The sequence below is a fragment of the Podarcis raffonei genome, chromosome 10 (genome assembly GCF_027172205.1).
Source record: "Podarcis raffonei isolate rPodRaf1 chromosome 10, rPodRaf1.pri, whole genome shotgun sequence".
NCBI lineage: Eukaryota > Metazoa > Chordata > Lepidosauria > Squamata > Lacertidae > Podarcis > Podarcis raffonei.
In genome coordinates this window covers 57,594,687-57,875,716 of record NC_070611.1, presented here as the reverse complement: position 1 = coordinate 57,875,716, position 281,030 = coordinate 57,594,687, and the positions used below count along the sequence as shown (strand labels likewise).

Here is a 281,030-nt window from a genome sequence, read left to right as displayed (position 1 = left end):
TAACCAAGGTCAATTCAATATCCTAAACACCAAGAGGGAACTCTTTTTGCATTGCGAATGTTGTGGCTGCAGCTAGGGATGTTGGAGAATTCTGACAAAAATGGAAACAGGAGTGGAAATTGCCTGTGTTTGTTTATTTGTCTCATGTCTGGAAATCCATTGAGTATGATCAGTAATTGCTGCTGTTGTTGCTTTCAGCCCTCAAATGATAAGCAATTGATTCCAACCCTTCTCTCCCATATTTGCATTGTGTTTCCTTTGTATTCCTTGCAGAATTTTGGAGAGCAAAAGAGTTAAAGGTTTACTGCATCTCAGTTTGCCTGTTGCTTCAAGGAGTGTGAATTACATAAACTTGCATTAAAATGCAAGTTGAGCCAAATTTCACCTCCACCCCCAGATTGGGCAAGGTGTGCTGTCTCAGTAATGGAAAGGCTAGTCCTGAAATGGTCAAATCATACACCACGAATGTCAACAGGAGGCAGATGTGGAGCCAGGGTCCATTTCAGCACTTGGAACTCCTTGACCAGTTGTTGAGAGCCAAGTGCCTGGTAGGGCACACCAGCACTAACACCTACCTTTGGCCCTCATGTCAGGTATATGGGTCTGTGAGTCACCATTCAGATGTCCCACAATGACCCAGAACAGCTGCCTGTTTCTTGTTCTGCTATGACAAAACTTATGCACGCTTACCTAGGAGAGTCTCTTCGAATGTTCATAGGATCTGTTTGTAGACAATAGTTTGACCCAATGCAGTGCTAAGTTAAATTCTCTTAGTGGTATACTTGTTTCACTGGAAAAATGTGTTGAACCAATGGAGCACTGATGCATGAGAGAATGCATAAGCACCTTGCTGGTAACTTTGTTGTACAAGAGACTCATATGGAACAAGTTTCTGCTAGCACAACTGTTGCAGTAGATTCCTCTTGCATAACATTAAAACTCAGCCACCCACTTGCACAAGTACCCTTGTGCTAGTGGACACAAAACACTGAACACAGCCCATAGAAATGATGTGCTCATCAGAGTTTTGATCTGTCAGGTTTTTTTCCCCCCACCAGCAGAAGTTATTCCTAATTCCAAGGTGTTCATCAGCAACTTGAATGTTCATAAAAAGCCATCTAACTCTTGTTTACAGCATTTGTGTGTAAGGAAGACATCCCATAAAGGATTGACAAGTGTTCCCCCCCCCCCCGCTCCCATCCTTCCCTAGCAGCCTGGTATGCAGAAATGAAGCAACTGAAGTGTTTCCTATCACTTTGGACCAATTATCAGTCTTCAGTAGTTCCTGGTAGAGTGCCACAGAAGCACAGGAGGCAATAGGTTTGCAGCCAGGTGGTGTCCATGCCGTTTGCCAGAATCCTAAGCTACCACTATTTTGCAAATTGCAACAGCTACACAAGTCTTCGCATTATCTATCCAAATAGCACTTCCATCTGACAATCTCTCAGCTGCCAGCAATGACCCTACATGTTCCTTTGGCACCCTGTTTGCAAAATTTAACAATTTGAAAATACAGATGCGCTTTCACTTCCACAAGATTAATATACTGCCTTCGGCTGTACTTGAGGGTTGATTTCAAAAAATTCCACTGGAAAAACGGTTATGTCCATGTGGTAATGGCAATATAGAGTCAGTGGCTCATGTGCTTCTGGCTTGCACTCTTTATAAAGATTTGAGGAGTGAGGTTATTACCCCTCTATTATTGTCCATGCCAGGTCACTCAACCATTGCTACCGTGTCCTTTCTTTTAGCAGATCAATATGATCAGGTGACAGCGAAAAAGCAAGTTTTTAGCGGGTGCAATTAGAATAAGATCTATTATTTGATTATTGTTGTAAACCTCCAAAATGTATTTTGTATAGTTAAGTTTTTACCTCTGTCTTTAGTGCATTTTGTTTTGTTTTATTGCTATGGCTAGTGGCCGATGCAAATACAGATTCTTCTGATTCTGATTGTTCCAAACTGGGGAATGCATCATTGGCTAAATGTCAGGCTGCACAGGAAGAAAGAGCTGGCAACACCAGCTCACTGTGTTTTATTTGTCATAGATGTACATTTATATCTTTATATTTTTCATAAACTTTTGTACTTAAGATATACGCAATAAACAGCATTTCTTTAATTATGAACCAACAATGGTTGTGGTTTTGCTTTCTTTTCTATGGAGAAGAGGAGGTCCAGAAGACGTAACCTCTGGTCAAGAGAAAAACCCAGACAATTTCAATCTATTAGCAGCTGACAGAATTTAATGGAAGGAGTGGCGCTTTTGAGCCGTGAACTTGGACACAACCTATGCTTCATTTTAATAGCAAGAGAAAATATTTGACTGATACTTTACAGAAGGTCAGGAGGGAGCATGCAGCAGATTTCTTGCCTCAACAGAACCAGCCCCTTCTGCCTTGAGATAAGCTAAAATGCTTGCTGGAGGAGGCCTGTGATTTGTCTTTCAACCTTTCAAACACACACCGTTGGTAGAGAATGAAGACAGTCTTGCAAAGTGGCATTCTTCTTCAATGTAGGGGGGAGAAAAAGGAAAAGAACAGACACCCCTACCCCAGACTTCTGAGAAACTATGGTACAGTTTCTCCAAATGCCTGGATAGCTCAGTTGGTTAAGAGTATGGTGCTGATAGTGCCAAGGTTGCAGGTTTGATCCCTGTGTGGGGCAACTGCATATTCCTGCATCGTAGGGTGTTGGATTAGATGATCCTCAGGGTCCCTTCCAACTCTACAATTCTATGGTTCTATGGACTAGATATACAAATGGCTCTAATCTCAAGCCTCAATCACTTACCCATGCTCACTTACCTCTCCTCCTGTATCTGCCTGGTTCCAATTGTTACCCTCAGTCCCTTGTAAAAAGTTAAGCACTCCCAAGCTCTTGCAGGCATCTCTGAGCTCATGGAAATATACACCAGCATGATGCCCTCCAGATGCTGACTCCAGCTCCCATCATCTCTGCCTACAGGCCATGCTGGCTTGGGTTGATGGGAGCTGTCATCCAAAGCACATGAATGGCACCAGGTTGGGAAAGGCTGGAGTAGAGGCTCCTTACAGCGATCTTGTTGTTGGCTGGCATGAGTGGAGTTCAGCATTCTGTGACTACTGAACAAATTCTTTGTGTGTGTATGGTCTTCTCAACTCAGATTTTTCCTAATTGCTTTTTGTATTTTTGCAAGTGTTGTGGTTTCACCCCCAGTCGAGTGGGTGCTATTTGCATGGTGCCATTTTGGCTCATAAGCAATGGCATTCACAACCTGGACACTGGAAATTGAGGGACATTCCATTCCCCTCTCCTGGAAAGGAGGTCAGAGTAGTGTGCATAGGATTAAAATTCAGTGAACACCTCTGCTCATGGCAGCACATGTGCTTGCAAAAATAATGTGGACACTTAAGCATTGCAATTTTACAAATACTTAGCACCTAAGTAAACTGAAAAGTATTTTACTTTGGTTGAGAAATTGTCACAGTTGCTCCTCTCCCAGGAGAAATGTTGTGTATTTCCCAGCTATTCTGGTTCTCTCCCTAGTCACCTTTGCAAAGAAACAGTGGGTTTTTAAACACCACATTTTTATTATTATTTAACACCTAAGTGTCTTACCATGGTTCCGAATGTCTAATGTGGGTTCATGCCAAAGAAACTGTCCACTGCTCAGAAGCAGCCCCACTGAATTCCATGGTGATTGTTCTCTGATAAATATGTGTAGGATTGCAGCTTTAATTGGTAAAAGGTGCCACACAGGACTGCTAACAAGGACAAGGTGTGGCCTTCAAGGAAACAACTCTGAGCATGCTCAAAACAAATGTATTGACTCAGGTCAACCCAGACTGCAGACCTGATAAAATGAAATTTATTATAAAGCTGCCATCATGACAACAGGAGTGAGAGAGAAACTGCACAGCCAGGACTAACAGCCAGTAGTTCTGGTAAGATCAAAATTACTACAACATATCCCCCGCCCCCCAGTCTGGGGACAGATGGGTGGGACCTCCTGGCCATAGCAATCCTTTTGGATGGAGATTGACTGAGTGGTGCAGAGATTTGATTGGCCACGGATTGGAGAGGGACAGAAAAAGCCTCTCTCTGTTAAAATGGATTGTAGAAGGATCTGTGTAACAGGAAAGAGCATGGTATTGAGATTTTGGGGAAAACGTTTTGGCATTTTGCTTGATAGGGCTGAGCCCCAATGGATCAGCCTATATACTGCATGGGTACCAGAAAAGGGGCTTGCTCATGAGCTTGCCCCCCCCCCTGCTTTTTCCCTTCCACCGTGAATGTTGCTGTCATTTTATGCTTCATTTGCCAGTGCACCAGTTGTCAAGAAAGCAGGAATTTGCCTCTGGGAAGCAGGGAGAGCAGCACAACTGAATCTTAAAAACAGTATAAAAGAAAATAACAAAAGCATTGGTTTTTTAAAAAAAGACAACACACACAGTTCTGTGCCTCCTACCTACAACCCTTTTCTCTCAAGTAGGGTGTTTATTTTTAGATCCGTCTGTCTGTTCCAGTTCATCAAGCTTCGGCATGGAAAGTCATGTAGAAAGGAAAGGAATTCCCAGGAAGAAATGCAGGCAGCGTTCCTGGCAACTCTGCCGGGATGTCCAGCATCTTCATTCATGCTGCAATATGTTAAGGAACTGGGAAGTCCATGAAAAATGTGATTAGTATAAATTTAATGTTTGTTTGTTTTTAAAAATACACACTCCTGTTAAATGTTGCCATCAACATCTGATGTGTATGCTACTGTGTATGAAAGGCAGTATAAACATATTTTTAATTGAATAATATAAATAAATTCCCCACAAAGTTCTTCTCTGGCTCAGAAGGTGAACTCAGATCCTGCACACAAGCTATCGGGGTTCAACAAACCAGTTGCCAAAAATGAGACCCAGTCATAGAAGTTACTTAATATTACCCCTTTCCTCTTGATGAAACTCTTGTTTGTTGCTGTGAAACCACAAAACCACCAGCTTCGTAGTCAATCTGCAGAGAAGTTCTTTCACTTAACTTTCAATAAAATTCACCTTGTTTGCTTTCTGAACTACACAGACAGAGTACATTTGACCAAGCAAGCTTTTGATGGGTGAGTGGCCAATCAATTCTCTTAATTGTTTCCTGTAAACATTTCATAGGGTTGTTGGTCTCCATCCCAGATGTAAAACCCTCTGCTTGACACGGAAAGTTATTTTGAAATACAGGTAAAAATAAGGCAAAAACAGCAACAAACAACAGAGACCATCACCTTAACAATACAATACCATAAGATGGGGAGAGGAAGAGAAAAGTCAGTTTTGAAGTGTATTGTGGGTGATACACTGTATGAAGGAAGAAACACACTAACTACTGAGAGACACTGGATGTGCAAGTCAGAAAATCCAAATAATGGACAGAAGATAGATAAATCATTGTCAGGAAAAAAATATGCACCAGCATTTGATTGGAATGCTATGAGATGTTTGAAGGGTTCCTACATATCAATTAAAATGAAACAGTGTTGCCATAATATCCTTTTAAAAATTGGAATTCATTGAGCAAGTTTGTATGTAATCATGGTCACCCTAATTGAATAAGGAAGTTTGCTTGGAACACAGGAAGCTGTGTTGTTGTTGTTTAGTCGTTTAGTCGTGTCCAACTCTTTGTGACCCCATGGACCAGAGCACGCCAGGCACTCCTGTCTTCCACTGCCTCCTGCAGTTTGGTCAAACTCATGCTGGTAGCTTCAAGAACACAATCCAGCCATCTCGTCCTCTGTCGTCCCCTTCTTCTTGTGCCCTTAATCTTTCCCAACATCAGGGTCTTTTCCGGGGAGTCTTCTCTTCTCATGAGGTGGCCAAAGTATTGGAGTCTCAGCTTCACAATCTGTCCTTCCAGTGAGCACTCAGGGCTGATTTCCTTAAGAATGGAGAGGTTTGATCTTCTTGCAGTCCATGGGACTCTCAAGAGTCTCCTTCAGCACCATAATTCAAAAGCATCAATTCTTCTACACTGACTGGTGGCAGCTCTCCAGGACTTCAGCAAAGAGTCTTTCCCAGAGATTGATCCTGTGATCTGTTGAATGCAAAGCCTGTGCTCTACCACTGAGTTATGACCCTTTCCCTATGGCAGTGAAAAGTGACCTTCCAAGCAGCCCTCTGCCATAGGTTTTGAGGCAAAGGAACCCATGTTAGACTTTCTAGGGGGAAATGCCATAACATACATGATTGTGGTACATCAGTGTGTATGCACCAACACTAGGACTTTTTTCCCCTCACTAAGAAAGCTGGTAAATACTAAACCAGTTCCAAATCAAACTGAGAAGAGTTCACCCATTTCTGAGGATGATGGGACATGTTGCTCCATTCCATTTAAAATGGTTTAAGTTCACCATGGTTTTGTGGGTTTTTTGTTCCTAAATGTCAAGCCTTTCACTTCACAACGGATGTTCATATAGTCAGCAGCTCAAATTTTCCCCTCAAGGTGTTCAATTTTCTTTTCCTTTCTCCACAGATAAATATCTTTCCGTTGAAGCTTTGCATCATGGACCATAGTTGTGACAATACATGCCTTTTGGCTATGGTGTCTATATACAATGGTCTGAGCAGCCCTTTCATTTCGGAAGTGTCTGTGACTGAAGTGATGCAGCACTTCTAAGCAATCACTGAGTGGCCAACAGGTGCTATCTCTGGAGCTAATAACTGTATTTACCCATGTGGGGAATCTTTCCTGTTTGAGTGATCTGACTGTTTTCCAGCCACTCAGCAAGATGAATTTGGAGCCATCAACAGGTGTCTACATTTTTTGAACTGTTATTTTGTAGAGATTGTTTCACCATACGTACATTAAACTAAATCATTTTTTTATATATATTTAGTGCACAATTTCCAGTTTCAGGGTCATAGAATCATAGTATCATAGAGTTAGAAGGGACATCGCCTGTCTCATAGGTAGGAAGGACCAAATCTGTCAATTTCAGTTTCCCTCTGTTTCTTATTTTCACAATCTTATATTAAGTTCCCCACATTCCTACTTCAGTTTGTGATTTCTTTTAAAAAGTCCTCATGAAAATTCACCAGCAAATTTATCCCACTAAACAACTTTTTATAGGCAATACACATTATTGCAAAGCAAGTTTGCCTGATGTAGTCCATTTTGTACATTATTTTCACCAATATATGCATTTTTGTGCACACACATTTTACCATACTGTATGCCTTTTTGCACTCCTGATTTGGTTGGAGAACTACAAAATTCAGGAAAGTGCACATTTTGAGGAATCACTGTTTCGGTTCACATCTTGTTTCAGAAAATGAGAATTTGGTAAGTTCGCCTTTAAATGTGAAATGAATTGAAATTCAGAGTGTGAGCTGCTGAGCTCCACAATGGCTTCTCTCAGAGCAGGGTGTGGAGTCTTCAAACACCTGGCTTCCCCACCACCAAAAAAATTAAACTTCTCAGATCTGATTACCAACAAAAGTGAGCCTCTTTGTCAAAGCCAAGAATGGGAAATTTAGGTCCAGTGGTCTAACATGACCCTAAATCTGACTCTGAAGACTCTCCCTATGACATCCCCTCACCGCAGGCCACACATCTCACTGGTCCTCCTCCTTGTAGGCTCCGAATGCTTTTGCCTGTCTGGAATGTGTCCTTGAGCTGTGATCATGCCTCTTGCTTGAATGGATGGGGGATGGTGCTGTATCCCTCTAATGTATTCCTATTGTGCTATTCCTAACCTTTGGCAGAACGTTAAGCAGTTTTCTTTACAAGCACTTTTGGTTCATGAAAGATATCAAAGTTTTCTGCATCGTGACGAATACCCAGGGGTCCCTCTGCTAACTGTAGAAACAAGTTGTGGCCTGCCTATCAGATCAACAGAGAATGAATTCCTCATCTTAAAAGAGGTACAGATAATTTCTGCCAACAAAAAGGAGTCAAGGTGTCAGGCACTGAGGGAGTTCAAATTGGGGACCCTGTGAGTCAAGCGTTAGCCCCCTGTTTCCTGTACCCCCAGGGCTTCTCACTGGAGAATGGAGCTACAGAAAGCTTAAGCCAAGATGCTCTAATCAGAGTCCAGTATTCTCCTGGTCCTGAAAAATCAGGTGACACTGTACAGCCAATCCTGTCCTGTTTTGTATGTGACCACAGTGCTTATGGGATGCAGGGTTTGCACTTGTTCCGAAAACATCGGCTTCGCTCATGGGATGAGATGTTTATCTGACTGTGTATATGAAGTTCTCGTGCTCTCTGCACCCTAGAATAATACATATGCATGAATGCCTTGGAAAGAGAATGAATGTCCTTGTATTTTCCATTTCTTAATTGCCCCGGTCTGATGTACATGTTGTGACAGGATCCTGCTGAATAAATATATCACTGTTGGCATTGCAAGTATGTGAGACTTTGGTTCGCCGCTATAAATAGAGATGCTTTGCAACCTTGATAGAGCATTCGGAAGTCTCCCTCTCTTGTTGGAAGAAACTGGCCAGGGGTGGGGAGGGAGGGAGGGAGGGAGGCTCCTCTGCAGTGACCCCAGGCAGAGGTGTCATCAGCACCTACAGGTAATTCAGCCAGTAATACTGCCAAGGGGCTGACATATGGCCTATGAAGTGACTGCAAAGCAATTTCTAGCTGTCCAATTCTATTGACAGCAATAACTCCCCCATGGGGGATGAAATCATATCACCAGAGACAAATGCTCATTTCCTGCCAACAGGTCACATGAGCAGGCAAGCTGCAGGATTTACACGCACACACACACACACACACACACACACACCATTCCTCGAGCTACACAGTTTTCTGCCCTGCATTGCTCTGCTCTGGCCTTTCGACGCTCTTCACATCCATTTCACGTTCCAGGCTCTTCCCACAATTATCTTGTTTTTCTTTCCTTTTACTCCATTCCAACTATTTATTTATTTAGTTCATTTGGATCCCAGACTTCAGCCAAAAAAGGCTCCCAGAGTGGCTTATGTACAATCAATTAAAGCAAGACAGTCCCTGCCCTCAGGCTTACAATCTAAAACAAAAAAATGACACACAAGGGGAAACGGACAGGGAGGGAAGAGGAGAGATCAATCTCAGGCGCCAACTTTCAAACAGTTGTTCTTATAATGACTAGCTGGCACAGTTCAGGGGGAGGAGGTGCCCGATACAGCGGGTCTTTTGGCAAAACTGGTGGAATGCTTCCCTTTCTTTCCCAGTGGGGCAGCATGATGGAATGGCCTCTTATCGCTCCTTACAACTCTTATTTGGGCTTATCCACACTGACCCCTTTGCCTCGCTCTTTCCAGGCACAAGTCTGCACTTTAAGGCTCCATTTCTAAGTGCCCCCTTTTTTGCTCTAGAGCTTTCCCTGCAAAAATCCACTCCTTGGAGCTGAATTGGAGCAAATGGCAATTCAGGTTTCCCACAGATTACTGTTTGTTCTGATTCAGCTTTAAAGAGCAGGTTTTCATAGGCAAAACTCCAGAGGGGGGAAAAAGCACTCAGATATGGAGCTTTAAAGCTTGAACCATACCCGGAAGGTATGGAGAAAAGGTAAGTGTGGATAAGCCCTTTCTCTCTCCATGATCAACTGGAGCATTTGTTAAAGCCCCCACGTGTTATATCTTTAGGTGTGTTTTAACTGCACACCCGGATATGTAAAGCAAGAGTGTGGAACCTGACAAGATTCATCTTGAAAGGTTACACTTGATTGCATATTATAGATCAGTATCCTCTTTAATTGTAGGGTGTGGAAACATGCTTTAAACAAAAAGAAGTCAGTACTGGCCTAGTGAACGCAGCGTACAGCTGGTGAAGAAGAGCCTTCAGCAATGTGAGGGCATCTCAGAAGCACTGACCCTTGCTGAAAGAACAAGGATGTTAAATTACAAGTACAAAAGAGCATCCCTATTTTTGACTGACATTATTGGATTTGGTTCTCTGGCGGAGGTGTTGTTGAAGTGGGTACTATGAGTATTTCCATATTCTGAATCAAATACAGACACTGCTCAACAATGTAGACTTGAGTGGGCATCTATAAGCAGTGGCCCATTGGCTTCATGCACTGCTAATTTAAATCTGTCAGCAACTGCCTCTTGAGGTCAAACTAGACAGGAATGTCTGATGTGTGTCATTGGACTAGCTGGACTAAATGTGTCATTAGAAACGTCATCAGGGTTTAAAAATAATAACTGTGGAGGGTGGTTTTTATTGGGACTGCAGCATATGTAGGTAAGGGGTTTAAGCCTTCCCTCCCCAGCTGTGATGTGGACAAACAATGTCCCTATGCTGCTATGAAGTGCCACCAACAGGAACTTTTTTCTAGAGCTAACAGCAGCATAGGGGAACTTTAGTCAGGATTGCAGCTGTGAGGGGATGGGTTAAACTTCCCATTCCTATGCACTGGAGTCCAGATGAAAATCCACCCATATATATTAAACTCTGATGTTCTTTCTTAAATATGCATTTCGCTCAACTCTGCTACGCACCACAAAAGATAAGAGTTCTGTACCACCTTAAAGACTAATAAACTTATTGTGGCATAGGCTTTCTACTAAATATGTGACATTTTCTTTGGGGGACAGGTTGTTCTGCTTAGAGACTAAACTGATCCTCAATATTTTGGTGCCCTTATCTATAAGAACATCAGAAGAGCCCTGGTGGATCAAGCTGAAGAGACACCCAGTCCATGTTCTCACAGAGGCCAAGCAGATGCCTATAGGAAACCCACAAGCAGAACATGAGTGCAACTGTACTCTACGAGATATATTTTTGGCTTATGGGCACCGCACTCGCGCAAGCCTTGCAGCTCCAGATCCAGAACTTGCCCTTCTCCCATTCTCTGAGACCCAGAGCCCCCTAAGACTCATCTTCCCATGTATAATAATATACATTGTTGTTGTTGTTAATACCCTGCCCATCTAGCTGGTTTCCCCAGCCACTCTGGGCAGCTCCCAACAGAATATTAAAAAAACCATAAAACATCAAACATTAAAAACTTCCTCAAAGTGGGTTGCCTTCAGATGTCTTCTAAAAGTCAGATAGTTGTTTATTTCCTTGACATCTGAAGGGAGGGCATTCCACAGGGCGGGTGCCGCTGCTGAGAAGGCCCTCTGCCTGGTTCCCTGTAGCCTCACTTCTCACAGTGAGGGAACTGCCAGAAGGCCCTCGGTGCTGGACCTCAGCATCCGGGAAGAACGATGGGGGTGGAGATGCTCCTTCAGGTATACTGGGCCAAGGCCATTTAGGGCTTTAAAGATCAGTACCAATAGTCTCTTTAAGCTCTCTTCAATTTCCTTATAGAGGATCCTATTTGTTTTCATAGAATTGTGGAATTGTAGAGCTGGAAAGGACCTTGAGGCTTATCCAGTCCAACAGCCTGCAATGCAGGTATCTCAACTAAAGCATCCATGGCAGATTGCCATCCAACCACTGCTTAAAAACTTTGAATGAAGGATGGTCCACCGCTTTCCGAGAGAGTCTGTTCCACTGTCAAGCAGCTCAGCCCAAATGAATTAGAGAGGTTGTGCAAATGTACATCAGTCCAATCCAGATCCGATTCACACAGCTTTACTCCTAATGGTTTTATAAATCACAGCTGACAGCCAAGCTACGTAATTAGCAGCTGCACCTGATGTATCAATTGCCAGACTATTCTTCACTTCTTGCCAGACTATTCGACACTTCTGAATGCATGGAGATGGCGGTTGTTTGAATGTTTTCCCACATTAAAAAACACAAACCTTTCTGCACATTTTAATGGAGTCATCCCCTTTGACATATGAGAGTGTATTAGCAAGGGGGAGCTCTTCACATGGGGGGATATCCCAACATTTTATCACACTCTGAAGTGGTGCGATTGATTATTTAAGATCGTGTGTGTTGTCTCTGAACTTGCAAATCCACGCAACTGAAAAGCCTTAGCATACAGTTGAAGTGATATGGGTGTTGCCTCTGTGGTGTTTGATCCATGATTTCTAATTCACACAGTCATCAGATGAGGACTATTCATGTGTGAGCCTGCCCTCAGTGAGGGCTGGGTTGTTGGAATTATGTCCACCATGGCTACTCAACTGATTAAGACATCTGATGCCATGCAATGACCCAGCCCACACGACTTCATGGGGGGGGGCACACACAGTTGGCTTGGAGTGTATCCATAATGGTGCTTGAAAGAAAAATTACATCCATCTGCTACTCCAGCAAAAGTGTTGGCTCTTAAGCAGGTTTCCCCTGAGCTGTCATCAAGTAGCAAAATCAGCCACAGTGCATAGTGCCCACTCTAATTCCATTGTATGATCTTGACACATTTCCTCTTAAACTGTTCTTCAAAGTTCCTATAGCTCCTTGAGTCCCATGCCAGCCCTCGCTCTTTTTGGCAATGCCTCTCTCTGGTTTCCCCATGTACTCTTGTGCCCTTGAATAGTCGTCTCTCCAGGCCACGGCTGTAAGAACACGTGGGGTCGTGTTTTTCCCCAATAGAGTCCAGCCAAGTGTCAAATTGATCAGACATGAGTTCAGAGCTTATTAGCAGCTTGTCAATATCAGTAAGGACATACTGTGTGGGGAGGAGGATCACAAGCTCACGGTGCAGTGGGGGCTCAAACTCTCCAACTGGGGCTGTTTGGTATGCATTTCCTCTGCCAGATGCTCCCTCCAGCTGCCCTGGATACCACAAAAAGATCTTATGCAAGACCTTGATAGGAGGTAGGTGCCTCTTTGGGTTTCTAAGCATGAATTCCTAGGGAAATTCTCAGCATGGAGATATGATGCAACAGGGGCAAATCCATCAACAGAGCTCAGAGTATGTGCTCAGTCAATACCTTCTTCAGCAGTTTGCAAGGGTCTGTTAAATTAAATTTCATACCCACAATGCACTATAGCTGTAGGGATATTATGTGCTTGCCTTTTATTTTCCTATTTTTAAAATGTATAGTCCCTTGATGGGGTGATAGCTGTAGACTGCAGTTGTCCATGCATATTTTTTCTCCTTCCAGTGCTCCTGTGTTTTAAGCAGCTGAACAGCAGGCAAGGAGTCAACGGCGAAAGCTTCTCTGATTTGAAGTTGTAGCAGCGTAGCAAGCTTCAGCTGTTGGGTTTTTTTCAGGAGACCTTCCAGGGGGGAAACTGCTGACAGTTCCTACAGCATTTAATTCATGGGATTATGGAACTGCTCTTCATGCAGTCTGTTTAATTTATCACATTCATTTGCTTCTCATCCTTTCTCTAAGAAGCTCAGGATGGAACGGCTTATGAGGAACGGCTAAGGGAGCTGGGCATGTTTAGCCTGGAGAAGAGGAGGTTAAGGGGTGATATGATAGCTATGTTCAAATATATAAAAGGATGTCACATAGAGGAGGGAGAAAGGTTGTTTTCTGCTGCTCCAGAGAAGCGGACACAGAGCAATGGATCCAAACTACAAGAAAGAAGATTCCACCAACATTAGGGAAGAACTTCCTGACAGTAAGAGCTGTTCGACAGTGGAATTTGCTGCCAAGGAGTGTGGTGGAGTCTCCTTCTTTGGAGGTCTTTAAGCAGAGGCTTGACAACCATATGTCAGGAGTGCTCCGATGGTGTTTCCTGCTTCGCAGGGGGTTGGACCCGATGGCCCTTGTGGTCTCTTCCAACTCTATGATTCTATGATTCTATGGCTTACTTGGGGAGTGGAATTGATACCATTTTACCTCAAAACAACCCTGTGATGTAAGCAGGGCTGAAAAAGTGATTGGTCCAAGGTTACCCAATCAGCTTCTAAGAGAGGTGGGGGATTTGAACCTGGATCTCTGTGGTTTATGTATGACCAACCACTCCAGCACAACACCGGTGTGCTCTATTTCTTTCATGGGTTCAAAAATGTGGAGCCCATTGTTTATTTTTTTTATATAAAAAAAATAGAGGCATCAGGACATAAAGCTATGCAATCAGCTACCCACACCATGATCCTAGATGTAAGGTGAGGAGGGCAACAAGATATTGGATTCAGTAGGGAGGTAAATGTGCCCAGAACAAGCTCAAAAGTACTCCTCTTCAGTCAATCTTGCTGGGACTGAGAGGGGTCTGGAAGCAGACTCTGTAAGTGGATACCAATTGCACAGGATTCCAAATGACAGAGACCTTTTAAATAAGGTTTCTGTCCATTGGCAGCCAATAAAAGCAGTTGTTGGCATCCATCTGTCTCAAGAGACAATGGAGTGCACCTCCGGAGGTGAAGTCAAACTGCTGCATCAGCAGTACCCAAGTGACCTCTCCAGAGCGCAAGCTTGGGCAGTGTGTGTGGAGGTCCTGGGCTGCCCAGACCACAAGACCCCTCTCTCAGCTTCACTGATGTGGTCCAAAGGAAAGCAGAGCAACACAATCGGCACCAGCTTGGCTGCAGAAGTTGCCGGAAGGAGGCATACAAGGCACCATCCAACCGACTCCACTCCAGATTTGTGTAGAGATTACTCCTTAGCCTTTTCTTCTCCCAAAGATATCCCACAAGGCAGTGGAGGTTAAGGATAGAGTTTTTCATCTCCTAGGTGGGCTACCTTCCCAGGTTGATGAACCCCATCTGCTCCTCAGAGGCAGAGCTACCTGGAGCGGCGTGCACCTGGCGGGTGGGGCTGTTGGGACCGTGGGATGGAAAGCCAGCTGGCTTGGCCCCAGCCAGAGTGTCTCCCTTCTCAGCCTTGCCACTGCAGAGATCCATCAGTCATCCTCCCCCGACATGCATCCACAACTCCACCTATTTAGCAGGAGCACACATTACACAGCAGAGTAAACACACAACAGATCAGGCTTGAGGCATGGATACTATACTAAACTACGCATTTATTATATATAAATCAGGACAAAGAAAAACATGGCCTCTCTCCTTGTTGTTCTTCTCGGAGAGAGAGAAAACAAAAGCAATACAGAGTGGATGTTCCACTCACGTGCGGGAATGTAAACAGACATGTGACATGTAACAATCCCACATATCTGCAGCAGAGGGCAGGGTGCGTGTCCCAGGGGTGCATCCCCCCGCAGCAAGCATCGGGGGGTGGGGTGATGTCACCCCCCTGGGATGGCACCCGGGGCAGGCTGCACCCACCACACCCACCTTTCTCTGCCTCTGCTACTCCTCCCTTCCCTCTGCAGCACATGAAGAACCTTAACCATTGGACCCACTATTGGTCTTGTCCGGTCAATCCGCTGGAGCCTGTCTTCACATGCAGGGAAAGTCCCTAACTCAGCAACAGTTTGAGACCCATTGGCTCCCCTTACCTGGTTTAGCTGGCAAATCAAAGCCATTTCTGGGATGTGGCTGCTGTCACATGCCAACAGCTTCTAGGACTCACAGGTGAAAGCTGAGCGCAGGGTGGGAACCAAAGGTGGAAAAACTACCCCAGAAGGAGATGCCACCCCATACACCCTATGCAAACACTAGCATTTGATGAATACAGTGGCACCTCAGGTTACATATGCTTCGGGTTACATACGCTTCAGGTTACAGACTCCGCTAACCCAGAAATAGTGCTTCAGGTTAAGAACTTTGCTTCAGGATAAGAACAGAAATTGTGCTTTGGCGGCGCGGCGACAACAGGAGGCCCCATTAGCTAAAGTGGTGCTTCACGTTAAGGACAGTTTCAGGTTAAGAACGGACCTCCGGAACGAATTAAGTACTTAACCCAAGGTACCACTGTACAGGAAAGAAGGTGAAAGTCCTTAGTATGCTGCCCTACAGATGTTGCTGGAATTCAACTACCATAATCTCTGACCATTGGGCCATGAAGTCTGGGACTAGGGATAGAGGAGAAATTTGATTCAGTTCTCATTTAAAGGTGAGAACTCACTTAAAGGTGAGAAAGGTAAACCGAAACTCAGCTATCGTTTGAAATTCACACTTCTCTGAACTTTGCAATGCAGCACTCCACCCAAACAGTGTTTACAAACCTGCATGTATTGAGGAGAAGTGTGTTTAAAAAGGAACATTTTCATGAAAATAGCATATGAAAATGCTATATATTAGGGGAAATTGCTTGCAAAAAACACCAGAAATACAAAAATGTGTTTCCTTGGAGAAATTTGCATTAAAATGCTGGTGAACTCTCAAGAGAATTTCTTTAAATGAATACATAAAAAGAATTCTCCAATTGCTGCAGAAATGTGGAGAACTGAATTTAAGACTGGAAAAACGAGAGAACCAAAACTGGCAGATCCTTCTACCCCCAGCTAAGAATTATGGGAATTATGAGCTTCAGACCCTTCGTCATCCAGCACCACATTGGCTACCTTTGGTCTTGATACTAACCCAGGTATGAAGGGCATTGATTACATGCAGTCCCACCCTCTCTAAAAGGATAATGTGTTAATTGACCTTCACTGTCAGCCTTCTATCATGATTGTGGTGAGGCTAAAAAAAGCTGTTCTGAGCTCCATATCAACACACATATTGCATGTTTATGTTCTCTTTTATCCTGGACACTCTTCTTGAGGGAGGGGAGATTCTATTTAGAGGTCTAGGTGAGGCATATTTTGAATGCACTTGACAATAGGCCATGGCATTCTTGCCAGAACAGACCATTTATTGATGCTAAAATTGCCCCATGCTTTAATTAACTTCTGTTACCAAATATTCAGCCTGTTGGGCATGATTTGATAGCTGAATTCAAATTGCCGCTGGAAGCCTGGCTTTTAAAAAACTAATTCCTTTCTTCGAGTAGCGAAGCGGCAGGAAAGGAAAGAGTGGTTTGTTAAGAAAACAATAGCATAGAAAGTAAAATACTGAAAATCTCTTTGGGGGACTGACTGAATACAGGGCTGGCAGGATAATTAGCTATGCCTGAAGACAAAACAAATGAGACAAACGAAAGGACCAGCAGAAGCCATTTTATGGTATTGCATCGTGTTTTTGTACTCCCAAGCAAAAAGTCTGCAGTTAGAAGTTCTGTGCTATTGTAGGTAGCCCAGATTGCCTGTCACCCACATTTGCCAAAGCTGCAAAGGCAAATAATTTGAGAAAACCATCACATTATTTCTCTGTTTGATGTTAAGAACATCAGTGCTCTTCCAACAACAGTTGAATGTGGCTGTTGCAGAAGAGTATGTCCTATTAGAGAATAAACTGAGATAGAAGAAACCATTTTTTTATTTTAAAAAATTGAGTTTGATTACTGGTTTTCCCTCACAAATAGCTTTCATTTCAAAATTTTCCCTACCACATAGAAAGCCAATTTTTTTGTACATGAAAGCTGGGTCCCTAGGAGGTGTCCCAGGGACCATAGGAATCTTCAGTACAGAGGTACCTTGGATCTCGAACACCTTGGCTCCCAAACAAATTGGCTCCTGAACACTTGAAACCCAGAAATGAGTGTTCTGGTTTTTGAATGCTTTTCAGAAGCTGAACGTCCGGGGCGGCTTTTGCAGCTTCCGATTGGCTGCAGGAGCTTCCTGCAGGGGACGGACGAAGACAGGGTTTGTTTTTCTCCCTCAGGAACCAAAATGTCTTCTTGGGCCAGTCCTGGCTCAGACTTACTTCCCAGAAAAAGCCTTCACAGGAGTCTTAGGCCAAACAGTTCAACCGAACAAAACCCAAAGTAGAGCGCTCCTCTTCCATCAACCTTTTGAATCATGTACTGTCTCGGTTGAGGGGGAGTAGTAGAGGCTGCCAACCTTGCTTAAAGAAAGTGCCTAGGAATCTGCCACTGTAGCAAGAAGTGATGTAGAATGGGACTTATCCGACGTGTCACCCTATCTGAAAATAGAGGGAAAGGATGTTCTGGAGTGGCAGTGATAAGGAGAGAATGCAAGTCACCTGTGACAGGGAAAGCAGAGGAGATGACAGCGGTAATGGCAACAGCACCAACCACTGCTCAAGCTCAGGGCTTTGTTGCTGTCACTCATTGCCTTCTTCTCCTTCAGTAGTGTCCCAAAGGCTCCTAATGTGCGGTGCTGGGAGCTTCATATAGTATATATGGGTGCTAGCCTTCCATGTAGCACAAGCTCTCTAATAGCTTTTGGATTGAGGCCCTCCCTCAGGGGGCACATCCTGCTTGGCAGAATATAACGTCCCTTGGGCACAGGCCTGCTTCAACCCAGCTGGAGCTACTTTAGGTGGATGTGACCCAGTTACAGGATGAAAGCCTTAGGCGCAGCTCAAATGGAGCTGGCTGAGGGGAACTGATTTGGAGGGAATGCTTTCAAGTTTGGAAACTCAGAGGACGGGAGCTGAGGGAGAGACAAGTCTTTGTAGAGAGGAGCGGGCGGGGAGGTAACATGAGGTACTCGATTTCTAGAAAGAGCTTTGTTCACAAACAAGAACAGCTGTTCGTGAACTGGGAACAATCACAGGTGCATACTTTCCCCCCATTCTGGATTAATTTATCTGGAATGGATGTATCTGCATATTATTTGGGCACAGGGAGTTTGTGGTGCACACTTTCTCCATCAGTTCAGCCCAGTCTTGAGCCTCTCCTGTTTTCGTTTGACCTAGGACAGGGGTCCCCAAACTATAGTCTATAAACTATAGTTTATTCCTGCATTGCAGTGGGTTGGACTAGATAACTAAATGGCCCTTGGGGTCCCTTCCAACTCTACAATTCTACGATTCTATGACCATCAGTGGCTTGTGGAGTATCTATGGAGAACACTTACAATTTGAATTCAATGGAATATTCAAAATATGATATAAATAAATCAAGGAAGCAATACAATACAATTTAAGAAACATACAGCACCCTGCACAGTGCATTGCAATTGCTACAGCAGGCAGAAAAAAGCATGAAGTGATCCACCAAGACCCCTGGCTGTTTTCAAATGGTGCAGGGGAAAAATGTGTGGAATGTAAAACTGCAGTCAAGTACAACATTCCTACAGTGGACATGTTGGGGGTGTTTTGTACCACTTTGGGACAGAATTCCACCACATGTGACTTGCAGAGGATGTGGTCTGTTGTACTAGCATGGAGAAGCACAGAACCTCCATGTTCTGATCAGTGTGTGTGTTCTCCATTTTGTATGTTGCTGTGTGTTTGGAGAAGCGACTGCTTAGATGCAGTCACTTGGGACTAGCTTCTTTATGGAATAGTTCTAGTTGTTATGTAACCTAAGCCTGCCTTCAGAGATATGTCTGTGAACCTGAATGAATCTGTGAGTAAACTACTTTTATATTAACGTTAATCAGATTATTGTGTTTATTCTTTTTAAGAGGGATTAGAAGGGATTTTACCAGGAAGGAATCTTTAATAGTAAGACTCAGATGAGTCAGCAACAAGCTGGTTGCTGCATAATTAAAAAAGGGGGATGTTTGGAACTCTGCTAGAATATGGAACTTGCTAGCACAAGTTAGGAAGGATATCATTAAATAATATATCCTCTCCTGCCTCCCTAATCATCCCCACAAAATGTCAGAGTACCTTTGACCTAAGAGAAAACCTATTGCAGGCCTCTATTAAGAACCCTGCCAATAACCTTATAAAAGTAAAGGTAAAGGGACCCCTGACCGTTAGGTCCAGTTGTGGCTGACTCTGGGATTGCGGTGCTCATCTCGCTTTATTGGCCGAGGGAGCCGGCGTACAGCTTCCGGGTCATGTGGCCAGCATGACTAAGCCGCTTCTGGCGAACCAGAGCAGCACATGGAAACACCATTTACCTTCCCGCCGGAGCGGTACCTATTTATCTACTTGCACTTTGACGTGCTTTGGAACTGCTAGGTTGGCAGGAGCAGGGACCGAGCAACGGGAGCTCACCACATCACAGGGATTCGAACCGCCAACCTTCTGATTGGCAAGTCCTAGGCTTTGTGGTTTAACCCACAGCGCCACCCGTGTCCCTAATAACCTTATATAACCCTATTAATAAACCTGTTTGGTTACAAATATCTGTGAAGAACCTGACAAAACATTGCCTTGCTCCAACAAGCTGTTGAAACGTATCACATACTCTACAACATGAAGCTAGAAGATGTTGAACTACAAGTGTGATGATCACTGACCATTGAACATGCTGGCTAGAGCAAATGGGTCTTGGCCCCACGACACCTGAAGATCCACAGGTTCCCCATCCCTGCCTTAAGTGAACACAGTATGGTTGACATCCATCTGTCTCAGGAGGAGTGCACCTTTGAATTTCAAGTCAGACCATTGGAGATTTACACCCCCTACTGTGAACGTGCCAGTCCCCTCAGCCATGGCCTGGTCCGGGAGTGCACTTAGGTGTCCAGCGACCCACCTCCAGTGGAGCTGTGGGCACACTAATGCATCAGCAGAGTAGCAGCTAGAAGTGGAGGTGTTGGCATCTCGAAAGTTTCCCTTATTTACAAATCAAAGCAACAAACATGGCTAGTGTGAGCAGCAGCTTCACACATCTGCTCTGTCCGAAAGCAACAGACAAATGAAAAAAAGAAATACAAAAGCACATAGGATGGAAGTACAGTGTCTAGTTCTGTTCCCACACTCCTATCACAAAGGAATGTAAACAGTGGATCATGAGATCCAACAGCAATGCAGAATGAAAATACTAACATCCTCCCCCTTTTCATGACACAATTGCTGCAGACTTTAGCACATTAGCAGCCTATGTACAGAGACTGATATAGGAGATACATGTTTTGTTGCTTATTTATTTACTTAATTTAAATTATTTATATTGGTTGATCGACGGATTGGCAACTTGGATGGCTATATGACCTACTTTGCAGAGGGCAGCCTTCTGTTTTGAAGGGCTGTCAGAAGACTGTCCTCTATTTGAAGGTCTCCTCTGAGTGCTGTCCTATCCAGATCTGGCTTAAAAACAAGAAACCATAAAAACTGGAAGGAGGGAGCAGGAACCTTGGAATTGCCCAGCAACTGTTAGCAGATCTTGGTCAGCAGACTGAGAAGGCACGCAAGTCACCTGGTGTCTTCCCCACTACCGAATTATATCAATTATTTCTAAATTTGCATCTATACATATGAATTAACAGATGGAATTTGGGCACCCTGAAAAAAATGAAAGCAAAAGTATTTAAAACCAGCATAACAACACTGTTACAGTGCAGTAGTAATACCAATGAAACATTTAAAACCAGTACTGTACAAGGAAATAGGAAGATTAGCTAACTTTTTGCATCTCATGGATGAACAAAGTTTTAACCTGCTGTCTAAACTCTATCTGTGGGGAAACCTGGTGAATATGGCATTGAGCAAGGCTTTTCTGTATAGTAATGTCCCCTGTCGTCGTCCCTCTCCAATATTCACTTCTATAGATACATTCCCAGTAGCCCAGAACACTTTTGCCCTTGCTTAGATATCATAGATGGATACTTCATCTTCTCATTTCTGGGTTCTTTTGGTATTGCTGTTGATCCTAATTGTTTTATTATTGTGGTTTTAAATTGCATTTTAGGATTATGTATTTTTATTGCTTTGGTTGCTATATATAAACCTCTAGGAGGTTGTTCTGTGATGGAAAGCAGTTTAGAAAAGCAGTCAGCACCTATGTACAAGACAAACAGAGCTACCCAAGTCCTCCCCTCACCTTGGGCTGGTTGAGGGGCTTGGATGGAGTGGAGCTACCCCTCCACTCAGTTCTGCTGGCTTAGCCAGCTTCTCACAGGTGGTGTAGCCCCACCAGTGGAGACCAGGAGAAAGCCCTAAAACAGGGCGACCCCAAGGCAGGGGTGGGACTGAGCTGGACTAGGATCCGCTGCTTCCTGAGCCAGTCCCATTGCTATCTGGATCCGATTTGGCTTGGAGCTGAGACAGGGTTCAGGCCTGAACACCTTCCCCATCCCCTGCAACTTTCCACCGCAGCCACCATGAGAAATGACTATTGAAAAGGTGCTTTCAGTTTGCGGAGGTGATCAGCATAAAACAACCATTCAGATTACACAGGAAGGTGAAATTGTCACAAATGTGAAATGGTTTTACATAGAACAAAGAGAAAAATTGCTACAAAGGATTGTTAGGGGAAAATGTTTCTGTCCCTTTGGCAAATATCTAATTGCTACCAAGATGTTCTCTCTCTCTCTCTCTCTCTCTCTCTCTCTCTCTCTCTCTCTCTCTCTCTCTCTTTTACCCAGACAGGTAGCTCTATAATTAATTTAATTTGAGAGTTGGGGCTGTTGTTCACTCAATTAGACATCTGCTTCTGTCCCCACCATTTTAATGACAGCCAACTTGCCTGGGGCCATTATGACTTGCGTAGAATTGCGACCAGCTAATAAAGCCCCCATAGACATGGTGATTATGTTTTCTCTTTGGAGAGAGAGAGGGGGGAAAAACATGTTTTGATCTCTTCTGTTTCAGGAGCCTTTGATATTATTAGCATTATTTTATTCAAAGGGCATTAAAAAAAAATTCTGAATGGCTCTTGGATGCATTTTAGGCCCCACCTACACTAAAAATTTAAAGCAGTATCATACCACTTTAAGCAGCTGTGGGTTTTGGCAAAGAACCCTGGGAGCTGTAGTTTGTTAAGGGTTCAGAGAGCTGTTAGGACACACTATTCCCCTCACAAACCTCCAATTCCCAGATTTTCCTGGGAAGGGGCAATTAATGGTGAAATCACTCTGAAAACAGTAGCTCCGTAAGGGGAATAGGGTTCTCCTAGCAGCTCTCAGCACCCTGAACGAACTCCAGTTCCCAGGAATCTTCGGGGGAAAGCCCTGCTCTATTCTGCACCAAGGCAAGCATCCATTTCAGCCTAGCAAAAACACTCTAGGAGGTTCAGAGCTAGACCAGTGAGGGAGCATGACCTGGTGTGGGTTCCCAGGGTCAAATATTTGGCTCCCTCGTTCCCCATCCCTGGTGTATATGTTTCTGTTGTACACAATAGCTTCTCAGGCATACATCCAGCCTGAGCTCTCATGTTCAAGCAGTGCTGTTTTGGTAGATTTACAAAAAGACACACCAACAGCTAAATTTTAGAAAGGGGCAACATTAGACAGAGACACACAAAGCATTCTTTTAAAAAAATAAAAATCAAGACTCCTTGCTCTCCACTTTGCTCCCCCTTTCTCCCCACCCAGGGTGGCCCTGCCCTCTGCCTGCCCCTCAGAGCCAGCAGAGGGGGTCGGGTCTTGGCAATGGCAGCCTCTTGCCCTCACCTGCTCTTCAGCAGCCCCACGAGCCATCCAAGGGAGGAGGCCAGCAGTGGCAGCCATGGAGAGGCAATGGGATGCTCTCTCATAGCCACGGCCACCACTCAGGGCAAGTGCCAGTTCACTCTCCTCCCCAAGCTTGGCACTGGCACTGGCAGAGGAAAAAGGGATATTCCAGGATCAAATCAGCAGCTGTGCAGAATGCCATGGCAAGACTCCTTACGGGGGTCCTCGCTGCGGGATCACATTCACCCAGTGCTATACCAGCTGCACTGGCCCCTGGTGGAGTACAGGGTCAGAGTTAAGGTGCTGGTTTTAACCTTTAAAGCTCTATACGGCCTAGGACCCTCATACCTATGGGACTGCCTCTCCTGGTATGTCCCACAGAGGACCTTACAGTCTTCAAACAAAAACATATTGGAGGTCCCGGGCCACAGGGAGGTTAGGCTGGCTTCAACCAGAGCCAGGGCTTTTTCGCCTGTGGCTCTGATCTGGTGGAACACTCTGTCACAAGAGACTAGGGTCCTGCAGGACTTGACATCTTTCCACAGGGCCTGCAAGACGGAGCTGTTCCACCAGGCCTTTGGCCAAGGCACAGCCTTTGGTAATCCTTACAGAACTCTAGCCCAATGGTTGCCATTAATTTGATTTGAACTGATTTTATAATGAATTGATTTTAGACTGCTGTAGTATTTTACTGTTGTTAGCTGCTCTGAGCCCGGCTTCGGCTGGGGAGGGTGGGATATAAATAAAATTTTATTATTGTTATTATAATTCCAGGACTGTCCCTGGAAAATCAGGACACTTGGAGGGTAGGCTTGAGAAACCAGTGGCGAAGGCCCTCCCATGCAAGGTTTAGCTTACTGTAAGGTTTGTTAGCTTTTGATTTCAAAGACCAAATTGAAGTCCCTCCTTATATCCAGCAAATTAAACACATCATGCTGCTGAGATGAAAAGCATTGGCAGTCATATTTGCTGGGATAATGTTCACCCAATGCAAACAAGCAGAGAAGAAATAATAATAATAAAAATACTATTAAGACTTTCATGCAATGAACAGCAGCTTTTCTGAAACAGATAAGCCATTAAAGATCATTGTTGGAAGAGGCAAAATGTGCATTCCCATTATGTTGCATAAAAGATAAAATGCGAGTTAAATTATTCAGCTCATAGTAAAGAAGAGGAATTCTCATGAATGCTTCAATTTAATAAGCACTCATCAATTCCTCTGCTGTTCACACTGAGATAGGAAAGTGAGCACACTCTTTTGAATAACAGTGAGGAGCAAAATCTGGACCAACCCCATATTTTTTAAGATAACCTGGGCAAGCTGCCCTAAGTGACCCCCCAAGATCCAACTGGACACCCCCTTAGCATCTACCACAACTTGGAGGGAGCCTAGCAGTGATACTGAATGCAGTCACCAACCATGTCCCCACCCCCCACATACAAGTAGGCTTACCTGGTAACAGTAGGACTGTAATGGGATGGTTACAGTGCCATTTCAGCCAGATGGGCCCATGAGTTCTCATGTGGGGGAGGCTGGTGGCTGTAGCAGCGCCACTAGATGCCCCCTGTGATAGCAGGAACTGTGTCAGCTCCAGTGGGATGTTTGCTTACTTGTCTCACATCTGGAACAGGAATCAGTCCAGCAAACACAATTGCTATTTGCCATTGTTGCTGCTTTCAGTCCACAAATGGGAAAAATTGGATTACATAGCAAACAACAACTGATAAAACAATACAAACCTATTGAAAAATGAAATTAAGGGGATGGGATCACATAATGTCAATGTAACTTGCCCAGTTATTTGCATACATTATGGAATTTCACCATAAGGAAGGCAGTGTGATGGATAGCGTCGTTTTGGGTGGAAGACCAACTGCAGCAGAACGGAAACAGAGCTGCATGGAATGACTAGAGGGCAGGACAGAAAATGATGCCTTCTAACATCCCTACTCTTGACCCAGTTTGGATAGGTGAGCTGCTCTCAGTTAATAAGAGAAAGGTTTTAAGAAAGTATTTGTCACTAGATGTAGAGAGGAAGGTATTTCTGAGACATGATGGGCTATTACTAGCTCTTCCTGCTCAGCAGGGCTGGCAGAACAGCGTTTGGCCATTCATCAGGTTGTCTTCATCTAACCCCAATAAATGGCAATCTTATTCCAACCCAGTCTGGCAGACAGGGGAGAAACATATTGGAAGATTTACTGAGTCATTACCTTGGGCGTAGATTTAAATGAAATTTACTGGCTTGGTAAATGGTTTCAGGGCTGTAGGCCTAGAGCTCCTGCTATAAATCATAGGTGACGCAGGGTATTTTTTTGGGAGGAGATTCTTTGACCGTGATTTCCTTTGGTGTTCTTAAGCAAGTTGGTTTCTTTCAACTAATATGGTGCTTCTCTAGTCTGCCATATCAAAATTGTGTAAGTGAAAATAATAATAGTAAAAAACAAGAGTTTCCTCAAATGTAGCAATGTGTTCACCCAATGGCTCTAGGCTACCTTTGGTGGAAGGTATGTGTATGTTAGAAATAATCTTACCTCTTTGACAGTCACTTTATTCCCTAAACCACAGCAACAGGGTCACCTTCGGGGGGAGCCTTCCTTATTTGCAATCCATTGCAGAATTGCTTTGACATTCTGCAAGTCCCGCCTCCCCAATATTGGCTTAAGTGGGAAACCAGCAAGCGGGACCCAAGCACAAGAGCAGGGACGTAGGAAGGGGGTGCAGGGGGTGCGGCCTGCCCCGGGTGTCAACCCTGAGGGGGTGACAAAATGTCATACCACAGGGGGGTGGCACTTATTGCAGGGCCTGGCCTGCAGCACGCCTGAGCCACACGTCTCTTCTAGGAGTAATGCAGTGGCTTGGGGCCCCGCGCTGCCCGAAACAGCAGTGTGGGGCTTGCATCCTTCCTGGGTGGATCGCCACAGTGCCCCCCGCCCTGGGCAGAGCACGGATCACCACGGCACCCCGTGCACAGCTTGCCCCGCCCCCACCACTTTGGGTGCTGGAGCAGCTAACTATGCCCGTGCACAAAAGCACTCTTCCCCTTCTGCAATTCCCAGTAGCTGGTATTCACACACACACATTTGCATCCAGTTCAAAGCCTGGCAATTGTTTAAAACACTTTGTCTTTTACGTACAACATGCCTCAAGAAGTCTAACCCTCTTGTTGACTGGCTGCCAAAGATAACTTCTCTTATACTTTTCAGGTACCACTGAGGAATTTGCCCACTGTGATCCAACCGTCTTGATCTTCTGAGGGTCTCCCCTCCCCTTCCTCCATGACGTAAATGTAAGCAGAAATGGGAAAGATCGACACCACGTCTGTGGAGCTGAACTCGCCTTCGGAGATGAAGGAAGCTGCCCTAGAGGAGTCGGAGGAGCCCATTGACTCAGAAAGCAAATACGCCAGCAAGAAGAAAAAGGAGGTCCCGGACAGAGGATCTTGGAAAGGCAAATTTGACTTCCTGCTCTCCTGCATAGGATATGCCATTGGCTTAGGCAATGTTTGGCGTTTCCCATATCTCTGTGGCAAGAATGGAGGAGGTGAGATTGACCTGATCAAGACTTTGTTTACTCATTATGATCATTTCTATCCCACATTTCAGGATATAAATCCTACTGAAATTTATTATTCAATTATATATTTTCACTTGACGGTGATGAGCCATTCCCTATGTTCCTAGGCCTCACACTCTCTCGCGGTTTCAGAATGTTTACAGACCAATCCTAAATGCAGGGCTGGCCCAAGACATGTTGGCGCCTGAGGCGAACCACAAAATGCCTCCCTATTCCAGCCATGGAAGAAGCGGTGAGTGAAGATCTGCATCAGGAACAGGTGCGGAATAAAGATCTATGTTGGGAACAAGGTGGGGAATCAAATCAAACTTACCCACCAGCTGAAGTGGCAATCAAAGGCCACTTTGGAGGTGTGGGCACTCTGAATCATGCCAGGTAGGTGCAGAGGAGACCCCAAAGGGCAACCCCTCTCATTTCTTCCTTAGGAGGGGACCAGCAACACCTCCTATTCACTGAGAGGCTGCTGTAGGGACAGCTCTTGCTGCTGAGGAGATGAAAGATCTTGCCTCCAAGGAGCGCACCGCAGCTGTCACTGCCACCACAGCAGTGGCAGCAGCAAGTAATGCATTCCTTTTAGCAGCGGTTCTCAACCTGTGGGTCCCCAGATGTTGTTGGGCTACAACTTCCATCATCCCTGAGCTCTGACCTTGCTAGCTAGGGATGATGGGAGTTGTAGTCCAACGGCATCTGGGGACCCACAGGTTGAGAACCGCTGTCTTAGAGGATGGATCTGCTGCCCCTGTGCATTCTGCTGCCTGAGGCAGTCACCTCACCTTGCCTCATAAGTGAGCCGGCCTTGCCTAGATATGTTTACTCAGAAGTGAGTCTCTCTCACTGACAACGAGATCTGCCTCCAAAGAGGTGAGCAGGGGCTTCCAGTCTTAAAGGGGCACAAAAGACTTCCAAAGTGCAATCAAGCCAACACCCAACTGAAAATCTCAAGCAAGGCTCTGTGGTTGCTCTTGAAGAAAAAGAACCCGTCTCCTCAGTTCCAGGCTCTATTGCTCCTAATTTTTCTTAATGTAATTTGCCTACTTATTTTAATTATATCATTGCCTCTCCATCTGTTACTAAAACAGTTCCAATTAGGGTTGCCAGCATTCAGTGGCCATGTGTCCTACTTTACAGAGGACAGCCCTCTGCTTGAAGGTGTCCTCTATATGACGGTCCATTTTAAAGAACCATCAGAAGGGAGAGGACACAGGGGCCTTGAAGTTGCCCATCAACAGTTAGCAGCTAGACAGCAGGCTGAGCAAGCACACAGGTCACCTGCTCACCTTCTTCACTACTATGGCAAATGTTTTGTGCTTCGATTCAAGCTATAGTGAGTATTTATGAATTTGCATCTACACATGCAAAGTTAACATATTCAATTCAGCACCTTGCTTTGTCTTCTTCTGGCGATGAATTTCTTATTTCAGGTTGATGGCATAACTAGCCAGCCTAGAGCCATTCGCGACCTAGAGGGCATCCCTTTCCCTTCCCTTTTGTGATTGCGCAGAAGAAAACACTGCAGCAGTCATGAGTTTTCTTGTCATGTCTGAAGCAGTTGATCAAATTGGCTTTAAAGTGTTTTATCTACCACAAGCTAATGCGCAAGTATGGAGAGGGATTTGCCGTAAATCTGAGCAATGTGCTGTGAGTGTGATTTAGAGTTTCTATAAGGAAGCTACACAGCTTCTCTTGCTGGAATTATGATTTCTGAGAAGTGTTTATCTTGCTTACTTGACAAAATTCATAAGGTACTTACAAAAATATTTTTTAAAAACTTTAAAATGCATAAAATTATCAAGTCGAAGAGTAACATTCCAACAGAAGAACTATGTTGACTCTATGTAGACGGCTGCCATTGAAAGATGGCTGTTTTGCTTCTTTGGTGGGTTTTAATGGCTATGTGAAAGCAAAAAATCAGCAGGGAAACTGGTGCATCTTGTATAAACTGAACTACCCTGTGATAGGAACATAGGAAGCTTCCTTAAGTCAGATGAGGCTAATTTGTTCAGCTAGTCTAGTACTGCATACTCTGACTGGCAGAGACTCTCCAGGGTCTCAGGCAGAGGCTTCTATCTCCTGCTATCTGATCTTTTCAATTGGACATGTCTGGGATTAATCCTGGGACCTGCTTCTGTGTTCAAATACTACGGTGCCTCCCTTAGGCTTTCCAGAGAGAGGGGCAGCAATTTGAATCCAGTTCTTTCCGGTCCAGCTCCAATACTCTTATCTACTACAACCTCTGTTTTACTATAATTTTTCCCTCTAGATTTCTTTTTACCAAAGCAAACTGGGTAGAAAATGCAGGTACAAGGCTGAAAGAAGGATCTTTAAGTGGGAATAAAGGCCGTTGTGCAAAAACAGGCCAGTTGAACTTCCAGTTAACAGAAAAGATTGAGATTTCAAAAGGTGGACATGGCCATATTTTTGTAAACAATGTGAAGTTCCTGAGAATCTGGATAGCTTTGTTCACAACTTGCAAATAGTGCTATGGAAATGGAAAGACAATGTTGCAACCCCCCCGCCCTCGTCTGCCTTTTTTATATTCTTCTCAATAAGTAGAGCCAGACTGGCAGTCATCGCTGTATTAATTAGGAATCATTATTTGTGTTACCATTTACATTAACGGCTGCAGATCTAATTTCTTACCTCGGCACTTCCAATGGCCAGTTTCATCCTGGAATCATTGTTATGCTAGGCACACAGAGCCCTCCATTTCTAGCCAAACAGGGTAAGATAATAAAAAAAGAATCAAATCAGAAGGAATTTCCAGGCATACAAAACCTTCCATCAAGATGTAAATTATAAACGAAGGGCAATTCAAGACTGTCACATTTTCAGGAGGGCAACCAATCATATACTGGCAAATTCAAGTGGCATAATGGGAGCTGATTTGGAGCTTTTGTGCAAGGAACGTGCTTCCCTCGGAAATCTCCCCCCTGGAGAAATGCCCTGAAAGTGGAAGAGAACACTTGCTTGGTGCAACATCATCTAACCTGACCGCAAATAAGACAGGTTGAATACTCCATAAAGAGGTCATTTGGAAGTGACCTAAATTAATAATACCTGTTAGACATTTATTTAAAAAATAAAAAAATTGTTCAGTAGTACCTTAAAGACCAACTAAGTTTGTTATTGGTATGAGCTTTCGTGTGCATGCAAAGAAGTGGACAATTTTTTTATTTTTTTAATATATATTTCTACTGCGCCAGACCAACATGGCCACCTACCTGAATGTTAGACATTTATCCACTTTCCTTCTTCGAAGGAGAAGAAGCAAAAACCAGAGAAGTTTCCATAAGCTTCCTGGGATGTCTTTGTCCCACCCACTGCAGTAAAGCTAATAAGAAAAATTGAAAGGGGTGGGAAGTAGCAGGAGTGAATTTTGGAGGAAGCACTCAGGGACTGCAGTTAATAACAGAGTATTTGCGTGGCAAGTCCCCTCCCCCATGTGAAATGAAGACACTGGACACATTATTTAAGGTTAATGGGCATAAAAAGGCCACAACTTTATTGATTGCAGAATTGAAAGCTATTGGCCTTAGGCATTGGCTCCTATCGACTACCCGGCATGGAGACCGGGAAGGGTTATCCACAAGCCGTGGGAGTCCTGTTGAAGTACGCCAACTAGGATCCCACGGGTGTCACCACTCGGGGGCGTGCCGGAGGCCCTTACCTCCCTAGGTTTTGGACAAGGCAACGCCCCCCGGAGTCCTCTACCGGACTGCCCCTTTTCATTGGGGGGAGGTGATGGCGCTTCCTTCCCCCCATTCATTTGCATAACAATTCAACCCCCTGCCAATGCCTAACCGCCAATACCACGAAAGTTGTGACGTTTGCTACGAGGTAGGCGAAAAAACCAAAAGGCAAGAAGTGTGCCAAATTGGAAAAATTCCTACCAGGCCCCTTGCAGCGACCAACCGGAGTCCATAGCAAGGTCATAGCTAGCTAAGCCTAAAGGGTGGGTGGGATGGGGAAAACCGCTCAGCTGGAAAGGGGAAAGAGGGCGGTCTCTGGGCGTGCCTGGCCTTAAATAGGCTAGGCCCCGCCTCCCCAGCCCACCGATTGGCGGGCAGGGTCGAAGGCATGCCCGGGGATTCCCTGTTCTCGCGGGGGCAAAAGGCCAGCCCCCGTGTGTGTGGGAGGGGTTAACCCGCAACCCCCTCTCCTCCCTAAGCTTGGAAATGGCTTTGTCTTGCAGGAGGATTTTATTACATTTACAGCCCTGTTAAACACTTTACAGCTATGAACTGACTCTGTCAACTAACAGATAGTGAAGATTTTATAGCATTCTTATTAATATCAAAGTCAGGGGAGGGAGTCAATTTTAATGATGATGATGATGATGATCTCTCGTGTATACTTATAGATTTAGGGAAGGTAATATATACATTACAATAATCCTTTGGTCATCACTGGACAACAAATATTTTCTTAAACCAAAGATATTTTTTTTTATATTGTTTAAAGGCCTGAAATATTAAGTTAAGAAAGCACTATATAGTTGAAATGAACAGAGAGAGGCGGATATAGAAGGGAGAAATCAGAAAATGTGAATAATACTTATGGATTTTTCACCTTTTACCGTCCCTTGATGTCAATTTATGTCTCCTCTCATTCTCCTCCTTTCGCCCTTTTTAATATAGCAAAATAGAGCAATTTCACTAAAATAAAAGAAAAAAGAGAGGAGTTAAGCAACCAAACCGCCTTCCAGGGAACAGGAGGTGACATAAACTGGAAATTCAGAAAAGCTATTGAAGGGGCAATTAATGGGTTATTTGCAAATAATCCCACTGCCACACTCAACAGGAAGCAGAAAACTTTTAATTACTATTGGAAGGTATCTTTGTTTAATGAGACTTCATTTTGGATCAAAATCACAGCAAGAGCTTGTCCATGTTTGTGGCTGGTGCCAGAACAGAGCTACACCTTTCATTCTGCTTCCAGCTGATAGATGAGGGAAATGCAAGTTTCAGCTGTGGTGTAAAAGGCTCTAGCGAGGAAGCAAATTGTTAGAGAACTTGTAAGCAATTAAGCAAAATAAGAAGATGTTATCATACTGGCCAATGATCCTGCCAATATATATAAGAACAACTAACAGTCAGTGGAAAAGGGACGCAGGTGGCACTGTGGGTTAAACCACAGAGCCTAGGGCTTGCTGATCAGAAGGTCGGCGGTTCGAATCCCCATGATGGGGTGAGCTCCCATTGCTCGGTCCCTGCTCCTGCCAACCTAGCAGTTCGAAAGCATGTCAAAGTGCAAGTAGATAAATAGGCACCACGCTGGTGGGAAGGTAAACGGCGTTTCCATGCTCTGCTCTGGCTCGCCAGAAGCGGCTTAGTCATGCTGGCCACGTGACCCAGAAGCTGTATGCCGGCTCCCTCGGCAAATAAAGCGAGATGAGCGCCACAACCCCAGAGTCGTCCACGACTGGACCTAATGGTCAGGGGTCCCTTTACCTTTAACAGTCAGTGGAGGTTAGTTCATTGGGGGGGGGCAAACGGGGCACTGTCCCACCCGCCCCCAACCTGCCTGCCTTCTTACTTATAACTAGTCCAGAGGGTTGTACTGTGTGCTAGTTTCCTCCTCTAATTTCCATGTTGCCCTTGTAGAACTCAGAAGGGAGGATGGTGGGGACAAAATTAGTTGGCTTAGCCTTTCATGGGCTCTGGCTCCACCTACTGTTGTCCTCCCTGCCTTCCACCCTCCTAGCCCTTATGGGCACCAGCTTCTACTGCTGCCCTGAGATTATAAACAAATGAATGTGACCCTACTCATTTTTAGCTCTGGCTGTGACCCCCACTGACAGATTACCCTGAAGGGAATGAAGCACTTATTAACAATGGGAAATATATATATTTCTACCAAGTTTTTTTTTGCAGGTCTTGATGCACACACGGTTTACCAGCCATAACAAAGCAGATGCAGTGAGATGTTTTCCACTTTTTCCTCCAAGGTGCCTTCCTGATTCCCTATTTTCTGACATTGGTGTTTGCTGGGATCCCGCTTTTCCTGCTGGAGACAGCTCTTGGGCAATACACCTCCGTCGGTGGACTTGGAGTATGGAAACTTGCACCCATGTTTAAAGGTATGATGAGCTCATGGCATTGATGCAAAATAAATAGGCCACAGGAACATCGGAAACTGCTTTGTCATGCAATCGGCCCATCTAGCTAAGGTGAGACTACCCACCTGAAAATGATGGCGATTGAACCAAGAACCTTCTGCATGCAAAGCAGTTGCCATACACTGAGTCACAGCCCTTCCCCATAGAGTTGCAGTAGATGTGAGCATTGGGCGAGGGGCACTGCAAACAGCTTGTTGCATCCCTATGAGGCTGGAGACTTTAAGACCCTGAAAGCCACTGCACATATTGGCTCTGGCAGAAATAATGGAATTTGGTCAGTAGAGACTTGTGCATTAGGACAAATAGGGCACGGATCCACCAACCTCAGTCTGCAACTCAGCCAGCCCCTGCCTACCTTCTTACCAATGACCAGTCCAAAGACGACCAGTCCAGGGCCTGGTAACGCTGGCTATCAGCTTCCTCTTACCTAGACTTGATGTTGCTCTCATAGAACTCAACAGGGAGGAAGATGGGGACCAAATTATTTGGCTTTGCTTCTTGTTGGCTCTGGCTTTTATTTGCACCTTTAATCATTTGCTGCCACCTATGCTTTGACAAAAAATCCTGAACTGACACCGTTCAACAATGCAGTGTCAAGTCTTCCAGGTCACTGCCATCCATTGTTCTCTTCACTACCACCCTACAAGGGGGAGGGAAGAGAAATTTAACTCGGTTCACATTTAAAGGCAAACCTACATAATTTACACTTTCCAGCACACTGTCACAATATGACAGTGGAATTTGCTGCCAAGGAGTGTGGTGGAGTCTCCTTCTTTGGAGGTCTTTAAGCAGAGGCTTGACAACCATATGTCAGGAGTGCTCTGATGGTGTTTCCTGCTTGGCAGGAGGTTGGACTCGATGGCCCTTGTGGTCTCTTCCAACTCTATGATTCTGTGATTCTATGTAAATCAAAACGCAGCCATCCTTTGAAATTTGCACTGCTCTGAATTTTGCAATGCAGTTCTCTAGCCGAATAATGTGTAAAAAATGCATACATTAGAGAAAATAATGTCAACATGCATTGTATTAGGAGAAACTGCTTTGTCAAAAAATGGATGTGTTAGGGGGGATTCGCTGACAAATTTTCATGAAAACTTTTTTTAAAAAAACATCACAACTTGATGTAGAAATGTAGAGCTGAACTTGAGCCTAGGAAAAATAGAAACTGAAATAAATCAGAATTGACAGATTTTCCCACCCCTTTGACATGACAGCTTCTCAATATACTATATTTCTTGTCTCTTAGGAGTGGGGCTGGCTGCAGTGGTTCTCTCGTTCTGGCTGAATATCTATTACATTGTCATTATTTCCTGGGCACTGTATTATCTCTTCAACTCTTTCACTGTGGTGAGTTTCTGCCATCCTCTCTTTGGTGAAGCACATGGATGGAGCAATGTATGCAAATTCCACCTTTGCACAGTACACTAGTCATGCATCACTCTCTGTCCTCCTCCCAGGCATTATAAGGGACATTATCAGAGTTGAAGGATTCATTCCAGACGGGCAAAAACACTCAAGGTGTGCGTGGGAAGCTGGGGCAGTGAAGGGCATTGCCTGGAGAGAATGGGTGTGGTGTGGAATGGGGCAGACAGAGAGGCTTGATCTGGAACCCTGGTAATGTGGGGTTCTTGGTCATGGAGAGGCTTCTTGGCTCAGTGCAAGAAGGTAGGAGTGAAGTGGATGGGAATACTGGGAGTATGACCACCACCACCACCCCGCTCGCCATGCTATCATTCTCTGGTTTGGAACAAGGAATTGCTAGAGCAAATGTTATACAGTGGTACCTCAGGTTAAACATGCTTCAGGTTACATACACTTCAGGTTACAGACTCTGCTAACCCAGAAATATTACCTCGGGTTAAGAACTTTGCTTCAGGATGAGAACAGAAATCGTGCGGCGGTGGCAGGAGACCCCACTAGCTAAAGTGGTGCTTCAGGTTAAGAACAGTTTCAGGTTAAGAACGGACCTCCAAAATGGATTAAGTATGTAACCAGAGGTACTACTGTAATGCAGTCACAGACCTGTTAAGAACGAAAGACTTAGTTGTAGTGTACATTGAGTTAAATATATGGCACATATAGAAAACAGGAAAGAGCAAAACAGTAACCATATTGACTTCTAGCACCTTATTTCTGAAGTATTTCAGGGGGGTGATGACCAGGGTTTGTTGGGTTCTTTCTCCACAACGCATTTCATGGCAGTGAAGCCATTCTGATCAACGTAAAAGGCTCCTTTGAAAGATGACTCTCCATGCAATCAATAGACATACAAAGCATCTGTGCTTATTGCGCCCTGGGATTCCACTTTATTTAGACACACAGCTGCTAAGAGGCTGTGTGTGTATCTTGGGCTTCTGTCCACTTTAGGGCTTTTGTTTGACTGTGTTCCACAAACACCGGTGAAACATCTTGCCAAAATATTTGTATTGTTGAGCCACTTCGGAGCCATATGTCGATAGTCCCCAGAGCAAACCAGACACCTGCAACTTCTGCTCTTGTCACTTAAATGCCGCCTAGTCATTTGTACGGATTACATTGTCGGGGCTTTGGAGGATTTCCAAAACAGAACTTTAGATCGGGACTTTGCCCTCTCTGGAGCCCAGAATGGGTAGTGACAGTTTTACAATGGAACAATAGCTTATATTACAGGAGAATCTCTTGCGCCTCTGTTTGCCCACCTGCCGCCTTCTCCTGAACCATTTTGCTGGCACACGCAGCAGGAAATTGGGTTGCCCAGCCATTGAAAACCTCAAGCCTCCTGTGCACCTGACAGCTGCACCCCCAGGCAGAAATTCAACAGATGAAGCTGACCTTCACCCTCTCTGCTGACCTTTCCCTACTCAGGACCTGCCATGGCAGAGCTGTGGAAATGCCTGGAACACAGACCAATGCTTTTCCAACTACTCCCTCAATGACACCACCAACCTGACCAGCGCTGTGACGGAGTTCTGGGAGTACGTCCCCAGCCTAAGTCAGGTTTTGCCATCATTGGGGTCATCTCATCAGTGCAGGGGCTGGGGTGAGAAGGAAGGAGGGAGGGATGAAAAGGGTGGTGGGACTTTCTCATTCACCTTCTGTAGAAGTACCCTTATGTTGTTCTTGTTGGTGTTGTTGTTGGCATCTGTCTGTCTTGGGAGACAATGGGAGAGTCCACCTTGAGGGGTGAAGTCAAGGTGTAGGAAGGTTACAGCACCTGCCCTTACACCACTCATATTTAAACACAGTATTTGTGTTGCGAAAAAGGAGGTGGGCATCAAAACACTGAATATAGACATTCTTGTTGTTGTTCTTAATATTTGGTTGGTGTTCTCCTTCACCACCCCAGACCTCTGCTTTGGTGTCCTGAGCTAACCTGTGCCTGAGCAGGATGGAACCCCCACCAGGAGCAAGGCATGGTCTTGTTCCTCATCCCTGGCCAGCAAGCGCAGGTGTCATGGATCTCACAGCTTTACCCCTCCCTCAATGTGGGTTGATGGGGACCAGCAAGCTTCCTGCCAACATACCTCCGCAATGGACAAGCACAGGGCAGAGTCATCTTGGGTATCTGCTCCATTGCACTGCCTGTATAGCACGGAGTTCCATCTTTGGTTTTTCTTTTACTTGACTGGCTAAGTGAAGGGCAAAAGAGAACCAGCACCCCTTCCAGGGGATCCCTAGACTGGCTTCTCCAAACCAGACTTGAAACTGGATTGAAATGGAACTAAGTTAAGCAGCAGCATCCAACATTGTCTGGGATTGAGAGGTTGTCTTTCTGTGCTCCCCTTGCTCTCTTCTGGACCAGGAAAAAAAGGTCTTTCATTGGCCCCCTAAATGAATCCTAAAGGCTGCTGTCACTTTTGTCCAGACAGTGTCCAAGTGTTCGATTTCTCCCCTTCATACCTCTTGGCATCCCATCTGACAGAGTTGGGTACATGTGAAACTAGACCCACTGAATTGTTTTCCCTCTCCCCTTAAAAAGAAAGCATGCCAGTTTGTCTTGGGTTAGCTCAGCCTGCTGTTGCCCCTGACTCTACCCACAGCTGGCTTCGTTTACCATTAGCTGCCCTTCCCACCATCCCCAATGGACATCAGTCACCATTGCAAATGACTCTCAGCCTCTGGGGAATCTAGTCATTCAGTCTCTCTGGATCTCAGTTGTTCTTATTTTCTCCCCGTTTTCTTGCAGGAGAAATATGCACCAAATCTCCGGAGGCCTGGGGGAACCGGGTAATATCCGCTGGCCTTTGGCTGGCACTCTGGCGTTGGCCTGGGTTCTGGTCTATTTCTCCATATGGAAAGGTGTTGAGTGGACCGGAAAGGTACTTCATGCTCATTGTGCTGTCCAATACTACTGTACCTTTGATTGCTGCATTCATTTCTTTATCTTGAAACTAAAATGTGCTCCAGGGTTTTTAAATATTTTTTATTTGCCTGAGTGCCTATAATGAAGGTCTCTACCTTAAATAGGTGTTAGTGCAATCCAGTTTTGACCTTAACCATCCCCAGCCACAGCCACAGCTTTAACAATGGTTACTTTTCCATATATATATGTCAGGGAACTGCCATCGGAGAAACAGGAGGTGAAAGGGCTCACAGAGGCTGAGAGAGACTTATCCGCTGAGGAGGGGACCAGCAGGGGGAGAGGAAGAGCTCCAAGGGAAAGTGAGTCGGAGGGAGGGCTCAGAGACACTTCCAGCGAAAATAGCGGGGAGGTTTCAGGACCTCCCATAGGGACACCCACTCCTCGCCGGAAACTGTCACGCCGAGAGTCCAGAAGACGCGTTTCCGTTAAGGAACTTTTATGCTGGAAGAAGTTCCGTAAACGCCCACTGTCCGATTCTACGAGCGACTGATGGAGCCATGCTTAAGGAGCTCCGTCACAGACAGAGGTTTGTGGACTTAGCCAAACTCTGAGGGACTAGGACTTTATGCACAAGCAGCTCATCATCCCATCACAGCAATCGGACAGTCCCTGAAAGCAGCTTGTGCAGAGAGGCATCATGAGCAACCCAGCCGGAACCGGGGGAGCAGGAGGAGCTGGAGAGGGTCCAAGCCTGGAAGAAAGGTACCGGGTGTTGGAGGTCCAGCTAGCGCTGCAAACGGCGAGGCTAGAGGAAAGGAGGGCGCAGGATGCAGAAAAGGCAAAAGGCGCCCCACTAGCAAGAAAGATGCCAGGATTGGTGCAGAAGTTTGGGGGGGACCCCAGGAACTATCAAGCCTTTAGGACAGAGATGCAGTATGCTCTCAATCTGCAGTTTGACGACTTTCCCGACGAGGCATCGCGAGTGGCGTTTGTGGTTGGCCATCTCGAAGGGGGGGGGTGAGAGACTGGGTTAGACCCCTGATGGCAGGGAATAGTGAAATGCTGAAGGACACGAGGAAGTTTTTTCGCGCCATGGATTTGATGTTTTCCAGCGAGATTGAGCAGGGACTGGTGCGCAGACAGTTGATGGCTTGTAAACAGGGGAGCCGATCGGTTCGTGAGTACTGGACTGAGTTTACCATGCTGATACATAAATTGGGGTGGGACCTATCGGCGGAACCCATTCAAATGCTTTTCGAAGAGGGGCTTTCTTTGGCGGTGAAAGACGAACTTTCCCGGGCGCCCAGGGCGGAATCTATGGACCAGCTGACCAAATCAGCGCTGACCATTAGAGCGTGCCAGGAGGCGAGAGCCTTGGAGAAGCGGGAAGGGAAAGGAGAGCGTTGGAGGGATTTCCGCATTCCAGAGATTCCGGAGCCAAATTTCCCGGCAGGAGAGCCGATGGAAATTGGAACAGCGCGCGCACGCGCAGTTTCAAATCCCAGTGAAGGGCGGAAGAAGGAGGGGAAGAGCACCAAGAAATGTTATCTCTGCCAGCAGCCAGGTCACTTTGCCAGAGTCTGCCCGCAAAGAAAGGAATGGCAAGGAATGGCGGGAGCTGTTGGGGGGAAGGAGGAGGGAGTCCAGGAGCAAGTAAAAGCCAACGCCTGGCTGCCACCGTCAGGGCACAGCAGCCAGGCCAAGGAGCAGTAAAAGTGCCCACGCCGGAACCTCCAAGACCAGCCCTAGTGATAGAGGTGTTGCTAGAGCTGGCAAACGGACACCCACTAAAGACAAAGGCGCTATTGGACTCAGGCAGCTCCTGTAATTTTATGAGTAAGGAGTTTGCAGCTGAACACCAGATACAGATACTCCCTTTAAGTAACCCCCTGCAGGTGACCACGATCGATGGGAGGGAGCTGTTGGGATGAGAAGTTAGCCTACAGACCGTCCCAATGGTTATGAGGGTGGCCAGGCACACCGAAAGGATAGCGTTCAATGTGGCCACCCTGGGAGGGGCTCCCGTTATTTTGGGAATGAGCTGGCTAGCGTTGCATGATCCGCTAGTGGGCTGGCATCAGAGAGTGGTCTCCTTTGGGTCAGCACATTGCCTGGAACACTGCAAAGAGGGAAAGGCGCCGGAAGGGGCAAAAGCCTTTCTAGCAGGGACGGAAGTAATGGACAAAGGGAAGGTGCCCAAACAATACGCTGACCTGAGCAATGTCTTCAGCGAAAGGGAAGCAGATAAACTACCACCGCATAGAGCCTTTGACTGCCAAATCAACCTGGTCCCTGGAGCCCAGCTCCCAGTGGGCAAGCTGTACGCCATGTCAGACAGGGAAATGCAGGAGTTAAGGGAGTTTATTGATAAAAACCTGAAGAGAGGCTTCATCAGAGAGTCCAGAGCGGTGGGGGGCAGCCCAGTGTTTTTTGTGGACAAAAAACACACGGATAAACCCAGACTTGTAGTGGACTTTAGAGCCTTGAATGCAGTGTCAGAACCAGTGGCTTTCCCCATGCCCAGAATTGATGACATTTTGACCAGGGTGAGGAAGGGAAAGATATTCACTAAACTGGACCTGAGAGGGGCATACAACCTGATACGGATAAGGAAAGGGGATGAATGGAAAACCACCATGTTCACCCCTTTGGGGGCTTTTGAATATTTAGTTATGCCCTTCAGATTACAAGGAGGCTCAGCATGTTTTCAATCGTTCATGAACCACGTCCTGGGACCTCTGCTCTACAAGAATTGCGTGGCCTTCCTAGATGACGTGTTGATATATTCAGAGAATGAGGAGCAGCATGTAAAGGATGTCAGGGAAGTGCTGAGCCAACTGCAAGCAAACCAGCTGTGGGTGAAATTGGAGAAGTGTCAGTTTCACACCAAGGAGGTGGAATTCCTGGGGTACCGCTTGTCGGACAAGGGATTAGCCATGGATCCAGGCAAGGTCCAGGCGGTGCTGGAATGGAAGACACCGAAAACGAAAAAGGATGTGCAAAGATTCTTAGGGTTTGGGAACTTTTACCGTAAGTTCATCAAGAACTTTGCCCACTTAACGGCTCCCATCACGGACTGTCTCAGCAGCAAGAAGAAATTTGTTTGGACGGCGGAGGCGGAGCAAGCATTTGAGGAATTGAAAAGGGCATTCGCTTCGGAAGAACAGCTCCTGCATGTGGATTTACAAAAACCAATGAGAGTGGAAACTGATGCATCAGACCGGGCGGTGGGGGCGGTGCTTCTTCAGCCGGGGAAGAATAAGTCGGAGTGGAGACCGTGTGCCTTCTTTTCGCGTAAGCTAAACAAATCCGAGAGGAACTACACCGTATATGACCGAGAACTACTCGCCATTCACGAAGCGTTCCGGAGATGGAGACATTTACTAATTGGTGCACAGCATAAGGTGCAAGTGTGCACGGACCACAAGAATTTGGAATATTGGAGAACGGCACGAGTGCTCAACCAACGACAAGTGAGGTGGGCCCAAGAGTTCTCCAAATTCCATTTTGAAATTTGCTATGTGCCAGGTCCAGAAAACGTCAGAGCGGACGCTCTCTCACGCAAACCTGAATATTTGGAGGGGGAGGGAGCACCTGAAAAGAGACATATCATCCCAGAGGACCGCTGGGTGTGTGGGGCGGCCTGGGTGGGGCAAAGGGAACTGGTAGAGGGAACGGTGAATGATGAATACGCCCAGAATAAGCTCAGAGGTTTAAGGAGAGAGGGAGAAGACCCCGGAGGTTTTGAAGAAAGAAACGGGGTATTGTATTACAAAGGGGCACTTTATATACCCAAAGGGGAATTGAGGGGGAGAGTACTCAAACAGCTGCACGACAACCCCACAGCGGGGCATTTTGGGCAACACAAGACCATGTGGTTGGTGACCAGGGAATTTTGGTGGCCCAAGGTGAGGGAGGATGTACGGGAGTATGTAAGAGGGTGTGACCAATGCCAGAGAGCCAAGGGAGAAAGGCGGGCGCCGGCGGGGTTATTAGAACCGTTACCCACACCAGAACGACCGTGGGAAGCGGTATCGATAGATTTTATGACTGATCTGCCGAAATCCCAGGGGAAAACCGCCATACTGGTCGTAGTAGACCTGTTAACTAAGATGGGCCACTTTGTAGCTTGCTCACATGCAATCACGGCGGAAGAGACAGCGAAATTGTTTGTAGAACATATTTTTAGGCTGCATGGCGCCCCCTTGAGGGTGGTCTCCGACAGAGGGAAACAGTTCACGTCCAGGTTCTGGAGGAAACTTATGAGCTTACTGCACGTAGAGGTCAATTTTTCAACTGCCAGGCACCCTGAGACCAATGGGCAGGCGGAGAGAGCAAACGGTATCCTCCAACAATACCTGAGGTGTTATGTCAATGACAGAGAGAACGATTGGGTCGAAAAGTTGGCGCTAGCGGAATTTGCCTACAATAATGCGGAGAATGTGTCCACCGGGATGAGCCCCTTTTTGGCTAATTATGGGTGCCACCCCAGGGCGTTTCCAGGGGGAGGAGGGGAGAGATGGAGTGTCCCGGCCGCCGAACATTTTGTAGAAGAAATGGAAGCGATCCATCGTCAACTCCAACTCAACTTAGAAAGGGCCAAAGAAGAATATAAGAGGCAGGCAGACAAGAGCAGAAGGGAAGGTGAAACCATTAGGGTGGGGAGTCAGGTCTGGCTGTCAACCCAAGGGTTGCCGTTCAAGGGGGGTTGCAAGAAATTGAGACCCAAAAGATTGGGACCATTTGAGGTCATTCAACAGGTCAACCCAGTGGCTTTCAGACTCCGGTTACCGAACCACATGAAACTGCACCCAGTATTCCACAGGTCATTACTGTCACCATATAGGGGGGAAGGTGAAGGGGTCTCCACACGGGGGCCAGTCTTAGAAGAAAGGGAAAGCAGCAACCATGTGGCGGAGATCATCGACTCCAGGTGGAAGGGTAATCAGGTGGAGTATTTGGTCGCGTGGGAAGGGTAACCGGAGTCGGAAAACACCTGGGTGACGACAGAGGAGGTCAGTGACGAGATCTTGATCGAAACTTTCCACCAAAGGTTCCCCAGGAAACCTCAGCCAGTAGCGAGGTTCCGGAGGGAGTACTTTGGCACCACCGACGAGGAGGAGGAACTGGAAGGATTCAGGGAATCGGAGTTGGAAGAAGGTACAGACTCCGATGAGGAGGCGTACTTAGAAACCGGAAACAGCAACCGGTGGAGGGAACTGTTCGAAACTTCGGAAGATGAGGGAGGTTCTTTCAGGGGTTTTGCTCCCTCGCCTCCCGCAGAGGAGGGAAGGGGAGGTGGTGAAGGGGGCCCTGGAGGGGAGGTGGATGTCAGGGAACTGCCATCGGAGAAACAGGAGGTGAAAGGGCTCACAGAGGCTGAGAGAGACTTATCCGCTGAGGAGGGGACCAGCAGGGGGAGAGGAAGAGCTCCAAGGGAAAGTGAGTCGGAGGGAGGGCTCAGAGACACTTCCAGCGAAAATAGCGGGGAGGTTTCAGGACCTCCCATAGGGACACCCACTCCTCGCCGGAAACTGTCACGCCGAGAGTCCAGAAGACGCGTTTCCGTTAAGGAACTTTTATGCTGGAAGAAGTTCCGTAAACGCCCACTGTCCGATTCTACGAGCGACTGATGGAGCCATGCTTAAGGAGCTCCGTTACAGACAGAGGTTTGTGGACTTAGCCAAACTCTGAGGGACTAGGACTTTATGCACAAGCAGCTCATCATCCCATCACTATATATATATATATATATATATATATATATATATATATATATATATAATCTCTAAGCAGTTTGCATTTTTTAATTGTCGTTATTGCATTTATACTGTGATAAAGTTACCTTAAAAACTGGATAGAATCAAGTTAAATACACAATACAATAGCAAACGTGAGCAGGGGTTTCTTGTTGGAACATTTTCCAACTCCCCTAAACTGAACAAGCTGAGGAGTTTTAAGACTAAATTTAAGCTTTTAAAATTGCCAAAGCAGAAATGGGGCACGTGTGGCTGTCCAGGGGTTGTTGGGTTCTAGTTCTGAGTTCTTAGCATGAGTCACTTTTTGAACCCGAGAGATTTGTGGCTTGATTTAATGACTGCTTGGCATGTTGTAAACGGATGTGAAATGAAGTTTCACAACCATTTTGAAACCTGGAAAATTTTAAGTAAGCTTTTGGTGATGAAATTTGAATACAAAATACAACATGCAAAATTTAGACACATGCAAACCAGCAAGGAAACAACAACAACAATTCCTTCTGTTGGAAATTTGCATCCTGATGCTAGCTGATGTTGAATGTCTGTTGCCAGAAACTGCCACATACCAACATCTACCTGCCAGATGTTATCAAATATTGACTGCCACTGTAAATCTGCTCTCTCAAAAAATTCAAATATTGCTATATATCAGATGTTGTCAAATATTTATTGTTACTGCAGGTCAGCTGCTGGGTATTATCACATGCTGAACACTGCATATTGAATACTGTCAAATATTCAACTGCCACTGTATGTTAGCAGGCAGTTTGCATCCCATAATTACTAACAACTGAATCTGCTTTAGAATCTGACGTCTGTATATTTCTTCCCCCATCCTAATTTTGAGATACCTTTTTGGAGTGTGGTGCGGGTAAACTAGATTCAGTTTTAACATTTAACAGCAGCTTCCAAAACCTTTCTCTCTGTTCTTCTTGCCTGTAGGTTGTCTACTTCTCCGCCACGTACCCTTACTTCATGCTCTTTATCCTGTTCTTTCGTGGAGTCACCTTGCCAGGAGCCAAGGAGGGAATCCTCTTTTACATCACGCCCGATTTCAGCAAACTCTCCAAGTCTGAGGTTTGTATTTTCATCTGATCCGTGCGACAGGGGAACTAATTACTGCTGCAGACAATAAACAGCCTGTTCTCCCGGCAAGTTCCTAGAATCTAAAATGGAAATAGGAATCGAATCATTTAGATCAATGTTTCCCAAAGAACGTCTTATAAATGCCCTGGTGCATCATGACACAGGACCACTTCTTGCTTGATATCTGTCATGTGGAGAATGCTGAAGATGTTGCCGCAGGCCAGCTGCTCCACCCCAACATCACAAAACAGACAATCCATTAACAAGGGACAGTGGTTGCCTTCTTACCCTGCTTGAGAGCTCACCAGAGGCTTCCGTTTAGCTCCTGTCGGAAACAAAATGTAGATCTTTGGGCCAGTCCCACAGAGCTCTTCTTATGTGGGAAGGAACACAGTGCAGTGGTAGAACATGTGCTTTTCATGAAGAAGGTCTAAGGGCCAATCCCTGCCCTGCTGGCATCTCCTATTAAAAATATCAGGTACATAACACTATGGGAATCTCCCACCCAAGTGTTAAACCATTGCTCTGCCTAAGAACATGAGATGAGCTTGCTGGATTCAGCATCCTGTTTTCACAGTGGCCCAACCAGATGCCTATGGGAAACCCACAAGCAGGAACGAAACACAAGATCATTGTCGCTTTCTGCAGTTTCCAGAAACTGGTATTTAGAAGCATTTTGCCTTCAATTGTGGAGGCGGAATATAGTCATCCAGGCTAGTAGCTTCTCCTCCATGAAATTGTTCCAGTGCTCCAAGTTGGTGGCCATCCCATGGGAGCCAGTTGCATAGTCTAAATCCACGCTTTGTGAATGAGTAATTTATTTTGTCTGCTTCCCAACGTACAGCTTCATTAGATGTTCCCTACCATTGGGACACGGGTGGCACAGAGCCTAGGACTTGCCAATCAGAAGGTCGGCGGTTCAAATCCCCACGACGGGGTGAGCTCCCATTGCTCAGTCCCAGCTCCTGCCAACCTAGCAGTTCGAAAGCACGTCAAAGTGCAAGTAGATAAATAGGTACTGCTCCGGCGGGAAGGTAAAATGGTGTTTCCGTGCGCTGCTCTGGTTCGCCAGAAGTGGCTTAATCATGCTGGCCACATGACGCGGAAGCCGTACGCCGGCTCCCTCGGCCAATAAAGCGAGATGAGTGCCGCAACCCCAGAGTCGGCCACAACCGGACCTAATGGTCAGGGGTCCCTTTACCTTTACCTTTACCATGGTACTATCTACACGCTGACAGGCAAGGACTCTCCAAGGTTCTAGACAATGGTACATCTAATCCCTTTCTAGACGATGTTCCTCTTGTAGGATTTTAAACCATCTTCTTCCTTTTGTAGGTCTGGATGGATGCAGCCACGCAGATCTTTTTTTCCTATGGTCTGGGGTTGGGGTCTCTGATTGCCTTGGGAAGCTATAACACATTTCACAACAACGTTTACAGGTTTGTCATGTATACATTTATGTTCAATAATAATTCCAACAATGCTTTTTCCAAAGCGTTTAATATCACATTTGCAGGTGTGGAAAGCACTTCACGTGAATTCATTCATTGCAATCCCAGCTGTTGTTTTTAATCCCATATTGTAGATGAGGCAGGGTGAGGGTAAAAGAAAGTAGTTTAGTCAAGGCCACCCTAGCCATCTCATGGTTGAGCTGAGATTTGAACCAAGGTTTATTTCCCCTGACTGTATTTCCTGACTGATGATCGTTCAGCGGCACACAATCTGCCCAACAGGGGCAGCAGACTGCTATATGAGAACATTCCCATATCAGTAAGTGGTTTAAAATTCATCACTATCACCGTTCTTGGTTCATTAGCAAAAGTTGTATAACAATTTCTATCTGGTCCTGTCTTCTCTGTGCCAGTCACTCCCAAACACTTAAGTTTTTCCCTGACACCATCTTTCCATTATGGGGAACCTTTCTCAGGGCCACTGAGCACCAGATGTTCCTTCAGATATGGGTTTAGACTGCCCTCTGCTTATTCATAGGTAATATGTTTCCCAGGAGAGGCTGAAGAGGCCTCAAACATTCACACGGAAAACCTCTTCAACCCAGTTTTCTCTTCTTAACCCATTAACGAGAAACCCAGGCCTTGCTTAGAAACCTCAAGCTGAATTTCAGGCGGTCCATCCATGAAGAAACAATTTGTGGTGGCAATCAAGCTGCTGCATAAACACCAAACTGGGCCTTCCTCTTTGCTCTCATTTGTTCTGCCATCTCACTCTGTCTTCTTTGTGCAATGCTCTTTTGTTATAATTTCTGCTTTTGAACTCATTTATTCATTCATCCCTTTGTTCTATATTTCATCATGTTCCAAAGTACTGGGGCAGATAACTTTCAGGGTATTCAAGTGGTGAGTTCCATGACAGGGTCTTTGCAGTAGTGGCTGCTATTATTATTATTATTATTATTATTATTATTATTATTATTATTAATTATTATTATTATTATTATTATTATTATTTATTATTATTATTATTATTGTTATTCTTATTCTTATTAGTTGTTGTTATTATTATTCCAGCAAGTTTTAAAATATATAAGTGTATTGCTGTAATAATTGTTCAGTTTATGACTTTATTGATTCATGATAGTTTTAGATTTTTATATCTGAGGGTCACTTGGCTTGTAAACTCAGAAAAGTGGGATAAAAATTACTGGAACTAAAATAGATAGATGATAGATGATAGATAGATAGATAGATAGATAGATAGATAGATAGATAGATAGATAGATGATAGAGAAAGAATTTCTGGAATCAGAATGCCCTAGAACAATGAAAACCATCCTCTCGGGTCTCAGACCAGTAAAAGGCAACATATTTTTTTTCATTAGAAAAAATGCCTTGATGTATTGAAGGACACTCCAAAGTTGATGTTCCATGGCTGAGATCACCTCTCTGTCTGCACCTTTGCTGCCTTATTGTGCTACATAGGCAGGAAACGTAATACTGCTAGTTCCTTGTCTACTTCAGAGGTTGTGATGGAACAGAGCAGTTTGAGCTGGGCTCTCTGATTGGTTGGCCTCAGACTGTTTATTGGGCTTTGTAGGTCCTTCTTCACCAGTCCTCTCTCAACCTGCACTGCATTCTGATTTGCTACTGGGCCAAATTCAAGTTTCTGCTTTTGACCTACATAGTTTGGGATCTAACAGTCCACCACCTCCTGTGCATGGCTGCCTGCATGCGAACATTATCTACAGTTCCACCATTTGGTGAAGACATGAGAGTGGATATTCTTACTAGAGGTACCTAGATTGTAGAACTTCCTCCTGAAAGTGGTTGGCTCCCTCTCTTTTATGTTTTAGGAGCACCTCAGACTTTTCTATTCCATCCTGCCTTTAATCTATTTTAACCAGCTGAAGTGGCAGTGTAAACTGGCCCATTTCCCTCATGCCCTCAGGCGGCTGTTTTAACGATTTGACTTATATTGTGCTTGGTTTCATCTCATTATTTTTATTGCATTTTTGTGTTTTAATCCAGAAGCCACCCTAAGGCTGAAAAGCAATGCAGAAAATACATACATATATTTTCTCCCTCTCTCTTCTCCCCCTCCAGAGACTCCATAATTGTTTGTGGCATAAATTCTTCAACAAGCATATTTGCAGGATTTGTTATTTTCTCCATCGTCGGCTTCATGGCCCACATCACCAAGAAGTCAATAGCTGAATTGGCATCCTCAGGTACAATCTCTTCAATAGGGAATGTGAGCCGGTATAGTCAAGGAGCATAAGTTTGGCAGCACTGTGGAAACAAACTAAACATCAGGCATTTCTATAAAAAATGGACTATTTTGTGGGGTAATGGCTGCAGTTGTTCTTTGCTGAAGGAAAGGCACATGAGGCATCAGTGGTGGCTGTTGGTTCCCATTGGGACTGATGGGATGGAAGGAACTGAGATGGGTAGTCTGTTAAGGGCAGACTGAGGTTGGTGAAGCGGTGCTCCATTTGCCATCATGGACCATCTTGCACCATAATACGCATGTTCAGAGGTACTTCATTGTATAATATTTATACCTGTTAATCAGGCACAATCTTGGTGGAGCTCCAAGATTCACATCCCTGCAAGAGTTTTTTTATCATCATTTGCTTGCAAAAATGAACTTCTTGGATGAAATGCAGCTGCATTTGTATTTATTTATTATTTGTACTTACACCAGATGATCCCATAGCAAATTACAAAGATGTTATTACAAAAAGGGTTCCTCCATTTCCCTGGCACTGAGACGGATGCAATAAGGGCCATCTTTTCTTCATATACTGTCAGATAGCATATCTACTTTGACAAGAACCCTACTTAGCCATTGATTCACAATTGGTATTGTCAGCTTTCTTGACACCTGGTTAATCTAATATTGGCAGCGATCAAAGAGTTTACAACAGGGGTAGGCAACCTAAGGCCCATGGACCGGATACGGCCCAATCCCCTTCTCAATCCGGCCCGTGGACGGTCTGGGAATCAGCATGGTTTTTACATGAGTAGATTGTGTCCTTTTATTTAAAATGCATCTCTGGGTTATTTGTGGGGTATAGGAATTCGTTCATTTCCCCCCTCAAAATATAGTCTGGCCCACCACAAGGTCTGAGGGACGGTGGACCGGCCCATGGCTGAAAAAGGTTGCTGACCCCTGGTTTACAACATGAAATGTTTATCGAAGATTGAATCCCATCAGTCCAAATCTTAAAGAGAGCCCAAATTAAGATTAAGCCCAAGTATCTGATCTGTTACTTCCAGATGTTGTTGCCAGTATCCCTGCTCCAAGCGACAATTCCATCTCACACCACTGAACCTTTTGGCAGAAGGGAAAATGCTTGTGGAAAGTACAACTGACCATAACTCAGTAACCGCTTAAGAGATGCAATAACATGCTCACCCTGCTGTGACTTGTGTCTAAATCATATCACAAAATAAAACTATAACCATTCATTGTGTCCTTGGTGGCTACAGGTCCAGGATTGGCTTTCCTTGCCTACCCGCAGGTCGTCACGCAGCTGCCCATGTCTCCTCTCTGGTCGATCCTCTTCTTTTCAATGCTAATGATGCTTGGCCTTGACAGCCAGGTAAGGATAACCCGTTAAAAAATAACATCATGTATGGCTGTGCAGTAAGAAGAGCCCTGCTGGATCAGATTAAAGGCCTCTCTGGTTCAGCATCCTTTTCTCGCAGAGGCCATCTGGGTGCCTCTGAGAAGCCCACAAGCAGGTCATGAGTGCAATAGCACCCTCCTGCAACTATGTGAACAGAGGCATGGTGCCTCTGATCCTGGAGTAGCCTTCTATTCCATGGACTTGTCTTATGCCATCTAAGTTGGTGGCCATCACCACTGTTTTTACAGGTGGAAGTTCTGTAGCAACAGACTGTACTAATTCCCCTCCCTTCTCTATAATCACCCCCTTCTTAGCAGGGTTGACATAAACTGGTGTAGCAAGAGATACAGTGGTAACTCAGGTTAAGAACTTAATTTATTCTGGAGGTCCTTTCTTAACCTGAAACTGTTCTTAACCTGAGGTACCACTTTAGCTAATGGGGCCTCCTGCTGCTGCCCTGCCACCGCTGCGCGATTTCTGTTCTCATCCTGAAGCAAAGTTCTTAACCTGAAGCACTATTTCTGGGTTAGTGGAGTCTGTAACCTGAAGCATCTGTAACCCGAGGTACCACTGTAATTAAAAGAAAATACAATGGGAAGTTAATAATTTTTTATAAATGGGATATGCAATAGTAAAAAAGATATAGACTAAGTAATCACAGAAAGGAGGGGAAGGAAGTTGAAGACAACACAATGTAAAGATTGTTTTTCTGTTTAAATTTATGTAAAATGAGAAAATGGAAGAATAAAATATGGGGGGGGGGAATCTTCCCCTTTGCATGGGTCAAGCTCCTTTGGCCCACAGGGTCTTCTGGTCAGAATCCACAAGCTTCCGATCCCAAGGACCTGCCTCCCTTATCATGAATCTTTGATCGGCAACAGCCCACCTCTGTACTTCTGCTGCTAATTCCCATGCCATCTCATCCCATTGCTGAACCCTTATATTTAGGATCTTTCTCCTAAATTTGCTCGCCTGAAATTCGAGCTCCAGTGCTTTGATGACAAATAAAATAAATAAGCAATGCAAAATCAGTGAGGCCTTCATAGTTGCTTATGTACCTGAAATGTAAGTGCATGATAACTCTCCATTCTTGCTCTGGACAGGAACTCATTTTTTTTCAATGACAGGCTAAGATTGAGTTCTCTAGAGATGAGGGCTGGAGGCATGAAATTGGTGCTTCCTTTGGAATCTACCACCTCAAGCTACTGCTTCACATAGCTTTGTGGTGAGATTATTCGCCCTGTATAAACTGTGAATCAATCAACCCTAGACACCAACTAGAAATATAAAATATAATAATGTAGCTGCATCTCAGAACCTATCTACACATGCAGCAGAACCATGTGATGCAACTTCTCCTGGGCTGTACAATTCACACTGCAGGTGAGGCAGGGGGATAAACTCCTTTTGTCAAATGTTCTGCTGTGAGGAGGGGGGGAATCCTTGTATATAGAAAATTACCTGTTTTAGCTAACTTGCAACTCTTCTCCTCCACATTCTAATTTTATAGGCAGTTTGAATGATTAAATGGGGTAGGCTTTTGCGGTGTGTATAGTAGCAGCTATTATGGAATCCATGACAAATTGATTGGCTTTCAATTTTATATTGTATCCCAGCCTTTTAAGAGAAGTGTGTGTGTGTGTGTGTGTGTGTGTGTGTGTGTGTGTGTGTCCTTGCTTTCACACAAACTCCATTTCTTTTCCATATATTGTGTTGGCTATTTATAATTTAATACTCCTAGGAGCTGCAGTTGTAGCTGAATTTGACCCAGTTCATAATTTAGAGACCTTTTAAAAATGACGCAAATGCTAACTGAACAGCTACTTTAATTCATTATATATATTTTTTATTCCACTAAATACCATTTTTCTTAAAGCATTTAATTTTACATGATTTTATCGAGTGCTGCTTGTTTCCCCAAGGTGCCTCTTGGATTCTTTTAAAGTGACAGCTCTCGCTAAGCTCTCAAACACTTCTAAAATTAATGACTTTTCGTGTTGCTTCTTAATCAGTTTGCACACAGAAGTGGCCCACAGGGTTGCGGCGTTCAAGAGTCCTTTTGAAGAGTGACATCTGAGAGCTGTCTGGAGTTGCCCCCTCTCAACCAGGCCCATTAGTATTACATATGTCATGACAAAGGCTTACCCCTGAAGCCTTTCAGGTTAAGAATTTAGGGGGGGGTGTTCCTCAGACAAACAGCTTGCCAATCAAACAACGGGTGGGGGCAAATGAAGCATTGTTGCAAAAATTATTTGTTCATATAGCAAGCATGGAAGTGAAATGAAATTAATGCCATCTTCTCTGTGGATTGCACATCTGTTGTTGGTAAAACACAGACACACCATATGGGAAAATCCTCAGTTTAAATGGAGAGCCCCTTCTCTGTGTCTTATGTAAGTTGAAGGCACAGTTGGTGGCAACAAGCAACAGGGCCTTCTCAGTGTCTGCCCCAATACAGTGCCCTGTGAAGTATGGATGGTCTCTCCTCTGGCTGTCTTTTACCAATTGGGAAATACATTTTTATTCTGTCATATTTTACCTGTGTTCTTTGCCTTTATTGGTTGCTATCCAACTAAGGGCTCATTCAGACTTCTGTTTGTTCCATGACTGAAAATCTGAGAGATTTTAGTTTTGTTCCATTGCATTCCCTGGGAAAATCTGCTATGTACTGCTGAATCAGAAGGAACGTTTTCTGCAGATAGATGTTGGTGTGTTTGATAAAAGGGGAAGTGTAGGTAAAATAAAAGGAGAATTTCCTGGATGTCTAGGTTCAGTTTTGGGACAAGTACTCTCTGGTGACAGAGCCCCAGCAGAGATTTAAAATTACAAAACATGCAACAAAGTAAGCATGGAAATATAGGTGGTTAAATATAGGTGGTAACCTACATTTTGTAGGTTAAAAATGGTTTACTTACAAACTGTTCAAATGTCAGATTCATGTGCTTTCCCATACAGCAGCAAGAAAAGACAGGCAGTATAACTTAGGTTCCAAAATGGTAAAAATTTCTAAATTATTTGTATAGAAACACAAAAACAACTTTCTTTAAGCCATACAGTCTAAGCTTGGAGCATCCATCTTAGATTTCCTTATTGGTAATGGTGGAACCGGAGAGAACAAAGTATTTGGTGACCCTCCCACGGTGAGGGGAAGTGACCTAGCTAAGCCTGGCAGGACAGTTTATTCTGTGGTCTTAACCCCTTCATGCTTCAATTAGACCTTAGCATGTTGGCTATACGAGGCTAATTTATCTCACAGACATTTTGTTCCAATTCGGCAGTAAAAGTAGATTTTCCCAGAGAAAGCGGTGGGACAAAACTAAAGCTTCTTGGGCCTGTGACTAGAAATCATGTGACAGTGTGGATGAACCCCAAGTTAGAGCAGACCCACTGAAATCAATGAAGTTACTGGAGCCTATTGAGTTCAATGGGTCTGCTCTGTGCACGACTAACATTGGATGTCACCACTGTATTTTTAATGTTGCGTATTTAAAAAAATTATTGTATTTATAATACATTTATATATATATATTTTAAGACAATGTGATTTTAAAATTCTTATAGGCTTGCCCTGAGTGGTGCAAAGATGCTAGAAGTGTAGGGTAGAAATCTCCATATAAGTAAATAAAAATAAAATGCAGGTTTCCTAAATTCTCCTCATTCAAATTATAGTTTGCTATTTTTTAAATTAAATTTGTATACCACCCTTCATTTGTAGATCTCACGGTGGTTCACAACATAAAAATACAAGATATAAACACAAAATAGGCAATAAAAGCAAGAATAAAAATACCCCACCAAACAATAACCCCCTCCCTCTCTGCCCTGGGTGTGTAACAATGGTTTGCCTTAAACCAGGAAGCAAGGAAGGGAATTGCCATGAACATGTAATGGAAGGAGAAAGGAAGGGGAGCATAAAAAATTTGTGGCCCTTTGAACGCTTTTTCTAATAGCATCAAACCACGGTTTGATGTTATGTCTGAACCAAGCTACTGTGTGGATTCAAAGGCCGATGTGGAAAGCTAAGGAGATACAGATTCAACAAGGAGGTTGCTGATGTATTCCTATTAATTTCTTCCTGCAGTTTTGCACGGTGGAAGGCTTCATCACAGCCCTGATGGATGAGTTTCCACATGTGCTGAGAGCAAGGAAGAAAATCTTTATTGCAGTGGTGTGTTTCATCTCTTACCTCATTGGATTCTCCAACATCACCCAGGTATTAAAAACGGTGCATACCCTTTTACTATTAGATGCTGATGATCTCTTAGTTTCAGTACTTATTCAGGTGTGCACCCAATATTCTAAGTCTCTTCTATTCAAGGCCCAAACAAAGTAGGGAGCTCTAAGTAGGCAACTGTTATCCATTTCAAGTCAAGAGTGATCCTTCTGTTCTGGAGCTTTTGCTTGAATAGCATCTGGTGGCTCCTGTTCTTTGACTCTTGGATGGGGACAGAGTGTGCTTTCATCATTGCTTCTACATAGGGTCCCACAGCACCAGGCAGACAGAGCACAGTGCTCTTTCTGGCAGGGAGAAGGAGATGAAGCTCTCTGCTGGTATCCTTTCTTTGGTAAATGGTAGGGTCAGGTTGGTCTCCCACTTGCTTCAAAGTTACTCCTGGGAGGCCTCCCAGTGCAGTGCAATGGAGAAAACAGAGAGAGGAAGAGAAAGTCAAAGGTCATAAGGGATTGATTGGGACAACTGCAGTTACAGCAACATATAAAGCTACAATTGGAAAGGAGGGTTGAGGGGTTGAGCCAAAGAGTGGGTATGTAGCTTTCCATCCCAGTAAATACTGTAATCATGTAGAAAAAGCTGGAAAAGAGAAGTCCATAGCCAATGTCTGTAAAAGAGTAGACATGGGCCTTTTCTTCAGGCTAGTGGGCAGCCCTATAATCTCACTACCCTGGTCAAGCTACCATCCCAGAGGTCTTTGTGGAAATCCATGATGACTGGAATAAAACTGGAAGATACCAGAAATGTGTGGTTGCATTGCATGGGTTTCATTTTTTCCAGACAAAATGGCATGTCTAGGGAGAGCCCACATCAAGGATCAAGACCATGCCATAGAAGGAGTGAGGGATTCCACCCTTTCTTCCCCATAGCATGCTTCTGCGGGTGTAGGGCAGTATGCAAATTTTAGTAATAATAATAATAATAATAATAATAATAATAATAATAATAATAATAAATTAGAAGCTTGGGGATGGGTTTTCATCAAGATCATGGCAAGGGAGTCAATGTTGGGGGCATCCTTCTCACATGGTGACGTCCAAGCCCTAATTGCTCTCCTATTTTGCAATACAAGCCTAGTATTTCTATTTTTAAAGAAATGAAAGAAAAACATGCACAACTTCTGTCCTGCAATGTTGTTCTTAACTGTCAAACCTGCACATGAGACAGTATTGCGAAGCTCCAGGCAAAAACCTCCCTTCAAATGAAATTCTTATAATTTCATTTGCTTTGCTTGCTCTCTAAGTGCATTAAGGGCTCATATTGTGTCCCCACAGGGTGGCATCTATGTTTTCAAGCTGTTTGATTATTACTCAGCCAGTGGCATGTGCCTGCTCTTCCTTGTCTTCTTCGAGACCATCTCCATCTCTTGGTGTTATGGTAAGTAAGTTGGCCCCTGTTTGCAAACTCCATCAGGGTCAGGATTGGGTTTCCATGGCACTTTGTGCTGGGCCAGCTTGTTCACCTGACTGTCTGTCTGCTCACACAATTTCTGTACCACCAAAAGTGGCAACAATCACCTTAGGGATTCATCTGAATCCAAAGTACACCTCTCCTTCCATCCGCTTAACAGATATTTCTGATTTCAGGTGTGAATAGATTTTACGGTAACATTGAAGAGATGATTGGTTATAAGCCCTGTGGATGGTGGAAGCTCTGCTGGGCCTTCTTCACTCCACTTGTCTGCTTGGTAAGATGGTCAAACCTAAGAATCTCATTTCCAGGTCTGTGGTCTCTTTTTAAAGGGCCAAACTAGACAAGATAGTAAGTGTCGGTGTCAATAGTCCTTCATTTGTGTTTCCTTTTAAAACAACAACAGCTGCAGCAGTGATTGAACTGGCTAAGAACTATGGGGTGTGGGAAGGGGGCCTTAGCCTTTAGATAGAGCTAGTTTGTCTACATCTGAAATGTGACTACTAATATTCTTATCCTCTGTGAACTTGTTTAATGAACTGCACAAGTTACACTGAAAGGAGATTGTATGGGTGCTATTACACAGCCACCCCTGGGGCGTGTTAAGAGTAGCTCCCTGGGCTGAGGGCAGAGGAGAAGTCATCTATGGAGAGTCTAGACCAGTTTTTGCTACGTTGGTGCCCTTTAGACATTTTGGACTACCTCTGATGACAGTTGTAGTTCAAAACATCAGGTTGGCATAGTCTGGTCTAGAAGAAAGGTCAGCATCCTCAAACAAATCTGTTGCTTTCTGTGCTGTTGCTGAGCTGCAACATTTTCTTCTTCTCTTTGTTCAGGGCGTTTTCTTCTTCAGTGTGTTTGAAATGACTCCCCTGAGTCTAGGGAAATACGTTTATCCTGCTTGGGGCCAAGGGATTGGCTGGACCATGGCTTTGTCATCTATGATCTTGATCCCAGGATATATGCTGTACTTCTTCTTCACTACAAAGGGAACGATCCAACAGGTAAGGGCAAATTGTATCGCCACTTTCCTTGGTGTTGAGTGGAGACTTCATTGGAGCAAAACAAACAAACAAACAGCCATTTCACCACAGCAGTGACTCAGGTGCAGAGACACGCCACCAGCAAGCTCCGCATGATGTATTTGTTGTTGGACAGTATGGAAATGCTATCTGTCTATTTATGGGCTTTATGTGCTCCCTTTCTGTCAAACACATGCCTTTCAAGGAGGTTGAGCAAAATAGCATAAACACATTTTCAAAAAAACAAAACAACCATTGCAAAACAAAAGCAAAAAGCAGGATAAAAGCATTTATTTATTCTTAAAAGCAGCAATTAAGAAATCCAGCAGAAACACTAAGCCCAAACCACAGAGCAAACCAGGGAAACAAGGACATCAAATCTGGAAGCGTAGTGTAATAAATAACAATGAAAGCAGCAGCCATGAACTTCCAGAAGCTCTGCCTGAACAGGACAGACTTTGCCTGGCATGCAGAGCAAGAATGGGGGACCTGTGGCCATCAAGATGTTTTTGGAATCTGACTTCCATCGTCCCTGACTTCTGCCCATGCTGCCTGGGGCTCATGAAAGTCCAATGTCATCTGGAGGGTCATAGGTCCTCATTCCCAGCCTAAAGGATCATAATGAAAGTGTCAGGCAGATCTCTTTGGGGAGGGAGTTCCATAGTTGGAGTACAACCCCAGAAAAGGCCCTCTCACAGGTAGCTAGACACTTGACTTTTGCAGACAACAGCAACTGAACTCAACTTCAATGAGTTCATTTGTGCAGCAGATTCATATTGGAACAAATTGACTTTAGGTTTCTACTGTTCTTTCTCAGCTTTCAAAGAGCTCCCCATTGATTGTGATATTACAGTGATAATAATGTCTCTGAAATATTTACAACCCTTTAAGGTAGATCAATATTAATGTACACGTATTGCAGATAGCGTGGTTGGTACGAAATAATAAGGTTATTGTGTGAGTTCACAGTGAGAGTGAGAATTGATCTTAAGATTTGTTGTTAGAACAACAACTTTCAGCCATTATCTTACACTAGCTTTTGCAGCCGAGAAAGTTCAGATAAACATGTGCTGATAATGCAGCATGGCTCTTTAGACTCAGACCTTCTCAGACACATTTTATCCTCATCATCTATCATCCCTCTTCATATCCTCAAAGCTATTCTTTAAGCTTCTTTCTGATTTTGGCAAAGACCTTCCGTTATCCAATAGAAAGCCCTTCCTTCTTGGAGGATTAAGTGGCTCAGGGGATTGTATGTGTTATGAATGTCTGACCTTTAGGCTACTGATTGCACTCTGTTGCAGGCTGATAGACATAATTTCTTAACCTTCATCAGGCTTGGCTCATATACTCCGAATGGCCCAGAACTCAATGAAAATTCATTTGTTGTCGGAGGAAATGATGCTCAGGCTATATATTTTGTACTTCCATGTGTGTACTGTGCACACGTGAAATTTCGTAAATCAAAAACAGAATTCCTTATCCAGAGGATCTCAGATTTTGGAACCTTTTTTCCTTTTCCTTTAAAAATCCTTGCCTCTGTTTTTAAAAGTGGCAGGACCAGGAAAGATGTCTGTTTGAGACCTTGGAAAACCACAACCTGCTAGCTACAGGAATGGAAGCAGATGGGCCAATAAATTAACTCAGTATGGCCAGGTATACACACATTTGGTTAAAGCATCCACATGAAACTGCTGAGCAGAGTCATCTGGAGTTTTGGAGTATGCTGTCAGCAATATGCTGATGACACACAGCTCTATATCTTCTTCACATCTGCAGCTGAGGCAGTGGATGTGCTAGATCAATGTCTTCTCTCAGCAATGGACCAGAGGAGAGCCAGTAAGCTGAAGCTCAACCCAGATAAGAATGAGGCACTGTTAGTGAGTGGTTTCTTTGATTGCATAGGTGGGGTCAACCTCTTCTAGATGGGGTTGACCTCCCCCTGAAGGGGCAGGTACATGGCTTGTGGGTAGTTCTCAATCCATTATTGTTGCTTAAGACCCAAGTGGCCTCTGCAACACAGAGTGCAATCCATCAGCTTCAGTACCCCTATCTGGATAGGACAGCTTCTGTTGCCTACATTCAGATAACCTCTATGTTGGGCTGTATCTGAAGACAGTTCAGATACTGCAACTGGACAAATTGTTGACCAAGACAAGGTAGTCTGAGCATAGCACACCAATTCTGGCATGACTGCACTGGCTTCTCAATAGTTTCTGTTCGACAGTAGACCAGACTTTCATGAAAGCTGGTGGACTCCCCTTCCTTGGAGGTTTTTAAGCAGAGGTTGGGTGGCCATCTGTCATGGATGCTTTAGTTGAGATTTCTGCATTGCAGGAGGTTGGACTAGAAGATCCTCAGGGCATCTTATAACTCTATAAGTCTATGATTCTGTGACTCATGGTGCTGGTTTTAACCTATAAAGCCTTATGGGACTCATGATTCCAATACCTCAAGGACTGCCTCTCCACACATGAACCAACGCAGACCCTGCATTCATCTCTCAAGATGCTCAGATATATATATATATATATATATATATATATATATATATATACACACAGCTTGTAGGCTTCTGCAGATGCAGATTTATACAGATATATACAAATATTCTCCTGCCAACCTAGCAGTTCGAAAGCACATCAAAGTGCAAGTAGATAGATAGGTACCGCTCCAGCGGGAAGGTAAACGGCATTTCTGTGAGCTGCTCTGGTTCGCCATAAGCGGCTTAGTCATGCTGGCCACATGACCCAGAAGCTGTACGCCGGCTCCCTCGGCCAATAAAGTGAGATGAGCGCTCCAGAGTCGGCCACGACTGGACCTAATGGTCAGGGGTCCCTTTACCTTTTATACAAATATTACTCTAAATACCTTCAGCAATTCAAGACGTAATACCAGATAAGTAACACGGACTAACAGATAGACAACTGCAGACTCCTGGAAACTGGCATACATTAATCACAGATATAGTCGGGGCACTGGGCCATTACCATAACAACCAGATTGATTGACCCTGCACCTGTGATTAGCCCATCCAGGGGGTGATTTGTGCTTATGAAGGAAATCAACCCCTTCTTACATCCAGTTACTCCAAGAGGGGTGGGGAACCTCAGGCCTTGGGGCCAAATGCAGCCCTTCAAGCCTGTCTATCTGGTCCTTAGGACCCTTCCCTAGCCACACCCACTCTGTGGGCCACATGCCTCATGAACCCTGCTCTGTGTTGCCCTTGAGCATTTTTGCGTGGCTGGAATTTGTTCTTGAACTCTGATCATGCTTCTTGCTCATCTAGATGGAGTGGGGATGTAAAGAAAGGATGTGAGCATCTCTGACTTCTGTGTGGCTGCAATGTAGGCTGCATCTGCTGTTCTACTCACTTTTGCCTCTATCCCACCACCGCGACTGCTTTGCGGCCCCCAGAATGTTGCCCTCAAGCTGAAAAAAATCCCCCAACCCTAGTTAACAGTAATCTTCCCTCTCTTTTTTCACATCACCATTTCTATTACGTTCCATTTCCATTACAAATCTGACTTTGAGAATATTTCAGGGAAATTCTAGGTTTAGGTCACCTTTACACATTTTAGGGTACAACGTCAGGCAATCCAAGAAAAAGAATGAAGACTTGATAACAGTTACATAGTTTTCTTGCTGTCTTGTGGGGCTTTTGGTACTCCTTTCTCCCAGGGTAATGATGAAATGGTATTCTTGCCTCTCATATCAAACTCTCTAGTAATTATTATATATAAAAAAACCCAAAAACCAAACTAATTTTCAGGATTCAAAGACACTGTCCCGAAATTTAGACACCTTCATCTTGACTCCATCATCTACACCCTGCTGAGAGAATAATTTAATACAATTCTGCTTAACTTTGATTTACCTTTCACCAGCCAAGGGGAGAGACGAATTCCAAACACAATAGTGTCAAGATCCATATATTTCCTCAAATGCTGCATCTTGCATTCACATGTGAGGTGGTGGTTGTAGAGAGAAAGAGACTGTTGATACAAAACCAGATTCCAATCAGGGCTTTGTTTATGCCAAATTTAGCCAGGGGGTTATGTTACTTCTGGTTAATTTGGCTTAACTTGACGAACTGAATCATATTTCTCCTTCATCCCTGCAGCAGGGCTATTTTGATCAGGGTGCCAGAAAATGAACTAGGGACATTCAGCAGGCTAACTAGATATTCAGCTCCTGAGTTTTGCCCTCCACACCCCAACACCTCCAAAACTCATAAAGAGATTAGTGATAGTAAAGCAGATGCAAGGTGGCCATAGTCTGACAGTGTCTCCAAACTGAAACCAAAATGTTCCACAAGTACATCTTGGTTAGGAAAGCAGTCAGGGTGTCATGAGCGAGCCAGCAGTAAATCACACAAAGTAGATGAAGTTAACTCTTCTTTAGAAGAGGTCGGCACAGGAGACCTGATGAGGGCAGCAACTCTTTTTCAGTTGGTCTTGCCCCTATGAGGCCATTTGTGAAGACTGAAGGTCTTCCCACAGCTGTCTACGTCCTCTCCTCTCCTGGGTCCTTCCCAAGCAATCTGAGATTGCGTCTGCATGTAGATTGTGTCGATTGGGCACAGAGGGCGAGGGCAAGGAAGTGGACGGTGGTTTCCAAGAGAGGAGGAGTGGGTTGGCTGATGGCATACTGTTTTCCCTCACAAATCGCCCTAAAATCAGCCCTGGAAGTAGCTCTGGGGAATCCCAACTAGGGAACAGAAACGAGGTATGAGCCAAGCTGAAGAGTACAGGGGAAAGTGGAGGAAAGCAGTCAACTGTGAGAAAAATCCTTCCTAGCTGTAAATCTAATCGGAGACTCATTCAACCGAAAGGCAGCTGCTGTCCTCCAACGAGAAAGCTTCCTTGGACTCTTTGCACCTGTCCTGTGGAGCTGAATAGTTACAGCAATGCAATACCTCCATTTATTGTGCCCAGACGTTAGGAGAAATAGGGAAAAGATCGCTCTGTGCAGTTGAAAGAAGCTTTGATAGGAATTGCTCTTCTCTCTTTGTACAGTTCTCCCTATTCATTTTGCATAATTTGGTCCATATCAGAGCAAAAACACTATTACTTCAGGGCTGAGGCTAGTTGGTGAGGTCAGGCTGATCTTATGTGAGGACAATAAATAAGTGTGTCTAGAAGAAAGATAGGCAAAGGGTTGGGGTTAATCAGGCTTGTGGCCTTTCCAGCAGACTGCCTGGATAATGAAATAAATCTGCTTGATCCTAACAAAGATAGGCTTGAATACAAATCCCCTGGAGAACAGATAGAGCATTATTTTTCAAACTAGCACCTCAAGTCAAAATTTCATGCTTTCACAAAGAGGGAAACTAGTTAGCTTCAAGGTTATTGGTACTTTAAAAATAGCTTTTTTAGGCTCGGGAGAAACAAAGCAAAAAAAAAAAAAAAAGGCAGCTCCTTGCTCTTACAGTTTTCAGACAAGCAACTGCTTCTGGATCCATGTTCGCATAGTCTCCAATTGCCCTGAAAATGCTGGGACCATCGTGAAAACCCTTAAGCTGTCACAGCTTCTCCTTGCGTCATGCAGAATCCTGAATTCTGCAAGCGGGGAAAGGGAGCGAGGAAGGAGGGCCGGGACGAGGAGGAGGAGGCAGCCTGGCCCTTCATGGTAGCACAGTGGGACCTGCAGTGAGGGGAGAAGGAGGAGAAGCACCAGTTGCTGCTGCTGTGCTCCTCAGCTCTGCCAGCCAGTACCACTCAGCGCATCTGAGTATGGTGATAGTGGTGGCAGGAGGGGCCTAAGGGAGCCCAGCTTACACAGTGCAAAAGGGTGCTTATAGCTGCTGACCATGGAGACTACATTGCTGGTGCCAAAGTGCCACCTTGTAAACATCTGGCATGGGTGCCTCCTCTGATGCCTTGCAGTTTTACCATATATCACCTAAGGCTCCTGCATATAACCAAGACAGTTGCTGGTACGGTATTGTTACATACTCCTCTTGGCAACAGCTGTTGGGGCATCTCAGCCAGACCCAGTCTTTCCCCATATTCTATTAGCAGTCCAAGTACAGTGGTACCTCGGGTTAAGAACTTAATTCGTTCCGGAGGTCTGTTCTTAATCTGAAACTGTTCTTAACCTGAGGTACCACTTTAGCTAATGGGGCCTCCTGCTGCCGTGGCGCAATTTCTGTTCTCATCCTGAAGCAAAGTTCTTCACCTGAGGTACTATTTCTGGGTTAGCGGAGTCTGTAACTTGAAGTGTCTTTAACCCGAGGTACCACTGTATATAGAGGGGTTTGGAGGGGAGGGACAGACACTGATGTAGAATAGAATGTCCCTATTTTAATCAGAGGAAAGTTGGAGAGGATGTGCTCATTTATTGCATGACTCTCACAGTTGTGTTCAGGATGAAATATAGAGCTGAGCCTGATCATAAACAATCCTTCCCTATCAAAGTCAATTTCACAAGGTAGGGACGGGCGAAGCTGTCAAGTTCAGTTTCTCCTGCGTTTTTCATTTTTCTGACCTTAAATTCAGTTTGCCACAATTGGTGGTTTGTTTGTTTTTAAATCTGCATTTTTGTGTGCATTTCTCTCAATATGTACATTTTTGTATGCAGTTTTGTCCAATATTTGCAAGTGGCTTTCCCCTAATACTATGCAATTTTGGTATGCTACTTTTCACTAATTTGTGCATTTCTGTGCACACTTTTTGGCTGAAGGGCTGCATCACAAATTGGAGAGGACGGCACCTTTTGAAGGCTAGCTGTGTTTCCGTTATAGCCTCAGGAGGTGCAAATTAGTTAAAATGCAAACCAAACAAATTTTCCCCCTATCCCTGCTGCAAGTTCATGTGTTGCTGCTTGCTGTCCTGCTGCAAGCGGTAGTAGAGATGAGTCACTCCTCACTCTAACTCAGTGTTTCCCAAACTTGGGTCTCCAGCTGCTTTTGGACTACAATTCCCATCATCCCTTACCACTGCTCTTGCTAGCTAGGGGTGATGGGAGTTGTAGTCCAAAAACATCTGGAGATCCAAGTTTGGGAAACACTGCTCTAACTCATGTCAGGTTGGTTTGCGGTGGGGAGTCCATCTACTTTTCCAAGTTAATGGAAATAGGTTGGCTTATTTTCCAAGTGTTAGGGCCCCTCCAGCTTGGTGTGCTTTTACTAGTGTCTTCTGCAGTATGTTCTTGACACAATAATAGTGCGTTAATGGTGGGTTTATTCTGCTTGAGTTTTGTTCTGCGATGTTTCCCCAATGCTACCACAGGATTGCTGTGCAGAGGTGCTATAGTGATGCAAAAGTGGGGCCAAAATTATTGGATTTCAGCTGAAGATTACAGGATATGCAGTGGCTGTAAATGAAGCAGTGTGCCAGCCACCCCCCCCCCCAATATCTGCATGTGCAAACAGTGTAGAAAGCAGGGGTCCCATATGACACCCCCTCCCAGATAGCATCATCAGCACAAATCCCATTGAATGTATAGTACAAAGGACAGCTGGAGGATCCTCTAGTCCAGGCACAGGCAAACTCGGCCCTCCAGCTGTTTTGGGACTACAATTCCCATCATCCCTGACCACTGGTCCTGTTAGCTAGGGATGATGGGAGTTGTAGTCCCAAAACAGCTGGAGGGCCGAGTTTGCCTATGCCTGCTGTAGTCCTTGGGAAAACTACATCTCCAAAGGACAAGTAGTATTTTTCTTTGGCCACAAGATGAAAGGAGAGAGAAATTTCCCTCTTCTCTTCCTGTGGCCAGAGTGCCAGTCCCATTTCTGCCACAGCTTGGTCAGTGTTCTTTGAAGGGAACAGGGTTGTGTTGTGTTTGTGAAGGACAGGATAAGCCAGGAATTATTGAGCACTGCATACTTCCAAATCCAGGCCAAGCAAGCTTCACTTCTTTAGTTAGAAGAACATCTGCACTACTATGGGACGCGTTATTGATCTCATGCTGCGTTCAAAGTCGGGATCCAGATAACAAATGAACTGACTCCTAGGAGGAAAACAAGAGGAAAAATTCCTTGGCTTATTGTGTGCAATGCAGAAACTATATTTTGCAACAAGGTTAAAACCATGAAATCCAAAGTTAAGCCCAAATTAGCACCCTCAATTAATTGGTGATAAAAAGCAGATGAGGAGTAAATTGAGGGAGGTTTTCATGGTTGTGCTTAGAATATAATTTCTGTTGAAGGGCAAAGGATTGGCAGAGGCCAAAAATAAAATAATAGTTGACAAATACAAAGTGTGTCCTGGGCAAATTTTAAACAATATGACTGCAGAGGCACAAGCAATCAGGGCCGGCCCACAACATTTTGCTGCCTGAAGCAAAAGGTAGAATGCCCTCCCTCTCCAATTCTGGCACAATTCTTAGCACTCTTAACATGACTGCCTCTTCCATTGCAGCTGAGGGCAGCAAACTACCTTAGGGGGACACAGGGGAGGCCAATATCTTGGCATTACTGCTGCCCCCCAGCACCTGCCACCTGAGTCAGCTGCCTCACTCTGCCTAATGGTAGGGCCAGGCCTACAAGTGACTTAAAAGCCAAAAATTAATATCATGCGTCATATTCAGGGATGCACATGAGATGAAATGCAGGGGAAATCGTGGGGGCAAAAGAGTAGGCTATTCCTTGTGATGGGAAAGGTATTGTATGGAATTATTCCAAATCCTTATTTGATGTCCTCTTCCTGCATCATTCATTCATTAAAGGAGTCTCTTCCAGTGAAATATCTCAAGAGTTATTTAACAGTAAAAAATATCAACAATGATAATTTCAAACCCATTACAGATGCAGACTGGAATACACACACACACACACACACACACACACACACACACACACACCTCTTAAAAGGCCAGTTGAAAAAGGATTTTTTTAAAGGTTCATATCTGTTAGGGTTCCAAGGGGTTGCTCGAGAGCAAGCAGGCAAATACCTCCCTGCTCAGCTGTGAAGCCTTGCTTTTGATGCCAAAATAAACTTTATCTGTCCACAGATTTGGAGAGCCAGTGTGGTGTAGTGGTTAAGAGCGGTAGTCTCGTAATCTGGGGAACCGGGTTTGCGTCTCCGCTTCTCCACATGCAGCTGCTGGGTGACCTTGGGCCAGTCACACTTCTCTGAAGTCTCTCAGCCCCACTCACCTCACAGAGTGTTTATTGTGGGGGAGGAAGGGAAAGGAGAATGTTAGCCGCTTTGAGACTCCTGAAGGGGAGTGAATGGTGGGATATCAAATCCAAACTCTTCTTCTTCTTCTTCAGAGCGCCACTCTCCCGTGGCTGGCTCATTCACTGACAGAATTCGTGAGTGGGCAGTCTTTAAACCTTCCCCAGCAAAGTAGTTTCTTGATGCCCAGTCTGTGCCTCCCATCTCGGCACGAAACCTTACTGTGCAAGGAGGGCGTGGGTAACGAGGGACCTCTCTCCTCCCCGCTTTGCCCAGGCAAGGTGTCCTGGCACCGCCTCGCCTCCTCTGAGCCCTGCATCTCCTCTCCACTAGAGGCGTGGCTTCCTTCCTCCGCTTATGAAGTGCTGCTTCCCACGATCTTTGGGGGCTCTCTGTAATCCACCTGGCTTTTCCCCTCTCCCCCCTGAGCCGATGGCAGTTCCCTGGCAATATCTATGCATTTTGCTCAAGTAGAACACTTAGAATGTGAAGTGTGGGATCCTTCTTTCCCCTGTGCACTCTGGCCCTCCTACACAGCACGGCGGGATGCTATTTTTACAGGAAGGCAGCCTACAATCAATGCCCGCTTTCCTCCCTCCGTTCTCCGCTGGATTCTCCATCGTGGCAGCAAACAGCAGGTGGCAGCAGGGAGATTTGCGTGCGATGTTGTGGCCTCTTGTCTGCAATGATCCTGGATTAGTTTGTAACGGAGCTGAGGCTTGGAGGGAAATTAGATGTTGGTGCAGAATAAAGTGGTTCTGACAGACAGGAAAGATTATAGGCCATTTCAGTCCTACTGAGCATAAATGTAAAGAGGTATACACACACACACACACACACACACAGAGCAATGGTAGAAACGCTAGGCTAAATGCTTTCTAGACCTCATCCAGTAAAAGGCATTTCAGCTGCCTTCTGATTTGGAAACCGAGGGCTTTTTCCTCTCTCCTGAAGGCACCACATCCCTGCCTTGTTCAATAACATCTCTGCATAACAGTGCTGAGACAGTGGGGGCAAGTTCTTCCAATCCGTGGTGTGAGAAAGATCACAGCTGCCTGCCCCATCGACTGGGCAAACCTTCACCTACTGTCTAGGATGGCTGGGCTTCCATGCATGAAATTTAATTCATTAATTTGGAGGGATCTACACCCTCCTCGTCCAGTGCAGACACAGTGTTCAAAACAACCACGAGTCATCCATCAAAGGGAAAGCAGCACAGGAAACCATTAAAAGCAAAGGCAGGCACATAAAAATAATTTAACTGGTCATTGCACCAAAATTCCGCTGGTCTGGCATGTCAAATGCCTGCCTGGGGGAAAAAACCTGCCTTATTTAGGTGGTGGGAAAGGGTCCAGCAGACCTTCCGAGTTTGGGAGTCTCAAATCCAGGCATGGCAAGCAAGAAGGTCATGACCCATCCAGTTAGGACATCCCTGCAAACCATAGTTAGTGGCAGGAAAGCTGTGTTTTAAGGACTTGCTATTTTATCTGGATTGTTTTGGTTGGAATTGGTGGTACTATACTCTGCCCTGAGATCAGCCTGATGAATGCTGTTAGAAATGGATGGATGGATGGATGGATGGATGGATGAAGACAATCCTTTAGATATCCTAGGTCCAAAACCTCCATAGCTATAAAGGTGATAATCAGCATCTTGAGTGGCGCTCCAGAAACAAACCAGAGACTGATGGAACAATGGTGTTATGCCCCCAAGGACAATCTACCCTGTCAAACCCCTCCCCTGGTGCCATATTCTGAACCAGCAGAAGTTTCCAGAGAATCTTTAAAGGCAGCCCCATGTAAAGTACATTGAAGTAATCTGGTCTGGATGTAACTAAGGAATGCTTCACCATGGGCAAGTCTGATCTTCCTCAAAATGAGTGCAGCTGGTACTTGAAGGTGGGCAAAAGTACGTGCTACATGAGCACCAAGGAACAAAATTGGGTTTTTCAGGAGAGCGCTACCCCATACAAAGAAGGTACAACTCCTGTTCTCAGATCGGTCCCTTTCCTAACCAGGATCACATTTGGATTAAGCTTCAATTAATACAGAGAGGGCTATCACACTTACTTAGGGTTGAGGCACATGCAGTCCAGTGTTCCATGCCTTGTAGTTGTTTCCCATATTTTATGTGGCTAAATGACTGCACAAGCTGGACTTCATGTTATTAGCTTTGCACATGTAGGCCTTTCACAAACGTTGCACCTGAAATGTGGAGATCCTGTGTGCCCATAACTCTACTCCCCCTGCCATGTGTGGGCTGTAGACTGGGGTAGCCAACACGATGCCCTCCATATGTTGCTGGACTACAACTCCCATCATCCCTAGCCAGCATGGGCTATAGTCAGGGATTATGGGTGCAGCATTGGGAGGGCACCACTTTGGCTACACATGCTCTGTATCCCCGCCTTGTGTTCTGCCTCATCTTCTATGCTGCATCCCAATTATGTGACTTGCTTCTGCATCAGATCGAAGGTTCAACCTCTATGTTCTGTCACTGGCTTCAACCTAAGTTGGTTAAAGTAGGGCCTCAGCCCAATGGGCACTTCCAAAATTTTCACCTTTATTGATATTGGAGTGTCTGTGTTGCTTTATTTTTCAACTTTCTAATATGCACTAAAGTTGAGTTTTGATATTGACCACCATCGATTAACCAGATAGAGCATGGGGTAGGCAAATTGGTGCCCCCCCCCAATATGCTGTGGGTTATAATCGTCTCCAGCCAGCATGGACAAAACATCCAAAGAGTACCATGTTTCCTACTCTAGCTCAAGAGTCTATAGCTTGGTAACATGGCACCCCGTGCAAGGTCGACATTTTACGCCCCCTCCAGCCCAAAGTCAGGTAAGCGAGGACCAGGCTTTGGGAAGAAGGCGTGAGGCTCTGGTAGGGTCCAAAACCCTTCTTCCTAAAGCTGGACAAGGTTAACTAGGCTTTGGGAAGGAGACAGGAAGGCATTCGCTTGGCCCCTGCACTCTGTGCCAGCAAACCATTCGCTCTGCCCTAAATCCACCTCTGACTATAACAAGGTGTGGAATTTGTTAAATGGCCCAAGAGCACCATAGTAGATTTAGTGTAGTGCAGGATGTGTAACACAAGGGAAGATGTATCCATTTCTGTCCCTTGTTCTTGCTAAGGTTGTTTGTATTGTCTTTGTTTTGGTAATCTTCGCCTATCCTTTGGCCAGCGCTTCCAACTGATGACCCAGCCGACACAAGACACAGACGTTCAGCACAATGGACTGCGGCCAAATACTTCACTAAGTGGAAGTGTCTCTGAAGCTCCAGTGTAGGTGGAGAAGAAAACCTTACTGTGGCCTGCAGCTGCTCACTCTCTGCCCTTTGACCTACTTTGACGCTGCTCGTACTCTTTTTAGCACTTTTATATATTTTTACCCCACTTTTTTTCCATCGTGGAACCCAAGGTGCCATTCACATCTCTGCTATTGGTTTCAATCAGCAAAAAAAGAAAGAAAGAAAGAAAGAAAGAAAGAAAGAAAGAAAGAAAGAAAGAAAGAAAGAAAGAAAGAAAGAAAAGGCCTTATTGGAAAAGCCGTTTTCTGCATCCTTTGAGTGATTTCATATCCCACATCCTCAAGGACAATGTGCAGGCATCACTTTGCCCCTTGGCGATTCCCTTCCTTATGTGACCTCCTGAGAGGAATCACCTTCCTCTTCTCCACAGCTTTAACGTTGGCTCTCAAGGGACCCTGTTTGTGATGTTCTTAAAAACTTTCTTCCTTAAATGCTCCCCCAATTATTCTCCACTGGTCAACAATATGATCTTCGTTTCTGCGCTTCATGTTCTGACTCAGTCTCTCCATGCTTCAGGATTTGTTTGATGTTTCACCTCATGGACCCAACCACTGCTTCCCATCTCTATCCATTTTCCTTGTGTGGTCCTTGTGTGTGGAATGCTCAACCCAACATGTGATACAGACTCCCTCTGTGTGTATTTTTAAAATTAAACAACTTGCCGTCTTTCTCTTCCAGGGCTTTTCCCACTTAAGTTTTCCCTTCTAACTTTTCTATTCCTTCCCTGTGGCCTTCTGTGTATGAATTCAGCACGGAATGCCTGCAAGCACCGGGTCTGTTAACTTTCACTTTGCTTCGTGCAGTGCCAAGGTTCTTAGGCACTTAAGGAACCGTGAGTGTGGATTGTTATTGCCACCATATAAAAACTGCCGATTTGCGACTACGGATTAAGCTCCCAGCTGTTTAGCATGAAGCACCTTTAACTTTGGCAGGTGGTGCTAAATTGGTATGAATTGCTCTTGCCGCGCAGCTGAATGGAATGCACGATGGTGCGGAGGATATGATTTGCCAGGCTAGAGAGGTTAAGGGTCACCAACCTCTTTGAGCTAGTGGGCACATTTTGGATTTTGAGAAAGTGTCATGGGTTCCAGACAACAAAACGTCTGCTGTGGGAGGGTGGCATAACACAAAGTGGCTACTACATCCTGAAGAGCAGGAAGAGAGCCAAAAATACAAAATTGTGTGGGCACGCCTCCACCCCATCAATACGGAGAAAGCAATCTTCATCAGTCACCACCACACTCTTTCACAGAAAGTTCTTTGCACCTCTTCTCTGTTCAGAATGGGAGAGGAAGATGTCCAGCTTTCACATCCAGTGAAATGTGGGCATGTTCAAGGTAGGAGAGGCTGAGCCAGTGCAAACGGAAACTAAACAGGAACAGCAAACAGTCTCTCGTGTGTTATGGATTTTTGAGGAGATTTCACTGAGAACTGGTGAGCACACTTGGTGCCATGTTGGTGACCCCTAAACTATTGCTTTGAGCTGAAGTGCCGTAGGAGATATTAACCTTTATAACAGGTTAATCTGTGGACCTCCAAATGTTGTCAGACTACAGTTCCCCTCATCCCTGACCACCGGCCATTTCTTGCTCGGTTTGATGGGAATAGAGTCTAACCACATCTGGAGTGCTGCAGAGTATCCTGCTTTATACCTGGGCTGTCTGCACCCACTAAACCCATGATGATTCCAGGCTTGTAACCAGTCACTTGCCTGCTCTCTTAAAGGTAAAGGTAAAGGGACCCCTGACCATTAGGTCCAGTCGTGGCCGACTCTGGGGTTGCGGCGCTCATCTCACTTTACTGGCCGAGGGAGCCGGCGTACAGCTTCCGGGTCATGTGGCCAGCATGACTAAGCCGCTTCTGGAGAACCAGAGCAGCGCATGGAAACACCGTTTACCTTCCTGCCGGAGCGGTACCTATTTATCTACTTGCACTTTGACATGCTTTCGAACTGCTAGGTTGGCAGGAGCAGGGACCGAGCAACGGGAGCTCACTCCGTTGCGGGGATTCGAACCGCCGACCTTCTGATTGGCAAGTCCTAGGCTCTGTGGTTTAACCCACAGCGCCACCCGCGTCGCCTGCTCTCTTATTGTGGTACAAATTGCAGCCCAGCAGAAGAGCCTTCGTATACAGTAAGTCTGCAAATTGCACACACTTAACTTGTGCACATTCAGTTTCAAATGTTTGGCACATATATATGTGATATATATGCTATAGATATATAGATATAGATATAGATATAGATATAGATATAGATATAGATGATATAGATATAGATGAAAGGGTGTGGGCTTTTGGGGGAAAAGACTCTGGCAATTCCACCCACCATTTCACCCAATGTGTTTTGAGTATACACAATTTTGTCTTTAGACACAATCCCTGGAATGTAACCCCCAGGTAAGTTGAGAGTTTACTCTATTGGGAAGGAGCTTCCCCTTCTCCTTCTCCCAACCTCTCAGTGTGCCACCAATGACTAGCATAGGTATTAAATCTTTTAAAAACATTACTACATATTAATTCCACCCTTCTTCCAAGGAGCTGAGGGCTGAATACATGTTCCATCTCCTCCCCATTTTATTCTCACAATTTCTCTGTGGAGCAGGCTGGGTCAGGGGTGGGCAAACTTTTTCAGTCCTATTGTCTCATTTCCTTCCAGAAGCACTTGTCAGTTGTGGGTTGACCCAGAGGCAAAAGGGAGGGGTGCCATTTTGAAATTTGCCCCAGGCCCAAAATGCCTCCTGTAGGCACTCAGGGAGAGCATGGAACAGGTCTGTTGAGGGGTGGGGCCTGGTGAGAGGGTTGAAAGCCAGAGAGTGAGGCCTGGGGGGCACACATGGGTCCTGGGCCTGAGGTTACCCACCATGGCCAAAGCTGAGAGGCAGTGATTGGCCCAAGGCCACCCAGTAGCTTCATGGATGAGTGAGGGTTGAAACCCTCATCCATCAAAATCCAACACTTTAAGTAGAATGCTACACTGGCTCCATTTTGCAGGCATATTTTCAAGGTTGGATTAATCCATTCATTATTGTTCAAAAGTTTAGAATGTTAAATTATTCATAAAAAGCAATAATTGCAAAGTTTCTCTGCTCTGTCCTTAAGTGCCATTATTCACGATCTGTTCCTCAAAGAACATCCTTTCTTGTATCCCCTTACTGCCAGTTAAGTTGATCCTCAAACACCTTTGTTTTTAAAACATATTTTCCCCCATGATGTAAAGTTAGAACATCTGACATGAGGAGCAGGGCCTTTCCAACAGTAGCCCCAAAGCAGTTTGCCAGTGTCCATCTCTCAAGCACTTTAGGCAAGAAGGTCAAAGAGAGTCTGCTTAGTTTGCAAAGCATTTGGGCAACAGGGACATGTTGATATTGCAAACCAACTTTCAAAGGATTGGTTTTATTGATTGGTTTTCTTTTCTCCAGTGTTTTCGCTGAGTCGTTTAAACTGTTTTCGCTTTTGTGGTTGGTTTTGCATTTTTAATTGCTGTAAGCTGCCTAGAGCATGGGGAGATGTGTGCAATAAAACAGAATATTGTTCCCAGCATGGTGAGAGAGGCTTTATGTGTTGCTGGTGAAGCCATTATCTACTCTGGTACAGAAAAGATGGAGATGAGGCTGAACTCTTGTCTTCTGTAATCTGAGCATCATTCCAGACTCTCCTGTGCAGAGTTGGAGGCTGAAGGGGAAACTGAAGAAGTGGAGGAAAATAAATGGAAGCCTGGAACAGTCACATCTCTCAAGAATCACACAGTGAGGCATAGAATGCGGTTCCCACACACACACTTCTGCTCCACAAACTCTGGACTTAAGTGATGGGAAAATGACCACCAGCTTTCTCCAAACAAGCCTCTCTGAACTCACAGGTTCAGCCAACTTCTGACATTTGAAAACTTCTGTCTGTCATGAATCTCCTGCCCTTCAGCTCCATAGGGATACTCCAGGTTCTAGCATTAATGAGAGAGGGAGAGAAACTCCTATCCACTTTCTTCACACAATGCATAATTTTTACAAACCTCTGTCACCTCACATTATGCACCTTTTTTTCTGAACTCAAAAGCCCCTATTGCCCCCACTGCTCCGCGGCCAAAGTTGAGAAAAGTGGTCAATAAAAGCACATTTCTATTACCTGGGATAGCTGTGAATCTCCTTTGATGTTTGTGCTCAGAATGAAGAAACCTTAGTTCACTATCATCCATGCAGAATGTATAATAATATAACTCCAAGGGTGCTGACAAGCAGGAGTTTCTATGTATAAAAGCCTCTGAATAAAAATATCTGATATTGTCTAATGTTATTCTCCCCTTTCCTCTTTGCTTCTGCCGTTTGTTTATACCATCACAGAGCTTTTTACATCAGCATTGCGTGATCATGTCCTGTAGAGATATAATTCAATGTTCCTTGAAATACAGAAGGGAGGGTGCTTGCCAAATGCCTTGCACTGAGGAAAAGGCTGTACAAATGACGTCCAGGCAGGGACAGAGGAACCATTTGTCTGCTTTGCATAACCTCCACTTCCTGAACCACCAAGTCAACCAAAATGCAGCCATTCTTTGAAAACTGCATTTCTATGAATTTTGCGACACTGCTCTCCAAATGAAAAATGCATGTTTTAGGGGGAAGTACACCCAAAAATAGACATTAGTGAAATTAATGTGCAAAGATGCATTTATTAGGAAAAGTTGCATATTAAAGTACATATATCAGCAGAGAAGCATGTTAAAAGCACATACTAAGCACATAAGGAGAGCCCTGCTGGTTCAAACCGAAATCCCACCTATCTAGTACAGTATCTTGTTTTCCACAGTTGCCATATCCTGTGGGTTTGGGACAGTTATTCACTGCCTGCCTAATCCCAAGGAGCAGTGGGAGTCAGGAGAACTTCAGTAATTTTGTTTATTTATGCTCATAAACAGAACGACTCAGCGTAGCATCAGGCAAGACCGACGTTCCAAGGAGTTCCCAGCTATAGAGAGAATCACACCAAGAGTGGGAAGGGGTGTTTCAATAATAAATCAGGTGCCTCCAGGACAGGCCACACACACTGGAATAGTGACTAACCAGAAGGTAATGCAGAAACTGAATGCTGGAGCCGACTTGCAAATATGTTGGGAAAAGTCAGACATGGCATTGTTGTTGTTGTTTAGTCGTGTCCGACTCTTCGTGACCCCATGGACCAGAGCACACCAGGCACTCCTGTCTTCCACTGCCTCCCACAGTTTGGTCAAACTCATGCTGGCAGTTTTGAGAACACTGTCCAACCATCTCATCCTCTGTTGTCCCCTTCTCCTTGTGCCCTCCATCTTTCCCAACATCAGAGTCTTTTCCAGGGAGTCTTCTCTTCTCATGAGGTGGCCAAAGTCTTGGAGCCTCAGCTTCACGATCTGCCCTTCCAGTGAGCACTCAGGGCTGATTTCCTTAAGAATGGATAGGATTGATCTTCTTGCAGACTACGGGACTCTCAAGAGTCTCCTCCAGCACCATAATTCAAAAGCATCAATTCTTCGGCGATCAGCCTTCTTTACATGGCATACACACCGCCAAATATTTAAAGCACATGGCTTCCTCCAAAGGATTCTGGGTACTGTAGTTTGCTAAAGATGCTTGGAATTGGCACTCTGCAAGGGGTAAACTACAGTTCCCAGGATTCTTTGGGGGAAGGCGTGTGCCTTAGATGTATGGTGTGTATGGAGCCCTAAGTGGGCACAACTAACTAGTATGCCCTTGCAGATGGGTTCACCATCTCTTAATCCAAGGGGTGAGGGTGTGGTCTGCATCTCTTCATGCCAATGTGGCCCTGAGTCCATACTCAAGCATCGCCATAGCCATGGTCTTCCTGGCTCAACCACCATTGTTTGAAACCCTCGCTTGATCGTTTGTCTCACGGAAATCTGTTCGCTGACAACTGCAGCAAAAAAAGAAAGAAAAAAAGGACAACATGCCAGGCAGCCTGCGATTTGTAGCCAGGGAAGACATGTGCAAGGAACAACGAGGCAGAGCCAAGAGCCCTTATTAAAGAGCGCACTCAGAGATAAAAACCCAAAGCCATCTGTTGCCGCGCTGCATTCAGTAGAGCTGGCACCGTAATTGCTAGCAGAGGGAAACAGGGAAGAGATTCCAGATAAACACAGGAGGGCTTTTGCACTTAGTATAAGCTTATTATTACAGGCTCAGGAGGGGAATGTGAACAGTGGCGGGGTGGAACGGTCCCCAGAGAGCAGATTCTGTCCTTGGCTCTCCTCTCCTCTCCAACCTTTACCCCCACATATCTATGAAGCTGGTGGCATTTCCACATGGCCTGAATAAATAGACCGGCCATGATGGGAAGGAATTGTTGTTGTTGTTGTTTAGTCGTTTAGTCGTGTCCGACTCTTCGTGACCCCATGGACCAGAGCACGCCAGGCACTCCTGTCTTCCACTGCCTCCCGCAGTTTGGTCAGAGATGGGAAGGATAGACAGTACCAAAATCTGATGCAGCCTTAGGTGCATTTTTATGCTGTGAACTGCCCTGTAATCTTCAGATGAAGTGAGTTATACAAATGTTAATAATAATAATAATAATAATAATAATAATAATAATAGTGCTTTAATGACAGCATTTCCAACTGAGAAAGGGTTTCCCTGATCCCCAAGCTCTAAGGCAAGAGTGGGGAGTCATCCTTGGCCATTGGCCATCCTTGCCAGGGCTGATGGGAGTTGTTACTCAGCAACATCTAGAGGGCCAAGAGTTTCCTAGTCCTGCTGTAGGGCAAGAAATTGCCAGGTTCCAGCCTGGCCTGACCTTCAACAGTTGAAGGGCAGCAGGAAGAGGCTGCTCTGTGGCCGCAACGCACAAGCAACCGATGGGGCTGTCCCTTCCAGAAGTCTCTCTGAGATGCTCCTTTCAGGACAGGATCTGGTTAGCCTATGGATGTGATCTGTACAAGGGCTTCTCTGTTGCCAATTCAGGCAAGAGGACATCCCTCTTTGGGCATTATAATGAAGTATTTGGTTACCACACTGGGGAGGGGGGAATAGTATGTCTGTATGTACTTATGTACGTATGACAATTTCATTATAAAAAGTCTCTAAGCAGTGTGCAACAACTAAAAACACAACAGTGAAAAAATGCAGTATGGGCTGGAGTGCCCCCAGCTTGCTCCCCTTGCCAAATCACCCTCCCTTTCCCCCACTCCCAATTCCTTTCTCTTTTCCTCCCCCCCCCAATTCTCACCCCCCTCTCCTCCCCACTAATTTGCAGCAAAGCTATTGACTGGGAGAGGGTTAGGTCAGATGAGTGCCAGCTGTTAGGATTCTTCTTCCGTGTTTGCAGTCATGAGAATGTTGTCTATCACATGACGGTGTATGGTTTCATTCCACAGAGTGGGAAGTGACGGAGACAGGACGTTTTGAACTACTGTGTTCCGGAATGTAGGACTATTGTCCTTTGTTTCTTTCTCTTTGCTGTCTGATGAGAAAGAGGAAGGAGCTAAGGCAGAATGCTCCAAGTGTATTATATGTAAATAAAGAAGATTAGCCAAGATACTGAGCTATTGAGTTTGTTACGTGAATCGCCAATACTCTGCAGGATCCCTAAGTGCGCTGATGCTTCTTGAGATCAGTCGCTGTGATGTTTGGGCTGAAGAAAGCTTTTGAAGCTCCTGAACAATCGACCAGGAGGGAGAGAACATGCTAGTCGGGCATGTGTCTCAGCCAGGGTCCTACACAAGTGTAGGACAATCCTAACCCCGCCGGCTGCTATTGGAGAAGACGGAGAGGGGATTTGATAGCATACTTTAAACACCTGAGGGTCTGTTGCATAGGAAAAGACTTGTTATCTGCTGCCCCAAAGGGCAGGGTTACATTCTAAAGGGGTTAGGAACCAGGGAAGAAATGGTAGATTTTACTTGAACTTTAGGATACTTTTCTCAAGAGCAGTTCAACAACAAAACTGATTTGCCTAAAGGGTTGGTAGGCTCTCTTCTCACTAGAGCAAAGGCTGGGAAGCCACTTGCCAGTGATTCTCTAGCTCTGAATGTCCTGTACAGGCTGTGACCATTTTGCGCACGTACAATTGACACACAACCACTGATGCGTGGGTCCTTTTGGAATTGGAGGGGGGTGGAATGGGGGCAGAACAGGGGCATAACGCTGTGTGACGGACAGGTTTATGCATGCTCCACTGGCAAGCATGGTGGCCAAGAACGGAACCCCCATGCAAAATGGTCACTTCCTGTATTGAGCAGTGGGTTGGGCTACAAAGACGCCTTCCACCTCCATTATGCTGGGACAGAAAGGTCTCAGATACATGTAGAGTTGCCAGCTATTTCACCAGCTGCTGATCCTGTGCAGTGCCATGCCAACATGGACAAGGACTAACGGGCAATGTGATCTCCACATTACCAAATTCTGCAGGTCAAGCTGCACAGACTGGGGGTGTTGCAGATTTTATTTTTTGCATCCCTAGACAGGGAACATCTCTCTAAAACGATGGATGTCTAAGAAAACATCTGCTGAGCTGTTGGTTGCATTCCTTGCCCTTCCCAGAGCCACAATGGAGGCTGGCGCTGATGGAATGTCACTGCAACACTGAATTGAGTAACTGCCAAGAACATTATGACGGCCGCTGCTATGATGACACCTGTCACTGCCAATATGTTATTGCTACACCACCACCAATTCACCGCCAGACTGTTTGCTAGGTCATCGGCGCAGAAACACTGTGGTGGCTGTTAATAGCTTCCTTCTCACATTGCAAGGGTGTCTGCTGTGCTCTCTCAGATCTCGACAATGCACACAAATATATTGCTGGGAAGAGGCAAAACTATGATGTCTCTTAAAGCTCTAGGAAGCCCCACCTTTCCGGCTGTTGGCACTGTTGTCTTTAGAAAGCAGTTGACTGTTCACAGTGCAAACCCAGAGAAGTAAAGTACCACTGCTAAGCCATCAGGGTAGGTAAATGTCTGTACCACCCTTCATCCAGGATCACAGGGCAGTGATAAAAATACACAACATAGCAACAAACAAAAACAATACCCCCACGGCAACAGTATTATTATCATTATTATGAAGGTTCATAAAGAGGTCAAAGTCCATTAAGTAGAGCTGACATTTTTTGTTTTTGTTTTTCTGAACCCTTCTCTTGAGCTTGTAAGGGCAGTTCGATCAGCAGACATGAGCAGGGAACAATGTTTCTCCTCCATGCTGCAAAAATCACTTGCTTATTTCCCGCAAAGCGAACTTATGTTCCAGGCAGACTGGTTTCTTTTTTCTGATCAGTTGGCAACTTAATGTTCTGGGATTGTTTAATTGTATCACTTTCTAGTAGAGGATGCTTTAAATAGGAAGTAGGGGGAGGAGGTTGGCGGGCTTCTAACAACTCCCCTCTTCCCCCAGTAGTTGTGTGCCGAAAACTGGCTGTGCGAATGACTCAGAAGCAGCGCTTTGCATGGCTATGCAATGTGACTGCTGGATGATCTCTCTCTCTCTCATCTCTCTGGCAAGAGCCACACAGCCTCTTGTGACTTCCTCCTGATGCCGCTGATGCCCTGCTTCGTTCATATTCATGGCACAGAGGTGGGGGATCAGAACAGACCACAGAACTGCAGCTCTTCTCCCTCATCACAGGCATGTTTTGAAGAGGAGCTGAGATGCCACTGGCAGAGGAGGAGGAGGAATTCGATTCAGCACCCATTTAAAGGAGGATTTCTCAAACTCACACTTTCTGAAACAATTCACATGAACGAAACACACACACACCCTTCAAGATTCGCACGTATCTGAATCTTGCAATGCAGTTCTCCAACCAACCAACCAATGTTTTTTCCCCAAAATATATGCATATATTGGGGGAAAGTGTGCATAAGAATGAAGGTAGCAGTGAAAATAACATGCAGGGGTATATGGGGAAACTGCAAAAAAATGTGGGCGTTAGTCTATACTGCATATTAAAATTGTGCAGGATGGGTCTATAGGCTGATTCCATATAGACGACTGCTTCTTTTATTTCTTTCACCACTGCACATTTGAACTGCTGCTAATAAGCCCTTGCTTTAAGCAAGCATGCCTTCGAAATCTCACAACTCCAGGAAACTCTATAGAGGTTGGATGCCGCATCTCCAAAGGGGTCACTACTGTTAACTATATATGCAGTAGGATTTTTGAGTGCCCGCACACACAGTAGAAATGCCTGGAAGCAGCTGAGAACCCTTTTGGCCTGGCCCTTTCCCGCTGTCTTGCACAAGAATCAGAAGATGCAGTTTCCCTCTTTCCATGAGACAATTCAGCTTCTGTGAACTGCAAACGCTCCCGAGTTATTTTTAAAGGTGCGTCAGCTTCTACGTCTGCATCAGCAAGAGAGAGGCATCAATGGCAGTTACAGCAGCAGCATTGGCTCAGGGGAGGGCTTGAGCTGGCAAAGATCCCAGGCTGCTTTTGGTGTGGACTAAAATATGTGAAGCAGTTTGGGGGGGGGAGTCACATAAATTTATGTAGGGCTGGGGCTGGAAGGACTATAAAGGTCTCTGATCCAAGCCTAGGCACCGTGGGAAGAAAATGAGGGGGGCACATCTGACCAGTGGCTTTCACCACTCACCAAGGGGTGCAAATTAGGAGTGGTGAAATCCCAGTTTTGTTTGGTGGAAGAGCAGTAAGGGAGGGGAGGATCCAGTGGCTTGTGCTTTGAGTTGTTGTCTGTGATACTGATCAGTATCATCGAATCACAGAATTGTAGAGTTAGAATGGACCCCAAGGGTCATCTAGTCCAAGCCCCCACAGTGCAGGAATCTCAGCTAAAGCATCCATGACAGATGGCCATCTAACCTCTGCTTAAAAACATCCAAGGAAGGAGAGTCCAGAACCTCCCAAGGGAGACCGTTCCATTGTTGAACAGCTCTTACTGTCAGAAAGTTTTTCCTGATATTTAGTCATCTCCTTTCTTGTAACATGAAGTCATTGGTTCAAGTCCTACCCTCCAGACCAGGAGAAAATAAGCTTGTTCCGTCTTCCATATTTGAAGATGGCTATCCTCTCTCCTCCCAGTCTCCTCTTCTCCAGGATAAACATACCTGGCTTATTCAACCCCTCCTCATAAGGCTTGGTTTCCAGACCCTTGATCATCTTGGTTGCCCTCCTCTGCACACGTTCCAACTTGTCAACATCCTTCTTAAATTGTGGTGCCCAGAAATGGACACAGTACTCCAGGTGTGGTCTGACCAAGGAAGAATAGAGCAGTACTATGGGTTCCCTTGATATGGACACTATACAGTTTAATGCCTATATCTTTAAGCAAATCTATTTTGTATAGTCATATCATACTGTATTGTTTTAATTAGTGTTTTTATGGAGCAGTCGAGTAATTTCGTTGTCCCTGAGAGGGGGCAATGACAATAAAGATATTATTATTATTATTATTATTATTATTATTATTATTATTATTATTATCATTCCTCAAGGGTTGAGGGTTGATACAAAGCACACGTAAGCAGTTCTTTTGTATTGAGTCAGAGAGCTGGTCCACCTACCTCAGTATTGCCTCCATCGATTGGCAGTGGCCCTCCAGGGATTCAGGTAGAAGGTATTATAAGCCCTACCTGAAGATGCCAGGAATTGAACCTGGGATCTTTTGCATGCGAAGCACGTGCTCTTTATAGCAGATACAGTAGAAAGGGAAATAGCTTGCTCTTCTCAAAGCACAATAATAATTCAACTATAAAACCCAACTAATAACACAACCCAGTCATAAATCTTTAAAGCTTATCTAGATGTGATATTCATAACGTTCCCCAAGCTGAAGGTCAATTGGGATGTTAACATGTCAGAGCAGATATAGCAGACGGGGAAACGACTTGCACGTCTGGACACATATTCATAACTCAACCTAGCAGAGGACATGACTTTCTGTGTTATGGTAAAGGGGACAACGGGCATGGGGCATGGATGTCAGCCTTCCCACAGGTCTCATAGTGCTAGGGGCTTCTTGCAGGGTCTGCCTGTATGTATTGTGACAGCTTGACATGAGCAAAGAATAGCCAACAGATAATGCTATGGGTTTGGGCCATTTTCCTCCCTGTCCAGACTTGACTTTTAAAAGAGGATTGACCCAATTCATGTTGGATAAGGCAATCAATGGGTCCTGGGAATCACCAGTGGGGAGAGTGCTGTTGCACTCAGGTCCTGCTCATGGGCTTCACCCAGGCATCTGGTGGGCCTGCTCCAGCAGAGCTGCTGTTTGCGCAACTTTTTCCATGGAGATGAATGGTTTGCATAAGGATATGTTCTGTTTCCTTCTGTTTCGTTGCTTTGTGCATCTAATGTACCTTCCCACTTGCACTTATGCATAGGCTCACAGCCTGAAATGAACTCCAGAGCATATGGATCTGACTGTGACCGAGAATGGTGAGCTGCTGACTCAGATGAGCACAGCGTGTCTCTTCCCTACCAACACCTCTGAATGGTGCAACATTCAGGTCAGCCCTCTAGTTACTTCATGGTGACTCCTCTCCCCATTTATTTATTTTTAATCTACGTGAAGTGGCTCACGTTCCTCCATATGCTGGCTGCCAAGAGCCCAACCTTCATGATCATCATTGCAACTCAGACCTGGAGCTGCTGCTGCAGTTATCAATGTAATGCAGACCCATGGGAAGATGGCTCAGGCTGTGGGATTCATAGTCAGCAGGCAATGTTAAGTCATGGGAGACCTCATGTGACGTCTTCACCATCAGCACTATTGTAGAAAGAGCTGAAAATAAGATGCAGATGACAGGCCAGTTGGAAAGTGTTTTCCGGCAGGGTGAGCTTAGTGCCAATAAGAATCTGTGGGTGAACTCGAACGTGGCACTAAGTCTCTCATTCCACCAGTGCCATGGAATGTTCTCTTTACACAATGGAATGTTCTCCCCCATCTCCCCTCCCCCATGTGCCCCCTAAATCTGTTTGAGGGGTTCCCCTGACTCTCTGGAGAAGATTTGTGTAGCTTCTTAAGTTCCCCATGCTGCAGTATCGTATCAGAAGACAATGGGAGATACAATCCCATTTTTCACTCAGCGTCGCCTTGCTGGAAGTAGCCTAAGAAGCCAGAGAGTGAAAGTTGGGGTGAAATAAATGAACAGGCATAGTGGGTGGAGGAATATTTTAAAATCAGTTTCCGTTTTCATCCCTGTGGGGATGAAAACTGAAAGTGACTCTTACATTGTCATCCACGAGAGATATATGATTGTACTAAATTCACACAGGCATTTGTGGAAATCCCTGCATTGTGAGCAGACAGGTGTGTGGGTTGCAGTGGTGAAGCCACATGCAGAAGACTTGCTATCCTCTGTTGAAATGTTACTTGTGTTCTCATAGACTTCTCTGACTGGCTCGTTTTTAATATATATATATATATATATATATATATATATATATATATATATATATATATATATATATCATCAACGTTATGATTCCTAATCTCAGGCCAGTCTTCATGAGAAGCAATTGCATTATTAGGGGGCACCCATAATACACACCTCACCCCATCTTGTCAAGGTTGTAAGTTCTTGTTCCTGCAACATATCTTGGCTATCCTCAGCTCCAGCTTAGTTAGGGTTTTGTTGTGCCCAGACTAGAACACAATAATCAGGGCAGCCACTTACAAAGTGTTGTAATGTGCTCCCAGTTCTCAATTCCCAGCTGGGGCTAGGCAAAAGCCACATTCTACACCTGCTGAGGCTTCTAGGTCGCAGTTGACTGCAAGCACATATATGTAAAACAAAACGTAGTTGGCTAGTTTCTAGGATACGAAGACTGAACCTGACAAAATACTTGTAGCTAGGTGGAGCTGTTGGCAATTATTCCTGGCCATGCTCACAGATTCAAATTAGCACAACCTACCCACTGGCACTAGGGACGTGGGTGGCGCTGTGGGTTAAACCACAGAGCCTAGGACCTGCTGATCGAAAGGTTGGCGGTTCGAATCCCCGTGACGGGGTGAGCTCCCGTTGCTCGGTCCCAGCTCCTGCCCACCTAGCAGTTCGAAAGCACCTCAAAGTGCGAGTAGATAAATAGGGACCGCTCTCCAGCGGGAAGGTAAACGGTGTTTCCGTGTGCTGCGCTGGTGCTGGCTCACCAGATGTAGCTTAGTCACGCTGGCCACATGACCCGGAAGCTGTCTTCGGACAAGCGCCGGCTCCCGGCCTCTTGAGCGAGATGAGCATGCAACCCCAGAGTTGGGCACGACTGGACCTGTTGGTCAGGGGTACCTTTACCTTTACCTTTACCCACTGGCATGGGACGCAGGTGTCACTGTGGGTTAAACCACAGAGCCTAGGACTTGTTGATCAGAAGGTCAGCGGTTTGAATCCCTGTGATGGGGTGAGCTTCCGTTGCTTGGTCGCTGCTCCTGCCAATCTAGCAGCTCAAAAGCACGTCAAAGTGCAAGTAGATAAATAGGTACCGCTCCGGTGGGAAGGTAAACGGTGTTTCCTTGCACTGCTCTGGTTCACCAGAAGCGGCTTAGTCATGCTGGCCACATGACCTGGAAGCTGTACGCCGGCTCCCTCGGCCAATAAAGCGAGTTGAGCACAGCAACCCCAGAGTTGGTCACGACTGGACCTAATGGTTCTTTACCTTTACCTTTTACCCACTGGCATGTAAGTCCCACTAAAAATTGTAGAAATTTGCCTTGTCCAAGAGCCATGTGTCAAGAGCCATGTGTGAACTACACTGCAGTCCACACAGTTCTTAACCCTGGCCTTTGACACCCAATATATACATGATCCCTTTTGACTGTTTTTAAAACAGTTGTATCCTGCCCTTGAAACCTCATGGTGAAGGGCAGGTGAGAAATTGAATTAATAAAAATTTAATAATAAAAATGGCAACAATAAATCAGAGAGCCAGATTAGCTGCAGCTAACTTAAGGGTTACTGAAATGAATGGTGAAAACTAGTTGTAACTACCTTGTCCCATTGATTTCAATGGAACCTAAGTGCATCTGTCCCTGTTCTGAATTGGGACCATGACATTTCACCTACATGAGTGTATGTTGGTGTGGGGGGGCCTGTAGCCACCATCACTGGAAGGTGGTTAAGGCTGCAGTCCTTATACACACTTACTTGGAAGTAAGTTTAATGCAGCGTGGTTTTCTTCTGAGTGGACATACGGTATATAGGATTGCACTGTAAACTGTCCATAGATGTTCTGCAATGCTTGTGACTAATTGGCAGATAGATTCCAGGTTCTGCAACACATTACGTTAATCAAGTGCATTATGGTGCTTCAGGGAACGATAATAACGAAGCTGCCCATAGAATTATTTGTAAAGAGCTCCTTCATGTTTACCCTCACAATTTCCCTGAAACGGAGGGACTCCCATTGACTGGATTCATCCGCTGGTGACTTGAAAGGGAGGCGCAGCTGGTACATAAATGTTTGGCAATGTGTTAACATTAAGAGAAGAACTGCATTCAAAGGAAAGCAAAGGCAAACAAATGCAAACAAAGCTCGCTGTGAAAGGATACCTGGACCGTCTTTCTAAAGAAACCAATGCACATGCCATGTGGATTTTCATATTCAGACCACAGGGCACAAGCCACTAGGTAGCTGTCAAACACAATTCAGTTGAATGGAAACTGTGTAAGAGCACAAGCCCTCCTATGATCTTCCCCTCTAGTACAGGGGAATGAGCAGCTGAGGTGCATAAATAAGAGGAGGGCTCCGTCACATCCTCTGCCTCTGCAGTTTAATGGGTCCTTTGATTTTTCTCTTCGCTCTCATTGAAGAGATTGGGTGGGTGGGCTTTGGGGGAGACGACTCCATCCAGAGTTCTAGATTTTATTTTAAGGGCATTTTCACAGGTGTATCCACAATCTGATGGATCATGTCCATGTGTTAAAAGACTCCTTTTAGAGGGTTTGGTAAATGCCAAGCCTACGGCTGAAAAAACGTATTATTCCGGAAGGGAATCCAATCTGTTCAGCGTGCTGAGAGATCACTTGCAAATAATGATGCACTTTTCACAACTGGAGCTGGTCTACTGTCCCAGTAATCATTTTAATTGTATGGAGTGAGGGGACATGTTTCAAGAACACCCTTCCACATGCTGCTTCCAGCAGGGTGATCAGCATTATCCAAACTGAGAGAGAGAGACCACCACCTTTTGGGCACAGAAATCCTGGTGCCACCGAAGATTTGTTACTCAAAGTAAGCCCCCCAGCCCATGTGCATTCAATAATATTGGGGAAGGAGGAGGGACAGGACACGACGGAGGCAAAGAAGACAGATTTGCACAAGTGACATATCTCAATATAATTTCTAAAACTCTATTAATTGAACAGATAAAATACATCTTGTCTATTTCTGTTACAAAATATTAGCCATTTGGAGTCTTTGCTAGATGTGAGCACACCGCTGTTCCCAAAGGAAGCTTCTCTTGTACAGCAGGAAACAGGTACAGACAGACGGACAGACAGGTGCTCTCGAATAGCCTACACACACAGGTAAGTAACATTTGTTTTCTTGCTCGGAGAACAGAAAGAAAGATTCGGTGGGATGTGCCAAGTGACAACTGAGTGGAGAGGAAAGGAACAAAAACAGAGAGATCTTTAAAGCTTCTGAACCATGGAGCAGTGAAGAGACAATGGGCTTAGCAGCCACTAGAGTGTAACAGACATCACTCAAGAACTACTATCAACAGTTCTAGGCTCTAGTCTGGCCTCGTTGGTGGGTTCACAGGAGATGGAATATACTACGTAGGCCTGGCAGAGCAACATGCTGGAAATTCTCTCCTACCCCACAACCTGCTACTTCTGTTTTTATTTTAAAGGCAGAATCTTCCTGGCAGGCATCAAATCCAGAGATCCAAGGGACACTGATTGTTTCAGATATCCCCTAAATTCTCAAGAAGTGCTGCTTCAAAGCCAACCGTATTATGTGATGGTTATAAGAAGGTTAGGCTACAAAAGAACACACCGGTCCCCTATAATAACACTGCTGTGAAGTGGAAGCTGTTAGTGCCATTAGTGACTAATACTGCTTTCTTTGAGGAGAAAAAAACTATGATGTTTCTGTTCCAGTTTGAAGCCTAAACGCACACACATATATCTTTAGGAGCTGAAAAGAGGTGGTGGTGGGGAAACAAGGTGAAAATGCATTTTTAAAGTATGTCCTACAAGATACTACACTGTAATAGACAGGAAGTAATGGCTCAAATCATGATTTATTTTACATTTCAAATAGGGGAGGAAAAGGTAATTGAGCCTTTGCCCTACATCGATTCTCCAGACACTATCGGCAGCTTCGCTGATTAAACAATATCACATGGAGAAGCTGGGGAGGAATTGTCTATCCAAGACGCTGGAGGTCCTTCTACATTTGTGACTAACAATAGTGAGCCAGATGGATCACTCACTCACATATCCACTGCAATAATCCTGGAAGCCTATCTACACTGCAGACTTTACCTATCAAGGCCCTTCCCACAGACCCAGAAATGGTGCCACTTACACACACACACACACACACACACACACACACACACACACACTATTATAGACTAATAGTGCCCAGGAAGAGGAATTTAATGTTAAATCCGGTTAACTCTGTAGTGTAGAACTGACATCCTTTATGTTAAAAGTTATGCAAAAGGCGCTTGTTATTGCAACTCTTCTCCAGCTCTCATTATTTAATAGGCATTCCTTATTTCAGGTGTTGTAGCTCTTCAATGGGGATGGGGAACTTGCAGCTCTCCAGTTCTGGCTGGACTCCAACTCCCATGAGCCCCAATGGTGAAGGACGAAGGGAGTTGTATTCTAATAACATCTGGAGGGCTGGAAGTTTTCCATCCCTGCTCTATAGAAGCCTTTGTTAACTTTGTGTGTTTTGGACTACAACTCCCATCAGCTCCAGCAAGCATAACTGTACTGATCGGTGTAGTAGTACAAAACATCTGAAGTATATCATGTTGGTTGGTGAAGGCTGCAGAATATCCTACGTTTGGGCCTTGCTGGCTGCTTGTTGGGAGTTGTAGTCCAGAACATCTGGAGGGCACTGGGTTCTTGAAGGTTATTCTATAGTCTCCTTCATTTTGGAAATGCTTATTAATCTACTGTAGCTGATTCCTAAATTAAGGCTAGAAAGCTACTTAATTGGGATGGAAGTGTTCAAGAGTGACTCGTACACAAAGATCATAATCCAGAAATATATGAACTTACACCCTGCTGAAATTAATGTGCGTGCATAACCTTGTGCTGCGTTATGGCCTAAGAATATGATGAGATAGATCTTACAGGTCTTTAATTTATAGAATGCATGACCATCTTCTAGCCTTAGTGGGTGAATATTCCATGCTTACCTCTGTAGTGTTGCATGGATGCACATCATCCCAGCTTGACTATTTCTCTAGACAACTGCTGTTTGCTTCTCTTTTTAAAATACAGGATAAACCAAAGGCAGCGGCAGCTGTCAGCAATGTGGCATGGCTTGCAGACTTTCTTCAAGCAAAGCTCCCTGCTTAAACTTGTGACCACAAAAGATCCCTGCTGTTCTCACCACTGGAAAAAACGCCATCGCCTAAGTCTGTGAATTGCTTTGGGCAACATCGTCACACATAGCAAGTGGCACATCAGGTTCCGAAATCCACCACTCATTTAATATGTTTTAAACTCCCATCTCCCTAACTGCACACAACACTAGAGATTAGACGGACTGCAGTTGTGTATCTGGGAGGGCATTGGTGTGAACATTTTCTAATAGCTAACCAACCAGGCAATTGTGGCCTTTTAAACACAGACTTTAATTAACATGGACTTCCAATTAAATACTTGTGTGTCGTCCTCAAGAAACTCCCAGTGTAAGTATGGGACTACTAGACCTCAATTTTGAAGGTGATGGGATATGCCTGATTCTCTTTTTCAGTACTGTATCTCATGACTTTCCTAAACCACACACTTCCATATGACACAGTCCTGAAACATGAAGACATGTCGGTGTGGCCACAGTAATCTAGAAACTCATGCAAAGGCAGTCTTTTCGAGCCTGAACCCCTCCAGATATTGCTGGACTCCCATTCCCATCAACATGTCCAATTGCCAGGGATCATGGGAGTTGTGATACACAAAATCTGGAGGGTACCAGGTTATGGAAGGCTGACCTGGGGTGTACACTGAGCGTAACTGGAAACAATGTGTCTTTGGTTTCACCCGGGGAAAATTAAGATTGGCTAGCTTTGAGAACTGCTCAGACAAACACCAAAACACATACTTGCCTGTATTATGGCTGCCTTTTTCTCTAATGGCCATGACTAATATCTGCCTAAGCTAGCCTCCCCTAACCTGGTGCCCCCCCCCCATTTTGGATTGTAATTTTGGATTACCATTTCCATTGGCTGCGGGCATCATAGCCAATGATCAAGAATTATGGGAGCTATAGTCAAATATCTGGAGGACGTAAGGTTGGGGAAGGCTAAGTTAGGTTGACCCTGATATGCTCAAGATTTAAGAATGGCCAATAAAATATGCATATACAACTAAACACAGTTGGTTATAACAGAAAGTATCTGGCAACCATTTAGAATAAGTAGAGATAGGCATTCCACATGGTTACTCATTATGGTTCTTTGGTTCACAAGCACTGATATTCTGCCTTCAGTGCTCCAAATTGGACTGATTTAGTATCCAAGCATTTCACATAGAAAATAACTCCAAACAGTTGTACAGAAATCAACCCTTGTAAATGGAGGCAACATTTTCTGGTTCAATAACTTGAGCTACATATGGTGTTGAGCTCACAGTAGCCTTATACACTCATTCTTCACGGGTTTAACTTGACTCAGGACCCCAGGCCCTAGAACATACTTGAAATTTGTGAAATAATACTACTAGCAATTAGGGACCAAGAATAATTTCAGGGAGGAGGAGAGATTGGATAATAGCATCCTCCCTGCTCAGAAATCCCCTAGCCATTATAAACTACCCCGTTATAAATCTCCCGTTTGGATTTTGCCTTGGCTGGTCATCTCTGGTTTCAGCCCATACTTTCCCCCATAGAGTCCCTGGATTTGCAAATCTGTCCCTGGACAAATTCCGTCCCCGGAATATCCCCAGATTTGCAAATGTCCCCAGATTTGTCCTCGGGAAACGTGGCAGTGGCAGCCTCAGCAGCCCGGAGCCAGCCTGGTAGCGCAGTTTGCTCTGGCTGGCTTCAGGAGCTGCTCGCTGCCACTGCTGAAGGGGAACCAGGGACATCCGGCACTACAGATCTCCTTCCCCCTTCCCCCTTTGTTTTGACAGATCGGGGGAGGCTTGAGAGTCACGGGTGGGCGTTGCCCAGGAGGGGTGCAAGGAGCATAGTTTCTCTGCTAGGTAAGATGCAAAGCCCTTCTTTTGCACCGTGAAACATAAATGCGCAGTTTTTTTAAAAAAACTGGGCAACAGCCGCCCGCCCGTGACTCCTGAGCCTGCCTCAATCAGTCAAGACAAAGGAGGAAGGGGGCAGGAGATCGGGGGAGGCTCGGGAGTCATGGGTGTGTGGTGTGCTGTTGCCCAGTTTTTTTAAAAACTGTGCATTTATGTTTCACAGGGTGCGAAAGAAGGTCTTTGCACCTTTATACAATATGCATGTGTGCTTGGGCCCAGGGTCTTTTGCCTCACCATCCCCACTACTGACTCCCTGTTGCTACTCAGCTTCCCAAAAAAAAAGAAAGAAAAAAAAAGAAAAAGTGTCCCCGGATTTATTGAAAAAAATCTGGTAACCATGCATTTGTACTTAATTGCAGTTAGCCAGAAACTTTCTTTTTATAAATAATATTGGCTGCTCTTTTCCTTCCTCCTCCCTGCTCCCAGCAAGTTGTATGTTTAGGGAACTGTGTGGGTGTGTGGAATAAGAATAAAATGCCAGAGAGGGCTGCTGGTGAATGGATTTGTTTCGGACCTTTAGAGAATTCATACTCTGGACCCTGCCCCCCAAGGGCCACTGGGAGGCTGCACACACACCTTACCCCCCCAGGAAGAACGTCATGGCAAAGGAGAGACCAAACTGGTCCCATCCATCATCCCGGGAAGGAGCAGCTGCTCCCAATGCTTACTTCCCCCTCCCCATGTGTTTTGCCTTTTCCATCTTGTATTGGGGACTGCCATCTTTTAATAAATGGACAGTGCTTAGGAAATCTTAGATACCTTAAACCTGTTAAATCACCACCACCCCCAAAGGCTCAGGAATACCCACTATTTGCTCACAGGGCCAATCAAGCAATCAAAGCGCAGCAAGCTGGGATTGGGGAGAATGAGGCAGGATAGCTCAGTCGATAGAGCACAAGACTCATAATCTCAGGGTTGTGGGTTTGAGTCCCACATTGGGTGAAAGATTCCTGGATTGCAGGAGGTTTGAATGGATAACCGCAGTGGCTCCTTCCAATTCTACAATTCAATTATTCTATCTCTATCTCTATTTGGCCATAGAAGGAAGGAAGGAAGGAAGGGAGGGAGGGAGGGAGGGAGGGAGGGTGGGTTGATTCCAGCCAGTGCAGTCAGCACTGAGCTAGGTGTGACAAGAGTATGATTCAGTATAAGGTAGTTTCTTATGTTCCTATCATCTGGTACTTTAATACAGTCATTCTCAATCTCCAGGCCTTTTCAAGTTAGAAATTAAACAGAATAGAGGAAGGGGAGAGATTGACATCTGAGGCAGTATGTCCTATGAAGCATATCTTCACATCATCCCAAATCTATTATTAATTACCCTGATCTCTCTCTCTTCTCAGAACTTCATAGACTGCCATAAATATTTCATCCAAAAAACAATTATTTCATCAAATACTTCAAGGTTTCTGTAGCCAATTTGTGTTAAATGTCAAGCGAAATTTAATTTATTTATCTAAACACACCTATCCACCCATGCTTTAACTAAGGAACTGTGCAGAAACGTACATGCCTTCCAAGGCTGCAACAGATGCCAAAAGAGAAACTGACAGTGATTCCTAGATGCTCTGAACAGAGAGCCAGGTTAAAGGTTTGGGCCCAAACATTTCAATCATTGCCCCTCTTGGCAAAAAGCTTTCCATTAAGGGAGAAGAGGTTGAATTGTGCATTACACTGTATACTGCCTCCATTTCTCTTCCCTTTCCCCTTAAAGGTTACCAGTACTGTGGGAGGGGAGCTTCTTAGGAGTGTATTAGCTCAGCTTTAATTCTTAATTTTGCAACTTCATGTCTCCTGTCTCAGAGGCCACACCTGGGCTACACAAATTTCCGTGCTATAGTAACAGGACAAGTGTGACAACAGGGCCAAAGCAGGCATACTAAACAGGGACAGCCCTCCCATTAGGCAACCTGAGAATGGCGGTCTGATTTTTGGCTGCCATAATAATAGGAATGGATCCCTCTGTCAGTTGATTCTTGCAGTTTCTCATTTTCCCAATCCTAAAATCAATTCTCTGCATTTCTGGAGCAATTTGCAATGTATGCATTTTTTATGCATACAGTATATGCAATTTTGTACCCATGACTTGGCTGGAGAATTGCATTACAAAATTCAGATAAGTGCGAAGTTTGAAGGACGGCTGTGTTCCTGTTCCTGGATTGCTTCAGAAAGTTTGAATTTGGTAGGCTTGCCTTTAGATGCAAGGTGAATCGAATTTATCCCACACCTCTAGCAGAAAATCTTTAGTTACTTAATTTATTACTGCTGAATTCTCATTGCCAGAGAAGGAGAGGGGTGCTGGTGGGATTTTCTGCCTCAGATACCAAAATAACTTGACTTGACTTTGGCATTAGGCACCTCAGGCAGCAATTGATCTTGGGCTGGTCTGACTTGAAAATGAAAACTTAACAAAGCACAACCAAGAAAGATGCCTTGGTTCAGAGAAAGTGGGCAGGAAGGAAAATCCTTCTCTCCCTCTCATAATACTACAACCTTGGCTCATCCAATGAAGCTGAAAGGTGCAAAATTCAGGACAGACTAAAGGAAAAACTCCTTCACACAGTACATAACTGAACAATGGAACGGCTACCACAAGAAGTTGTGATGTCCACCAACTTGGACAGCTTTAGAGGATTAGACAAATCCACAGAGGATAAGGCTACTAATCATGGTGACTATACACTAACTCCGATATCAGAGGCAGTAGGCCTCTAAACATCAGTTGCTTGAGAACATGACCAAAAGAGTGCTGTGGTAGCCATGTTCTGGAAGTTTCCATGGGCATTTGTTTGGCCACTGAGGAAACAGAATGCTGGTCTAGGTAGGCCTTTGGTCTGACCCAGCAGGGGTCTTCTTACGTAGGGATTTTAAAGACACGCGTGCGCACAGAAAGAATATGAGTGCAGTTGAAACTAAATTTAGCATCATTCAGCGATAGCATTTGATCTAAGTCAGTAGCGGGGAACCTTTTCCATCCTGAGGGATGCATTCCCTTCTGGCCAACCTACTAGATGCCAGTGGTAGTTGGGGCCCGAGGCAAAAGCTGGTGTAGCAACCCATGTAAATCTAACTTTTCTATGGTAGACTTATTTCTATCCGCATCTATACCATACATCTGGGCAAGCAAGAGGCATTGCTAAGAGTCCAGGGACAGATTCCAGCAAGGTAGGCTGTGAAGAAGGGCCAAGGCTGAGGTGGGGGTGTAGCCTGGAAGAGGCCTGAAAGCCTGAAAGCTGGATGTGTTAAAGAACCACCACTGGGCCATAAAACCAGGTATAGAAGGCATTGCCTTATTCCTCAGGCCCTCCTCATGTGAATAAGCCTCATAATGCCCAAAGCAGCAAGTGTGCTGAAAGCAACCTCTTGACATAACGTCGCACTGTAGCTCTAACTCGATGGTGCTACGTGGGTGCCTCTCTGCTGCAGCAGGGCTCCAGCCTTGCCATCAAAACTGCTGACTCCTGTGTTTCTGCCACACATGAGAAGTGAAAACCCAAAGCTCTCTTTCTTTCTCTCTCACACACACATACGCACACAGTCTTTAAAAATAAATAAATAAGAGACTTAGAACTTGTTCTGCCCTATTTCCAAATCCTAAAGTTGATCTTCTTAAGCCTCACAGGGAAATACGAGTGAGCAAGAGCAAAGCCCTTAAGCTAATTAATACTACTTCCCCCCCTCCCCATCTTTGCGCGCGGGGAGATATTTTTTCTAAAAATACAGCCATAGCCCATTTTAATACCATCTTTCTGCACGTCAGCATCTCTGGAAACAGCGAGGAGCTGAGCTCTGCTTTCATCTCCTCCCTCTGGGACTCCCCACCCACCTTGCCATATTTTGGGGCAGGGGGAGAGAGAGATGAGGAAAGAACGAAGGGACCAACCTGGTGTTAATGAGTTTGTGCTTACATGGCTGGCTACAGTGAGACAGTATCAGAGCCTGCTCTGAAAGGTGGGATACAAATAATTAGCAATAAACAAACCCTTAATTCACTACAATATGATTTGTTTACATGTTCATAAAAGCAAAACAAAAGAGGCTTTGGATAATGAGTTGCTCCTTGCCTCTCCTCCGTACCATTTCGGCAAACAGGATTTCGTTTCATCTTCTTGGAAACACTAAGGCAGGTTAAGGTCAGAAGTTCGATGCGAGCACACAGAAATGTCCAAAGCATGACTCAACATGTATGATGTGTTTCCCTGCCTGCGTGAACATCTATTGCTGATTCAGGATAACGTATGAGATAGAGGGAGGCCAAAGGAAACATGAAAGCAGAGGAGAACCTGGAATCTGCTCTAAAACAGGGACACTCGTGGCGTGACAGGGGGATGGATGCAGCTGCTACCCTGCTTCTCCCATGCCTTCTTTGCCCTCCTTTCCTGGGGGTGTCATACGAAGTCACTTGAGGTTCTGCAAAATGTTTGTGCACCAAAGATAGATTCTGTGTGAAGGAAGCACAAACGTTAGTGGAGAGCCTATAAAGAGGGGCTGTAGTGGGAATTTCTGAGGGGTGGGGATAGCCTTCCTTTTGCCAAATTAACCCTGTTCTGTTTCGTGAGATACCTCATGGACCTCCTACAGGCTGCAAAGCGGGACATAAATACAGTAAATAACTAAACACACACACAATTTTAAAAAAATGTGCAGAAGGCTCAGCCTGTCAAGATGATCAATCTGAGAAAGTGGCCATGTCGGGAAGATTTCAAGATCTATTCTCTGCCTTCACCCAAACTTCCCCAGAGCTGCCCAGGTCTTCCTTTAGTGAGCAGGGTCCATACACATCAAACCATAAAGGTGTGTATTTACAAGTGGTGCATTTCTGATGGCGTCCAGCAAAGTTTTCTGAGTACGATGCAGAAAGGGTGTTTTTTTATCTCCAAAGTGAGGCCATCTTTGTGTTCAGCTGTAGCATGAGGTGGGTGGGGAACAACAGTCTCCTAATTCCACTTTCCCTTCCCCTCTCTCTCTCTCTCTCTCTGGCTTTCCTCTTCCAACCAGCTTGCTGTGAGAGAACAAGACAGCCCCAAAAGGCAATGAGAAGAAAGTGTGATGAGTGGCACAAGTTTTCAGCTCCAGTTTAGCAAGCTGCAGTGGTGGCGGCGGCAGCAGCCCCAGCGGTTCCTCGGCCCCAACAAGGTAGACTATCAAAGTCAGTGCTCTCCCCATAAGGGAACTCAAGTCAATTTTGGTCAGAAACCTGGGAATGGTCTGGGAATGGTGAGGAAACAAAGAAGCTGAAGAGGTAAGGAAAGAGAGACAGGAAATGGAATGGAAAACAAAGAGCAAAGAAGGCCAAGTAACACCTGTCAGAAACAGTGGCAGAACAGCGCCATGTTTGTTGGAAGGGAGGTAAATGTACACGGCTGAATGGATGGAAGGCTGGTCAGGAAACATCTTCAGAAACGCTCAGGCAGTTTCCACAGGTTGGCCCTCACAAACAGAATCAATCATTCCAGGAGATATGATAACCAACTTAAGTCCCATAACGGCGTGTTTGTTGCACAACCTGTTGTTTACTTATCCTTCATTATTATCATTTGCTTTTCTCGCATGCCTCTCCCCGACCCCCTCTCTCGTTTTTTTTTTCAGTTTTACTAAAAAATAAATCACAAACTAGATTTTTCTTTGAAGACCGAAAAAGGGTCCCATGGTTAAGTCTGTGCTGTTTGGCTAGTGCTGGTGGAGCTGCTACACTAGACTGCGTGAGCCGCTGGAATACCGGCGCCTCTGAAGCAAGGAGCTGGGGGGACAGGTCTGGTGCGGGTGGTTGTAGGGCGGCGGCGGCGGCGGAAGCGGGGGCTGATGGATGATTTTCACCGGGGTCCCTTGGAGCCCGCTGCCTAGACCACGCAAGGGGGTGGAGCTGCAGGAATCAGAGGACACGTAGCGTGTCAGAGTCTGGTTGAGGGCCGGCTCCATGCGAGCGAGGCACGGCTTGTCCAAGACTATAACTTTGACAATCTGCTGGCACTGTACAAGTGTCCCTGCCGAGGCAGGGTAAGAGGGCACCAATGCTGTCTCCAGCCTCTCCCGCGGCATGTTAGGATGCGTGCTGGGCTGCATTCCACTCTCGAGCCCCGGGACAGAGTTGTGCTGGTACGTTTGAAGCCTGTTGTGAATTGACACCTAGTTTAGAAACAGTCAAAGAAGCATTAAATGTTACAAGACTTCTTCCCATCTCCTGCTAATGGGCTGCCCTTTACCCGACCACCCTCCATCAATGGACCTTCCCCCCCCATAAACCACAGCCCTGAATCTCCTCCTCCCCCAACGTGGTCCTCCTTCCACCCCTCTTTCCCACCTCCCCACAAGCACGGCCCCTGAAAAGTTCCTTCTAGAAAATAAAGATCCCCATTACAGCAAAGGCGGTGATGCTGTTTCCACATACAGCACAACCTCAACTATCCAGATTGAGCAAATGCAATCAAATTGTGGCACTTTGAGCAGGTCAGGGAGAGATTTTAACTTTACAAAATGAAGGCTGCTAATGGCCTGGCCCCAACTGCCTCTTATTCCAGGAAGAACAGCCTTATTGCTTAGGTTATTCTTTTTGTCAATTACATCCCCCTTTTCCCTTTTTTCCTGTTGTTATGGTACTTAAGAGAAAGAAAGCAATTGGAGATAAGGACTCTCTTATTTTTGCTTTGTAGTTATAAAGTTCCCTCTTTGACTGAGCTCTGTTCTGCAAGCAGAGTTCCTACGAAACCCTGACTCATCATGCAATCCATGGGCCAACGAGGCAGAAAGAGGGGAGGATAATTGAGGTTGCACATCTTTGCAAGGAGGAAAAAAAATGAGATTTGCTGATGCTCAGAGAAAGACTTGAGCTCTTCCCAGCTCCTGTCTTTCCAAGCAGGAAGGTGCACACATGACTCACTAATCTGTTTACAAAAGGAGAAAATTAAAAAAAGGAACAGGGACGAGAGAGAGAAAAAGCAGAAATCTGACATATTTCAGCAAATTTGCAGCTCGCTCTGATCCACTCGATGGTTTGCAAGTGAAAGGAAATGGTTTTACACACGCCAAAAAGGAAAAGGAAAAAAGTACCCATTTAGCTTGTACAATGGTTAAAAAAAGAAAAGAAAAGAAATCTGATGGAATGGCAGCAGATCAGGTAGTCTCAGAGAAAATGGAGATGCTCACTTCTGCAGAGGAGGAAGAAGAGGGAGAGGGGAGGAAGAAGGGCTTGAAGTGTCTTTGAAGAGAAAGCCCACAGGGTTTCCCAACATTAGACTGAAAGCAGGAACTAGGCTGGAACTGGGCTCCCTATGGAAAGGGCTATTTATGGTACAAGGGGGAGAACTCCTAGAATAAAGAGTTTCAGAAGGACACAGCTCCCCAGGAGAGGAGGAGGAGGAAACTAGGAATGGGAAGAGAAGGGTCTCTTCCATGGTGGACAGATCTGGGGCCCTGTCTGCCTGATTCTGGAATCACCTGAAGGAACATATATTTGTGAACTGTCTCCTTGGAATTTTGCATCCCTGAACTGAAAACCCTTCCTGGAGAAATGTTTGCAGGCCCAACAGCTGTGTATGAGGCCGGGGAGATGCCCGTCCCTCCTCCCCAGCAGCAGGAATGTCATCAGGGTAATGAAATTGGGTTTCTGAAACCAGCATGAACTGGGTCTGAGGAATTATGCCTGTGGCAGCTGGGTTTTTTCCCAGGCCGTGGAACAGAAAGCTGGGGCGTGGGTGTAAAATGGCCTCTGTGGAAAGAGGCCTAATCAGCAAGAAAGAGGAGTTGGAGCTGGAAATGGAGGCTGATTGAGGAAATGCTTGTTTGCGAAGAACTGCAGCTCCTGCCCCTATGGCAAGTAAGACTTGCAGGGAGATGGAGCTATCTGCTTGGTGAAAGAGGCTTGGGAAAGGACAAAGCTGGGGCAAACGAAATATTCTGGATATCTCTCCCAGATGACAGCTTTCTTGGTGAGCTGAGATCCACAGGAAGACTCCTACAACAGAGTCCTTGCTCCCAAATAAGGACAGGCAAGAAAGTTCCTCCAACAACCCTCCCCAAATTGGGAAATGATTGGCCTAAGCTTTCAACTTAAGAAGAGTCCCAGTGAATATGGGAAAGTTTGGTCTATGCTTTCAATATATGAAGCCTGTGACGAGGGCCCAGTGTCTAGGGCAGAAGAAGCTATGAGGGAAAGGTCATAGCAGTGAGTTTTAGCGGGGGGTCCTGCGATGGCGGTGGCCTGCCAGCAGAGTTCACCTCAGCTGTGTCTCTGATTTCTCCTGAAAGTGTGTTGGGTGGGGATGAGGAAGGAGCAGGTTAGTCTCCAGAGTTCGGGCGCTCGCTCCATGAAGGATGTGTTAACAGTTACTGAAACGGCTTGAAAAAAAATGCTTTGAAGTTTAATCTGGATTTGAAAGTTGTATTACCCGTCCTAGCAGTAACTTTTTATTGTATCTCTGGAAATTGGTAAAATTGTCAGTCTGGCAGGGGAGGCATTGATTAAAACCTGAGAAAAGAAACAACAGAGAATGTAAGAAGAGCTGAACTGAGGGAGAATTACTTACCTCAGCTGCTGTGTGTTCTACTTACCTCCACTGTGCTGTCTGGAACCTTCTCCCCCAAATCTCTTTTGGCTTTGAAAATAAAAGAGACCCCCTTCCTCAGTGATGAAATGCAATATTTACTTACTTATTTATTTACAATGTTTGCATGTTGCCCAATAACATAAAGTTCTCTGGGTGGTTTACCATTAATAAGCGTAAAAACAATTTAAAATCAATGAAACAAATCAAAAGTAGCATAAATACAGCAAGGAAACAAAAACTCTAACCCCATAATTAAAGTACAGATTTTAGAACTGAGAGGTCCAGACTGCACAAGTTTTTTTAGAAGGTCTGGATGAACAAAAGGCTCTTCTCCTGACACCAAAAAGAGCACAAAGATGGCATCAGGCGAATGAGTTGCTTAGGTCAGCAGTTTCTAAACCCAAAACATTCTTGAACACTGTTCAATATCCTATACATTCTGCATCTGTCTGTCCTTCCTCTCCCAGCTAGCTACTGAGTGGAAGCATGGGCACCAAAACTGAAATCTCATTCTGGAAATATGCTACCACACTGTTGAAATTTCTTCACATTTTTTGCCCCACGCTGATCTGCTTAGTTTCATCCAAGCTTGTGGCACCACAAGAAGGACCGGAAGAGGCATTTATCCCTATAGCTCTCATACAACAAACATTTTCTCTTCTTTGCTCCTTCCTGAACAAGAGTCACATAACTCACTTTGGCCATTTCGGCATAATGAAACCAGAAGTTAGACTTGTGTCACTAGCCTGTCCCTGCCATTAGGCACAAAAAGATAGCCACCTCAGGCAGCCAGTTTGCTGTGTCATGAAAATTGTTTAGTTGTTTAATGTCTTATTATTTTAATTTTAGTCATAGAGGAAGACACACGTTGGATTTTCTTATTTGCTATTCCAGCTCAGGTAGCAAAACATGTTCGGCCACCCAGCTGAGTATCTCAGAGACTGTGCTTACACAGTCTATTGCTGGGCCAACTCCAGTTTAATGTATACAGTTCTTTCCAATCAACATATGTCAGCATGAAGTCTATAGCTGCATAGCTTCCAGACTAACAGGCAGTTAAAAGATCTTCCAGGTCAGATTTCGGATTTGGAGAACTACTGACTAGGGAGAAACGTATAGCAAGAGAAATAATAAGAGTGTGACCTCATGGAATGTATTATTTGGAAAATACCATAACTTTTTTTTTTAAAGCAAACAACTTTAGCATGCTTCAAGGATCCATTCTGGAGGTTCAAAGAGACTTGAAGACATTTTGTCCTTCCTATCCCTGTATGTCAAGTCTCAGAGGATTAGCTAAGCTTCAGGGTAGGAAGTGAAGAAGAACCCAGAGAAGCAGACTAACCTGTTGGAGATCCTTGCTTGGACTGTATTTCCATCTGAGCTCCATTGGACTTTAAGGAAAGGTTCTTTGTCCCGTGTTGCTTCTCCAGCTCCCCTGAGATACACGGAAAGAACATTTTTTTAAAGAGAGAATGGAGACAGAACTAAAAAGTAGAGCAGAAAGAAAGACAGGAAGATATGGAAGTGGAAGCAACAGGAGACAAGCAGAGAAATAATGGTTAGAGAAAGTGTATTCATGCATGCACACGCACACACAATGGATGTGTCTATTCTGTGCTTTAAAAATATTAAACATTTTAGCCCTGGAATCCACATTCTGTGCCAAGGAAACACAAATTCTACAACCAGTAAAAATTATGCACAATGAACATATTCAAAAACATTTATTTGGCCTGAACGGAATGGCAAGGCAATGAAGCTCTGCATCCTGGAGTTCTCAGCTATTCATTTGTGTAGCACTATCCATTTATTCATTCCTACAGCTTGTAATCAGCTCCTCTGTGAATAGCAGAAGCCAGATTTGGGGCATTCCTTAACTATCTGTTTGGGATAGGGGAAACACTATAGGAAGCTGGCTATGGAGCAATTCTTTGGGAGAGAAGAATCTGGTAGGAAGTATCAATCAGTGCTAGTAGACAGGGGAAAATTGCAGGATTTTGTGCATCCAGTCAAGACAGATACAATGATACCTCGGGTCTTCGCTGCGAGATCACATTCATCCGGTGCTATACCAGCTGCACTGGCTCCCGGTGGAGTACAGGATCAGGTTTAAGGTGCTGGTTTTAACCTTCAAAGCCCTATACGGCCTAGGACCCTTGTACCTACGGGACCGCCTCTCCTGGTATGCCCCACAGAGGAACTTACGGTCTTCAAATAAAAACATCTTGAAGGTCCCAGGCCACAGAGAGGTTAGGCTGGCCTCAACTAGAGCCAGGGCTTTTTCGGCTGCGGCTCCAACCAGGTGGAATGCTCTGTCACAAGAGACAAGGGCCCTGCAGGACTTGACATCTTTCCGCAGGGCCTGCAAGACAGAGCTGTTCCACCAGGCCTTTGGTCAGGGCGCAGCCTGACTCCCTCCTTTGGCAATCTTTACAAAACTTTAGTTTATGGCTGCCATCAATTTTGATTTTAATTAATTTTTATAATGTTTTTATAATGTTGCACTGTTTTAGTGTTGTTAGCCGCCCTGAGCCCGGCTTCGGCTGGGGAGGGCGGGATATAAATAAAATATTATTATTATTATTATTATTATTATTATTATTATTATTATTATTAAGTACTTAATTCGTTATGGAGGTCCGTTCTTAACCTGAAACTGTTCTTAACCTGAAGCACCACTTTAGCTAATGGGGCCTCCTGCTGCTGCCGTGCCACCGGAGCACTATTTCTGTTCTCATCCTGAAGCAAAGTTCTTAACCCGAGGTACTATTTCTGGGTTAATGGAGTCTGTAACCTGAAGCGTATGTAACCCGAGGTACCACTGTAGTTAATTATCAGGCAAATTGGGAATGCACTTTATAGAGCTGTGGTTCTACTCCCACACCCACCCTGCAGACTTCATGAAAATTACTTCAGGACTCAGCGGACCACTTAATGTTGTTGTTGTTGTTGTTCCACAAATCAAAGCACATGAACAACTCATGTTTAAAAACCCTTAGTATCTCTAGTGTGGTGGATATGTCTGTTTTATGGATAAAGCTATGCTGGAGTTGTCAGTTTTATCAAGGCCAAGTGCATATATTCTCAACTGTTCTGCACCCTTCTCATGGCTCATCCTAAGGATGAGTGAATCTTTTCCCCAGACTTAGGTTCCGTTTTCCACATTTCCACACCAGTTTTGGGGGCGGGGAAGAGAATTACATCCTCATGAAAAGTCATCAGCAGTTTAGCATGAATGTATGCATTTTGTATGCAATTTTGCCCAATAAACCATTTTTGCAAAGCAATCTTTCCTTATATAATGCGTTTTGTATGTCACTTTCACTAATATATGCATTTTAGAAACCCTTTACCCTAATGTGTACATTTATGTCCACATTATGTGGCTTATTGTACTCACATATCAGCATCAGACAGAACAATCCAGTTTATACACTCACTTTCTAATAAAATCCCCCCACCCCAAGAAGATACAGCCAGCCCTCCACCCTCATCCAGCTCCACAACCAAGGGTGCCATTTTGAGTAAGGGGCCATGATAGTTTACACCATCTCTGGTTATTCATTAGGAACATTTTATCTCTGGCAAACTCGCCAGTTCTAATGCTGAGAAATTAATGCTGCAAAAAATTAAGTGTGGATTGCCCTAGATGCACATGCCAAAGGTTCATTACTTGCAAAGAATGATGTCTGATGATCCAGTATTGATAACATTTTTATAATTATTTTGTAGCATAAACAATATTTTAAAATCACAGAAATATTCTGAAATACACCAGCTTTTGCATTTCCATTTAATATTGAATATCTTCATTTTTATTTAATATTGACTAAATTCATTTTTATTTAAATTTGCACGTATTCAAGAGAGGCCCGTTAAACCTTGTTGGGATGCCTGCCCCGCTCCTGAAATCTGAAATGGCACCCCTGCTAACAACAGACACAAAAATACACAAGACACGGACATATGTACATACAGACAGAATGACTGCATGGAGTCTGGGCCACGCTGGGAGCCTTACATTCAATTCGAATCTGTTCTAGCTCCATCACCTCTGCTATTGACTCTTTTAGGTCTTCCACAAATTTCTGCATTTCCTCGGCTCCCAGAGCACAGAAATGGAGTACCTGTTTCTTCTCTGAGCCTGAAAGGGGAGTCACCAAGGTGATGCCGTGTGGGTAATCTACAAAAAAAGGAGAGGGGACATAAAACTAGTGTTGTGGGTTCTATACATTAAAAAGGCTGAAGCAATCTGAGAAGAGACCATAGCTCAGTGGGAAAGCAGATGAGAAAGCCCCCAAGTTTCATTCCTGGCATCTCCAGTGAAGAGGATTATGTGACAGGAGACGGGGAAGGCCTCTCTGACGAAGATCCTTGCCAAGTCAGAGTAGACAGTCCTGTGTCAGAGTAGACAGTCCTTAGTTAGATGGACAAGCAGCCTGACCTACTTATTAAGGCAGCTTTCTACATAATCCTACTAATGAGACCAATTAGTATAATAATAAACACAGCTAAACGCTGCCAGGTTTGTTCCTGCTAAACAAGAGGATTGGTTGGTCTGGAATAAAAATCTGGACCCAGCTGGTTTATGGATGAGGGCGTTGGGGTTCTAAGGCTGCAATCCTATACCATCCCTCTCAAGTTAACCAGGTTTACTTCAGAGTAGACTGCACTATGAGTCTGCAATAGGCCACCTCTTGAAACTGCTCTTCTTTGTTTTAAATGCATATGAATTATTGCCTCAGTTTGTTCATGTTGATTTTTCCAAGTAACTCACACAAATAAGCAGCTGTGCAAATTGAAATAGCACACTTTTTGGGGGGGGGGATTCTGCAGTGGTGCATATGAACAAGTGCTCACATCAATGGAAGGAAGGGCACCGGATGGAAAGAGGATATGCATTTCCATGTGTACCAAAAAGGAGCATCCATCTGAGCACTATAATGTAGGTGGTGATATGGATTTGTGCATGGAACAATATACCCAAGTATTTCCAAGTCAAAAATGATTGTGTACAATATTTCGGTGCATACATTCCCTTAGGCGTATAACTCAAACAAGAGAAGGCATGGGAGCTTAGTTTGCTGCTGCTGAGTCTACACTGAGAAAAGCACCAACTGACTGACACGACTTAGTGTTTACCAAATTGCAGAAATCCAGTTCAAAATAATCACAGATCATTTTTGCACTGGTGGGTGCCATTTGATGACAAAACCCAGGTAATTTGGAACCACAAAAATCTGGAAGAAATGGAGAGGCAGAGAGAATGTTGTGAGTAACCTGCAACAAGAGCCATTTATCAGTCTGGTATAACATATTAACACAGTCTGTTTCTATAGATTAAGTTAAAAGTTAGGAGGCTACATCCTCAAAGGCAGCATACATGAGCCTCTTTTTGCCAGCTACATATTTAAAACAAAGCAGTGCAGTTACATTTCCATCACTCAAGGGGCTTACAACAGTTAAAAACATTAAGGCACTATGTTCCAATACTTGCTTAAGAGCACAACTAGGCTTGCTATATCAGCTGATAATATATCATTTCTATGTGGAGTTCCTAAAAGGTGTTTGCACCCTGTTCAAGCTTTATACAAAAAACACTGAATTGGATTAAATTATCCTGGATAGCCTTGGAATGGCTTGATGATGTGTTACCTTGTTAACATACAAATATTGTATGTTCCTACTATTAAACTTTCATTGGTGTCCCAGGTACCAGCTTATTGATTTTGGTAGAGTTTTCCTTAAAATATACCTCAGCAAGATTAAGTTGGTAATATTTGATGGGAAGCCTGTGAAACATAAATGTCACATAGATGCAAACATTCCAGAGCAATTTAAAGTTTTGAAATACCTAGCAATTTGGTTTTCAGCCAACAAAACTAGCCATATAGATATAAGAAATCATCAGGACTTTTTTGTGTGACAGTACTCACTTGTACACAGTACTGGCACTGCTTACTTTCCTGCCAATGGCAGCCATTTTGTGCTGGCACCCATAATACTTTTATATGAGTACCTGTACCTCATTTTTTAAAAATAAAATAGCACCAAGGTCAAAGCAACAGGATCCTTTCAAGCCATGCTCCATTCCTCTGCAATGCACAATGGGAAAATCCTTTCCCCAGCTTTAAAAGCTTGTGGGTTTTTTTACATCTAAGGTGCCTGCACAAATACTGCATGGTGCCAAAATATAGAGGTTATGGGTAACAGGTGGAAACTGAAATTGTCGCTCCAAACCACTCTCTCATTAAGCAGCGGGCTACGCATCTTTGCAGCCCAAGGCATCAAACTACTACCGCTGTATAAAAATTCACACTATAAATCTTGTCCTCCAGTGTCATCTGGCGAGTGACCAAAACTGTGACAAACTTACATTCATTCTCAAAGAGATGGAACTGCATTCCTAACAGGCCGACTGACTTGCAAAATGTGTACGTTGAAGAGCTTTTCTTCTTGGGGCAAAGCTTGAGAATCTGTTTGAGGACAGAGAAATGAAGAGAGCTTTTCAGATGCAACAGCAAAGGTCGTCTCTGAGTAAAACATAGTTGAATACTACCCCTAAGTTTTGTTCCCTCACAGTGACCTCATGGAAAGACACTTGGGAGTTACTCTCAGCTACAGCATTTGTCCTCTGTGGTCATAATTCCAGGGCACTTACAGAAAACCTGCTTACTAGGCATTCATTCCGATACATTTGCACAGATGATGGCTGGCTGTTTAATGAATCATAGAATTATAGAATCATAGAGTTGGAAGAGACCACAAGGGCCATCGAGTCCAACCCCCTGCCAAGCAGGAAACACCATCAGAGCACTCCTGACATATGGTTGTCAAGCCTCTGCTTAAAGACATCCATGAGAATCCATTCTAATTTGTTTTCGGAGATGTATTTTTTCCACCACTTTCCTTACTGCATAAATCCTGATCTTTCGGGGAATCAACTGCAATTACACCACCCAAATTATCCAGCATGTGACTGAATCCCACTCTAAACTAGAGTCAGCCTGGAAAGAACCCCGGGTTTAATTTCTTTGTGTGCAGAAGGGTGAACAATGGATTGCCCATGAAAGTGTCTTGTAAGGGGATACATTATTCATTCCCTAACCCCTTGATAAAATCCATACTAGAAGAACATGTGAGAGACTGTTTCAAGCTTTAAGTGATTGCAGGGACAACACCTATCTTTGAAGGGGCTGGATCAGGACAGAAGGCAGCAAGGGGTTAAAGCCCCCTTATTCCTCCATCATGATCACCTTCTGGATCATGCCCCCTTTACCTGCTATTTACTTGTTTGAAGCATGCCGTGCAATTGCTAACTGCATCAAGTCCAGTTTGGCTCAAATAAACGGCACCGTTTAAAAAAATCTGATAACTGTCACCAGAATGTACAGCATAGGAAATTTAGTGAGAAATGTGCTTTGGTGTTTCTTTTTCTACTCTCCAGGGTGTCCTGTCAAATCAACCTTGTCAGATTCACAGAGATTTTAACTTATCAGTTTCACCGAGCTCCTGTGAAACAAAGTAGAATGGATTAAGATGGAGATGTGTTTTTATTCTGCGGTGACTTTTCCTTTCACTATGCAGGGGAACATGAAACTGGATTCTCTTGAGTGTGCATCCACAAAGTTATTGCTTGCACTTTGCAAAAGTGTACAAACGCAGATAGTCCATACCTGCCCCTTTGTTTCCATGAATAATTGGCAATTGTCTCAGCAGGTAGCTGCAAGTATACTAAGTGCACACATGGAGCATACAACTTCAGTTCCATGCCCACATCACTGGCTCCTAACTCAGTTTTGGGCTCCATGCAAGTTGCTTGTTTTCAGCAGCACAGCTCAGCTGGTTACAGCGTGGTGCTGATAACGCCAAGGTTGCAGGTTCGATCCCCATATGGGAGAACTGCATATTTCCTGTATTGCAGGGGGTTGGACTAGATGATCCTCAGAGTCCTTTGCAACTCTGCAATTCTATTATTCTGTGAGTTCTTTCTCCCATATGAACCTGTCCACTCAATAAGATCATCTTCAAAGCCTCTGTTCCTGCCCCACTCACTGTCTGATGTGTATTGGGAGGCTGTGGTCTCTCAGTCATGCACCTAGACTATGGGGCTCCTTCCTGAAGAACATTTGCTTAGAGATGGAACTTATATAGCAAGCTAAGGCTCTGCTAATTCATCTTAGAAAGTGTCAAATCCTTTGCTGTTTTAAGGCTGTATTTCATTTTGTTGTCTTATCTCTGCTGGTGCTGTAATTGTAATCTTTGAGTCATGGTGGGGCATAGTACAAGATGGCATTAAAGACTGATTTTTATATCTATCTATCTACACAAATACATACATATACATACATACACCAACAACAACAACACATTTGTTGCAGTGTTTGGAAGGCAGGTAGGTGATTTCATGACCGAATGCTTCCTTGAGCAAAAGAACAACCAGCAGAAGAAACCTCCTACCCACGGAAAACCAGCATATCACAGATAAAAAGGTATCTAAGCACCTTCTCCCTGATTGCTACCTTTCTACATAGAAGGGAGTTTCATAAGTAAGGGAGAATGCAGCGCCTCACATCAAATCCAACCTGGAAGTCCTAGGGGAGTCGCGTGTCCTGTGCTTTTCCTGAACACTGGCTCTAAGTCCCTTTGCGATGCTGTGATTCTCAAGGCCAAAGGCCACTCACCACCAGCAAATCATTGAAGAGGAAGACCTCCCTCTGGTGAGCAGCTTGCTTCTGTACTTTGTTCACGTCTGTCACTTCGTAAAGTCGGCTGCAGCAAACTAACCGGCGATGTGGCACTGAGAGGACCTGGAAGACAGAGACGAAGTGGAAACAGTCCCCTTCCTTATCCGCCAACCCCAAAGCATTGCATGTTAAATGACTTCAAGCAAGCCTTTGCAATGGCTTTGCCCCACCACCATCTGCAGCCTGTTCTCATCAGGATGTTTTCTGCTGCGTAACGGCACTGAATGTACTAGAGCAGCTTCTCAATTATGGCAGGCAGAGTTCATTCATTTCAGGACTTTCCCTGATCTGCAGTATCTCGCTGCACCTGATGGAATCGGAAGACCTTGGTGCTTGCATGAGCACAAAAAAATAATAGGGCCTGTGATGCAAAGTCTGCTAAGTGTGGTCCTTTTCTTGGAGTGAGAAGGGAAAGCAAGTTTTTAACCCCCCATGACAGCAGAGAAGCAAATAGAAACTGAAATGGCAATGTTGATTGTTATGGATCACAAGTGGAATCAGCAACAAAGTGTTTCAGGGTTCATCTTCCCTCATTAAAGGAACATTTCCTGTTCTGGGTTCCTCCCAGCCATTTTCTCCCAGCAGGCCATTCGACTCTCCACTGCTAGGTTTTCCATTTTTCTCGTCCGCAAGACTCACAATGTCCTATGATTACTGAGCACACATAGTCCTCTGCGGACTGTTTAGAAGGTTGTTCGTTTTAAAATGTATTTTTCTGCTTCTGGAAACCTCAGAGTCCTTCCAAGCATACTGCTGCCTTCCTGTTTCTGTTTCTCAGTGGCCCCATTTTGGCTCCAGTCTTATTGGCACTCACCACCTGAGTTCACTATTAGAGGGAGTGATTTATACAGGGCTGTCACTGCAGATGGCACTTTGCAGAATAACATAAGCAAAAAAGGACAGGCCTTTGCTTCAAGGAGTTTATGGTCTAAATTGTGATGAAAGGAAAACAAAAGAGTGAGGACAGGGAGAGGAGAGAGACGGGAAAAGGGGGGGGCATAATGTATATGTAAAATGCAGTTACATGTGCTGAAGTTTAATTTCAGGAGGGGCGAGGAGGACTAACTAACTAATTACCGCTCATGGCTTAGAAATCAGAGGGAGAACAGCTGGATCGTCACAGGAATATCTACACAGTGATTCTCCCAGGAAGGGGTAGACAAATCTGTCCATTTCAGCTTCTCCTGATTTCTCAATTTTTTCCAGTTTTAAGCTCAATTCTCCCTATTTCCTCATTAGCCTGAATTTTTAAGGGGGGGAAAAGTCCTCACAAAAATTTGTCAGCATTTTAATGTGTGTTTCTTCTAACTGATAAATTTCTGTATGCATTTGGCCTAGTATGAAACAATCATCCCTAAAACAATGCAACTTCATATGTTATTTTTACTAATATATGTATATTTACACACACTTACCCCCCCCACACACACAAACATTCCCATTTCTTTACATGTTATTCAGGTTGGAGAACCGCGCTGCAAAATTTGGAGAAGTGCAATTAACAAAAGATGTTGGTTTGTGCATTGTTTTGGGAAGTGTGATTTAGGTAGGCTCTTGTTAAAATTAAAAGTGAACTGAATACCCCACGCCTACTAAAAGGCTCTTTGCAGAACCCACCACCGTATACCCCAGGCACATGTGGTCTCTGTACACACAGATGGGACCTGAGACACCTTCAGCCTTTCGTGCCTTCCTATGGACTTGGCTTCCAGGTTACAAGGCAGGCAGGGTCTGCAAAAACGATTGCTGCCCAGAAAATCAGGCAGACATACTCAAGACCATTTTCAAGGGCAAACAAAATAAAGAAATAACGATGCAAAAATAATAATAATTATAAATGAGATCAGAGAACACTGCAGAGAAAGAAAAGAGGAGATGGGCACATTAAAGGAAAACGTAAGTCAGAAAGAGAAGGCTAATCATATAATTCAGTGGCAGAACAGCACATGCTTCGAATGCAGAAGGGCCCTAGTTCAACCCCTGACATCTCTAGTTAAAAAGAATGTGATCTGCTTCATCCTGAGACTCTGTATGAAGAGGCCTTGCCAGTTCAGTGTGAAGCAGGGGATTGTATCTCTGGCCTTCCAGACGCTGTTTAGACTCTATCTGCCACCATCCTTGACATGCTGGCTAGGACTGATGGGAGCTGATGGTGTCTAGCAGGTTCCCCATTCCCGAGAAGGACAATACTGGGCCAACAGGACAAATGGTCTTACCTGGCACAAGGCAACTTCATAAGGGAAAAGTAACCGTGGAGAAACACGATTGCAAGGGATAACAACAGCAACAACAGTAACGCAGATTGCCTTTGTGATGGGCAAAAGGCTCACCGTTTTCATTCCAACAATGGATTTTTCTACTTTGGTGACATAGGTTACATGATCCTCATTTGATTTGAGCTCTCTCTGTTGGATCCTCTCGTAAATTCCCACCACCAAGTCCCGGGGAATGTCAGCTCCATCATCCACTCCTGTGAAGCATAAACAATGAGAACAGAGATAAAATATGAACCTGGGCTACAAGGGGGGGTGCTTTTTCAGAGGCTTGAGAAAGAGAAGATAGAGTCATGGTTGGCTGTGATAAATGCACATGGTCATATATTTCTGTCTCGGTAAGGGCTCTGGCCAAAAAAGAATTGCCTCTGCAAACCTGTTGGACCAGAGATTATGGTGAGGTGCAATAACTATAAATTTGTAATATTGCATTTTTTTTTCCAATTTCATGACCAGCTAGTGAGCAATTTCAAATGTACATATATTTACAAGATCAACAATGCAAATAGGCTCTTCTCCCTCTCTCAGAGAGGTGGCAATGGTACTTTCCTCCCTTTGGGCACATATATTTTAGCTATTTTGGTGTTATGTGCATCTACCTCTGGCTTGAATTCTACTTCACGCTGGGATTATGGCTCACCCAAGCAATGCCCTCACCTCTGAGGTTCCGAATAAAGTCCTCCAGCATCATTTTCCTGTCGGGTTTGATGTTAGGGCTGTACATATCCGTGTTGAGAAGGATGATGGCAAAGGCCAGGATGAAGATGGTGTCTGGGTTATGGAATTGCTGGACTACGTCAGGGTTACACATGCAGTACCGCTGGCTGCAGGTGGGGGAGACAAAGTCAACACACATGAATGGAAATCAAATGCCACTAATATATAGATTTAAATGTCTGGGGATCCTCATAATACTTAAAGTCTGACTATCAATGATGACACCAAAGTTTATTTTATTCCATAAAATTTATACACCACTTGACTGTTTTTTAAAAAATGCTTCAAAGTGGTTGGGCCTACAATCCCTGAGCTATAACTCAGAATAAAAGAACAAGCCAATCACTTTAGGTAGATTCAAAAGACCAGGAAGCATATTAGATTTAACATACACAACTTGCAGTGCATCAGTTGGTTCTACAAGCACACAAACGGAAAAGTCTGTTTGCCATGAATAACTGATCCATGACAGAAATGGGCATCTGGGAAAAAAGACTTTGGCAATCCCACCCACCATTGCACCCAATGTGTTTTGATTATACGTGATTTTGGCTTTAGGCATGATCCCTGGAACATAAGCCCCGTGTATGTTGAGGGCTTACTGTATTTGAATATGTGCAGAAATTTCCCTGCAACAAAACTGTGTGCTTGTGGCAATCTTCTCACAAGGGTCTGAGTTCTGCATGCCTCAGAAGTACTGCTGAGAGTACCACATGCCTCAGAAGTGTAGCACTAGAAACAGGGCTATTAGTGCTGTAGCGCCAGCCCTCTGGAATCAATTACCAAATGAAATTAGACAGGCACCTGCTGAAGATGTAAGAAGGTTTTCCCTGACATGTGACCTCCCCATCATTTATGAAATTGTAAATTTGTAGGAATGGCTTACATCTGGTGAGCCTGTCAATGCCGTCTGGCTGATTTGTGGGGCAGCACAACACCAACCATAGCCACAAAACTGGGAAGGAGCAGCACCCTTCATGAGATCTTGGGACCCTACACCTCGCATGGCCCAGCGGAATCCCACCACAGGAACCTTTAAAACCTACTCATAGGTTGGGTAAGGGGAAACTCCTGGCTACTCCTCAAACAGTTGACCTCCAACATTGGAAGCAGTTGCCTGTCAATCTGTACCACATCAGTGCGGCTCTTACCTGAAGGCTTCAATCAACCTCTCCACCTTCTGGGCCTCTCCCTGCACCCGGATGTGGGCTTGAAATTTCCGCAAAGCTTCATCAAGCTCCATGCCAGAGAAGTCCATCTCATCTACTACACAGCTAAAGGAAGGAGAAAACAAACAGCATTACTACAAGCATCTCTGCATAACAGCCTCCTTGGAAAAGGAAAAACAGGCTTATCACAACAACATGGAAGATCTCAGCAGGAATCCCATTATTCCTTCCTAAAAAAATCAAGATGTGACTACACCCCATCTTGCTTCTGTATCTTGCTCTCTTTTGGCTGGCATCTGAGCTCACTCGGAAAAAGCCTTGGGTCTACTGAAGATATATTTCAGTTATATTTTTATCCCACCCTTCCTCTCTAAGTAGGGAAGGGCAGTATGCATGGCTCTTCCCACAAACCCTTCCTCAACATCCCTGTGAAGTAGATAGATTGAGAAGGTGGGAGTGGTCCAAGGTCACCCAGTGAGCTTCATGGCTGAGTGGGGATTTGAACCCCAGGGTATTAGGTCCTAGTCCCAACATTCTAACTGAATGCTAGTATTCATCTAGCCTTCTCCAGTCTTGTGTCCTCTGGGAATTTTGGCCTGTGGTTCCCATAACACCTGAACACTGTCCATGCTAGCTGGAGCCGCTGGAAGCTTTAGCCCAACAACATCTGGAAGGTACCAAGTTGGGGAAGGCTGGTCCACAATGGCTGGCAGTGGCTCTGCAGGATTCTAAACAAGAGATTTCCCCAACCCTACCTGGAGATGGAAGGGATTGAACCTTGGGCTTTTTGCATGCAAAATGTGTGTTCTGCTACTGAGTTATAGCCCTGTCCTAAATGGGAGCAGGCAAATGGGGAGAGGGCATTTCAGGTCAGTCTCAAGGTGAAGTGCCTTGAACAGTCCATGAGTGTTCTACAGATACTAAAGTGTTGCCGTATGTGTGGACTCAAATTTGGGTGGAAATAACCCCCTAAAGCAGCAGTGGGGAGCCTGAGGTCCATGGGCTGAATACAGTCCTTCAGCCCTCTCTCCCTGCCCCTCAAGACTCCCCAGGAAACACCCCCCTCTCCCCAAAACAGACCCCCGTCTGTACTCTGTACTCCATGCCCTCCTTGATAATGTCTCTTGTTTGCCTATATGAATGGCAGAGAGGTGTAGAGGTATGCACGTCTGCAGATATCTCTAACTTGCAAAGCTGAAATCCATTGCTCCACCTACCCTTGCCTCTGGTCCTGCCCAACACTGGCACACAGCCCCAGAGGTGTCCCATGAGGAAATGCAGCCCCTGGACTGAAAAGGGTCCAAATACTTGGTCTAAACTAAGTCTCTGAAGAAGAAGAAGAAGAAAACTATAATCTGTCTCCAGTTGCAGAGACCTGGGTTTGGTTTTTTCCTGTGCCAGAGGAACTGTTGATACCACACTCAAGTATAAAGGGGAGAAAAATCAATGTGACTATTCCCCCAAGACAGTCTTTATTTTTTCCCTTCAAGGGGCAGATCAGAGGATGCTTGCAGAAGGAGAAAGAGCACTAAAGAGCTATCCCTCCTCCTCTCCCGTCCCTCCTCCTCTCTGTTTGTTATTTTTATTTTACTAACACATGCACTTCTTCTTCCCATGGGGTCACATCAAGGCTTCTTGCTGCTAAATGCTTAGCTTTGATAACTGCAGGAAATTTCCTAGTTAATCAATACCAGGTTCACCACTGCAGTCACCCCTGGAGACTTTAAAATTTGGAGGAAATAAAGAAAAAGAAATAAATACTTGAAGTGCACTGCGCTTCCTTGCACGAAGACACCATTAAAGACTGAAGCCTACTCAACAGAATGGGGACTATAGATCCCATCTTCTCCATCAAGGGAACATCTGAGGCTGCATTCTCCATGCCAGGGCATGGTTAACGACTGTAACCTAAAGATTTATGAGTTCTTAGCAGTTATCTTTAATTTTGCCTGGAATGGCACCAGCGTTACTGTACTCTTATGAGTTTGGGGTGTTAAGCTGGGTGCCAGACCCCTCTAATCCCTGGATCCAGCAAGTGTTAGAATTTAATCAAGGCTTCTAATTCTTAGAATAGCTAGGCTAGTCTCCTGGTGAGGTGATAAGACTGGGTGATGGGCTATTAAGGGAAACAAAGGGAGACTGCAAATGGTTGGGGCATCTCCCTCAACTCACAGATAGTTCAAAGGACAAAGCCTTAGTGTAGGGTTGAGGTAGCAGTGATGTCACCCAGAAGGAAAGCAGTAAGAAGTGATCTACTTGCAAATCTCTGGGTAATTTTTGTAGTAGACCAGAAAGACTCTCATTTGTTTAACAATTCCAACAAACAAAAAAGGCGACTCTTATGCCAAAACTAGGGCACTGAATCGAAAAAAGAAAAAGAAAAAAGCTTGGGGAGAAAGCAGGAGATGGTTTGTGGGTGGCAAGGACTGTGAGCTCAGGTCTGCTGCTGAAAACAAATTCCTGGTGTTCAAGGATATGTTCCTTAATTCAAAGTCTATGTCTGGCCCCTAGGCCCCTATGGGTCTGGGTAATGGGTCTTGGGGGTACAAGCAAAAAACAAAGCAGATCCTGTAACCTTTAAGCCTCTGCACAGCCCTGGTTTAAAATATATATTGGCTAGTTGAGTTTGATGGTGGGGGTGTGCATCAGTGTCTCCTAGCTACTTCTTATTTTTGCCAGCAATATGATCATTCATAACAAATGCAAGACCAAGAGGGAGGTGGAGAGGACAAGGGGGCTTGTCACATTGGTGTTTACTGTGAATTTGAGGCTGATTTCTGGGCATTGCTTACATGACACTACCCTCAACCAGAACCCATCCCATGTGTGGTTTCCTAAAGTAACCAGCACAAAAATGGATACATAAAAATTCAAGGCCTCAATACCTTAAGGACCTCCCCTCGCAATCCTGTGTTTGTCATCCAAGGCCCTTCTCTATGTCCTGCCTTCCCGAGAGATTTGGAAGGTGACAACACAACAACAGGCCTTTTCTGTGGTGGCTCCCTCTGTGGAATTCTCTCCCCAGAGAGGCTCGCCTGGTGCCATCATTACATGTCTATAGGCACCAGGTGAAAACATTCCTTTTTACCCAGCCTATCAGCCATTAAATAATCTATGGCCTGTTAAATTGGTATGTGCTAATGTTGTTGTCATTGTTGTTTCATTATGCTCTGTATTATGTTTTTATTATTATGCTGCGTAAATGATGTTCTTAATGTACACTGCCCTGGGCCCTTTGGATAAAGGGCAGTTAAATAAATAAATAAATAAATAAATAAATAAATAAATAAATAAAACAAGGAAGGAAGGAAGGAAGGAAGGAAGGAAGGAAGGAAGGAAGGAAGGTAGCTAGCTAGCTGCCAAAATATAGTACAACATGGGGCTTGGCTCTTTTATACATATCATATGTATAATATACATATTATTTCATGTCTAGTTTTGCCTGTAATTAGTTGGGCTTTAAAAATAATAATAATACACAAGTGGTTCAGACATAAGCAGCTGCTTGATACAAGAGGTGGTTCAAAAGCAAGCAAAGATTGATTGGGTTGGAACTGCTTAATTATATGTATAAATCCCTTTAAAACAAGATTCCTCTTCTTTCATTTCTAGCCACACTGTTGAAGCTGCACAGTATTGACAGGATTATCCCAAAGGTGCTCTCTTTAATAACCTTTGGGGATGTTTCAAGCATTATTATTCTGAAGGGAGGAAAAAAAATAGAGCACTGAGTCATAGAGAGAATGCATTTTAACTTGAGTATTGGTTATGTATGTAACAAACAAATAGGTATAGCTATGCAAAATAAAGACGGTGTGTGCGTTTTGTAGCAAGTGATCAGATTTTAGCATGGAGCTTTTATAAATGTACAGACAAACAGCTGCACACAAGCTTGAAATCCATCAGATGCTACTGTTTGGCTGATTGTTACTAAAGACTCTCCTGGGATATAGTCTCTTCTACTTTTCCAAACATCCCTTTAATGCGGAGGCAGGTTTACATGGACGGCACATAATAAACCTAAGTAACACTGAGCGCCAGCAGAGCTTTAAAACACATGGGGAGGGGGAGGACACAATTCTATTGTGCTTGAATCCAGAGCCCCTGAGATCACTTTCATCACTATTCCAACCACTGTAATTTCTTGTTGGTCCTTCTGCCCACAGGTAGCATTGCCAGAAGAAACCTCAGTGTCTTGCCAGTGCATATTCTGCCACAAGGCACCTAGGACTCATCGCAGCACCGGAGGCTCACAGTGCAAGGGTTTGGGAAAGGCAGGAAGCAGCTGTACCGTTGTGGGCCGGGGATGTGCTCAGCCAAGCGCAGTGACCTATTTTCCAAGCTTTTTCCGCTCAGGTGACAATGCAGCGGGAGCCAGCTTCCCACTAAAAGCGTCTGCAAAATGAACTCGTAGCCCACACTCAAGAAGGGAACAGAGGAGAGGCAGCCAGGTGGAAACTCTTAAAACCACAAGACACAAAGATATTAATAAGTAACAGCCCTCTTCCCGCCCTGAAATAAACAACTTCAGGGCAAGCTAGGGGAAGGGGAACTTGCCTCACGTTGCTCAGGCAACATCCCTGTTCACCAGTGGTTCCCACAGTGGGGTCACAAACAACTCAGATGCTGCCCCCATTTTATACCAATCTACCTTCCCTAATGCACCTTGCTCCCCTAGAAAGAATGGGTATATGCAATGTGGGGGAAATGTGGGTAGGAAGACCGGATGCAAAAGGGCACAGTGTTTGAATTGTTGGGATATGAATAGATGCTGGAAGAGGAAATATTTATTAGATATTATCCTTCCTTCCTCACGTTTGTGAGTTTAGCAGAGTGGCATCCATTTGCAGCTTAAAGGGAAGCTTAGCTAAGCTTGTTTTAGTCTTTTAGTTTAAGTAATCCAAGCGGAGGTGGAGCTAGCTGTTCTGGCACCCGGAGTGTGCCAACATAGTGTGCACACAGTGGCGGGACAAGCTGAGCGCGGGGCAAGCGTCCCGGGGGGTGACGCACCCACCGCATACCCCTCCTTCCTTCTCCAGTGAATCCAAGATGCTTTAAGGCAGACTGGATTTTCCTGGTATTTCCCCCTTCTCTCCCCCTTAAAACAGCAATCACACAATCAGTCCTGTAAAAGGTAAAAATAACATTTACTCACTCAGAATACTTGCTGAAGAGTAACAGATGTAGCAACTTTGTTCAGGCAGGCTTAAAATGGTAAAATCTGGCCACCAAGCCACTGGCCCAATTATTCATGTCAAGCTCCTCCAAAATGCCAAGACCTCCAGGTCCTTCAACATTTGCCAGATGAAATTGTGTTTTGAGTGAATATAAGGGAATGCTTAGGTGAACACTGAACGTAAGAAGAACCCTGTTGGACCAGCCCAAATGTCCATCCACTCTAGTGTTCTTCCTCTTTCCTGGAGTCGTCAACCAGAAACCCCCAAAAAGCCCCCATGAAGGGTTTGAAGGCAACAACCTTCTCCTGCTCTTGTTCCCCATCACCATACTGAATAGGTGGGCATGGCCACCCCAAATATATCTCTGCAGAAGTGACAAAATCAGTACAGTGGTACCTACAGAGGGAAAACAGCTATTGGACACACTTGACAAATAGATGCATTTGGATGAAAGGAATATAGGAAACTGCCTTATACCGAGTCATGCCAATAGTCCATCCAGCTTAGTATTGTCTTCAGTAAGGACTCATCCACACTTTTCCTTGTCACTAGTTTTTGCTCTGCTGCTTTCCCCTTGAGAAACCTGCTCTTTAGTGCTAAACTGGAATGAAAAGCAATATGTGGGAAACCCCATAGCCGTTGGTTCCATTTCAACACCAAACCAGGGGGAAGCAGAAGAGCAAGCAGAGGTGTGGATAAGCCCCAAGTGACATTCCCTAGGAATGACAGAGATTGAAACTGGGACCTTTTGCATGCAAAGCAGATGCCTCTGAGCTATGGATCTTCTGTATGTTTAACAGCAGTCCCACATGCAGAAACTGAACAGTCCCTGGCATAGGGAAAAGTGATGGGGAAAGCCTTGCCTCCTTAATTTCTGCCTGCCAGGCTGATGCTAAAGGCACAGGAGAAGAAACAAAGGCTGGCAACCACTCATTCAACCACAGAGGCTGCTGGTTTCATAGAGGAGATGAACTGAGAAATGTATTGCTGTTTCATTGTGATGGCGATGACCACACGAAGCCAAGGGCATTTCCTTCCTACACAGATGTACTGAATTCCCTCCACGCTTTGGGGGAAGTGGGAACTTGTTCCTTGCACCTGTCAAGATTATTTATGAATTTGTTTCCAAACTGTCTACCCCACATTTGTAACCCGCAGGGCTCCAACAGCAGCTTATGGTTAAATACACACAAAAAGATGAAAACCCATACAAAAGGCAAGACACGCAGAGCCCGATGAAAACAATGAAACCACCAGGACAAGCAAGAGAAATTTAGCTAAGGCACAACAAATGCCTTCCTGAATTGGAAAGGCTCAGCCATCTTTCTGAAACAAGTGAGGAGTTTCGTAGAGAGACTGCTGAGAAAGCCCTGGATTTGCCAGCCAGTCACCAAATCGTCCTTTGTTGAAGGGCTACAGCTCACCAGCACATGTTTTACATGTCAGATTCAGTTCCTGGCATCTCTGGGTAGGTCTGGTTGAAACTCCATATCCCAGAAAGCTGCTGCCAGTCAGTAAAGGGAACACTGAGCTAGATGTAAAGGTAAAGGGACCCCTGACCATTAGGTCCAGTCATGGCCGACTCTGGGGTTGCGGCGCTCATCTCGCTTTACTGGCCGAGGGAGCCAGCGTACAGCTTCCGGGTCATGTGGCCAGCATGGCTAAGCCGCTTCTGGCGAACCAGAGCAGCGCACGGAAACGCCATCTTACCTTCCTGCCGGAGCGGTACCTATTTATCTACTTGCACTTTGTGCTTTCGAACTGCTAGGCTGGCAGGAGCAGGGACTGAGCAACGGGAGCTCACCCCGTCGCGGGGATTCGAACCGCCGACCTTCTGATCGGCAAGCCCTAGGCTCTGTGGTTTAACCCACAGTCCCTGAGCTAGATGAGGCAACAGCAAATGAGCTTCTTCATGCTGCACACAGTCAAACTTTAAAAGAAAATTAGACCAATTCATGGAGCAGAGGGCAATTGACGGCTCCTGCCTCTGATGGCTACGCTTTGCCATAACAGTTGGAGGCAGCAATGCTTCTGAATGCCAGTTGCTAGAAACAGCAGAAGGGGAGAGTGCTCTTGATCTCAAATCCTGCTTGCTGGCTTCCCACAGGCATTTGGTTGGTCACTGTGAGAAGAGGATGCTGGACTGGCCTGATCCGGCAGGCTCTTCTGATGTTCCTCTACTACTTGGTACATTTTGACTATTATATATTTCTGGGAGAGCTGAAAGCATTTCCTGTCACTGTGACCTTTGAGAAAGAACATAACACACCTGCTCATTTATCGAACCCCCTTCAAGGCTCGTCCTGAACAAGCTACTACGCATTGCACAAAAGAGGCAGGATGGCACGTCCGTTTCCTGAAAGTCTGATCGGCTGCTTTCCACCAATTTCTCAGTGGAAACAATGGAATTGCAAACCCTGGACAGTAAGGAGACCAGTTCGCCCTCCAGGAAAATAGATCAGAGCATACTGCCCCCAATCTAACAAACAACCTGCTCCCATTCACCAGAATGCCTCTTGCATTCAGAAAAATAACACTCGCTTTGGAAACAAATTGAAGACGACAGTTGTGCCTGACCTTCCCAGAATCCTTCGACTTGCACAACAAACAGCCCACCCCCAGTGATGCTGCCAGCTCCATTCATGGAACGAGCCGTCCACTGCTTACCCAGCGGAGCTTATGAATGAACGGGGAGGGTATGACATTCTTGAGACAAAACATAAGGAACAAAAGGTGAACGGAATCAGGGCGAGATAGATGTACAAGAACAAAACGGTGGCATAGAAGGATGCTCAGGAGGGCGGAGGAAAGCAAATGGATAGAGATAATGGCAGTGGGACAGGCATAACGGAGCTGATCTCTCAACCATGCTTAAGAAATTGAGAGTGGGCTACACAGGTCACTGTCACTGTCGCTCCCCTCCTTCCTTCCCCTTTGGCCATGTATTCCCCCTCCTTTCTCAGTGTTTCGCCATTACAACTGCACAGATACTAGCCATACTTAATGCTAACCAGGTTCCCCATTGTGACAATAAGGACTGAAAGGTTTGCACACACTGATTAAGAAACATCTTCGCTGCATTCACCATGGCGAGCATCACTGCAGATGTAATGCTTAAGCCATAGTTTAGGCAAATCAGGGAAGGGTGGAGGAAGGAATTGACACCAGTGAAGGGAGGAGGGCAGAGGATGTCGTGGGCTTCCTTGTTGTCTGTTTCCACTTTCTTAGCAATAGGAAGCACTCATAATTTTTGGCAATATGGGGGATGATAACAGGAAGATGCCTTATATCAGGTCCCTCTAGCCCTGTTCAGACTGCTGCCCATGGTCTCATGCAGAGGGTTTTCCCTCTTTCCTTTCTTCTGCTATTTGATCCTTTTACCAGGAGGTGCCAGGACTTGGGTCCTTCTGCATGTAAAGCATGTGATTGGCCGCTGAGCTATTGCCCCTTCTGTGCAAGTTAGCCAATCGAATCTTATTAGTGCAGTTCCCTGTGCAGGTTTCTAGCAAGCTATTCACACCCAAAAGTAATTTGAAACCTCTTTACTATATTAGAACATCGGAGATAAGCCAGGGGCTTATTATGACCGTTGGGAGGTCAGCCTTCTCAGGGGCACACGATGGAGAGTTTCACAGCTTCTCTAAAAGGGATTCTATCATTCACTCATTTGATTTGATTAATCTATCAGGGCTGCACTAGCTGGATCAATTCTTCCAGTACACATTTCAGGTGATGTTCATACAAGACTGAAGCTAGACAGGCACAGGAAGACGATGCAATTACAAATAATTTCAAACTGGGGAGTGCAGGGGACGAACCGTGGTGGATTTGGAACTGTGTGCATTTGCAATGAGAAACCGCCACTATCACATTATCACATGCAGCTGGAGTAACTACAGGCTCAAACAGCCAGTTTCTTTGGGTTTACTGTGAAAAAGGAAAACCAAAGCCTTCCAGCAGTGCTGGTGGATAGCTTCCATGGAAAGCAGTTCTGTTGGATGACTGGAGATAAGCATCTCAACAGACACATCTGAAAGGCCCTCTTTTTCTGTGAGTTATGATTAATTTTTGATCATAATAGAGGCTCTTTCTGGGAGTAAGTGCAGCCCTCACTTTGGCTACTGGAGCAGGGGAAATGTGTGTATGTGAAACCATATAGTGTTGCTGTTAAGGAAGTCTGTCCATCGACAGTGAATGCATCGAGAAGAAAGGGCTCATGTTATGACATGCAGGGTAGATGGGATGGGGATGTTTGAAGCATGCCATGTGCTGTGTAATTTCTTCATTGCAGCTCTCTCCCAGTTCTTAATGGGAATAAATTCATTCAATCTGGGGTTTTCCCCCTATGTGAACCTACCTAATTCATACTTCCTGCACCAGCAAGTGCATCAAAACACAGCTAAGCTTTCAAAATTCACACCTTTCTGGATTTTGTGATGCACTTCTCAAACCAAATGAATATATTAATGAAAATAATATACAAAACCTGATTGTAATAGAGGGGAATTGTTCGCAGAAATGCACATATAGGCCAAATTGCATACAAAAATGAATATACTGGAGAAACACACACAATAATGCATATAGATTTTTTGTGTATTTTTGGAAGGGGAAAAAAATTCGCTATCTGATGTAGAAACAGGTTGAACTGAACTTAAGGTTGCAAAGATGAGAAACCGGAAGAAACCAAAATGGACAGATTCACCCATCTCAAGTTATTGCACACTCTCTAGTCACCTCTCCCCACACAGGACCAAACAAGCAAAGAGAGAGGGGAGAAGCGAAAAAGAAGACAAGGAGGCAGCCCAGAGCTTTGGAATTCCTGGTCCTGGGGAAGCAGTGAGGTCTCCTGATCAGCAAATTGTAGGCTGCTTTGGATCTATTTCAATTTGTTTGAAGTCTGCACCCAATCCCAACTCTCAGGCAAGTCTGGGCAGTGGAGGAAGCAGAGATGAGGCAGGCGGCCTTATTGACTGACTGGTTTCTAGAGTGCCTGTATATGAATGAGGCACTGCACAAAAGCCAAAAAAGGAAAACACAGGAGCTGCCCTTGCAGTTACAATCTAGAAAATCACACACACACACACACGGGGGTGGAAGGCAGAGGAGGGAGAGCAGTTTGACACTGCCCAGGACAAATAGGGTTGTTAAGTGGCATTTACAGCCCATTGGCATAAAAGTGATATTCTCCTTCCTGTCGTTCTTGCTGGGGTGGAACAGGAGCAATCATCAGAAAGCAAGAGCCCTGCTTGACCAAACTGAGCGCCCATCTGGTCTAGCATCCTCTTCTCACTGTGGCAAACCAGATGCCTATGGGAAGCCTGCAAGTACTAGGCCCTGAGTGCAACAGCGCTCTGCCCACTTGTCATTCCCAATGACTGGCATTCAGTGACTTTTGCTCCTCAAGCTAGTGGCTAGGCCAAAGTGTCCTTCCTCTCACTTCTGCAATCACAGGGCAACTGACAGTTTAACTGCCATTCCAGCTTTGAGGGGAGAATTAAGATTTACTGCAGATGCTTGTTCTCTGGATGACGGCTGAGGCCGGTAACCAATAACCTCTGCTGGTAGGGGTGCGACCTCCCAGTGGCTCTGGGTCCTCTAGCCTGTGACTGAAGTGACCTTTCCCTTGCTTCCTCAGATACACAGCTATCCCTCTCCCTATTGCTTCTGCCCTAGTTACTTTTAATTGTGGTGCTTGTCACAAGAACATTGGAGGGAGCATGAGCCCTTAATTATATCCAGATCGATATGCATGCAGCATATTAAAAAACAAAAACAAAGGGGGATCAATATTCATTTCACTGGTTGCAAAGAATTAAGCCTGGTGGCTGTCTGACAGGAAGAAGTGGACCTTTAAATTAGGACGCCTGTGCCTGGGAAACGCATGTATGCTGCCTTGGGGGTCCCATGATGGAAGAAAGGTGGGATATAAATGTACGTACTGTACATAAATGGGAAAAATGGTTCCCAGAGGAGAAGAATTTTTTTTTCTTTTATAAATTTTTATTCATATTTGCACAGAGGAGAAGAATTTAAGTTGGTACTGTAAATACATCCTAGATAATCCCAAATCAGAGAAGGCCTGACCTGCATACAAAAGACATACTGGGTTGTATTCAATTAAGTTTTACTCAGTGTAGACCCACTGAAAGTAATGGAGGTCCATTACTTTCAGTGGGTCTACAATGAGTAAAACTTAGTCAAGTTCATTAATGTCCATGGGTTTACGCTGAGTAAAACCTAGCTGAATGCCACCCACTGTAATGTCATTACAGAGCAAGGCCTTTGAAACAGAACAGGAAAAGTGTGCACAAAGGGGTCTGGGAAGGGAGCAAGCTAACAAGGGTGCTTGGGGAAAATTCACAATGCTCTGAGCCCACTTCCAAACCTGAACTGGCAGACATACCAGCCAATCAAACACTGGCTGAAGCTTCCTGCTTGCCACCACCGCCTCCTCCACTTGCCCGTTCCTCTCCTCTTCTGCACTACCTCTGGCTATGGGATGTGTCCTTGGCTTTCCCCAGGCTAAGTCAATGGAGGACAGGATTGCAGGGTTGGAGCAGGTTGCAGCAGGGAGAAAGCAATGGAGCTAGCAAAGAGCGGCAAGGCTGAAGGTCTTCAGCAAGCGTTTGATATGCTGGTATGTCTGACAGCTCATGTTTGAAGACAGGCTCCAAGCTGTCTTTACATCTCACATCTTTAGATATTTTAGCCCCAGTGATGCATGTCCAAGTAGCCTCAATCTGGTGTTTTGAGCTGCAACTGCCCTAGGCTCATTGCTTCAATTCTTTGTACGCCTTGCCTGCCATCACTGTGGATGATGTCACTGGCCTTGCTTGGGTCATGCTATTTATTAGTGCTGAGTCAACATAAAGAAGGTGGGCAATGGGGCAGGAATTTCCCCAAGTCTCTAACTGATTTGGGAGTGTAAGTGTCATTAGATATTTGCATAAGGATAATCCAGGTCCCTTGATTCCCAGCCTGAGCATTTCTCCCCTCCTCAAGTTGTTCCCATTTGTTAACGTATTATAAACCAGAATACAAACAAATCAAGCAGCCAGATTTCCCCTTCCTTAATGCTGTGGGCTTCTCTGCCTGATTTCAGTGGGATTATTCCCAATGCTCCCCAGATGCAAACAAGAAGCAGATGCATATTTATTTCAAATAAAGAATACCAGGAAGAGAGCAGCAATTGGGGGTGGGGACAGGGGGAATAGCTGCCAGTAGAAGGAGTCGTGGATGATGGGTGAGTAAAAGAATGGGGTCTGGAAAGGCCACTTACTCTAGAACATCCCGGTTGAACTGTTTCTTGCTGTTCCCCAGGAACTCCCCGATCATCTGCCGGCTGAGCCCCTTGCGCTGCAACAGGAAATGCGCCACTCCAATCGGTGTGTCTGGTATGAAGCCCCGAGATATAAGGAACTGGATCCCCTTGTCTGGATTTCTGGGAAGTAGAGGGAGTCAAGAGTCAACTTGCTATTCCCTTCAGTACTTAAGAGCACAGCAATCTCAAGCACACGTCTTGTATCACAAGGGATATCAGAGCACAAGAAGAGCCCTGCTGGGTCAGACAAAAAGGCTCATCTAGTTCAGCATCCTCTTCTTGCAGAGACCAACCTGTAGGGAGACTGCAAGTAGGAATTGAGTGCACCAGGAATCTACTACCCATTTGTGATTCCGAGCAACTGGTATTCAGTAGCGTTGCTACATCATACAATGGAGGTAGAACATAAGACATCATAGCTAGCAATTCCACAGTACTTATATAGGCTCCCCGTGTAACTCAGAATCCTGATTGCGCAAGTTTCTAAATGTATGCAGGGGGGAGGTGAAGATGGGTAACAGGGACAAGCAGAGGCAAAATTAGCGCATCCCCACTCTACCTTCACACAATTCAAATGGCATGAGGGCTTTAATGCCTGAATAGGGCTATTATGTAACTTAGATTGCAAGCTGTGTATTGTTGTTTTTTAAAAAACTGCAAATCACCTTAAGAGTTCCTTAGCAGAAAGGTGGAATACATACGCAGTAAGATACACAAATGGCAGTTACATAAGATCCTTTCTGTGGTGTCAACTTTTATTTTACTTTCTACTTTGCAGATCTAACGAAAGGAAATTTTAAAAAATACAAATATTGCCAGCTGACCCTAATAATATGAATATTCTATCAATCCTCTTTTATGGTAAATGTGCAGATTAAGATACACAATCCATATGTCCAAATAAGTATCTAAACAAGATTAATGATTCCCACATAGAAAGGGTAGTGAGATCTTCAAGCCACTGAGTACTAGCTGGTGGGTGTTTGTCTTTCCGGCCTTGCAATGTCATGTTAAGAGCTCACAGAATCCACTTTTGTTGTCTGTTCTTCTGTTAGGCCACATTTGCACCATGCATTTAAAGCACTATGACACCATTTTAAATAGCCATGGCTTCCCCCAAAGAATTCTGGGAGCTGTAGTTTGTTAGGGGGTCTGAAAGTTGCTAGGAGGCCCCTATTCCCTACCCAGAGCTACAAGGCCCTGAGTGGTTTAACAATCAATCCCTCTTCGGGGGGACTCTGGCAACAGTAGCTCTGGGAGGGAAACAGCACTCTTAACACACTACAGCTCCTGGAATTATCTGGGAGAAGACATGAATGTTTAAAGTAGCATCATGATGCTTTAAATGTATGGTGCAAATGTGGCCTTATTCGTGGGCCCACCCTAGATATATAAAGGTGTCAAACTGACAGCCATTTTTAAAAAAATGGCAGCCATTTTGGGTGCCACCATCTCTCTCGCTGCACTGTAGATATGAAAAATCAATTTTGGGGGGGCTGTGATCTCTCACGGCACCCAAAGTGGGCATTTTGGGTTGCTGTGTTGTTCTCTCGTCACAAAAAAAACTCACCCCTATTTGTCAGTGTGAGAGTGAGGCGCGGGTCACGTACCTAGCTCGGAAACGTGTCCCAGAAGATGCACATCCTGAGTCTGAAAAAGTTTGACAGTATGTAAATTTAATCTGTCATCTGACTGATTCTGTTTGAAGTGTTGGGACTCTCTAAAAGGGATCAACTCTTTCAGTGAGACTCCAGCGCAGAGGCGCCACCTTTTCCAGAGGATTGAGGGGGCTGATGCGGCGTTGCACAACTTCCTGACGTCACGCATGTCCTGTGTCAGGACATCGCACATGGGGGCCCTCTGAGCATTGAGTTCATTGTTATTTAAAGCTGAATTTGCTCCTTACGCCATTTACTTAGCATGCAGGTGTAAAATAGCCGCATGGAATAAGTGCTATGTAGGTTACCACACAGTAACATTGCCCTAAAACACTTTCAGTGCTCTACACAATGTGATTTACACCACAGCCTGTGTTGTTTATGGGTTGAGCTGGCAATATTTCCCCCTGTTTTCCTGAGGAGCTAAGCAAGTTTGGCTGGGTGCTGCGGGATTCCTACAGCTCTCCTGGCTTTCCCTTCCACCTACGGAAATGGCCGCCTACACAAACACCGCTATTATAGCAACACTGCATAATGAGGCTTTCTCCATTCCAGGAATTCCACCCACTCGCTCTGGAATGTGTTGCCGCTTGAAGTGCAGAGTCACAAATGCATTCAATCAATTTGCGGGAGGCTGTCACAATTCAGAATATTACTCAATAATTGCTCACGGGGGAGTTGCATGATTGAAGACATGGAGAACAAGGCCATGCAGAAGACCTCTTGGGCCACATAGACCCAATTTTGTATTGGGCCGCAGTTATATAACGCTGTAGGTAAGCCACTGGTGTTATTAAATCCTGTCAGGAAGGTTTATGTAACCAAGCATCCCGGCATTTATTAGTGGTAGCAATAACAGTTGTTGTTCTGCGGGGAGCATTTTCTGTAACTGAAGGCTCATATACACAGCCAAATGGTGAAATGGAACAGCATCAAAGCCATTTGGCAACCAGAAGTCATTATTTTTATATCATCACTGAGGGTGTTGCACAAGAGGTAATTAATTCCATTGGGGGAAAGCAGGGCAAAAAGCAGATTGAGAATGTGGTCCAAAATGAGGTACATGTGCATATGGAGAGGAGGTGTGGAATAGCACCAGCCCTCAGCACTTACCACAAACTGTTATTTGCTTGAGTGTAGGCCATTTGGATTTTAAAGAGGGCCAATTTTTTGTTTATGTTGTTCTTCAGTTTGAGGCGGAAGGGATGCAGTATTCTGGCTGGCTTCATTCTGGTAACATGGGTGCTAGGCAATGAGCAAATATAATAATCTTGCACCAAGCCCCCAATGGATCAGTGCATCTGGCTGCTAACCAGGCTAGTGGTTAGAGCCCAACCAGGAATGTCTGTGGGCAGGATTCCTGCACTGCAGGGGGTTGGACTAAATGACACTCGGGGTCCCTTCCTACTGTACAATTCTATGATTCTAAGTATGTCCATAGGTGCAGCAAGAATAAGGCTAGAACAGATTGCCTATCCAGTAGGGACATAGCAAGTTGCCTTATACTGAGTCATGTAGTTCAGTATTATCTGCATGGACTGGCAACAACTCTGCAGTGTTTCTTCTAGTCCTGCCTACAGATGCCAGCAATTGAACCTAAGGCCTTCTGCACACATAGTAGACGGTCTGCCACTGAGCTGAAACCACAGTACAGTGGTACCTCGGGTTACAGACACTTCAGGTTACAGACGCTTCAGGTTACAGACTCCGCTAACCCAGAAATAGTACCTCGGGTTAAGAACTTTGCTTCAGGATGAGAACAGAAATCGTGAAGCAGCGGTGCGGCAGCAGCAGGAGGCCCCATTAGCTAAAGTGGTGCTTCAGGTTAAGAACAGTTTCAGGTTAAGAACGGACCTCCGGAACGAATTAAGTACTTAACCTGAGGTACCACTGTACAGGAGATAGGTAGATAGCTGGGTAGGCTATATAGGTCAGCAACATCTCCACTCCTAGAGCGTGTCTGTAGCCACACAGACTAGCTAGCTGCTTCTCTGGTCTTTCTAACTTCTGTTCTTGGGAACCACTTAGGATTCTGCCACTTCTCTCCTTATTCATTCATGGGGGAGAATGACAGCATCTATCTGCTTGGCCCCAGACTTACCACAGGCTTGGGCTGGACATGGTAAGTCTACAGAAGTCAACTGAGCCTATGCTCATGCCTGTTCTTCTGCTCTCCTCCACCTCCCTTCCCTGCCTTAACTCAGCCTCACTTGAAGGAAACAGGAAACAGCAGGGTCTGGTTGCAGGTTCCACTGCCCAGGGAGCTGGCATTCCAAGTGGACCAGATGTGGGTGTGTGGCCCAAAGCAGCCAGGGGTTGGGTTCCAGTGGTGGCAAAACCAGAGGCTGGTTAAAAGCAGGCAGAGATCCAGATCAGGAAAAGAGACAGAACTAGGCAATCCTTATGCTAGAGAAGAACTGTTCAAGTGGAGTAGACAGCTCTGAGGCCAGAGAGCTATAGTGCCTGGCCAGCTGACTGAACGCAAAAGCAAATTAGTAGCACAGCTTAGGTGGCGCTCTTGACACCCACAGCTTGGGCCAGACAGATGTGCGGTATGGAGTTCTTAGAGCTGAGCTGTGATTTCTCAGAAAAGGTTTTTTTCTAATAAAATTTCTGAGTATGTGTTTTGGTTCCCCTCTGAAAAAAGAGAGGACCACATTGTGGAATAGTCTCCAAGTATTCTCCCTCTCCCTTGCCCCCACACAGTGCCCAGGAACAAGGCAAAGTCTGGAGTATTGTGTGGGATGCAAAATGATGGTGAGGTTGCTGACATCATAGCCGCTAAGGAAAGAAGCCATGCCACTGCCACTGGTGAGAGGTTGCTGTATTGGTTGGAGAAATCCCCACCTTTGCTTTGAATTTTGCTTTCGGTGAAATGTTTGTGACATACCTAATGCAACTGTGTCCATGCCAATTACCTTCCAGAAATGTCATCAACTCAAGTGGCAATACAGCCTTTCTTCTAACAGTCTTCACAGCAAACCAAAACACAGAACAAATAAAGTAGTCGGAATGTCCCTTTTGATTGCAAAGGAAGGTGCCCTGCGGTCACCCAGGTAAACAGCAAAGCCAAAAACAACACATTTTCTTTCTGCTGTGCATCTCAGAGCTGCTCCCCATGTAATGATTTCAAGTCAAAGGAAATACTCCAGCAATTCTCTCCCATAAATTTAGAATTATGAGTGGAGGTTCAGAGAGCTGTTTTAGGTACACTAAAAGACTTGGGCAGAAAACCGACCTACATAGAGGATAGAAAAATCTGAAGGGCAAAACTAGCAAAATGTTTCTCTGAAATCTGCTGTCAGCATAATTCCAGCTACGCGTGAGTCTAAAGGTGGGTGGTGTAACCTAAGATATGAAATTGGCCTTTTTGGACACAATCAAAGAAACCAAAGCGATTATAATAAACAACCCCTTATTATCATGGTTAGTGTGTAAAAATACTTATAATGGGCACAACCCAGCCAAAGATAAGCACTTTTTTCAGTCAAACTGCTAACCATATGCTCCATTATCTTTTGTTCTTGAAAAAAGAAGCTTAGGAGCGTTAAACTTTGATCAGATTGCGTTCAGAGTTTTGCAAATTTTGGCTGGCCTTTGCTGCCAGCCAATATATGACCCATTAACTGAAGCAACCATTGGGGTCCTCCTCCAGACATCCTGCCTTCAGGTGTCAAATGGGTAAATACCAGAGACAAAGCCTTGGGGGTGGCTCCCTCAATCTCCCCCTAAGAAATCCACTTGACACTTGCTTCTCAGTTCGTTTCAAGGCAAGTAAAAACTGTTTCACTCTAAAGAGCTGTTCTTCACATAGCAAATGAAAGTATGCTGACAACATTAAGGCAGACCTCCTGCAATTTGATTTACGGCAGCCACAGGGCACAGGTTATTATTCATATGAAGCCGCCCAAAGTTTGGTAGAATGTGTTTAGGTTTTTTAAAAAAAAACTTAGAGCCAATATGGGTGCAATTGATAGAACATCAGTCCTGGATCCAATTCTCCACTCAGCCATGAAGCACATGGGTTAGCCCAGGGTGAGTCATGTTTTCTAACCCTAAGTTTTGTGAGGCTAAAATGGGATAAAACCCTGTATATGCTGCCTTGAGCTCCCTGGGAGAAGGGTGGGATAAAAATAAAAAAATGCAAAAAAAATGCATGTATTTCAAGTTCTACATTCATATTAATGTTTGAGTTAATAAAATGAGCAGTCCCGGAGATACGCCATCTGCTATTACCATCCAACAAATGGAATAATAACCAACTGTTAAAGTGCATGACGAGGCTATAGAAGGGCAAATTACAATATTCCCCCAAGGATTACTGAGGTTCAGAGAATCATGCTGAGAGCCAATAGAAGAGGCCCAAAGTGCCTCTTCAAATACCGAGTCCAACATGTAATGTTTTTGACCTCCCCTGACTCCAGTTTCCTGGCTGCTGTGCCTGGTTCCCTACCCCCACCCCCAATACCTACAGCTATTTTTCACAGCACAGTGGCCTTAGCTGAGCGAAAGCAGGAGAGAGGGATAGGAGAGAGAAAGATATTAACTTGCTGCTGCCTGGTGTATAATTATACCAAGCCCACCAAAAGAAAAATGGCAGCCAAAATGCTCACGTCAAAAGTGGCAAATCTCTGTGGAGAGGGCATGAAAACTGAGGTAATTTTTAAATTCTTTTTTAAAATCCACAGATGATAACTGGGATGTTTATGTCTCATTCTCACACAGCCCTATTTAGATAGCAGCCAGAGAACTCTCTCAAGTGCTGTGGACACTAAGCACTTGTGAGTCCTTTCTTTCCCCCTCTGTGGCACAGCTTCAGTGCAACTGCCTGACCCACAATAAAACAGGGTCTGCGTTTCTTAGGTGGCCAAACCCTTAAACATGAAAGCAATGTGACTTGAAGGAGACAAACCCACTTTTCCCCAAAAGCCTTTGTTGTCACAAATTGAGGAAAGCCACGGGAGATTAAAAGATTTATTATTATTAGCCACTTACATGTTAAAGAGGTTTAGCCCAATGCGGTAGAGCCGTTTCCTCATGGTGTCCGTGGAAAGAGTAGGAGATTTGCAGCTGGCCGGGTTTTCACAGTGATACCGCGGGAGACTCAAAATCATGGCCTGCAGGGCTTCCTTCGAAGACAACTCTGAGGCAGACTTGGCCGAGGTGGAGGTGCTGCTGCTGCTCAGCTGCTCTGAATTGTCCACATTTTCTGCCTCCGAGCCCTTGTTCTGCCCAGCCTCGTGGCTGGAGCCGAACTCCAGCTTCTGCACCATCATTTGTTCTTGGTCTGCTTCCCCTCCCGCCAAGCCGTTGGTGTTGACGTTCCCCTCAGTTGCCGTATGACTATTCTGAAGGATTCCGGAGTCAGGCTGCCCCTCGGAGACAGCTTGAGGCTCTTGGTTCTCTTTCCCAGCTTCCTCTGGGATTTCTTCTATTTTGGCAGCTTGAGAAACCCCCGCCTGGGTGTTGTTGGCAAGGCAGTTTGCCATAGACACCGAGGTAGATGAGGAGACGGAGAAGTTCTTGTTGTCAATCTGGACGGTGACGTCCCGGAAGGCCATCATGAGGGTGCTGCTGCTCTTTGGCAACGTATCTGGCAGCAGCCCTTCCTCCTTCTCTTGATCCTTCAGTTCGGCTTCCAAGTCTTGGTTTGGCTGCATCGCGCTGAATGTCTCCCTTATCTGGTAGGAGCTGCCATCTTGAAGGGAACACATCGTCTTCAGGCTCCATGTGCTGAGGGCGTCATCTATAGACTTGGCCAAAGACTGGACTTGCTCGGTGAAAGAGTCCTCCAGCTCAGTCAAGGCCCCGCTTATGGTAGCTGGCAAAGACGGAGACCTCACCAAAGGAATGCCAACAAAGTTATAGCCTTCCATGAGGGCCTTCTCAGCAGAAAAACTTTCAGAGTTCTGGACTCGGACTTTCCTCAGTGAAATCCGCCGGGGCATGCGACTCTCCAGGAGCGAGTTCCGTATCTTCTCAAAGTTTTTGCTGAGCTGGTACTGGCGGAAGGCAGTCTGGATGGTGCAGGCTGCCCTCCGAGAGACCAGGTGGCCTCCATATTTGTGCTCTAGCATTTCGATCTGAAACAGAAAAGCAGCATTTTTAAAAATTGATTTCTGAACCAGTTTCTACTACTTAAATTTACAAATTGATTGCTCTCTAAATATGCTCTCGAGAATTCAATACTGCATTTGTGAGTCTCCTTTCCCTGCTGTGTGCACTGAGGGGCTCTGGAAACGATTTACTTGGCTCACAAAGGAATGGTTTCCTTTTCTTGCCGGGCCCATATCCAGTTCTACCTAGGGGGTGGATGAGATGATGCATCTCCCCCAATCTAAGCCATCATGTCAAGGGGGGCCAGGGTCCGTAGCTCCTCCCACACATCTGGGACAGTGGCTTCACCTCTGCTGTCTCAGCATGGGTACGCAGGAGCAGAATGCCCAAATGTTGCTGCATATCAGCGATATTTGGATGTTTCATCCCCAGCTGTACATATGGGGCCAGTAGAAATGGGACTGAAGTCCCTTGTGTGCAGGGCACACTCCCTCCCCCCTCCATGTGCTAGGCAGAGTATCATCCAATCTAGCCTTATGTATTTGCATACTCTGGGATTCCAGCTGTGCTGCTTAAAAATATTTATTATATGTATTTCTTAGAACAAACAATCCAAGCATATACACGAAGAATTAGAAACCTTGGTCCACAGAGCAATCTTGGCCCATTTTAATTTTATATAGTTTAATTACCTTTTACCTATTATCATTTCTATATTTTTAACTCTCTGTGTTTTATTTACGTTTGTTTTAATTTTTGTGAGCTGCCTTGAGTCCTGGTTCTGGGTGGAAGGTGGGACATCGTCATCATTAAAAATAACTCTTATGTTCCTCAGCAAGATAGGGCCATCTACGGACCAAAAGCCTCCCTCCACTTCTAAATATTTTGCTCCTTTGCTTATAATAATCAGCAATGTAAGAACCATAAACAAGGGAGAAAAAGATAGTGGTGATGTGTGTCCTGCAATGGCACCCCAAAAAGAACTGAAGATCTGGTTTAAGAGGTTAGAAATATCACCAGGGATAAATATCAAGAGGAGTAAGAAGATACAAACACCCTGGATGGGCTAGTTATTGATGAATGCCCAGAAAAAACAACGCTGAATTAGTCAAGGAAACCATGGCCAAACTGGGCATTGTGCTCTGGCACATTCTGAGCCTGAAAGCTCTGCCCGGTTTGTCTGAAGAATTTTTGTACCAAGTGTCCTTCTTGCTACCTCACTGATAAAAGCTTAACAAGAGGACCACCGGAGTGTGCTTTCAGTCCACACCATATACATCATCCCAGCTTTGGTCCCCATGAATGATCATCAGGTGACAATGGCAGCGGTGGTGCTAATGCAGGTGATGGATGGAAGTGGTGAAGAAAGTCGAAAGGATGGACACTAATTATCCCCGTAGAGATTTACTGAGACCGTGGTTGGCTTCGTTCTTCTTTTGCCTGATAAAGTACTTTGTTCTTCTTCAGAGTTCTGGAGGAAACGGGGGTTTGTAAGATTTCAATTAATAAAATGAATGAATTGGAGAGGGAGGGCCAAGTGATGGAAATCACCTTTGCATTGATAAGCAGACTACCATATGGGAACCCAACTGATCATGCTGCCACAGGAACACCAGCCGCTCTCTGACCTTACTAATGATGCCATTACTTAGAACATCTGAATAAGGTTGAGCATCACACTGCATGATTCTCAAGAAACGTCCACCCCAGTTATTTCTCTCCTGCACAAGTATGTACACAATTCCCTCTACTTCCAATGCTCAGGTTATGAATGCTGTTGCATATGTAGCAAAAATGGCACTACCCTTGCAGGAGAGAGGTGTCAACAGGCTTGGAGGAACCCTGAGGTTTTGCAGAAGTGCACATTTTCTTCCATCTTCCCCTGCCTTGTCTATCAGCAATTACTAGAAACAGGGGCAGCAAAGGACGTGTATCTGAAAGCAAGCTTCCACAGGTTCAGCTGATACAAGTATATGTGCACAAATTGATGTGCATGTCTGTACATCACAGTGCTTATCTAGGGCCCAGTGAACTGGCTGGATGCATCTGCTGATGTACATGGCCATATGGGAACACAGTTGAGCACAATTAGCTGCACGTGAAGGCAGTCAGAATTAGGCCCAGAATTCTGAGTGGCGTAGAGTTGCGCCACTTCCCCCAAATTATTTTTGGATGTCTTAAGGGATGGATTTTGTCAATAAGTCAGAATCAGTTTGGGCTGAGGATCTTTCTTTGAATAATTAAACCATCTCTTTTTCCATTTCCCAAGTTCTAAGAGTGATTAGGAGGACTAAACTCTTTCTGCCCACTGGGCAGAAATGAATAAAACATTATTGCAATCCCATTTTATCCAGCATATGAGAAGCAAATGATTTACGATGAATTCAGATGGCCTGGTTGACACGTTGCCATTTTTACAATGATGCTGGAATGCTGCACAGGTCATATGAACCCTTCAGCACATGTCTGGGTTGCACTCTCTCATGTCCTGATCAAAGTGGAACTTGCTGAGTCACAATGCGGCAACACGTGCTGGAGGCTCCACATGGCAGATTCAGCATTTGAATTGGGGGAAATGGTTAAGTGTACTAGCATTGAATTATTTACATTTAAGGCCAAAATCGTGACCAATCATTGTCCACTATAACAGACACATGGTATAAGCGCAGCAGACAATATCCATAAATTAGATTGTATCTTAGGCTTGTTACGCAGAAACTGAGAGACTCTGAGATATCAAATATCTCCGGGTTGCCTGGAGAGCCATGTTTTAGACATTTAAAAAGGGGGGTGGGTTGCCCAGGATATTAACCAATTTTATACCTTTTTGTATTTTTTTTTGTCTTTTTGTCTTTTTATTTTGTCTTTTTTTTGTATTTTTGTTTTGTTTTTGTTTTTTTGTATGATAATTGCTGCTGTTTCTGATGTTTCTGATCTGTTTTACATTTGTTTTATGGTTCTCTTTTGTAGGCTGTCTTGAAAATCTAGATTATTTGAATAAAAAGAAGAAAACAGCACCCTCACACTAAGCCCTGAGATTCCCATGAGGAAATAAGCACATTTAAATAAAGCATATACATTTAAAAAAGAAAGATAGACTTCCGGTCAGCGCCAGCGCTTAATGGCGGATTTCTCCCGGAGCTCCCGAGAGAGATCTGCTTCGTGGGTTCGGGTCCGGCAGCTACGGCGGAGCGGGGACCCTCAAAAATCACAGGCGCGTAGCCTGTGAACTGGAGACTCGGCGGGCACCTTTGCGCCCCCCCGACGCTGTGAAGGAGCCTTTTTAAAGGCTACGGAACAGCGGAGGGTGTGTGGAGCGGTGCTGAGAGTCGCTTTCACCCAGCCTGCGAAGTGAAGCCGCGTCGCCATTAGCGGAGAGCGCTGATTTCTTCCGGTGAATTGGACTAATAAGAAACAACTTTCCGTGAGTAGGACTGAATTTTAAAGATTAATTGGACGCTAAAATTAAGGAAATTGGGCACCGAGACGGACAAGCACTAAAAAGGAAGTCTGCTTTCCGTTCTGTAGCAAGATCAAAGCGAAAGGCATTCAAGCTGTAACTTTTGAAAGGAGATTCGTGGGAATTAAGGAATCCACCACCAAAGTAAAGAGAGCTCCCTCCCCGAAGGCAGGAGGGGGGGAAAGAAAATTTTACAGTATCTTCCTGCCTGTTTAAAAAAGAATTTGGACTGTCTACCGCTGCTCTTAAACCTGGGATCGGACTGCCGGAGAAAAGGAAACCGGCTAAGGACTGTTGTTACATAAAGGTAAAAAAGTAACTGAGATATTGACTTTGGTTACTCTCAACTCAGAAACATTTTACTTTGTTGCACTGTAAAGCTATACGCAGGACACTATTGATTTGGATCTTTTAAAAATATTTGAAAGGGACTCGGAGGGCTTTTGTTTGCTTTTGGAAAGTGTGGGACTGATTTGAAGACAAAGAATTTGTTCTGCGCCCTCTAGAGGACTTGTGAATAGTTTCAGCAACAAGTGGATTTTAAAACTTGAGAACTTTTGCTTGACAGCTCAAGAGTGTGGGAATGACCTTGAGTGAAAGATTTTGTTATGGCAGATGGTAAAGAGAAAGAGGACTCACAAGAAACAACTTTGAGATCTGGCAGACAATACAAAGTTGACCTTTCTATGCAAAGAAGGGCTTCTGTATCAGGAGCCTCTGGAACTGCAGCTGTCCCAAAGGCAAAAGTGAAAACTATGTTTTCAGAAGAAGCACTTGCTAAAGTATTGGGGAAAATAAATGACTCTTTGGAGGAACTAAAAAAGCAAGGAGCAGAAACTAAAGTACAAGTTGCTGAAACAAATAAGAAAATTGAAGAAATCTCTGGGAAAATTGACTTAAATACAAAAAGTATAACTGACCTTGGAAATAAAGTGAACTCTAATGCAGAAGCAATTGGGAAACTATTGGAGGAATCATCTACAACACGAAAGATAGCTGAGGAAGCTAAAGAAATTGCAATGGCTGCTGAGGAAAAGTTTCCACCGGTGTTTAAGAAACTAGATGAGCATGAGTTGGCACTTTCTATGCAGGATATGCAATGCAAGGAGAGGAACTTAAGGATCAGACTTGTGCCGGAAAAGGAAGGAGACAACTTGGTGGACTTTTTGACAAAAGAATTCTCTGACTTTTGGAAGCAGGAGTTAGACAAGGAAGAATTTAAGATAGAGAGCGCATTTAGACTGGGAACAAGGCAGAGGAAGAACAGACCCAGAGACTGTTTAATAACCTTGAGATCAAAGGAGGAGAGAGATAAAATACTGAACCTGCACTACCAAACAACCCTTCAAATTGAAGACTTTCATATTGAGATTTTTAAAGATATTCCCAAAAATATTCTAGATGCAAGAGGCTTTTACAAGGACTTGGTGATACTGCTGAAAAGGAACTACATACCATTCAGGTGGGAGTTTCCCCAAGGCTTGTCTTTTAAATACAAGGGGAAGAAAAGAAGAATAAAGACAGTGAGTGATAAAGACAAGTTTCTAGGAGAACACGAAGAAGACCTACAGAAGGAGGCTTTTCCGGGACAAGGGCATCCTTCAAGCAAGGGACCACTAGATACGGATACGGAATCACCGACTAAAGAGGAACAACAATTGGGAGCTGTAGGAGGAAAGAGTAAATAGCCCCATCATGGCTCTGCAACTTCTAACCTGGAATTGTAATGGACTAAATATCCCCAGAAAAAGGAAAAATATATTTCATGCCTTAAGGAAAGACCAATTGGACTTGATTTGCTTACAAGAGACCCACGTGACAAGAGCACATAGAAAATTATTGATAAATAAAAGATTGGGACAAGAATTTATATCTTCAGATAGAGTAAAAAAGAGAGGAGTGGTGATCTATGCAAAGGAAAGATTGCAACCGAAACAAATTTTTAAAGATGATCAAGGAAGATATTTGGCAATTGAAATTCAATTTCAAGGAGAAAAGTTTTTGATAGTGGGAATCTATGCACCAAATGAGGGGAAAGCTGAATTTTTTAAGAAGTTGCATGAGACTTTGATGGACTATATGGATTACAACTTAATTGTGATGGGAGACATGAATGGAGTAGTTTCAACAAATATGGACAAAGCACAAAGACAGGTAGTTACAAAAGACGGAAGACTGCCAAAAACTTTCTTTGAAATGACTGACAATATGGACTTGATTGACATTTGGAGAACAAAACACCCATTAGAAAGAGAGGGAACCTTCTTTTCTGAAGCCAAAATGACATGGACACGGATTGACCAAATTTGGGTGACTAGCAGTATGGCGTCGAGTATAAAGAAAGTGGAAATCTGCCCAAAAACCTTCTCCGACCATAACGCAGTAAAGATGGTGATGAAGCAAACAACAACTGGTTCCTTCAGATGGAGAATGAATGACACCTTACTTGGAGATGAGGAGATTTGCAAGAGGGCCCAAAAAACTTTGAAAGATTATTTTGAAATCAACTTGAGGACTAAAGTAGAAAAAAGAATAGTATGGGACGCAAGTAAAGCCGTGATGAGAGGATTTATGATACAACAAAATACACTAAAGAAAAGAAGTCAAAATGAGAGGAAAGAGAAAATCTTGGACAAGATAAAAGAAGGGGAAAGGAAACTAAGATCGAAACCAACATCGCAAGAGATTTTAAGAGAAATTAAATTATATCAAACACAATTTATGGAATTGATGAATCAAGAAATAGAATGGAAAATTAAACAAATGAGACAAAAGACTTTTGAATCTGCAGATAAGTGTGGCAAGTTATTGGCATGGCAAATAAAGAAGAGACAAAAACTCAACACGGTAATAAACTTAGAAGTGGTCAGGACATTGGTCATAACATTATGTTTGCTGACTGGGAAAAGTTGTGGACCACCGGGATGAAATTTACGGCATGTAATGCCTTAAGAGAAAATATTATGAAAATGATCTATAGGTGGTACATAACCCCAGTCAAGCTTGCAAAGATTTACCATTTGCCTGACAATAAATATTGGAAATGTAAAGAAAAGGAAGGTACATTCTTTCACCTTTGGTGGACGTGCCCGAAGATTAAGGCATTCTGGGAAATGATCTATAATGAACTTAAAAAGGTATTTAAATATACTTTCACCAAGAAACCAGAGGCCTTTCTCTTGGGTATTGTCGGCCAAGGGGTGTCAAAGACAGATACAACTTTCTTTATGTATGCTACAACAGCAGCTAGAATACTCATTGCAAAGTACTGGAAGACGCAAGATCTACCCACACTGGAAGAATGGCAGATGAAGGTGATAGACTACATGGGTTTGGCAGAAATGACGAGCAGAATCCGAAACCAGGGAAGAGAAACAGCGCAAGAAGAATGGAAAAAATTTAAGGACTATTTAAAGAAATACCATAAAGTTAATGAAAGTTAGAATGATGATGGATTGAAAGTAAATGGTTACTATTAGCAATGGTTAAGACAAGGAGAATAAGGGAGGATAGCTTAAAGTTAAATTAAAATAAGGGAAGATTTGCTGAGTAATTGATAAGAATTTGGAATACAGAAAAGGGAGGCATGAGGAAGTCGGGGAAGGAAGGTATAAAAAATTAGGATATGAAATGGTACATGTTTTTTGTTTTGTTTTTGTTTTTGTATGTTTATGTATGTTATGTTTATATGGAAAAATTTCTGAATAAAAATATTTAAAAAAATAAAATAAATAAACTTAGAAGTGGACGGAAAGAACATATTTAACCCAGTGGAGATTAGGAACTGTTTCCAGAGCTACTTTAGACAATTGTATACACAAGGGCCGCAGAAAGAAATGGATATACAACAATTCCTCGAGAAAAATGGGCTGAAAAAGATCTCTCAGGAAAGTAAGACAATTTTGAACCAGGAGATATCAGCACAAGAAATAGAAGGTGCCATCCAAAGTATGACGCTGGGCAAATCTCCCAGACCGGATGGACTGACTTCCAAATATTACAAAGTTTTGAAGGAAGGGTTAATACAACCCCTGAAGGAAGTCTGTAATGAGATTATGGAGGGGAGAAGGGCACCCGACACGTGGAGGGAGGCCTACATTACACTTATACCAAAGACAGAGACCGAAAAGACCCAACTTAAGAACTACCGACCCATCTCGTTACTAAATGTGGATTACAAAATCTTTGCTGATATTTTAGCAAAGAGATTGAAAAGAGTTTTGATGGAGGAGATTCATGGGGACCAAGCGGGCTTTCTCCCGAAAAGGCATTTGTCGGACAACGTAAGGAATATAATTGACATTTTGGAAAAGCTGGAAGTGAATATAAACACTAAGGCAGTTTTGATATTTGTGGATGCCGAGAAAGCCTTTGACAATATATCTTGGAGTTTTATGCTGAAGAACCTCCGGGGGATGGGGGTAGGCCAAGGGTTTGAAAATGGTATAGGTGCAATATATTCTGAACAGAAAGCAAAATTAATTGTAAATAATGTGGTTACAGAAGAGTTCAAGATTGAAAAAGGGACACGTCAGGGGTGCCCTATCTCCCCACTACTTTTTATATCGGTCCTGGAGGTTTTGCTTAATATGATTAGGAAGGACCAGTTGGTTAAAGGGGTTCAGGTCGGAGCTAAACAATATAAATTGAGAGCATTTGCAGATGACCTGGTACTTACATTACAAGAGCCAGAAGCTAGCACGAAAAGAGTGTTGGAAATAATTCAAGAGTTTGGTCAAGTGGCAGGATTCAAATTGAATAAGTTAAAGACTAAGGTATTGGAGAAAAACCTAACACAGTTTGAAAAAGAAAGGTTTCAGAATGAGACAGGGTTGACTGTGGTTAAAAAAGTGAAATATTTGGGAATAATTATGACAGCTAAGAATGTGAATTTATTTAAAGATAATTATGAAAAAACCTGGACAGAAGTGAAAAAAGATTTGGAGATTTGGTCAAACTTGAAGCTTTCCTTGTTAGGTCGAATTGCAGTTATAAAAATGAATGTATTGCCAAGAATGTTGTTTTTGTTCCAAGCGTTACAAATAATGGATAAGACGGATTGTTTCAAGAAGTGGCAAAAAGACATATCTAAATTTGTCTGGCAGGGCAAGAAGCCCAGAATTAAATTTAAGATACTAACGGATTCAAAGGAAAGAGGGGGATTTGCCCTGCCAGACTTCAAACTGTACTACGAAGCGGCAGCTTTCTGCTGGCTAAGAGATTGGCTACTTCTTGAAAATACAGATATTTTGGATTTGGAAGGCTTTAATAATATTTTTGGGTGGCATGCATATTTGTGGTACGACAAGGTTAAAGCACATAAAGGTTTTAAAAACCATATTGTCAGAAAAGCACTACTAAATGTCTGGATTAGATATAAGGATTTGTTGGAAAATAAAACCCCAAGGTGGCTGTCGCCAATGGAAGCTAAGGCAGTTAAAAAGTTAAATATGGAGTCTAAATGGCCAAGATATTGGGAAATTTTGGAAAAGGAAGGGGACAGACCGAGATTGCAGAGTTTTGAGAAACTAAAAGGGAAGGTGAGAGATTGGTTGCACTATCATCAAATAAATGAAGTGTTCAAAATGGACAGTAAAATTGGCTTCCAGGTGGAAAAATCAAAATTGGAGACCGAATTGTTAGAATCCAGCACTAGAAATTTGTCAAAAATGTATAATTTGCTGCTGAAATGGAATACACAAGATGAAACGGTTAAATCAAGTATGATTAAATGGGCTCAGGACATTGGTCATAACATTTTGTTTGCTGATTGGGAGAAGTTGTGGACCACCGGGATGAAATTTACGGCATGTAATGCCTTAAGAGAAAATATTATGAAAATGATTTATAGGTGGTACATAACCCCAGTCAAGCTTGCAAAGATTTACCATTTGCCTGACAATAAATGTTGGAAATGTAAGGAAAAGGAAGGTACATTTTTTCACCTCTGGTGGACGTGCCCGAAGATTAAGGCATTCTGGGAAATGATCTATAATGAACTGAAAAAGGTATTTAAATATACCTTCCCTAAGAAACCAGAGGCCTTTCTCTTGGGTATTGTCGGCCAAGGGGTGTTAAAGACGGATATAAATTTTTTTATGTATGCTACAACAGCAGCAAGAATACTTATTGCGAAGTACTGGAAGACACAAGAGTTACCCACTCTGGAAGAATGGCAGATGAAGGTGATTGATTATATGGGCCTGGCAGAAATGACGAGCAGAATCCGAAACCAGGGAAGAGAAGCAGCGGAAGAAGAATGGAAAAAATTTAAGGACTATTTAAAGAAATATTACAAAATTAATGAGAGTTAGAATGATGTTGGACTGAAAATAAATGGTTACTATTAGGAACGGTTAAGACAAGGAGAATAAGGAGGATTAAATTAAATTAAAATAAGGGAAGATTTGCTGAAAAATTGATTAGAAATTGGAATATAGAAAAGGGAGGCATGAGGAAGTCGGAGAAGAAAGGTATAAGAAATTAAGATCTGAAATTGTACTTGTTTTTTGTTTTTGTTTTTGTTTGTTTGTGTATTTGTTGTGTTTATTGTACTGTAATGTTATGTTTTTGTGGTTATAAAAATTTTTTTAATAAAAATATTATAATAAAAATAAATAAATAAAAAAGAAAGATATATAAAATAATACTTGTGCAGTGAAGTGTCTCTCCTGTGGTCCTATTTGCTGCAAATAGCACTGTTGGAGACAAACAGCAGCGCCAGGGTGCAATTTTGCTGAGTAAATAATATGGGACAAAGGGTTAGACTCTCACCACGTACTGCAGTGATGATGTGGATCTGAACCCCTATAGCAGCTTTTGCTAAGGATGAAAGCCTACTTATAAACACACTTTTAAGTAATGTGTAGCTCGGAACCCTGAATGCATGGCCTAGTTGTTACAAAGCTGAATAAAGTATACCTTGCTATTAATAAAGCTGAAAATGTCATGATGGCCACAACAGTAGGAACCATCAGCTATGTGGTTGACCACTTGAGGTTTCTGATGAATCAACAGCTTCTCTAGGAGTTTGTGTGTAGGGGTGAATAGATGAGAACCACTCAACCTCTCTCATTTGAAATTTTGAGATTCAATTGCTAGCCTGATATAAAAGGAAAATTGGTCTCCCTTATACTACCCTGCAAAAATAGGCTGTCTTAACACAGTACAGTGCCAGTGTGACTAGATTAAATAGGGTGAGTGACCTGCTTGCATCGTATAGCTTTCCAACATCTTTTCCCAGCAGAACATACAGTATTTTGTGCAGAGTGCCATGTCTGCCATCTGGGGCAGGGAGGAACTCACTACATGATGGGCTCAAGAGATGAGAAGCTGGCATCACAGGGGTGACAATCCCCATGGTAGGTGTAACATGTAGACCAGCTGCCATCAGCCCCTTGAGAAGTACTTCTTGGACATCACCTTGCAAAAAGGTGTGTCTGAATGCTCCCTTATGTACGAAAAGCTCTAATTGGCTAAAAACTAGCACACTATTGTTGCCATGTGGGTTTGCTCGGGCTAGGAAGAAGAGAGGTCCAGACTTCTATCATTCCCTTACTCTCCTTTCTTTCTGATTGAAAAAAGCCCCAAATGTTGTAACCTTTCGTCATAGGGGAGTTGTGTGCATGCTTTAAGTACTTAAATTAAAATGTGCTAATCTGTGGCTCGATTAACCAGGCAGCTTTTAGTTAGACTTGTCTAACCAATTAATTGATTAAACGTTGTCGCCTTAACATTTGGGGGAAGCTGTTTAGAATTCTGTGCCAAAGATCCCCATCACGGACACATGGTTTTCTGGAACTGGGAACTGTGCCAGGCCAAGAAATCCCTGCTGCCTGGAGTGGAGCTCAAATGACACACACACAATCACAGCTACGGCCAACACTTAAAAAAAAGTCTTGCTGCACCAATCCCTGTTTATATCTGTCTTCTTGCTTCTCCCTGCTGCGTGGCAAGGCAAACCTTGACTGGAAGCCTTGATTTGGGGGAAAGGGCCATAGGGAAGTACGTATGTACATACATACATACATAATTTCATTTGTATGCTGCTTTTCCACAATTCAAACTAGTTTACAATGTGAACGAATGCATAACTACAACATAACAAAAGTGGTCATAAACAACAAACAAAACATTAAAAAATACGCAACCCAACTGAACTTCCACATACATCTAAATTAGGTACTAAAAAACAACAGCAACAACACACCTCCCTTCAAAAACAACAACAACCAAACGCCAAACAGCCCAGTCCATTAACATTTCCATTTAAAACGGAGGAACTGAAACACTCTGAACTTGGGCTGGACTATACAATTCCACCTCCAGCTTCTTGTTGCCCTGATAAGAATTAAATAAATGGCAGGAGCACAAACTTTTCTAAGCAATGCTCCCTTTCCCCAATATTACATGAAGGTGGCATTGCACTGAAGTCACTGAGGCAGGGGGGGGACATTGTTTTAAGAATGGAGGCAGCCCTAAATGGCTTCACTGAATGCCTAAGCCCTTGCTGCAAAAGTAGCAGGAGATTTCTTTCTATCTGCCTTGCATACAGAAAGTCCAGGTTCCATCCCCAGCATCTGCAGGCAGGACTGGGAAAGGCTCTTACCTGCAACCCTGAAGACCTGCTACCAGTGTAGGCAGTGCTGAGCTCGATGGACCAATGATCTGACTCAGTGTAAGGCAACTTGGATGGTTTCCTGTGTGAGCCATGAGGGTGAAACAGGTTTGAAAGTGGTTTAAGTGCATGACACAGACATGACAGTGATGGAGAACCTGCTTATAGGCAGAAGGTCCCAGGTTCAAATTCTCAGCACCTGCTTCCTGTCTGGGAACCCTGGAAATCCACTGCCGGTCCGTGGGGACAATGCTGAGCTTGATGGCCCAAAGGTCTGGCTCATCATCATGGGGGATATGCGTGCAGATATTTCTACTTCTGCATCTCAGTGCAAAAAATAAAGACTTGTGGAAACTTGTGCAAAATGAAGTTATGCATATGACCTAATGCACAAGAGGTTTGGTACCTAGGTTCAGCAGGTATCTGACCTAACTGGTTGTTAAGACCAGGCCATACAATGAGATACCACCTTCTCAGAAACACTGTTTAGCTACCAAAAGAAGTTCAAGGTTCTGTTGCTGACATTTATGGCCTTAAACAACTTTGGACCAGCAGACCACCTCCCCGGGTAGGGACCTAACCAAGATCTTCTAAGGGGACCCTGCTGGTTGCTCCACACCCAGCAGATTTTCACCTACAGAAGTGGGCCTTCTCGGTGATGGCACCCAATCTCTGGAATACCCTCCCTTGGGCAATCGGGGAGACAGGAATGATCTTTTAAGCTCTTAAAAACACATATCTCTAGCCAAGCCTTTCTGGACTTTGACTCTTAATTTTTAACTCTGTTTCACACAGTGTTCAGTTTTATCTGTGCTAGTTTTTTCTTCTTTCCAAATAGAGATTTTTATTAAGTCAGCCTTCACCAACCTGGTAGTGTTGTCCTGATGTTTTGGACTAAAACTCCCATCAACCTCAACCAACACTATGTTTGGTGGGGCTGGTGGAAGTTGTAGTCCAAAACATCTGGAAGACACCAGGTTAATGAAGGCTGCATTAATCGGTAAAGTTTTCTTAAAAAGAAAAAGAATAAAATAAAATAAAATGAATGAATGAATAAACTATAGATGGCTTATTTTTCAATAAGCTAGACTGCAGATGTCATGCACGCTTACCAGAAAGTAAGCTCCACTGAACACAGGGGGACTTATTTCCATGCACATGATTGTGCTGTTAATCTCCATTTTTCAGAGGCTGCCTGCTCACTGGAACAGAGCTCTGCTACTGCTTTAGCTTTCATTCTTGATCGCAGACTGTAGATTTAATTTGTTCATCTCTAGATTCATTAAATACCAATTGTACTGCATTTCCCAGGATTTTTTTGTGGGTTTGTTTGATTTCACCTATATCCTTTATTTTTTTAAAAAAAGTTCTCCATGCAATATATTTCCAATTATACTTTGTTGCTTCATTTTGCCTTTCTCAAGGGAGGTGGTGGGAACATTTGAACTTCTCCAGTTTTCAAACTTTTTCTGGGTTTAACTAGTAAGAAAGCAAAAAGAAAGGAAATGATTGGATTTTCAAAGTTTGTTTTGTTGGACCAAGGTTTGCCAACATAGAAAAAGTTGCAGTCTCTTCTCAAGAAATAAATTTGTGGCTGATTCCTGACTTCTAGGTTTCAACTTGGGTCAAGGTGACACCCCCACACCTAAAATGTGAGAAGCACTGCCCTACCCTTCTTAAGGAAGCTGCTTCCATTTGAATTCCAAGGAGGAATTTTGGCTTTTTGCGGGTGCTAGATAGTTACTGGTGTCATCAGCTTTGGGTCAAATTTTTGGATGTGAAGGTATTTTTTTTACTATTGGTGAGCTTTACACTTCCTTAAATGTTGGTGCATGTTAATTGCTGGTATTTTGTATTGTTCTGTTGTAGCAATAAGTATACTTTTTATTATGCATTGTTATTATTCTACTGCATTTGGACTTCTTTTTTGTATATACATTTGCTGTGAATATAGGTGCATTTGTGGAAATTGCATTTTATAAATAAAATGACTGTGACTATGAGCAGTTTTATGTAGATTTCCTCTTATATTTTACCATATTTGTTAATGAAGCAGCTGACGGGCTAGAGGGCAAGTTGGTCAGGGGAACAGATGTAGTTGACTGTAAGACTCCTGTACCTTCAATAGTTGTGTGTGTTTTTGGGGCGGGGTGGAGCTTGTTGCTTTTGTGTCACAGTGTTGCAAGAGTGAGGAAAAAACTTCGCATGCCAAATTCAGCACAGGGCCGGCCTTGGTATAAGGCAAGTTGGGCAGCTGCCTCAGGTGGTGCATGCAAGCTGGTCTGTGCATGGGGTAAGTGGCCACCCCAGTCATTCTTCCTGATATACCTGTTGGAAGATGAAGCTGTGGGTGGCACACAGCCTGTTGGAGGACACTGACCCATGTCCAATATTCAGGTAAGTTTGACCTGCCAGCCCAGCTGGCTTTTATACATAGAATGGGAGAGGGTGCCATCTTGTCCTTTGCTTCAGGCAGCACAGTATCTTGAGCCGGCCCTCATTCTGGCCAGTTAGAATTTTTATCTCTACATCTCTATTTCCATTGCAGTTATCTGCGGAAGGCATAGAAATGCAAATTACAGGGGGTTGGGCCAGATGACCCTCAGGGTCCCTCCCAACTATATGATCCTACAAACCTTTCTGTTCAGCTGAAACTGGCTGGCGGTGAAGGAGATTCCTCTCTTCTCCTCTGAGCCAGTAGGCCAGCCAAGGCTCAAGCAATCATGGAGATGCCATTCCCCACTTAAGCTCAGCCTCCCCTTTGGCTACTCGCCCTTTAGGTACTGTCAGGGGCTCTTACTCACACAGATGGGGCATTATAGCTCCACTCAGCTGGTGACAGGAGGGAATGGGGATGCTAAGATAAGAGGGTGTATCTGATGGCAGCTGCGAAGCCCAGAACAGATAAAATGCAAACAAACCGTCAGTCACTGGAGCAATGCGACTGCATGTGCAGTCCCCTCTTTACCCCCTTTGTTAGGAAATTCAACATCTTTCAGGGGAGTGCTTTTAAAAGAAATCTCCTTTCGCACACTTCTCCCAGATATGCAGAAACACACTGTATGTGGGTAATGCTGCTTTGGCTACAAAAGGTGAATGAATGTCCCCATTTTGCTTCCAAACAAGTTGGCAAAGAGCTACTGGTTTTTCTCTTAGACGTATCAATTAGCCAGTCAGGATTTTCTGGCACAACCAGCAAGGCTTCAGGCAACGGGCACAGTAAACTAGTACTAGCCAGTAAACTTTGGGTTCTGCCATGTTCTATCCTATTCCATCAGATTCTGCTAGGTTCGACCCCAACTTGCCTGGCTCCTCAATATGCTGCTCTGACCCATTGGTTCTGCTACTGGTCAGACTCTGTAGGATGTGGAACCGCCACCTCCTGACCAGGATTTCTTAAAAGATTAAAAGCTGGAAATCCCAATTCAGTCTTGCATCTTTGGAACTTTGGCATGACACCAATGCATAACTGGAAAATCATTTTCCCAGTATACAACTGGATGCACATTATGGGTTCCTCTCTCAGCGTTAGCCCTCAGCCATCTCCAACTTGGTGCCCTACAGATGTTTTGGACTACAACTCCCATAATGCTGGGCTAGGGCTGATGGGAATTGTAGTTCAAAAACACCTGGAGGGCATCAGGTTGAAGAAGGCTGCAGTACAGGTTTCAGTGCAGAAGTTTAGAAATGTAATGAACTTGGACTTTGGATGGAGAAATGGATGCTCAGAAGGAGCCAAAACATTTATCTGGGTGAACAACAACAGTGACAATGAAGAAGTAAACACAACAATCCTCGGTGCATCTATTCAGTCCGTTGGGACTTGCTCCCAGCCAGGTAGATCTGTGATAGATGCAGCCAAAAACATGTATAAACGCACAATGAGATCAGAAGCTAGGCCTGGCACCCATAAATGCAGTGAAGAACCAGCTCCTGATGCATTTCAGCTGCATCATTTTCCCTGTATGGAGGTGCAATAAGTGGACATGTTTCAGCCCCTTGCATTTTGTCAACCCATCTATGTTGCTGCTAAAGGCACAGGAAGGAGTCTGTTCACATTTTTTTTAAAAGACCAACACGCAAAACAAATCTAGGAGCTCATCTGGAGTGCAGTTGTGATATTTTGTTGATTAACTATCAGGTGTTAGGTCCCTGCTAGACCCAGGCACATAACACAGTGATCTAACAAACACCAACCCAGATCTACATGTTTTCTTTTCCCTGGACTTTGAACCCCCTGTGATAACTGCAGTGTATACAGCAGACCTTGGATGGCTGACTTTAAAAAGTGGGGAGCAGTGATGAATATACATTGCAGTTCTTCTGCTCCAGACACCTTTCACTGTGGGGGACAAAGTAAGGTATGCAAAGCCTCAATCCTTGATCTATCTGTCAGATGAGTAAGAGGACCAGTTTTGAATTGTGGGGTGCAGCTTGTATAGCACTGCTTGGTGAAGGGTCTGTGGGGTGAATGATGTATCCCTGGGTACCGTGAGCCAAAAGTAACAGGCACTGAGAGCTGGTCTATGTGTTGGTTTCGTGACAGAAATCTGCGCCCTTTAGGCAAATTTCTTGTCCTCTGGCTGAACTGTGCAAAATCCTGTATTGGGAACATTGAAGAGCAATGTAGAAAGTCAGCCTATTTTCCAATCTAGCCCTGGACTAGCTCTGGCTAGCAGCAGCTTTCCAGAATCTCAGGCAGAGAGAAAATGGGTGTGGGTGTGGGTGTCTTTCACAATGTCTGCTACCTGCTCCTTTTAAATGGAAATGCCAGGGACTGAAGCCAGGGACTCCCTGCATGCAAGACGCGTGCTCTGCCTCTGAGTCACGGTCGTTTCCCCCATCTGTTATGCCCGTTCCCCCCACAACCCATGTCAATGGCGGTGGTCTGCGGGGCAGTGGTGATGCACATGGAAGCTAAGCTAGAGAGTGGATCAATGGCCCCCAGCCCGCCCCGGCCCCGTCTCCCACGGCATGAGGAGAAGCTGGTGTACCTGTTTATTCTTTAAGTCAAGGGAGAGCTCATAATCGGAAGTGGCGGCATGGGAACATGTGGCTGCCCCTTTGCTGCGCTGGCCTCTCACGGGGGAACCCGTATGGTGGAGGCTGGCCTTCTGCACCAAAAGGGAGCACCCCGCAGCCTGATCCGCCTGCTCTTCCTGCAGCTCCGCATGCCGGGCTTTTAACTTCAAGGTGTCGGACCTGCCTTCCTGTCTGCTGGCCTCCTTCGGGTCCTCCGCGTCACACCCGGGTTTCTTGCTGGCTGAGCCGCAGGGATCGTCACTGTGAACAAAACGCAACGTTTCTCTTTTGTTTATTTGGTTTTTTTGTTTTTGTTTTGCTTTTTTGCATCCCCTTTTCATGTTCATTCCCTAGCCTTCAGTAGCTAATCGGCTTTGCAAACAGCCGCAGAGCATCATCGCTGTGGTTGGGCTGAAGCACGGAAGCTCCTGGGCTCCGGTTAAAAAGCTGGCGCTGAGTAGGCCCTTGCACTACTACGAGGAGCGTGGCAGGGGCAGGGGAAACCATCGCTCTTTCCTCTCCTCCGCTGTGTTACACACCAAGGCCGTTGAGGCAGTATAAAGTGAGGGGAGGCCTACACCATCTGTGGCTCACCAAGCCAATACACACACAATGTATGGTAACCCACTGGGGTCATGACTTCCCCCAATTGCTGCTTCCCTGAGACTGCAAAAAAATGGGAGCCTTGTTGAGCTCCTGAGAGGCCAAAATGCTTAGCAGGTGGCCTACATTGGGTGTGTTCATGAGGCAGATATAGGCCAATCCTTTTCAACCAAGGCATAAAAACAAAAGTGTCTGTATTCAACTTATACGTTACAGGGTATGCCTCAGGTATGTGCAGTGTAACAGCCAAATTGTGAGATGAAAGAGCCCTGACCAAATCCGAGCCATACAACTCTCTGATGCTGTAAGCACCCTTATATAATGTGTGGCCTAAGGGAGAAGGACTTTTATCAGAATGTAATGATAACAGCATGAACGGAATATTTTGTAGGTCTAACTCTCGAAATGTGTGGTGTTGTGTAAGACTTATCTGTGTGTTTTTCGTTTAGGCAGAGTATGAGGTAATGTATTCTTTTTGGTGCTTGTTTTATATTTGTACTCATAGCTTTATGTACAAGTTTTTTTAAGTGGTAAGGAGGTAGAAGTGTGGTGAAAGCAGTTTGACAGATCAATAGAAAAAGAAAACCACCACTGTTAAAATTACTGCAGAACTTACTGCCAATCGGGGGAAATAGCCGAATTATGATAAGTTGCTGGTTCCCTATTTGTTCTTTTTATTGCCTGAAGCCCTAGCCTGAGAATGTTTACTCAGAAGTAAGACCCATTGTGTTCAGTGAGACTCCCAGAAAAATGTGTGTTTTCTTTCCCTACAGACCTATGGAGATGAGATCCTGAATTCACATCTAGACTCCTCCCATCCTCAGGCACAAAACAAAAACAGAACAGAAATTATATCACTAACAGTAACACACAGTCAATGATCCAACAGACACTTGCACACACAAAAAGAAATTCAGTGTGCACTGATCTAAGGGCCCACCCTATAATTTTCACCAACACACTGACTTCTGAAACACATCAAAACCAAAACCTTCCTTTTAACTTTACACAGTTTAAGAAGTGGTTAGTGGTTTGGCAAGAGAAGAATAGTTGCTACCATGAAAATGAAAGGGGGCAGAAACTGGTACAAGAATGCATTTTGACGGGCACTCTTTGGAATATCAAACTTTAAAACCTCTTTTGCCTCACAATAGCTGTAAGCCCGAACACTTCCTACTAGCTTGCTTCCAACTTCCTGCTGATTTGCAGAGCATGCTCCAAACTTTGCCCACATTTTCAGTGAATCCATAATACAAATTTTTGTGACATTACAATAATTTCCATGGCAACACACTGTGATGTCATGAAGACAAGAATATTAATGCATTGCAGGATTATGCAAGGACAGCTCTCCTAGGGAGAGAAAGAAAAAGAAAGCTTTTACTAATTCTCATTTCCATAGCAGCAAGATGAAGATGGAGCTGAAACAAGCAAAGGAGCTTTAGCACTAGGGGGAAAATACATGCAACAACCCACATTACACTGGCTTTGCTAAGGATCAACATCCCCTCAGAGACACATTGCACCGTTCCCTGGCCCTTACGCAGAGGAAGAAAGGAATATTGTGGGTGCAGAAAGGGATGATCAGATGATCAAGGCATGGGAGCAACTCCCCTACAAGGAAAGGTTACACTGTTTGGGTTGGGGTTTTTTTAATTTAGAAAAACAAGAGAGTAAGGGAAATAAAATAGCAATCATAGTTTATAAAATTATGCATAGACAGAGGGGAGTTTTTCTTCCTCTCTCATGAACACTTGAAGGTCAGGTCATCTAATGAAACTGAATGTTGGAAGGTTCAGGACAGATAAAAGAAAGTACTTCTACAGTGCATAGTTAAATATAGAATTCACCTCCACAGGGCATGGTGATGGCTTTAGAATGAGATTAGACAAATTCATGGACCATATGGCTACTAGTCATTATAGCTATATGCTGCCTCCAGTATCAAAGACAGCTTGCAGCTCAAACTAGGGATCAGTTGCTAGGGTTCATGAGTGGGAGAGTTCTACTGTCCCTTTATGGGCTTCCTGTAGGCATCTGGTTGATTAGTGTGCGAGACAGGATCCAGGACTTGTCGTGTACCTTTCTCTATCTTAAATTCCTCTGTCATCACATTATTGACTATTAGCTTAGCCTTTTGTTCTGAGTAAATTGCACTTATACCATTTTCAAACCCTTGACCCACCCCCATCCCCTGGAGATTTTTCTTCATAAAATTCCAAGAAATATTATCAAAGGCTTTCTCCGCATCTATGAAAATTAAAACTGCTTTAGTATTAATATTCACTTGCAACTTCTCCAAAATGATTATGTTCCTCGTGTTGTCAGACAACTGCCTACCTGGGAGAAAGCCGGCTTGGTCCTTATGTATCTCTTCCACTAATACTTTTTTTAATCTATTAGCCAAAATATCAGCAAATATTTTGTAATCCACATTAAGCAGGGATATGGGGCGGTAGTTCTTAAGTTGTGTCTTTTCCGACTCAGTTTTCGGTATAAGTGTAAAATAAGCTTCCTTCCACGACTCTGGCGCTTTTCCCCCCTCCAAAATTTCATTACAAACCTCCTTTAGTGGCTGAATTAACCAATCTGTCAGGGAACTGCCATCGGAGCCAAGAGTGGAGATAAGGCTCCCCAACGATGCAGGAGAAGGGACCAGCAGGGAGAGAGAGAACACTTCCTTTGGGGAAGGAAATCGGCGTGACACCAGGAAGAAAGGGGAGCAGGGAAGGACTTCGGAGAGATGGCTCCAAGACTCTTCCACAGAGACCAGCGGGGAGAGCCCAGGACCTCCGCTGGCCACGCCCACTCTGCGCAGAAGGCTTCCGCGCAGGGAGGCTAAGCGGAGACTTGGCGTCAAAGAGCTTTTATGTTGGAAGAAGTTCAGGAAACGCCCACTGACGGATTCTGCCAGTGACTGAGACAGCCACGGAGAAAGGGCTGTCCAGCCAGGGAAAGGTTTAGCCAGACAACGTTGCCTAGAGCAGCAGCCCCCTTACGCACGAGCAACCCCAATTCCCTTTACACAATCCTTCAAAGATCTATAATATTTTGAGGTTAAACCATCCGGCCCTGGATATTTACCCAACTGCACATTCTGAATGGCACCTTCTACCTCCTGTTCTATAATTTTATGGTTCAGCATTATCTTGTTTTCCTGAGAGATTTTTTGTAATCCATTTGTTTTTAAAAATTGGTCTATATCAAACTCTTTCTGTGGCTCTTGTGTATATACCTGTTTAAAATACCTCTGGAAGCATTTTCTAATCTCCACTGGATTCTGAATGTTCTTTCCTTCCACTTCCAAATTAGTGATAGTATTGAGCTTTTGTCTTTTTTTCATTTGCCAAGCTAACAATTTTCCACATTTATTAGCCGATTCAAATGTATTTTGTCTCATTTGTTTAATTTTCCATTCAATTTCCTGGTTCATCATCTTCATATATTGCACTTGATATAACTTTATGTCTCTCAGAATCCCTTGTGACTTTCGTTTCGCTCTTAGTTTCTTCTCACCCTCTTTTATTTTTTCCAAAATTTTATCTTTTTTTTCATTTTGGGCTCTCTTCTTTATTGTATTCTGTTGGATCAGAAACCCCCTCATAACTGCTTTACTTGTATCCCAGATTATTCTTTTTTCAATAATAGTATTCAAATTTATCTCAAAATAGTCTCTCAAGGTTTTTTGGGCCTTCTTAACAACCTCTTGATCTCTAAATAAGGTGTCATTCATCCTCCATCTGAAGGAACCGATTGGTGTTAGTTTCATCTCCATTTTCACAGCATTATGGTAGGAGCAAGTTTTTGGGCAAATTTCCACTTTTCGAGTCTTAGGTGCCAGTCCTCTAGTTATCCATATTTGGTCAATTCTAGTCCATGTCATTTTGGCTTAAGAAAAGAATGTTCCCTCTCTTCCTAAGGGGTTCTTAATTCTCCAAATATCAATCAAGTCCATATTGTCAGTCAGTTCAAAAAAGGTTTTTGGTAGTCTGCCATCTTTAGTTACAATCTGTCTCTGCGACTTGTCCATATTTGTAGATACCACTCCATTCATATCTCCCATCATGATAATGTTGTAATCCATGTAGTCTAACAATGTCTCATGCAATTTCTTAAAAAATTCAGATTTCCCCTCATTTGGTGCATAAACTCCTACTATTAAAAATTTTTCTCCTTGCGATTGAATTTCGATTGCCACAAATCTTCCTTGATCATCTTTAAAAACAAATTTCGGTGATAGGCTCTCTTTAGCATAAATTACAACTCCTCTCTTTTTGACCTTATCCGATGAAATAAACTCTTGACCCAATCTTTTATTAATCAATACTTTCCTGCGTAGCCTTATCACATGTGTTTCCTGTAAACAAATTAAGTCCAACTGTTCCTTTTTCAATAAATGAAAGACTTTCCTCCTCTTCTCTGGGGAGTTAAATCCATGAATGTTCCAACTTAGCAATTGCAGAGACATTGTGTAATTATTCTACTTTCCTCCAACTGCTCCCAGTAATTCCTCTTGTTCTGACGGTGGTATCACTTTTGCTGGTTTGTCCGATCCCAAAGATGGTGGTGCTATGTCTAATACTCCTGGTTTTAGGGCTCTTAACTCTTCTAAAGCTTCTTTCTGCAGGTCTTCTTCGTGGTCTCTCAGAAATTTTTCCTTGTCTTCCACTGATCTTATTTTATTTTTTTTCCCTTTAAATGTAAAGGATAGGCCCTGGGGGAATTCCCACCTAAAAACAATTCTGTTTCTTCTCAGCAGGGCCACCAAATCTCCGTAGTTAGTTCTAAGATCCAGTAAATATTTCGGAATATCCTTAAAAATCTCCACTCTTGAATCGTTTATTTCCAAGCTTTTCTGGTAGTGCAGACTCAGTATTTTATCTCTCTCTTCTTTCGTTCGGAGGGTGACCAAACAGTCTCTCACTCTGTTCTTTCTCCCTCCTCTTCCAAGTCTGAAAGCACTCACTATCTTAAAGTCTTGATTAGCATCCAAGTTCCAAAATTTTGCAAATTCCTGCTCAAGGTAGTCACATAGGTTATCTTTTTCAAGTTCCGGTACCGCCCTGATCCTCAAATTAGTCTGTTTCTCCCTCAGTTCAATCATAGACAGAAGCGACTGATGGTCCCCGAGCTGTTTGCGCATCGGTTTTATTTCTTCCTCTACTGCCGCTGATTTTTCTTTTGCTTCCTCAGCTATCTTTCGATTAGAGGCAGATTCTTGCAACAATTTTTCAATAGATTCTGTATTGGAATTCACCTTCTGTCCCAAGCTATTAATGCTAACAGTATTCTGGTCAATTTTAGTTGTTTGTTCAGTAACTTGTTTACTTAGGCTTTCCAATTTTTCATAAATTTTGCTTAGTACCGAAGTGAATCCCTCTTCTGAGGCCATTCCTTTTAACCCAGCTTGTGCAGTATCTTCCCCCTGTGTCACAGGAGGGCCGGGAACAGATGGTCTACGCTGATGGGATGCTGCACTAGGCTGCTGCACTCTAACCTTGCCGGATCTTGTTGTTTTTTCATTCATCACACTTTGTCTATGAGTCAAGGTCGATCCCACAGTAAAAGCTTGCAATGGAAATTCCCCAGAGTTAAAAGTTAAGAGTGGAAAAATCCCCCAGCTGGGTGTATAGTTTCAATGTTCCTCTAGGGGGACACTGTAGCAGTCATTAATGTTACAATAAAATGTCTTTTCCAACTTGCCAAAGTCCCCCTCAGCAAAGCAGGCAACAGTTTCAAATCCGGAGAAGACCTTTAACAAATATCTCCTTTGTAGAGTTAACCATTAAAAAGTTACATTGTCCATAAGTAGTGCAACTCTCAGTGCAATAATTCTAACGATCCTTGCAATCCGTTCCCAGGAATTAGGTGGTGGTCTCTATTCCCTTTTCCTTTCTTTTGCAGGCAAAAAAGTCACTTTCCCCTCCTCCCCCCCTCTCCTGCAACCTGGGGAGGGAGTTCTTTTACTTTGATGTTCAGATTTGGAGCTTTGAAGCACCGCTCTCCAGGTCTTAGCTCAGAGAGTCTTTGCTTTGATCTGTATACAGAAAGGAAGGCGGACTTCCTGTTTACACCTTCCCCCTTCAGTGCCAAATCAATCCCTTTTTTCTCCTTTTAGTCCCAGATCTTAAGCTTCACATACTCACGGGTAGTTGTTTAGTAGCTGAATTGTCACAGGAAAAAAGTCAGCGCTCTCCAGCAACAGCTGTGCGGCTTCACCCCACGGAAAGAGCAATTGACTCTCAGCACCGCGCCAAGCTCCCGTTACGCTCCGGAGCCCCTTGTGGGGTTCCTTCGCAAATCCGGGGGCGCTAAAGGTGCCCGCCGAGTCCCACGTTCACAGGCTTCTCCTGCCTGTGATTTTCGAAAGGGTCTCTGGAAGCCATCAGATTCACTTGTTCAGCTTCTGCTTGTCCTCCAGCTTTGAAAGTCAATGGTACCCTACCAGAAAAACTTGGCAAATGTATCTGAATTGTGTTTTTTAGAGAAGATGCAGGAAGTTCTGCAGAAAACTAAGCTCCTTAAGCTGCCTCTGTCCTGAGAACAGAAGATGTTATCTGAAGGAGGGGGAAAACCTTTCCTGTTAGCTCCCTAGGAGAATCAGAGTTCCAACCCCACAGTTTTTTTTCTGACAAAGGCAAAGAGAAAGTAGAGAGGTGGCACCATAGGAGTCTAGCTCTCTTTTGAGTAGAGTCTGGAGTGCACTAACAGATTTCAGTAAATTGTAAGTTTAGCTATGACCCAATTCTCTAGTGCATCACCTGTTTAATCTACAAACCACAGAGATTTCCATTGTACTCCAGTTTTATAAATAAAAAATCCGCCTCCCAACCTGTCACTGCCACTTATACAGCCCTTGTTGTTGTTTAGTCATTTAGTTGTGTCCGACTCTTCGTGACCCCATGGACCAGAGCATGCCAGGCACTTCTGTCTTCCACTGCCTCCCACAGTTTGGTCAAACTCATGCTGGTAGCTTCGAGAACACTGCCCAACCATCTCGTCCTCTGTTGTCCCCTTCTCCTTGTGCCCTCAATCTTTCCCAACATCAGGGTCTTTTTAAGGGAATCCTCTCTTCTCATGAAGTATTGGAGCCCTACTGCTACCTATTTGGGGGCTTCTATTTATTATTATATAGTACAGACATGGGGTTGCTTTTTTCAGCCAGAAGGTCACATTTCCTCTTGGCTGCCCCTATGGCAGGTCACTTGCCAGCAGTGGATGTGGTCAAAACAAGACTGAGCAAAGTGGGCATGGGCAACCCACATTCTCTCCCCACCAGCACCACCATACACACATGCATCAGCACACACACATACTGCTTTTCAGAATTTAATCTAGACCATATTCTAGAGCAGGCCCTTGAACCTTGATGCAAATCTTGCTCCAACAGCTAAAAATTCCTTGTTTCACTCCAGGATCTGAAATAAAATGGTGCCCCTTGCAAGCCTCTTCAGCTCTGTTGGGCTATAGTGGCTGTTGGTAGGAAAGAGTTCAAAACAGACAGAAGCAGACTCAAATGTATATGTTCTCTCATTAGGAGGACCTAGGTTCTGTCTTTCAGGCATATGAAAGTGTGCAATTTCCCATGCTAAGCAACCCCAGTTTGCTGTGCCTTTTAACAAACAGCAAGCCTCTCCCATTCCAATTTCCAAACTGTTTGTGCATGTCCGGCAAGGGATTTTACAAGGGTCACAACTCGGTCAGAGCGAAACCAAACAGTGCCGCAACACTGCGAGGCATTTTGCAGTGTGAGTTATTTCCGTGCTAAATTTAAAATTCCTAATCCCCTACTGTTTCAAGCTGCCTGTATGGTCAGAGAATGGTTGCAAAGTGTATTTTTAGAACAGGAATTGTAAGGAGAGTTTCCCTTGCCTTTGTGTGTTGCATAAAGGAAAGGATGTCAGACCCATTTTTATTCAGAATTTTCTAAAAGCCGCACATGCAAAACAGAAAACCAAAAAAAGAAAAACCCCCAACCCTTTCTTATCCTCAGGCAAGACACAAATTCATGACATGTCAGCTTAGTACATAAAAGGGGCCGGAGCTCGGTAGCTCAGTGTATGCTTTGCATGCAGAAGATCCCAAGCCACTGAGTGAATCTGTTTGGCGTTTTCCTTAAGGGCTGTGCACTCATTCGCCCTCGACATGCACAGTGTATGTACTGAGAAAGCACAGCACACCTCCTAGCCCCAACCCTGGCATCTGTGTACTATCTGGCCCTGCCCTCCAACATCCGGGAGGGCAGCCTACAGCTCTACATTATTTTTCTATGAAGAAAAATTCTAGAAAAAATGGTGCTGGAACTCACCATGAACTCTTGGTCTCTTATAATGGCAATGGCGCCCACCTGAGAGGTGATGGAGCCGGAGGTGCCAACTTGAAATATTATAATAATATAATATAATATAATATAATATAATATAATATAATATAATATAATATAATATACAGTGGTACCTCGGGTTACATACGCTTCAGGTTACATACGCTTCAGGTTAGACTCTGCTAACCCAGAAATAGTGCTTCAGGTTAAGAACTTTGCTTCAGGATAAGAACAGAAATCGTGCTCCGGCGGCACAGTGGCAGCAGGAGGCCCCATTAGCTAAAGTGGTGCTTCAGGTTAAGAATAGTTTCAGGTTAAGAACAGACCTCAGGAACGAATTAAGTACTTAACCCGAGGTACCACTGTATTATAATATAATATAATATAATATAATATAATATAATATAATATAAAACTTGAATTAAAAATATAATAAAACATAATCAATCATATGCTGCAGTGCACACACACCATTTGAATGGCAATTCCCAACAACAAATATTTTATTGGGGAGGCCGAAGGGACCTCAGCCCCTAGGAGTTGGCTCCCATGGCCAGAAGTGAGTTTCTGGCTGGGGAAAAAAGCCCTGGTCACAAGCATGGGAAACTTCCAGCCCAGCTGCCCCAAGGCGGCCCACTAGGCCTCACATCTGGCCCTCAATTCCTTCCAGGCCACACACCCCACACCCTGAGTGTTTTCACTGAAACCTGTTCTTGAACTCTGATCAGGCCTCTTGCTTGTCTGGAGAGAGAAAAGAAAGGGGAGTGTGAGAGTGTGCAGAAACCACTAGCCCATACCACAAAGGTAAAATGTGCATTTATTGCTCTGCCTACTTTTGTCTCTGGCTCCACCCCTCAGTGGCATGTGGCCCTTCAAAAGTTGCCTGAAAGAGAATTTGGCCCTTGAATGGGAAAAGGTCCTTCTCCTTTTTTGCTCTCTCATATCATCTATGCTTTGGGGAGGAGACTTATCTTTCGCTACTAACTTTGCAAGGCAAAGGGTCCCCTCCCCCCTTTTGTGAAAATTATTTATTACACTTTTCCTCCCAGCAGTTCAAGGTGACATAATTGATTCTCTCACACACCCATTTAATCCTCAAGTCATGAAAGGGGTTCCTTCAGAACAGGCAACAGGTATTTAGATTAGGACTGTGTCAATTTTTCTCTGGCTTCAAGATTCTCCTTAAAAGTGAATCACTGAAATACCAAGTAATTGCTATTATCATGAATGATTACTAATAGCCATAAATAATTGCTGACTGCCTCCAGATTCAGACACAATCGAGGGTAATTTTTCAAGGAAGAAATTATTTTTGCCAGTGTTTATCTGTTAAGAGAGAGAGAGCTATCTCCATTAGATTAAAAATATGGCCTACAGTGAGATGTTGCGGCTGAAATATTTATTTCAAAGAGTTTATTCATCAACAGCTCCGTGGAAAAAGCAAGACAATGAATTGGCTGAAAGCGTTGAATCAATTGGCAGCGCCATTAAAAACCCACAGCACCTATTTAACAAACAGACAACATTTATTCAAATACAAAATTGTTACCTCGTTTAAAATAAATTTAATTAGGCAGCATCATTTACACATTGTCAAAAAAAGTCGTTAGGGTTTATATGAAACAGATGTAGTCAGTTTGGTGTTGGGAATGCAATAGTGACTTTTTTTATATTATTTTGCTGATAGCATTCCAAATTTATAAGAGCCCTGCCGGATCAGACCAACAGCTCATTGACTCTGCATTCAAATAGTGGGCAAGCCAGATGTTTCTCTGCTTGCTCTTCCCGTACCCACCCCATTCCCAGCAGAAACAATGCTTCTAGTAAGAGAGGTGCCATTTCAGAACTGAACTCGTCATGATGTGAAATGCTATTTGTGTTCAGTGTGCATGTTTTTTAGAAGCGCAAGTAGCGACTCCTGGGGGCAGGGGGCTGATAATATGGAATCACAGCAGGCAAGGAGAGAGAGGCAACAAACCTCATCACAGTTCTGATTAAAATCACGTCTCCAGAGATGCTGTTTGCATTCAGAGGAAAGTTCCCATTGGCCTGGATCACACATAACATTTATGGTCCAACAGCTGAACTATAATTTGTTTTACTGCCAACAAACCATTATCTGAAGCCATGGTTTGTTGTTGGCTCCTGAATTTTGGTTTGTTTTAACTGTGGCTTGGAATCACGTGTGTAACCAGCACCCTTACTTTACCACGGTTTGTTTCACCACCTCTTCCCAGAAGCTCACCAAACTCCGAAGGAATGAGATGAGCGCAAATGCAGCAATGCAAAAGAAGCTTTGAAGGAACAAGCCATAGTTTGTTGGATCATCTGTTTGTTTTGAAAATGTGTATATTAAATGAAAATACACATTTAACATCACATTGAGGTTGACACTAAGTTATCATGATTAGTAGCCTATGAAAAAAAATCTACCCTCCATTGATTTGGGCATGTTTAGCCTGGAGAAGAGGAGGTTAAGGGGTGATATGATAGCCATGTTCAAATATATAAAAGGATGTCACATAGAGGAGGGAGAAAGGTTGTTTTCTGCTGCTCCAGAGAAGCGGACACGGAGCAAAGGACCCAAACTACAAGAAAGAAGATTCCACCTAAACATTAGGAAGAACTTCCTGACAGTAAGAGCTGTTCGACAGTGGAATTTGCTGCCAAGGAGTGTGGTGGAGTCTCCTTCTTTGGAGGTCTTTAAGCAGAGGCTTGACAACCATATGTCAGGAGTGCTCTGATGGTGTTTCCTGCTTGGCAGGGGGTTGGACTCGATGGCCCTTGTGGTCTCTTCCAAATCCATGATTCTATGATTTGTCTAATCCCCCCTTAAACCATCTAAGGAAGTAGCCATCACCACAACTTGTAGCAGCACTAGTTATGTGTTGTGTGAGTTCATTTGTCTCTCCTGAATTTATTGCTCCTCAATTTCATTGTTTGATCCATAGTAGTTCTGGTACAATGGTGAGAGAGGGGAAACAGTTTCTCTCCATCTGCTCTGTCCACACCACTCATAATCTTACAAACATCGTGTTTCCCCTAAGTTATCTTCTGCCCTCATAGTAAAGGTGTGCCAGCCACTTTATCATTTCCATTGTCTGTTTCTGCATTTTAGGCACCAATGTTCATTGCCCCGTCTGCTTCTTATTCTTTAAACAGTTACCAATCCAGAAGAGGGCCTGCCTTCTTGACCTCATGTCTACCTACCTGGTCTTACTTTAAAAACTGAAGAGGCGAAAAGCTGCTGTCAGGGTTGCTCATGAGAATCTTGTAATAAAAAAATCTTAAAAACCAAGAACTCCAGAAAGCTTCAGCCGCAGGCCTTTGCTGACTCTCTTGTTGTTCTCTATGGAACCGAGAACTCCAGCCAGAAGCCATCAACTCTGCTATTGTGTACACAATTTCTTAATCTGGGATGCAAAAGGTGGATCACAAGTCCCTGATCTTGTAGCTTTCCCTCCAAATCGCTTTAAATAAAACTTGGTTCAAATGTTGGTAAGTGTGGAGTGACTGTTGCATAAATAAATATTTTAAAACTTCCTGCTTCCATCTGTTGGGTGCATTCCATGCTTTCTCTGCAAATGTCTGCGGCTAATTTTCAGTGAGGGTGCGTTGGAACGTTCCAGTGCCAGCAACTACCTTCCATAGAGGCCAGTGGATATTTAAATGCATAGATGTGCAAATTTATGCAAACATTTTGTGCTCAGGCCTGGCTTTAGCACCTGGCAATTGGCAGGGCCCAATGGCACTTACACCTGCCCTGGACTCTTGGCCCCAGGCCTGGCTGGCAGCAGCACACAGCTATTCAATCCCCATCAGTTCTCCATTCTGTGTAGACAGCACTGAGCTATATGGACGCATGGTCTGAGTCGGTGTAAGACAGCTTTCTATGTTCATATTTTAAGTTTCCATTATTCCCACAATGTAGGGTAACTCCAGAGCATTTCTAGAAATTAAAATGGCTGCCTACCTGCCACTGCCACCACCAGGATCCACAAAAAAAGGTGGGGTCTATCAGAGTGCACTCTGCTGAGGATCTCCTTAATATCTGGAGCCATCCTGTTTTGGAGTGCACTGTTTAGGCAGATCACAGAATTCATTGTTTATCAGTACAGAACATGGATGCTCTCAGTGCAGAATTGAATTCTCTTTTCTGAATGGAGTACATACCAGCCTGTCAATGAATAATAATAATAATAATAGTTTATTTCTTTTACCCTGCCCATCTGACTGGGATGCCCGAGTCACTCTAAGCAGCTTCCAACAAAAATACTGGGGAAAACAATGACCACAACAACAAACATTAAAAGGTTCCCAAAACAGGGCTGCCTTCAGATGTTCACAAAAGATTCTATAGTCTCTTTGACATCTGCTGGAAGGGCATTCCACAGGGCAGGTGCAACTACCAAAAAGGCCTTCTGCCTGCTTCCCTGTAGTTTCACTTCTCTCAGTGAGGGAACTTAACGATGGGGGTGGAGATGCTCCTTCAGGTATACAGGGCTGAGGCCGTTTATAGGGCTTTAAAGGGCAACAACAGTGTTACGTAGTCCTGGTGGCCACTCCCAGTCACCAGTCTAGGAGCCGCAGTCACCAGTCTAGGAGCTCCCAGTCACCAGTCTAGGATTAATCGTAGTTTCCGAGTCAACTTCAAAGATAGCCCCAAGTAGAGCGCATGGCAGTAGTCCAAGCGGGAAATAACCAGAGCATGCACCACTCTGGCGAGACAGTGTCCAGGAAGGTAGGGTCTCAGCCGGCGTACCAGATGGAGTTGGCAGACAGCAGCCCTGGACACAGAGTTATCCTGCGCCTCGATGGACAGCTGTTGTTGGAATCAGGATGCTTATCTTGCATGGTATCTAGACACACACACATCAATGAGGTTTGAAAGCACCAGGGGCAACACAGAGGAAGTGGATGGAAAGAAGAGTGTTTCCTTCACTGCAAAGTTTAATTACGTTCCCTTTAACCCTAGACTCCTCTTGCCTTTGCATTATTTGGTAAACATGACCTTTTAGAGATGGAAGAAACAGATGGCAGCCTGAATTAGTGTTAACCGCCTGCTCGGCGCCCTGGGAAAGAAAAACTTGGCCTCTCAGCAGCAGTCTTTCTGCCACTTCGACTCATCTCTCTCAGCTTCTTGTCCCCGAGGCAGACCTGAACATCACCAATTTTGCTGACAAAAGCCTGCTGGCGCAGCCGAGCATAAAAAAGAATCCCACAGTTACAATGAGCTGAGCTGAGGGTTGTGAGGCAGCAAGGCCTGAATGAGGAAGGAAATATATTCCACCCAACAAAAGGATATTCTTACATATAAAGCACATCACGTGACCACGAAGGTCCCTTTATTTACCGTTTGCAATGCAAACAGACATCAGCTTCATTCTTGTTCTCCTTCACAGAGGCCAGTAGGGTTTGTTATTGCTGTTCCCGCTTTACAGACAGGAGAACTGAGGCTGAGAAACTACAATTCAAGTTACCTTAAGACTCTCCTCCTGCACTGAACACAGCACAATAATAATAAAAGTGAAAATACTATCCCAGGGAGGCTCACTTGGTGTTGACGTATTATTGGAGCCAGACAGACATTTCTTTCCTCAGAGCCACTTGAGTGCTGTTTTATTCTTTGCAGCAGTTGGCTATCTATGGTAGTTACACTTGTTTTGTTAGAGCAGGCATAGGCAAAATCAGTCCTCCATATGTTTTGGGACTACAACCCCCATCATCCCTGACCACTGGTCCTGTTAGCTAGGGATGATGGGAGTTGTAGTCCCAAAACATCTGGAGGGCTGAGTTTGCCTATGCCTGTGTTAGAGGATGGGGGTGGTGGCTGTTTCTATGGTTTGATTGTCTTGTATTATGCTTCACTCTTAGGTTGTGTTGTGTATTTTACTATTATTTACAATTTGCTGTGGAACGCAATGAATAAAGCAACATAGCTATAGTAAGTAGAAGCAGCCGCTAGGCCTTAGCTATGATTTTGTATGTTGCCATTCCCTAAATTCCAACAGCTTAACATGTGTTAAATTACGAAAGTTAGAGGGCTTGTCCACACTTACTCTTGTCTCGTTGCTTTCCCAGAGGGGTGTGTGTGTTCTTTAGTGCACAATCAGAGCAAAGAGCAATTCGAGTTTTCTCCAGATTGACTTTTGCTCCAATATTATTATTATTATTATTATTATTATTATTATTATTATTACCCCCACCTTCCCCCGCCAGAGCTGGGCTCAGGGCAGCTAACACCAGTAAAATTACAATAAAAACATAATGGGGGGGGGGAGAGAAACCAATTTAAAATATGGGTTAAAATGCAATATTAAATGCAGCCTCATTTTAAAAGTAGCCCATAGATCAAAACCGTAAGGGGAGGGAAAAACATAAGAGTCAGACTGAGTCCAAACCAAAGGCCAGGCAGAACAGCTCTGTCTAGCAGGCCCTGCGGAAAGATGTCAAGTCCCGCAGGGCCCTAGTCTCTTGTGACAGAGCATTCCACCAAGTCGGGGCCAGTACTGAAAAGGCCCCGGCCCTAGTTGAGACCAATCTAATCACCTTGTGACTTGGGATCTCCAAAATGTTGTTATTTGTGGACCTTAAGGTCCTCTGCGGGGCATACCAGGAATGTATGTACATGGGTCCTAGGCTGCATAGGGCTTTAAAGGTCAAAACCAGCACCTTAAACCTGACCCTGTACTCCACCGGGAGCCAGTGCAGTTGGTAAAGCACTGGATGAATGTGCTCCCACGGCAAGGACCCTGCACTGAAGAGCAGGTTTCCCTGGGAAAGGAGCAGGTCAAGGAGGTAGCTGCTTGAACCTGTGCTTTCTAGGCAAGGGGCAAGCTGAAGAGTGGATGAGCACAGAGTAGACAACAGCCCTGACCTGGCCCAGTTCCTGCAACTCAGTCTCCACAGAAATCAGCAGCTGCATAGCACATTATTACACTATTTAGGCATGCACTCGAGGGCCCTTTTGCACATTATGAAGAGGTCAACTCAGTGCTCACTCAACAAATAGCTACAGCTACCTGGCAAGTGTAGTCCTGGTATACTATGAGTACTTCCAAGCATAACATTGGTTCCATTCACATTTTACATCTTTAGGTCTACACTAAAAAGCAACTTGGGTTACACCTAAAAAAAAATTACTTGGGAAGAGATTTTGCATGTATATCTAAAATTATAATAAACTAATGAGACAAGTATGTCCTTGCAAATATAAGTATCACTCTGGTACTTAGCTGTCAACTTACAGATTTGAAAATAAGGGACCAGCAGCCTCGAAAATAAGGGATCAGCAGCCAAAATAAGGGATTTTAGTCAACCAGCGGCCAAATGAAGCCTCAAGCGGTGGTTCCCACAGCGCAGCAACCCGGCAAAGGGATGCAGAGGAGGAAATCACTACATTAAGATGCTGCACTGGTTGGAGGGTATGCTAAGCAGCACGTTGGGGCTGCCGTCGTCCTGGCACGAGAAGTTCCATCGGCCCTTCCCCACCCGAGAGAGAGGGAGGGAGGGAGACTCTCGCCCACGCCGCCCGCCAGCCCGGCATGAGGCGGTTGCGGCACCGCGGAGGCCGCTGAAGCGCCGCCCTTCTGCATCCCTCCCTGTCCCTTCCTCTTCCTCCTCCCTCAGGCCGCCTCCTCAGCCGCAGCCGCTGATGCCGCCTCCGGCTTCCCCTGGCAGTGCAGTGGAAGTCTTGCAAGAGAGGGGCTGCCTGCCCACCCGCTGCCACCCGTCTCCTCATGACGTGCCCCCCTGAGGGGGAAAAGGGAGAAACGGGGACGCAGCAGCCCATGCACGCGATTGCTCTCTCGAGGCGGAGGACCCCGAGCTGCTGCTTCCCTCCCGAGCCGGGCGAGCATGAAACCTGGGAAATTTAAGGGACATCATCAATCCGGGACAGCAGCAGGACACAGCGCTGGGATAAGGGAGTTTCCCGCCAAATAAGGGACGGTTGACAGCTATGCTCTTGTACTCTCAGAAGAGAACCATGATTGGTTGCAGCTCCCTGCTAGGTGCACACTCTGCTTCAAACCCAGGTTTGTCTCTGTGGAATGTGTGAACTGGTCCTGAAGCCGAGGCAGGCTGATGTTTTAAAGTTATGAACACCTCTGTGTCATAGCAGGAAGAAATGCCTCTTTAAGATGCTGCTTGCCATCTGTAGAGCCTTTACTTTTCTCCAAAACCAATTTAGAATCTGCTGACCAATTAATTGGGTGAACTTTTTTTTAGTCTATCAAAATGTCTTTAATTGGTTTAACCTAATTGATTAATCTGCAGCAGCCCTGCTTTTGATTTCCTCTCTTGCAGTAAAGCTTTGGTGATTTTATATGGTTACCGGTGTTGTGCTATTACATATGTGGTTTATATCAGCAGCAGAGAACCTTTTTCATGCCAAGGTGCCCACATTCCCATGTGGGCAACATGCCAAGGGTGGGTGGGGCCAGAGGCAAAAAGAATGCCAAGCAAAAAAGGAAAAATGTACCTTTGCACAGTGGGCTAGTTTTTCTTAACACTCAAATACCCCTTTGCTATTCTCCATCCACACAATGAAGAGGCATTATCACAGAGTTCCATTCCTGGGAGGCAGGAACATAAGAACACAATAAGAGCCTGCTGGATCAGGCAAATAGCCCATCTAATCCAATGGTCTCACAGCGGCCACCCTATGGGAAACCCACAAGTGAGACCCAAGAAGGAGGAGGAGGAGGAGAGTTTGGATTTGATATCCTGCTTTATAACTACCCGAAGGAGTCTCAAAGCGACTAACGTTCTCCTTTCCCTTCCTCCCTGTTATGTACTGAGTTGAATAGGATCCAAAATGCAGCAGTCTGATTGGTCCTAGAACAATGCAGCAGTCTGATTGGTCCTAGAACAATGCAGCAGTATGATTGGTCCGCAGGAGCCACCCAATCCAGCTCCAGGTGGAAGTGAATCCACAACCTGATTGGCTTACAGGAGAATCCCGGAATTAGCCAATCACGTGCAGCCCATTGTGTAGATAATGTATATAAAGCAGATATTGTGGGGGAACTTCCATTCCTCCTCACCATTATGAGCTGAATAAAGAGCATGAAATCCACTCTCGACTCCTAGTATATTTCACTCCCCCACAACAAACACTCTGTGAGGTGAGTGGGGCTGAGAGACTTCAAAGAAGTGTGACTAGCCCAAGGTCACCCAGCAGCTGCATGTGGAGGAGCGAAGACGTGAACCCGGTTCACCAGATTACAAATCTATCGCTCTTAACCACTACACCACACTACACCAAGCACAAGAAAACTCTCCTTTCCTGTGGTTTCCAGAAACTGGTATTCGGAAGCATTACTACCACTGACTGTGGAGACAAGGCATAGACATCACGGCTGGTAGCCTCTGATAGCCCTCTCCTCCATGAGAATACTCAAGGTGAGTATGAAATAAGCCTGCTGAAAGTGTGGCCTAAGAAGAGTCCAAGGGGCCAGACAGATGAGGCTGGAGGGCTTTGGTTGGGGGCAGGCCTGATGTTCTCCACCCTTGAGTTATATGTCTCAACAGCATTCTTTCCTGGAGAGAAAAGAGTTGTGACCAGCCAGTAACCCATGCAAACAGAAATCAAGGCATTGCAGTAATAACAGTATACCTTTCAATACTGTTGAAACGGTATGGTGTATATATGCTCAAACCTTAAACAAGGGAACAAGGGAAAGGGTGAAGCAGGGTAAACACAAAACCACAAATTTGTTTTCTCTGTGTTTATCAGCCTGAGGCTCTCAACATGAGTTGCCCATAAAACACAAACAATGTATGATCAGAACGAATCATCCAGGATCCGAAGTGCAATGATCCTTAATGCATTCTGACTTCTTCCTTTGAAACTTGTTTCCTTTCTGCTTCCTTTCTCTTCAGGAGGAAGGAACTCGAGAGAGAGAGCTCAACTTCTGAAAATGTATGACATAACTGGAGTCTGCCTGTTTCCCCTCCTCAAAGCCCGCTTAAGAACGCCTCGCTTTGTTCACAAAACCCTCTCAAGTCACCTGAGGGCAGCCACAGAATCCGTCAGCAGCCAGGATGAAAATAGCTGCAGCTACTACAGGGATGAGTTTGCAAGGAACCAAAGCTTCGGAAGGAGAGAGCCAATAAATCCCAGCTCATGCTGTCCAGGGTACTACCCAACACGCACAAACAGCAGTCTTTACTTGTAAGTAAGAAAAAGATCTTTATTCAGGCAAGAAACGGTACAAGCTCAGTAGAAGACTCAGGAGGCACAATTCAGGAGTTCAAGAAAAGAGCAAGAAATTCCGGACTGGATGGAAGTGACAAAGATGTCCCAACAAGTTTCCCTGTCCCTTCCACCAAGCTTTTAAAGATGAGGCATGGTGAAGGTAGCCGAAGGGTACCTTGGTGAGTTAGCAATTTCCCCTGCATGTGAAGACAGGCTCTGGCTGATTGTGCAGACTAGACCAATAATGGGTCCAATGGTCAAGAAGCCATTTTCTGCACATGCTGGAAAGGGAAGTGAGGATCAAGGGGGGCTCATCCACCTCAGAAGGTAGCTCATCTAGGAGAAGGAAAACCTAAACCTCCACTGCTTTGCAGGATATCTTTGGGAGAAGAAAAGGCTAAGGAGTAAACCCTAAACAAATCCAGAGTGGAGTCTCTAAGAAGGTTGGATAACACCTTGGACGCCTTCTTCCAGCAACTCCTGTAGCCAAGCTGGTGCTAAACGCATTGCTCTGATTTCCTTTGGACCACGTGAGACCCAGTCTTGTTGTCTGGGCAGCTCAGGACCTCCATACACACTGCCCAGGCTTACACCCCAAGGAGGTCACTTGGGTGCTGCTAACGCAGCAGTTTTATTGCACCCCCGGAAGCAGACTCCATTGTCTCTCGAGCAGACGGATGCCAACAGAAATGGTTGTAAACCACTGCAATATATTTTTATGATACAGCAGCATATGGATATGCTTATAAATCAATAAATAAGCAAACTACAGTTCCCGAGATTCTTCGGGGAAAGCCAGGGCTGTTTAAAGTGGCGTAGGAGTAGTTTAAATGAACGATATGGGTGTAGCCATTGTCAAGATAAAGATAACGAACCTGAATGGTTATTTTTAGTCTAAGCTCACTAACACCTGTCTTTTTCAGAATCTTTTTAGAAGCTGCATCTTGTGATCAAATACCCACATCCAACATTTGGATCAAATGGTAACTCAGCAGATGATTTGGCACCTTTCCCCACCCCCACCCCCTCAGCCCTCCATCTCCTTTTGTAATAGTAATAGATCACACACTGATCTATTGCCAAGATAAAAGAGACGAGAAAAATAAACTGCTCTAAGTGGTATTATAACCATTATTAATAATCTTAGAAGCATCTGGATGTGTCTGGTCTTTGGCTTAAGGGGTGCTCTGACAATACCAGACATCAAGGGGAAAGCCACATTAATTTTTGCAGAACAACTGCTGCTCACATCATAAAAACTGGAGGTACTTCTCTGGGTCATGAACTCCAGTGGAACCAACTGGCACAGCTATCTGACGCTGACCTGAAGGGCAAACTGATGATTGCCTTTTCTCTTCTTCTTTTTAGAAGATCAGTGCCAAAGGAAGAGGGATCCCACCAGAGAAATTCAGTTTCAAAATGAACTGCAAAGAGCCTTTTGCACTAGTATTCCCCCCCCCCGCCTCCATAGGTTAACAAAGTTGATAGCCACTGGCAGTACTGTGTACTAATAAAGACAGGCGGACACACCAGGAAAATGCAAGGCATTGGGAAGCTAGTGAACCAATTCTGCACCAGAGAATTTGAAAGCTGGAATTTTCATTCCATCAGTGATTGGAATGAAAAAGGGGGGACCTTATTCAAAGTGGTAGGTGTGGTCTCACTAGCAATTGACCACAGGTTTCCCATAGCAAGCTCCACCAGAAGTGTGTGTGAGTCTTATGCTGCATACACAACATATATTTAAGGCACATGACTTCTCCCAAAGAATCCTGAGAACTGTAGCTTACTCCTCACAGAGCCACAATCTCTAGCACCTTTAACAGACTGCAGTTCCATGGATTCTTGGGAGGAAGTGATGTGCTTATAATGCACCAGGCATAGGCTCATGTACTGCAGGAGTCATGGTATGATAAGGTGTGGCACTTGGCTTTGACTGACAAAGTTACACAAAGCTGTAGAGTGATGCATGGATTGGTATGTATTTATGTTCTTTATACATTCTCACCTGGAGAAACCTAGACCCCATTGAACTAATGGAATTTTTTGGCTTCGTTATTCAACTTAACAGGCTGCGGTTATTTTCGACCTTATACACGTCATGACTGCATTTTGATTTGTCACTGGCTGCCGATACGTATTATTTGTTGTTTGCATTGTTTCCTGTTATTCTTAAGAGGCGTTATATTATGTTGTTGCTTCCTTTTTTCCTGTGGCTCCTTTGTACAGTGTGTCTCATTTCATGGGCAGCCTTGGCTGACTCCATGACTCTACCACGCTCTTGAAATATCAAATCAAACCCTTCACCATCTCCTCCATCCACAACCTTGTGCTCTTACGTTAGAAGTGTTTAGCAATTCAAAGTTACAACGGGGGAGGCAGCAGCCTGACCAGACTGTAGAGAGAACTGGTCCAGGACGAGACCCAAGAAAATCGATTATATTATGTTCTTCACTGCTAATTGGTGCTGAGGCTGCAGGCAGCCTCCTGGTTGCCGTGATGAGTAATCCAGTGGGCACTTTAGGAATGAGTGCACAGCTGTTTGATGCCTAAACTGTATTGAGTTGGAATTTAATTGCTCCATAATCACGAAGTAAACACTTGCCAGTTGCATTGATCATGTTTCAAGTCTGATCTAAGCAGCACTTTATACACGAGAAAATTAAACTTCAAAAGGAAGCTAACGCATGCAAAACCCGTGGGCAGGGAGCCCCCCTGCCTCCCTTCTTTTTACAGTAATTAAAAATCCACCTCTGCTGGATTTCAATTTCTGGAACCTTTTCCAGGTGCAGCTTGAAACTCCACCTCCATCCACCAAAGCTGTAGTTTCCCATATCCAGAACTGTGTGTGCCCCCAATTCTGCATCAATGCAACATAACCTCCAACACTACATGGGTCTGTGCTATACAAATGTGCATCTATTATCCATTCATTTTCTAGAGATGCTGGGAAGAGAGGAGCTCAGAGGCTGTGTGGTGCAATGGCTAGAATACTAAACTTTGACTGGGGAGACCCTGGTTCAAATCTGTGCTCAATCAAATCTCTTGGATCACTTACCACCTCTCCTTTTAGGCTACCTCAGGGGGTCGTTGTCAAGAACAGCAGGAGGAGAACCATGTGCTCTACCTCAATGTCTTTAAAGGAAGGGTGGGACAGAATTGTAATAAATAATCCCTCAAATAGGACAAATTTAGCAATTCAGAGAAAAGTTGGTAAGACATCACCTCAAAGACCAACCCCCCCCCCCAACCTGGGAGATGCTGAATCACAACAGCTCTAGGCTGAGGTCTGAACTTAGTAGAGAAAAGCTGAAATATGGAACTCCCTGCCAGAAGGAAATTGCTGCGGCAAAGAATTTAGCAATATTGAAAGAGGGATTAGATACCCACAGAAAATTATGTCAGCAATTGCCTTGTGATTATGCTAAACTCCACCTCCACTTGTCTCCATTTTTGACTAACTCTGTTCCTCAGAAATTGTCGGCCAACTCTCAGAGTAGAAATCTCTGCTACAGATGATACTTTAAGAAGCAACTGGGGAAAGATTATACAGATAGTGTTTCCCATAGGACAAGGGAACAACAGTATTGGATCTATAATATCTATTGATGTTGCTATTAAGAATAATTTCTATACGAGTTTGCTCTAAAGGCAATACATACCATAATAATGTGCAATAATAATAATGCATAGTACTGTTTTTGGACATTGCCTTGAACAGCAGCATGGTGGTTTATTTATCTGGTGGTACTAGTGTAAAATAGCACAGAATCTTTGGTCATAAATACTTAGTATACGTATATTTTGTATAAGGTAAAAAGGTAAAGGACCCCTGGATGCTTAAGTCCAGTCAATAGGGGGTGGTGCTCATCTCGCGTCAAGGTGAGGGAGCTGGTGTTTGTTTGCAGATAGTTTTCTGGGTCACGTGGCCAACATGACTAAACTGCTTCTGATGCAATGGGACACCATGACGGAAGCCACAGTGTGTGGAAACGTCGTTTACCTTCCTGCCACAGCAGTACCTATTTATCTACTTGCACTGGTATGTTTTCAAACTGCTAGGTTGGCAGGAGCTGGGAGAGAGCACCAGGAGCTCACCCCATCGCACGGATTTGAACCCCCAACCTTCTGATTGGCAAGCCCAAGAGGCTCAGTGGTTTAGACCACAGTGCCACCCGTGTCCCCTATATTTAGTATATGTATATTTAGTATATGGTAGAGCATGAGACTCTTAATCTCAGGGTTGTGGGTTTGAGCCCCACATTGGACAAAAGATTGCAGGGGCTGGACTAGATGACCCTCGTGGTCCCTTCCAACTCTACAATTCCATGATTCTATGATTACTGAGGATCAGAGGTGAGGAATCCATTGTGGGCAAATTTCTTGGGACCACATGTTGGCAGCACCAGAGTCAGAAGGGAGCAGAGCAACAGATGTGATTCTTACCTTGTACAGGAGGATATATTCCAGCCACCCAACAGTCAGGGGTTTCCACACACATACGCCACACATTCTTCTCTCCATCCGGGCAAACAAGAAACATAGTCATAATTCCGGGACACATCCTAAGCTGCCCCAAGCACTGATGGAGACTGTTGAGTAGGACCAGTGAGGGATGTGGCCTGGACAGAGGACCTAGCTTGGAGGAGGACCAGATAGAGAAGGCTGGAGGAGTTATGTCTGAAGAGACATAAGAACTTTGTTATCCAATTGTGAGTGAAGGGCCTTTCAAAGCAGAACAGTGTGGATGGTTATGATTATGTGCAAAATGGCAACACTCATCCATTAAATTTCATTCAGGTAGGCTTATTGCTACATCTCGATTCCTGAAAGATTGGAGGAAACTTTTGCCTTTCTGGAATAGTTTCATCTGGCATGTGAATAATAAACTCATTCTCTGAAAGTGGATCCTTATGTGGCCTAGAAACAGCACCATCTTTTGCACAAGGAGGAGATATTAGCATGCCTGGAGGAACCTCCAAAATTTGTACAAGTACAAAAAAAACTTTAGGGAGGGGGAAGAAAACTAGGGTGGAGGAAGAAAACCAGCCCAATGAGGGCTGAGCACCCTCAGTGACCACGGAATGCTGGCTGATGGAGGGGGAAATGGAAAACAAGGAGGGGAGAAGGATGGAGGGCATGGCTGGCTGGGACCCTGAATAAGTTGTTCTGTAGATTGTTGTGTAAACCACTTTTGTTGCTGCGTATGGTGAAAAGCAGTCTTTCATATATCAGAGATAAACAAACTGGAAGCAATGCATTCCTCTTGGCCAGGCACCCCCAAACTCGGCCCTCCAGATGTTTTGGGACTACAACTCCCATCATCCCTAGCTAACAGGACCAGTGGTCAGGGATGATGGGAATTGTAGTTCCAAAACAGCTGGAGGGCCGAGTTTGGGGATGCCTGCTCTTGGCTCACCCACACATGGATCTTCAAAAGGACTGTAGAGTTAATTGGCTGCATGAGTCCCCTTCAGCATCTTCTGCTTCACACGGTTTGCAATGCTTTTCTCCATTGAAGGCAGGGTGTAGAATTTCTGTGCTGTTGTTCCATTCATCACCACAGGGGAGCCCCGACCAGCTTCTGTGATGGACGCTGAAACCCCTCCACACTGAGAACATCGCATGTGCCGTTCCATCCCATTGTGCTTTCTTGCGCAAAAGCAAATGTGTGGGGTTCTGTCGTGTCAGAGGCGGAGGGTTTGCCAGGACCATTTTAAAGGTCATTGTACTGGAATGCTAAATTCCACCGGAGTGAGACTTGGAGAAATGGTGAGGCAATTACTGGCCTATTCAAATCCCCAGAATTCAGGCCTGTCGCTAGCAGATAAAAGCTGGCAGGGAAACAAGGCGCTTGTTCTTGAAATTGTGGGGTTGTGTCTATATTCAGCAGCGCAAGTAAAGAACAGGGCACGCCAATGACACAGCCTTTGTCCAGTCTTCCTAACTTGTTAATTGGGATTGGTTTGCCATGGGTCTGTCGAAAATGATGTTTGGCTCAGGGTTGTCATAAACACAGGGTGGCCATGGCTGGTATTCAGCCTATTCTGCTGCCTCAATTTTTAGATGATGCATGCTATTGTTTTCTAATTATTCTATTGATATAACTGTGTAATTGTTCATTTTATGTTCTGTAACTCTCCCTGGTATCTATGGGTGGGGTACAAATATTTTCAGTAAATAAATAACTGCAGAATAGAAAATTATTTAAATTGAAGTACTCATTTCTAATTTTGTGTCTAAACATATAAATGAGAATGTGTTACTTTTATGCAAATCTATATCCCCTCTCACCATCATTTTAAGCGAACTGCAAGTGGCCAGAATGTTGGAGCTCCTGTTGCCTTGTCTTGCCCCCTCTCTGCCAATACCCATGATGCGTGGCAATAGGAAGGTGCAAGTTGCCATGATGCTACAGCAATGTAGCCCTACCCACAGTGCTCCACTGGCTGTTACTTAAAGTGATGGCTGCCTCTTACGGAGATTCAGAGATAGACTACCCTTGATCCATGTAGGTTCAAATTCAATGATGGCTAATAGCTATCCTGCATTCCGTCAGTGTTATAAATGATTGCCATTTCAAAAGGAAATGAAAGTAACTTAGTGAGGCTCCTTTCATTCTCCCTCCCTAACCTGGTTTTCCATTTTAATTTATCTTAATTAATTTTTTTTTTTACCACGTCATAGTGCAACGGGAATCCCCAAGCCATTTACAAATCCCAACAAACCCCCAAATCTTATTTTTGATCCCCAACCTGCCAGTCAGCATTTTGTGCCCACTAAGCATGTTCAGTCGTCATCGGACAGGGTTTTCCTTTGAGGGTGGTGTTCCTTCCTCAGGTGTCGTTTTTGTTATTTCCAAAAAACAAAAAACCACCACAACCCATCATATCTAAAATAAGCCTAAAATCTGAGGTTCAGTACAGAAAATTATATGGCGTGGAACATATATAAGATTTTACTAGATGTAACCCATTATAATGACATTTTTACTAGTTTTTATTCTGTTTAATGATGCTTTCACTGATTCCCTCCATAGAACCATTACACATTCACCAATTATCAATTTAATGTTATTGTACTTCTGTAAGCCATAGGGTTCCCTCCACACCTGCTGATATCTAGCTCATATGCAGGGATGGTGCCATTATAGCTGAATAAAGATCAGTACTCAAGAGAATGAATTTGCTATTAGCAAGTAGGACGTATTTATGTATTCCTTCCTTCCTCAAAGGAGCTAAGGGCAGCATAAATGGTTCCCTGTTTCATCTTCCCAACAATTTGGTGAAGTAAATTAGACTGAAAGACAACAAATGCCCCATGGATACACACTGAGCCTTGTGGCAGAGCAGGAATTGAACCCGTGTCTCCCAGGTCTGAGCCTGCCTCTGAAATCTAGCCCAGTGTTTCCAAGGTGTTGGAAGGTTCCTATCATTCTCAGCCAGCTGAGTCTATGATCAGGGATGATGGGAGTTGTAGTCCAACAACATCTGGAGACCCAAGGTGAAAGACACTGGTCTGAGCACCACACTAAACTTGGCCACATTTTGTTGTACCAGTAATACCACATGCCAAGTTAGTAGCCCAGAATAAAATGCAGTGCAACTGGTTGAAAGTGAATCTGAAACGAAGTTTCACATACAAAATGCATAACATTTTCCAGATTTGAAATGTCAAGTTTTGAATTTAAAATATATATCTAATATATATTGAAGCTTCACTTGTTAAATGTCATTTTAGAGAACATTTGAGGTGAAAACAAATCTATTCAACCATTCCATAAAAGTAGAAATCCAACACACACACACACAGTTCACTAAGTTAAATATCCAGAAACTGAATTGTGCATTATTGAAATTCCATTTTCCGCTTCAGAGACTTGGCTATGGAGATTTAGAGCATGGTGGGATTGAATTTCACCACCTCTTTAGGCAGGGAGATGTTTCTGTTCCTTCTTCCTAATCTAGAATTTGGGCTTATTATGACCAATCAAAAGGCAGTGGGGGCAAAGTGAAGACGTTTCAGAAAAGGACAGTGTGTGTGTAGATGTTTGCATGAAAAGAAAAAAAGACATTCCAGGAACTGGTATTTGTCTGTTTGTGTTTATCTTAGGAACACAACAAGGCAGCTGAAGGAGATCCCCCACTCCACATTCATGCACACTTAAAAATCAGGTTTAGAATGCCCTGATTGAACTTGCAATGGAGCAGAGCTCTTTGAAGAAAAGGATTCCAAGCTCAGCAGGCATTGGAGTCACACGGCCATACTACTAAATGTTGCCAAGTCAAAAGTCTGTCTTCAAAGAGAGGGCTACTCAGCTGACACCCTGCTTCTGGCTTCCTATAGGCATCCGGTTGGCCGCACTGAGGACAGGATATGGGACTAAATGGAGCCTTTGGTCTGATCCAGCAGACCAGCTCTTCTTATGATCTTACCAAGCCCAACACTGCTACGAGGGCCACACTACTATGAGCACAAAGGTGGTGCTTTAAACCTGTTTTAAAGGGGGGGTCCTATGGCCACTTCATAAGCACACACACATACTGACCACTCAAAATTTCCCCCTAAGTTCTCAGTGCCTGCATTCTTTCGCAGGAAACACAAGTTTTCTTGGGAAATGAGTGCAATGTTCAGGACAGTGCTATCCAGAATAGATTGTATATCTACACTAGACATATATCTTGGTTTCAAGAGTGTTCAGCCATCATGGCTTCCTTCAAAGAATCCACTGAAGTGCTGAGCATTCTCTGCTAGACATTCCATTTTACAGAACTGCATTTCCCAGGTTTCCTTGAAGAAGAAAAATGTCTAACAAACCTATTAAGTCTGTGGTCTATAGGTATGCCCAAAGACAAAGGCTGCATACGCACCATACATTTAAAGCAAATTACACACACACACACACACACACACACACACACACACACAGAGGAATCCTGGAAACTGTAGTTTACTCCTCCACAGAGCTACAATTCCCAGCAACCTTAACAAACCAATGGTCCCAGGATATTTGGGGGAGGGACATACTGCTCTTTAAATGCATGGTGTGTATGCAGCCTTAACAGGACATTTGACAATCACTTTTGCAGAGGAAAACACCACCCTTCCCCTCCCCGCTATTCCTTACTGTTGATAAGCATCTTGCAGCTTCTGCAAGCCATGGGGGGGGGGGGCAGGTTTGCTCCAACCACACTTTCTGCAGTGGAGGAGGAGGCGGAGCCAAGCAGCCCGCCCACTCTGCTGCCGAGGCCCCTGGGTCCCTTGAAGAGACAAGAGTCACTTCTCCGTTTATACTCCTTATTAGTCCCTATTCTATTTAATCGGCTTAGACTGATGAAGCGAGGCAGCGGCAGGGATCAGCCGGGCTGTTTAATTAAAGGATTGCGGCTCAGCCCTGCAGTTTGGGGGTTTGTGTAAATGAGCTGCAAGTACATTATTTAATCCATCGCACGGAGACGAGACGAGGCATTAATGAAGAAAACTCTAATTAAAACTAGACGGCTGGCAGTTATTAGCAGCATCACTTCTGACAGGCTTTCTCATTTACAATAAAAAAATTAAATAAAAAAAATAAAACTGCCTGCTCAGGAAAAGAAAAAGGGGAAACAGGGAAGAATTTGCTCTGTGTTATGTAATTTAAGATGCAGCAGCAATAGGCGAGCAGAGCAGGGCGGGGTGGAGAGAGCAGGCCTCTAAATCAGGGCTTAGTCTCATCAGGAAAGCCAGTTAGACTCCTCTAGAAATATGGCTGCCTCAGCATGAGTTCTGTTGAGCTAATACTAAAGATCTGATTGGCCCCAAGTGAGCCGATTTAGCTGACTGCTTATTCAGGATGCCAGGCTAGCTCATTTAAGTCCTGATTGGTCTCGCTTGCTCACCATATTTTCTCAGGTCCCCATAATTTTTAATATATAAAAAAATAAAAAAATGTCCAGTAGCACCTTAGAGACCAGCTAAGTTTGTTCTTGGTATAAGCTTTCGTGTGCATGCACACTTCTTCAGATACACTGAAACAGAAGTCACCAGACCCTTTTATATATAGTGGGAGGGTGGGGTGTGGTTTTTTCTCAGGAGGTTAGTAGGAGAAGAGATAATTTTTAGTTATTCTAGAAACAGAGACAGGTCATGGAAAGATGGACCTATTGCAAAAGGATTGTTGTAATCAGGTGATAAAACAAGGGCCATTGTGCCTGTTCCACAAGAAGGGCCAGCCCTACTGTTGGGTGGATGCTGGGTGGGGTGATGTGGGCAGCTGCGGTGAGGTGTCCATATAGGCTAATGCCACTATACATGAGACTTTGAGTGAAAGAAACAGTTTGCACACTGCAAAAAAAAAAAAAAAAGCCTCTCTGCATTTACCATAAAATTAAAGAGCATTTTGCATCGCAAGAACAGGTTCCATTCTGGTAGGAGAGTTCTGCAGAACTGTGCGAGTTCTAGAGACATAGGCAGACAGGAAAGGAGCTTGTGTGCTCCTAGGCGGCACATGTGCAAGATTAAGATAAAAATGCAAGTGTGCAATCCAATTCTCTGTGTTTGCCATAAAATCTCAGCCAGAGAGCTATGTTTCTCCTTGGACATAGCAGGAATTAGTTACGCACAACTTTTCTCTATTATAGCATCTCAGCTTGTTAGCAACCATCAAAGTGCTGAGTTGGGAGTTTCTGCAGTTGCCTGATATAATAACTTCACCACATCCCCAGCGAGAGCGCCTCGATGCAAACTACTTTGGGGAGGACGGGCATGATTACAAGTTACAAGATATATTGTAATTAATTCCCCTACATTCCCTCAATTCCATGGTAAATGCAACTTTGCTATCGCAGCGCTCGCTCTCAAGGGGAAAGTGCATCAGTTACAAGATCACTTGTTGTCAGTGCTTTCTCAAGAGCTCCACCCCTCCCTCTCTGAATATTCATTCCATCCCTGGAGAGATCTGAAAATGGGAGGGCAACTGCATCAGTGCAGCAAATAAGATAAACCCAGTGTCTTGAGAATATTGGCTTGAGAATATTAGTTTTAAACTGCTTCTTTCTGCCTAACCAGGAACCTGTGTGCTGCACTAGCTTGTAGTTTGAAACGCCACTGGTGGGATTGCGATGGAGCCCGAGTAAGTGGTAATTCAACTTATTTGAATTACCTAACCTCTGGTGCTTTCAAGACATAACACATTGAATATTACAATTGCTGTTTCAGGGGAGAATTTTTTTTCATGCTTCCACATGGTATCATTATTGTTTCATTGCTATTCCAGAACATTTGGGCCATCAACCCATCTCTTCCCACATCTATCAGAAAAAAATCTAGCGAGTTCTGCAATATTTCTGTAGTGTGGAAGGTGTTTTGCACAATTTTATGCAAAACAAGTGAGGGCAAATCAGGGCCAGTAAAGGGAGTGACCTGGAGAGAGGCTGTGTAGCTAGAGGAAGAATGCGGCCAGGGAAGAATCCTGAGCACCAAACAGAGAGGGTTGGGGGACTGAACTCAAGATAATCAAATGCTTGACTAATAGGTAATACTACCGATACGGAGCTAGTTGGCAGGAGTGGGGACAGATTCACAGTCAAATTCTTTAAAAATGCAGTGCAGTTGAAATAACAGTTGTTCTCACTGTTCAAGTCTGTTCAGATGAACATCTGGAGCTTTTTCGCAGTATTCTAAAATTTAAATGGGCATTGATAATAATCCACATCAGGAATCATTATTTTGTTTCCAGACCTGGCTAAGTGCCAGTTCAGTTAAGTGAGCCAACTAGGAATGCAAATAGAAGGTGAATGCACCATAGCAAGTGAATTAATGTGATTGTTTTGTAAATAAATAATTAAATAAGATTATCATATATATATATATAGACAAGCTTTTCATCTGCATGCTTAAACAGAGGAACCAATGAAGGCTTGCTATATCCAGTACAGGGGATGCAGGAAGCTTGGTCACAGGAAACAAACGTGGAGAGGACTGCTCTTAAGCTTCTCCCCATATTCAGTGAACCACCACCATTTATTTTGCAGCCCCCTCTGGACCTGCAGGCCTCCTAATTTGCTCCCACCCTACCCACCAACTGCTACTAGAAGCATCCTTGGCTGAAATCTCTTTGCAAAACTTTTTTGGCTCAAGGGCAGGGCTGTGTCTGTGTGTGTGTGAGAGAGAGAGCGCATGTGTATGTATGTATGTACTGTATAAAGGTTTCACAAATCCAGGCTTCCCCACGCCCAACTGCCACCACCAGTTCAGGTTGTTTTGGAAGTGGTGATGCTTCTGTTCTTCACTTGCATTGTCATGAAGCCCATCCGGAGCGAGGCATTCAACAGCAAATTATGCTTCCTGCTCTCACTCTGATTTGACTTCGCATGTGTAATAAATATTAAGGAAATGGCACTGGGCCGCAGCAAGGAGTATGAACACCACCAATGTCAAATAGGGTGCATACTTCACATATTAGTTGAGGAAGGTGGGGGCCTTTTGGAGCATTTTGCCTCAACACTGAATAACACTTCTCTCTATTGTCATTCCTTCTCTTCTGTCCCTTCTGCCTTGAGCCTCCCCCAACCTGCAGAAACTCCCAACAACTCTCATCAGCCCCAGCCACCATGGCCAATGCTTAGGGATGATCGGAATTGTAGTCCAAAACATCTGGAGGGCATCAGGTTGGGGAAGGCTCCTCCAACATAAGAGAACCACGCAACTGGGTCTGGGAAGGGAAAATTTATCCAATTTCATGCAAAAAAGAGAGGTCCCCCTGCTGGCCACTTCTCGGTGCAGCTAATCCCAGCATTTTGGTTGTGAATGAAATGAAGCCTGCATGTTTTGTGTGCAGGTGAAAGCAGGGAAGGTAAGGCTGGAGGAGGAACACAGGAGCAAGCAGGGTATGAATCGACAAAGTTTCCCACCTTGGAGAAGAGTCTGCAGATGAAGACTTCTGCTCAGCGTCAGCTGCGGGGCAGCAGAACTGGTGTAAAACAGTCTCATTCCTGTAACAGAAGACAAACAGGGGCTGGTAAGAGTTCGGCTCACTCACTGGCAAGCTAAGGGGGTCATGTCCTCTGGTCCACATCCACTCCTGGCCACTGATTCCCACTGCTGGTGTCGGTCCTTTAAGAGATAAAGGAAAACTTGGATTATTAAAAAATGAAACTCCTGCACCATGTCAAGTGATCAGCAGCCTAACCCTGAAAGCCAATCCAGACAGTCCGCAGAGCATATGGAACAGTTGTCACAGGACAGCACCATCTCAGATATACACGGGATGTGTGCATGTGGCATTTCATGCTTGGATCCTCCTCTTTGTTAAGATCTTTCCAGAAAATCAAGGAGAATGCTTGGCCAGAAGGCTCCTTGCTGTTCTACCTTCATATTATAAGAGAGGTGGGGGAGATGCATGGCAAAACACGCACCCCCCCCAAATATAAATATCTGAATTGGAAAAGTCATGGGCAGGACTGTACCTGCCCATGTGTCTTGCTGAGCATCTTGTTCAAAACTCACACATAAAATCCATGTAGTTGGAAGCAACACATAAAACAAATTAATCCAGTTCCTTCCTCATACTGGGCTGAAGATGGACATGTCTGCTGTCCATGAAATATGCCTGTCTTCCCCGACTTACTAGCCTCCAAACATTTTGGACTACAACTCCCATAATTCCCAGCCAGCATAGCCAACGATCATGGAAGATGGGAGCTATCCAAGAATGCCTGGACAACAGCAGTTGGGGAAGGCTAGTATACACAAAAAGGTATGTGTATGTTATTTTTAATATCACTCTAAAAATGATTATAAAAAAGAAAGTGAACTACATGGCTTTACATTGCTCCCGTTATTTGTTATTCCAAAACAAAACCATTATTTTTACATAATCAATTCTGCTGTCTTCCTTCCCTCTGCTGAACAATATTGGTAAACTTTGTTATAGAAACCACATTCTGAAGCACCAGCTCATTAAAGATGAGGGCACTTTATCCTTCCAGTTGCTAGCAATTGCCATGTTAATGAATCTCACAAAACCTCACAGTCAGAATCATCAAATGACCAATGCAGTTGAGCCGATGAAACAATCTGCTGGAACGCCACATCCCATCATCTCCTCCACAATTTTATTAATACTTCTAACCAATAGGCCACAATAATTTGGGGCTCTCCAAAAACAAATCTGCAACAAAAATGCTCCTGCATTAACAAGATTAAATTTCCAACAGCGAGTATTATTACAGTTCAAGATCCCTTTCAGCTTATATATTATGCAGACTTATACCCCACCTTTCAAATACTTCATAAGAATGGCTTAAAATAAAATATTAAAAACACCATAAAGTTACTTATAAGCTAAAAAGAGCCAGTCTATAACAGCAGCACCCAAATAAAAGAGATCAACAAAGTTAAAAACATTCAAAGTTTGGTAAAATAAAAAAGGACTTTGCCTGCATTCAGAAAGGCATCAGAGGCAAGTCCACCTGGGGAGAACAGTCCTAAACCAAGGTGCCACCACTGAGAAGACCCTTTCTCAAGTGGTCACGTGCTGCACCTCAGATGGTCTGGAACCTGGGGAAGGGATGTGAAGTTTCCTGCCAAGGATTATGGGATTTGTAGTCCTAGTCCCAGGCGGTAATAGCTGTTCTGCTGAGGACTAGGAGTGTTCACTTCTCCCACTACCTCACCATTGCCAGAAGCTAGATTTTTGGGGCAAGAGCCAATAGCAGAGGATGGGTGAAGTTAGACGGATCTTGTAGAGTCTGCAAGCAATTAGTGCCTTGATTTCACTTACAAGAATTCAAGCAGGAGTGCTCAGTTATGCCCTGTTCAAATTCTCTGGACATCTCTTGTTCCATGCTTCTCTACCACAAGCTACAGAAGTAGATATGACAGCTGTCTTGTGTAGCTGTGCAGGGTTTTAAATCACACACGGATGGGAGGCGCCTTGCTTCAACCCTTTGCCTGCCTTCACAGGATGAAAGTGAGGTGCCAGGCATGGTGGGGCTTAGCAGCAAGCCCTGATCAGGCCTGTGTTTTTGCACAGGACACAAAGTTAACCTAAACAAGGGTGCAGATGTTTCTTCCATTTCAATATGAAGTCTGAAATAAGCTGCAGGCTAGTCTTAACTTTTTACTGTCACACAATTTTCCCAACCCCATTTTAGGTATTTTTTTAACATTCCCAGCATAAGGATGAATTTTGTGCAGCTCAAAAGCTCACATATTTCTTTGTTAGCAGTGCTAATTTTGATAAAAGTTATTCATTTTATGACATTGCGTAGCCCAAAGAGCAATCCTATAAAAGATGTGGCCGTGTCATACAATGCCATAGAAGAAGCTTTGGCACAAATTCCAGGCACAGTCCAGCCTTCACCAACATGGTATATTCCAGATGTTTTGGATGACAACTCCCATATTTATGCAGACTGTGCTGTCTGGGGCAGATAGGAACTGTAGTCCAAAACATTTGGAGGACATCAGGTTGGCAGACGGTGTTGTATCCTGTCTGGCTCTGCACAATCCCATGCTTTGGCCCCAGAATTCTCAGCTAAACCTTATTAAAAAAAACCAACACCCCAGAGGTGCATCCATCAGGTTATGTGGTCCTGTACCTTGGGATGCCTTTAGCTGCTCCAGCAGTCTGCACAACAGAAGATGGATCTCTGCATGCTAGGCTGGATCTAACTGTTAATCCCTCTTGTTTATTGGAGATATAAAAGCAGCCCCTTGTAAGCAATTTTGCAAGTTCTGCTTGGCTGGCTCATATCTAAACTGTAATTTTCCTTCAATAACTGCCATTGACACACTCGCTCCCACCATGCTCGCCCCAGGCTGTATCGGGACCCACAACTGCAAGGGAGAGCAGGTTTTGCCATTTGCCACCACTCCCCTATGTTAACCAGCTCTCCCCATATTATTATGGCTCAGTTTTAAGAGCTCAGTCACCTGAATGGCCTGTACCTGCCAACAAGCTGGGCCCGTGCGCTTGGAAAGAAAGCAGCACAGCCTCCCCTGACCTCCTGAGAGTGACTCACGCCACAAAGATGCTCAGATTTTGCAGCACGATCCTGTGAATCTACTGCTTACTTTTGGACACCAGCATTATGTAATCCCCCAACCACTCCGCCCGCACTGCGAGGGGTAGCCAGAAGTCTCCATGTGTAGGGTTCTCAGCTGCTTTGTCAATCCCCTCTGGTTCTGCACTTTCCCTGGGACTGATGCCACAAAGGCAGATGAAATAATGGGAAAGTGAACACTTGGAAAGAGGATTAAAAGCACACAAGTGGAGGGTGACTGTGTCCTTTCCTTCGCCAGAAGCCAACATAATCATTATTTTGCTAACTGAGTCGGATTGCTTTAAGCACCTGCAGAGATGGCTGAAGAATCACAGAATCTTGGATTCTTGCATTTGTGACTCTGCAAGCCAGGTCATTCCATTGTCTCAAGGCTGCTGATCTCCAAGGGTTTGCAACCATTCCGGGGCGGGGGGGAGTGACCTTGGTAGACCATGTGACTTTCCTCTGAGGCACAATGGTGAGGGTGGAGATATAAGTATCCTGCAAGACCGAATGTGCAGGGTTTCCCATGCAACCACGAAGGCTTACCAAGAGAACCGCAGTTAACTGCGAAGAGATCCTCAACAGCACAAAGCCGAAGAGTAGGAAGGCAATTTATATAATCTTCCTTTTCTTGGCTTTGGAAATGATTAAAAAATGATATAAATATTAAACCCTGAATGAGCCGCACAAGAAGGCTCTGTATAATTCCTGACACAACCTGCCCTGCAGATTTGCACAGACAGATGGCTAAAGATGGAACTATAAAAAGTCTGAGAAATGGGAGCACAGATTTAGCAGGTGGGAAGAGGGGAGGCAAGATTATCATTTCCCACTTCTCCATGTTTTCTTCCATTTGCTGGGAGGAGGGTGGAGCAGAACCTCAAGGGAACATTGAGAGCTATGCTATTCCTCTCCCTACACCAAACGCCTGACAGCTGCAATTAGGCTACAGAGTCCAATCCGTCAGCATCCCTTCTTACCCTAAAATGCTACATGCATTAGTTTTCCAAATAATTTTTAATATTGGTCTTTGATTCACAGAACAAATTGATTGTATGAAGCTGCCTTCCATCTAGCTCAGTAGTGTCTACGTGTTTTTATTTCAGTCTGGTTTTTATACATTTCTACTGCTTTTTTCAACTGCCTGCTAATGTTCTAACTGCTTGTGTTCAGTTTTAAGGGGGTGTAATGTGGCTTTAATGGGGTGATTATTTTATCATCATTATCATCGCATTTTGTGATGTGTTGCCCACAAACTGGTAGCAGCTTTCCAGGGCTACAGGAAGGAGATGGCACATTTTGCATTCACAGCATGTCCTCTTTGGCCCCAGCCTAGCTGAAAAGGGCCATTGCACAGGGACAAGACTTTCTGATAAACAAGGCATGCAAACTAAATCACGCATTATTATGACATACACACTCACACATCACCAGACACATATTGCCATGGCATAGATGTGTACATGTTCACACATGAAATGCACCATTTTCCTTCCATATGGAAGCTCTCCATCTTGTGTTGGAAATGTCATTTGTGTGCTGGCACACTCATTCATTTATGTTGGATTCCACCCCTGAAGCAAAACAATACTGGAAACCTATTGCAAAATCAATGAATGAAATAATAGGTTTTAAGGTCCAGCTTTGACCCTGCTTTGTTTGACAACTTATAAAAGAAAACATCACTTCTATTACTGTGGCAGCCAAGGGTGATTTACCCCAAATACTGGAAAGCAGAACCAGAGACTTGTTAACAACCTTGAAGGTCAACTAGTTCAACTCCAAGTTCAGTGCAGATCTGCAGTCGGTGGAGGTTGGTCCATTAAGCCAAATGGAGGACTGCCCAACCAACCTCACTCTGCTCAAAGCCAGACCATCACCTGCTTGCCTTCTGATTTGCATCCAGTCCAGGAAGAAGGGAAATGGGACAAAACTACAATTAGTAGGCTCTGTCTTTCTTTGGTTCCACCTGCTGTTGGTCTCCTTGCCTTCCTCCCTACCAGTCCTAAAGGGCACCAGCCATCACTCTCTAACATGCAAGATACAAGAACAACATCTCTGATAGACGGCAGCCGTTTAGATATCTGAAGATTGCTATGGTGTCACTCTGCAATCTCCTCTTCTCTAAGCTAAGCATACCCAGGTCTGTTAACTATTCCTCAAAGGACTTGGTTCCCAGACTCCTCACCTTCCTCTGGACATCTTACATTTGATCAATAACCTTCTTAAAATCTGACACCCATAACTGGTCAGGATGTTCCATAGGTGGTGGGGAAAACATAGAAAAAGAGTGGGGCTATTTCTATTAGCAGTTAAACGGCTAAGAAAAGCACAATTGTGTCAAAAATAACAAGCTGTGTTGGTGTAAAAGACAGCAGGCAATAACAGGAACATAGCTGTCAAGTGTCCCTTATTTGAAGGGACAGTCCCTTATTCCAGCGCCATGTCCCGCTGCTGTCCCTTATTGATGGATGTCCCTTAAATGTCCCTTAAATGATGTCCCTTAAATTTCAAAGGAAGCAGCTCCTCTCCCTCCCTCCCTGCCGGCCAGGGAGGAGGGAGGCTCCAACTGTGTTGCTTGACTGTGTTGCTCACCCAATAAGAAGTCTAAGAACGACTGGGGGGTGGAGCTTGCATGCCTTGTGTGTGGCTAGTTAATGCAAGCTGAGGGGTTTTTTGAATGCTGGACGCCATTTTGTTGCACGTGCTGCTGCAAACTTTGCAGTGCAAAGCCAGGCTGGGGAGCCATCTTAAGTTGAGGCTGCATAGGCCTTGTGGTGCATGTGATTCAGATTCTATTCAGTTGAACCTCTGGTTACAAAGTTGGTTGGACAGTGTTCTCGAAGCTACCCAGCATGAGTTTGACCAGACTGCAGGAGAACAGGAAGACTGGAGTGCCTGGAACAGGTGAGGCTGCAGGTCCCTTATTTTCAATGCTGCTGGTCCCTTATTTTCAAATCTGTAAGTTGACAGCTATGAACAGGAATCCTTTCTTGGAAAGGAAAACTGGATGTAAATTTGATTAAAAGTAATTAGCTGTAGTGTATTATAAATAGTGTGGGGGCTTTTATTTTAAAAGGAAGCATTCTATTCTACATGGGGTTGTCTGAATGCTTCACGTATGACAGGAATCTCAAACTTGTCACTTTTTATAAGTTACAGGCATATAAGAAGCTTGATTTATACCAGGTCAAGCTATTTGTCTGTGTCGGCTAGAAGGTCCTGCTTTGGCTGGCAATGTCTTTTCAGATTCTCAAGCAAAGATCTTTCAGAGCATCTGCAACCTCGTCCTTTTAACTGGAGATGCCAGGAATTGAATTGACAACATTCCGCATGCAAAACATGTCTGCCCGGCCTCTGAGCTATGCAGGCAAGCATCAGTAGCAGGGCTAGCCCATCAGGAACTACGTGGCTCAGGCAGCAGATGGAGAGGGTGGCAAACTGTGCACTACTCATTCGCCACCAACAGGGCCAGTCAGCCACCCAACCACTGCTGCAAATCCACCAGCTGGAGAACTGTCCAGTCAAGACTGTTGCTGCTGCTGCCTCTCCTCCCTTCTGCTTGCCTGGCCCCTTCCAGTTGTGGTGCAGATGTCCCTGCCTTTGCTCTCAGGAACGGGTCCTTCCTCAGAGTGAAGCGCTGTGGCAGGTGCCACCCAGAGAGTGCCTGAGCTACCAAAATACTCTTGGGCACTTTAAAATACAAGTTGAATTCCTTTGCTTGGCTTTTTAAAGTGCTGCAAAGCAGCAGCAGCGCAGGCACTCTCTGGACTCCCCTGCCCACAATGCCTTGCTTCGAGGAAGGAACCATTCCGCAGACTGAAAGCTCCAAGCACACACTCCTCTGCTGCAGCCAGGAGGGTGGGAGAGAGGAAGAATGCGGAGCAAGTGAGCAGTGCAGGGAGGAAGCCAAAGGAGAGGCAGCAAAGGAGGAAAATGAAGGAGGAGGTGGCGGCAGAAAGGAAGATGTGACAGCCCTAGGGAGCAGGAGGCGGTAATGGAAGGCAGCCCAATGTCAGTGGCCCAGATCAGTAGCAATTCCTTGGGAGCGAGAAGCACACAGGCAAAAATAATTCAGAATCCCACAGGAATTTCTTTCACTTTCTCCAGAATTCCTTCAGATGTTCTGCGTGGATCCTCCATGTTCCGCTTTAACTGGAAGTTGGCGAAAACTCTCCCCGTAACCAAGAGAACAGTTCGCTGGATTGAAGCATCACTCAGGAAAGCCTTTTCTCTTGGCATGTTGCATATGAAGAGATCAAAGTTTGGAACCCAGCACCTATTTTAGCACCTGCTTTAATCACCATTAAGCCACCTGGCACAAGTACAACTCATGTGAACGCCTTCTTGGTTAAGCAACAGCTATTTCCCATTCACTATCATTAACACTAAATCGGTTTCTTGGGAGCAGTCCCAGCAGAACAGCTGTGCGGAGATACTGTGTCCTAATGCATAATGAGGATGCCCAAATAGGCTTGGGATGAGTCCCAGAGCATCTACACCACAGACCGAGGTTCACAGTCAGGACTGCTTTGAAATCCAGGTTTGCCACTTAGAGGCTCAAACCACTCCAACCAGTTGAGGCAAGTGCCAACTGTGACCTCCTCCTCTTGGCAGAGACAGCCTAGTCACCAGCATCTGTGCTCTCCCAGCCTTCATATTAGACTACTGTGACATGCTGTATGTGGGGCTGCCTTTGGAGACTGTTCAAAACACAACTGCTAGGCTGCTGACTTGAATCATCTCTCTCCAGCACACAGGGAGCTCTCTGGTGCTTATACCACACTGGCTTCCTGTCACTTTCCAGCACAATTTAAAGTGTCAATGCTTCCTTTAAAGCCCTGAATGGCTTGGGGGCAGTGTACCGTATCCAACACGAGCCTGCCTGCACACTGAGGTCATCACTAGGAGCCCTCCTCTGGATGCCTACACTATGGGAAGCAGGTGGTGGCAAGGGAAAGGGTGGAACCCTGTTACGTACACAATGAAGCAGATTTATTTGCTGTTGTTCCAGATTGAAGGATCTAAACTGAAAGGTCCAAATGACAAGAAGGGGCTGTTGTTGTTGTTTTACTAAACATTACAAAGGATTGCCTAGTAGTATTAGCTGTTCCAACAGTGGAACAGACTGCCTTGGAAGGTGGTGGACTTCCCTTCATTGGAGGTTTTTAAGCAGAGGCTGCATGACCACCTAGAAGGGATGCTGTAACCGTGGGTTTCCTGCGTGCATCAGCAGCATTTTGGGCCTGATGCCTCTTCGAGGTCCCTTCCTGCTGTGTGATATGATGTGCTTTGAAAACTCCTAAAGCCCACCCCAAAGCTGAAAGTATGACGGCACCTTCAATGATGTCTGGTGCAAGGTGGTCCCAGGAACCGCATGTAGCCCAAGGCCTTTTTTGATGGCCCTCAGCAACATTTGACACAGCTGCGCTTTGGGAAGGAGCCATGATGGCTCTGACAGGGTCCTAGCGTTCTGCTGCTTCCTTCCCAAAACCTAGTTAGTGCTTTCCCAGCTTTTGGAAGGATGTGGGAGGGCTCTAGGACCCTGCCAGAGCCTTGACCTTCTTCCCAAAGCCCAGTGCCTCATTTACCCGGCTCTGGGAAGGCAGTGCAGGGGTTGGAGGGGGTGTCAAATTTTGGCCTCACACACCCTGCCCCCCACTGTGTGACAAGGCTGTGTGCGCCCCACGGGTTCTGTGTCAAAGTGCTCTTGTGTCCCACTTGTTCTGGGAGGGTGGACTGCCCTGGTCTAGTGGGTAGCAAGACAGCTGTGTTGCTCAGTTAACATGAATCAATAATTTGAAGTCATAGGGAAGCATTGCAGCTGCCTTCCCAAATATATGCAGGTGTTTGCAAGCAGGCTGTAAATTGGGGCTGGAGATGCACCTGCGTTGCTCGCCAGATGCGGTTGGGACCGCCAGCTCCCTATTGGTCAGGGAGGATGGGAAGTGGGAGTCTAGCAGCAGATGGAGAGGGCCACAGTTTCCCCAGCCCTGCTGTAAACACAAGCCTGTGCAGATTCATTGTGAGGCCCTGGGCAAGTCTTAGTCTCAGACCCCAATCCATCAAATGAAAATGAAATAGTGTGACCTATTTCACAAAGCTGCTGTGAGAGCACTCACTATAAAGAGAGTAAGATTGCGGGCGGGTGGGGGTTGGACTGCTTTAGGTTTCTCTCACAGGCAAAACTTATGAATGTAGGGCACCATCATGTAAATTGATGAAAATATAAATTTGCACATGTATGGCTATTAATATTTCATTTTATTGTTGCTGTTAAATTTATTACCCGCCATTCACCAGCAGGTCCCTGGATGGGTTGCAACAATTTAAAATTCAGCATTAACAACAGTTGGAATATATTAGAGTCAGAGGAATGGGGTGGGTCCTAAAAACACACATCTTAGGTGTCAAAAGCCTGGATAAAGAGTTACAGCTTCAGTATTCACTATAATGAAGGTGCCAGATGCAAATATGTAGAGAGGGAGTTACACAACACAGGAGCCACCACAAATAATGCCATCTCCTGGGGGGGGCACACACACCAAACTACTGAGGGTGGTGCAGCTACCAAAGAGCCCCCCTCTGCAGATCTTAACACCTGAGATGGTCTGCAGGGAAAACGGCAGTCACTCAGCTATATGAAGCCTAAGGGTTTTAAACACTGCCATGAGCGGGCTTCCGGGTTGGCGCCTCCGGCAATGGCGGAGCTCCTCCAATCGGGAGGGACTTGCTCCGTGAAAAGCAGGGTCTAACCGCCACGGCGATTCCATAGAAATCACAGGCGGGAGAAGCCTGTGAACTTGGGATTCAGCTGGCACCTTTTGCGCCTCCCCTACTCGCGGGGAAACCCTGTTTTGGGGATCCGGAGCGACGTGGGGTGAGTGGCGCGGTGCTTTGAATCGACTGCTTCTTTCACGGAGTGAAGCCGCATTGCTGCTGCCGGAGAGCGCTGACTTTTTCCTGTGGACAATTGGACCTTAAACAACTACCCGTGAGTAGACTGGAAAATTTGGATCTTCAAATATTTTAATTTGGCAACGAAGCGGGAAGGCTCTAAACAGGAAGTCCGCCTTCCGCTTTTGTAAACAGACTGAAGCAAAGACGTTACAAACTAAAGTCTCTGAAAGTTTTTGATAAAGGATTAAAATTCCATCGGTTAAAAATACAAAACCCCCTTGGAAGCAGGAGAAAAGGGGGGAAGTCGTGAACCTAGTGAGAACCTGCAGGAGAGAGTGAAAAGCAAACTACCACTGCTCTGAACCTGGGAACAGTCTGCCTGATGACGTTTGGGGAAGGTTCATTGACAGAATGGATTTGACAGTTACTTAAAATTGGAAAGATACTGTTTCCATTGATCTCTTCTGAGTTTATCAAAGGGAGGAAAAGAATAACTGAAAATCGAAACTGTTTCTGTGCTTGAAAGAATTGATACAAGTTGAGACTGTTTCCCTCTAGAGGGAGCATGTGAAACTGTTACAGGAGTGTAACAGGGTAAGCTCCAGCTGCAAGATAAAGTTTCTGAGAATCAAAAATTGACCTTGGACTATTCAAAATGCTGACAGGAGAAGGTATTGTGTCCGTATTATATAAGATTAACCATTCACTTGAACAGCTGCATAAAAAGGCAGATGACATGATTTCCAAAATTGACAGCCGGGAACAGAAAGTGACCAATTTGAATCAAAAAGCAAGCAACAATACAGAAATAATTCAGGACTTGGAACAGGAATATACCTTGGTAGGACAAATGGTGGAGGAAAAGGAGAAAGATGCCGTTGCGAAACCTAAGGTAGTTCAAGCAGGATCCTCAGTTCTACAGAAGCAAATTGAGGATTATAAATTGAGGCCTTGCGTGATTGATTCTAGCAAAAGACAGATTTTGAGGATTGGACCCTGGCTTGGACTGAAGAACTAAAGTTGGAAAGATCCCTTTATTCAGGGACCAACTGACTTTTGGGACATGGGTTTGGGCCTGGAGGAGCTTAAACTTTGGGGGCCTATGGATTTGGAGGAATCCTGAAATACGTCCTGAAATACCCTATGGACCTTAGTTTCAATTATGGAAACTTGGCTGAGCTGTTCAGAAGGAAGAAAAGTTTTGTTTGGTTGGAGTTTTCCCAAGATTTGCTCCTGAGCATTAAACAATAAGAAGAAGATCCGCAGAAGGGACTTGGAAAAGAATTAAGAGCCTCAGATATAAGATCTCCAGGTTGATGGACTATATGGATCTGACGGAAAGGACTGGCAGAATCCGAAACCAGGGAGAAGAGAGGGTGGAAGAAGATTGGGAAGTTAAAGTTCATATTTAGAAATTTTGTAAAATTAATGACTGTTAGAAAAACCGTGGAATGATATTATATGGATTTAGTAGAAATGTTAGAAGAAGTTAAGTATAGATAAGTAATTTAGTCTTAAAGGGAAATAAGGTTAAAAAATATGTTATTTACAAGATGATAAAAAACAGAGAAAGATGGAAAGGATTTGCTGAAATTAGAAGAACTGGAGTACAAAAAGGGAGGTGTGAGGAAGTCGAGGAAACAAGGAAATGAAGGATAGAATATGGAAAGGGAGAGATGTATTTTAAATTGTTTTTGTTTTAATTTATGTGTTTAATCTAATGGGTTTGGGTTGGGTTTTATAATATTTGTATACTGTATTGTATTGTGGTGTTTTTTCACTTTTTGGGGTTTTTTCTCTTTCTTTCTTGTCTTTATTTTTCTTTTTTCTTCTTTTTCTGTAACCTTCAAAAGTAATAAATATTATTTAAAAAATAAAAAATAAACACTGCCATGAGCACCTTGATTTGGGACTGGAAATGAACTGGCAAGCTATGCAGCTGTTTTGGAACAGGGGTTATATGAGTTCTTATCTGGCCACCACATTTTGGACCAGTTGAAGTTTCTGAGCCATCTTCAAGGGCAGCCCCAAGTAGAACAAATTGCAATAATCCAATCTGGACATTACCATCCAAAGGAGGTTATACTCGAAAAGTGGAAATTGCCCAAAGACGTGCTCCGACCATAATGCGGTGAAGATGGAGATGAAACTAACATCAACCGGTTCCTTCAGATGGAGGATGAATGACACCTTATTTAGAGATCAAGAGGTTATCAAGAAGGCCCAAAAAACCTTGAGAGACTATTTTGAGATAAATTTGAATACTACAGTTGAAAAAAGAGTAATCTGGGATGCAAGCAAAGCGGTCATGAGAGGGTTTCTGATTCAACAGAATGCAATAAAGAAGAGAATTCAAAATGAGAAAAAAGATAAAATCTTGGGAAAAACAAAAGAAGGAGAGAAGAAATTAAGAGCAAAACCAAAGTCGCAAGAGATTCTGAGAGAAATAAAGTTACATCAAGTACAATATATGAAAATGATAAATCAGGAAGTAGAATGGAAAATCAAGCAGATGAGACAAAAGACATTTGAATCGGCTAATAAATGTGGGAAACTGCTAGCTTGGCAGATGAAAAGAAGACAAAAATTAAACACTATCACAAACCTGGATGTGGATGGAAAGAACATACAGAATCCATTGGAGATTAGAAAGTGCTTCCAGAGATACTTTAAACAACTATATACACAAGGGCCACAGAAAGAGACTGACATAGACCAATTTTTAAGAACAAATGGACTACAAAAAATCTCTCAAGAAAACAAGATAATGCTGAACCATAAAATCACAGAACAGGAGGTAGAAGGTGCCATTCAGAACATGCAGTTGGGTAAATCTCCAGGGCCGGATGGTTTAACCTCCAAATACTATAGATCTTTGAAAGATTGGTTAATTCAGCCACTAAAGGAGGTCTGTAATGAAATTTTGGAGGGGGAAAAGGCGCCAGAGTCGTGGAAGGAAGCGTATATTACACTTATACCGAAAACTGAGTCGGAAAAGACACAACTCAAGAACTACCGCCCCATGTCCCTGCTTAATGTGGATTTTTGCTGATATCTTGGCTAACAGATTAAAAAAGGTATTAGTTGAAGAGATACATAAAGACCAAGCTGGCTTTCTCCCAGGTAGACACTTGTCTGACAACATGAGGAACATAATTAACATTTTGGAGAAGTTGCAAGTGAACATTAATACTAAAGCAGTTTTAATTTTTATAGATGCGGAGAAAGCCTTCGACAATATTTCTTGGAATTTTATGAAGAAAAATCTTCAGGGAATGGGGGTAGGTCAAGGGTTTGAAAATGGTATAAGTGCAATTTACTCAGAACAAAAGGCTAAGTTAATAGTCAATAATGTGATGACAGAGGAATTTAAGATAGAGAAAGGGACACGACAAGGCTGCCCAATTTCCCCATTGCTTTTTATTTCGGTTCTGGAGGTTTTGCTGAATATGATTAGAAGAGACCAGCTGATTAAAGGTATTCAGGTCGGAGCCAAATAATACAAATTGAAAGCTTTTGCAGATGACCTAGTTTTGACGTTACAGGAGCCAGAATCTAGTACGAAAAGAGTATTAGAAATGATTCAAGAATTTGGTCATGTGGCAGGATTTAAGTTGAACAAGTCAAAAACTAAAGTGCTTGAGAAAAAAATTACACCAATTGAGAAAGAGAGGTTTCAGAAGGAGACAGGTTTAACATTGGTTAAGAAAGTTAAATATTTGGGGGTTAATATGACTGCTAAGAATTTAAACTTATTTAAAAATAACTACGAGAAATGTTGGATAGAAGTGAAAAAAGATTTGGAAATTTGGTCAAATTTGAAGCTTTCCTTGTTGGGTCGAATTGCAACTATAAAGATGAATGTATTGCCAAAAATGTTATTTTTGTTTCAGTCATTGCAAATTTTGGACAAGATGGACTGTTTCAAGAAGTGGCAGAAATATATTTCTAGATTTTTGTCTGGCAGGGCAAGAAGCCCAGAATAAAATTTAAAATACTAACTGACGCAAAGGAAAGAGGTGGATTTGCCCTGCCGGGCCTTAAACTTTACTATGAATCAGCAGCATTCTGCTGGTTGAAAGATTGGCTGCTTCTTGAGAACACAGACATTTTGGACTTAGAAGGTTTCAATAATGTTTTTGGGTGGCATGCATATTTGTGGTACGACAAGGTTAAAGCACATAAAGCATTTAAAAACCATATTGTCAGGAAAGCATTGTTTAATGTCTGGATAAGATACAAAGACTTATTGGAAAATAAAACCCCAAGGTGGTTGTCACCAATGGAAGCAAAGGCTCAGAAAAAGCTCAATATGGAGGCCAATTGGCCGAAATATTGGGAAATTTTGGAACAGGAGGGAAATAGACTAAAACTGCAGAGCTTTGAGAAACTAAAAAACAAAGTGCGAGATTGGCTACATTATTATCAGATAATGGAGGCATATAATTTGGATAAGAAAATCGGCTTCCAGGTGGAAAAATCAAAATTAGAAACAGAACTGTTAGAACCCAAAACTAAGATTTTGTCAAAGATGTATAACTTGCTGTTGAAATGGAATACTCAGGATGAAACGGTGAAATCTGCTATGATTAAATGGGCACAAGATGTTGGACATAACATTATGTTTGCTGACTGGGAACAGTTGTGGACCACTGGTATGAAATTTACGGCATGTAATGCCTTAAGAGAGAATATTATGAAAATGATATACAGGTGGTACATGACACCAGTCAAGCTTGCAAAAATATATCATTTGCCCGATAATAAATGTTGGAAATGTAAAGAAAATGAAGGTACATTCTTTCACCTTTGGTGGACGTGCCCAAAGATTAAGGCTTTCTGGGAGATGATCTATAATGAAATGAAAAAGGTATTTAAATATACCTTCCTGAAGAAACCAGAGGCCTTCCTCCTGGGCATAGTTGGCCAATTGGTGCCAAAGAAGGATAGAACTTTATGTATGCAACAACAGCAGCAAGAATACTTATTGCAAAGTATTGGAAGACACAAGATTTACCCACCCTGGAAGAGTGGCAGATGAAGGTGATGGATTATATGGAATTGGCGGAAATGACTGGCAGAATCCGAGACCTGGGAGAAGAGTTGGTGGAAGAAGACTGGAAGAAATTTAAAGACTATCTTCAGAAATATTGTAAAATTAATGAATGTTAAAATGATGTTGGATTGAAAATAAGTGGCATTAGCAACAAAGTTAATAAGAATATGCAAAAATGAATTGATAAATGGATGAAAATATAGAGTTAAAAAATGTTAAGATACAGAGTTAAGATAAATGAAAGAGGGCAAGGATTTGCTGATTTGATTATGTAAATGGGAATACAAAAAGGGGAGGTGTGAGGAGGTCCAAGAATCAAGCAAAGGAGTTTAAAGCTATGAAAAACAGTTTTGTTTTTAAATTTACTCTTACTTTTTTCTTGTTTTTTGTATGTTGTATTTTTTATTTTTTTTTCTTTTGTGTATTTTTGCATTCATGTTTTTGTAAAACTTTAATAAATATTTCTTTAAAAAAAAACAAAGGAGGTTATAGCTCATGAAGTAGCCATAGCTGGAAACAGATATGGCTAGCCATTGAGACCACCTGGGCCTCAAGGGACAATGTTGGATCCAAGAGTACATCCAAGCTAAGAACCTGCTCCTTCAAGGGAAGTGCAACCCCAATCCAGAACAAGCCATCTTCTCTTTTTTTTTTAAAGAATATTTATTAAGTTTTCCAATTTTTTGAACAAACAAACAAACAAAACAAACAGAAACATTAAACAAAGGCATAAATTTCATAAACCGTACTTTTAAATAACACATTTCTCAGACCTCCTCGTACTTCTCCTTCTTGTATCCCAATTAAGATTATTTGTTCAGCAAATCCTTCATTTAAAGCATTACAGCTTGTAACATTACCTTATTTTTCAAACCCTTTTTTCCCCCATCTATGTTCTTATATATCATTGCAACTAGAAACCTCTCAATTTCAATCCAACACCATCTAACTTTCTGAAATTTTGCAATATTTCTGTAAATAGTCCTTAATTTTTTTCCAATCTTCTTCAGCCGACTCTTCTCCCTGGTCACGGATTCTGCTCGTCAATTCTGCCAGTCCCATACAGTCAATCATTTTCATCTGCCATTCTTCCAGAGTGGGTAGATCTTGCGTCTTCCAATACTTTGCAATAAGTATCCTTGCTGCTGTTGTGGCATACATAAAAAAGGTTCTGTCCTTCTTTGGCACCACTTGGCCGACCATACCCAAGAGAAAGGCCTCTGGTTTCTTCAAGAAGGTATATTTAAATACCTTTTTCAATTCATTATATATCATTTCCCAGAAAGCCTTAATCTTTGGGCACGTCCACCAAAGGTGAAAGAATGTACCTTCAGTCTCTTTACATTTCCAACATTTATTATCGGGCAAATGATAGATTTTTGCAAGCTTGACTGGGGTCATGTACCACCTGTATATCATTTTCATAATATTCTCTCTTAAGGCATTGCATGCCGTGAATTTAATCCCGGTGGTCCACAACTGTTCCCAGTCAGCAAACATAATATTATGTCCAACGTCTTGTGCCCATTTAATCATTACAGATTTAACCGTCTCATCCTGAGTATTCCATTTCAGCAGCAAGTTATACATTCTTGACAAGGTCTTAGTTTTGGATTCTAACAATTCTGTTTCCAATTTTGATTTTTCCACCTGGAAACCAACTTTCTTGTCCAAATTATAAACCTCCCTTATTTGGTAATAATGAAGCCAATCTCGCACTTTATCTTTCAATTTCTCAAAACTCTGCAGTTTCCATCTGTCCCCTTCTAGTTCCAAAATTTCCCAATATTTTGGCCATTTAGCCTCCATGTTAAGTTTCCTCTGAGCTTTAGCCTCCATTGGTGACAACCACCTTGGAGTTTTATTTTCCAATAGATCTTTATATCTAGTCCAAACATTAAACAGTGCTCTCCTGACAATATGATTTTTAAAAGCTTTGTGTGCTTTCACCTTGTCGTACCACAAATATGCATGCCACCCAAAAACATTGTTAAAACCTTCGAGATCCAAAATGTCTGTGTTTTCAAGAAGCAGCCAATCTTTCAACCAGCAGAATGCTGCTGATTCATAGTAAAGTTTCAGGTCTGGCAGGGCAAATCCACCTCTTTCCTTTGCATCAGTTAATATCTTAAATTTTATTCTAGGCTTCTTGCCCTGCCAGACAAATTTAGAAATGTCTTTCTGCCACTTCTTGAAACAATCCACTTTGTCCAAATTTTGCAAAGTTTGAAACAAAAACAACATTTTAGGCAATACATTCATCTTTATAGCTGCAATTCGACCCAACAAGGAAAGCTTCAAATTTGACCAAATTTCTAAATCTTTTTTCACTTCAGCCCAACATTTTTCATAATTGTCTTTGAACAAATTCCCATTTTTAGCTGTCATATTAATCCCCAAATATTTCACTTTCTTAACCACAGTCAGGCCTGTTTCATTTTGGAACTTTTCTCTCTCTATCGGTGTTAAATTTTTCTCAAGTACTTTGGTTTTTAACTTGTTCAGTTTAAATCCTGCCACCTGACCAAATTCTTGAATTAGTTCTAAAACTCTTTTAGTACTAGATTCTGGCTCCTGTAGTGTCAAGACTAAATCATCTGCAAACGCTCTTAATTTAAACTGTTTGGCTCCGACCTGTATACCTTTAACCATCCGGTCCCTTCTAATCATGTTCAGCAAGACCTCCAGGACCGAAATAAAAAGCAGAGGGGAGATTGGGCATCCCTGTCGTGTCCCTTTTTCTATCTTAAACTGTTCTGTAACCACATTATTTACAATTAGTTTAGCCGTTTGTTCTGAATATATTGCACCAATACCATTCTCAAAACCATGGCCTACCCCCATACCCTGTAGGTTCTTCTTCATAAAGCTCCAAGAAATGTTATCAAAGGCTTTCTCCGCGTCCACAAATATCAAAACAGCCTTAGTGTTTATATTCACTTCCAACTTCTCCAAAATGTCAATTATATTCCTTAGGTTATCCGAAAGATGTCTACCCGGAAGAAAGCCCGCCTGGTCTTTATGAATCTCCTCAATCAATACTTTTTTCAATCTCTTAGCTAAAATGTCAGCAGAACAAGCCATCTTCTCACCTCCTGGGCTCAAGAACTGGGAACACATACCACCTCTATCTTTTCAGGACTAAATTTTGATTTGTTGGCCACATCCAGCCCAAACACCTGTCCAGCACCTCAGCCATCTCTCCTGTTTCCCATGGAACAAAGAAATATAGATGAGTGTTGTTTGCATGTTGGGGATACTTCACTTCAATCTTCTGATGACAGCACCTAGCAGTTTCATATGGATGGGGAACACCATGGTATTGGACAGTAAAGGTAGAAGTAGAGACTTCCTGGGTGGCGCCATCAGCAATGGCGGACTCCCTCTGAACCGGAGGGACCAGCTCCGCGCGAAACGGGTCTTTTCCGCTACGGCGAAGCGGGGACCCTTTAAAAAATCACAGGCGGATGAAGCCTGTGACCATGGGACTCGGCGGGCACCTTTAGCGCCCTCCCCAACCCACAAAGGAACCCATAAACGGGCTCCGAAGCGAAGAGGGGGAAGTGGCGCGGTGCTGTGAGTCTACTGCTTTTTCCGTAGAGCGAAGCCGCATAGCCGTTGCCGGAGAGCGCTGCCTTTTTCCTGGGACAATTTGGCATCTAAAGAATCACCCGTGAGTACTTAAAACTCGAACAATTGGACTTTAAATAAGGATTGGCCAGTAGAGAGGAATTGGACTTAAAATTTACTTCAATTTGGTACTGAAACGGGAAGGTCTAAACAGGAAGTCAGCCTTCCGTTTCTTTGTAGTCAGAATAAAGCAAAGACAACGTAACTAGAGCATAGAAATTCACTTTTAAAGGATTGGCTTTCATCATTTAAAATCGTGGACCCCCCCCCTTCGGTAGCAGGAGAAGAAGGGGGACCTCTTTTTGGATTGTTTAAACCTGCAGAAGTGAGCTTAAAGTAAAGTAACTTTCCACCATCCTGATCCTGGAGCGGAGTGTCAGGACTGACGTTTGAAGCTCATTGACCAGAGACAAATGTTTTTGACAGATAGCTAAAAGAAAAGTAACATAGTGACTCCATTGTTTCCTTTCGCATTTCAAAGGAACAAATATTGACTGAATATTTTAAAAAAGAAACTTTGTTGCTATTGTTCTTAAAAGAAAAAATAAACAAGTTGTCCCCCTAGAGCAGGGGTGTCAAACTCAAATTCATCGGGGGCCGCATCAGCAGTTTGGTCACCCTCAAAGGGCCGGTTGTATCTGTAGGACTATATGTCCACTCAATATAAAAACAAGTGGAGGTTTCCTGAATGCATGTAAAGTGAAGTTTTCCTGTGTAGAACGGTCGGCGCCGCTAGAGGGCAGACGTTCTCTGGCTTGTAGGCTGCCGCGCATGCACTGAAGAGGCGGCTTTCTTGTGTCAAAAAAAAAAAGCGATAATAAGAGGTGAAGGCTGGCGGCCGGCGGCGGCTACACAGGCCACATGACGAGGTCTGGCGGGCCGGATTCGGCCCGCGGCCCTTGTGTTTGACACCCGTGCCCTAGAGGGAGACTGTGAAATTGTAACCAACTTCAGGAGCTTGCAGCTGTTACAGATTACAATCGTGGGAAAGGACTTGTGACCTTGCAGGACAATGTTTTCAGAAGCTCTGTTGGGTGCTTTCTGTAAAATAAATGCCCTATTGGATCAGCTAAGCCAGAAGATGGACTTGATGACTAATGCGACCAGAAATTTTGAACAGGCAGTAGGAAACTACATGGAGCCTACCCAGGAACTAAAACAGGAGTGTGCTATGACAGCACAGATGAGAGAAGAGGATACTGCTGAATCCTGGGTGCCAGAAATGAAGGGAGCTGCGGCCCTGCATGATCATGAGCCTCTGGATTTGATAGATGAATTTGGAAAAAACCAGATTTGGAAAGATAAAGTTCGGTTTGGTTTGGAAATGGGGGGTTGGAATGACCCTCCCATGCCGGGATGTTTGGACTTTCTGAGTCTGGTAATGGGCCGCCAGATGTTTGGAGCTGTGGGGGCTTTTAATTTTGGAGGGAATCTGAAACAGGTGTTTAAATATCACATGGAGTTTAGTCTGGACTATGGAAATGGGGCTGATCTGTTGAAAAGGGTCAAAATTATTACTAAGCTGGAGTTCCTACGAGTGAAAGGAAAATATGAAGAAGAGCTGCGGAAGAGACATGGAAGAGACTTGAGGGCCTCGGATATAAGGACACCAGGTTAATGCGCTAGATAAATGGGACAAAAAGGACTGACAAAATCCGGAACCAGGAGGAAGGGACGCTGGATGAAGATTGGATTGTCTTACTTTTCTTTTTTTTATCATTAGGACTGTTTTAAAATAATTGATGAATGTTAGGAAAATGTTGAAATGGAACTACTTGGTTCTAGTAAAAACGTTTAAAGAATTAAGTTAATGATATGGTTATGAGAAGCTGGTAAAAATAAGATTTAAGTTTTAAGTTTTAAGGTTTGCTATAAGACAAGATGAAAATAGATTAAGATAATGTAAGGACAAAATATTATGAACTATGGAAAGGATTTGCTGTGATAATTATTAACCAGGATACAAGAAAGGGGAGGAGGAGGAGGTCAAAGAAAGAAGGTAATGAAAGTTAGAAATTTGAAAATGATGGATGTATTTTTTTTTCTATTTTTCTGTTTTGTCTGTTTTTCCTTTTTTATAATTTTTTTAAAAAATCTTCAACAAATATTATTTTTTTAAAAAAGTAAAGGTAAAAGTAAAGGATCCCTGGATGGTTAAGTCCAGTCAAAGGCGACTATGGAGTTGCGGTGCTCATCTCACTTTCAGGCCAAGGGAGCTGGTGTTTGTCCACAGCCAGCTCTCCTGGTCATGTGGCCAGCATGACTAAACCACTTCTGGTGCAACAGAACACTGTAAAGGAAGCCAGAGTGCACGGAAATGCCGTCTACCTTCCCGCCACAGCAGTACTTATTTATCTACTTGCACTGGTATGCCCCCACATAACTACAAATTCTGTAAGTCTACAAGGTCCCCCCAACCTGGGTATTATGCTTCTTCTGCACCTAGGGTGGCCAGATTTAGAAAAGGGCCGGGGGCTCCTGCATTTTTAACAGTTGTGCAAGAGAAAAAATTCCAGCAGGTGTTGCATGCAAATGACACCTGCTGAAATTCCCTTACCTACACAACTATTAAAGGTGAGGGAGCCCTGGCCTATTTTTGCACCCACCTACCCACTCAAATCCCATCTTTCACTGAAAAACACAGGGCAGCTTAGGTGGAGCTACGAGTGCTCTCCCATCCATGCATCAGTCTGTTCAATAATAGCATGGCTATAGCAGTATGTTCTGTTTTCAGACCCTCACTGGGCTCAAATGTAAAACTGAGCTGCTGGTTGTTTTTTAAGGTTGTGAATCAAGCAATCTGGAGGAAGTGCTGCCAGTTGATTTCTTTGTATTAAGCTGTTGTTAAAGGAGTGAGAGAACAGCAGGTTGTGTATTCTGGTCAACTGGCAACCCCTAACAAAATTCAATTACAACACCTGCTTTTGGAGTGATTCACATATCAAGAAAATTCTAGATGCAGGACATTTTGCAAGGTGCAAATTATCCTGCCAATACCTTCTAATCTTTCTGCAGGAAAAATATTACATCAAACTTCTAAAATGCTGAGTCACGCACGCATACCAACCCGGGTTGCATAGAAAGATTTATTAACTTAATCGCAAACTTTGGAATTGTTCCATTTCTGCAAAGCTGGAAAGGAATCGGCCCTTTAAATCTTGTCCTTCCTTTCATATTAAAATGGGCATCAAAATTCATGTGTTATCCAAAAGGGTTTTCTACAGTTTTCATATTCTGTCTTATACCAAGTCACACTACTGGATTATCCAGCAATTTAGTCTACTCTGGCTCGTATCAGCTCTCCTGGGTCCTAGGAGGAAGTCTCAGTCTGGCTACCCAAGACTGTCTACCTCAGCCTTTCTCAATCTTGGGTCCCTAGATGTGGTTGGGCTACAACTCCCATCATTCCTAACCAGCATGACCAGTGGTCAGGGTCACATAATACTCACAAACTGGTTGGATGCCATGAAATAAGTGGCAAACTACACATTTCATCGAATCTCTGGTTTCATCTTGTATGTTTTATCTGCAAATAGCAGCTGTAGGAGGCTCCAGTCAGGACTGTGGTGAGGTAGGACTCTCCCTAGTCCTCACTCCCTCACCAACCTTTGAGTGCTTTTATATGGCTAGAATGCGTTTACGCCTCTTGCTTGCTTGGAAAGAAATGGAGGTATGTGCCAGTACATACAGACCGCTTTGTTGTAAACTGCTTTGAGGGTTTTTTACCATCAAGCGGTGTCTTACCTTTGTGAAATAAATAAATATTAAAAGTGCAGAAAGGATTGCCATCTTCTGCATCCAGCCACTCTAAGCCATTCCGAAGACTTAATTACCTGCTTCCCTGATGTACAGAGATGGGATGAATACATCTGGAACTGAACCCAGGTTGATTCACAAAGGGCAGAATCTAGTTACAGTCTCTTCTCCTTCCCAGGCCCCACAGAACAAAGCAGCAGATCTTGTGGGAGCAGATCTTAGCAGACTGCATGCTCACCAATGTATGTTCTTCTGCTCAAACAAGCAAAAGCTTTAATTACAAAGGAAATTAGTAACAGCGAAATGCTCATTTTTAATTATGCTGATGAATGTTCTCTAAATCCTCTCCAGTTCTTCTGGTCTTAATTATAGTTTGTCATACTGATACCTTTGAATATGGATTCATCCCAAAGAGATTTTATTTTTTTAAAGTCTCACTCTTTGTGCCCATGTGCTGTGTTAGTGGAGTTTAAAAATGAAAAATAAGCAGCAAAATAAAACACCACTTCCTTTTTGCCCTTCTAACATGCATGATGAACCCTCTAAGATTTTATCTGTGAAATTGGTAGCCCTTTCCTTACTCTTGGGATTGTGAGGTCCCGGTGGAATTTTAAAGATTAAATTACTCAGTCTTGAATAAGAACATCCTTGGATGAGACATAGAAAATGTGCCTCCATTCATTTACACACATTTGTCTGTAATGGTTTCTCATTTTAATTTGCTTCATTTATTTCTCCTGTTACTTCCATGCTCACCACCCACTTTTCTGGGTAACTTTTTAATTCCTTTAACAAAACAAAACAAAAATCCAAAACAGCGAGAGAGGTAAAAGCGGCGGCAGCCGAGGGAAGTGGTGAAAGGAAGAGGACAGACAGACAATCCAAAGATATTCTAAAGATTACCATAATCAAATTTCAGCCTCTGCAATGGGAGCCTTGCAAGGTGAAAGGCAAAGCAATATAAATCAGAGCTCTTTTCAGAGATCATCTGGGACTCCATAAACATGCAAATCCCCTGCGTCTTAAGATGGAAAAGGCACAATTTCAACTATTCCAAGGGCCCTGATTGCCATCTCATTTGTGTGCCACTTTGGACCTCTGCTGGGCTTGATGGAGTCATTCTCGATACATAATAGGAGTGAGAGGAGAAGTTGCCTTTGATTGGCAGCTGGCATTTCCACAACTGCAAGATAGCAGGGCAGCATGGGAACTCACGATCAAGTGCCAATCTGGAGGTCACTAGGAAGTCAATGGGGAGGTGCCATCCCCACATAGGAAATTGCAGGGCAGTGGCAGCAGAGTCATGAATCCCTCCGTTCTGCTGCATTTCAACTTCCTTTCTCCTGAGGGCGAAGCAGAAGCAGAGCTGGCTGGCAGAGGAGATAAAATACTGGGGCTGCGGGAACTGGGCCTTGTAGGATTCCTCAAGTGCCAACCTGTTTCCCCTGTTTTGCTTTGTGAGGTGGTCAAAACACTATAGGTAAGATGTGTGAAGGCCTGCTGCTAGTGGCATGTTGGAGAAGGACTTGGGAGACCAGGTTTCAACTTGCCATGAAGTCCCTCGGGCCAGTCACTGCCCAATCCTACTTCAGAGGGTTGTTGTGTGGGGATTCTATGAGGAGTGGTGAACCACGTACACCACCTTGAGCTCCTTGGAGGAGAAAAAAAAGTGGGATAGAAATGTAATAATACTAGTCAAAGGCATAATGGGCTGGCGAAAGCTCAAGCATCCAGCCAAAGAAAAAGGATTGCACACCAATGAAGTGTCAAATGAAATGGATGAGGTCAAAGGATTGCTTGCTTGCACACACACATCCCAACACACAAGCGCCTGAGAATGCCCAGGTGACACTAAGTGTTGTTACGCTCCAAAAAAGAAAAAGGTAACTTTTGGTCACATCCCAGTTGAACCATGTGTCTAGGGGGTAAGGTCTGTAACAGGCTGTGACAGGTTTTCATTAGTGCCATTGTTTTGTCTCGCTGCAGATGAAATGGAGCTTGCTTAATTATGCTTAATGTGCCATGGAGATTAAACACTCCTTCTTCAAGGTAGTGGTGGGTGAATGAATTTCTATCTACCCTGGTCAACCAGGCTTCTGGCTTTTGCCTTATCAGGGAGGTGCAAGCTGCGTGGGAATGTTAAGGTTTCCCATCCATCCTGGGTTTTTGCTCTTTAGGGGGGCTTTGCACCTATCTATCTGAACAGCAACAGCACTGGGGGATTAAACAAGAGACAGCCGTCTATTTGAAGGGATATAAAAGGACAGTCTGAAAGAGTTTCTACTTGAAGGGCTGTGCAGTCCAAATCTGGTTTAAAGGTGATTTAAACCATCAGAAGGGAGAGCAGATGAGAATCTTAATGTAGCCCATCAACAGCTAGAACCTGGACAGCAAAATGAGCAAGGAGACAGGTCACCGTTTCCCCCACTAGAGGAAATGTATTCCTATTTAAATTATAGAAATGATTTCTACATTTGCATCTTAGCATACAAATTAGACTATGCAAATATTGTACAAATCTGTGCCCACTTTTGCCCTCTTTGGAGTGATGTATTTCTGTTTTGGTGATGTGCAAGTGGACATGCTTACTGATATTCAGTTAATTTATTTTTAATCCTCGATGGAATAGAAAAGAGCAGCTCCGCTGAAATCTAGGGAGGGTTGTTTTTTTCTTAATTAGACTTGCAGGCAGAAGAAGCTCTAAAGACTCACAGGTTCGAGCTGAGATGGCAACCTCATTATACAGGTCCAGATAAACATCTCAGAGATGTTCTTATAAAACTGCTTGGCAGTACTTTAAAAACACTGATGCAACAGAAGCCTATTTTGATAATTGGTCAGACCTTAATACCATCAGATTTAATCACCCGAGTCTTTTTTTAAACAATGCATAGGTTGCAGAAAGAAATTACTTCTACATTGCCATAGAAAAGGGTAGTTTCCAATGGGGTTTCCCTTTCAAATTGATTAAGGGTTTCCCCTCAAGACTGAGACTGCCCAGGAAGAAGAAGGTGCAAAGAAGGGCTGGTAAGGGATGTAGCCTGGAAAGACTTTCAAGGGCCAGACAGAGAGGCTTAGAGAGCCACATTTGTCACCCAGGCTCCCCATCCCTGATCTCCAGGGTCTTGGGTGAAGGTCTTTCCAAGCCATGCCACCAGAGGTCTGATTAATGGAAGATGCCAGAGTCAGAACTCAGAGCCTTCTGCATCTCCCAGTCTTCTCCTAGACAAAAGGTGTTTCAGTGATGCAAGTACCACACCAAAACTGAGCTCCCGGAGCTTAAGAGTGTCTGGGCATGTCCAGAGTGGCTTTCCTTTCACACCAAATGCCTAGGCTTTAGGGAAGGAATTAGAAAGCCCCAATGCCTCATATTACAAAATTAACCGCTATCTCTCCCCAACATCAGCACAAGGAAACTTAGTTTTTTCCTTCAGTGGAACTGGCTTGATATTTCTGGAATAATTAATAGAAGTAATTTTATGCTTTATTAATAGCCCAACTACACAGCTGGATGAAGCATCCCATTGATGTTACTATGGGCAGTATGTAATGAATTCTGCAGTATTTCTCCAATAAATTACTCAGCGCTTTGGGTATATTATTCACCCACCTCTGTTTAATTGGGGAATGTCATGGCCTGTTTTAGTAATTCAGAGCTGCACTATGAATTTATAAAAGCTGGGTCAGATATTTCTAAAAAGAAAGGATTTCATTAGACTAGAGAACCCATGCAGAGATACTCATGTATAAAAGGGGGTACTGGCAAAACAAACAGAGCATGAGCATAATATCACTGCGGATATACATTCGTGCCTACAGATATATTAAACCCTTCCACTTTTGCTGAGCAGTGGTAAGTTACCTGCCCTACACAGCTGGTAGGTTATGTTGGGTTTGATGGGCTTCAAGCTGTGAAGACTATAAACTGATGCTACAGTCCTGCACTTGCTCATCCCACAAGTCCTGGTGCCCAGACTCTTTGCAGCAGGAGCCTGGGCCAAAGAGGGCTGCTGGATGAAAAGCAGGCTTCAATGGCATTAGGAAGCATGGTGAGAACTGGAGCAAGGGTACAAGCACCTTCAAATTCTTCCAAGAAGACTCATTGGCAAACACAGCATGCTTGATTTTGCTTGCAGGCAGTCCCCTCTGCTGCCAGGTACCCTACCCTGAAGCAGCAACAAACTCTTGATAGGGAAACAACAGAGGGCTCCTTCCAAGACAGGAGCGGCTTGCAGGGTTTCTCCTCCTTCCCCTGACTGTAAATTGAAGATGCTGCTGTTGCACTGGCACTATCACTGGCTGGCCTCTTTTTCTACCGAGAATTCCGGGCATTTAACTACAACCCCAGTGATCCACAGCAAAAAGGTGCTGTCTTCATTTTACACACAGTTTGGAGAAGAAGGCATCATCAGGACCACAGAAACTTGACTCAGCAGTCAGGCCATTGGTCCATCTGGCTGGAAGTGGCTCTCCAGGGTTTCAGATGGTGGTACCTCCAAGTCCTACATGGAGATGTGGAGGACTGAATCTGTGACCTTCTGCATGCAAAACAGCTGCTCTACTGGCCTTCCTCCAAGCTGGCTTCTCCCATCTTCAAGGGAACTGCCTCTAGCCCATCTGCTGCCCCATCAGGGACCCCAAAGTAAGCTTTTTCACTTGGGCATGGGTAAGCAGACAGCAAAGAGAACCAGACTCTTTGAAAGCTGCTTTTTAAATGCTCAAAACATACCGCTTGGAGGTTTTCGAGCACACTAATGGAATGCTCAAAGGGCCCAAATCATTTTCCGGGCGAGCATAAGGTTGCTCACCCGTCTCTGAAGCGAATGGCCTGGTGCACTGCAGCGTATCGGGGACAGCAGCCATCCACTTAGCTGGTGACACCAGCAGAGGGGAGGGGAGAGTTATGCCCATGGGGAGCCACTCCACACCTTGTGCTTTGTGCGTAGATGGGGCAGGACTGTAGCCTGAAGCTTTTGAATCTTGCCTTTAAGTGGCAAAGCACACACTCTTGTTTATTCATGAATGCAACTGCATGTGGAGGATTAAGTGAAGCACTTCACAAGCTTTGAATTTGAGCCAAGTTAATTTTCCACATATGGGAGAGCTCGCTGCTGAGATTCCAACAAGTGGGAAAGGGATCATTCTCGTCTGTGCAGTTCATTCCAATACGCTGATCCCTTCACAGTAAACAGAGCTGTGCATTTTCTGATGTTCGACGCAAACACAGAAGGTAGTTATTTAATGGCAGGCGGGCGGGGAAATCAGTTTGCTGAGAATATATTTTTAAAGGAAAGTTTCTAGCCTGTATGTCTCTGAGGATTTAGTTGTTCTTATATATAGGATTTCTATCCTCAGTTAATAAGTCGCATGTAGTAGCTTAGGGGGGAAATCATTTGGAAGAATGCAGAGGAAAGGAGAGGAGAGGAAAGGCGAGGAAAGGAAGAACAAACACCATCATTAAAATCATAAAACAGCATAAACATCTAAAACGAACCACGGGAGATTAAAACATTATTCCAGTCACATTTTAAACCCAATCATACCCATAAGTGCTCAGTTCCCCAATGATTTGACTCAACCTTCCAGCTGCATTTCAAACCCATCCATATCCATAAGTTCTGAGCCACAGCGTTTTATCAGTCTTCCCAACTTCGCTAAAATAATGTAATTATTCTTATTCTGATAACTTGTTGATCCAGTAGTCAAAAGTGGACAACATGCCAGGCAGCTAGAAATGACTCACCAGAGCGTCTTCATTACCACTTTACATCAACCCACTACTGCTATGGAAACCCATGTTTCCAGAGAGGAATCACATTAAATGCACTAAACTACCAGAACCCTAAAAAAAAAAAAAATTGTTCCACCACACTCCTGGCAGCAAGAGAACCAACATGTCACGCAACAGAGTGTTTGACTTAGACCAGGGAGAGCCAGATTAAATCCCTCCTCAGCTAAGGCACTAACCTGAATCAGGTTCTTCCTCTTGCTTGTCCATTCCAGTTATGAAGCTACAATGTTGATTTGGGAAAGTGCCCCATCAACTTTAGTCAGCCTTCAGCCAGACCCCACCTGCTTGCCTTCTGACTCCAGCAGGTGGCCCTGACTCTCAGCTTCCTCCTCCTTAGCCTCAGTTTTGCCCTTGTAAAACTCAGCAAGGACAGAACTCAAATGAGTTGGCTCTGTCTAACATTGCCTATGGCTCCAGCTACTGCTGAGACTTCCAGCCCAATCAGTTTTGGAACAGGGGTTATATGAGTTATATGGGCATCAGACAACAAGGCGGGGGAAATGCCACAAATTGGGTAAAAGGCAGGACACAAGTGAAAATATATACAACAAAAGTTTGACTGGAGCTAACTGTAAGAGCACACTGCAAGTTTACTCTTTTTTTTTTTTTATAATATTTTTTATTACGTTTCTTTCCAAATTTTATACATTACAAACAAATAAGGAGTTTACAAGAAACCATTTTTTTTTTTTTTAACAAAAATCCCAACTTGGACTTCCCCACCCCTTCCGATTCTGCGTTCTTTATATTAACAATGTCAGCAATTTGTTACCTTATGTCATACCTTATTGTAACTTTTACATGTTATGTATCTATATTCAATGTATTATGTCACAATTTTTATACCTTTAAAATAAACGTAACATGTTCAATTTCATATTATCTCCTTTTCTCTCTTATCACTTAGTTTACTATTTACTTAATCATAATTGCTAAAGCGTATCATTTCCAAATCATGCACCGTCTTAAGATTCATACAGTTTGTAATACTTTTGCAAGTAGTCTTTAAACTTTTTCCAGTCCACCTCAATTGTTTCTACATCCAAATCTCGGATTCTGCCGGTCAGTTCAGCTATCTCCATGTAGTCCATCAACTGCATCTGCCATTCCTCCAGCGTGGGTAAATCTTGTGTCTTCCAGTTCTTTGCGATAAGTATTCTTGCTGCTGTACTAGCATACATAAACAAAGTTCTGTCCTTCTTTAACACTTTCTGGTCTACCATGCCCAACAGGAAGGCCTCTGGTTTCTTGGGAAAGGTATACCTAAATACCTTTTTCAACTCATTGTAAATCATTTCCCAGAAAGCCTTAACCTTTGGGCATGTCCACCAGAGGTGAAAGAAAGTCCCCTCTGCTTCCTTACACTTCCAACATTTATTGTCAGACAGGTGATGTATCTTAGCTAACTTGACTGGGGTCATGTACCACCGGTATATCATTTTCATAATGTTTTCCTTCAAGGCCGTACTGGCCGTGAATTTCATTCCGGTGTTCCATAACCTTTCCCAGTCTTCAAACATAATGTTGTGTCCAACATCCTGTGCCCATTTAATCATAGCAGATTTAACTGTCTCATCCTGTAAATTCCACATAAGCAGCAAGTTATACATTCTAGATAACAGCTTTGTCTTTGGTTCTAACAATTCTGTCTCTAGTTTCGACTTTTCCACCTGGAAACCAACTTTTTTGTCCATTTTGAAAACCTCTTGAATTTGAGCATAATGTAGCCAATCTCGCACCTTATTTTTTAGTTTGTCCTGGCTCTGCAACTTCCAATTGTCTCCAATTTTTTCAGTCAATTCCCAATATTTCGGCCAATAGGCCTCCATATTGGGTCTTTTTCGGGCCTTGGCCTCCACTGGTGATAGCCACCTCGGAGTTTTACTCTCTAGTAAGTCTTTATATTTCATCCAGACTGCGAAAATTGCTTTTCTGACAATGTGGCTTTTAAACAATTTATGTGCTTTAACCTTGTCGTACCATAGGTATGCGTGCCATCCAAAAGCATTATTAAAACCTTCCAGATCTAGGACATCGGTGTTTTCCAACAAAAACCAATCTTTCAGCCAGCAGAAGGCTGCAGCTTCATAATACAACCTCAAGTCCGGCAGGGCAAACCCCCCTCTTTCTTTCGAATCTGTTAATATTTTAAACTTTATTCGGGGCTTTTTGCCCTGCCAGATAAATCTAGATATATCCTTCTGCCATTTTCCAAAGCAATCCACTCTGTCCACGATCTGTAAGGTTTGAAACAAAAATAACATTTTCGGCAACACATTCATTTTTATAGCTGCAATTCTTCCCAACAAGGAAAGTTTCAATCTTGACCAAATTTCTAAATCCTTTTTAACTTCCAACCAACATTTCTCATAATTATCCTTAAATAAATTCAAATTCTTGGAGGACAAATAGATCCCAAGGTATTTCACTTTTTTAACCACATTCAGTTCTGTTTCTCTCTGAAACCCCTCTGTTTCTGTAATTGTTAAATTTTTGGTCAGAACCTTAGTTTTTTGTTTATTCAACCTAAATCCCGCCACCCGACCAAATTCAGATATAAGTTCGAGAACTCTTTTTGTACTGGATTCTGGCTCCTGCAGTGTCAAAACTAGGTCATCTGCAAAAGCTTTCAGTTTATATTGTTTCACTCCGACCTCTATCCCTTGTACCAACCGGTCCTCTCTGATCATATTCAATAGCACCTCCAGGACTGAAATAAATAACAGAGGGGATAGAGGGCACCCTTGTCGTGTCCCTTTTTCAATTTTAAATTCCTCCGTCACCACATTGTTCACTATTAATTTAGCTTTTTGTTCTGAATAGATTGCATGTAATCCATTCTCAAACCCCCGTCCCACTCCCATCCCTTCCAAGTTCTTCTTCATAAACATCCAAGATATGTTGTCAAATGCTTTCTCCGCATCAATAAAGATTAACACCGCCCTTGTGTTCCTGTTAGTCTGCAAAAGTTCTAAAATGTCAATGATGTTTCTAGTGTTCTCATATAAATGTCTACCAGGGAGAAAGCCAGCTTGGTCTTTATGAATTACTTCATTTAAGACTTTTTTAAGTCTATTTGCCAAAATGTCTGCAAATATTTTGTAATCCACATTTAGGAGTGAGATGGGACGGTAGTTTTTAAGCTGAGTCTTTTCAGATTCTGACTTAGGTATCAATGTGATGAAGGCTTCTTTCCACGTTTCTGGTGCCCTCTTCCCATCCATAATCTGGTTACATACCTCCAACAAAGGTTGTATCAAATAGTCCTTCAGAACCTTGTAATATTTGGAGGTAAGTCCATCCGGGCCTGGAGATTTGCCTAGTTGCATATTCTGAATGGCACCTTCAATTTCCTGTGAGGTTATTGTAGAGTTCAAGATTGATCTTTTATCTTGAGTTATTTTTGATAGTCCATTTATCTTTAAAAATTGATCTATCTCTGATTCTTTCTGGGGCCCCTGTGCATACAGTTCTTTGAAGTATCTGTGGAAGCACCTCCTAATTTCTTCTGGTTTCTGTACGATCCTTCCATCAATCTCTAGATTTGTTATCGTGTTTAGCTTTTGTCTTTTTTTCAGCTGCCAAGCTAGCAGCTTTCCACATTTATTTGCTGATTCAAAAGATCTTTGCTTCATCTGTTTTATTTTCCATTCAATCTCCTGATTAATCAATTTTGAGTATTCTGCTTGGTGGAATTTAATTTCTCTCAGCACCTCCTTGGACTTTGGTTTGGTTCTCAGTTTTTTTTCTCCTTGGTGTATTTTCTCCAATATTTTGTCCTTCTTTCCGTTCCAGAGTTTTTTCTTGATTGAATTCTGTTGTATCAGAAACCCTCTCATAAGAGCTTTGCTTGCGTCCCAGATCGTTCTTTTTTCAACTGTAGTATTCAGATTTATCTCAAAATAGTCCTTTAATGTTTTTTGGGCCTTTTTCACAATCTCTTGATCTCTTAGTAGTGTGTCATTCATTCTCCATCTGAAGGAACCGGGTTGAGTTAATCTAAGTTCTATTTTCAAGGCGTTGTGGTCGGAGCATGTTTTTGGGCAGATTTCCACCTTTTTAGTCTTGGGTGCCAGCCCCCTGGAGGTCCAGATTTGGTCGATCCTTGACCAAGACAGGTGGGCCTCAGAGAAAAAAGTTCCTTCTTTACCTAGGGGGTTCTTTGTCCTCCATATGTCGATCAAATCCAGATTGTCAGTCAGTTCGAAAAAAGTTTTGGGCAGTCTGCCGTCTGATGTTAAGTTTTGGTTGTAAGACTTATCCATATGTGTAGACACCACTCCATTCATATCTCCCATCATTATGATGTTAGCATAATCCAGATAGTCCAGCAACGTCTCATGCAGCTTCTTGAAAAATTCTGATTTCCCGTCATTTGGGGCATAAATTCCTAATATCAATATTTTTTCTCCTTGGGTTTGAATTTCAATTGCCAAAATTCTTCCTTGTTCATCCTTAAATAGAAATTTGGGTATCAGGCTCTCCTTAGCGTAGATCACCACTCCTCTTTTCTTTACTTTGTCAGACGAAATAAATTCTTGGCCTAATCTTTTATTTACCAAAACCTTCCTGTGGAGCCTGGTCACATGGGTTTCTTGTAGGCAAATAATGTCCAATTGTTCTTTCTTCAATATGTGAAATAACCTCCTTCTTTTCTCCGGGGAATTTCCGCCATTTATATTCCAACTGAGTAGCCGCAGAGACATCCTGAACTATTCTGCTACACCTAGAGCGGTGTATCTTCTTTCTCCTCTGGTTCCGAAGGTGCAGGTATTGCTCCACCTGGGTTGGGTATAGGCCAATTAGCTGCTGCTTCTTTTTGGAGGTCTTCTCCGTGATCGTGCTGGAACTTTTGTAAGTCCTCTGGTGATCTTATTTTAACCTTCTTCTGTTTGTAAGTGAATGATAGCCCTTGTGGGAACTCCCACCTGTAAGGAATTGTGTTGAGTCTCAGCAACTTAACCAAATCTGAGTAGGTGGCTCTCAAGTCCAATAACTGTTTAGGAATATCTCGGTAAATTTCCACCCTTTTCTCTTGTATCACAATTGAGTTTTTGAAGTGTAGGCCTAGTATTTTGTCTCTCTCCTCCCTTGATCTCAAAGCTATTAAGCAGTCTCTGGATCTATCTTTTCTTACTAATCTTCCCAACCGAAAAGCCGATACAATTTTGAAATCAATTTCTTCTTTTAAGTCCCAGAACTTTGTAAACTCTGTTGTCAAAAGTCCTTTCAAATCTTCTTGTTCAATTTCTGGGACTGCCCTTAGTCTGAGGTTGGTCTCGCGATTTTTCAATTCCACCAACGAGAGATAGGTTTGTTGGTCCCCTATCTGTTTATGAAGAGGCTTGACTTCCGCTTTAACTTCCTCGACTTCTTTTTTAGCTGATGTTGCAATTTGAACGGCTTCCCCTGCCAGTTTACGATTCTCTTCTGTTGCTCCTTGCAATTTTTCAATTGCTTGGGTATGTTGGGAAACCTGATCTGTCAATTTCTGGATCGAGGATGTTGCTTGGTCAATTTTTGTTGATTGGTTATCAATTTTTTGATTTATTGCTGACAATTGTTCCAAAACTTGTTTCAGTACTGCCTCAGCTCCTCCTGCTGCCATATCTTCCTCTTCAGATTTTTCAGGCTTTTCGGTTTCTACTTTTTGTGTCGCAAGCACAGCTGGAACTGATAATCTACGTCCCTGAGTTAAAGTTGTTTGCAAAAGCTGTGCTTGCTTTTTTGCTTTCTCTTTCTCCTTAGCTTCCTTAGCTTTGGCTGCTCTTGTCTTTCCTGTGCCACTCATCAGTCAACGTTCAAGGTCAAGTGTTGTAATCCCATGGGAAAGGCAAGTCCAGAATTAAAAACAGTCTATTGAGAGAAGGTAAACAGAGAAACTTTCCCAGGCCTCTATATTCCCAATGTCCTCTAGGGGGAGTGCCACCAAAGTTTTAGTAAGAAGAAGGTAACTTTCCGCAATTAAAGTCTCTTTGTTCCAACTTTAAAAACAATTTTAAAAGCAAATTAGTTCCAGCACGCTAAAAGAAAAGTCCTGCAGAGCCCTTTTAAACATATAACAAAGTTCCAGCAAGGTGCCTGCAATTGTATCCACTTCAGCTAGGTGAGCTCAAAATTACACTATCCAGTTACAAAAGTATCTGGAAGCTTGCAACAGTTCCGCAGTTTAAACAACTTTACCCGGCCACCCGGGAATTTGGGGTTAGAGTCTTCCCTTGCCCTTGGGGTGTCCGCTCCAGGTCAATTTTATGCTGTATTTATTCTTTAAAAGTAAAATTCAAATGTGCACGAAAGTCCCGATTTAAAGCTTCAAAGCTTCCCTGTCCACAGCGCTTTCCGCTCTTTAGACCGTCTGCTTTGATCTTGAAAGCAGTGTCGGAAGACGGACTTCCTCTTTCTCGTCTCCCGTTTTTAGCCAAATTTTCCGATTTGATTTGTAGAATCTTAGGTCCTTACTCACGGGTTTGATGTTTCAGCCCGATGTTTCTTGGAAGAAAGGTCAGCGCTCATCCGTGACAGCCGCGCGGCTTCGCCTCCGCAGAAAGAGCGATGAACCCACAGCACCGCTCCCCCTCCTTCACTCCGGAGCCCCTTACGGGGTTCCTTTTGTGATTTCGGGGTCGCTCCAGGTGCCCGCCGGGTCCCACGGCCACGGACTCACTCTGCCCGTGGTTTATCTTGATGGGTTGCCGCTGCGCCGTCGCGAGCAACCCTTTTCTGCGGTGCCCCTCTTCAGAGCTCGAAGAGGTCCGCCATCACGGTTTTGCGCCGCCTCCGGAAGTCCGTGCAAGTTTACTCTTAACCCTTGCCAGAATTGTTGCATCTATACACATCTCTTCACTGCTTGCCGCATCCTCTCTGTGTGTAGGCTTCACTCCTCCTGGCTTTCTTTATTTGCTTACCCAGCTTTCTGACTCTTGCCCTTAATTCCCATTGGATGAGCTTCTCCAGCAACCACATGTTGCTTTTCCTTCCTATGGCCCAGTTGAAGACTTTTAGAGAATTACTATCTGGACATTTGCCTTAAGGAAATAACCCCTTCATTCATCCTGTTCTAAAACTTAAACAGAAGCCAGCAAGTTTTAAAAAAATGAGAAAAACGGAGGCACTGATAGAGGATTGGACAAATTCATGGAGGATAAGCCTATCAGTGGTTACTAGCCACAATGGCTATGGACTGCTTCCATGGTCAGAGGCAGTAATGCTTCTGAATGCCAGTTGCTGGAAGCTGCAGGAGGGAAGAATAATAGAACTGTAGAATTGCAGAGTTGAAGTCCTCTTGTGCTCAAGTCCTGCTTGCAGATTCCCCATAGGCATCTGGTTGGCCACTGTGACAACAGGATGCTAGACTACATGGGCCTTTGGCTTGATCTAGCAGGCTCTTCTTGTGTTCTTGTGACTTGCTTCTGTTTCATCTCAAGAGAGTGTGATGTAAAGAACCTATGACGAGTGTCCTATATAGGCAATAATTGGTGGAATTCACTATTCACTAAAACAGTTTTCCTAAACCTGGTGCCTTCTACATTTTGGACTGCAGCTCTAATTGGAACGACCCAGGCAGGCAGCCTCCCTGCTGGCTGGGGCTGGCTGGGTGCAGTACAAAATAGTTGGAAGTGCACAAGGTTGGGGGAAGGTTGTACTGGAAGCTCACAAAAGATGGAAGAATAATTATCACTAGTAAACAATATCTTCAATGCACACCAAGCCTTTCGGGGATATGGCAGGGTAAAAATTCAAAGAAACGAATAACTCTCCTATTAAAAGAAGTAGTATTTGTTAACCAACTGCTAATATTAGTAGGCTGAAAGACCAATCTGAGAATGTTAAAGTGATCTAGAAAAGAGAAGCTTAATGGTGGTGGGGGGACAGGACACTCAAAGTTTAATTAATTGTTAATCCACTATTAATAGTTAATTGGCTGGAAAAGTTAATAAGTTGAGAATCCTATTAGTGACACAGAAAAGAAGAAGTTACATGCAAAGGGAACTAAACAACTGGACTTAATTGTTCAATTCTTCTCTTGGAAGAATAAAAAAGGAACATAATCAGCTGGTGAGAAGTTTGCCATAATTTTTGTCCAATTCAGTCCTAAAGACTATCATTCACGCCTTCTTAACTTCGAGGTTAGATAATACACAGTCTAATTGGTTGACTCTAGATGAGTGTCCTCAAATGCACTGGCCTGCCTTCCAATGGATGTAGCCACAGAGAGCTTATTACATCACTGCTCCAGCATCCGCAATGGCTTCTTAGTGTCTTACAGGCAAAATTCAATGTTCTGGACTTGACATACAAAGCCCTTTGTGGCTTCAGTCTTATGCTGTCCTCAACTGTCCAAAACAGGCATGAACTAAAATTATGTACCTATGCAATCTGAAGTAATATGCCATTATATGGCATTTGATCAGAAATACCACTTTCTATCCATTGCCCACAGCTCTGTTGCATAATTACTGCTTTATTGCACTAGTCTGTGCTGCACTTTTACTCATGAGCATTGCCTTCTGGCCCTAATGCCCTCAGCTGCTGGTGCACCGTTTTCATATTGCATTAGAACCCACTGCAGAAAAGAGGGTGAGAAACTTCAGGGTAGCCTGCAGTGTACATTTCCCTTTGAGGAATACCGTATTTTTCGCTCTATAAGATGCACCTAGTTTTAGAGGAGGAGAACAAGAAAAAAAATATTCTCTCCCTCTCTGCTCAGTGCCTCTCCAGCAAAGCGGGAGGAGAAATGGAAGGGGCTCCATTTCTCCTCCCACTTCACTGAAGGGGGGCTGCGCAGAGAGGGAAAGCTGCGCAGTGCCTCTCCAGCGAAGCGAAGCCAGGAGAGCAAGAGGGATTGGTGCGCACTGATCCCTCTTGCTCTCCTGGCTTCAACGAAAGCTGCGCAGCCTGCATTTGCTCCATAAGACGCACACACATTTCCCCTTACTTTTTAGGAGGGAAAAAGTGCGTCTTATAGAGCGAAAAATACGGTACTTGGCTGCAGCAAACCCCTGAAAGTCACAACCAGCTTATACATGCATGGCATTGGATTTTAACCTCAATGCTGTTAACCTCAATGAGCCCTCGGAAAGTGGAGAGGGGCCAGACACCCCAACAAATCAATAAAGGATGGTGATTAAATAGATTCCCACCTGCCTGCATGTAATCTATCTGCAGCAGAGATGGCATGAGTAGAAAGAACAAGGAACAAGAACTGAATATTGGATGTGGTAGAAAAGAAAGCCAGGCTTATCACGGCATACCTCAAACAGGCAACAAAATCATACTTTTAGCCAAGTGATTGCCACGAATAGTACAGCAAATCAGGGTGCGGAGTAGGGGGGGAGAAAAATAACACAGTCCCAAGAAGGGCTCCAGCAGGAACAGGTAATAGTATCACTAGGGCCTCAGACAGAGGCAGCAGGAACGCCAGAGAATGCTTTTCACCACACTAAAGAGCACGGAGGAAGAAAGCATTGCCTCACATAATTGATTCCCATCTGTAGTTCTGCAAGGCAGCTCACAGCTAAATGCCAGCAACAGGGTAACCTGCGGACTGGAGTCTTTAGTCTAATAGCTGCAACATACAAAAAGGCTCTACATGCTTTTAGAGCAAATGCCTAGTTGCTATGCAAAACGGTTATGCATGTACCAGGTCAATTAACATGTTTCCCTCCTTTTGTATACAGACTGCATCAGGCCTTAGCTTTTGGCACAGGGCTAATGTCTCAGCACTCATAAGGAATTGCCGGAGTCCCAACAAACAAGGAAATGCTATTTCTGCCTTTGCACTCCACTTGCAAAGAAAGACACCTCTGCAATAGGACCAAACAGGAACATGACATCATTTCCCTTCCCATGGGGCAGCTAATGCCATCTATCCCATGTGAACAACTGCTTTCACACTAGGGGGGAAAGTGTCGAGAGCCGGGTTGTTGAAGCAACAAAGAAAAAAGGAAGGTTGAAATAAAGCCATTTAGATTTCTCTGCAGTGTGCCGTTTAAGTGTTGTAGCATGGCCAGCACCCACGAAGGCACGCAGGAAGGCTTCACAAAAGCATGCAGAGCAACCTTGAATGTGTGCACTAGGAAGGAAGCATAATCACTGGCAACCAAAACAGCAATTTCCAGCTAATACCACTCCTTTATTCCTTAAAAAAAAATGAATATCAAATATGGATTTATGTAACTGATCTGATGTACAGAATGTTCTTGAGACCATATGAAACCATAAATCATCCTGCAAGGACCTTTGGCCCTTCAGATCAAGCCATTGGCCATGCTTTCTAGGGCTGCTGGGAATTATAGTTCAGTACATTCGGACACAGGTGGCGTTGTGGGTTAAACCACAGAGCCTAGGACTTGTCGATCAGAAGGTCGGCGGTTCGAATCCCCGTGACGGGGTGAGCTCCCATTGCTCTGTCCCTGCGCCTGCCAACCTAGCAGTTCGAAAGCGCGTCGAAGTGCAAGTAGATAAATAGGTACCGCTCCGGCGGGAAGGTAAACGGCTTTTCCGTGCGCTGTTCTGCTTCACCAGAAGCGGCTTAGTCATGCTGACCACATGACCCGGAAGCTGTACACCGGCTCCCTCGGCCAATAAAGAGAGATGAGCACCGCAACCCCAGAGTTGGCCACGACTGGACCTAATGGTCAGGGGTCCCTTTACCTTTACATTTGGAGGGGGGGCAAAGGTTCCTCCACATGCACCTTAATTTCCAATATCCTAGCAGATTCTAGTGTGAACAACAGCCCACGAAACAGCTAGGCAGTTATGAGCAAGCTTGATTCTCACTATCTAAGACTAATTGTGATGGAAACTTTACATTGGAACGTAAGTAGCTGCCTTATACCAAGTCAGGCCATGGGTTTATTTAGTTCAGCTTCAGCTATACTGCTTGGCTCTCCTCTTAGAGATGCACACAAAAGCCTGAGCTCTGCACTATGAAGTTATGGCTGGACTTCCCATAGCCGAGAATAAATCATCACAACTGAGTTCCATTCTCACAAATCTTCATGTAAAAGTAAAGCAATCCAAAGGCCAGGCTGCATTCTCTTGCTGCTCTTTTATTCCGCCAAATCTAGCCCCATAAGCATTCTGCATTCACAAATCTATCTGCTCATCTGTTTTCTGACAAAACAATTCTCGCCGTGGCCTCAAAAATGGCTTGGAAGAAGTTAACATGGGTGGTAGGTTGCTAACAGGCTTTCTTTTTTCAATAACATGCAAACAAAATTTTTTTGGAGAAAGTTTCTCTTTTCCTAAGAATTGCCAATGGAGGAAAAAATGACAAGGCTGCCTAGATCTGCAAAGCAGAATGCTTTTGTGACATCCACAACAAGCAGGTCAACTTCATCTCTGCCTTCATACCCAGGAGAAGGGTAAGCATGCTGTGTCCAGGGCAGCTGTTTACCAGCTCCATCCGGTACGCAGGCTGAGACCCTATCTGCCCGCGGACTATCTTGCCAGAGTGGTGCATGCTCTGGTTATCTCCTGCTTGGACTACTGCAATGCACTCTACGTGGGGCTACCTTTGAAGGTGACCCAGAAACTACAACTAATCCAGAATGCAGCAGCTAGACTGGTGACTGGGAGCAGCCGCTGAGACCACATAACACCGGTCTTGAAAAACCTACATTGGCTCCCAGTACGTTTCCGAGCACAATTCAAAGTGTTGTTGCTGACCTTTAAAGCCCTAGATGGCCTCAGTCCAATATACCTGAAGGAGCGTCTCCATCCCCATCGTTCAGCCTGGACACTGAGGTCCAGTGCCAAGGGCCTTCTGGCGGTTCCCTCACTGCAAGAAGCCAAGTTACAAGGAACCAGGCAGAGGGCCTTCTCGGTAGTGGCGCCCGCCCTGTGGAACGCCCTCCCACCAGATGTCAAAGAGAACAACAACTACCAGACTTTTAGAAGACATCTGAAGGCCGCCCTGTTTAGGGAAGCTTTTAATGTTTGATGTATTACAGTATTTTAATATTTTGTTGGAGGCCACCCAGAGTGTCTGGGGAAGCCCAGCCAGATGGGTGGGGTATAAATTATTATTATTATTATTATTATTATTATTATTATTATTATTATTAATCAGGATTAGCAATCTGGCAGTCCTACCTGTGTGCCCACCCTGCCCCTACCTCACTGCTGCCCTGACCCCACCTTGTCCCAATAAACAACAGTGATCCTGCAGCTAAGAGGCCAGCTTTGTGGCACCACAATGCCACGCCAGTAACTCCTGCTCATACCTATTTACATGTTTATTAACCCTCTGCCACTGACTGAGCTAACCCAAACTACTATCTAGCAACCAAGCTACAGTACCTCAGAATGAATTCCTTACATTCCTAGAGATGTCCTAGGAAAGGAGTGATGATTGCCTTGTATAGTAGGACTGATGGTCCAATAATTGCCATTTCTAGAGGGAAGTTATCATGGACCAGTTTTTGTTTAGATCAACAGGCCTCCTTTCCCCCTTTGTGAAAGGCTGAATTAAATACACATTAAGATGTATGCACTATTTATTAGTTCTGGATAGCCTGCATTTATTATGCTGCCTCCGTGGTATAATTGTGGCTGACAGAAAGAAAAAAAAGAGGAAGAAAATATATATGGGCGGCTGGGGAACTGAAAAGCGATTTTATGCACATTTGCGCAGACAGGCCAGTCTTGGTAAGCAGCTGTGGGACCATGGGTATGGGAGAGAGTGATAGCTCTGCACACAAGGCTAGGACTAGAAAGTTATTTGCTGCCTTAAAGTGTGTTAAACTTGGCCCAAATATATCAGAAACGAATTTCCCGATTCACTTTCTTTTGGGCAATCCCTTCCAAACTTTTGGAAGTCTTCGGTAGGTGTCAGAAGTTCAGTGGCTGGGTGGGGGGGTCTGTCTCACCTCAACTGAAAGAGAGTTCCATAAAATACCAACACACAGCTCTTAGTGGATATGAGTGGGGGATCACTATCAGTGACTCCCCCAAAGACCTCTGTGATCAGGCAGGGATATGGGGGATCAGGCAGTCCCTGAGGTATCCTGAGCCCAGGTTGTAAAGGGTTTTGTAAATGAGCACAAGAACCATGAACCTGACCAAGGAGCCTACGTTGTGAGCCACCTTAAGATGCCTGCATAACAGCAGCATATAAATGTTTCAATAAATAAATAATATAAGGATAGCAGAGTCAGCACAAAAGCTAATGTGTCTGGGGAGGGATTTCTGCAATCAAGGCGCCACCACAAAGAAGGCCCTGACTGCCCATCTTCCTTCCCAAGGTAGCAGAGCCCAGAGCACAGCCTCAGATGATGATCTCAGCAGATAGGCAGGTTCACAGATGAAAAGGCAGTACTTCAGATATTGAAAGGCCTGACCAGAATGAAACGTTTTGAGAAAGGCAAGACCTCTGGTAGCTTCACAACCATTAGAATAATCTCATGAGAGGGGAGCGCCACCACCAGAATGACTTATATAGAAGAAGGGGTTTTTGTTTTCCTTCAGAGGTCTCCCATCCAACCACTGACCAGGTCTGATTCTCTCAGCTGATGAAATTTGACATGAGCATAGCCCAAGGAGTCATAAGCGGCATTCCATTACACACTGTTAGACACACACTGTTTCATCTGTGTGGCTGTGATAAAGACCTGACACAGCCTGTTTGCTTTAGCACCATCCTGAAAATCATACCCTATCATTTAAGTATCTTCGCTGCTGGAAACAGACAGCTGCAGGCAACAAGGGAACAATCATACTCGATGAGTTATTGTATTAGATGGTCAAGAAATCTTCAGTGAAATGAAGATTTGGGATGACAACTGCTTTTGTGGGTTTCCCTCCCCAACACACACACACACTGAATAAAAACTGAGAAGGAAGCTTAGCCTTTGCAATTATCTACAACTTTTAAATGATAATTGAAGTTCAAATAAATAAATAAATAGCACACAGGGAACAATCAGCCTAATCCTCTCCCAGGTGCGCATGTCAAGAATATTTTCAAAATGAGAGCCTCCATCTAGAACAGCACATGGGAAGTTCTAAAGTCACATTCACACCCTACATAGAAAGCACTCTTACACCATGTTTAACAGTCACTGCTTCCCCAAAGAATTCTGGGGACTGTGATTTGCTGAAGGGGCTAAGAGTTATTAAAATACCCCTTAGATAGCTTTCCAGAACCCAGTGTTCTATCCTATACTATTCATATGAAAAATACTTGGACCAGAGTTAGCCACTCAGAATGATGTGAGGTTCTATTTAAGACTTGGGTCACATTCGCACCATACATTTAAAACATATTATTTAATGCACCTTTAAAGCAAACGGCTTCACCTAAAGAATCTTGGGAACTGTAGTTTATCAAGGGGGTTGGGAATAATAGCTCTGTTGGGGACAAACTACAGTTCCCAGGATTCTTTGGGGGGAGCCGTGTGTTTCAAATGCATGGTGCTAATGTGACCTCAAGTCTGGGATTGCTTGTTTGAGACTTGCTGCTGTGAGTTTCTAGCTGGAGGTCTCAGTGGAGCTGTCCAGGGTGCTACCTGCATCCCAAATCTCTCCCTTTGTTTTGCCTTGCCTTGCTTCATGCTTGGTCTGCCTTGCTTCACCCTGATCTGCCTTGCCGTGCTTCACCAGACCCTGCTTTGTTGGACCTTGAACTCCTTCACACACACACACACACACACACACACACGGACCAGAACTCTCAGGGCTGGAAGGGGGGCACTGATGTCAAAGACAGCCCATCAAGGGGCACTTTGCCACTTATGAAACCATGTGTTCCTTTACGTCATAAAAGACTGCAGAAGGACAGAGCCACCAGGACAATTAAGGATATTATTGTGCTGTTCTGAGAGCAAAGCAAGACCCGCCTTCAAGTAGTACAGCATGGAAAATATATTCAAATTCCCGCAGAAAGTGCTTTCAGATGTTGAGTTGGAATCTCCTTTCGTATAACTTGAAGACATTGGTTCGAATCCTACCTTCTGGAACAGGAGGAAGCAAGCTTGCTCCATCTTCCATGTGGCAACCCTTGAAGATGGCTCTCATATTTCCTCTTTTCCAGGCTAAACACACCCAGTTTCCTCAACTGTTCCTCATAAGGCTTGGTTTCCAGACCCTTAATCATCTTGGTCACCCTCCTCTACACACGATCCAGCTTGTCAATATCCTCCTTAAATTCAGGTGCCCAGTGCTGGACACAGTACTCCAGGTGTGACCTGGCAGCCATTTACACTGGAAAATTGCAGCAGGATAGGCAAGCTCTCCCTGTATGCCGAATGTGGAAGGGAGTTGCTCATAAGTACTTATAGCAACAGGGACAGAGGATGGAGAGAGAATTGTGCCTTTTTACATATTTTCTCATGCAGGGCACATCCAAACCAAAGGAGGAGAAATTCTGCTTTAGGCAAGAAAGCAGCTATAAAATGTACACTTAGCAGCCTGAGGCATTCAAAGAATAGGATAAACCTCCAATACTATTCATTTTTCAGCCATGGCATCACTTATAAAGGAGGACAGGCAGCACTCAGGAACATAGAAACGGGAATGTACAGTGAATTCTACAATGCAAGAATAATCTTCTCCATAGATGTGCACAGGATTGCACTGTAAGTTATAATCAGAATGTGAAGCTTGCCTTTCCGTCAAGTAACCACAAAGATCCAACACTTGGCAGGGGGAGAGGGAGGCAAGCTATTTGCTGGGGGGAGTTTCCCCACCCCTTACCCTCTCCCAGGGCCACCTATGCTAAGAAGATGGCTATGGAGGAGCAACATAGGAACATAGGAAACTGTCTTCTATTGAGTCAGGCCATTGGTCTATCTAGCTCAGTAAAGTCTACACTGCCTGGCAGCAGCACTTTACGATTGATACCAATAGCTGTTTCCTTTATACATACATTTAATCCCTTTTAAAGCCATCTACATTTGTGTGTGGAGGGACACGGGTGGCGCTGTGGGTTAAACCACAGAGCCTAGGACTTGCTGATCAGAAGGTCAGCGGTTCGAATCCCCACAACGGGGTGAGCTCCTGTTGCTCGGTCCCTGCTTCTGCCAACCTAGCAGTTTGAAAGCACATCAAAGTGCAAGTAGATAAATGGGTACCACTCTGGCAGGAAGGTAAACGCCGTTTCCGTGCGCTGCTCTGGTTTGCCAGAAGCGGCTTTGTCATGCTGGCCACATGACCCGGAAGCTGTACGTCGGCTCCCTCGGCCAATAAAGCGAGATGAGCGCCACAACCCCAGAGTTGGTCACAACTGGACCTAATGGTCAGGGGTCCCTTTACCTTTACCTTTACATTTGTGGGTAGTGCTTAGGCATATCACAAACAGGCAGCACAGATCCACCAACCAAAAATTGGGGGCAGGGGGTAGAAAAGTGGAAAATCAGAAAGAAGGAACCATGAGAGGTGTCAACTATACAAGAGGTCTATGCTGGGAGGAGACATAAAGGGCAAATCCTGAGCTGTGGAGAAGTGAAATGCACCCACCAAGATGATGGAAAGGATGCCTAGTAACTAAGGTAAGGCACCAGGTATGCAGTCCTAGAAGGACTGAACCCCTCCTGAGCAGCCTCACCTGAGCCTGCAAAGAGCCTTACTTGCTGAATCTGGAAGAGCGACTTCATAAGCTTGCAGAGTCTTAGCTCTCTTTTTTGTAAAGTTTCTGTGGCTTTGGGATGCATCTCAATTAGGAGAGAGCTTGCTTTCCAAAGCAGCAGACCCCTGACTTCCATGAATATGAAAAACAACTAAAATGTAAGAAGCAAACAAACATCACAAGCAGTTTTGCAGCTCCTGACAAGGCACCTATCTGATAACTGGAAAGTGATCCATCTTGATGTTTGTGTCCCAAATATCCTGCAGTGACTCCTGTTTTAATTAACCCAGCCTTCGGAGGGAGAAAACTGAGTACCATCGGCCTTCTATTTAACACCCTTCGTGAATAAAATTGCTAATGGATATTGCCGGCACCAGACTGATTACTGGATCCCACATGAATTCATCAGCATAAATCATTCTGCAAAAACTCATTTGTCTTAACAAGTTCTTGCATCAATGTTCTCTTTATTATCTCATTTCTGGAAGGTCTGCAGGCGGCTTGCAGACCTTCAAGCTTCTAATGCAGAGGGCAGAGTGAAGAGGACTCATTAAGCATTCAAAACAAGGGACTCTAACGATGACCAAGCCTCATATTATAGAGCATTAAAATGAAAGGGGAAGACACTCTTATGGAGACCAGTTTTACAACCCCTGTTAACAAATGACGAAAAAGCAGCAAATGACTTGGCTGGAGAAATTTCAGGGCCTAGCAGGGGACCCACTGAAGGTGCTGGAGGAAACTGGACAGCTTTCAAAGGACCTGGTGGAAGAGTTCTCCTGGACTTAAATGTTATTGGCTGTGAATATGACTCAGCTCAGTTGGCTCAGAATATGGCTCAGAATAACCCAAGCTATTGGGGAATTGCTCCACTTTTCCCCAAGCCAATTCAATTTTGCAGTCCATCCAATTTCAAGTTTACTGCAGTACCTTTTGGGGAAATGAAATTTATTGGGGCACTTTGCATCTGGTGCACTGTGTGGCACCACACCAGGCATCAAAGGCAGGGGCAGAGAAGGAGAGACGAGACACTGCCTGCCTGCCTTTCCTCCCTCCCACTTTCTAACTCTGTTGCTGTAGCAGTAGCAGCTGCCACCAAGAGAGTAAGTGTGGAGGAGGAGGAGAAACGTGGAATTTCTAATGATCCTGATGAATGGGTTGCACTTGTACTCTGTTCTGAAGGCCATGTGGAGGGGAAGCATGGGATTCTCCTCTACCTCAGATTAAAACCCAAACCGGGGAAGAATTTCGGGGTTGTAAATTTAATAAGGCCCTGAGAAAAGTAGCATCATGTGGCTAATCTCTGTTCCAGAGGCATTCCAGGAAAATTAAGATGGCTTTGGCTGCATGGTGCCAGATGGCCCTACTGCTGCTTGATGTGCAGAGCCCGTCATTCACCCTTCCACACCCTGATAGTGCTTGAGGGGCTGCCAACTCCCAGCCCCACCCTGGGCAAGAGTGCCAGTATAATATGTTGCCTACAGATAATTGGACTGCGAAGATCAGGATTCAAATCCCTGCTGAGTGTATCACCATAGCCTAACCCAAACTACTTCACAGGGTTATTGTATAGATAAACCCATGTATTCTGGCAAGCAATTCAGACAGGTAATTTGATTGTGTCTTTGTGCTTTTTTAATGTTGAATTTTTTCGCCACATTTGTTGTTGTTGTTGTTTAGTCGTTTAGTCGTTTCCGACTCTTTGTGACCCCATGGACCAGAGCATGCCAGGCACTCCTGTCTTCTACTGCCTCCCGCAGTTTGGTCAAACTCATGCTGGTAGCTTCGAGAACACTATCCAACCATCTCGTCCTCTGTCGTCCCCTTCTCCTTTTGCCCTCCATCTTTCCCAACATCAGGGTCTTTTCCAGGGAGTCTTCTCTTCTCATGAGGTGGCCAAAGTATTGGAGCCTCAGCTTCAGGATCTGTCCTTCCAGTGAGCACTCAGGGCTGATTTCCTTCAGAATGCATAGGTTTGATCTTCTTGCAGTCCATGGGACTCTCAAGAGTCTCCTTTAGGTAATTTTATTACGTCTACTTGTTTGTAAAGTCTGATTTGTTTGTTTTTTTGTTTGTTTGTTTATTACAAGGCTATCTTCCAAGGATCTCAAGGTGGTGTACATGGTTCTCCTTCTCACCATTTCATCCTCATAACAACCCTGTGAAGTAGGTTAGGCTAAGAGATGTTGCCTGGCCCAAGCTCATCCAGTGAGCTTCATGGCTGAGTGGGGATTCAAACCCTGCTATCCCAGGACCTAGTCCAACATTCCAACCATTATGCCACACTGGCTCTTGTATTTGCACTTTCTTATGAATATTTCATATTATTTTATGTTACCTGCTTGGGTGAAGTGTTGGCATTTTTATGAAGCTGTATATATACATCTTGTTAAATAAAAGAAAATAAAAATATCCAACCCTGAACTCTATCCAGGCAGAGGAAACAGAAATGTGTGCAATGTCACCAGCCCACTTTGCAGTGCTGGAGTGACTGTTCTCCTTCATTGTCGATACAAAAATAAATAAATACATCACACAGTAATGAATTGGGTAATCAGCTTCCCATGAGTGACATTAGAACAAAAGGCTCTCTCTCATCTCTCATTTGCACCTGTTTACACAAAGTCAGGCTCTGGTGGTTTGTGCCACTTTGGTCCTTTTAGCTTCAAGCTTGAAAGGAAAAAAGAAAGTTTATCATGTCGGTTCCGTTCAAAAAGTAAACCTCCATCCCCTAATCCCTCACCACCTTCTGTTTGGTTATGCCTGATTTACGCTTCTGGTGAACTTGATAGATGAATCTGCAGCCATTTAGCCTGGGGGCTTTGGACAAACAACAGAAATGACAATCCATCATTGCAATTAACACTCCCGTTTGTGCCACGGCTTGCTTAACCAATAGTTGGCCAACCTGGGGCACGGAATACCACAAGTTGCACGGGCAGCAGGAACATGTGTTGTGGCTGGTGGAAGAACAAGACCCGCCATAGGCCTTCCATTTCTAGACTTTGCTGCCTACTTCCTGGCTCAGCTGATTAGATGCATACTGCAGAACAAGGCAGTAGACCGGATTACTCCATTCCAGGCTGCAGGTAGATTCCTGTTATTGGAACTGGTGCTGCCCACTGTGCCACCTCAGCTTTCTGATGTCTTACTGCACACACAGATCAGGCCTGAGAAAGGCGACACTTTTGAGAAGTACTAGTAGTAAAGTAGTCATTATGGGCTTACGTCAGGGGTTGGAAACCTGTGGCCCTCCAGAGGTTTTTGAGCTACAACTCCCTTTATCAGGCTGGTGCTGATGGGAGTTGGAATCCATGAGTCTACATCATTTAGCTTTGGTGTGTGCATATGATGTTCAGGTGCAAATCTGCAAACAGGGACAGTCCAAGACACTTTGCTGCTCCGGGTAAAGGACAACATGGCACCCCCTCACCATCCCGCATAGAGAAGTGGACTGGACTGGCAGAGGACTCTCATTTCAAAACTGGCAATAGGATTGTGTCTTCCACTACACCTGAGGCAGCAGGCTGGTTTGGGGGACAGGGACAGGCCATGTGACATATACAGCTCTGCCTTCCAATAGAGGAACAGCTGGGAGGTTCAGAAGGGACAGACTCTGGTCTTCAGAAATTGCCACTCTGGCTCAATTGGCCGTCTCACTCTATCTAACACTAGGGCCGGCCCTGGTTGCAAAACCCTTTATAGCAAAATCAGTATTTCCCTTATTCCTTTCATTCCTGCTTGGTATCAGGTTTCATGTTGTTGTTGTTGTTGTTTAGTCATTTAGTTGAGTCCGACTCTTCGTGACCCCATGGACCAGAACATGCCAGGCACTCCTGTCTTCCACTGCCTCCCGCAGTTTGGTCAGACTCATGTTTGTAGCTTCGAGAACACTGTCCAACCATCTCGTCCTCTGTCATCCCCTTCTCCTTGTGCCCTCCATCTTTCCCAACATCAGGGTCTTTTCCAGGGAGTCTTCTCTTCTCACGAGGTAGCCAAAGTATTGGAGCCTCAGCTTCACCTTCAGGTTTCATACTATGCTATATTTTAGTTACTAGTAATAGCAGAGACTGGTTCTTTAGCTCTTGCTCCTTGAGATTTTGGGGAATGTCCAGAGTACAGCCTGAGAATCTCCTGGCTCAAGTTGGGCGGACAGGCAACATGAGTGGTAGAAGCTTATTACCTTGAAGAGTTGATTTGACCCTAGGTTTTGAGTAACATCCAAGCCCATCAAAGAAGTGCTGACTTGGGTCTTGGGTCAGGATTCTGTGGCAGCAGCACCTACCCATTGAGATCATCATCAGCGGCCCTACTGAGTGTCCCACACTCCCCCAGTCATTGTTGGAACCAGAGAGAGATAGAGAGAGATTTCAGTGGCTGTGCCCATTCTTTGAAATGATCTCCTGAGGAAAACTCATTTCAGCCCCTCGTTTAGGACCTTGTTGTTGGACTGGGACCTGGAAGACCAGGGTTCAAATTCCCACTCAGCCATGAAGTTCATTGGGTCAGTTACTTTCTTTCAAGATAACCTACCTTAGAGGGTTTTGGTGGGGATGAAATGGAGAGGAAGGGCAGGAACCATGAGTGCCACTTTGAACTTCTTAGGGAAAAGGTAGAATGTAAATGTAATAATAATAAGGTTATTTTAAAATGTGGAATTTATACATTTTGGCTGATTTCTAATTGTAATATTTCATTTCCCAATGTTTAGGAGATACAGTGGTACCTCGGGTTAAGTACTTAATTCATTCCGGAGGTCCGTTCTTAACCTGAAACTGTTCTTAACCTGAAGCACCACTTTAGCTAATGGGGCCTCCTGCTGCCGCTGCGCCGCCGGAGCACGATTTCTGTTCTCACCCTGAAGCAAAGTTCTTAACCTGAAGCACTATTTCTGGGTTAACGGAGTCTGTAACCTGAAGCGTATGTAACCTGAAGCGTATGTAACCCGAGGTACCACTGTATTTTGCTTAACAGTTTTACCATGTGGATTTTTCCTTGTATTTTCATAGCTGGTTTTTTTTTTTTTATCCATAATGCTTATTTTGAACCCAAAGAGGATGCTCTGTTTAATTGTTACTTTCTGACTATGGTGTTGAAACTCCAGATATAAAACCCCTTTATTGATACGGATTTGCTTATTTATTTATTTATGAACTGATTTCCTAATGCCTTAAGAGAGAATATTTTGAAAATGATATATAGGTGGTACATGACACCAGTCAAGCTGGCAAAAATATATCATTAGCCTGATAACAAATGTTGGAAATGTAAAGAAAATGAAGGTACATTCTTTCACCTTTGGTGGACGTGCCCAAAGATTAAGGCTTTCTGGGAGATGATCTATAATGAAATGAAAAAGGTATTTAAATATACCTTCCTGAAGAAACCAGAGGCCTTTCTCCTGGGCATAGTCGGCCAATTGGTGCCAAAGAAGGACAGAACTTTCTTTATGTACGCAACAACAGCAGCAAGAATACTGATTGCAAAGTATTGGAAGACACAAGATTTACCCACCCTGGAAGAGTGGCAGATGAAGGTGATGGACTATATGGAACAGGCGGAAATGACTGGCAGAATACAAGACCAGGGAGAAGAGTTGGTGGAAGAAGATTGGAAGAAATTTAAAGACTATCTACAGAAATATTGTAAAATTAATGAATGTTAAAATGATGATTGGATTGAATAGGGGATATTAGCAACAAAGTTAATAAGAATATGCAAAAATGAATTGATAATGGATGAAAATATAGAGTTATAATATGTTAAGATATAGAGTTAAGATAAATGAAAGAGGGTAAGGATTTGCTGATTTGATTACCTAAATGGGAATACAAAAAGGGGAGGTGTGAGGAGGTCAAGGAAACAAGTTAATGAGCATAAAGTTATAAAAAATGGATTTGTTTTTAATTCTCTTTTACCTATTCGTTTTTTGTATGTTGTATTTTTATTTGTATTTCTTCTTTTTTATGTACTTTTTTTAGGTTTCCTTTTTTTCTTTTTTTTTCTTTTTTTCTTTTCATATGTTCTTTTTTGTATTTTGTAAACTGATGTTTTTGTAAAATTCCAATAAATATTTTATTTTTATATATATATATATATATATATATATATATATATATGAACTGATTTCCATGACACATCCCGAAAGCGATTTACAATTCTTCACCAGAGTTTAAAAACTAATTCAATTCTGTGTCGCCAAAACCGTTCTGCAATGACTCTCTCAACATTTCCATTCACAGAGCAAGTCAACATAATCCTTTGTAGTGGAGGATCTGGTATATTATTCTCTAGAAATTCCATTAGCAGGTATTGTTAACTTGCATTAACTGAAAACCATCACCAAGCTGAACTGATTGAGAACAGACTGTGCCACTGAAAGGGAATAACACCACGTAGCTCCCTGGATAAACAGAGCATTAAAGCAGCCAGGTCAGTACCTGGTAATCATCCTACACTCATCATTTTGATGGACAGGACAAAATTGAGATGTCACATTTCTAGATTCATACCAAGTTCCCCTTGATATGAGTTCATAAATATGAAGATAAACAGAGCCTTCTATGGCATTTGGGATTTTTTTTTATATAATTCATATGAATTTTTTAGAAGAGGGAGATGAATAACACTGGGGTGGTGCCAGGTTCTGCATGAACAAAGACCTGCCCTTCTTCCACCTCTGCCAAATGTACCGCTGCTCTACAACAAATCAAAAAACCGAATCTGCAGGGATCTTCTGCTCATGCTTCCAAATCATGTCCATGCAGTTCTGTATAGTCATTTCCTAAGTGCATGGTGTTGACTTAATCTCATAACTCGGCTCTTCCTGTGCCCTGTCCTGTTCCTTTTGCCTTATACAGAGTCAGATCATTGGGTTAACCTAGCTCAGTATTGTCTACACGCTCTGACAGCAGCTTTCCAGAGTGTTCAGGCATCTCCCAGCCCAGATACTGGGGATTGGGCGTGGGTTCTTCTGCCCCACCACTAATCTATAGCCCTTCCCCATCAGGGTAACTTTCTTTACAAGGGGAGGAAGAGATGAGCTTGCAGCATTGCACCCATGCACCAATTCAGTGTTTACACACACACACACACACACACACACACACAACCTCTGTGCCAGTAGTGCTAGAAGGGGATAAGTCTGTGTAAATAGAAGGTGAAGCAAGCCATGAAAATAGAAGTCTATAAAAGTAAAGCTATACCTGAACTGGCAGTGATTAATCAAGAAAGTCATCTTGAGTTTGTGGTAGACATCTAACTGAAACCTCTGCATGCAGCGTCGGGAGGGAAACAGAAATGCCATGCTATTATTAGGAAAAGGACTGAAAATCCTTTTCCTGCAGCATTGTAATCCCTTTTATGTAAGTATTTGGTGCAGTTGCATTTGGGATAGTGTGTACAGTTCTGTACACTGCATCTCAAAAAGGATGTTGTAGAACTGGTGGGTCTGTCAATGTCTGCTTCTCTCAGTTTCTCTTTTTAAAACAAAGACTTCATGAAAATTTATCAGCATTTTAGTCCAAAGTTTCTCCGAATACGAACATGCTTTTTATGCAATTTTGAATGTAACACACATCTCTGCAAAGCTATTTTCCCTGATTTAATGTGTTTTTGCATGCTATTCTAATTAATATATGCATTTTAATGCACACTAATGGCCTAGTATCTGCATATGATGTTTCGTAAGCATCACCACCCAACTGCAATGTTGTTCAGGCAATTCCATCAGTTCACCTCCAGCCATCACTGGTTCTGTTGTTCTACCAGACCCCTCCAGAACACCCGCATTCCAGTCTCCTTGTCTATTCATCTGTCACCCATTTGCCCTTAAAAAAAGAAACAAAATCTATATGCACCATCTCTCAGCACCTCTCATTTCAAGCCTGCAGTACAACTTCACTAATGCAGCAATGATACATTCTGGGAAGACAGATGCCGAGCCTTAATGGACTTTGGCATATTTTTGCAATCTACCAAAATATTGGCAAGTTTCTGCAACATACCTTATGTTGTTATGACTTCAGCAAAAACTAATAATAAATTTGACCTGACTTGCAACATACCGTAATTCCCTCCAGGGAACAGACTGAAATCACTTCCGTCAGTTCTGTTCAAGGTCAATCTAGACCTTTACATGAAGGCTGTGAAACTGAAGGCATAGTCTGTGAGTAGATGGGGTATAAACCATAATTCCTCCCACTGATGTCGGGTTATGCAGCTGCATGAACATAAGGAAGCTGCTTTATACTGAGTTCAGACCATTGGGCTACACTGTCTGGCAACTCTCCCTGCCCTAACTGGAGCTGCCAGGGATTGAATCTGCACACAAAGCAGATGTTCTGCAACTGAGTCTGCAGAGGAGATGGAAAAAATTGTTCATAGGCAAGGGCACGGATTACGGAGTACAGGAGTCACCCACATTTCAGGCTTACTTAATTTAATCAATTACATTTATATATATATGTTGTTCTCCATCTATGGAATACTCTCCCCAGGAAAACACACCTGGTGCCATCACTGTCAGTTTTTAGAGGTCAATCTGAGACATTTTTGTTTACTCAAGGTTTTATGGTATTGCCAGACAAGCATTTCAGGAATTTTGGATTGCACTTAGTTTCAATTTTGGCTTTTTGACTGATTTTATCTGTTTGCCTTTATTTTGCTGCCAACTCACTTTGAGACATTTCTTTTTCTATAACAAGTGCAACAATTAACAACAACAATACGCGAAGCCCACAAAACATGTACATCTTAACCCCTGCTTATTTTACACTCACAATAACACATCACTATCAGGCACAGGGCTGGAGGTGGCAGGAGAAGAGGAAAACTAAAATGAGGCTTGACTTAAAAGCTGAGAGATCCTCATTTACATCAACCCAAGTCTGAAGATGAAGAGGGAAGACTGGATTGGTCTCTGCTAGGTGCTTGCAGGTATCAGGTTGCAGCTAGGATTCTGGAATGAAGCAACAGTGGCTTATCTCCATTTTTGGAAACAAAAATACCCAGGTGTAACCCAGTTCTGAGTCATGCCTTAAGGAAAACACACTGGTTCCTGGTTGGGCACAAAGCAAATACAAAGAAAAACATAGCAGTCTTTATATTAGAAAATCCAATGTTTGATTTTCATGGTGAATAGGCAAAAATGTAGCAAAATTGTATTGTCTTATCCTAGCAGTTGAGGGTGCATGCACCCTTCAAAATGCAAAGTTACTTTTCAGCTGGTAGAGGTAGAAAACCATGTGAAACTCTCCAAGGCATATTAAAACAAGGACAGGGGTCTTGGTTTGTAAGAGGCAGGAATTGGAAGGATGGGGCTCTCTGATATTCACAGTTGGACATTACCTTTACATTGCAAAATAGTGCACAAACTCTTAGGTTTTCCAGAGTTCCCCCAATTCCTGCTTCTGGCTGGTGAGGAATTCTGGAGAACTTGAAAGCTTGCAAAAAAAATTGGCAACTTCTTTTTTTTTTTTTTTTTTTTGCAAAAAGAGAAAAAATCCTAACAGCTATTGCCCTACTGCGGATTTTGATGTGTGTTTTCCCTCCAACATGGCTGCTAGAAAGAAAGAAAGAAAGAAAGAAAGAAAGAAAGAAAGAAAGAAAGAAAGAAAGAAAGAAGTCAATGGTCTATGACACTGCCTGCCCATCCCAACACCCACATTTGTTCATACTTCTCAGTAGAGAAATACTACTAGAACATCAGAAAAGTTCAACCAAATCAGATGAAGTGCCTACAGTTCAGCATCTTTTTCCCAAGTGACCAGACACAAGGAAGATGTCTAGCCATCACGATGACCAGTAGCCTGGAGCGTACAATGTCCCCAATGCAGCTGCATATTCAGACATGTTGATCAGTTAAGGGACTGCCCTGCTGAAAAGAGGTTAGCGATGCAGATATAGAGAACTTGAAGGGAACTTTGGTTTCAGTGTGCAAAGAAGTATACCTATCTGAGTTGCAAATGGTTTTTTTTCTGCCATCATCTTCTCACAGAGCAAGACTCTCAGCTGGGAGGTAAATGCTGCATATATAACTTAATGAAGCTTACAGGCCGAGTTGGGTTTTTGCCTCATCAAGAATGTGGGAGAAGAAAAAGAGTTTTGGCCCTACAAATTACCGTTTGCTGCTAATCAGGACAAGGGAGCAAAGCATTTTGCAGCCTCAGTTTGTATGTCAAACAGGAGAGGTGAAGCAATCGACTTATTACCAGAAATAAAAGCTGCAATCCTGAATCCATTAAGCCATGCACTTCCACCAAACAAAGCCTTGCCTTGCCAGGGCAAACAATGCCTGGATTTTAACATATGCTTATGACCTCACACTTGCATATGCTTTGATCCCCAGTTAATCTGAGCCCAACCTCACCATGGTCAACCCTAAAATCTGTAACTGAGCCATGCAAAAGGAAGATGGAACAACATCAGGAATGCCTCTGAGCATGTGCAAAGTGTATTTTCTGTGCCATTAAATCAGGTGTGGTGAACCTTTGGCCCTGCAAATGTTGCTGAACTGTAACTCCTATCAGCTCTAGCAAATACAGTCAATGGCTAGGGATGGTGGGCACTGCAGTTACGCAACATCTAAAGAACCAAAGGTTCTCCACAACTGCATTAAATGAGCCACGGCCTACCTGCAAGCAGCCAGCAGTTCGTTCCTCAAACTGCCTCTAAGGAATGCTCTATGAATATATATGTGGAATCCTTCTGATGAAGGTTCTGGAAAATGCAGGTGGCAGCTGTTAGAAGGGGAACAGTTCCAGCTGCATATTCTATTTTCCGCTTCACTGAATATTGCCTGCTATCCCTGTGGAAAAAACCCACAGAAATGCCCCTACCTGCTTTCACCATATGGGAATGGGGCAGTGACTACAGGGGTGCATTTTGGCTCAGATGCAAATTTAAATATTTAAGTAAAAACTTTATTATTTTTAAAATAATAATAATAAGGGTAAAGGGACCCCTGACCATTAGGTCCGGTCGTGACCAACTCTGGGGTTGCGGCGTTCATCTCGCTTTATTGGCCGAGGGAGCTGGCGTACAGCTTCCGGGTCATGTGGCCAGCATGACTAAGCCGCTTCTGGCGAACCAGAGCAGCGCACGGAAACGCCATTTACCTTCCTGCTGGAGCGGTACCTATTTATCTACTTGCACTTTGACATGCTTTCGAACTGCTAGGTTGGCAGGAGCAGGGACTGGGCAACAGGAGCTCACCCCGTCGCAGGGATTCGAACTACTGACCTTCTGATCAGCAAGTCCTAGGCTCTGTGGTTTAACCCACAGCGCCACCCGCATCCCTTCAATAATAATAATAAAGCAGGTCTAATTGTTCATCACTCATTATACTGGTGCATTTGCAATGCACAAAGTTGCATTATAGTGAGTCAGACCATTGGGTCCATTTGGCTCAGTATTTCCTACACTGACTGGTAGTGGCTGTCCAGGGTTTGAGACAAGGGTTTTTCCCAGCCCTACCTGGAGATGCTGGGGACTGAACCTGGGACCTTCTGCATGCCAAGCAGATGCTCTCTCAGTGAGTTACAGAACTCCCCAAGTTGCTGATCCTGCTCCCTTTCCTCCTCATTGCTGTCACTTGCTTGCCTGCCAGGAAGAGAGTTACTAAGCAAGCAGGGAGATGATTCTCCTTTGTCTGCTGCTCCACCATTGCTTGGGCCAAAATGAGAGGCGGGTGGAGTAGAAGGTTGCAATAGTGAAGAAGAGGAGCAGATCCAGGGGCAGGAGCAGTGAGTGGGCCCCTGACACATGCCCAACCAAGCCAAGCTGTGCTCTGGTTAAAGTACAGGCGAAAAGCCGAACTCAACACATGGGTGCATCACCATGAAGGAAGAAAAAAAGGAAATGTGTATCACATTTTCCCAGCCTCACTGAGGCAATAACACTTCATTTATACAACACTGCTGAAAGAGAGATAGAGAAAGAGAAGACAAGACATGAAATAAATAACAGAATTGAAAGAAGCACCTGAGATGGGAATCTGAAGAAGGGATTAGTGACCACTTTGGGCAAAATAATATAGGTAAGGCTTGATCCTGAGAGGTCATTAAGGAGTGCCAGAGTGGACTTTGCTTCCTGCTCTTGCAGCATGCTCACAGAACCAACTTATCTTTTCTAAATGCAAATAAACCACTTTGCTGGGCTTTAAAGCATCCTTTAAAGCAATGGGTGGATTCACAATCTTTGAGGGCTAAACACACATTAAGTACAAACACACGTAAGAGACCCCAATGCCTTTTTAAAAACTGGGGTTTTGTTAAAAGTTGTTCCTTTCTCTCAGCCAGGTTTGCTTCCATTTTCAGAGTCCAAGCAGCATAGTGGCAAAACTATGGGGACTGTAGAGACCTGGTTTCAAATTGCCTCTCAGCCATGAAACATGTTGGATAACATTAGGACAGATTCTTCGCTGCTCTCAGCCTGACGTACCCCGCAGGACAGTTGTGGTAATAAAATTTGGGGCAAGATAGGATATAATTATGTGCCTCATCTAGAGCTTTTAAAAGTGTAAACAAAGAACTGGACACTCCTGCCCCCAATTACATTAGCACTGATGAGGGAAACAGAAATTCCACATAGAGGGATGAATTTCCACAAAAGCGGGAGATTCTTCGCTCTTGGTGAGTGCGGAACTCAGGATGTGTGGTAACACAGTAAAAAAGAATGAAAAACATTTTGCAGTCATGGCCATTTCATTAAATTTAACTGGTTTTAATTAAAAAGTTAGCTTACATTTGGATCCTCCATATTTTCTTGTCATTTTGCAACACGCAGTTAATGAAGTTCTCAAACGCAGCGCCAGTTCCAGCTGCTCAGTTTGAGATGCTTATTCGTTCAGGCCACACCACCACCTTTCAGATGAAAGGCTAAAAGCCAGAGTGACGAGCCTTTGCCTGGCCCCTAAACATATATCAAGATGAAACCAGGCATGCTGCCCTGGGGAGAGAATTCAGAAAGTGAGGGACCACCACTGAAAAAGGCCCTGTCACAAAGCAGGCGTCCAAAGCATCACATTCAGCAGAACCGTAGCTAGCCGTTATACAACATAGCCTCCTCTTTGGGTTCATGTTTGTCTCATCAGCCTTTCTTTGCCACCACTGGTGCCATTTTACCGGAGTGACAAGAGCCGTCTTTATCAACCGTTTGGCCGAAACTGCAATATGTACTTGAGAAGCACAAGGACTGAACGCCCGCAATCCCAAGCCACCTCTTTCACAGCAAATCCAAAGAAGAAGAAGAGTTTGGATTTGATATTCCGCTTTATCACTACCCTAAGGAGTCTCAAAGCGGCTAACATTCTCCTTTCCCTTCCTCCCCCACAACAAACACTCTGTGAGGTGAGTGGAGCTGAGAGACTTCACAGAAGTGTGACTAGCCCAAGGTCACCCAGCAGCTGCATGTGGAGGAGCAGAGATGTGAAGCCGATTCACTAGATTACGAGACTACCGCTCTTAACCACTACACCACACTGGCCACACTACACCACAAAGCATCTGTTGTACAGGCCTGCCACGTTTCTACTGTGTCCCTTACGCACATTGTCTTAGCAACAGCTCTTGACCTTGTTAGCCTTCTAGCCAGGAAAGAAAACTGTGGAGCCCTTGAATACAAGCAGGTCTTATGGACAGATGGACCTCGGGCAACCTTGTTAAAACCCCTGTTAGACATCCACTGGTTGAATTACCACCACCCCTCAATAAAAACAAATGTCAGACAGCATTCTTCAGTGATGACCGAGCATAAGAAAGTTTGCAGTGTGCAGTGGCATCGCATACGTTGCAGGCGCCTGTGGTGGCTGTGGCTTCGCGCACACACACACACCCCGGGGACAGTGCATGAACCTGGGGTAGGGTGAGGGGCAGAGGGTGAATGGATTTACTATTTGTGTGGGAAACCTAACACATGACAAACACGGAAATGATACATCCATGTTAAATGGAGGAAATATCTGAGGTGACCTACTGACGAGGACAAATATGCCAGGAACCCTACTGAGTCCACTAAATTTGCCCTGTTGAAGCAGCCTCTTCCTCATTAGCTGTAAATTACCCAAAAATCCTCCAGTACACCCCGGTCTATCTTTTGCCTACCATGGTTGGAAGGAGAGTGAGACACACTTATGGACTTTTTCTTTCTTTTTTGCCTCAGATGCCAAAATAACTAAACAAGCCTTGGGTTCTATGTGCCATTTGCTGCTGCACCTCATGCATCAAAATGTTGTACATTGGCTTTGGTCCAGTTGGTGGACCTTGGGGCACTTGTGCGCATGCTCTCTCTCTCTCTATATATATATATGATTGATCTTGCCATTCAAAGTCAGCCCACTCCAGTGCAGGCCTCTTAGCCAGCTTCCTCCCAACTTTGCTTCTTTTCCTGAAGGTCAGAATTTCGCTATACATTCTTCCTGCTTAGCAGGCAAACCCTCTAGTTCAAGGATGGGGAACTGCCATCCTACCTGCCTGCCTTGACCCTGCTAAGGGGTCCAAACTGGTCCACAGGTCCATTTTACCAAAGCCATACCCACCTATCAGCTGTCAGCAGTGGATTAAATGCACTGGCAAAGCAGACTCTGCAGAGAGAAAACCGAACACTCCACTCATCAGCTGATGTGTGGGGAAGTCCTCGTGGGTATTGCTTCACCAGAATGTTTCCTGTGGGTCCCACCTACCCATCAACTTTGACAGGTGGGTGGGACCACTCCCACCCATCAGTCACTTGCTATAATCATGATGTCAGATGACTGAAAGGTGGGTGGCTCTGCTCCTGTCCGTGGGTTGAGAGGAGATAAAGATCTGGCCCACCAAGTCATAGAAAGTTTCCCACCTCTGCAGTAGTTATTTATCAAGCATTAAAGTTGTGCTAGGTGCTGTGTAGTAAAGGCAAGTCCCTGTCTCCAGCTTACTAACCTATCATACATTATTATTTCCTTCTTCTTCCTATTCTTCTCTGGCTGCAGCGCAACTAAAGATAACACAAGAGATGCAATTTTGTAACAAATCAAATAATTCCCCCCATCTGTTGCATTGAGAACATTTCTTTCTGCTTTCTCAAATGGTCTTTCCTCCCCGAGGGGAAAATAAAAGAAGGATTCTTATCAGAGATAAAGAGGAAGAAATAAACCATAACTGAATGCTGAAAAGAGGAGAGAGAAAATAATAAGAAGCAAATTCACAGTTGAGAGAGAGAGGTAGATGAAATCCCAGGCAAATCCAGGAGAAAGAATAATCTAGCAGACAAAGCAAAGTAAATGAGAAACTGTGTGGGGAGGGGAAAGATTGGATGGGCAAGGAGACAGTGGGTTGTGTTCTCTCACACCTTGAAAAGCTAAAACCAATGAGGGTTCAGGAAACTATTCCAGCCAGCCAAAGTAGCATCTCCAAGTAGCTATTCCAAAGTAATATCCCCAAGATGTATTCTTATTCTCAACCACCAGACAGAAGGCAAGAACTCTGCCTAGCAGTAAAGAAAAAATCTCTTCATGTCACATATCTGTGGCTAAATCTGACCATGAGCACATTTTAATTTTTGACGTGGCGTTCTAGTGAGCATTTGCAATCACTACACTATGACTGCGTGGGCAGTCTGTTTCTATGCTGCATAAACAGAGGATTAACAGTTTACACAGTATAGTATTACAAAGCATTTGTGTTGTTAGAGAACACATGCAACAACAAGCTGATCCCATTCTCCAAAACACAACCTCAGGCAATTATGGTACCTGATAACTTAGACAGCTTTGTAAACTTAAACTGCAGTGAACTGAGGTTTGCCACAAAGCGTATACCTAGCAAGGAGCTTGATCCAGTACAACCTCTCTAATGATGCACCTGTGAGAGACACATGGTTTCAAACATGTGTTTCTCACATTCACAGTTTTCACTTTTCAGCTGTACCCCTCAGATTTTTCCCTGGCAGGACTAGAACCAGGAAACCACAGATCTGTGCACTTATTGTCCTTTGTGTTGAGCCACTCGGGCTACACTGGTTTGAATGTCCATTGGGTCTCCAGTTCCAGTGGTGCCAGTCGTCAAAGCTGGCTTTGGCTGTCCCTGACCTGGAAGGACTAAAAGCGCTTCCAGGTCAGGTTATGACTTTGCCTGGGCAACAAGTCTCTACTGTGCCTGACCCCTACCTTCTGACTTCTGGACAATGACTCCTTGTTCCTGACTTTTGGCTCCCTACAGCCCAGCACTGACACAGACAAATAATAAAGTACATGAGAATTGGACCAGCAATGCTAGGAACTGCTTGCCAATAGTATGTTCCTGGATAAATACTTCCACTTAATCATAAACAGGGTTGTGTCTATCCTGCAATGTCACTAATGCACTAGGCAAGACACAAATATCCAGCACAGAATTCAAGATGCAGGGAATTTCCACTTTTAAGGAGGGATCATGATAGTCTTGGAAGGGTTTGGGTATGCCTAGTGAGGAAGAGTTGGAGGGTAAAATGAATGCTAGAAAGGTTTTTTCCAGCTGAAAGGCGAATAGGGGTATCTGTTCCCTGCTTAATGTACTTGTTCAAGTCTTAAAAAACCCAGAATAAACAATGTCAATGTATTTAAATAAATGCTAATTTGCATAATTTAAGCTTGATAAATTAGCCAATCTAATTGAATTTAGATTAGGTTTGGAAAGGACTGTAACTCAGAAAGTTGCACAGATCAAACTCTGATGCCCCTAGTTAAAATTATTTCATACAGAAGGCTGAGAGAGGTTCCTGCTCAGATTCTTATGTATTTATTATAGGATTTCAGCAGAAGTGTTCCAGGGTGGATTATAACAATATGGTCATATATTTAAAACAAATAAAATAAGAATTTAAATAAGAAAGCAATACAATCTGTAAGCAGTTGTGTCAGGCTTGTTATCTTCAGTTCTGACTATCTCTAGCCAGTCTTTATAAAGTGAATGGCATATGCAACTTCTGGCTACTATTATATCATCCCATCATCACCAGCTAAGGCGACCGTGCCTCCTTCTCCCTAATAGTTTCAGGAAAAGGAAAAGCAATTTTTCCTTAAAGTTTTTGTTCAATTAATAAACCAAAGAAAATTTACAAACCAAAGAAAACTCACGTACAATCAATTAAGAAGCAAAGAATAAATCAGATATCAATTCAAATCAGTATTTTAAAAAACGCTGTGCTTATTAAAAAAACAAAAGAATAGTGTGGCACCTTAAAGATTAACTACAAGAAAAACATAATTAGTTATTTCTATATTGTGCTTCACAAAAAATGGTGACAGTGTGGTTTAGAAATGTAAGATAATATAAAAACATAGCAAACAAAAACATTAAAATAATTATCTTAAGTTACATAATTGACATCATAAAAGTTAACTCATCAGCCACTAAAAGTCTATGTCTTCCAGAATGCATTTGTAAAATCATGGGTTAAACAACTTGTTGTGTTTCCAAAATGGTGACTTTGCCAATGAATTATCCAATAGGAAACAAAAAGCCTACTGTATCTCAGGATATCTAAACAAACAATTTTCTAATATACTCTAATTTAGCTCATTTTTCCCTGCATAGATCCCACACTTTCTTTTTAAGCTAAGCTGGTGAATTTGGATCCTTCCCCAGTTTATGAGCAGCACCCAGTTTAGCATCTGGACGGAATGAGCTGAATTAGCCATCACAAAACGACACATCTCCCTGCCTTGTCTCACATCGTGATTTCATGTCACATGCTGTTTCTATTTGATGTTAAGAGGAATTTTAAAAAGAGACTGAGAAACAGCAGCAGATGTGGCGCTTACATCACATTTAGCCCTAATAATAGTTTGCATTATCACCACCCATTAATAAGTCAGCCAGAACCACCATTAGACAATACGTGGTCATAATCCTAATTTGTCCTCAATACATTTTTTTTCTGACAAACCCAAAGAATCAGATCAGATTTTTGTTTCACAGCATTTAAAGCATTAGTTGACTGTCCCTCTACTTCAAGTGGAAGACTTGCTAGCACAGGATGAATTCTGCTTGTCATAAATCTATTAGGTAAGATAACTGATCAGTACCAAATTTCATGTATGTCAGGGGGTGTTTAGTTCAAATAAACTGAAGGGCCAAAGTCTTCACTCAAAGTATGTCAAGGGGTAAAGCCCATACTTTTTCCTAAAAAGTACCTTTTACCTGAAACTCACCACACTACCAGGATGCCCCCCTCCAAGGTAAGATATGTTTGTCCCCTACCTATTTTTTCATATATACCATATTTTTCTGTGTATAAGACAATGCTTTTTGCTTTTAAAAAAATGGCAAAAATTGGGTGTTGTCTTATACACGGATAGTGAATGCAGAGGGGAGACATGTGATTAATGGTATCAGCAAGCAGGAGATTGGCAGAGGCGATTGGGCGGGTGATTGGTGGCTGCGGAAAGGCCTGCTGGCAATTGGCTGTGGCTGTGACGAGGCGGGCAGGTGATTGGCTGCTGCGGCAAGTGGGCGGGTGGGCTGTTGGTGGCGGTGAGCGGGCAGACAATTGGTGGCTGCGGCGAGGTGTGCAACTGGCAGTGGCTGTGGCAAGCAATCCGCAGTGGCGGGCAGATGGGTAAGCGATTGGCGGAAGTGACCTCCCCCACCCCCCCAAAAAAGCTAAGCAACTTAATTTCTTAATTTGGGGTTAAAAAAATAGGGGTCATCTTATAAATGGGGGTGTCTTATACGGTACACGCACCAACCACTTAATAAAAAGATCTCTAAGGGGTATAAAATATTCATTTAAAAAATAGCAATAAAAACAGACATAAAAAACAGTGGACATAATACAACCAATGGCTTCAAGTTACAAAAAAATGAGATTCCAAGCACACATCAGGAAGAACTTTCTGACAGTAAGAGCTGTTCAACAGTGGAACAGAATCCCACAAGAGGTGGTGGACTCTCCTTCCTGGGGGGTTTTTAAGCAGAGGTTGGATGGCCATCTGTCACGGATGCTTTAGTTGAGATTCCTGCATTACAGGAGGCTAGATGACTTTGGGGGTCCCTTCCAACTCTACAATTCTATGATTCTGTGAATTATCAAAATACAGATAAAATCAGCAGCTTAAAAGGGCAATGGGGAAGGTAAAAAAATTACAAGGTAGGCTTGTCTAAGCAGCATAAAAGCTTTTAGAAGGTGTCAAAAACCATGCAATGAAGGCTCCTGCGTAATACAAATAGGCAGTAAATTCCAGAGAACAGGTGCTGCCACACTAAAAGATTGATTTCTCACAAGTGCAGAACAAACGTTATGTGTCACTAGTACATGCAGACTAAAGATATATTTGTTCACAAATGTCTCCTGCAATCCCAGCAGCTGGTGTTATTTATATTGGGTTCTTAAGGATATACAGTATTCTTAGTCTTTTACTGTATAGATTGTATTTTTATTGCCGTTCACTCCCCTGGAAGGAAGAGTAATGTAAACATGAAATCAGCAACAGCAGCAACAAAGAGTGACCCCCTCAGGTCACTGCCAACAAGATGGGTCAGTAATGCCTGCACAGTGTAGTAAGGGGAGCCGTGGTCTACAAGAGAGACAACTGAAGGGCTAAATGGCTGTGCTGCTTCAGCCTCTGGATAACTGATCACTTTTTAAAAAAATGTTCCTTTATGATTTCCTAAAACCTTTCTGATTCTATATGGAGGAGCATTCAGATGAAATATCCCTCTACCTGCAGCCTGAATTGACAACAGTCCATTCTACCATGTCTGGGTTTTATCAAGTTCAAGCATGACCTCAGCTGGCAGAAATGTGTTTCATATTACTCAAAATAGGGTCCTGTTGTACTTTAATCGATTGGTTCCAAGAGTCAGACTAGCAGATCTAGAGTGCTCTATTGCTCCTAGCGCCCTATAGTGTTGACAGCATCAGTAAAGCCCTTATTTCTGCTGCGATGGAGCAGCATTCTTAAGCAGTGTCACATCTTGTATGGTTATCAGTTCTCCACACTAGGATCCAGTCTCTTTGGCTGGGTTCCTTTGCCAAAGCCTTCACTTCTCAGCTTGAATTTCACAAGGATCTGTCCTTAGCCAAGGGCTCTTTGTCCCCCTGCCTGGCATGTCTCACTGCATCCATGCCACTGTCCACCCATTTTGCTTTGCCAGACTCTGATGCATTTTTATGTTGCACAAACCTGATTATTCCATTCATGCCATGCAATTTTCCTTGCTCTCTAAGCAACGGTAAGTTAAAATGACTGCTGTATATTTATTTATGTATTACATGCACATGACCCTCAAGGAGCCCAAAGCAGCACACGTACCTTATCCTCACAAGTGCCTTGTGACACAGGTGAGCCTGAAGGAATAGGACTGGCTCACAGTCACCCAGTGAGTTTCTTGGCTGAGTGGGGATTTCAGCCCAGTCCGAGTCTGACACAATAACCCAGATACAATCCCCATCATCCCTGACCATTGGCTATACTGTCTGGGGCTGATGGGAGTTAGAGCCTAACAGCCTCTGGAAGGCCCAGGTTCCCTAGCCCTGCCTTAACCACGGCATAAAATTGCTTGCCCACATGAACAACTGACTCAGATGATTTAATAAATAGGGCAGTTCACAATGATCACAATGCCATCCTGAATTGGAACCAACCCAGTTAACTCAGTCAAGGAGTTCTATTGTACCCTGGACTTATAAATAGGCAGCATGCATCCATCACCCACATGTAGTACAAGTTCTGCGGACTCCTATTTGCAATAAATGTTTTGAAATAACTATTAATATATCTTAAATGACAGAATGTCTATTAAAAGGCAGAATTCAAAACAGTTCCTTTGGTGAGGGACTTTAATTTGCTGCTCGAAATTTCCAGCTGCAATTTTTGATCATGAATATACTTGCATATTTGCTTAATATTTCCCAAATATTTGACACACCATGACATTTGACTTGAATATTCAATGAATGAATGACAATTGCTATTTGGCAGTTGATATGTAATGTGTATTTGACACCATTTAATGGCTGACACCCATTTATATTTTTCATGCAATTGTTTTAGCATCTGATGGATGACGTGCAATGGTATTAGTCAGGTGACTAATTTGATGCCTGCTAAAGCTATCAAGAGATGGCAAGGACTTGAGTTTCACATTTTGAGGTTAGAAGTTTGTATTTAAAATCCAAATTCTGAAGTCTGAATTTCACTTTCAAGAGATGAGTGGCAAAACTGGAAATGTTGGTGAATTTTGAGCATTTGCAAATATTTGTTTCACTTTTTATAGTCTTCTTTACATATTGAAGAATTGATGTGGGATCTGTTTTTCCATGGTTTCATCCGAGGGCCTTCTGATGGTACCCTCATTGCAAGAAGTGAGGTTAAAGGGAACCAGGCAGAGGGCCTTCTCAGTAGTGGTGCCTGCCCTGTGCAATGACCTCCCAAGGAAATAAACATCTATCTGACTTTTAGAAGACATATGAATGCAGCCCTGTACAGAATTTTTTAATGTTTGAGGTTCTTTGTCTATTAATATTTTGTTGGAAGCCACCCAGAGTAGCTGGGGCAACCCAGTCAGATGGGTGGCATATAAATAATAAAAGTATTATTATTATTATTATTATTATTATTATTATTATTATTATTATTATCCCACTGCAGTGCTGTCTTGTTCAAAGGTCCACCACACAGTGTGGATGAAATCTCAAAGGTCCTTGACTCACCTGCCTGAGATCAGGAGTAATAACTGGGCGTGCACCATTAAACCTCTTAGTAGTGGAGTGTCCTTTAATCATTACAGCAAAAGCTGTGGATATTTGGCTACAGATGAGCCAAATATTTTCTTCTTTCTAACCCCTTAGGAAAAGGCAACTTTTGCAGAGTTTTTGTGTGGTACCTGCCATCCCCTTCCCTCACAACATCCCATCATAATGCAAGTATTGGAGTACTGCTGGGAATACAAAACAGTGCCTAAGCCGTCAACACATCTGCTCAACTTTCAGTGGCAAAAGTGGGCGGAACTACCATTCGGAGAAGAAGAAGAAACCTGTGATACCACCATCTCCCCCTCAAGAAACAGCCTGCAATTTTTTCTTCTCCCTACAGAAATTCAGTAAAATGGTTCCCACCCCACAATTTCTCTGCCCACAAGTAGGGTGAACATTATTCAAGAGGACATTGGGACACAACTCTGTTTCAAACAGGCTGATAGCTTAGTTGCTGTCCATGGTACTGAATCTGTTCTGTGTCAGCTCTTCTGTCCTGAACTCTAAATCTCTTTTAACACCGTGTCGCTGGTTGAGCCTGGGCATTCAGCTGGAAGGAGACTGTTTCAATTTTTTGGGAGGCATGACAGAATCACAAAGGAGGTGCATCAGCACTGCAAACAAATCCAGAATGCAGATAAATATGTGCACTTCATAACTTGATTTGCTGCCATAATTTTCAGGGTGACATCCCTGGGTGATGACAGAAGATAAAGCCTCAAAGCATCATGGCTGAATCTGAGAACAAGACGTTGGCATGGAAGACAGTCAGTCCTGCATTTCTTATTCCAGCTGTGTTCAACCCTTGCCCCTCTTTAAATCCAATCACTCAAGATTCTGAGAATGCAGGATCATTACTCAATTATACTCATTTTACTGGGGCAATGAACAAATATAGCTAGAATTATTTTAACACGAGTAATGGCTCATAATATTTACTCTAATTTTAGTGCTAAAGTAAGTAGCTGTTTGGGGTTGTGTAACGACTTTATCGCAGAGAAAATCCATTATATAAAGAACTAATGCATAGCCTGCTTTCCCCCCTCAAATGGAGAACAGCACCTCCTGCAAATGCAATTTCTGTTTGAAACTTACATAATTGTGTTTATTGAACTAAAGAAAAAAAAAGAACATAATGGCCTCAACTCTTAGCAAAACAAAACCAAAAAACCCCCCAAATGGTTCTCATATTTATCTTTTTGTTCACATCTTGTGAACAGACCTACGTAAGACCTATGTAAGACCTACGTAAGATGCAATGTAACCCACTGCTGGAGGGCAAACTGCATGTTACACACATAATGCGCATAATGAAAATCCCAACTATTTTTAAAAATAAGAAACAGCCTTGGAAGGCAACAATTATTCCTTGCCCCACTAGGCATTTTCTGCATTCCTTTGCACAAACACACACAGGAAGGGAGGGGGAGGGAGGGGGAGGGAGGTTCCATATCTGTGTCTATAAAAGTAATTATACATCTAGAGCCCAAGTGAGAAATTGTTGGGGTGAGTTTGAACAGAAAGATGGGTGACAAAGAAAGGGTGAAGTTCTAATGCTTGGGGAAAGTATGGTTGGACACATAGAGTAGCTGAGCTTGGTTTGTTGGCTTCTCCCATCACAAAGAATACCTATGGGGGACAGAAATGAAGGCAAATACAGCAGAGTTCAAGGGTGGTGCATCCCTAAGAAACTGGGGGGGACGACCCAGCACTAGATTGGTTTATACCATATGACTAATCACTTCTGTTGCACGAACACATCTTTGATTCATCAGAATCAGGTTTCGTTCCTGGCAACGCAAAATTTATTCAGATACAAGGATGCAAGTGTTTGAAGAACACAGACCTCTTGATGAGGCAAGAAAAAAGTTCTCAGCTATTTCATGTTTCTTTTCCTTGAGGGCCAACATGGCAACCATGCTTTAAACCATAGATCTACTGAAATCTAGCGAGAAAGTTAGTTTAGACATCTATGGGCCTTGTAAATTGAAGTGAATTACAGTAGGATTTATTTCCAAATCAACGTGCAGGGGATTCAACTAAAAGTTAGGGCTGCAAGTTTATGTACCCTTACATGGAAGTAATGCTTACTTAACTTCTGAGTTACTTCTGAGTAAACATGTACAGGGTTGCAAACATTATCCAATCCCTAAGCTCTCAGGGCATGGCGTTAAGAAGAGGTAGCAACCCTGTGGCCCTCCAGATTTTGTTGGACTCGAACTTCCATCAACCCCAGGCAGTGTGGTCAGTGGTGATGGAAGCTGCAGTCCCAGAATGTCTGGAAGACCACAGGTTAGCTACCCCTCATCTTAAGGCAGCTGATGAAGTTACTTTACTTAAGCTAAGCAGGTTTTTCTAACAGAAAGCCAACATGCTCAATTCTCAAAGGATTGGTTTGTACCCCCTTAGACATATATATTCTCTGTACTTTCACAAAACATTAGGATTCCCCAAATATGCCAATACCTTGCTCCACACTGACCACAACTTGACTCCATTTCTACCAGAATTTGCCACATGAGTTCATTATTGGAAGGCTTCCCTCCCCCCCCAAAAAAACCCCACTCTACTTCACATTTCAGACCACACATTATTATTCAGAAACACCCATAGCTTATGATGTAACAACAACAAACATTGCACACTGGCACTCTCTATTCGTAATTGCCTTGAATATATTTAAGAGCAAGCCTTTGAACCATGCTCCGATCTTGACTCCCTTTCTCTCCTATGTGCCCACACTGAAACCTCTACCCTCTCCCCCAAAACCCTGACTTGACTTTACCATACCTTAGCTGTGCCACCTTCTCACATCTGTATTATAACAATAACACTGACTTTCGCTATAAGGGTGGTATACACACACACTCAACAGCTGTAAAAATGCTCTTTATTACTATTGTGTTCTTGTCCTGCCTGTGTATGACTTGACCAGTTGGCCATTGTGGGGCAGAGGATGCTGGACAAGAAAAGCTAACCCAGTAGCCAGGCTCGCCTGACATTCTTATTTACACTGGTCCTTTTGCCTGCAACACTGACCTCTTTGATGCAAGCAAGGTGGCACAATCTGTGTCACTCAAGTGGCCCAGCATCAAAGAGGTCAGTGTTGCAGGCAAAAGGACCAGTGTAAGTAAGAATGTCAGGAGCATCTTCAATAATTATTTGGGTTTGATGGCAGTTACTTTAAATAATTCAGACTAACAATGTTTATTCGTGTTGAGCATGAAGCCATGAAACACTTTCATGTCTGCTTTTTACAGGTCAGCAACAAAAAAAGCCCCAAAACATTGTAAATTATTGGATTCTAATTCTTGCCTTTCCCTCCCCCCCCAAAAAAAATGGTTCAGACTCACAACCAAGTTGTCTGTGTGCCCAGGAATGGCTGTTTTGGGCTTCTGATTATGCAAGTGAGCCCACCGAGAGAATTCTGTCAAGATAGGATGGCAGCAGGATGTGAGACCATCTAGGTTAAGGTGTGTAATTCTTCCCTTGCTGTAATTCAATCATAAAAAGGGTCTTGAGGGAACAGCAAAAAATTGGGGATCGTTGCCTAGTGTTCTGAAAAATGGTGCGGGGGCAGAAATTATGCTCCATGCATCTGGGAGTAATTTGAAGCTGAGTCTTACAACAGGAAATTGTCTGATCAAGGTAGCTTTCTTGCCTGCTTCTGTCGGATACTAATCTGACATTCTTTTCTGGGGGTGGGAGAGGGGGAGACACCAAACATTCCAGAACAGATTACCTTATTTTTAATTTTATTTTATTTTTTGCATTTGGGTGAGGGAAATGGTTGGCCTCTAAAGATTTAAGAGCAGCACTCATGAAAGAGGTTCTTAGACAGAAAAGAGGAATGAAATGGAGCAACCAGCCTCATTCCCGCAGTAAAATCAACACATGCACCCCTCCCATCTATTCCTCCACCTCTCGTTCTGCAGGAAAGATCCGCATTAGGCCTCAACCACCTTTTATGTATAGCAGCAATTAACAGTTCTCTGCATAAGTGATCTCTTTCTTGCCAGAGAAATAATACTCACTGTTATTAGAACTATAGTGTACAGTTTTGTGAATTTGTATGTGTGTTTTGGTGGCTTTTGCCTACAATTCCTTTTAAGGAAAATTTACAAGGGAAAAGCATTATGAACACAGCATCACCAATCCACACAATGCTTCACAGCACAACATAAATGAAACAAATCCTACCACCTACAAGGCATTTAAAATCTGCATCTCTACAAATGGAGGAAGAGATGGCAGAAAGAAGAAATGTTAACAGGGGAGGGTGAATGCACAGAAAAATGCAGTTAGGCTTTCTTTCAGCTAGTGGATGGGGATTTGGGGGTTAAAGGCTTAGTGAAAGAACATAGGAAGCTGTCTTGTACTGAGTCAGGACACTGGTCCGTCCAGCTCAGTACGGTCTGCACTGACACCTTCCAGGATTTCAGACGGGGGTTTCTCACAGCCCTACCAGGAGATGCCAGGGATTGAACCTACAACATTCTGCATGCAAAGCAGATGTTCTAGCAATGAACTATAGTCCTTCCTGGAGGTAAATAGTACCCACTCTAAGTATATATGACTCTACTTTTATCCTGTCTTGTCCAAAGCTCAGGTTCAACCCTGACATCTCCAGTGCTCAGACAGCAGGTGATAAGAAAGCCATTTCTCCATCAGAGACCCTAGAGAACCATGATAATTAGAGGGGAAAGCAAAACTGGGCTAGATGGGCAAGTAGCTAGTTTCCCGAGTTTCCCATCTCAGCTGTTGCCCTCAGGCTGGGGACACAAAGTACACCTTCTCAAGTTTCATGAACACTTTACATTTTACCTTTTGCTTGCTCTATCAAGATGTAACTTTTGTATTTTGCAGCCTGTGGCTCTCCAGATGTTGTTGGACTACAACTCCCATCATTCCTGACCATGGCTTGGGCTGATTGCAGTTGTTGCTCAGCAACAGATCCAGAGCCTGGAAATCCACAGGTTCCCTATCTCTGATTTAGCTCATGGGTAACTACAAGCGTCTAACTCTTGTTTTCCAAACTTGGGTCTCCAGATGTTTTTGGACCACTACTCCCATCATCCCTAGCTAGCAAGAACAGTGGTCAGGGATAATGGGAAATGCAGTCCAAAAATAGCTGGAGACCCAAGTTTGGGAAACACTGCTCTAAGTGAGCTAAGTGAGAACCTGCTGGGGAGAACTTTAAACCATCTCCAGTATAACAGATGTAAACTTTGCTATTTAGAGTTACTGGAATAGGGAACACACAGAACTATAAGAAAGAAGATGAGCCCATGTCACAAAACTCAGAATGTGAGTAGGCAGCCTGAGCCACAAACATGGATACACAAATGGTGTGGGTTCAACATGACTGAAAGAATCCTTATCCCCACTAAGTATCCTCACTCACAAAGTAACATCAGCAAGGTTAAGAAAAAGACCTAACTGGTAGTTCCAGTTACAGTGGTACCTCAGGTTACATGCACTTCAGGTTACAGACTAACCCAGAAATAGTGTTTCAGGTTGAGAACTTTGCTTCAGGATGAGAACAGAAATCATGCTCCAGCGGCAGCAGGAGGCCCCATTAGCTAAAGTGGTGCTTCAGGTTAAGAATAGTTTCAGGTTAAGAACGGACCTCCGAAACGAAATAAGTACTTAACCCAAGGTACCACTGTATCTTGAATTACCTCCTTGGGGAACCTCATCAGTTCCAGTCCTTATTTCTCTTTAAAAATTAATCCTACAGAGTAGCGAAGGTGTTCCTGTATTCTTGTTCGAACATGCCTTGCTATTACACCCAAAAGACAGATTTTTAGCTGGCTCTTTATTTCTGCTTGTGATGCTCTTTCATTACAGCTCTGATACTGTTTTTATAAAATGCTTATACTTTTATACTTATACATATAAGTATAAAAAGTACATTGAGTTCAAGAAAGACAGGGCACTTTTAAAATCAGAATTTAAGCTAGTTTCATTTCACAGAAGCCTCCAGATAGCACCCTGATCCTAAGACTCACCAGTAGTGCATCAAGTGCTTAGGATGAGGAATGCCAAGAGCTACACCAGAGTAAGTTCACAAAATATAGCATTGTACTGGCAATGCAACACACCAGTGCCACAGACCAGCAGACAGAGCTGAGTTTGATAAGCTGTCATCCTCAGAATAGGACTTATTTGAAAGCAAATGCCACTGAAATCAATGGGACCAAGTATGAGCAAGACAGAGATGGAGAACTATTCAAAAGGTAACTTTGTTTAAGTGCTTTGTGGAGTACAGCCTAATAATACAGACCACAAGAAGTTCTCCTTCACCATTTTACCTGTCTATTTTGTTACTCTGCTACCCAACCTTTCCTCCAATGCATATGTGGTGTTCCTAGATGGCCACCCATCCAAAAACTAGCCACATTAAGATATACCTACTTTCATCAACGTGGTGGCCTCATGTGCCTTCAGAGCACACCCTGAGACCCGGATGGAAGCCAATAGGCCCTTTTCATATATTTCTAGAATGACGGGGGGATGGGGACTGCAGCACAGCTCCTCCTCATACACCTCCAGTACCTGTAAAAGGAAAACCATTGCCTCCAGGCGACTGTAGACCTACCATGCCAACAGTGTTGGCACAGGAAGTTACAACATCAAACCAGTTTCCTATGTGACTGCTTCGCTTCCAAGGTCATAAGAACAGGAGGGGACATGATGAAACCACACAATGCCAGCACCACACCAGGAAGTGTGCAAGAGCACTCCATGCAGGAAAACTCCCCAGCTGATCATCCCCTAAGTAAAAGCCACCCCAAAGTGCTCTCTTCATAATATGCATTCCCAGTTATGATACATGAGAACTTTAAAAAGGTAAAGGACCCCTAACAGTTAAGTCCAGTTGCAAACGACTCTGGGGTTGCGACGCTCATCTTGCTTTACTGGCTAAGGGAGCCAATGTTTGTCCGCAGACAGCTTTTCCGGGTCATGTGGCCAGCATGACTAAGCCGCTTCTGGCGAAACCAGAGCAGCGCACGGAAACGCCGTTTACCTTCCCACCAGAGCAGTACCTATTTATCTACTTGCACTTTGACGTGCTTTCGAACTGCTAGGTTGGCAGGAGCAGGGACTGGCCAATGGGAGCTCACCCCGTTGCTGGGATTCAAACCGCTGACCTTCCAATTGGCAAGCCCTAGGCTCAGTGGTTTAGACCACAGTGCCACCCGCGTCCCTTTTATGAGATCTTTAGCTGAAGATAATAGAAAGACTGGGGTTCTCTGGTCCATGGGGTCACGAAGAGTCGGACACGACTAAACGACTAAACAACAACAACAATAGAAGGACTGAGCATGGGAAGTTAGTGGCACAGCAAATGTGCTCAATCTGGATTTTATGAAGTCCGGAGCAACCCCCTTTCCATTCTGTGCTTTGCACAGTGAGCTATTCCAACGCATGACTACAGTGTCTTCAAAGCAGACTGGTTCCCAAATGATATCACAGTAATGATATCATAATAAAGCAAGGCCTTCGAGTGGTCCTTGAAGATGAGAGGGCATACATATACATGCAGCAGAATGAGCTGTCTGCAGTTTTGTTTCCAAAACATAATGCATTTGCAAGGCACTACAATAACATTATTCAGCCCTTTCAGGTGATGTGGGGAGGGAATCAGTTCAAGCCTCTTCTACCCATACATGATAGTTACATATTAAGGAAGCTCATGTGTGCACTGCTTAGAGAGTGGCCATTTTCTACCCTGATTATCATTCCAGTAAAGCAACCAGAGTCCTGGATCAGATGAAAGAAGCAGTTCCAAAAGCAGCTACTACAGCATTTAGGGTTCAAATTACAACTGTGAAAATACTAGAATATTATAGACAAAGGGTGGTAGGGATAGCTTTGCTCACACGTGCTTTTGAACGTAGGGTACTTTCAATAACCCATATTTCCTGTCACCACCACCTACCCACCCAAAATTTACTTTATAAAAAGACCCTGATATTGCCTTGTAGGCACTTGGGGAATATTCAACACAGTAGTCAAAAGCAGTAAAAGATATTTCAAGAAGAAGTTCTTGTTATGTATAAGGGGTGTTTAAGACAAATCTCCCAAACATGTTGCACTTTGCATCTTTACTCAAACTTTTTCTCTGGCTAAGCTATAGAATAAAACAGAAGGCTATCTTAATTACAGTGAGCAGAGAGGGCACCAGGGGTTGCTCTGCTGTCTCCTTTCAACAATGAGTGCCAGAGTCCTGAAGACCTTCCTACCTGGGCATTTGGATAAGAACTAACCAGGTATAGTCCCATCCCCTTCTTCCCTGTTTGCAATAAATAAGATTCGTATCCCAGGAAAGAGCTATTCAGAACCATGCATTGAAACCGACTCATCATTCTGCTTAGTGACGTATGTGAGAAATTAGGAGGAGATGAAAGGGAAATCTTGCCAATACTACATTTGTAACACTGGCTTCACTGCATAAAACATACTAGGTTTGGGGGTTTTTTAATAGATTTCTGAGATTCCTCTCTAACACAATCATTTTTACACTGATATAGTAGCACCGTTTGAATTGCATTTCAATACGTGGAATTTGCAGCAGAAGAGACCTTGCAGCTTCATTTGGAGGGAATATGGGCCCGATCCTGCAATTTATTTACCACCTGGCAAAACACATACCTGCAAAACACATACTACTATTAGTCAATAAACAAGATGTTGACTTTTTGATTACAAGCTACTCATAGCAAAGGGCTAGCTATAGTTTGGAGAAATATTCATTTTGCACATTGAGGGAAAGATGACTACCATTATGTGTTCTTTTCTCTGACCAGCCTCATTCAGAGAGAAATGGGCCACCTCTCCAAACAGCGAAAGATTTCACAGTTCTGCTGCTAGTCCCATATTTACAGAAAATATCCTATATACAAATGAAGATCAGAGAAGATTCCCCACTTACAACAAATAGGAGAGGGTAAAAGGAAGCAAGAAACCCACTCCTGAAACTAGAAATGAAATGTTGTTCATGGGCCTCAGTGCCATTAAAGTCAAAGGTCAAGGCTTGAATTTAAAAATGCAACTTTACTTCTGCATCCTTGAAGTACCTGCAAGTGAATTTTTATTCTCATCTCTCCCCTGTACCATAGCAGCTCTGGCTTCTACCATCCACATGTATGCAAAGAGGTTAATGGAATCTGTCGACTGAAAAGACCTTGGAAAGAAAGGTGAGATATCTCTAAGCTAGATGCATTTGCAAAGGTACTAGGCAATTACAATTCAGTTTATGCATAACCCAGGAAAAAACATGATTCTTCTGTACCACTTTAGAACCTTCATTGCAGCAAAATTTGAGCTCTTGAATAACACATATGTATATATAAGATTCACACAGTCGCACTGTACACAAACACACAACCAGGCTTTCTTTGCTGATAAAGAAAACCCCTTAAAACAATTCTTTGCCACTTCAGAAACCGAGAGTCACCCAAACACGCTATATAAACCCACAGGTAAAAGAAATCTGAATCACAAATATATGAAGGGTTTGTGTCAATAGGAAAAGGTATCTGCAATGTTTTCCTACTGCATCTTTAATGAAAGGGGAAATCCTAGTTGTGTAATAGGAGCTATTACGGTTTGGAAATTTTTGTTCTGTAAAGCAGCTGCACTGCCCAAACAATTGAGCAAAATCTGACACCAGCTTATGCCTTCCTAGGAAATCCTCCTTTCCTGCTTTGGCTATCGCAAACATATTTACAACCGGCAGAAAACAACCAAGGCATGCTTTGCAACAAAAAGGGGGGAGGGGGAGAGTGGCTTGTGTTTTCAAAAATGTAAACTTCTTCTGACGATATATCATCACGCATAGCAGAAAGGAAGCTCGGAAGCAGGGAACCGAACGCCCCTTGCCGAGGCAGCATTTCGTTTCTCTGGCATCCTATGGAAATTGGAAATACACCGGGGAAGGGATTTCCCCACCCGCCCACTCCGTCAGATTGCAGCGGCAGGATCCTTGCTCCTAGGACCATCTTCCTGCCGTCTTTTGAACCGGATTGCACACCGATGGAGACGGCAGCGTTAAGCGGGGTGTATGAAGGCTCCAAATAAATGAATTTCTCATCTTTGGGGCGGCGGGGGGGTGGCTCTTGGCGACCCAGAGCCCCCTCTTTCCTCCTCGCCTCCCTCCCCCTCCCCTTCCTGACTTACTCTGGTCTCCTGCTCAAGACGCCTTTGGCGATGGCCGGCGGTGGTTTGTGCTGGAGCAGGACCGCGCAACAGCTCTTCTCCCTGCCGTCCTTCTCGGGGTGGTGGTGGTGGTGGTGGAGCGGAGGGTGCTGGTGGGGGGCGGGCGTCCGGCTGCCGCTGGGGCTGGCCTGAGCTTGCTTGCTGCTGCTGCTGGAAGGCTGCGGAGGCGCCGGGAGCTGTTGCGGGTGCTGAAGCTGCTCCTGCCGAGGCTGCTCCGGAGGTGGCGGCGGCGGCAGCGGCGGCGAAGGCTGCTGCTGCTGCTGCTGCTGGCCCTGGGGAGGACCCGGTGGGCAAGCCGGCGGCGGAGCGGGGAGCCGGGGCTGCTGCTGCGTGGGCTCTTCGGGCAGCGCGTGCTGCTGGCGGAGGCTGCGGTTCTCGGTGCTGAGCTCGTCCAGGCGCCTCTCCAGCTCGTCGATGCGCTGGCGCTGCGTGTGGATGAGGCTCTGCTGGTTCTGCACGATGGCGGTGAGCTCCTTCAGGTAGAGCACGGCGCGCACCGGGTTCTCCAGCAGGCTCTCCATGCCCCGCGGCGGGCCCCGGCGCCCGCCTCGCCTCGCCTTCCGCCTGACAGGGGACTCCGGCCGAGGGGAGACGAGGAGCAGCAGCAGCAGGAGGATGCCGCCTCCGCGCCCGCGCGCCTTCTCCTCGCTCCCTCGCTCGCGTGGACACACGCGCACACGCAGCCCAGAGCCTACACACGCAGCAAGGGCGGCGGGCGGCAGCCTCGCGGCCTTCGCGTCACGCGCAAGCGGGGCGGGCCCAGGGCGGAGACGCGCCGCCCACCCGCTCGGGCGGGAAGGAGACCGGGAGGCCGGGGCGCTTCCCCCGGGGAGACGCGGGCGAGGGGGCGAAGTTGGCGGCGGGCGTGAGGCGAGCAGGGCTGGAGAGAGGCTCGTGGGGAGGAGCGCGTGACGAGACTTTCTGGAACAGGCCTGCCCTCCTCGCCCCTCCCGCCCCGCGCAGCCGGGTGAAGGGAGAGAAATTGGGGAGGAGGGGGCAGCAGGGAGGGGCCGGGCAAGAGGGGCGGCGGGAGGAAGGGGGGAAAGGTGAGCGGAGTCACGAAAGCAAAAGGAGAGGGTCGGGGAGCGTGAGGGAGAAAGGGGGCCCTTTAGAGCGGGAGCAAGGAAGGCGGACGACGTGCGGGGAAGCAAGGATGTGGGAGAAGGAAGCGAGGTGGGAAAATAAAGGGCTGTGTGGAAAAGGAAGGGGCACAGGGCAAGTGGCTGCGTGCGCACTTCGAGCCCACTCTTTCCCTCGGGGGATTCTGGCCACTGTAGTTTGCCCCTCAAAAAAGTACCGTTCCCAGCTACCCTTAACCAACCACAGGGACCAGAATTCTTTGAGGAGGGGAAAATGTGCTTCAAAGGTATAGCGTGCCTGCAGCCTATTTGCCCCGCTACTTTTCGCTGTAAACTGTGGCTGCCTTCCACCCCATTTATCCCCCCCCATGCACTCCCAACAACAGCAGAAGACCTGTTCAACGTGCCCCTTGGTGCGGACAGAAGCAGTTGGCCATTTCTGTTGTGTCACTGGCTGGGCATCGTGCGCCCCCTCGGGAGGCCTGCCTAGACCCATCCTTGAGCAGATTCCATTCCCTGACCAAAACATGGCAATTTGGGGAGCTTTCGACAGAAACGATTAGCTAGTTGTGGGCTGCTGTGTATTCTTCTTCTGCAGCTTTCCGCAGCCAATTGCTGCTGTGTTATTTGCTGATCTTTTTTACTTTTTGTTTTGCATGAAGGTTGGGTTGATGTTTCTTGTTTAGATTCTTTTTGGAGAGGAAAGCAGGACACCATATACAGTATATCATATTTCTTAAATATCAGCACTTAGTCAATAGCATGAAAGATTCTTCATTTTCTTTTCTACCCCTTTCTAGAGAAACTGCTGTGTACCACCTCTGCCCAGATTTACTCTGCTTCCCTCGCTCTCCTGTTTCCCTCACTGCTTTCTTGCAAATGCCATGGAACAGTTCCGACTTCCAGCCCCGTGAGCAAGAGGAGCTGTTACATCATAGAAACCCCACAGCCATCTGATGCGGCAGGCCTGGGTTGCCTTCTTTTTTCCTGATCATAGGAACTAATTTTCTAGATTTTGCCCTTAATATTCCAGGCCAGCATTTTATACAAAATGTGCCAAATAATTCTGGCATGCTTTTGACTGGCATTCTCAATAACGCTCTGGCATCCGCTTCCTCTCCTAATATGGAGCAGCTGGAAGAAAAGAACATAAATCCCTATGAAACAAAGGTATATTTATTGGTAACAGAAATATTACATCCCCTTCCCCTTTCCTTAAAGTTCTGTGTGAAAGTCTCCTTTACTGGTGTATTTTATTCTCCTATTCTTATTGGTATCATTCCCCAGTTTGCCTGTTTCTCCATTTTCTGCTTAATTTTTAAGGATAAATGTTATAGCTCAAACAAGAGTGAAAGTTGCACTTCTCCTTCTTCTGCTTCTACTTCTGGCTTGGAGCCTTTACCTGCAGTCTCAGAAGAGTGTGATATTGTCCTGGTTATTCAGCCAAGCAGGGAAAAGAATTTTGCATATGCTCAGAAGAATGGAACCTTTTTGGGGGCCACTGTATACCATATTTTGGGACGCGGGTGGCGCTGTGGGTTAAACCACAGAGCCTAGGGCTTGCTGATCAGAAGGTCGGCAGTTCAAATCCCCGTGATGGGGTGAACTGTTGCTCAGTCCCTGCTCCTGCCAACCTAGCAGTTTGAAAGCACATCAAAGTGCAAGTAGATAAATAGGTACTGCTCCAGCAGGAAGGTAAATAGCATTTCCGTGCGCTGCTCTGGTTCGCCAGAAGTGGCTTAGTCATGCTGGCCACATGACCCGGAAGCTGTACGCCGGCTCCCTCGGCCAATAAAGTGAGATGAGCACCGCAACCCCAGAGTCAGCCACGACTGAACCTAATGGTCAGGGGTCCCTTTACCTTTTTATACCAGCTTTTGGGGCACGATTCATGTTCTGCTTGTGTAGCTTGTTAGAGGTATCTAGTTAGCCACGGTGAGAAGCCAGGGGGGTTGACTAGATCAGGGATGGGGAATTTTTTTCAAGGGCCTCATGCCATTATAAGGAACCACATGCCAGTGGTAGGTGAGGCAGAGACAAAAAACGTGGGGAGTGATTCTTACCTTTGTACAGTTGGCTACATTCCAGCCATGCAAGAGCCAGGGGTTTCTATACCTATACTCACACACTTGGTTAGAATCAGAATTGTAGAGTTAGAAGAGGTCCTGAGGATCATCTAGTCCACCCCCCTGCAATGCAGGAATCTCAATTAAAGCATACATGACAGGTGGGCATCCAGCCTCTGCTTAAAAACCTCCAATGAAGGAGAGGAAGTTCTCCACCCACCCTCCATTCAAACAAGCAAGAGGATTATTGCAGTTTTTAGGACACATTCCAGGGAGACAAAAGCACATGGGGGGGGGTGGAACAGAACAGAGTTGGTGAAGAGTGTGGCCTGGAGAGACTTTTGAGGGCCAGAAAGGCCTGGAGGGCCACTTTTGGCCCCCAAGCCTAAGGTCCTCCAGTTCTGGACTGGATGGACCCTTGAGCTAATCCAGCAGGGCTCTTCCTATGCAGGTCGCAGGTCATTTAGAGCCAGAATGAATTGCTAGATTTGAGCCAGCAACAGAGGCCACTGCCCAAGGAGGCCATTCAGCATTAGGATGAAGAACAGAAGAAAGAGAACAAGAGCCAAAGGTAAGAACAAAGTAAGAGACAGTGTAGGTCGTGTAAAAGGGCTGCTTCAGCCATGATTGTCATGAACTATCTGGCTGGCAGACTCCAGTCCTGTTCTCAATGGATTCTCACCTGTTGTCCCAGCTCTTGATGAAACTCCATTCTTCCAGTTGCATGCTGGACGGCAGCCAAGGCTCTTGGAAAAAACCTGAGCTGTAGTGTCCCGGGTGTAAATGCTGTAACTTGAATGCTGACACAGAACATTTCTACTTCATATTTCTATGATATTTCTGTGTTCTATTGTCACAGAGCATGTGAAAGTTTGAATTGGCTCAATTCCCACTGAAAATTGTCGGGAAGATGTGGACTAATCATGTATACTGTATATTGATAAGCGGCATGCCACCATCACAGTGTTTCTCACAGGAATTTAAATTAGTGGGTTGGATTATCTGAGAGTGAGAGATAAGGGGTGAGATTATTCACCCTTGGCAACTATGGGCTCAGGCTGTATAAGTGGGGGAAGGGGAGTGATATTTCATAGTCATGATTGTTTCGTTCGATTTAACAAGTTTTAATTAAAGCTAGTTGTACTTTTCTCTTTCTGTTAATTTTGGACAAATCTGTTAATGCTGCGGATTTATAGCCAGTTGCTTCACGTTCAATTCCACATAGCACTAAGGCAAATCATGGCTATGCGTGAACCATGTAGGTACTCAGGGAAAATAACGACTCCTTCTCTCCTCTCCCAGTCCTGCTACTTCTGTGCTAAGCTGTTTGGCTTAGTTCACTCCAAAGCAGACATAGGCAAACTCGGCCCTCCAGATGTTTTGGGACTACAATTCCCATCATCCCTGACCGCTGGTCCTGTTAGCTAGGCATCATGGGAGTTGTAGTTCCAAAACATCTGGAGGGCCGAGTTTGCCTATGCCTGCTCCACAGTGTGAGCCATAGTCCAGGTTTGTTCATGGTTTATCATTTGTGAGTTGCCTGGTGGTAGAGATAACCCACAAGCTCAGGGTCACACATAATGCTAAGTCAAACCATGGATTAGTTCTAGGTAGCATAACAGCAGTAGAACCAAGGGAGGAGTGAAGTGGCCATGATTTTTGCTCCATGCACTCATTAGTGTTTAGGCATGGTTTGGTTTATTATTACATGCCAACCAAGCCATTCGGTTGATAAATACTTATTCATTAATTCACATGATCAGAAAGAAGGGGGTGTCTTTAAGAATGCAAAATTCTATACAGTGATTGGGGTGGGGGAAACAGTTGGCTATAAATTGTCTTTCAAAGTAGCCAATGATGAGTTAATCCTCACCAGGAAAAATATTCTCTCCTAGAACATGGCAACACTACATCTGACAAGTTGTTGTTGGGGGCAGGAAGTGTACAAATAATTTGGGGGAGGGGGGGTTCCCTACTCCATCATTATGTTGGGTGAAGGATGTTTTGTATACTGCAACAACAGGAGAGGGGGTGGGTTGCAACTCTGCAAACATAGGGTGCTTCTAGACAGGGGCTTAGTATTGTTAATGGACTTTTAAGGTATTACAATTTATGTGATTCCCCACCCCCACCCCCAGGAAGGGCCAATCTGGATTAAATGGGGAGGGAAATAACAGACTCATTTTGATGCCAACAATGCCATATGGATGCTGCAAAAATCAAATAAAATGCATGCATGAAGATCACCAATTCCACAATAAATACCTGTCTGGAAACACCCACAGAGAAACACTGCACCCCCTGCAGGGTTTATGCCAGCGGGAGCCAGGAGACCCAGTTCCAGCATATAGGGCAGGCTTTGCTGCAGCAGAGCCCCAACTTTGCTTTTCCCATGGGATGAAATAGTAACCATTCACTTCTATGGGAGAAATAAAGAGAGACCCCAGTGACCTCAACCATTGAGAATCAAGCCTAGTCCTACCTGCACAGCACCTTGTGTTGGTTCCAACCTGTGTTCTGTTTCTTGGCCACACTGCCGCGTGGAGGAATTACTGGAAGCTGGCTTCTATACCTACAGGTTTCTTATGTTTCTTTTGCAATTTCCCAGAAGATTGAGCATTAAGTATGATCAATAAGCCTACAGTGTGTTTCTGTTTGGGGTTTTCGCCCTCCTTTCCTTTAAAGCAAAATGAAAAATGTTGTCTTCCATCGAAACTGGCTATCATCCAATTCATCTCATTAATGTGAGGGAGGCAGCTTATGAATGGCACAGCTCAAGCAGATGTGTAGACAAGACCAAATAGAAAGCTCTTACAAGCTACCATTCAGGCAGCTTCAGGAAGGCTGCTCCTTCTCCCTGGAGATGCTCCAAGGCATGACCGGAGTCCCTACGCAAAAGTACCTTGGTGTCAGAATTTGCACAGGCAGAGCTCTGTTCATCAACATTCTGTTGCTGACACCATCATCCTGAGCAGGCAGAATATCAGGCAACAGCTGGAGCACAGGGGGAGAGATGACAGACAAGCAACGGCCAGTTTTTACCCTGCATTTGTGCTTGTGTGTGTGCACGCGTGAGTGTGTACATATAGAAAAAAACAGTTTAATAAGAGCACAGCAGCCAGCATTATAGGAAGCAAAGCTGCTTAGCTGGATTGAAGCATCTTAGGTGATAAACCTGCATCTGGGTTGTACCACTTCAGCAAGGCCATTAAATGGCCCTCCGTCCAAAAATACCCCTCCACCCTGAAAACTAGATATCCATGAGAAGGACTCTAGCTTACTTGTTCCCTAATATGTTAACTTACTACGTGGAGCGAGTTGTTTTGCATACTGAATTTAGGATTCAGTTGCGAGAACTACCCCCACCCAGCCCTGGCTGTCTGAAGTGGTGCAGCCCATACACAGGTTTAGCACCTTAGTGAGAAATAGGCTTGAGAAGCAGTAAGAATTACCTAATGCAGGACTTGGAGCAAGGGATATGAACTGGCTTTGCAGATGGTTTGGGGGAGCTCAGTCCACATTGAATGGGAGAATGCCTGGAGTAGAGTTGGGCCAATGGGAAAGAGGAAAGAGTAGAATGCCTGAGACAGGAACTGCAGGGCTTTGTTCTGAAGAGCCCTCCTGGATCAGACCAAAATCTGGATCTTGTTGGCCAACCAGATGCCTCCATGAAGCCTCTGAGTGAGACACAAAGACAATAGCCCTCTTCTACTCTTGGTCCCAAGCAGCTAGTACCCCTTCACATTTACTGACTTTGAACATGAAGATTGCATGAAGCCATTGTGACTAGTAGCCAGTGATAGTCCTCAATAAATTTGCTGGCCCCCTCTTGATGCTGTCACCCCCACCCCAGTCTTGTGGCAGCTTTCATTCCTGTATTTCATCCAGAGCGCACGTTATTAATTTACATGTTTAGAAGTCACAGTGTGGGTCCAGGATTTGGGGAGTGTTCAGCAGTTTATTCCCAAGACATAAGCAATCAGAAAGACCTCTGGGGTTATATAAGTCTGACTCCCATCCTGCTGTTGCAATTATTCTATGAAAAACTGCTTGCTGTTTGCTATAGGTCAGCTCCCTTAACCTACACTTCTCACTGCCATCAGTGTGTTTTTTCAGAATTCACACACACACACAAACACATACACACACCAAGAAATATATCTATTTGGTTAAGACTGTGTGCCACAGTGCCATCTAGTGATCTATGCCATGGCAACAAATAAAAACGATGGCTTCATTCTACCTCCATTCCCAAGTACTGTAACCAGCCTAGTGTTCCAGCTGAGAGATCTAGTGTCACACAGGGTGACCCGGTCTAAGGTGGTAGGGCTCCTGAGTCATTAAAAGTAATGCAGAAAAGGGAATGTCAACAGATGCAGCTCCTTTTCTTAGCCCTGCATGCCAATATTAAACAGTGGTACACTAATTACAGTTGTACCTTGGAAGTCATTCTGGAATCCATTCTGGAAGTCCATTAGACTTCCAAAAAGTTCAGAAACCAAAGCGCGTCTTCCGATTGGCTGCAGGAAGCTCCTGCAGCCATCGGAAGCTGCTGGAGCCCCATTGGACGTTCGGGTTCCTTTTTTTTAAAAAATCATCTTTATTGAATCAAAACACAAATATATATACATACACAAAGGCAAAAAAGAAAAGATCAGGACAAGAAAAGAAAAAGGACACAAAGACAAAAACATGCAAAACAAGAATTTGCATTCTTATACAGTCGTTCATTGAATTTCTAAATAAAAGACTTCCAATTCTTCTCATTGTACTTGTATTATTATTTACCGTATTTTTCGCTCTTTAAGAAGCACCAGACCACAAGACGCACCTATTTTTTGGAGGAGGAAAATATGAAAGAAAATATTCTGAATCTCAGAAGCCAGAACAGCAAGAGGGATCGCTGCGCAGTGAAAGCAGCAATCCCTCTTGCTGTTCTGGCTTCTGGGATAGCTGTGCAGCCTGCATTCGCTCCATAAGACGCATACACATTTCCCCTTACTTTTTAGGAGGGTAAAGTGAGTCTTATAGAGCAAAAAATACGGTACATTTAGCGCACAGCCTTCTATTATCCTAATTTGTTTTCGTGTACTCCAATAAATTAGCATTTGCACATTGTATTTCACAAGGATCAGTATAATTCTGCAAGGAGATTATTTGGACAAAACGTTTTTAGGTAATCTTTGAATATTTTCCATTCTTTGTATACTTTCTGGTTTGAGAGCCCTCTTACTTTCCCCGACATTTTTGCCAGTTCGAGGTATTCAATCATAAGTATCTGCTATTCTATTATTGTGGGTGCTGTTTCATTTTTACTGTTTCTTGCCCCTAATATTATGGCTGCTGTTGTTCTGTACATAAACAATGGTCTTATACCTTTTCTGATTTCTGCTGACATTATTCCTAGGAGGAATGTAAATCTGAATAGCTTTTTGAATTCATTATATAATTTTTTCCAAAATTCCAGGATGACTGTGCAATTCTACCACATGTGTAAGTATGTCCCTGTCTCTTTTTTGCACCTCCAGCTTGGTGATCTACCTTTATACATTTTATTGGAGTGTGGTGCCATTTATAAAGCATTTTCATTATGTTCTCCCTAAGATTATAGCACGCCATGAATTTTATATCCTTCCTCCATAATCTTTCCCATTGTTCCATATACAGTGGTACCTTTGGTTAAGTACTTAATTCGTTCCGGAGGTCCATTCTTAACCTGAAACTGTTCTTAACCTGAAGCACCACTTTAGCTAATGGGGCCTCCTGCTGCTGCTGCGCTGCAGGAGCACGATTTCTGTTCTCATCCTGAAGCAAAGTTCTTAACCTGAGGTACTATTTTTGGGTTAGCAGAGTCTGTAACCTGAAGCATATGTAACCTGAGGTGCCACTGTAGATATTATTTCCAAGATCTTGTGCCCATCTCACCAACTTTAACTTGCTCTTCTTTCACTTCCCATTCTAAAAAATAGTTGTATATTCCTGAAATATGTTTTCCTTTATTGTGAGTTAGCTCTTTTTCAAACTTGGATTTTTTTTTTGCCAGACCATCTCTCTTGTCTAAACTCAATCTTTGGTTTATTTGAAAGTATTGGAGCCAGTCTATCAAGTGGCTTTTAATTTCATCATATTTTTTCAGGATTGGCTTATCTTCAACAAATTCTAGCAGTACTCTATAGGTGGGCCATTCCTTTTTCATATTCCTTTTTTTGACTGCTATGGCTTCTGCAGGAGAGGTCCACAAGGGTTCCAAAGAACATTCACAAACTGGAACACTCACTTCCGGGTTTGTGGCATTTGGGAGCCAGAACGTCCAAGTACCAAGACGTTTGGGATCCAAGGTATGACTCTACTATATTTTTAAAGAAGTATTACATGGAGGGGGTGAAATATGAATTGTTTGGGGACCAGTTATCTTTAGAATTACTTCCAACCATGTTAATGTGCCTAATCCTTGAAATTAGAACCAGAGGGCCTGTTTTCCAGCCCATAATAAAGCTCCATGGACAGAGTTTCATTGGTTGTGGCACCAAAGGGTGTGGAAATCTCTAGGTTAACTATGAAATTCACTCCCCAAAGAGGCAGTGATGTGCACCATCTTGGGTGGCTTTAAAAGAGAATTAGGCAAATTCATGGACGATAAGGCTATCCATTGTGACTAACTGATGGCTATGTCCTACCCCCACTGTTGAAGGCATTGTGCTTCTGAGTACCAGTTGCTGGCAACCGCCGGAAGAGGGGGTGTTGTTGTTCTCAGGTCCTGCCTATGGGCTTCTCCAGTTTAAGATCTTCTTACATTCTCAATAACAGCAGGGCAATAGACCCAGCATGGGGAACCTTTGGACCTGCAGATGTTGCTGAACTACAACTTCCATCACCCCTTGCCGTTGGTCATGCTTGTTGGGGTTAATGGGAGTTGTTCAGCAACATCCGGTGGGCCTGAGGTTCCCCACACCTTCAGTAGGCAGAGCAAAGGCTTGTCATTATACAAGACTATTAGCCAGGCATAGGCGCATTCGAGCCTCCAGATATTTTTGGGACTACAACTCCCATCATCCCTGACCACTGGTCCTGTTAGCTAGGGATGATGGGAGTTGTAGTTCCAAAACATCTGGAGGGCCGATTTTGCCTATCCTTCTATTAGCTGTAAATAGGATTTACTTTACCTGTGGAGCAAGTCATTTTCAGGCCTAAGACGAAGGGCAAGATGGTGCCCCCCTGCCCATTCAGTGTATAGAACTGGAACGGAAGTTCAGTCAGACAAATTGCCATTTGTTCAAAGAGGTATTTTCACTTAGGCGTACCAAAATGTCTGGTGTCTTTCTGGATGTCTAGCAACTTTGACTTAACATTTGATCTCCTTGAAGATACATTTTGAAGCAGGCCTCCTGTTGGAGTTAAGACAAATAATCTTGCCATAGTTTGGTGTCATCTCTAGAGAGATTTAGAGTTTTGTTTGAGTAATGAATGTGAGGCCTTTCTTTTACGAGTGTACTACTTTCGTATCAGGATCCTGCAGTGTTATGAATGTTGATGCTGAAACTTCACATATTGTACCAACGTTATTAAATATTTGTTTCACATGTATCATTTTATTTATAAGGGGCCACTTTGTTTCTCTTCTTTACCTTGTTTTGTTATCTCTTTTTGGATTTGGTCGCTCTCCACTGTGTTTTGGATTGCTCAGTGCTAAGAGCATCTGCTTCACCTGCAGATGGACCCGGGTTCAATCCCTGGCATTTATTTATAGGGCTGGGAACACTCCTCCCTGTCTAGAACCCTGGAGAGCTGCTGCCAACCAGTGTACAGAATACAGAGCTCAATGGCCTTTCTCTGTATTGGGCTGCATCCTCTATTACTTCCCACACCCTTATATTCCCTGATGCAGCTGTTGCATCTCTTGCCTACTACTGCTGTCTTCTTCTTTCTTCACCCTTGCCTTCTGGGCAACACACCTGGAGCCTTGTTTGTTACAACAGGTGGGGAGGAAAGAGGACCACCAGATGAGAGAAGCTGCAGCTGCTGAATTGTCTCCCACTGTGTTGGGAAATTTAAAGAGACAGTGAAGATATCTAGGGCCCAGCAACTCTAGCTAAGCTCTCTTCACTTAAGATTGGCTCTTGTTCTTTTAATGTCCTCAGGAAAAAAGAAGGCTGGATTTCCTTCTACAGACCACTTCTGGACCACTCTTCTTACTGTGCTCCACTCCTTATTCCTGCCCCCTTCAATCTGGCTTTGCTTACCAGTTTGATCCTCTCCTCCTATGTATCTCTGCTTCAAACCTATTGGGTGGATTCCTAAACTAGCCTCCAGTTTTGGCTCCTTCTTAATGTGTTTCTGGTTTTACTGTTGCTCAATACTTGTGCCCTGATCCTGCTTGCAATCTTGTCAATGCTGATCCTGCTATTACACGTTGACCAGTTATCTGCCACTCAGTTCCTGTTCAGCCTCTCCCAGCATTGAACGAGCTCCCTTAAACATGCCCACATTTCATGGATACCCATTCTCCCATCCATTCTGAACAAAAGAGAAGTCCAAAGAGTTTTTCTTTCTCGAGGAAGAATGGCAGTGCTCTTGAGTAAAAGTTCTTGTAGGCATTAAAGGGAGTGGTTTGAAAGTGGAGTACACATTCAAGGAAAGCTCAGTAATTCTAAGCACGGTTTATGAGCAGCAGTGACATAAGTCATTTATGGTAATACTTCCTTGAGAGCTTGGCTCAGCACAGGATGTAACAAACCTTTTAAGTACATCATTCATTTTGGGGCCATTAGTATCAAAAGTGCTACTCACAATCTTGACATTAAACATGTACAAGAGCACCCAGCCAAATCCAGAGGATGCCAATCTCCTTTTCACTTCAGTGGGATTCTAGGGAAGCCTTGATGTGCATTTGTATTAAATTGAAATATAAAAACATTTAGTATTTTTTCTTTCTTTTTTACCACATCTATTTCATCTTGGTTCAGTCCCCAGCATCTCCAGGTTGGGACTGAGAGAGAACCCTGTCTGCAGTCCTAGAGACCCACGGCCAATCAATGTAGACAATACTGAACTAGGTGGACCAATGGTGTCACTCGATATTAGGCAGCTTCTGATGTTCCTATGACATGCCTTAAATCAGTCCCGCTATTCACAATGTTTAGACAAGGAATGATGTTGCTGGTACAACCAAAATGGCATCACCCACACACAAAGGGGGATGGGGAGAGCAGCAGGCTTAGGCTAAGTACCAAAAAATGGTGTGGACAGGGGTGGAAAAACCTTTTAAGCCTGAGGGCCACATTCCCTTCTGGGTACCCTTTCAGGGGCCACTTGTCGGTGGTGGGTGGGGCCAGAGCCAAAAGTGAGCACAGTCAGAGGCAAAAGGGGGGGGGGGAGTATCAGATGTGAAGTTTACTGGCAGCCCTTTCAGATGGGCAGAGTACAAATAATAAAATATCATTATTGCTACCTTTGTACAGTAGGCTAATTTCCGCACACACTCGCACACCATCCAAGCCAGCCAGGGACTGTAAGAGCTCAAGGACCCATTTTATTGGGGTAAAGGCACTTCAGGAGGGCGCAAAGCAGGGCTGGTGAGGGGTATGAAGGGCCAAACAGGGGGGCTTCATTTGGCCTGATGTTCCCCATCCCTGCCATAGGAGGGAAATCTAAGCAGATGGGGGGAAACCTGCAAAATAGCCTAATGAGCACTAAAGATGCTCTGTGGGCATGGAATTCTGAGGGATTGTTGAGTGTGGGGAATGTAATGGAGCATCATGGAGGAGAATGTGGCTGGCTGATTGGAGCAGGGTACTGGAGCACATTGTGTTCCAATGTATTTGTGCAGGTCCTACTTTTTACATAACTTATTCATAACTATCATATGGTAAGTAGTGAGTGTTCTGCTCTAAAACCCTTCCCACCATGCTAGATAATATCCCTGCCACTCTGCCCACTGGCATTAATACTCCAGACACCTGGTGAAAGGTTGGGTGGGTGCTTATGCATAAAGAAGACTATGCTATACAGATTAAACAGATTTAATGAGAACAAAGAGGTAAAAACAAAAAAAACATGAAGACAAATAACTTGCAGCACTCTTCACCCAGTGTTAACTTCACCCACTACTCTTTCGGTAACTACTGTATTCATTCAAAGTGCTAGTTTTGACCTAGAGTGCTCAGGACTCCAATATCTTCTGGAACACCTCTTGCAATATGAACCTACCAGGACCCTTTGATCTTCTGAGGCCCTTCTCCAGGTTCCCCCTCTGAGGGAGGCTTGGAGACCAAAAGGTGTTGAGAATGGAGAGGGTCTTTTCAGTTGTGGCTCCACAACTGTGAAACGCTGTCCCTGGTGAGATACACCTGGTGCCTTCACTAACATCTCGGTACCTGGTTAAGGCTGACCTTTTTCCCTAGCTAGGCATTTGAGGGACAGGGTTTATTTTGGTCTGCTGTTGTTGGACTACAGCTCCTATCAGGCACAACCAGCAGGGCCAATGGGCAAGGGTGGTGGGAGTTGTAGACCAACCATATTTGGAGGGTGCCATGTTGGCTTTGCCTACAATAGATTGTATGAAAATTAGCCAGTTGCATGGTGGGCTGTTTGCCTGAGCGGAAGAAGCAAGGGTAAGCTACAAATAACATCACCCAAAGTGCAAAGTACCCATCTCCTGGGATGCTAGAACACTGGATTTGTTCATCAGCTGGTAACGCAGTGTTTAAAATATGCATACATCCATGTACCAGTAGTCAAATAAGCTATTTTTAAAAAGCATTAGAGAAAACAAATCCTTTCTGGTTAACATGCTTCACATTTGTCTAATTTATAAAGCAGTATGTCTCCCCCTTGCTTTGGAAATTTTTTCCCCTCATAACCAAATGAATTAACAATGAAACAGCCCCATTGAGCCTGTATCCAACATACTGTGGAGTTTTGTGACAATATTTGAGGAACTTTGCAGAGAATGATGGAAATGGCAGATTAGACATCAAGCACACATGCAGATAAAGGAATCTCATATACAGATGATGTTATTAGAATTGGGTTAAACACACATAAGCAGAGCTTGCTTCTCTTGGTTATTTGGTTAAATAACGAAGAATTCATTTGAAACTTAGATCCAAACATGGGGCAGAATACTCTCCAGTAACAGAGATCCCCGGCAGAGGTTTTAAAACACAAAACATGCAGCAAAGGAAAGTATGGGACTATAGGTTGTTAGACCTGTTAAATGTTCCACTTTAAGTCACTTACAGTGTTTCCCCTTTCTACAGAAAAAAACACAGTTTGGTAAGTTAAAATTGTTCTTAGTTGCAAACTTTTCAAAGGTCAGATTCATGCATTTTTCCATACAACAGCAAGAAAATACAGGCAGAAATATTGTGTTGTAGAATATGGTGAAAAGCTTCTGAACACGTGGTCTGAGATTATAGCAATCAAGCTCACACATCATATCTGGTTAGGTTCACATGGTGGAAAAGAGTGAACAAGAAACTTGACTTCCTTCCCAGGTGAGAGGGTGTGACCTAGTTAAGTCTAAGAGAATAGCTTACTCTATGGTCTTAACTCCTTCATGTATTAACTAGAACTAAGCATGTTGGTTAAAATGATGTTGAATTTTTCACAACTACTCCTTTCAACCTCCACAGAATCCTCCACTCAGGTCCTACCTGTTTCCATTGGCCCTGCACAACTAGATGAATGCTCAAGAATGGGCCATGCTAGACAGAATAAACACCTTTCTCCCTCCTTGTTATAATACTACCAGGTATGTGTGGAGCCTGTTCTGGGCATAGAGCACGATCCAAGATGGAAGCTCACATTATGACAGAATTAAAGGAACATATGGCCCTCTAGGTGTTGTTGGGCTCCAACTCCCATCAACCCCAGGCAGCATGGCCAAGGGTCAAGGATGATGCAAGTTGTAGTTCAGGAGCATCCAGGGGGCCAGAGGTTGCCAAATCTGCAACAGGACATGAGTGTCGTCACCTTAACTTTGGCAATGAATGCATAAGGCAGCTGAATAGGCAGCAATACACAAAGACCTGGCTTTGTTTTGTTGGGACATTTGTCAGGATAGCTATAATTACATGTGATTTCCGGCCATCCTCCAAGTAACAAAAGGCAGGATGCGTGAGGAATATTCCATTTTATCTTAAGAACTCTGTGAAGTAGATTAAGCTAAGATAGAGTAGGGCCGACTCTACCATTAGGCAATAGAGTTATGTGTCATGCAGTTTGCCTTACACCCTTTAGGATACCTTGCTGCCCTCTGGTACAGTGAAGTACTTTGGCCCAGGAACAGCGTTGAAGTAAAATTCATCTATCACTCTGCTCAGCTTCTGCCCGTGTAATGTGGGAGGCATAATTTTGTCCTTTGTCTCAAGCAACAAAATTTCTTGAGCCAGTCCTGAGAAAGTGGCAAGCCCATGAATAAAGATGGAGAATGTTGAACTTGGACCAGGGAGATACAGGTTCAAATCCCAGGTTTGTTATCTTGACTCCCTGCCCCCCCCCACATTGTTGTTTTCTTCCATTCTTTTAGTTTGTTCCCAAACGGTAGTCTGTGGACTGCCATTAATCCATGGCATGTCTGTGGATTTGTGGCAGAAGTTGGGAGAAGGCACATCTACCACATTAAATATTCACATTGAATTTTAATTGCTTCTTTTATTTCTTATGTTGCATTTTATTGTTTTACGCTTGGAATTCCATGGAATATAATAAAACAGTGTGTAAGAAATAAAAGAAGCAATAAAAATACAGCTGAAAATTATACATCGTCTACCACAGCTCATGATATTTGCCACAATGGGCGAAAAACCCATTAAGTGGTATGCCAAGACCCTCAGCAATTTACTAGTTGTGGGGAAAAGGTTTGGGAATCAATCCACATTTGAAGTACAACCAAGGCATATTTAAAACATATGACTTTCCCCGGGAGAATCAATGGGAACCATTGTTTGTTAAGGGTGCTGGCAATTGTAGCTCTGTCAGGGCTACAGATCCCAGAATTCTCTGGGGGAAATCCATGTGCTTTAAACGTGGATTGGATGTGCTTTAAAGATCAATGCTGAAATAGACACCTCTTGCTTCACAGCTCAATCTCTACTTTTTTACATTTATTACCTTTTGATAGAAGGTTAGTCATGGACTCCAACACACTTTAGATAATGGCCTTTTGTAACTCTGGAAGCCAGTACTTACAGGGTTTAAAGCTGCCTTTTTCTTGTTTTGTACACGATTAAATCATTGAAGGACAGATCTGACTAGGAAACCACTCTGGATGCATTTATTTTTTGCTTGTGAATTTCCTGTCTGCTATGTTCTCTTGCAGAGATCAGCACATGAATACAATAGCCATTAACGGGGGGGGGGGGGGGAGTCATCCAACCATGACAGAAAGAAAGATGATAAAGACAAAACACATTTGCAGAAGGGGGAAAAATTGAAGCCCATCTGAAAGAATATATGCCTCTCTAAATCATGACCAATGAGTGTAATTAGAATAATAAGCGCATCTTATCTGTGGCAGAGCCGTTCATCACAAACCCTTCCATAGATAACAAGTTGCTTATTCTTCCTGCCCTCCCTTCATGCGGAGAATCCCAAAAACAAATTTCAGTTTTCTAGCCAAGTTGACGTGAAAATGGCTGCCAAGGCCGACAGTGTAAATCCAATCCATCTCTCAAAGGGAAAGTCATATTTATCAAATTAAATGAGAGTGGAGAAAGAGAGAGGGAGAACGAGAAACCAGCTTTTGTGTTCTGCTAATAGGATACATAATGCGTATCATATGCATATAGCCAGGGAGGCCAAGAGTGTAAAGAAAATGTTAGTTGTCCTGGCATGCTGAGAGTGTTTTTGCACTTGGCAGTTTGTCCCATCCCTGGGTTACTGCTGGGCGTGCTTCTGCCGCTGGAAGCAGCAGGAAGGGGAAGACTTTGGCCCTCAAGATGTTGCTGGACTCCCATCAGCCCCAGCCAGCATGACAGATGGTCAGAGACGGTGGGGGTTGTAGTCCAACAACATCTGGAGGTCTCAAGGCTTCTCATCCTTGCTTGGGCTTCGATTAACTCAGCATTAAATTACTTCTGGGATGTATGCAGTGTGTGAGTCCTCTATTTCTGTCTCCCCTCTGCACTTTGCAGGTGTGGGGGACTCCCTGGTCCTGAATGGTGACCTCCCCTCCTGTGCAACCCAAAATTGGCTCTGGGGGATTAAGAGAACCCCCCCAAAAAAAAAACACATTGGGGGAAGCTGCAATGCTTGCACAGATGGGACGTTCACCATAGGCCGACGCTGCATGCTACCCATAGAGCACAGTGATACAGCAAGTACAATAATTCCCTCTACAATTTCCTTCCATGACAGTGAAAATAAATACAGATATACCGTATTTTTCGCCCCATAGGGTGCACCGGCCCATAGGGTCACCTAGTTTTTTGGGGGGGAAATAAAGGGGGGGAATTATTTTTTCCCCCAGGCGCGGGGCTGGGGCGGGGGAACCCCAAACTTCCCCCGACCCCAGCCCCCAGAACAGGCTGATCTCTGCAAGCTGTGGGAGGGCTCCCGCAGCTTGCGCAGAGCTACCCGAAGCCCCGCGCGACTGCTCAGCACGCCCAGGCTTTGGGGTGCAGGCAGCTCTCCACAAGCCGTGGGAGCCTGGCAGGAACTCCCGCGGGCTCCCAAGGCTTGCGGATAGCTTCCTGAAGCCTGCATTCGCCCCATAGGACGCACACATATTTCCCCTTCATTTTTGGAGGGGGAAAAGTGTGTCCTATAGAGCGAAAAATACGGTAATTATAAGCTTAGTCTACATTGCAGGGTTGTTGTAGGGATTAAATGAAGAAGGGAGCAACTTATGTACACCACACTGAGCTCCTTGGAGAAAAAGCCTCAGGCAATTTCACTCTCTGTGAAATATTTGGAAGCAATTCATATTTCTGCAGGGGTGGGTGGGGAGGAATCTAGCCTGCTGCTAATTTCCTGTCTGAGTGGTGCAAAGATGTCTTTGTTTGAATGACAGTCGAAATTAAGCTGTAAGCAATTTTTTGCAAGCAAGAGCCCACAGGGGAAGAACTACTTTGGTATGCTAAGCCATGATGGCCTTGATCAATGCCTAGCAAACTGATCAATTGTACTGAAGCAGTCAGCACCCCTTGAATGTCCCAGAAATGTGAGGAAAGCATGGACGATCTGCTGCCTAGGGGCAAGCTTATTCCACATGCAAAACTAATCCGCTAATTGCTTTCACCAAAATGGAGGGGAGAATGTTAGCATAGCTTTGTGACAGTAATTGAACCTAACCACTAGTCATTATATAGGGTGAAAATCCACCCCCCACTTACTATATATATACAGGGGCAGTGGGAACAGCCTTTAGAAAATGTATTGTTCTATAAAATTAATGCGCAACATAATGGACGGCCAAGAAGTTAAACTGGGCAACTGTAAAGGATTACAACACTAGTCAAAATCAAAACTAGTAATTAATTTCTTTTCAAGTGACAGTCTCTAGGAAGCATGTAAATTTGTGCACATAGCTCTCCAGGCATGCTAACATTAGTATGTTAATCACGCTAAGTACTTCATGAATTTTTGTCCCTAAACAAATATTTCAGGTGAACTTCTTTTGGCTATTGGGATTTTTAAATTTATTTTTAGATATTTACTTAGCAAATGAAATTAAAATGGCATTCTTTTACAGATTTGTTTACTAAATTAGTCAAATCTACAGATTCCACTGATTTAAGGCAGTAGAATGTCATCTGACCACTCACCCCCCCAAAAAAATTTCTGTATCACAGACCTCCAGCAGTTTATACCCTTCCAATGCAGCATAATATCTCAAACTGTGTGTCTGATCAAGTTTATTGTTTTGCAAAAGTTTAGAGGAGGACCTGAGGCGGATTAAAATGAAGTGAGGTGGTGAAGCTAGCAAGAGGTCATAATCTCTGGGTGTCTATTGCATTCACACATCACGGTAAGCCAGCCTTCCCCAACTTGTTGCCCTCCATATGTTTTGGACGACAGCTCCTATTATCTCTGACCATTGACCATGCTCACTCTCACAAGATGTAGTGATGTCCCCCAACCTGTTGGCTTTAAAGGAGAATTAAGCTAGCCATGATGGGTACTGTCAGGGAACTGCCATCGGAGAAGCAGGAGGTGAAAGGGCTCACAGAGGCTGAGAGAGACTATTCGGCTGAGGAGGGAACCAGCAGGGGGAGAGGTGGAGAAGTTCCAAGGGAAAGTGAGTCGGAGGGAGGGCTCAGAGACACTTCCAGCGAAAATAGTGGGGAGGTTTCAGGACCTCCCATAGGGACACCTACTCCTTGCCGGAAACTGTCACGCCGAGAGTCCAGAAGACGCGTTTCCGTTAAGGAGCTTTTATGCTGGAAGAAGTTCCGTAAACGCCCACTGTCCGATTCTACGAGCGACTGATGGAGCCATGCTTAAGGAGCTCCGTCACAGACAGAGGTTTGTGGACTTAGCCAAACTCTGAGGGACTAGGATTTTACGCACAAGCAGCTCACCATCCCATCACAGCAATCGGACAGTCCCTGAAAGCAGCTTGTGCAGAGAGGCATCATGAGCAACCCAGCCAGAGCCGGGGGAGCAGGAGGAGCTGGAGAGGGTCCAAGCCTGGAAAAAAGGTACAGGGTGTTGGAAGTCCAGCTAGCGCTGCAAACGGCGAGGCTAGAGGAAAGGAGGGCGCAGGATGCAGAAAAGGCAAAAGGCGCTACCCTAGCAAGAAAGATGCCAGGATTGGTGCAGAAGTTTGGGGGGGACCCCAGGAACTATCAAGCCTTTAGGACAGAGATGCAGTATGCTCTCGAGCTGCAGTTTGACAACTTTCCCGACGAGGCATCGCGAGTGGCGTTTGTGGTTGGCCATCTCGAAGGGGGGGCGAGAGACTGGGTTAGACCCCTGATGGCAGGGAATAGTGAAATGCTGAAGGACACGAGGAAGTTTTTTCGCGCCATGGATTTGATGTTTTCCAGCGAGATTGAACAGGGACTGGTGCGCAGACAGTTGATGGCTTGTAAACAGGGGAGCCGATCGGTTCGTGAGTACTGGACTGAGTTTACAATGCTGATACATAAATTGGGGTGGGACCTATCGGCGGAACCCATTCAAATGCTTTTTGAAGAGGGGCTTTCTTCGGCGGTGAAAGACGAACTTTCCCGGGCGCCCAGGGCGGAGTCTATGGACCAGCTGACCAAATCAGCGCTGACCATTGGAGCACGCCAGGAGGCGAGAGCCTTGGAGAAGCGGGAAGGGAAAGGAGAGCGTTGGAGGGATTTCCGCATTCCAGAGATTCCGGAGCCAAATTTCCCGCCAGGAGAGCCGATGGAAATTGGAACAGCGCGCACGCGCGCAGTTTCAAATCCCAGTGAAGGGAGGAAGAAGGAGGGGAAGAGCACCAAGAAATGTTATCTCTGCCAGCAGCCAGGTCACTTTGCCAGAGTCTGCCCGCAAAGAAAGGAATGGCAAGGGATGGCGGGAGCTGTTGGGGGGAAGGAGGAGGGAGTCCAGGAGCCAGTAAAAGCCAACGCCTGGCTGCCACCGTCAGGGCACAGCAGCCAGGCCAGGGAGCAGTAAAAGTGCCCACTCCGGAACCTCCAAGACCCGCCCTAGTAATAGAGGTGTTGCTAGAGCTGGCAAACGGATACCCACTAAAGACAAAGGCGCTGTTGGACTCAGGCAGCTCCTGTAATTTTATGAGTAAGGAGTTTGCAGCTGAACACCAGATACAGATACTCCCTTTAAGTAACCCCCTGCAGGTGACCACGATCGATGGGAGGGAGCTGTTGGGAGGAGAAGTTAGCCTACAGACCGTCCCAATGGTTATGAGGGTGGCCAGGCACACCGAAAGGATAGCGTTCAATTTGGCCACCCTGGGAGGGGCTCCCGTTATTTTGGGAATGAGCTGGCTAGCGTTGCATGATCCGCTAGTGGGCTGGCATCAGAGAGTGGTCTCCTTTGGGTCAGCACATTGCCTGGAACACTGCAGAGAGGGAAAGGTGCCGGAAGGGGCAAAAGCCTTTCTAGCAGGGACGGAAGTGGCGGACAAAGGGAAGGTGCCCAAACAATACGCTGACCTGAGCAAGGTCTTCAGCGAAAGGGAAGCAGATAAACTACCACCGCATAGAGCCTTTGACTGCCAAATTAACTTGGTCCCTGGAGCCCAGCTCCCCGTGGGCAAGCTGTACGCCATGTCAGACAGGGAAATGCAGGAGTTAAGGGAGTTTATTGATAAAAACCTGAAGAGGGGCTTCATCAGAGAGTCCAGAGCGGTGGGGGGGAGCCCAGTGTTTTTTGTGGACAAAAAAACACGGATAAACCCAGGCTTGTAGTGGACTACCGGGCCCTAAATGCAGTGTCAGAACCAGTGACTTTCCCCATGCCCAGAATTGATGACATTTTGACCAGGGTGAGGAAGGGAAAGATATTCACGAAACTGGACCTGAGAGGGGCATACAACCTGATACGAATAAGGAAAGGGGATGAATGGAAAACCACCATGTTCACCCCTTTGGGGGCTTTTGAATATTTAGTTATGCCCTTCGGATTGCAATCAGGCTCAGCATGTTTTCAATCGTTCATGAACCACGTCCTGGGACCTCTGCTCTACAAGAATTGCGTGGCCTTCCTCGATGACGTGTTGATATATTCAGAGAATGAGGAGCAGCATGTAAAGGATGTCAGGGAAGTGCTGAGCCAACTGCAAGCAAACCAGCTGTGGGTGAAAGTGGAGAAGTGTCAGTTTCACACCAAGGAGGTGGAATTCCTGGGGTACCGCTTATCAGAGAAGGGATTAGCCATGGATCCAGGCAAGGTCCAGGCGGTGCTGGAATGGAAGACACCGAAAACGAAAAAGGATGTGCAAAGGTTCTTAGGGTTTGGGAACTTTTACCGTAAATTCATCAAGAACTTTGCCCACTTAACGGCTCCCATCACGGACTGTCTCAGCAGCAAGAAGAAATTCGTTTGGACGGCGGAGGCGGAGCAAGCATTTGAGGAATTGAAAAGGGCATTCGCTTCAGAAGAACAGCTCCTGCATGTGGATTTACAAAAACCCATAAGAGTGGAAACTGATGCCTCAGACCGGGCGGTGGGGGCGGTGCTGCTTCAGCCGGGGAGGAATAAGTCGGAATGGAGACCGTGTGCCTTCTTTTCGCGTAAGCTGAACAAATCCGAGAGGAACTACACCGTATATGACCGAGAACTACTCGCCATTCACGAAGCGTTCCGGAGATGGAGACATTTACTAATTGGCGCACAGCATAAGGTGCAAGTGTGTACGGACCACAAGAATTTGGAGTATTGGAGAACGGCACGAGTGCTCAACCAACGACAAGTGAGGTGGGCCCAGGAGTTCTCCAAATTCCATTTTGAAATTTGCTATGTGCCAGGTCCAGAAAACATCAGAGCGGACGCTCTCTCACGCAAACCTGAATATTTGGAGGGGGAGGGAGCGCCTGAAGAGAGACATATTATCCCAGAGGACCACTGGGTGTGTGGGGCGGCCTGGGTGGGGCAAAAAGAACTGGTAGAGGGAACGGTAAATGATGAATACGCCCAGAATAAGCTCAGAGGTTTAAGGAGAGAGGGAGAAGACCCCGGAGGTTTTGAAGAAAGAAACGGGGCATTGTATTACAAAGGGGCACTATATATACCCGAAGGGGAATTGAGGGGGAGAGTACTCAAACAGCTGCACGACAACCCCACAGCAGGGCATTTTGGGCAACACAAGACCATGTGGTTGGTGACCAGGGAGTTTTGGTGGCCCAAGGTGAGGGAGGATGTACGGGAGTATGTAAGAGGGTGTGACCAATGCCAGAGAGCCAAAGGAGAAAGGCGGGCGCCAGCGGGGTTATTAGAACCGTTACCCACACCAGAACGACCGTGGGAGGCGGTATCGATAGATTTTATGACTGATCTGCCTAAATCCCAGGGGAAAACCGCCATACTAGTCGTAGTAGACCTGTTAACTAAGATGGGTCACTTTGTAGCTTGCTCACATGCAGTCACGGCGGAAGAGACAGCGAAATTGTTTGTAGAACATATTTTTAGGCTGCATGGCGCCCCCTTGAGGGTGGTCTCCGACAGAGGGAAACAGTTCACGTCCAGGTTCTGGAGGAAACTTATGAGCTTGTTGCACGTAGAGGTCAACTTTTCGACTGCCAGGCACCCTGAGACCAATGGGCAGGCGGAGAGAGCAAACGGTATCCTCCAACAATACCTGAGGTGTTATGTCAATGACAGAGAGAACGATTGGGTCGAAAAGTTGGCGCTAGCAGAATTTGCCTACAATAATGCGGAGAATGTGTCCACCGGGATGAGCCCCTTTTTGGCTAATTATGGGTGCCACCCCAGGGCGTTTCCAGGGGGAGGAGGGGAGAGATGGAGTGTCCCGGCCGCCGAACATTTTGTAGAAGAAATGGAAGTGATCCATCGTCAACTCCAACTCAACTTAGAAAGGGCCAAAGAAGAATATAAGAGGCAGGCAGACAAGAGCAGAAGGGAAGGTGAAACCATCAGGGTAGGGAGTCAGGTCTGGCTGTCAACCCAAGGGTTGCCGTTCAAGGGGGGTTGCAAGAAATTGAGACCCAAAAGATTGGGACCATTTGAGGTCATCCAACAGGTCAACCCAGTGGCTTTCAGACTCCGGTTACCGAACCACATGAAACTGCACCCAGTATTCCACAGGTCATTACTGTCACCATATAGGGGGGAAGGTGAAGGGGTCTCCACACGGGGGCCAGTCTTAGAAGAAAGGGAAAGCAGCAACCATGTGGCGGAGATCATCGACTCCAGGTGGAAGGGTAATCAGGTGGAGTATTTGGTCGCGTGGGAAGGGGAACCGGAGTCGGAAAACACCTGGGTGACGGCAGAGGAGGTCAGTGACGAGATCTTGATCGAAACGTTCCACCAAAGGTTCCCCAGGAAACCTCAGCCAGTAGCGAGGTTCCGGAGGGAGTACTTTGGCACCACCGACGATGAGGAGGAACTGGAAGGATTCAGGGAATCGGAGTTGGAAGAAGGAACAGACTCCGAGGAGGAGGAGTACTTGGAAACCGGAAACAGCAACCGGTGGAGGGAAGTGTTCGAAACTTCGGAAGATGAGGGAGGTTCTTTCAGGGGTTTTGCTCCCTCGCCTCCCGCAGAGGAGGGGAGGGAAGGGGGTGAAGGGGGCCCTGGAGGGGAGGTGGATGTCAGGGAACTGCCATCGGAGAAGCAGGAGGTGAAAGGGCTCACAGAGGCTGAGAGAGACTATTCGGCTGAGGAGGGAACCAGCAGGGGGAGAGGTGGAGAAGTTCCAAGGGAAAGTGAGTCGGAGGGAGGGCTCAGAGACACTTCCAGCGAAAATAGTGGGGAGGTTTCAGGACCTCCCATAGGGACACCTACTCCTCGCCGGAAACTGTCACGCCGAGAGTCCAGAAGACGCGTTTCCGTTAAGGAGCTTTTATGCTGGAAGAAGTTCCGTAAACGCCCACTGTCCGATTCTACGAGCGACTGATGGAGCCATGCTTAAGGAGCTCCGTCACAGACAGAGGTTTGTGGACTTAGCCAAACTCTGAGGGACTAGGATTTTACGCACAAGCAGCTCACCATCCCATCACAGGTACGTTCTCCCTCCACAGTCAAAGGCAGTATGCCTCTGAAGACCAGTTGCTGGGAGACCCACGTAGTGAGAGTGCTGCTGCATTCAGGTCCTGTTTGTGAAATTCTCTTTCTTCAAATTTTTTTATTCATTTTATAACACAAATAAAAAACACAAACAGAAAAGACAAACAATACAAACAAATTATTGTCACATCCTTATTTTTCTAAACATTGTTAAGTGGGCTTCCCCAAGTCCGACCTATCTGATTTTCATTTTACTTCATCTTTAGCTGTTTACATATATCATAATTTCTAACCATCTTTTTTTATCACGCTTAAAATAG

General features: G+C 44.2%; 2 protein-coding genes across 8 annotated transcripts; one reads left to right on the top strand and one right to left on the bottom strand.

The window, feature by feature from the left end:
* The first annotated feature begins 27,877 nt into the window (after positions 1-27,877).
* LOC128422738 (sodium- and chloride-dependent GABA transporter 1-like) lies at positions 27,878-68,121 on the top strand. Its single transcript, XM_053407160.1, has 14 exons — positions 27,878-27,911; positions 32,535-32,666; positions 33,952-34,052; positions 35,550-35,659; positions 36,871-37,003; positions 43,689-43,823; positions 45,168-45,271; positions 47,390-47,514; positions 48,779-48,891; positions 53,000-53,131; positions 54,424-54,526; positions 54,736-54,836; positions 55,396-55,563; positions 67,890-68,121. Exons 1-14 carry the CDS (start codon positions 27,878-27,880, stop codon positions 67,992-67,994), a joined length of 1,596 nt encoding a protein of 531 aa, XP_053263135.1. The 3' UTR covers positions 67,995-68,121.
* A 23,501-nt stretch (positions 68,122-91,622) lies between these two features.
* Positions 91,623-256,679, bottom strand: IQSEC3 (IQ motif and Sec7 domain ArfGEF 3). Of its 7 annotated transcripts, none has more exons than XM_053405192.1 (15): positions 255,903-256,679; positions 179,166-179,246; positions 147,121-147,409; positions 128,988-130,075; positions 122,293-122,454; positions 109,816-109,938; positions 108,605-108,771; positions 108,005-108,144; positions 105,612-105,737; positions 103,304-103,403; positions 100,904-101,110; positions 98,270-98,362; positions 96,932-96,975; positions 96,769-96,848; positions 94,403-94,510 (listed from the first exon to the last, which is right to left on the bottom strand). In XM_053405192.1, exons 1-14 carry the CDS (start codon positions 256,460-256,462, stop codon positions 96,774-96,776), a joined length of 3,255 nt encoding a protein of 1,084 aa, XP_053261167.1. In that variant the 5' UTR covers positions 256,463-256,679; the 3' UTR covers positions 94,403-94,510; positions 96,769-96,773. The 7 variants fall into 7 exon arrangements, with proteins under 7 accessions (XP_053261164.1, XP_053261165.1, XP_053261169.1 ...); XM_053405193.1 differs by having other exon boundaries at positions 94,403-94,493; XM_053405189.1 differs by lacking the exon at positions 96,769-96,848 and having other exon boundaries at positions 91,623-94,510.
* Between the last annotated feature and the right edge of the window lie 24,351 nt (positions 256,680-281,030).

Excerpts from the sequence above, each read along its gene's own strand:
- LOC128422738 (XM_053407160.1), top strand. The coding sequence starts at position 27,878 with ATGGCAAATGTTTTGTGCTTCGATTCAAGCTATA. Across the intron at positions 54,837-55,395 it reads TCACTCCACTTGTCTGCTTG|GGCGTTTTCTTCTTCAGTGT; the intron begins GTAAGATGGTCA and ends CTCTTTGTTCAG. Across the intron at positions 55,564-67,889 it reads CAAAGGGAACGATCCAACAG|CGCTTCCAACTGATGACCCA; the intron begins GTAAGGGCAAAT and ends TCCTTTGGCCAG.
- IQSEC3 (XM_053405189.1), bottom strand. The coding sequence starts at position 256,462 with ATGGAGAGCCTGCTGGAGAACCCGGTGCGCGCCGTGCTCTACCTGAAG. Across the intron at positions 179,247-255,902 it reads GTCTTGAGCAGGAGACCAGA|GAATGAGACTGTTTTACACC; the intron begins GTAAGTCAGGAA and ends CTTCTGTTACAG. Across the intron at positions 105,738-108,004 it reads CCATTGTTGGAATGAAAACG|GTCCTCTCAGTGCCACATCG; the intron begins GTGAGCCTTTTG and ends TCTGTCTTCCAG.